The sequence below is a fragment of the Natrix helvetica genome (assembly GCF_964273705.1).
Source record: "Natrix helvetica genome assembly, chromosome: 2".
Taxonomy (NCBI): domain Eukaryota; kingdom Metazoa; phylum Chordata; class Lepidosauria; order Squamata; family Natricidae; genus Natrix; species Natrix helvetica.
This window is the reverse complement of record NC_138552.1, coordinates 277,843,056-278,062,998: the sequence shown is the minus strand read 5'-3', so window position 1 is coordinate 278,062,998 and position 219,943 is coordinate 277,843,056. Positions and strand designations below refer to the sequence as shown.

General features: G+C 43.5%; 1 protein-coding gene across 2 annotated transcripts; it reads right to left on the bottom strand.

The window, feature by feature from the left end:
- Nucleotides 1-29,001: 29,001 nt before the first annotated feature.
- ATP2A3 (ATPase sarcoplasmic/endoplasmic reticulum Ca2+ transporting 3) lies at nt 29,002-208,145 on the bottom strand. Of its 2 annotated transcripts, XR_014174573.1 has the most exons (22): nt 207,001-208,145; nt 116,880-116,897; nt 114,370-114,452; nt 107,702-107,806; nt 104,951-105,089; nt 101,651-101,731; nt 100,253-100,338; nt 97,122-97,586; nt 63,322-63,410; nt 54,713-54,815; nt 52,014-52,145; nt 50,501-50,626; nt 48,404-48,622; nt 44,356-44,691; nt 43,504-43,724; nt 41,419-41,621; nt 40,247-40,332; nt 38,109-38,242; nt 36,545-36,662; nt 35,599-35,716; nt 31,816-34,976; nt 29,002-31,702 (listed from the first exon to the last, which is right to left on the bottom strand). XR_014174573.1 is itself a non-coding variant. In XM_081943721.1 (21 exons), the coding sequence occupies exons 1-21, from the start codon at nt 207,116-207,118 to the stop codon at nt 34,957-34,959; spliced, it is 3,000 nt and encodes a 999-aa protein (XP_081799847.1). In that variant the 5' UTR covers nt 207,119-208,145; the 3' UTR covers nt 29,002-34,956. The 2 variants fall into 2 exon arrangements, 1 of the variants encoding a protein (XP_081799847.1); XM_081943721.1 differs by having other exon boundaries at nt 29,002-34,976.
- Between the last annotated feature and the right edge of the window lie 11,798 nt (nt 208,146-219,943).

Genomic DNA, 219,943 nt, shown 5'->3' with positions numbered 1-219,943 from the left:
AGGAAAGGCCAAGTAAAAATGAAAAAAAGTAAAGATAAATATTATAAAATGTTTATTTTATTATGGGAAATCTACGTGGAACAAGATCTGGACTCTGTCTTCACAGGACAAAATGTAGTTTAACAGTAAAATACTGTCTACGTGTTTTATATTTCTTTGCCATATATCAGCGATGGCGAACCTTTTTTGGCTCGTGTGCCACAAGTGGGGGGAGTGCAGGGGGGGGCGTGTGCGGGCATGCCGCACCCATAATGCAATGCACGACCCCCCCAGTGCGCATGCGCGCACAACGTGCGACCCCCCCATTTTACATGCTTTTTTCGCCCTCCCCGGGCTCCATAGGCTTTATAGGAGCCTGGGGAGGGCGAAAAGAGCCTCCCCCCCCAGAGGCCCTCTGGAGGCTTCAGGGACCGTCCGGAGGCTTCCCTGAAGCCTTCGGAACGCTTAAAACCACCCTCCGAGCAAACCGGAAGTGACTTCTGGATGGTCCCTGAAGCCTCCGGGGGGGGGGCTCTTTTTGCCCTCCCCAGGCTCCTATAAAGCCTCTGGAGCCTGGGGAAGGTGAAAAATAGCTTTTAAAAAGGTGAACTCAGATGGCCAGCGCACGCATGCGCGCTGGCCAGCTGACAGGGCAGCGCCTCGCGTGCCCTGACAAATGGCTCCATGTGCCGCTTGTGGCACGCGTGCCATAGGTTCGCCATCACTGCCATATATGATATGCCATGCGCTAAACTGTCTATGTGGAATTTAATTCCATATAGAATTTAATTCTCTCCATCAGATTTAATTCCCAGCAAGTACAGATAGAATTTAATGACAGTCAAGGCAGATAAAATGGACCATAACACTTCTTATTTAAAGCAACCATTTATTCAAAAACATAAGGACTAGATTCTTGCTTTCAAAATAAACTGAGCACACATTTGTCTGTAAGTGTCTAGCTTTAGACAATGATGCTGCCAGATTGAAGAAGAAGAAGAAGAAGAAGAAGAAGAAGAAGAAGAAGAAGAAGAAGAAGAAGAAGAAGAAGAAGAAGAAGAAGAAGAAGAAGAAGAAGAAGAAGAAGAAGAAGAAGATTAGTTGACAGCAGTGGTGAAATTTCAATTTTTTTTACTACCAGTTTTATGGGTGTGGCTTGGTGGACATGGTGTGGCTTGGTGGGAGTGGCTTGGTGGGCGTGGCAGTGGAAGGATACTGTAAAATCTCCATTCCTACCCCACTCTGGGGCCAGCCAGAGGTGGCATTTGCTGCTTCTCCAAACTACTCAAAATTTCTGCTACTGGTTCTCCAGAACCTGTCAAAACCTGCTGGATTTCACCCCTTGTTGACAGGTGATTGGCAGAGTCTCTATTGATACAGGGCAGGTCTTTTGAATTCTTTTGTTATCTTGCAGTGTATGTTTGTGAGAAAAGATTTAACTGAAAGGCCACATTGTAGAATATTCTTCACACACACACACACACACACACACACACACACAGAGGGGGGGGGAGGGAGGGAGGGAGGGAGGGAGGGAGAGAAGGAAGATAAGTTTTACATTTTGGCAAATTTAAGACACATGTACTTCAACTCCCAGAATTCTCCAACCAGCATGGCTAACTAAAATTTTCCAAGGTTGATAAACAATGCCCTAGAGTAACAGCAAGTTTGGCATTGGTGGAGAATTGAATTTTCATTCATAGTACTACCAAAAATCCACACAGACACACAAAACAGAAATAAATTGAAAAGAAAGCAATCTGTGTCACTGTTAACTGTGGGCAACAAAGCAACTGTTTTCATTTGTGTTACATACTGACAATCAGTATGGTAGTTTCCACCAAAGTCTTCTGTTCCACCGGGAACAATATTCAAATCTGATTGGTCGAATGGTCTGACAGGTCCCTATAAAAGGGCTGCTGCCAGATAGAGTCTTTGCTGGATTGTACATAGTTGTCACTTAATAAAGAGCTGTGGTTGCTGAAGCCTGAGTCTGTCTCATTCGTTCACCCTATCTAATACTGGAGATGAGGGTGGGATTGGAAGGCAACTAGGCACCAAAAGAGCAAGTACAATCCAGAGAGTCAATCCAGCCCGGAGCGAAGTGCGGCATGATCAGCCATCTTAAAGTCGCAAATTCAAGTCCGCTTGCCAAGATGACTACGCACACCCCACCTGCTCCATACAATCCAGCCACCAAGCACTGGGACTCGTATATGATGAGGTTCGAATGCTTCCTCGAAGCCAACGACCTTTTAGGCCTGTCCGAAGGCTGGAGGAAAGCAATGTTCCTGAGCTACTGCGGACCATACGTGTTCGAACTGCTAAAGACTTGTCTGAGCCAACACCGATCCATTCGGTTGCTTGGTTAGTCCTACAACAGACGCTGCGGTCACACTACACTCCCAGACCATCTAAATACATGCGGAGGCATGAATTCAACCTCCGCAACCAGAAGGAAGGTGAAACAATCAACCAATATGTTGCCACACTTTGAAAGGCTGCGGCCTACTGCGAGTTCAGGGACTTAGATGAATTCTTGCTGGATAGAATCATTTGCGGTGTTCAGGACATTAGTTTACAGAGGAGGTTGCTCGCCAAGACAAACCTCACTCTACAAATTGCCCTGGATGAAGCCAGGGCTACTGAGTCTTCGACCAAGTCGACGGAAACGCTGCAGAGGCAGAGCAGTCCAAAGAGTGTGCGCAAAACGGTGGAGGTGCATCGTGAGACTACAGAGCCAGAAGCCTCAGACAGCGAGGACAAAATCTACCGCATGCGCACCGCAAGGAATCAGCGCGGAAATATGAAACGTGTTTACCACCTTGCGCTGGCTGTGGAAGTAACCATCAGCGATCTGCCTGCCATTTCTGGGACGCCCTCTGCCAGGGCTGCGAATGAAAGGGACACATCACCAGGGTCTGCAGAAGCGAATTCCCTGCAGCACCAAAGCAACCAAAGGGCCAACCTGCATGCTCGAGACTGCCAGACGAGGCTCATGGCAACCACAACCAAAGCAGCAGGGCAGAAACCGACGCAACCTTCCAGACCACTATTGGTCAAGCAAGCACCCCATGGAACAAAAAGCTGAGAGTCACAATCCTCCTCGTGGGTTCTCTATGTTCAATGGAGATTGACACAGGGTCATCACTGACCATTATGTCCTGGGCTATGCTAAAGAGAGCTGTTTCCAGTGTACGAAGACACAAGCTAAAGGTTCCAGACCTGCGCCTGAGTGACTACCTGGGGAACCGCATCCTGGTTCTGGGCCGAGGCACTTTCTGAGTGCAATTCAAGTCTTTTGATGGTGTGCTTCCTGTGACGATGGTCGGAGGATCCCTGCAGAGTCTCCTAGGTTTGGACTGGTTCAAATCTCTGGGCTTGGGGGGGGGGGGGTGACCGGAATCAACGCCGTGCATGACAACAGCACCGAGGAGCTCCTTAAGGAGTTTGAGGATGTCTTCAGCACCAGTCTAGGTAAGTATATGGGGACTCCAATCTCTTTTAATTTGGACCCCAACACAGCCCCTATTAGGCTAAAACCCAGGAGAGTCTCTTTTGCTCTCCGCCCTAAAATTGATCTTGAATTGGACAAATTAATTGGCCAGGGAATTCTAGAATCGGTCAATCATGCATGCTGGGAGACCCCTATAGTGACCCCCATGAAGCCTGATGGGTCTGGCTGCATCTGTGCAGATTACAAGTGCACAATAAACAAAGCTTTACAACAAAGCGCTTATCCTGTGCCCATTGTACAGCACCTATTACATTCCCTTGGCCCAGGAAAGGTGTTCGCTAAATTAGATATGGTGCAGGCATACCAGCAGTTGTCTGTAGATGACACCACGGCAGAGGTCCAAACCATTGTGATGCATAGGGGTGCTTTTAAATGCACCCGGCTACAATTTGGCATTAGTACTCCAAAGCGTCATGGAACAGCTTTTGCAGGGGATACCAGGAATCGTCCCCTATTTTGATGACATTTTGGTATCGGCTGCAAACAAGGTGCAACTTTTCAAAAGACTTAGGACTGTTTTGACCAGAATTCAAGAAAAAGGCCTCAAAAAAGAAAAATGCCGAAATTAATGTTCCAAGGATTGAATTTCTAGGGTACCTGATTGACGGCTCAGGAATTCACCCCACAAACAAAAAAATTAAGGCACTCCAGGATGCCCCTACACCTTGCAATCAGACCGAGTTACAGGCGTTCCTCGGACTTCTTAACTTCTACAGCATCTTTTTCAAAGAAAAAGCTATGGTTGCATACCATTGCACCAGCTCCTCAGCAAAAAGGTGAAATGGACCTGGGGCAGAGCTGAAGCTGCCGCATTTGCTACGGTGAAAAAACTGCCTTCAGCGGACACGTTCCTGGTCCAGTACAACCAGACTCTGCCACTTGTGCTGACTTGTGATGCTTCTCCGTTCGGCATTGGGGCTGTGCCACCACATGCCCAATGGAACCGAGGCACCCATCACCTACTACTCAAGGACCTTGTCAGCTGCCAAGCGGAACTACAGCCAACTGGACCATGAGGCTCTGGCTGCAGTAGCTGGCATTAAGTGGTTCCACGAGTACCTGTCTCCTCCAGCGAGGTCGCCCACCACTCAGCAAAAGGCCAGACTCTTGCACAGATTTTGAACTGGCTGTAGAGGGGGTGGCCCAAGGGGCTGGTTGGGCCAGAATTTAAAATGTTTTTTGCTAAACAAGATGAACTTTCTGTTGTCAATAGTTGTCTACTGTGGGGGGACCGGGTCATTGTTCCAACCAAACTGTGGGTTGCAGTATTAGAGGCTTTGCATGTAGGGCATCTGGGAATTGTCCGGATGAAATCTTTGGCCAGGAGTTATGTGTGGTGGCCTAACATGGATAGGGAGATTGAGGAATGGGTGGCTACCTGCACACCGTGCCAGGAGTCCAGACCAGCTCCCCCGGAGGTGCCCGCTAAGGAGTGGGAGCGTCCTCAAGCACCGTGGTCTAGGGTGCACATTGACTTTGCCGCCCCGGTTCACGGCCAAGTATTCATGGTAGTTGTGGACGCCTATTCGAAATGGTTAGAGATAATCCTCATGGCCACTACCACGGCACTACCATGGCAGATAATCCTCATGGCCACTACCACGGCAGAAGCGGTCATCAAGGCACTATGGAGACTTTTCTCCACTCACCTGCCCGATGCTCTAGTCTCTGAAACAGGCCCCAATTTATGGCTATGCAATTCGAAACTTACTTAGCGTTGCAGGGAATCAGGCATGCCCTGGTTGCTCCATCCCATCTGGCCAGTAATGGCCAGTAGGTGGAGAGAATGGTGTGATCCGCTAAAGAAGCCCTATCTAGGATGGGGCTGAGAGATTGGCAAACACGGGTTGATCAATTCCTCCTCATTCAGCACATCACGCCAAGTGCTACCATCAGGAGAAGCCCCTCCGAGCTTCTAATGGGTCGCCGGCTAAGATCGCCCTTAGACTGGCTACACCCAAACTACTCTGCTGTGACACCCCCAGATTGGATCGGCAAACTTAGACACTTTAGTGTAGGGGATTGAGTTTACGCCCACAACTACGCTGGGGGGGGGGATCTGGATTCCTGCCACAGTTACAGGAATTACCGGACCTTGCCCGGCTCCAGAAAATCCAGCCGTGCCCTGTGGAAAGTTCCAGGTGCTTCCATCAGGCGAAACCAGAGAGACAACAGATCCATCTGACCTGACCGAGGATCCAGCGCCGACTGAACTGCGCAGGTCTGGGAGAGCCACCAGAAAACCCGCCTACCTGCATGAGTACATTACAAGCTGGACGAACCCAACTAAGAGGGGAGGGGTGTTACATACTGACAATCAGTATGATAGTTTTCACCAAGCCAGCAAGGCAACCAAACTTGGACTCAAAGCACAGCCTACAGAGTTGGCCCTGCATGGCCCCATGGGAGTCTCACAATCAATCAGAATACATGCTCAAGATCAAAGGCCAGAGAGGACATAAAACCAGGGACTTTCAGCATCTCTGCCCTTTTTTCTTCTTCACCCAACATCTGGAAGCATGTGATCACTTTTTCCCCAGGACCTCAAACCCTGTGATCCTGTCCACCATTAAAACCATCTTTCCAAGCAGCCTCCATGTTTCCAGTGTCTTTTTCCCCACTTGGAACTGAACCCAGAAGGACATTTCTTCCAACACAACTATGCTGAGGATACAGAGTTCATCATTGACGAGACTATGACACGTTTCCCAATAAGAAGAAGCTGGATAAGGTCATGGATTGTGTTACATAAGAGCCTGCATTTTTACCATAAGCCTTGCAGTTAAATTTAGATGCCCTCTTTTCCCGATTGTCACCACTTTGGCATGGTGGTCTATTCAACCTTCCTTAGAAGGCTGCATTTGTACAATTCATGTTTTCACTTGGCTAGAGTTTTCTTTAGAAAGCCTGCCTCGATCCCTAGATTATAAATGATGGTTATCAGGTTCTGCAGAGTCTATATTTGGTAGGCGATCTGACGGTTATCAGACATTCTTTCAAGCTTAGGGGCCTGGCCAGGGTCTTGATCGATCTCTTGATCTTTCCTTCTGCATCACTTTTCCTTCAGGCCCAATCAATAAAATCCAATCATTTGGAAATGCATTTTCAATATCTATTCTTTCTCACACTATCCTGCATCTTCTGAATGTATTCCATGGGGTAGGAGGCCCGGAGGGAATGGGGAGCGGTGGTGGAATCTAAAATCTAAATGGATTTGTTCAGCTCCTTTACGGATTTAGATGGATATGCTTAAATGCAGAACTGTTGCTACGCAAAGAGCCAAATAAGCAACAAAGCTCTGGGGCTTCAATAGTCCCTTAATCAATGTGCTCTTCTTGGGCTTAAAGGTATTAATAAAGACATTGTCTTTACTAATCCTATCTTTTGTTTACAGCTTTCCTAGGCAGATGCTTTCAATTAAGTAAGGGAATTTGAGGTAAAAGGATCCTTGGGGTTTCAATGTTGTTTTGTTCATCCTGACTGCTCATTGTAGTATATTCTTTGACATATAGGGTTTATAAAGAAGACAAGTCAATTAGGAGTTTTACTGGTTATAATAGCAGTATCAGAAAGCTGTGTAATCAAATATTTGGGGTTTAAGATAATTTTTTTAACAAAGTCCTAACAAACTCAGAGAACGAACTCTCAGCCTCGTACTATACCCGAGCTACAGCTATTCGCAACTATTATAAAGTTCCATTTCAAAAGTAGTTTTATCTTGTTCAAAAATCATACAGTTTCTTATCAGCAACATGAGTTGCAAATACGCAAACCAGTCCATTTATAAATCTGCATATCTTAAACATTGTTGTCTCCACTCATTTCCTTTCTATAGTATGGCTGGTGGCAGAAGGCGTAAAGACGTTTTTGGGTATAATCTCATTTTATATTTGTTCCAAATTCTTAGAATAACCTGTCTAATAAAATGGTTTCTAAAGTCAATAGAATAGAATAGAATAGAATAGAATAGAATAGAATAGAATAGAATAGAATAGAATTCTTTGGCCAAGTGTGATTGGACACACAAGGAATTTGTCTTTGGTGCTCTCAGCGTACATAAAAGGACAAGATACATTCATCACGAACGATAAGGTACAACACTTAATGATAGTCATAGGTACAAATAAGCAATCAAATCATACTAGCAAACAATCAATATAAATTGTAAGGATACCAGCAACCAAGTTACAGTTATGCAGTCATAAGTGGGAGGAGATGGGTGATAGGAATGATGAGAAGACTAATAGCAATAGTAATGCAGACTTAATAAATAGTTTGACAGTGTTGAGGGAATTATTTGTTTAGCAAAGTGATGGTGTTCGGGGGGAAAACTGTTTTTGTGTCTAGTTGTTCTGGTGTGCAGTGCCCTATAGCGTAGTTTTGAGGGTAGGAGTTGAAACAATTTATGTCCAGGATGTGAGGGGTCTGTAGGTATTTTCACAGCCCTCTTTTTTGACTTGTGCAGTATAGAGGTCATGCGGTATACAGGTATATTTGAAGAACATACTCCCTCTTCTTTGTGGCAGCCCCTGAGATATTGGAACACTGCAATCATGTCAGCTCTGGTCCTTTTTTAAAATTAAACTAGACATACTGAATTCCAGCAACCGTTCTTTATATGTTTTAGCCTCCAGTCCCTTAATCATCTTTGTTGCTCTTCTCTAGTCTCAAAATCTTTTTTACATCGTGGCAACCAAAACTGGATGCAGTATTCCAAGTGTGGCTTTACCAAGGCAACCGATTCCACTGCTTATTTGTTCTCTCTGTCAGGGAATGCCTCCTTAGTTCTAGATTGCTTCTCTCCTTGATTAGTTTCCACCCATTGCTTCTTGTCCTGCCTTCTGGTGCTATTGGAAAATAGATTGAGGCAGCCTCTCAAATATTGGAACACTGCTGTCATGTCTCCAATGGTCATTCTTGTCACTAGGCTATACATACCCAATTCCTGCAACTGTTTTTCATATATTTTAGCTTCCAGCCCCCTAATCATCTTGGTTGCTCTTCTCTGCACTCTTTCCAGAGTCTCAACATTTTTTTAAAAAAATTGGCGATCAAAACTGAATGCACTATTCAACCAATATTCCAAGTGTGGTTTTACCAAGGCATTATAAAGCAGTGCTAACACTTCATGTGATCTTGATTCTATCCATCTGTTAATGCAGCTAATCAGAAGTTGTGGGTGCTCCACCAGTGAAGGTTGTAAAGAAGGGATTGGAGAGAGATTTGTCCAGAATGGTATATAGAGTCCCTTGCTTGGGCAGGAGGTTGGATTAGAACCCCTCCAGGGTCCCTTCCAACTCTGTTATTCTGATTCCCAACCAATGAAGGAGCAGATAGTAAATTGGATGGTGAATAGATGTTTATCTACATTGTGTCACTGCTCATGATATGATGATATTACCAATGACAACAGATGCCGGTGAGAACATGATCAATATGTCTTCAGTAATTAAGAGGCTGATGTTTTCCAAAACAAGGAAGCCACAGAGAAGTCTCTGGCATTACTAGAGAGCTATCTAGACACATGGAATTGATTGGAAGTGAGATCAAGTCAGAACGGTATGAACCAACAGGGCGATAGTTTCACAAATAATGCCAAAATATTGTCAAGAAAAGAGAGATTGTTCAATGCAGCCAAATTCAATTTTGGAAAAGGGGAATAAAAATACTTAAGAATGTGACTGTATCCTAATAAAAATAGCAGAACCATGCAGTCTACAGAACTGGGTTTTAAATGTTACCTATTCTGAAAGCAAATATGATGTCTTTGAAATGAATGCACCAAATATGGACAATTTTGGTTTGCTTTGGGCAAAGAAATTAGCCTCATATTTATCTTACATATCATATATACATACATACATGCATACATACATACACACACACACATATATATTACATATATGTACGTCTTTTCAGCCTCACATTTATCTTACATATCTTACATATATGTACATCTTTTCAGCCTCATATTTATCTTACATATATTATAACCATAACTTTTTGTTTCAAACTTATTATTTTTAATATTTCAGAGAAAATAATCTGCAAGAGTGGTGTAACAGAAAGCCTTGTTTGTCTTAGGTGGGAAGAAATATGTTTTCCCTACACCTGTCAAAGTCTGGAATGTTAGTTATACATAATTTATATCATTGCAGTTAAGGCTTTTATTATTCTGATGATAAAATCCCGCAAAGTTAGGACACATAAAGAAAAATATAATGAGATGCTGAAAATATAATGAGATGCTGAACTTTCAAGAGCTGGTAATCAAAATGAACTTTTGAAAAAATTAACCACCAACGAGAAAATGTTACTATTTTTTAAATAGGTACTTCGATCAACTTGTGAAATACTTGAATGATCAAGGCGATGATTTCTGCTTGTCTCATAGTGCCATCCTAGAGAACCTGAATATTTCATACTCTTCACCATAATTCTACATATTGTCACATTTCCCTCCATTCAAAGCATTACTTACAACATAGAATAACAGAGTTGGAAGGGACCTTGTAGGTCATCCAGTCCAAACCCTTGTTGGACCGGGAGAGTCTATACCATTTCAGACAAATGCCCAGTCTCTTTTTAAAAGCCTCTAGTGAGGGAGCACCCACAACTTCTGAAGGCAAGCTGTTTTACTGGTTAATTGTTCTTACTATTAGGATGTTTCTCCTTAATTCCGCATTCCTTCTCTCCTTGATTAGTTTCCATCCATTGTTTCTTGTCTTGCTTTCTAGTACTTTGTCAAATAGTTTGCCTCCTTCATATTTGTGGCAGCCCCTCAAATAATGGAACATTGTTATCGTGTTACCCCTTCTTTTCATTAAACTAGACGTACCCAATTCCTGCAACCCTTCTGCATATGTTTTAGCCTCCACACCCCTAATCATCTGAGTTGCTCTTCTCTGCACTTTTTCCAGAGTCTCAGCATCTATTTTACATCATGGTCACCAAAACTGGATGCCATATTCTAAGGGGCTGCATTAAGTCTTTGTAAAGCGATACTTCATGTGATCTTGATTCTATCCCTCTATTACTTTACTTTACTTTACTTTATTTAGATTTATAAACCGCTCCCTCTCCCCGAAGGGACTCGGGGCGGTGTACAGTCAGAATAAAAACACCATATATACATAAACATAGAGGAGGCGATATGCAAACTGTACAGTAATAATAAAATTAGAAACAACATTAAAATCTACCCCTAAAATCTACCCCAAAATTAAAACTAACTGCCAGGAGGATAAGGAATAGGACTATAAATGGGCCAGGCCGGTTAATTGGAACAGGTGGGTCTTGAGTTTCTTGCGGAAGGAGCGGAGATCGGTAGTTGTCCTAATGTCGGGGGGGAGGTCATTCCAGAGGGTTGGGCCCATCACAGAGAAGGCCCTATTCCTGGGCGCCGCCCATTGGCATTGCTTGGTGGACGGCACCCGGAGGAGTCCCTCCCTGTGAGAGCGAATTGGTCGCAGGGATGTATGGGGTAGGATGCGATCCCGCAGGTAACTAGGTATTAATGCAGCCTAAGATTGCAATGGCTTTTTTGACGGCAGCTGCAGCACTTTCCTTCAGAGTCCTCATAAGTCTTGTATCCTGTATGTGGTCTTAGTTGCACTATATTCCTTTTATGCTAGGATTCAGCAAATTTCAACTTCTTTCTGACATTTATTGTTCTGAGTGAAGGATCCTTGATGCTCTCTGAGCTATTTCATCATCCAAACTAGGTAGCATCGTCACTGCAAATATTCTCCTTTATTGCTCTGAGTAGTTTTCATTCTAGCCTTTTCTGAACAAGAATGGAAACTGGGAGAATTAAGGAAATTAGCTCCAGAATGAGAGTATTCTTCCTTTACTGCAGTTTTGAGTTCATTTGCTTCTCCACACCTTCCACTTCCATTTATAACCAACATACATATGTATGTTACTAAGGAACAACAGTGTAAATGCAACACCAAACCTCTGATCAAAATTTACAAAATTAAGATGTATGTGTTTTGGGATGGGCAGGTGAAGACCTGGGGTTGGAAGATCATTTGGGAAAGTAGAATAACCATCTAGATGAGGGCTAATCATACCTTAAAAGATGGCTCAATGGCTAAGACACTGAGCTGGTCAATTAGAAAGGTCAGCAGTTCAGCAATTTGAATTCCTAGCGCCATGTAATGGAGTGAGCTCCCATTACTTGTCCCAGCTTCTGCCACCTAGCAGTTCGAAAGCACATAAAAATGCAAGTAGAAAAATAGGAACCATCTTTGGTGGGAAGGTAACAGCGTTCCTTCGGGGTTTAGTCATGACGGCCACATGACCACAGAGACGTCTTCGGACAGCGCTGGCTCTTTGGCTTTGAAAAGGAGATGATCACCACTCCCTAGAATCAGGAACGACTAGCACATATGTGGGAGGGGAACCTTTACCTTTAATCATACCTTTAAAAGTATATGATCTGAAGATTTCGGTGGACGAAGATGAACATAGGAAATGTATGCTTGCAATCTTGATACAGGCAGGTTATGATCAATGGGAGTTCAAATAATGTGATATTTTATTTTGTGCACATTTTAAATTAATATCAGGTTGCATTTCATGTGTCCCATAGCTCAGTTAATGCGAGGCTACCCATGTGATGTGAAGGCTGGCACACACGCAGTTGCGGTTTTAGACACTGCTCATCTTCATGTGTGCAAAAGGGAGAAAAGGAAGATTCCATCAGAGGGGAAAAAAGGTAAAGGAGTCCCTGTGGATTTTATTCTGCTAGTTGTTGAGGTAGTCCTTTCATTTAGCATTTCATTTAGTGACCAGTCAAAGTTTCAACAGCATTGAAAAATGTGACTTATGACTATTTTTCACAGTTACGCCCTTTGCAGCACATGATCATGTGATCAACATTCAGATGCTTATGAACTGACTCATACTTACGACCATTGCTGTGTCCCAGGGCAACATGATCCCCTTTTGCAACCTTATCCCAAGCAAAGTCAATGGGGAAGCCAGATTAACAACTGGGTTACTAATATAGCACTATAACAATAGCATTTACTTATATACTGCTTCACAGTGCTTGACAGCCCTCTCTAAGCGGTTTACAGAGTCAGCCTATGGCCCCCAACAATCTGGGTCCTCATTTTACCCACCTTGGAAGGATGGAAGGCTGAGTCAACCTACAGCCTGGTGAGATTCGATCTGCCAAACTGCCTGGAAGTTGGTGATATAGTCTGCAGTACTGCACTCTAACTACTGTGTCACCGGGGTTCAGTGATGCTAACTTATCAAACACAGTGATTCACTTAACAACCGTGGTAAGAAAGGTCATAAAATGGGGCAAAACTCACCTTACAAATGCCTCCTATTAGAAATTTTGGGCTCAGTTGTGGTCGTAAGTCGAGAACTACCTGTATAAGGGCCGGTGCTCATCTCCATTTCAAGGCCATGGAGTCAGCACTGTCCAAAGACATTTACATGGGGATGTGGCCATCATGACATCACAAAACCCTGTTACCTTCCTGTTGAAGTGGTACTTATTTTTCTACTTTGATTTGCATGCTTTCAAGCTGCTAGGTTGGCAGGAGCTGAGGGTAGGATGGGTGCTCACCCTGTCACGTGGAGCTCAGGTCTCAAACCTTTCCAGCTGACAAGCCCAGCATCTTAACCACTGAGCCACCATGCCACCTCAATCATCAGAGTAAGCAGCCCAAGTTTTAAAAAAGAGACTTATTATTACATTACAGCAACAAGTCGATTTAACTGAGTGACATGAATGATGTAATAGCAACACTAAAATAGAACAAAATATTTGAATGCCTGAACTGGCAGTAGTATTTTTTCTTTGGCTTTCCTTTTGCTTTCCACACTAATCTGTGACTATGTCAACCATAAATTTAAATGTATATTTTTAATCTTAATATTTTATGAATATGCATATATACTGGCCTATTTCCATTGAGCTGGATCCAATTACCCTCTTTTCCATAGAAATATCACTTTGAATAGTGGAAATTCGAATATTGTGACCATTTTGTGGTATTCATGAATGGTGCTAATTGAGATCTGTTTGTATTGTATATGTATCTATATTCTGTCCTCTGTACAAACCCTACAGTGCTCTCTGTCCTTCTGTTTTTAGCTGAAAGGAAGGAAGAACAAGATAAGTGTTAGATATTAACATATATCGTGGCAAGTCTCCTCTCTGGTCCGCTGCTACAGCGGGAAACAGGTATCGTTCTGATTGGTCGAGGGGCGTACCCGATCCCTATAAAAGGGGAACCCTCCGACCACAGAGCAAGCTGGATCACTACTACTATTAATAAAGAGCTGTTAAGTCACTTCGTGTCCGCAGTCTGTTCTCTCGTTGCCCAGATCTAACATTGGCGACGAAGGTGGGATCAAGAGGCAGATAGGACGAAGAACGCTACTCCAGAATCTCCGGATTTGATCCAGCCCAGGAATTTGGCAGAAATTCCGGCAGCCATCTCGGTCACCGCAGCGCGGCAAATTCAAACGATAGAAGATGGCGATGCACACTCCCCCCGCTCCATTCGACCCAGCGAACGACGAGTGGGAAGCCTTCATGATTCGATTCGAGTGTTTTCTCGAAGCGAACGAATACACGGGGATCACCGACGCCCGGAAGAAAAACATCTTCCTCGGCTACTGCGGGAAAGAAGTCTTCAACACGGCCAGAGACCTCACCGCGCCTACTCCGATACAGGCAGTATCATGGACGGCGTTGCAACAGGCTCTACAGACTCATTACGCGCCAAAACCTTCCCGCCATGTTTGCCGCAAGGAATTCAACACGCGGAACCAGAAAGCGGGAGAATCAATCAATCAATATGTTGCGGCCCTGCGTAAAGCAGCAACTCACTGCGAGTTCAGGGATCTGGACGAGCATATCTTAGCGCAGCTTATCTGTGGGTTAAGAGACATTTCACTACAAAAGAAGCTGTTGGCAAACCCAAATTTAACCCTACAGATAGCTCTAAACGAAGCAAGAGCGTCAGAGTCAGCGGAGAAATCATCGGTAACCATACAACGCGGTTTCAGCGTAAACCAGCCAGTACCAAGGCAAACCAGAGTTCACTACGAGGACACAAGCCCCGACTACGAGGATCCCGAGTTCGAGGACAGTCACCTGATGCGGAGCAGTCACTTGAGGCCTGGGGGGAGACCCGGATTCCGTTTGCCGCCCTGCGCAAGCTGCGGAGGGAATCACCCCAGGTCTACCTGTAGGTTCAGGAACGTTGTTTGTTCGCACTGCAACAAACTTGGGCACATCGCACGAGTGTGCCGGAGCGAAGTCCCTGCCTCACGGCAGCCACCCATGTACCACCAACAGAAGCCCAACCCAGGGGCTTGGCAAAATCAAAAAGGGCGCCCAGAGAGAAATCCACAAGTGTTTACCCAGAGAGAAAATTCCCAAAGAGCTGAGCGAGCGTATCCCCAGAGAGATTACACACAAAGAGCTGAGAGAGCGTTCTATCAAGACGCTCAACGAGAGTATTTTCAGGATACAGATGCTGAGATAGAGTTGACCCAGAGAGAGGAATTGCGAACGTATCTCACAACAATAAGCCAGGTCCGCACCAAGCGGCCTAAAAAGCTGAAAGTCACAGTCCTCTTGGAGGGCTCACCTTGCGAGCTGGAAGTTGACACAGGATCGTCCCTGACGATCATTTCATGGGCATCCATGAAACAGGCTATCCCTAGCCTCAAAAAGAGCCAACTACGCGCTCCAGACATCCTGCTACGAGACTACCAGGGGAACTGAGTCCCCATCGTGGGCCAAGGCACGTTCCAGATCCATTTCAAGGACATCGTAGCCCAGCTGCCCGTGACCATCGCCAGCGCGCCATTACAGAACCTTCTGGGGCTTGATTGGTTTGAATCCTTGGGGCTAGAAGTCACCGGAATCAACGCCGTGGAAAACAGCAGCGCTGAGCAGATTTTTAAGGAGTTCGAGGATGTGTTCAGCCCCGGTCTTGGTAAGTATGTGGGTAAACCGATCTCATTCAATTTAGACCCCAAAGTGGCGCCAATCCGACTTAAACCGAGATGAGTGCCTTTTGCACTCCGCCCAAAAATAGATAAGGAAATAGATAAGTTAGTAGAGCAAGGAATCCTTGAGCCGGTGGATCACGCGCGTTGGGAAACGCCCATTGTGACCCCAGTCAAACCAGATGGATCAGTCCGCATCTGCGCGGACTATAAATGCACAATTAATGTCGCGCTACAACAAAGCGCATATCCTGTGCCTGTAGTACAGCACTTATTGCACTCATTGGGGCCAGGAAAGGTATTTGCTAAATTAGACATGGCACAAGCTTACCAGCAGCTGCCCATAGATAGCGCCACAGCGGAGGCCCAAACTATAGTGACGCATAGAGGAGCATTCAAATGCAACCGGCTACAATTCGGTGTGAGTATTGCTCCAGGATTGTTCCAGAGCGTCATGGAACGGCTTTTGCAAGGGATACCGGGAGTCGTCCCCTATTTTGACGACATCTTGGTGTCCGCTGCAAACGAGGAGCAATTAAATAAAAGAGTCAGAACTGTTTTGGCCAGAATCAGAGAAAAGGGTCTCCGCCTCAAAAAGGAAAAATGCCAAATTAACGTGCCTAGCGTAGAATTCCTGGGTTATAGAATCGATGGTCAGAGAATACAACCCACTTCAAAGAAAATTAAGGCGATCCAGGACGCCCCCACACCACGGAATCAGACCGAGTTGCAGGCCTTCCTCGGACTACTTAACTTCTACAGCGTTTTTCTGAGACAGAAGGCGACCGTTGCTGAGCCACTACACCGTCTACTCCAGAGGAACACACCATGGAAATGGGGACGATCTGAAGCAGCAGCTTTTGCCGGAGTAAAGCGTCTGCTCACCACTGACTCGCTGTTAGTCCAATACAGCCAGACACTACCGCTGGTATTGACCTGCGACGCATCACCTTTTGGAGTCGGCGCAGTCCTCAGCCACCGGATGCCAGACGGAAAAGAAGCACCCATCGCCTTCTACTCCAGGACTCTTTCATCGGCCGAGAGGAATTACAGCCAGATGGACAGGGAAGCGCTAGCTGCTGTAGCTGGAGTAAAACGTTTCCACGAATACCTCTACGGCCGCGATTTTGAACTGATTACAGATCACAAACCGCTGTTGGGACTTTTGGCGGGAAACCGCCCCACTCCAGTCTCCCTTTCTCCACGCATGACCAGGTGAACTGTTTTCCTGGCTGCATACTCATACAAGTTAATTCATCGACCGGGTTCCACTCTAGGACACGCAGACGCACTCAGCCGTTGCCCACTACCGGACCTTTTGCCAGACCCCACTCCCGAAGTACCGGTGCTGCTCATTGATTGTTTGGACTCAGGACCGGTTTCTTCTTACGATGTTGCAAGGTTTTCATCTAAAGACAATTTAATAAAGCAAGTTCAAACTTGGGTTTGGAGGGGGTGGCCGAAGGGAAACGTGGGCCCGGAATTCAAAGTGTTTTGGTCAAAACGGGACGAACTCTCAGTGTTACAAGGTTGTTTATTGTGGGGGGATCGAGTTGTTATTCCGTATGCTTTACGTAGGAATGTATTAGATGCTTTACATGTTGGTCACCCGGGGATTGTTAGGATGAAGGCGTTAGCAAGAAGTTACGTTTGGTGGCCAAACATGGACAAAGAAATAGAGGAATGGGTGGCCACATGCGACCCATGCCAGGAATCGAGACCAGCACCCCCGGAAGCGCCCGCCACAGAATGGGAAAAGCCTAAAGCACCCTGGTCGAGAATACACATCGACTTCGCAGGGCCAGTTCAAGGTCAGACCTTCCTCATAGCTGTGGACGCATACTCCAAATGGCTAGAAGTAGTCCTAATGACTTCAACCACGGCAGAGGCAGTCATTAAGGTTCTACGGCGACTTTTCGCCACTCATGGCCTGCCCGACCTCCTGGTTTCCGATAACGGGCCCCAGTTCACGGCCATGCAATTTGAGACATATCTAGCAGGTCAGGGAATTCGGCACGCCCTCGTCGCGCCATTCCATCCGGCATCAAATGGACAGGCGGAGAGAATGGTGCGATTCGCAAAGGAGGCCCTCGCTAGGATGGGTCCAGGTGATTGGCAAACACGCATTGACCATTACCTATTGATCCAACACATTACCCCCAGCGCAACGACGGGTAGGAGCCCTGCTGAACTACTCATGGGCCGCCGTCTACGGTCTCACCTGGATCGTCTTCACCCAAATTACTCTGCCACAGCTCCCCCAGACTCTACAAGCAAAATTCGGAGTTTTAGCATAGGGGATTCAGTATACGCCCACAACTATGCAGGGGGGACATTGTGGATGCCGGCAAAGGTCATTGGCATCATGGGTCCACGATCGTATCTGTTGGAACTAGAAGATGGGCGGAACTGGAAAAGGCACATCGATCAACTACGGGGTCGCCTGGCGCACTCAGATCTACGAACAGAGAACGAGAGCTACCTGCCATTGCAAAGCCAGCCACTCGAAAGCCCCAACACAGAGAACTACGACACCTGCGAGCCAAGGACAGAACAAGAGGTCGAGCGCGAAACGGAACAACCCCCAAGCAACGAAAGCGAGCAGATCCCCGAACGCCAAAGCAACGAGAGCCTGCAAACGCCCAGAAACGAAACACAGAAAGGAACCGATCCTACAACTACTTCTGACCAACCCGAACTGCGACGCTCCACCCGAGTAAGGCAAACACCAACGTATCTTAAGGACTATATTACTAACCGCAACGTCCCGTCTAAGAGGGGAGGGGTGTTAGATATTAACATATATCGTGGCAAGTCTCCTCTCTGGTCCGCTGCTACAGCGGGAAACAGGTATCGTTCTGATTGGTCGAGGGGCGTACCCGATCCCTATAAAAGGGGAACCCTCCGACCACAGAGCAAGCTGGATCACTACTACTATTAATAAAGAGCTGTTAAGTCACTTCGTGTCTGCAGTCTGTTCTCTCGTTGCCCAGATCTAACATTACCATGCCACCTCAATCATCAGAGTAAGCAGCCCAAGTTTTAAAAAAGAGACTTATTATTACATTACAGCAACAAGTCGATTTAACTGAGTGACATGAATGATGTAATAGCAACACTAAAATAGAACAAAATATTTGAATGCCTGAACTGGCAGTAGTATTTTTTCTTTGGCTTTCCTTTTGCTTTCCACACTAATCTGTGACTATGTCAACCATAAATTTAAATGTATATTTTTAATCTTAATATTTTATGAATATGCATATATACTGGCCTATTTCCATTGAACTGGATCCAATTACCCTCTTTTCCACAGAAATATCACTTTGAATAGTGGAAATTCGAATATTGTGACCATTTTGTGGTATTCATGAATGGTGCTAATTGAGATCTACCTGTATGTTTGTATTTGTATATGTATCTATATTCTGTTCTCTGTACAAACCCTACAGTGCTCTCTGTCCTTCTGTTTTTAGCTGAAAGGAAGGAAGAACAAGATAAGGAAGCTGAAGAACGCAGATTAAACCATCAACTGGCAAAATCTAAAGCTGATAAGGAGAAACAAAGTAAAGAAAATATTTATCTGTCAGGATTGCATACTGGTGCTGATAAATATGATATTTCTCGGAGAAAGGAACCAAAATATCAAACAAGAAGAAAACATGTGAAACCTGAACAAAGTATGGACATGTATGGTGAGAACCAGCACAGATATATCATGACCCATAGAGGTTCAGAGATGGAAACTGGAAAGCTGAGATTTATCTACTAAGAGTTCTTTAAAAAAAATCTCCCAAATGTGGAGTTCTTGGTACTTTTTGAACTTGGTTGTTTTCTTGCAAGCATTTCATTATCTAAATAGTGCTAGAAGGGAGTGGGTTTTGCTTTCTGTTTATACACAGAATGTGTTGGTAAGAGACAGAGGTGGGATCCTACCAGTTTAACAACCGGTTTGCTGAGCGCCTAGTTTAGAGAATACTTACTTTTCGGATTGCTGCTTGGGAAGGAAAACAGCTGAAGTGTGGCAATCCACTCTGCCACAACTCAGCTGCGAAGATAAAGATAGGCAGAGCGCAGGGGCTGGTAGGCCCACTTGCTAGCTGATATTCGGAGTTACAGGTTTTCTCAAACCAGTCTGAACAGGTGGAATCCCATCCCTGGTAAGAGAGCTTCTTTCTTCCTGGTAGTTCCTTGATTACGCTGTTTATTGTTTGTCTGTTGGCTTGATATTAATCCTGGTGTTGTTCCCTTCTTATCTGGGTGTTGATTGCAGCCAGTTGATTGGGACAGAGAGCAAACCCCAGTCCCTTCAAGCCCTGAAGATGTTACCTGACTGGGTAAGGAAATGTCTGCAACAGTGGTGGGATACGACCGGTACGCCCTGGTCCGAGTTTACCAGTGTCTGCTGGGAGCACCAGGTACCATTCCGGTATGGTGCTCCGGAGGGCCCATCCGCCCTCCCACTCTCCTTACCTCTATTTTATTTATTTTTATTTATTATTCACACTTATAGACCGCCCCCTCTCCCGGAAAGGACTCGGGGCGGTGTACAGTCACTAAAATACATTCTAAAATACATACATAAACAATTAAATTAATACTGGTGAAGGAGGTTATGAGACTGTAATCGAATAATAAATATAATACGTTAAAAGCCTATAAACCCTTAAAACCCAATTAAAATAACTGGGGCATTTGCGCACATGCACGGGGAGTACGGTGCCTGCGCGACACTCCGCCGAGCAGCTGGAGCATCGCGGGTGGTGGGTACGCATGCGCACACCACGTGTGTGCACATGGTGGATGCCCAGCCCCATTGCAGCGTACCGGTTGCAACAGGAGCCAGAACCAACCACTGGTCTGCAAGTAAACAACCAAGCACTTCTGTTATCTGTAGAGTATGTTCTAATAAAATAGTTGAAACTAACATATCCTATGTGTGCCTTCAATACATGCTTGCTCTAATAGAGCAAATAAGATGGTATGTATCTCCTAACTGATCATGGGGTGAGAAAATGAGTCTTCCATTGCCACTGTTCTTTTTGACAAGCTGCAAGTCGGAAGAAGTAATTGGAAAAATTATCGGGGGTAAGCAAAGAACTGAGAAAAGGAAGATGGGAGTGACTAGACTAGCAATTCTAAATTTGGATCCATCTAGCCAAAAATGAATGGCAGCTTCAGAATTTTAGGCAAGAGTTTTTTCCAGCCATATCTGGAGAAATCGCAGATTGGATCGGCTGCATGAAAAGTATGCAGTCTTAAAAACAGAAAGTCTATTTGAGGAACAATGAAAACAAATGGTATTTCTTATAAAGGCTGGAATGAATGCCCTCAGGTTTGAAGGATTAATCTAACTAACCCCATTTGCACCCGTCATTCAGTTCCCTGCCAGTTTTCAACTGAACAAATTTCCTCCTGCACAGAAAACAGTATCGTCCCCTCTCTTGCTTCAATTTATCTTAACATAATGCACTTCCTTTTCCCTTCAAAATAGTGACAGACAGGAACTATTACACTATTTATGTCTTTATGGTTATTTTTATGTTTTTGCTTCTCGGAGACGCTGAGAAACAGTATACTGTAGAGATCTGTGGCCACTGGCTGCCCCCATCCTCAATTATGAACTGTATTCTTCTTTGTAAACATTTATGCCTATCCTGTCAGGCTTGTTCATTCAGATTTTTTTCACCTTTTCTTGACTACCTGTCTGTCTTCTCTGAATGACTTCTGTGCTTGAGCCAGCGGTGGGAACATTGGAATGAGAGGCAGTGATAGATGAACTAAAGGTTTTTGGTCTGCAAATAGAGGAATGATATTGTCAGGGTTCCAAGTAATACCCCTAACGAAAGAAAACTCTGAGGCTTGAAGTTCCTTAAAATTCTATTTTATTAGAGATGTCTTATTGCCACATCTGGGAAAACCCGAATCTAAAAGCTTCCAGGTTTTCCCCAGCCAAATTAAAGTCCAAGTCCCTTCCCCTGCACCCAGATGTCCATCACATGGCCCAACCAGGCACCATCCCAACTGGAGATGCTGCCCAGTCATTACCCCTCCAGCAGTGGTGGGATTCAAAAATTTTTAGAACCTCTTCTGTAGGTGTAGCCTGCTTTGTGGGAGTGGCTTGCCAGCCATGTGACTGGGAGTGGCTTGGCAGTCAAGTGACTGGGTGGGCGTGGCCAACTTGTAAAATGTGGTGAAACTCACTTAACAATGCTCTTGCTTAGCAACCAAAATGTTGGCTCAGAAACTCTGGCATTTGAAACACGCAAGTCTTAAAGCTGTCAAGTTACAAGACCCTTGCACCCCTAACCCTTTAGAAAAAAAAACCCCAGGGGTGTTCAAACTTGACAGCTTTAAGACTTGTGGACTTCAACTCCCAGAATTCCTCCTCTTGCTCTTCATCTTGTTGATGTGCGGACAGGCGGGGGGAGGGAGCTGGAACCGGTTCTAAACGGCACGGTAGATTTGTGGAACTTCTTCTATAGAAGAGGCTAGAACTGGCAGGAACCCACCCCTGCCCTCCAGGTGTTGGGCAACATGTCCTTGACTCTCTGAGAAAGGAATGTTATTTTGACTATATATCTCCCATACTCCATATAACCCCCCTCCCATTTTCCCACAGCATTGAATGTGGCAGGCCTGAAGGCCCAAAGCAAAAGATGGCTTCCAGGCCTAACAGATAAATTTAATAGCAAAAAATAGCAAATTTTTGGTAAGCAGAAGTCACAGAACAATAGTGCTCACTAGAACTTCAATCCTGTTCACTTTTTGTAAAGCTCTGAAGACCGGACTGTTCTCCCAGACATTTGGGTCAGGCAGTTAGATAAGTTCTATTAATATGATTTTTGTTTTGGAGGTTATTGTTTAACAGAGCATTGCACATTTATGTTGTGATGGTGGTTTTAATCTTGGTTTGCTTCCCAGAATCACTGTTGTGAGATGAGTCACTTTACAAATGATTTTTAAAAAATAAATATAATTCTAATGAAGAGACTAGCTACTTTTCTTGGAGAAAAGCGCAGCCCAAGAGGCTAAGAAAATGGAAAGAAATTGAGAAAAAAGGAGGAGCAATGAAGAGCAGAGAGGGGAAGCTGATAAAAGGACAGATAAAAGGAGGTGAAAGAAAGAAGAGCTAACCAGTGTATCTAAAAAAAATAAATTAACACTTGTAGCTCTTGTGAGTTATTACTCTGAAATAGAATATTCAGGAGCAGTTTTACTAATGAAGTGTTTAGAATTAGAGCTTGTATAGAATTACTTCATTATATTTATGTTTGCATTGCATTAATTGTATTACAAAGTTTTATTTATTGAACTCTGAATTTAATTGAGGAGTCCTTGGTGCTCTTTGAGCTTGATTATTTTCTTGCAGATGTTTCATTACCCAAACTAGGTAACAAATTGATGATCAGAGGTAATATTCAGCTGGTTTGGTCAGCGAACCAGTAGCGGAAATTCCCCCAGCTCTATGCTGTCCTATTTAGGCACTTTTTTGATGCTGGGCGCATGCACGGAAGGCGCGTGCATGAGGAAAGCGCATTTGCTGAAGGCTGGGCGCATGCACTGGAGGGGTGCAAAGTGGGTGCACACGTGCATTGCGAACCAGTGGTAACAAAATGTGAAACCCAGTGCTGCTGCTGCTGCTACCTAATCTGGGTAATGAATTTTTTGCAGAACAATCAAGGTCAAAGAGCATCAAGGATGCCACATTTCAGCCCTGAACTATAAATATTCTCTTTTACTTAATTGCTCATCGTCAACTAGTCTTCTATGTAAATAAGAGTCAAAATGTAATCCTGGGAGGAGGAGCCAACGTCGCGATGATACGGACGTGCGGTGTCGATGCTCCAAGACTAAACTGTCCCGCAGAGACAGTGAACAGGAAGAATACGTCTTGCTGATCTCAAGGACATCGCAAAGTCCCTGACCGATCCAAGAGAAGTTCTTCAAGCCGGCGACAAAAAATCCAGCCATTAGGCTGATGAAGTTGGGGCGGCTCCAAAACGGAAGGATACGGAAAGAGAAAGTGTTTCCAGCTGGTGAGGAATTTTTACCGTTTTAAAAGAGACTGCCTATAAAAAACTTAAAGTTAATTTAAATTTGAGAACAGAAGAAATAAGCGGCAGAATTCAACTTTGAATGGTTTTGGACAGTGGGTTATCTTACTTTTTAAATGCTATGTTCATTCAGCCGCGCGGGTTATCATGGGGAGTACACGTTACTCCCACGTAACACCGCTCCTGCGCGAGCTGCACTGGCTACCTGTGGCCTTTCGGGTGCGTTTCAAGGTATTGATCACTATCTTTAAAGCGCTCCATGGCATAGGACCTAGATATCTGCAGGATCGCATCCTACCACACACGTCCCTGCGACCTATTCGCTCACACAGGGAGGGACTCCTCCTGGTGCCGTCCGCTAGGCAGTGTCAGCGGGCGACACCTAGGAGTAGGTCCTTCTCTGTGATGGGCCCAACCCTCTGGAATGACCTCCCCCCCGACATTCGAACCACCACCGACCTCCGTTCCTTCCGTCAAAAGTTAAAGACTCACCTATTTCAATCAGCTGGCCTGGCACTTTCTTAGTTTTACCTCCCGGGGATTTATTTTAATTGGGTTTGGGTTTTTAATTGGGGATGTTTTTAGGGTTTTAGAATATATTTATTTCTTGTACAGCCTATCTCCTCCATCCAAATGCATTTAATTGTTTTATGATTGTATTTTTATCTGCATTGACTGTACACCGCCCCGAGTCCCTTTTTGGGAGAGGGGGCGGTCTGGAAATCCAAGAAATAATAAATAATAATAATAATAATGGAATTTATGCAAGTCTTTTAAAATGAATGGATTAAGTTTTCTTCTATTTTTTCTTTCATTATTATTCTTTGTAACCTATGGACTAAAATTCTCCTTCTTCATTACTGCGGGTGTTTTTCCCCTTCTCTTCTCTAACTCATTCAAGAATTTGACTTTTTTTTAACTTGGAATATAAAAAGATACAAAAGGAAACAAAGAAAATTGTAACAACAGAGGGAAAGAACACTGCTACTCGGAGGCTGGAGATTTGTGTATTGGAAACAAAACACTTACTTTCCTCACTGATTATTCTGGCTTGGCACTTCAAGGTCTCACTGTTTGTTTATAGAGAGTGATAAGAAGAAAAGCATACAGATGTTCCTTTGAAGTATATCTTTAACCAGAGAAAAGTGAAAATAAGACCTTATTGTGAATTTATGCTTAATCTTGTAAAAACCTTCCAAGCCAGAGCAGCAGTGTTTGTCAGCTGGAGATAATGGCACAATTTCAACAGCAGAAAGAAACTTGAAGCTTGCAAAAGATATTGTTAGAAATTCAGAAATTATCAAACACATTTGAGAGGATGGAGAAGTTGGAAAACCTAGAGCATCTAACAGTAAAATATGATGAAGAAGTTGGAGATGTTTATCAAGTGGGAAAAGTGGAGGTTAGAGTCCTAAAAACCGAAGAGGAAAATGACCATAAAGAAATTAAATCCGCTGATATTTATGGTGATTGGTTTGTGTCTGGAAATGGAAAGAGTGGAACACGGAAAGAGGAATTAAATGGAGGGGAACTCTACTCCAGATGGCAAGATACAGAAGAAGAAAGAACAAAAGAATTTTTGGATTTAAAGAGAGAAATTTTATTAGCAACATCATTGATGACACTACTGACAATTAAAGATAAGCTGATTAAGGAAACAGAAGAAGGGCATTGAAATTACATGAGAGACTTAATAAGCAATGAGTTGCTAAGAAGAGTCCATACAAATTTGATTAAGGAGATGATTAGAAGACTGATATCACAAATAGCAGAAGACAATAGACTGTTTTGCTACTGGAAAGATACAGGTTGATAGATGGAAGTGTATAATTTAAACCTAGTTAAACTTAGTGAAATTTAGTGACAATAGATATAGTTAAATAAATAATTGATAATGATAATAATGTATACATATGTATTGTTATGATAAGTAATAATTGGATATGAATATTGAAAGGTACCCATGAAAGGAAGATTAGAAATATTTTTGGTTATATATAAAGGCTAATAAAAAAGAACTAAGTTAAATTTAGTTAAGTTTGGATTATTAGGGGGGAAAATGTTATGATACAGTATACAGTCAAGTAAAGGAGGGATAATGATAACAACGTGTGTGTGTGTGTGTGTGTGTGTGTGTGTGTGTATGTGTATATATATATATATATATATATATATATATATATATATATATATATATATATATATATATATATATATATATATATATATATATATATATATATATATATATATATATATATATATATATATATATATATATATATATATATATATATATATATAATGTATTTATGTTACAACCCCTGGTATGACTAAATATGGGAGGAAGGTCACTACTCCCTCTTTCTGTCCTTCGGCTTATCACAAAGACCATGCAGGCAGAAAACCATATTTTTATTTTTACTGTTGCCTTTTTATATTTGTGTTGTAATTTATTTATTTATCAGTACAATTACAACATATATATATATATATATATATATATATATATATATATATATATATATATATATATATATATATATATATATATATATATATATATATATATATATATATATATATATATATATATATATATATATATATATATATATATATATATATATATATATATATAAAGATTCAGTGTTATTGGAGGATTTTAGAAATAGCAAATGAAATGCCAGTATGTGGTTGTTTTAAATCTTGGTATATTTTATGATGAAGGACGTTTAAATAATTATAGTGTTATGAAAATGGAGGTATGATGATGGCAATATGTATAAATATTTGAGTTAAAATACTTTAGTTAATATGAATTATGGTTGATGACTGTGGAAGAGAAGCACGAAAGTCTTTTGTCACCAACTGATATACTTTCTACAGTATGTAAAGAAGGATTCTTTGTGTTGTGTTTGTTTTGAAAATAAAAAATAAAAAAAATATTTAAAAAAAGAGTCAAAATGTAATCCTTTCCAGTTATACTGTTTGGAAAAGATCAGAGATGAGATAAAATATTATTTTTTCTACTGAATGTTATAGGGAGGTTTTAAATTGTATTTTACTGTCCCCCCAAAACTGACTACTGTACTGTAACTAATTTCCAATTAATTAATTAAATTCCAAGCATCTTTTCACAAATGCTGTTGGCAAGTCAGATATTCCCCATTCCATATTATCTGCTCTTTGGATATATTTTTCCTAAATGAAAAGCTTGATGTTTGTCTCCAGTGAATTTCCTCATTATTTTTAGTCCTCTGAATGGTGTGTCTTTTACAGTAACAGCTAGTTTATCAAGTTTGTTTTATACAGAAATCAATAAGTGTTTTCTCTATTTTCAAGTCTTTAATGAATCTGTTGGTATGCTATTTGGTAACTCATTCCAGCTTGATGAAAAATCATGTCCAAAACACTTGCTACTAATATTATTATAATTGATAATAGCTGTTACTATATAATTTTTGAGTATGTTGGAGGTCTCCTAAATACATTCAGTATGTACATTTTGCTCAGGTTTTAACACTTAACCACTTTTACTATATTAATATTCATACAAGAGTTTGGAGAGCTTCCTTGGGAGCTGTTCACAGTCTTTGTGTGTTAATTTTCTTAAATAATTTGTGTCACCAGGTAACATTTTCACACCCCGATTTCTCTTCCTAAAGAATTGCTCTGTAATGTATAACTCTAGCAAGCTTACTCAAGCCCTACTGGTAAGCATTAATGTTTATGCAATCTATATTTTCATATGTGTTCAACATTAATTGCATTTTCCTGTGTTCAATCTCCATCTTGTTAGCATCCTCAAAATGCTGATTAACACATTAACAAATCCTTGTTGTGGGATTTACTTGAATGCCTAACAGTTTGTTATTATGGTTTGAAAAAATTACCAATGGATCCAGAACCTTAGCCCCATTCCAAGCTGTGTTAATTGACTTTAACAGAAGTACCATTGACTTCAGCTGTTTAGCTGGGAACATAACCTAGAAAAGGCTATTTGATCATCATATCCAGCCTCTTTCTCAGTGTCAAAATCCAAGTTAAAGCATCCCATTTAGTGGGTTGAACAAACTCAGTTAAGGCAAGCTAGTACCTCTCTGGCAATTAGATTTACTGTGAAGCTGCTGTTATGAAGTTGGCTTTTTCCTCTTAAAATTCAATTGAAATCTGCCTTTGTTTAGCATGGTTCATCTTGCTTTCTGAAGACACAGGACAGAGCTGAACTTTCTATGTGGTCCCCTTTTGGCTCTTTGAAGACTGTTATTATATCCTCCATATAAACACCCATCTTCTCTTTCCAGGGTTAAACATATAGAATAATAGAATAACAGAGTGGGAAGGGACCTTGAAGGTCTTCTAGTCCATCCTCCTGCTTAGGCAGGAAACCCTACACCAGACAAATGGATATCCAATATCTTCTTAAAAATTTCCAGTGTTGGAACATTCACCACTTCTGGAGGCAAGTTGTTCCACTGATTAATTGTTCTGTCATGAAATTTCTCCTAAGTTGCTTCTCTCCTTGATTAGTTTCCACCCATTGCTTCTTGTCCTGCCCTCAGGTGCTTTGGAGAATAGCTTGACTCCTTTTTTTTGTGGCAGCCCCTGAGATATTGGAACACTGCTATCATGTCTCCCCTAGTCCTTCTTTTCATTAAACTAGACATACCCAGTTCCTGCAACCGTTCTTCATGTTTTCCCTTCCAGTCCTCTAATCATCTTTGTTGCTCTTCTCTGCACTCTTTCTAGAGTCTCCACATCTTTTCTACATCGTGGCAACCAAAACTGGATGCAGTATTCCAAGTATGGTCTTACCAAGGCCTTATAAAGTGATATTAACACTTCACGTGATCTTGATTCTATCCCTCTGTTGATGCAGCCTAGAACTGTGTTGGCTTTTTTGGCAGCTGCTGCACATATTTAAATGGTTGTCCACTAGGACTCCAAGATCCCTCTCACAGTTACTACTATTGAGTGAGGTACCACCTATACTGTACCTGTGCATTTTGTTTTTCTTGCCTAAATGTAGAACCTTGCTTATCCAGCTCTACCTTTAATATCCACCTTTAGTTACTGAACCCATCTGATAACTCTTGCTGACCTTCTTTGAATTTATTTTCCGAATTCTTCTGGACACAGCACTTAAGGTGGGAATATTGCACCACAAAATGGACTGGAATTGTGAATTTCTGAATCGTTTATTCATTGGATAAAACTTTTACTATAAAGAGGGGAAAAAATCCTTCTAGCAGTTTTTCACACTGTTGACAGTTTGGTGAACCTTTTATTAGAGAGGAGCTGAATTTCTGAAAGTGAACGTCATGGGTGTGTGTGAATGGGGGGAGGGATTGAAAAGTAGGTATAAAAAATGTTTTATTAAACTAGATAAATTACCCTGAAAAAATTACTGAAAAGCCAAGGATTTCGCCAATAGAACAAAAGAAACATGACACATTTAGAAAGTGAAGAATATGTTTTCTTTCTGTTTCTTAAAACTTTCTTGTAACCACAGGTATCTTATAAAGGTGATCTTTCCCCCAAGGCTTCATATTAAAACTTCTTGATTACAAGTATATATTAAATACATTAACAACATTTCATGCAAGATTTTTTTTCTGTACAGCTCAACCAGCTCAGTAGTATATTCAAATCTATACATTCCCAAAGACTTAGCAAAGTTCCCTACCTTGGAAATATTTTATTTTATACAATGCTGGTGATAAAGGAAGAAAGGTGGTATGTGGTTTCTAAAGGATTATCATCTTAAATAATATTGGTGAATTACTTGAAAACGTGTGGTCTTTTTCTTTTCAATGGATAGCAATTTCAGGATTTTGTCAAACTTTCAGCTAAAATGTTTTTTTGGGGAAAAAAACTTGAATTGTGAAAACGGGAGTCATTTAATCTTGCAAAGATCACATGGACAGTGGCATTCAAACAAGAATGGAAGAAAAATCTGATCAATTTACAACATAATACGTATATACTTTTCCCACCCAGACACAAAAACCATAATGTCAAAAGATGTCAATATTTGCACATTCCCCAAAGTTTCGATGCAGTCCAGCAATTTAAGAAAATATGTGCAAAAACATGCATATTGGGAGAAAGTGTACAAAAATGTTCTTATGAAATTTTAATTAAAAAATATTCTTCAGGATGAAATAAACAAGATTTTACAGCAAAGAAAGAAAGAAAGAAACCAAATCAAATCAGAAGCGACAAGTTTATCCATCCCTATTCAGCCTATGTACAAAGAGACATTATTTCTTGGAATATAGGCGTAGGGTAACATAAACAAATATTTCACGTTTTGCCCATATTGGATACAGGTTTAAGTATCATATTTTGGGATTTCATCAGGGACTGTAGGTTTTCTTGTTTTTAGAGAAGATGCTGAGAACTTCAGATACAAGGAGAACTGCAGAAAAGATTCTCCAGTTTTGATTCTGAACAGAAATGGGCCCTTTGGGAACAGAAGTCATCCCCTCTCCAGACAAGATGGTTTAAAACAGCTGGAATATAAACAAGGTTACCAAAGGAAAGATATCAGGAACAGAAATGTAAGCTTATTCAACAGGTGGCATCACCTTTTAAAGAAGCAGTGCTTCTATGTCTTGAAAAGAACATGCCCGTGATTTTAATTTCCTGCTGCATGACAGATGTAGATCTTATCATATACAATGTTATTAACAAATAGGTAGAGGGATTAGGAAACTTCAAAATATTTTTTTATTAAATGCCCTCATACTTATGCATAATTCACAGTTCTTCTGCCTTTTGCTCCAGGGGCCTCTGAAAGAGGGGATGAGTCAAAAAAGAAAAAGAAAAAAGGAAGAGGGCGGTTACACATTTATGTTCATCCCCCTTTTTATATCTGTAGACACATATAAAACAGAGGTAGGCAATCATAACCCACCAACTTAATTGTTCTTTTTAATCACTCTGCACCCCAATAGATACACCTGTCTTGGTTAAAATAACTTCCTGGACGTTTACTGCTGTCAGCAAGAAGATTAATTGGATAAGCAATTTAAGACTTTTCTAGGAAAATTTTGAAATGTGTCTCAGTGGTCCAAGAGACCATTAAGGAAAAAAAAAGCAGTGCCAAGAGATAGAATCTTCATACACCATGTATACACCATCTTCTTTTCCCCTTCAAAAGGAACGATGTAAAATTAATTATGAAAGACCTTTATGGTAGAACTCCAAATACTTCAAGCCAAACCTTTGCCCACATATGAAACATGGAAGTGCCAGAGAAAGATCCCTGAGTTGGCGTGGCAAATGTCTAGATTCATATGATGCCTTGCTGGCTTCACGGTTAACTCCCCCCCCCCCCAATTCAGTAACACAGACAGCACATTTAAAGTGGAACAAAACTCATGTAAACTCAATGTCACTCCTTCAGAGAAATAAACAAGCAAGCAAGCAAGCAAGCCAATCGCACAAAGACAAATAATGCAGGGAACAGAAGCTCTGTCACATGAAGATAATTTCTTCCTCTGCTGCTCTGTCATATTTCATTTTCCAGGTGTTTTTTGATCAAAAGTGAGAATAGATTGAAGTCGGCTTAAATGCACAGTGCAAACATACCTTTGAAGCTCAATATATTAAGTAGCCTTAGGAAGCATCTATTTCAATACGCCGAAACATACGACAGCCAATAGCCGTAAGAACTTGGAAGCAGAAAAACAAATAAGGAAAGAAGTTTGGGACTTTTCTCCTCTTACACAAATACGTTCTGCCCCTTTGATGTTGCCAGAATTTTATTCCCAGCCCCCATGACATATTCTTAAGTCATCCTTAGATACAGTGGTGCTAAGGTTGCATTTTCCTCCCTACTTAGGGATTTAATGTCCGTCAAGCTTTATCAACTCTCATTTGCCAGGAAAGCAGATGATTGCCAGGGGTGGAGAAAAGTGGCAAGACAGACAGCCAGTATTCTGTCTGTTTTCTACTGACTAGGACTGCGATGGCGAACCTATGGCACATGTTCCAGAGGTGACATACAGAGCCCTCTCTGTGGGCACGCACGTTGTTGCCAGCTGCTCTTCTGATTTCTGGCATGCACATGTGCACCGGCCAGCTGGTCTTCGCCGGTGCCAGAATGCCGGAAAATGGCCTGAAAAATGGCCAAAAACAGGCATATGTGCTGGCCAGCTGGTCTTTGTGTTTACGGTACTCCGGCACGCGAGAAGACCAGCTGGCTAGCCTGCATGCACGTGCCAGAAACCTGAACACCAGCTGGCTGGCATGCGCATGTACACTGGCCAGCTGCTCTTTGGGTTTACGGCACTCCCGGAATGCACGTTCCGGTTTGGGCACTAACCCTTGCCATCACTGGACTAGGATATGGGTAGGAAGCATTTCAACAACAGAGAGAAAAGGCCTTTAGAATCCTCTAAAGTTACCTGCCTTTAGAAATATGCTCATTTCAAAAAAACAATTCTTATGTGCAAAAAAAGAGATGAACTCAACATAAACTGCAAGGTTAAATATCTATGGAGATTCTCAGTCACCCAGGTCATGGATGTCCCAAAGGTGCTTTTTCAAGAGGCAACTGGACTTCCTTTATTTTTCCTGGAGGATGTTTGTTTTTTCATCTAAGCAGCTGAACTGAACTGAAGAAGCTTCTTGGATGAGAAGCGAAACATCTTCCAAGAAAAACAAGGAAAGGCCAGTTGCCTTTTGAAAAAGCCCCTTTGGGACACTGGGCGATTAGTGTATGAAGTTGGAGTAGTCCCCTTCAATCATGGAAGCTTGACTTTGGAGCAATCATCATCTCTCAGCCCAGCCCAGCCCCTCAAAGGACTGTTGTTGACAGAGTAAAATTGAGAAGCTCACGTGAGCTGTCTTGCAATGCTGGAGAAAAGGTGAGAGAGAAATCTAATGATTCTCCTTCTCCACCTCCACAATCATCATCTGCTATTAAGTATTGTTCTTTTTTAAAAAAGCTGTCAGGTAGGACACCCACACTTCACGTTAATATTATTGTGTAACTACCTTTTTTTCCCCGGGGGAAAATCCCTTGACCATGTTGCAAAAACATCTGTCAGATTTATGGATTACACAGATCACAGTTCTAGGTACCCGGCCTGAGAAACAGCCAGGTTTGATAAGTAGTGAGAATGCATACTCTTGCCCCAAATGAAGACATTTGCATCCCTTAAATCTTCAAGGACCACAAACTAAATTGCATAAATGTCCTGTGTCTCTTGGGATATGGAGAGAAAAGAATTGCTCTGTCTTTTACTATATCATTCATGAATTATTATCTAGACCTTTTTCAGTGCAAGTTTCTTCTTGAGAGATCTATTAAGAATAAACTATACAGAGGGAAGATTGATACTTAAATCATAGTGTCCCTTAGTTAGGAAGTAATTATTCTGATAATATGGCACCCCCAATTATACCTTTGAAGGCCACTCTGGACAGTTCATAGAGAAACTAATACTAGCCAAGACGAATCAATAGTTTACCCAAAGGTACCATATTTTTGGGAGTATAAGACGCATCTTTCCTTCCCCTAAAAGAGCGTGGAAATATTGGGGTGTCTTATACACCGAATACAGCCATTTTTGGCCTCCCAAAGCCTCGCCCCCGCATCCCATTTTGGCAAAAAAGGGCCATTTTTTGGAAACACAGAGGCTTTTATGCCTTCCTCCAGCCCCCAGAAGCACTCTGCGGGCTTCAGCAGGGCTGGGGGAAAGCAAAAATGCTGTTTTTGTGAAAAACTGGTGAAAAAGTGGCACTTTTCCCCAGAAACAGAGGCGTTTTTGCCTTCCCCCGACCCCCAGAAGCACTCTGCAGCTTCAGCAGGGCTGGGGGGAAGGCAAAAACACATGTTTCTGCAAAAAATGGCCCATTTTCTGCCCATTTTTTTGCAAAAACAGCAAGGTTTTTGCCTTCCCCCAGCCCTGCTGAAGCCTTCAAAGTGCTCCTGGGGGCCAGGGAGGACAAAAACTTTTTTTCCTTACTTACCTATTCAAAATCATGGTGCGTCTTATACACCAAGTCTGAAAAATACGGTAGCTTCTCAGTTCAGTGGTAAAATATTTCATTTTTTTTTGTAGGAGTAAACAGATTCAGCCTCCAATATATCCAGTTACAAAGATTTCAGGCAGCAAGTGAGAAAAACGATAGCCGAAAGAATTGTGCTACCAGTCAGATGGGCTAAATGTTGGCTTGTTGAGCTGCGACTGAATGAAGAGGAATGGTCTTGGGTTGCATACAAAACATGTAATATAGTTACTGTATATAAAATATTGCTAAAACTCACATATTATTGTTAAAGGTTTACGATCTTATCAGGCTGTATTACTACCTGTCCAGGGTTGAATGTAGCCTATGGGCCGCGGATTGGAGAAACCTGCACTAAATGAATCAATGAGTTGACTTCTAATGAGACATTTCTCTATATATTTATGGTCTACAGTCACACAAACATATGTCTCCAGACAATATTTTATATACAAGGGGTATATAAGAATTGAATAAAGAATTGATATAAGAGAGAAATGGCAAAACTAAAATCTTTCTTTCAAAATACTAATCCTTTCCACACTAATTCCACACTGAATTCAGCTTTCTGGTATAGAAGAAGCTGGAGGTCCTCCTCCATGCAACAGAACTATGAAAGAATGGTGGGAGAAAAGGTTTTCCACACAAGAAGAAAACATAAGGGTATATTGAACTTTTCTACCCTCTTTTTTTGTATAAGCCTGCAAGCACAAGAGTTGCAGCCATCTTCTAATTCTAGAATTTAGGCATCTATGCAAAGCCAAGCATGGTTTCAGCAGCCAGTCTCCAGTAAGATAGGATGAATATACAGTAGCCAATCAGGTGATCAAACTTATTTCTCAAAAAAATCTGATTGGCTACCTCAAGTCACGTGGTATTTTCTGCCTTATAAAACCTGACAGGACTGTGTCGAAGAGGGTCTTGATGGTGGGATGATAGATTCATCCCACCAGGGGCTATTAGAATATCTCGCAAACAATTGCTTGTTTCAAGAGAAAAATGCAGCTCTGAGCATATTTCTTCCGGAAAAAAAAGAGATTTTTTAAAAAAGGAATTAAATCTTCAGAAGCAGATCTCTAAAGGTTTGCCTCCATTAAAGAGGAAACTTTGCCCTCCCTCCCTCCCCAGCCATAATTTAACTGTCCAGTATTTGCACAACTATATACAGGGAGGAAAAAAACCCAGCTACATAACAAAAGTAAAAATAAAAACAGAAACATCAGTTTTTCATTTCTTTTGACAATTCACCCGCATTAAGTCTGAGACTTCAAAAAACATGCATAATTCCTTGATGTCTTTTGGAAATGTTCAAGCATGCAATTTCTTCAGTCCCAGGTAAGAGTTTACGATTCGTTTTGCGGAGAAACAGAGTTTCTTTTGTGCTGATCATTCCTTGGCCTCTTTACCTGGGGACACAAAGGAACACAGGAAACAACATTCTTTTAAAAATAAATTACATTTGTGCTGACCTTTCCTTAACTGGGCACAAATCAATAAAAAAAGAAAACATTTTCTTTGCAGGAAACATTTTTATCATCTTAAATAGATTCAATCATTGTTTTTTTTTGCCATAACGTGGTTTGTTACATTTTGTTCTTACTGAGGCTTCCCAAGAGCATGAAGCAAACTCCCGGTCTCAACGAAAACCGCTTTTATTAGTTTACTGTGAATTCTGCTCATTCACATCCAGCAAAGTCTTTCCAGGGAGGATTTACTTTAATTTAATTAATGTTTTAAGCCACTCACAGTCGTTGGATATGAGGTGGGCAGCAAATAAATTTCATAAATAAATAAATACATTTCATAAATAAACAAATAACTTTCATTGCTTGTTCACGACAGCTCCGGAAAACGATGCTGCCATAATTTAAAATATTATCTTAATTAAATCAGGAAGCTTTGGCTTTTGGTATTTATTTTATACTGTGTCTTCTACTTTTGCAATCCAAGCTGTGCCTTACATCACAATTGTTAACACAATTAACAAGCCACGAAGCTGAGGGGTAATCCCGCTGCAAGGGCACTCACCATCTAAATGGTTACGGGAGAGATACTTCAAGCCTTCATCCAGCAGGATAACTGGCAAAGAGATTTGCAGCACTGTCTCCCATTGAGACCAGCTAAGTGGGATCACCTGAAAGATCAGCTGCAAGATAAGAAAATAATGTGGATTACGTCAAGACCCGTGGTGACGCAATGCTTAGAATGCAGTATGGCAGGCTAATTCTGCCCACTGCCAGCAGTTCAAGGCTCACCAGTTCAAAGTTGACTCAGCCTTCCATCCTTCCGAGGTGGATAAAATGAGGAGCCAGATTGCTGGGGGCAATAGGCTGACTCTGTAAACCGTTTAGAGAGGGCTGTAAAGTACTGTGAAGTGGTATATAAGTCTAAGAGTTATTGCTACCTTCAAAACACAGCCTGGGAATGTTGTTGCTTCTACAGTGTTCCAAAGAGAAAAATCTGAAGGGTACTCAGACTTGCTGAAGTACCAAGAAATTTCAGGATGGATATTATTTTGGAATCAGGAACCATATGTAACTTTTTGGGGAAGAGGTGTGGGCCCTCCCAAAACCAGGTGCAACTACTCTTCATTTGCATTTTTACATTCTTTTGTTGTTTCAGACCAGTGTTTCTCAAAGTTACCAACTTTAAGACTGGGAGACTTCACTCCCAGAATTCCCCAAGGCAGCTGTTGAAGTCGACAGTCTTAAATTTGCAAAGGTTGAGAAATACTGCTTTAGAGTCTCCTTTCTGTGTGCTTGCTGCTTCAGAAAGGGAGGAAACCCTGCTGCTGATTTTTGGAAATGTTAGTATCTGATTTCCCCCAACTCTGAACTGAAATCCTGGGATTCTGGGATCCTGAAACCAACATTGCCCATCATTGCCACCAGGAATCCAAAGAGAGCAGTGGAGATAGGGCGTGGCTCAGTGAGACTCTTCTAAATCCAATTTTGGTGCAAGAGACGCTACTTACAGGAAATGGCTCCACGTACAGAATCAGGAAATGCAGAGCCATAGACATGACAATGGCTCCTAGGAGCCAGATGTTCAGCCAGGGAGGCATCCTGAGCAGCGACTGGTTTTCAGACACACTGTAGAGGAGACAGAAGCTAATCATGCATGCCCAATTCCTTAGCTTTCTGACGGCATCTACATTCTACATTCCCCTGGTTTTCTCTCTATGTCATGGGTGCAAGGGGTGCTATGGGTTTGCCCGGGTTTGAGAGAACCCATAACTAATGTTATGGCCAGTTCAGAGAACCTCCAAAATCCCACCCCTGGCTGGCCTCTCCCCGCCCACCCTCCCTGCCCCTTCCACCCCCCCTTGCCCCCTCCCCCAGGAGCCTCCACGCAGACCATTTTGGATGTGCGTTAAGTGCAGGGCCCGTGCAGAGGCTTGGGGAGGGGGAAAAACAGGCCTTCCAGAAGTTCTGGAAGTCTGGAAATGAAAACTAACACACTGAGACTACTTTCATTTTTTTTAAAAAGGGATCGATAATATCTGTATGCTATCTAAAGTTGATAGCTCAACACCTACAACCGTACAAAGCACACAGATGGTACATAGGTCAGCAGTCATCCAACCTATGTTGCAGCCTAAAAAGCGGAAACAAAATTCCATTGATCCTACAAGACATGTTCAATATCCTGGCAAGTTAACTGGGCGGAAATCCCCACCACAGCATCTCACTCCATCCCTGGCAGTAAAATACCCAAGAGATAAACCAAGAGACAAGTGCAAATGAAATAAATGTTTGTGGGTCCTTCAAACTCCATTGCAGCTACGTTCAGTCAGGGGTGGCACAGCCTCATCACTGTCATCATGAAAAGAAAAAAAAATGTAAAAGGTAAAAGGCGAGAGCTGAGGTCAGGCTGAGCTAGTTGCTGCCTCACCATGGATGACTCTGCTTAACTGTTTAAAAAAGCCTCTAAAAAAGCGCCCTCTACTATGAGGCAGAAGAACTGCATGCCTCATCTAGTCTGACTTTAGGCGTTTTATGATCACTCGAGCAGAGTTAAGCAAGGGTTAAAAGCCTAAAAATTCCTGACGTAGGTGAGGCACGCAGTTCTCCTGCCTCATAGTAGAGGGCGCAAAGGAGAGAAACAAATGCTGTCGCTTTAAATCAGAACCGAGCATGCCTGGCTGTGGAATTCTGGGAGTTGAAGTCCACAAGTCTAAAAAAATTTGAAACCCACTACTGTGTCATTGGCTCACCAGCCATAAACCTCACCGCACATCACTGCTCCATTGCACTCCCTAACATGCTGCTGACATGACTTTCTCCAGAGATTTGGACAGGCAGTGATTTCAAGTATTTATGCCGTGGAAGAAAATTATCTAGGCAAGCTTGTTTTCCTTCGCAATAGACATCCGCATACGGCAGGTGCATCCACAAAGCACGCGTCGGCTTCAAGATTTCTTGGAAGAACGGCACCCTAAATCCTGCACTTTTTAAATATTATCAATCCCCCTTTTTTAAAAAATGAAAGTATCCTCAGTGTGTTGCATTTCTTCTTCAAGACACACCCAACAGTACCTGTTGAGGGCGTTGCACATCTCAATTGTCACCAGCACGGAGAGTGCCATGGTGGTTGGATAACGAGATTCGAAGATTTCACAATCAATGCCTTCAAAGATGGGGTTGTCTTCTGTGCATCTCATGAAGTTCCTCTGTAGGCAGAAAAACACAAGCTAAGGCTCAGTGGCTGCGTGGAGGTGGCCCAGAGATTAAGATCTTCCAAAGCTTGCAGTGATCTAAAGATTTCTAAGGTCACTGGGGATCGTCCTTACAGAAGGAATTTTACTATAATTTTTATGAAAGCTTGGGCTATTTTATATTGTGATCTTGATGGGGGTTTTCATTACAAACCAGTTGAAGTCTGTAAAGCATAGTAAATAAAAACATAAATCTCAGCACGCAGCAAATATTACAAGCAATAGGAAAATACTACAATCTTTTCCAAAGATAAGGACTTCTGCCATTTATACTGCACTCAGCACCTACAGGAAAGTCAGGTTGTAAATAATAATAAATAATAATAATAATAATAATAATAATAATAATAATAATAATAATAATAATAATAATAATAATAATAATAATAATAATAATAATAATAATAATAATAATAATAATAATAATAATGTTGTAAAGCTAAAGATTTAACAAAGCTCAAATAACTCTGAAAACCTGTGGAGCAGAAAAACAAACTTTAACAGCCTCTCTATATCTGAATAAAGAAAAATTATGTAATTCTCTTGGGAGATTTCCACAATTCATCACCAAGAACCCCTGTTCTGTATTAACACAAAAGCTCAGGGAAAAAAAGTCGGTGTTTCATTTTTTAGATGCTACGTGTCTTCCTGCAGGGATGCTTTCTTGCTGTGTGAACTAGAGAAATGGCAAAACGTATGGGAAAGGAACTATAAATTAACAATGGCAATTTCTTACAAAGAAAATGTATATAAAATGTGTTATAGGTGGCATTTACCACCTGCTAGGTTAGCTAAAACGTTTAAAAATATGTCTAGCAAATGTTGAAAATGTACAGGCAGGCACATTTTATCATATGTGGTAGACTTGTGACAAAGCAAAAAAAAATTTGGGCAAAGAAGCATAGATGGCTAGAAAAGATGATGGGGAAATATGTAGATTTTAAATCTGAACTGTTTTTATTAGGTATAATATCGGAAAAAATTGACAATAGCAGCGAGGATTATATTCGGACAATACTGGAAAAATGAAGATACACTGCGAGATTAAGATAGTCAAGAAGATATTAGATTGTGCAGAAATGGACAGACTGACATTGAAAATTAAACAGAAAGAAAATGCAGATTATTATCAAACATGAAATCTATTTTACCAGTGGCTGGAAAAAAGAGGTGAAGATTAAGAATATAAATTTATAATGATTAAGCAATAATTACCCAGACAACATGTTTATTAAGCACTAAAAATGTATTTAATAGAAAACCAATTAAAAAACATTTTCAAAAAAGATTCTCTACATTATAAAAGCTCCTGCTGTTTCCACAATGCAGTGGCAATCAATAGATATAGAAAAGAATGAATCCCTTGAAATGAAAAGGAATTCCTATGGAAGAGTTTAATAAAATAAACTAAAAAAAAAAAAACCAAAGTATGATGATGTAATTATCAGCTGGCTAAATAAATTAAGAATAATATCTCTGTTACTGTGAAAGACAGAAATTGGTGAATGTCGACTTTCACCGGTGAATGTCAACACATACCAAATACGTAGGGTTAGGGTTAGGGTTAGGTATTTAGTGTAAGTCATAAATAAGGGTATTTAGCAAATATTTCGGACATACACCAAGCGACTATGTGAATGTTGAAACCCTAACCCTAACCCTAACCCTACGTATTTGGTATGTGTTGACATTCACCGGTGAATGTCGACATTCACCAGATTTCTGTCTTTCACTGTAACATCTCCACTTTCTTGAAGCAATAAGATAAAATACCATATGTACAAGTTGTAAGGATGTGTGGCTCATCCTTAAAGAGCTATCTCTGTCCTTAGCCTCACTCTGAGGCCGTCTATATTTACTCTGACGCCACGTTTTTGGCTCTGGATGTAACATGCATCGCGTCTCTGCATGATATAAAGATGCAAACTGTGTTTTTCCCAATTTAAATCTCTAACTTACCAGTTGGTGAAAGGTAACTTGAGGTCCTTCAGCATCATACAAGAACCACCAAGTAGCTGCACCTACAGTTGCAAACCCAACATAAACTGCAAAGAAAAAGGAAAATCAAATAAAGGAATGGGACAAAGTTAAATAGCTTTTTGGTCTTCATTATTTTACATCAGGAGCCACCCCAACCTGTTTTGTCCAACGCCATTCCAACCACCATCACTACCTGGTACATTTCAAATATAAGCCCAAAATCATTGGACATTGTTAATTCAGTCTATACCCTACTTCAGCAAAGAATCCAGGTAGTTTAAACATTACCTGTTCCATTCCTTAATCTATATACTACTAAAACTCTTGTTATTATGGCTTTTAACGGGGTGAAAGGATGCATTGTACTGCGGCAATTTTTGAACCAAGAAACCTCAATTAGGCTAATTTAAAGAATGTGTCCACAACTCCTGAATGAATGAAATTTGAGAAACGTGTCTGCTTCAATGGTATTGGTAGCTGCCAGGCTGTTGCTGCCATTTTGGAATGTTTATTTTCAACGTTCTGTGACAGTTTCTCAGTCAATCATGCAATCCCTCATTCCCTCTGTGCTGCCCCAGCAGTATATAGATAGTGTAGGAACTAAGATCTGTCTCCTTGACGAAACTACCTCCTGGGAAATGTAGGCAGAGGCCGCCTTATGGGAAATGTAGTTCCATGACATGCGATCGTTTCTGTGTTTTTGATTGGCCACTGGGGCGTTCGTCCTGCGCGTAGGACAAGCCAGTCTTTTTAAATGCCATTGTGAACCAGAGAAGCAACGCACGTGCCTCCGCTCAACATGGAAGCCAATTCATCACCTTTTTACACCATGTGATGGGACAGAATTATGGAAAGTCAGAAGTATCTTAACACTGAACTGTAAGTTTTGCTATTAAGAATGCCTGATAATAAACTTGATCTGAATGAGATTCCTAAGCGTGGAGTTAACTGCATGCCCCGAGCAAGCCTACAGTGCTCAAGGCAGAAACCCTCCCCCATCCAGCAACAGTCACTCACTTGCTTTCTGGGAAGGGAAGGGAAGGGAAGGAAAAGGAAGGAAGACAATTTCTGATGCTCCCACTGGAGGATTCTAGGATTTCAAATCCACTCACCTGGAAGGCACCCCAAATAGGCATTAAAAATGTTCTCACCTCCAATTGCAAGGTAGCGGAAGAACAACCACCCACTAATGAGAGGTTCTCTAGGGTTCCGGGGCAATTTATCCATGATGTCAAGGTCAGGAGGATTAAATCCAAGAGCCGTAGCTGGCAGCCCATCAGTCACTAGGTTCACCCAAAGCAACTGGACAGGGATCAAAGCTTCAGGAAGGCCCAGGATGGCAGTCAAGAAGATGCTGAAAATGGAATACACATATATTTGTGGCCTTCCTTCAGCACAAAAATGATATGGAGTCAGGAGGCTAAAACCGTACAACGAAAGGTTGCGGGAACTAGGTATGTGTAGTTTAACAAAGTTAAGGATTGGGGTGATATGACAGCAGCGTTCCAATATCTCAGGGGCTGCCACAAAGAAGAGGGAGTCAAACTATTCTCCAAGGCACCTGAAGGCAGAACAAGAGGAAATGGATGGAAACTAATCAAGGAAAGAACCAACCTAGAACTAAGGAGAAATTTCCTGATAGTTAGAACAATTAATCAGTGGAACAGCTTGCCTCCAGAAGTTTTAAATGCTCCAACACTGGAAGTTTTTAAGAAGATGTTGGATAACCATTTGTCTGTCATGATAAAGGATCTCCTGTGTCAGCTTTGGAAGCCATATTAACACCGGATGCTTCCATGCTGCCATCCTGCTTAAGCAGGGCGTTGGTCTAGAACAGGGGTGTCCAAACTTGGCAACTTTAAGACTTGTGGACTTCAACTCCCAGAATTCCCCAGCCAGCTCTGCTGGCTGGGGAATTCTGGGAGTTGAAGTCCACAAGTCTTAAAGTTGCCAAGTTTGGACACCCCTGGTCTAGAAGGTCTAGAAGGTCCCTTCCAACCCTGTTATTCCATGTTATTCTGTTATTTTATTAGAGCAGGGCTAACTATTTCAGACTAAACCAGAATGTTTAAATCCTTGGCAAATTTTTATAATGTAACACAGAGCTAGACAGCACCCAACAGAAACCCTTAAAGAGTTGACAATGGTATACCCTGAAAAGCTCCTTTCCGCAACTGCCATCTTCTATTGTACCTTGGCACAATGTTTGCATGATATACAGCTGGAACACACTGTACTTTCAAGCCAGCAGTTTCAAATTATACAATGCAACCCAACAATAGAAGCATCCGATCAAAGACACTCAGCCAATATTAACTAGTCCAGATGTAATTTGGGGGTGTGGGGTGTGTGTGTCACTCAGTCACTTTCTTTGAACAGCATTTTCAGTTGGAGATGCAAAGGCCCATTTTTATGTTCTAAGTTCCAGATGCCATCTGTACTTGTAACTTAGTTTTTGGACAAGTTGTGGAGTTCTCCACCTCACCAGTTTGAGTCCTCTGAAATAGGGACTTTGGGATCAATCATTCTGGCCACAACAGTACATTTGTACATGGACATGTAGACTTTGAAAGCAATTTGGTGAGAGTGTCTAGAGAAATTCTTCACGATTATAAAGTGCACATCTGGCCTCCCACATCTGGTGACTGTTTTCCTCACTGAACTTTGCACCAGCTCAAATGGAACATTTTTGGGGTTAAAAATTGAATGAAAGCAGAGGTTCCCAGATCTGAACTGAATGCTCCCCAAGAACAATATTTGACATAGTTTGCATTATTTCCCGCGATATACTGGAGAATTGCCTCTTAAGTTGCGGTTGACTATATGTGGGGACGGGGATGACGTATAGCTCTCCCAGTGTTCCAGGACCCCACTCCTGCCATCTCCAACCAAAATGCCCATCACCAATAGAATATATGTACCCAGAGTTGAATGGTGGAGTCCGTGATGACTTCACCAAACTCAGAAAGCACCAAGAACTCCCCTGGAATAGGGTGGAAATGGAGATTTTGCAGTATCTTTCCCCCTGGAGTGATGAGGGAATGGGAATTTTGCAGTATCCTTCCCCCAGGAGTAGGGAGGGAATAGGGATTTTACAGTATCCTTCCCCTGGAATAGGATGGAAATGGAGATTTTGTGACAGAATGTTCGTGATAGATGAAATCTAGAATGCCACAACTATTTTATCCGCGCTTCATTATTTTCTGTTCTGACCAGGGCTGCCTTAATGCTCTTACCAGACGACTTCTCCAACATTAGAAGAAATGAGGTAGCGGATGAACTGCTTCATATTGTTGTAAATAGCTCTGCCCTCCTCCACAGCAGCCACAATGGTAGAAAAGTTATCATCTGACAAAACCATCTCTGCAGCTGATTTGGCCACCGCTGTTCCAGAGCCCATTGCGATACCAATTTCAGCTTTTTTCAAAGCAGGGGCATCGTTCACTCCGTCACCAGTCTAGAGAAAACAAAGTTAATGTTGCCCAAAGATGTGTGTAATCCAGTGTCTTGCTTGGGAACTGTGTCCAACACTGGCCAACCTGATGCCTCCAGAAAAATCAGAAGACAAATGAACTCGAAAGCTCATTTAGACTGTCAAACTAGCAATGATGGATAATTCTCTACTAGTCTATCTATATCTTTTTGATGTGTTGTTAAACTAGGTATAGTTATACTAGTTTTTCCTTACCTAGTCCAGATGTGATGGATTAGTAATTTCCCAAATTTCCACCCAACATGCCCAACAATTCTTGGAATTGAAATCCAACATAATATCTGGATAGCACCAGATGCAAAGACTAGACCAGTGTTTCTCAATCTTGGCCGTTTGATGTTGGGTGGACTTCAACTCCCAGAATTCCCTAGCCAGCATGGTGAAGTTAAAGTCTTCGAGTTGCCATAGTTGAGAAACACTGAACTAGACTATAGTTTTGATCCTCATCCAAGGAAGGAGAAAGAAACCTGAAGAATACACGCAACCCTATTTACTTAGTTATTTGAGTTATATCTTGCTTTTCATCTGCATTGCCATGCTAGCTTCCAATACCCGTAAGTAAATCTGGAGGATCCAAAAGACCATCTGAACTCACCATCGCTGTGATTTCATTGAATGACTGTAAGTATTCAACTATCTTGGACTTATGCGCGGGCTCTACCCGGGCAAAGCATCGAGCTGAACGGCAGGCATTGCTTTGGGCCTCTGGTGAGAGATCGTCAAATTCTCGGCCCGTGTAGGCTTTGTCGGCCACCTCCTCGCTCTCGGAGAAGATCCCAATCCTCCGGCAGATGGCCACGGCTGTTCCTTTGTTGTCTCCGGTGATCATGATGACACGGATGCCCGCTTTCTTGCACATTTCGATAGATGACACCACTTCCTTCCGGGGAGGGTCCAGCATTCCCACGCAGCCAACAAAGGTCAACTTAGTCTGCAGGCAAAAGGGAGTGTGGGAATACATCTTTCCAAAGTTTGCTTTTCTACTTTCTAAACTTCGGATCTAGGGAAAATGGTTGTGCGGAGGCGACTGCTGTCGAACCAGCAGAAACCAAACCTAGATGGTACCACTTCTCCTCAGAGCAAACTAGTTAAAGTAGCGACTCTGTTGAGAGGTTGATGAGAATCTGACATACTATACCTAGAAGAGGGCAACCTTGAAACCACATGCCTCCCCACAATAACCTCACAATAACCCTCTGCACAATTCCTCTTAAAATGTATTGCTGTGATCTATTTTTAAATAAGAAACTTGTTAGGGATGTAACCCTAGTCTTGGCTTGGCAATGTATATAAGTCGTGATTGTAGCAAATGTATCTGTTACTTTAAATGCTAGAGAGATGTAATTGGATGCTAATTGCTTTAAGCACCTATATAAGGAGGAAGGAACTATTACGGTCCTCCCCGGATAGCTACTGATGTTCCTGACTGTTACTGTATGAGCTTTGTATTGGAGAGAAGACCGTGTATTGGATGGTGGCTAGTCTGTAACTAAGTTACCTATTTACATGGTGAATTATGAGGTGAGCAACTGTAACTTCAACTAGGTGTAAATAGACTGTATATACTTCAAGACTGCTTATAGCCTGTCTGGAGACTATTTATCCTATTTTTGTTACACAAGTAAAGCTAATCTGTGTTTTACCTTCGGTGGCTGTGAGTGACTATTAAACGGCTTTTTCGTTACGACGTTCCGCTGCTGAACTCTAGTCTCCTAACGGGGATAGACTTAATAAAACTTATTTTACCGTATCAAAGTTTTTTAAAGACTTAACTTTTCAGTGTAATTTGTGGCTGGTTTAGATTTATAGAGGTGGATAGATTCTGTAAGGTAGGGGTGTCAAACTGGCAGCCCGCAGGCTAGACGCATCAGGCGCAGATCACCCCACCCCAGCTCCGCAAAGCGTAAAGCGTCGTGAAATGTCATGACGGCAACGTGATGCGGTGAGTTTGACCCCCTTGTTTTTAATACAGTAGTCCTTGGCTTCGACCACAATTGAGCCCAAAATTCCTGTTGCTAAGCAAGACAGTTATTAAATGAGTTATACCCTATTTTACAACTTTCTTGCCACAGTTGCTAAGTGAATCACGGCAACTGTGAAGTTATTAACATGGTTTTTAAGTAAATCTGGCTTCCACATTGACTTCGCTTGTCAGGTTACAAAAGATGATTACATGACTTCAATAGAGATGGGAAGTCCTGGAAAAAAATGGAAAAATTAGGGGGGGGGGGGAGTTTTTTTTCTGTTTTTTTCCAAAGCCGTTTTTTTCTAGGAATTGTTTTTTTTTAAAAAAGGATTGTGGAATATGTTCTTTTCCTATGGTAAATAATATATCTATGGCATGGTATTTAACTATAAAAACATGAAGACCTTAATGAAAGATGTCTGAGCCTTTTGGTTAAGTCTTAAATAATTGCAAACTCTCAGCTGAAGACAAACTAATCCTGGAATACAATTCAAGTAACACCGTACTTCTCAATGCAGTTCTCAAATAAGAGAAATATGCATTTGTGCCACTAGGGGGCACTGCAGAGGAAAGCCTCTAGTTTAGTTTGCTTGTGCACCTCTGGATCGCCTACAGTTGAGTCGTTGTTATACAGTAGATGATAAGTTTCTGTCCTCCTTTCAGGCCTTAACTTAAGGCCCACTCTAGGACATTGCAATTATCCTAAACACGTGCCAGAGCAGAGGTGGCATTCAGTAGGTTATAACCAGTTCTGGAAAACCGGTAGCGGAAAGTTTGAGTAGTTTGGAGAACTTGTAAATACCACCTCTGGCTGGCCCCGCCCCCATCTATTCTCTTCCTCCTGACTCCCAGCTGATCGGGAGGAAATAGGGGATTTTGTAGTAACCTTCTCCTAGAGTGGGGAAGGAATGGAGATTTTACAGTATCCTTCCCCTGCCATGCCCACCAAGCCACGCCATGCCCACCAAGCCATGCCACATCTACCAATCCATGCCCACTGAACTGGTAGTAAAAAAATTTGAATCCCACCACTGTGCCAGTTGTATGCCAAGCATCAGAATTTTGATCATGTGACCACGGGGATGCTGCAAGGCTCCTGAATGTGAAAAAAATGGTCATCAGTAACTTCTTCTTTCAGTGTTGTAACTTTGAACGGTCACTAAATGAAGGGTTGTGAGTTGAGGACTACCTGTATAGGGCCTATAAAGACCCTCGTACCTTCTAGCCAAGGGGTGTCAAACTCAAGGCCCCAAGGCCAGATCCAGCCCGTGGGATGCTTAGATGTGGCCAGTGGGGTCACTCTGGAAACAACGAAGGACCAGCCCACGGTACCTCTGCCAGCGAATACAGGCTCCCAAGCTCTGTTTTTGGCTGTGATGGCCTGCTGCGACCCTCTGCCTGCCAGCGAAAATGGAGCTTGGGAGGGCCTGTTTCGCTGGCAGAGGATTGCAAGAGACCAACGCAGTCAAAAGCAGAGCCCGGGAGTCTGTTTTTGATGGCAGAGCATTCAGGCCACCACAGGTGCCCCCCGACACAAGGGGCGGCCACGACTACCTCAGCCACACCCACCCCGGCCCTTAAAGGCAGTGATGGCGAACCTTTTTTTCCTTGGGTGCCGACACCTATAATGCAATGCCTCCCTGCAGGCCCCACCCGCGTGCGCAACCCCCGTGTTGATGCTAGCAGGCCTCTCTGAAGCCTCCTGGACCAAAAACGGGGAGGTGAGGTGTGCTGTGCTGCGCCACCCCCCCTGTTTTTGGTCCCTGGAGGCTTCAGGGAGGCTTGCTAGCACCAAAATGGGGGGTGTGGGTGCGCCACATTCCCCCCACTCCCCCTCACGCATGCGCGATCTCCCAGCAGAGACCCAAAAATCAGCTGGCTGGTGGGAGGCCCGTGTGTATGCGCAGTGGAGCCGACTTGGGCAACGGCTTGCATGCCTGCACAGAGAGGACTCTGCGTGCCACCTGTGGTATGTGTGCCATAGGTTCGTGTTCTGACCCCCCCACCAACACACACACACACTCCGAGCCACAGATAAGGTACCGGATTTATTGACAGACAGACAGGTCCTTGGCAGCAATCCAACACAAATAAGCTTTCATCACAACTCGGCACTGATAGCACTGGCATCAATCCAGCCTGCCACGCTCACAAGACTGTTCTCCCACGTTAGTTCATGCATTGACTTCTGCAAAGAGTGTGTGCACAATCAGTCCTTTTATAGTCTGGAGAGGAGTCTAATTATCAGCAGCTGAGAGCAATTACCTCCTGTAACTGCGCACTTGCTCCTTACACCTGTTAGCGCGTCGGTAACGAGCATCTAATAACTCACTGCTGATGTCTGACTCACTGTCCCATGACTCCTCCCAACTGCTCCAAGGCATGACATCAGGAGCCCCCTTCCTTTGGCTTTCACCACTGCTCCATGCCTCAGGCGCCTCCTGGTGGCCGACCAGACTCTCCGATCCCTGCTCGGAGTCAGAACCCTGCCCAGGGTCCTCCACATCCTCCAGAGCCGACTCATAGGGACCCTCACTGTCGGAGTCTGGTGGCTGCTCCACCGGCTCCTGCTGGGCCACAACAGGTTCGCCATCAAGGCCCTAACGTAAAACACAACCCTGATGCGGCCCTCCATGAAATCGAGTTTGACACCCCTGCTCTAGCCAGCCTCACTTACTTCATAGTTAATGAACTGGTTGGAGTCATCCAGATGCATGTCCTCTTTCCGAGGTGGATGGTCTCTTGTGGCCAAGGCGAGACAACGTAGAGTGTCGATGCCGGTACCCCATTCCCGTATCTTGGAGAGGATCTTCTCTTTGATGGAAGAAGTCAAAGGGACTTGGTTTACGCCAACACGAACGTAACTGCAGCGCTCAATGACACTTTCCGGAGCGCCCTTGAGAAAGAAAAGATATTTCTAAACTGACCCAGACGATCAAGCAGATAAGCTCTTAGAGACCTATGGAAAGTGTGTGTGTGTGATTTTAAACCCTGTAAATCTTGGTTTGGCCCTGTCTCCAAAAGTTTTAGCCTAATGTCGTTTATTCCTCTAATCAAAGAGGAAATTAGTAAACACTTGAAGAGTAAATAAATGAAGGGCATTCAACGTACTTGGAAGTTTATTTTATTTTAAATGTATGTCTGTGATGTAATTAGCTTTACATTTGAGAATGTGATCAAAGGCCGGAGGCCATTTGCTTCGCTGTATGAAAAATAAATGTTTCTTCCAGCAAAGGATAGTTGATTCATTAGGTCAGAATGCCTATTTTCTCTCTCCAAATAAGTTCTGCATTGAAAACTAATCAAAGAGCACCCCCTAGTGGAAACACAGGACTTTAAGGGAATCTCCAGGAGATAAAGTCAATATTTATTTTGAAACGCAAACACTAATTCTTTTTCAAGATGGGCCAAAGTTATCAGGGAAAGGGAAGAAAGAGTGGGGAAAAAATCCGACAGGCACAAATAATTTCCTTACTTAAAGCAAATCCATTGTAGGAAGTTAGCACCCAGCCCTCTCCTAGAAAATGAAATATTTTAGGAGATATTAAAAGGGCAGAATATTTTCCATAAAAAGGGAAGTGGAAACTCAGAGAGGCAAAAACTCATTCCACCTTTGTTAATGGGCCATTAAGGCCTGGGCCAGTCTATTCTACATAACAAAGGTCTACCCCATTTCATTGTCCTTCATTGCACCACCCATCAAGTTTCAACCAAACTTGGGTTGAACAACCTACAAAGTTAGCTATGACCTCTGACAGCAACCAATCAGGATACTCTTCCTGTACCCCAAGAAGTTCAAAGCCCAGAGTAGGCATAAAACCCAGGGACTTTCAGCATCTCTTCCCCCTTTTCACCCAGGAGCTCCAAGGCATGTGATCCTGTCCACCATGAAACCATCTTTCTAAACAGCCTCCATGTTTCCAGTGTCTTTTCCCCCACTTGGAACTGAACCTAGGTGGACATTTCTTCCAACATCATTTTGCTGCTAAAGAGACAGAGTTGAATCCTCTAGAGCAGGGGTATCAAACTCACGTCATCATGGCGACGTCACATGCTGTATAGGAACTTCACCCCCTTCGCTAAACCAGGCATGGGCGTGGCCAGCATGTGAGACATCCAGCCTGCGAGCTGGGAGTTTGACAACCCTGCTCTAGAGCAAAATGGGCAACGCTCCTTTATAACCTATGAACTTCAACTCTCAGAATTCCTGAGCTAGCACGACTGGTTGGCTGAGGAATTCTGGGAGTTGAAGTCCACAGGTCATAAAGGGGCCATAATTGCCCACCCTAGTCCCTAAAGGAGTTCCTCCTCTGGACACCACAGCAAACTCATTGACGCATTAGGGGGAAGTGCTGAGGAATTAAAGACATTAAGTATTTTAGGAATAAAGAAAACTATCCTAAGGATGGGTGTGGGGAAATGAAGAGACAAATGAGAACATGTAATGAAGACTGAGCAATGATTATGGAGGAAGAGGACAAATGGAAAACACAGAGAATGGAATGGAGCCATGGAGCATCCTGGGGGGAAAAAGCATGGCCTTTGGGCTGAGATCCTGGACAGGGCTATTGCTCTGTGCTAAGATCCACGCCTCCAAAAAGTCAATAGCAGCAACAATCCTTGCCAAGCCAGTGTGTGTGTCCCATTGAAAAATGAAACACTTCCATAACCAACCCCACAATTTGACATGTCAAGTCCAGTGCATAGAGAAAGCCATAGCAGCGGCATCTCTAACTGTGCCTTCACCACAGCAGGACCTGATGCCGGCTGTTACCTTGACAAAGAGCTTGCCACTCGAGGAATTGTGACTGGAGGCCACAGGTGTGCAATACACAGACATGGACTTGCGGTCGCGGGAAAATTCAAGGGTGCATTCCTTCTTCATCAGCTTTTTGATTACCTGTAAAGGGGTAGAGTGGGGAAGAGAAATGGCAATAGGAAACCATCAAAGTCTCCGCCATAGGAATTGTCCTTGAATATAGATTAACATTTTTGTTAAGCAATTTTTAAAGGTACAGATACAAATAAGCATTCTAGATACATAGCTCACAAAAGCGTCTGGAATGCAAAATATGCTGTTTATGCCATGCATGTTCTTTTCAGAGTATTATATTTCTTCTCAGCCCTAAAAGATCAGAAGGAAAAACAAATGTTTTCTCTGTCTGGGCAAAAGGATATCCTACAGAAAATCTGGTCATTGCCAAAAACATTGTTAGATTTGTCTGCTCCTTTTGAGTGCGCACAGGAAGGATTTTTTTTTTTAAAGCTACATTAAGCCTTTCAAAAATTTGATACCCCTCTTCTGCTTTTTTATTGCATGAAAATATCATGATCTGAAGGTTGATACTTTGTCACCAAAGTTTAGTAGCAGGTTCTGGAAAGCCTCCGGAGCAGACAAACTGCATTTGGTCCATTGGTTGCCAATTCCAATTCCAGACCTTTCTTGCCAGGCCAAAGTATTATGGCATTGAAACAGAGACTCGGTTACATAGCCTAGGAATATTTTGCACCCAGCAGAGGTCTGTTTATTTATTATCTAACAGATAATAAAGAATTTGCAAGTTAGAAACAATTCTGGATAGAGTTACAAGGCTATTGTATACGAATGGGCCACTGACGGATGTCAAGAAATCACCAAATTTAACATTTTGTTATTTGTGGAGTTATTGGATCTACTTCCTGCTTTTCCATTATGCAAATCCTCAAGGCAGCTTCCAACAGTTAACACAGTGATTGGCAATGCCTTAGTGCTCTGGAATTTTCCCCATGTCTCCCTTGCAGAGAAACGCAGCAATGGTTTATGGCGAGGAATAGGCTTTTATTGGGCAAACCATGGTTAAACATGGTCTGCGAGTCCCCGTTTAAAGATCGCAAATGCTGTGCTAACATTTCTTCTGTTTCTAAAGTAAAGGAAAAAGGTTCCCCTCGCACATATGTGCTAGTCGTTGCCAACTCTAGAGGGCGGTGCTCATCTCCGTTTCAAAGCCGAAGAGCCAAAACATGTCCGTGGTCATGTGGCCGGCATGACTAAACGCCAAAGGCGCACGGGACGCTGTTACCTTCCCACCAAAGGTGGTTCTTATTTTTCTTGCATTTTTTACGTGCTTTCGAACTGCTGCGTTGGCAGAAGCTGGGACAAGTAATGGGAGCTCACTCTATTACATGGCGCTAGGGATTCGAACCGCCAAAGTGCTGACCTTTCTGATCTACAAGTTCAGCATCTTAGCCACTAAGCCACCGGGTCCCTCCTTCTCTTTCTACCTTGGAGAAATTAACCCTTTACTCACCGTGTTGCAGGCACTGGCTCTTTCTACTTTGGAAAAACCTCCGGTGTCTGTATTGAAAACATTCATCTTCTCTACAAGGCAGGTCAAGGCTGTTTCTGTCGCTTCGCCCACCTTTTCATAAACTTTCTTGGACTAGAAACCGAAAGGGAAGGTGCAGTTAAAAACAAAAGCAAAATGCCTCTCCTGTAATGGTAGGCACTGCAACCTAGTTTGTTAGTACTGATGATGTTAAGTTTGGTGAGGTTGGGTGTTCAAATCTCAACGTTAAAAACAAAACAAAAAACCCAGTAAAATAAAGAGTGTGGTGTAATATGTCTGTTTAACACGTAGGTAGGAAAAAATAACTTCTGACTAATACATCTAAAAGGATATATTATTTCTACATAGGAAACGGTAAAACAAACACGTCTTTTTTCCCCCTTCCAGAATCAATTTCATTCCTAGAAATCCTAGAATCAGATACAAAAACAGTTTCGTCATCTGACGTGCCCTATTCCCCCTTCTCTTTGCCATGGACACTTTCACTGGAGTAACTGCTTCCAAAAGGCTTCTGATGTTGTGCCCAGAATCATCATTAGCAATAGCACTTAGACTTATATACCGCTTCATAGTGCTTTTGCAGTCCTCTCTAAGCAGATTACAGAGTCAGCCTATTGCCCCCAGCAATCTGGGTCCTCATTTTTACCCACCTGGGAAGGACTCCTCGGCGGAGTCAACCTTGAGCCTGGTGAGATTCGATCTGCCAAACTGCTGGCAGCCGGTGATCAGCTGAAGTAGCCAGCAGAACTGCACTCTAAACACTGCGCCACTGTGGCTCTTACTCTACTCTATTAATATTGTCAGATATTTATTTGAAAACCAAAACCATTTGAATTGCTTGACTGGAAATCAAGGGTTGAAACTCCACTAACGTGTGACTTATTTCCATAGGAAATTCATTATTTCCAGATGAATTCATGTGGAATTCATCTACATGCTGTGAAATATATGGAATATATGAGAGCTTCCTTTAGACTAGAGTTGTAAGAAGTGCCCCTATCCTAGTTCTGAAACTTACATTGAAAGAGATTGTAAACTTTACTGGGAAATTCTTTTTTTTTTTAAAAAAACTTTTTAAAATAAAAGGTTTTAAATTAAACTTTTTAAAAAAAAAACAAGTTTTAAACTTTAAATTACCTTTTCAAATTAATTAATTAATTAATTAAAGGGTTTTTACAATAGAACAGGGTATGTTTTCTCTTTTCTTTGAGCTATTTTTCCCTTCCCCCTTTTTTTTCTTTTTGCACTTCTTCTTTTATCTCAATTTGCAGGATTTTTATCTTTCTATTTTTAAGCTTCAAGAAAATTATTCAAATAGGATATATACTTTTTTGCAAGCTATTTTTCCCACCGGAAAATTAAGATGGACACCTATAACATACTCATTTTTGCGCATGAAATGAAATGACAAATTCGTTTTAAAAGTGAAGCCTTCTTCAATCTGAATCGCAATTTCCTTCCGCTCCAGGCAGACTTCGCAGTTCAAACCGGAGAAAGCTCTTCTAGGAATGGCAGGCTGAGTGACTGTATGATTTTCTTCCTGATTTGATATGTAATATATGAGCCCTGGTGGCACAATGGTTAGAATGCATTATTGCAGGATAACTCTGCCCACAGTCTGGAGTTTGATCCTGATGGGGCTCAAAGTTGACGCAGCCTTCCATCCTTCCGAGGTCGATAAAATGAGGACCCAGATTGTTGGGAACAATGTGCTGGCATTGTAAACCACTCATAGAATACTGTAAAGCACTATGGAGTGGTATATAAGTCTAAGATTGCTAAAGCTATTGCTAATACCGTGTTTCCCTAAAAATAAGACCCAGTTTTATTTATTTTTTTGCTACCAGAAAAAGCACCAGGTCTTTTTTGGGGGGGAGGGGGGGGTATGTCTAATTACTGACTCACCTCACCATGGTGGCATCAACAGCCCACCCAGCAGGAGCCCACTGCTGACCCACTTCTTCTGCAGCCGCTTGCAGCCGCTGGCATGCGTTGCCTCTGACCTCCGTTTCGCCCTCAGAGGCCTTTCAGGAAGGCCTCTGCAGTTGAGGAACGGGCTCTAGATTGATGCATGTGCAACCCCTGGCTTCCATTTTGCTGTCAGAGGCCCTTCTGGAAAGCCCTCTGCATCCGTTAGCAGAGCTCCGAATCGATCTAGAGCTCTGTTATCGGCTGCAGAGGCCTTTCCAGAAGGGCCTCAGATGGCGAAACAGAGGCCAGGGGCGATGTGCATGAGCAAGGGACCGCAGAAGAAGTGGGCCTGCAAGGAAGGCGGGTGTTGGGGTGTGCAAGGCCTGTTAGTGGGGCAGCTCCACCCCTCACCACCCTGGTTTAATTTTTACCCGTGCGACTCGTCCCCCCCTTGCACCCTGGAGTCGGCGGGGTCTTAACTAAGGCTTATTTTGGAGGTAGGGCTTATATCAGGGGTGTCCAAACTTGGGAACTTTAAGACTTGTGGACTTCAACTCCCAGAATTCCCCAGCCAGCCATGCTGGCTGGGGAATTCTGGGAGTTGAAGTCCACAAGACTTAAAGTTCCCAAGTTTGGACACCCCTGGCTTATATTCGCCGCACATGTAAAATCAAGCTAGGACTTACTTTCGGGGTAGGTTGTATTTTCGGGGAAACATGGTACTAATAACAAAAAAAAAAAAACCTCACCTCATTATAATCCAGCGAAGAATCATTGCAAAGGGCACAAATGGTTGCAAGTTCCACTAAGCCATCAAATTCTCCACACTTGACAGGGTGATCATTCTTTAAGCTGCCATTTTAAAGGGAGAATAGGGGAAATAAAGTGAAATTTTATCTCACTGGCAATGAAGAAACTTGTATATTTTGCAACCAAGATGCAGTAATCAATATAACATTGATTTACATAGATGTTTTTAAAAGTACATTGATTTTTTTTAAAAATTATTTATTAATAGTACTATATCTTACCATCGCTTTCCTAGGAGAAAACTGTCAAAGAGACTTAGGACAAGTTCCATAACTGGCAAGTAATCTGTTCCAGCATTCATTCAGTAACATATTTCTACAAAATATAGTTTGACACTTTTGTCTGTCTCAGCCAGTTGCAGGTCCTTAGCCCTGACTGTGAAGCTGAATTCAAGAGTAAAAAGCTTTAACACAATGGTGGGGCTTATGAAGATGCTGGAAGCAGCAGAAGCAATGGAGATCCAGAACAATTATTTCAACAGAGCTATGAAATCTTCTTCCCAATGCCATTGGCTGGGTGCTGCTTCCCCAGGCTCAGTATAGATCCTGGACTCTGTCTGAGCAGGACTTTTGTTATGCTTATAGGTGGCCTAGTGGTTAGGACGCTGGGCTTCTCAACCAGAAGGTGGGCAGTTCGAAACCCAAGCACTGTGTGATGGGATGAATTCAGGGGTGGGCTTCAAAAATTTTTAGCAAGGGATTCTCTGCCTGGTTGCTGGCTAGGTGTGGTCATGGTGGGAGGGCAGGGGAGGGCGGGGCCAGCCAGGGGTGGGATTTGGGGGTTCTTCGAACTGCACAGAATCTTAGCTAGAGGTTCTTCCAAACCACTGCAAATCCCCAGCAGCCCACCCCTGGATGAATTCCTGTTCCTGCCCCAGCAACTGCCAATCTAGCAGTTTGAAACCATGCAAATGCAAGTAGATAAATAGGTACCACTTCGATGGGAAACTAACATATAGTCATGCTGGCCACATGACCACGGAAGAGTCTTTGGACAATGCTGGCTCTCTTGCCTAAGAAACGGAGATGTGCACCGTGCCCCCCTTGAATCAGACATGACTGAAAAGGGGAAACCTCTACCTTTTCTACCTATAGGATGCATGCTACCTTCTGTTTCAAAAGAAGCATCTCAAAATAACTGGACCACCTAGAATTAGAAAAAAATATTCTGAAATTACTTTATTTCTTAATATATCTACTTTTCTGTGATATTTAATTATTTGGGGTTTTTTTTTGTTAACAGGGGAAAGAAGGAATTCTTCCAATTTGCAGGTCTCTCTTCTGAATTCTAAAATGCCACCAACTGGCTAACATTACAACATTTGATTCTCTAGGACACTGTGAAACCATAAGTGAGGGGGAGGTAAGACATAGGGATCCGAAAGGAATGTGAGGTAGCAAGAGTGAGAAGAATATTTTTTGATGATTTGGAGAGCTGTTGCCAAAATCAGAGCAGAAAGAACTGACCTAGATGGATCCCAATTCAAGATAAAAGGATTTTATAGAAAAGCAACAATTGCATAATGGTGGAGCACAAGCAATGGAAGGAGAAGATGCCACCAGCACCTTCAGATGGGAGAAAGATCTGATCTGAAAAACCACTGACAACAAGTACCATCTTCCTGTCCTCCAAATGTGTAAGAACTAATGTTGTGGCCCGCCAGCGGCCGGCAAAGCTGGTGGCAGACTCAGACAGTGAGGAGGTTGGGGAGGAACATGGGCCAGTCCTGGAGTCTGGGGAAGGCTCTGATGAGTGCTCTGCACCGGAGGCAGAGATGGGGCCAGGGCCGTCCGACAGTTATCAGCTGCCTTCAGAGTTGGAGATCAGTGGAGCAGAAGAACAACTGGAGCCTGTTCCTGATGTGTGCATGCACAGAGCTTCCAGGGGAAGTGAACAGTTAAGGAACAAGGGCTGACTCAGGAATAAAGGCACAGGTGAACAGTGAATGGCCCCTCCCATAGGGAATAAAGAGGAGCGAAAGGGAAGTGGAGTTTGCAGGAGACAATTACTTTGCTTAATTAGTGAATTAGAAGACTTGTTCTCAGAGACTCCTTGGCAAGGATTTTCTTGTACAGCATTGTGTTTGGAAGATATCAGTCTGGCAGCTTTCCAAGCCTGATAAGGTTTGATAAGGCTGTAAATTCACCTTTGAAAGTGTTTGCTGGGTGTGAATGAGAGGAATTCACATTAGCTTAATAAAAAGAGGCTTTGTCGGGACGAGGAGTCTGCTTTGTGATTTTGTGAAGCCTAGGTCAGAACAACTAAAACTCCCAGGATTCTCAGCCAATACAATCATAGCTGATGATAATGTTGGACATTCTGCGACTTGAGGTGTAAGTAGAGAACCGCAGGTTGGAGAAGGTTGGTTTAAAGACATCCCTTCACCTGAAACGTCACTTATTAAGTGACAATCAAACCAGATGGATCCACAATTTAGTATCTCCTTCATAAGCATCACTAGTCTCTAATTATTCTGAAACTTTTCCCCCACCAATGCCCTTTACTCATGTTTACAGGTCTTCTCACAGGCACATTTGCTGATGGTCCATAACTCTCTAAGGTTTTGGGTGGCCTCCTCATCTTTTCCATTTGGAGGTTGCTGGGACTTTTCTTCTGCAAAGGACATGCTCCACCTTGGCGATCTGATTACTTTCATAAAAGGAGAAGAGCTTTGCCCATATTGTAGGCTAAGGCCTACCCTTTGACAACGTCTTATGGGAAGGCCAGCTTCCAATTAGCACGTGTGCGTGCACAAACACAGACACAGATTTGTCCAGACAAATTCCTGTGAAAGAGCCTTTTTAAAGGAATGTCGGAAGAAGACCGTCTGTCAGTGAGTGACTCCTATGAGACTGAAAAATTGTACCCTTTCCCTCGATGTCTTGGGCAAAGTACAGCTGTGATGGAAAAGCAACTTGCTAATTAAAGGCACACAAGAATCTTCACAGGAAAGAAGAGTTTACATTTCCAAAAGAAGAGGCAAATTAACACCTTTCGGTGCTGAAATGATCCTAGAGAAGCAGAAGTAAGGGTGGTAAGTGGGGAGGGGGGAAAACACAGTCCTGTTTTTTCTTATTTTTAAGCCCTTTTGATTATTTAAAAGAAAGCCTTAGTATCTCACAAAAATCTAAGATTTGGAGTCAGTTAATATGGAATGGGACAACTCGCTACAGCCAACTCTCCAAGGTCAACTCTCCATAGCCAATTCAACACGACCAACTCTCCATGGTCAACCTTCCATAGCCAACTCAACACAGCCAACTCTCCAAGGCCAACTCTCCATGGTCAACCTTGCATAGCCAACTCAACACAGCCAACTCTCCAAGGCCAACTCTCCATGGTCAACCTTGCATAGCCAATTCACCACAGCCAATTCTCCAAGGCCTACTCTCCATGGCCAACTCTCCAAGGCCAACTCTCCAAGCCAACTCTCCATGGTCAACTCTCCAAGGCCAACTCACCATGGCCAAGATCAACTCACCAAGGCCAACTTGCCGCAAGACAACACACTGCAGGGCAATTCAACAATTTAACTATTTAAAACCATTCAACATTATTTTAGTTTTTGTCATTCACATTTCATTTTATTCCTTCTTTGGCATCTTTTATTTAATGATTCTATTCCACTATTTCTTCAATATTAGTGTAACTCTTGTCCCGTGGTGAGTTGCTATGGTGAGTTGTCCCACAGCGAGTTGGCCATAGAAAGTTGGCCATGGAGAGTTGTCATAGACCCATCACATACCCAGATTGGAGACCAGGACAAAATCACTGGACTGGAGTTGAATAAAAAGAAAAAAAAAAGATGTGCAAAGAAGATAATGGGGTATTATTGTCACACTGTGCCCAGGAAAATGACATGGACCTCTCTAGGAACTCACAAGAATAAGCTGGATGTAAGGGAGTTTTTGCTTTGCCTTATTTGCTAGCATCTCAAAAGAAAGTTGGAGAAAGCATATTGCAACTAAATGTTATGCAAGGATCCAGGGGGTTTATTTAAATCTTTTGTGGATAGCCACAGCAGCATCAAAATGTCAACATGAGCATCATACAACATGAGCATCATGCCATGACTATCTGCACCCTGATATCTGACACAAGGATGTCAACTGAAGCATTTGAGTCACTTCATCACACCAATGTTGCCATTTGCCCACTGCAGAGATCAAAAGCAGAGTTGTAGAAGTAATTTTGAACCCTGGAGAGTTTGGGGTGGGATGGGAGAATGCCGGGGTTGAAATGACACTTCATACCCAATTAGTTTGCTCTGGCAGGAACTCAAGAGGACTAGTTTTACTGGAGATTTATCAAATTCTGTTCTCATTAAATACTCCCCTGTTCTGACCCCCCTTCTTCCTTTGCCCACACAGAACACGCTCCGGAACAATACTATTTTAACAGGGTTTATTACAGAGACAGACAGACAGATCCTTGGCAGTAAACCACCACGACAAGGCTCACAAACACAAGACATGAAAGCAGCTATCCAGCCTGCTACGTTTCCAAGACCAAACTTCTTGCAGGATTTCTTTGTTGACTGCTGCAAAGGGCGTATGCTCAGTCAACCCTTTTATAGCCTGAAGGGGAGTCTACTTATCAGCAGCTGAGAGCCCTTACCGCCGATAACTGCGCCCTCGCTCCCTGCGTCTGTGGGCACGGCGATAACGAGCGTCCAAGAACTCCCTGCTGATCTCTGATTCACTGTCCCGTGACTCCTCCCCACTGCTCCAAGGCATGGCATCAGGAGCCCCCTTCCTTTGGCTCTCACCGCTGCTCCATGCCTCAGGCGCCTCCTGGTGGCCGACCAGACTCTCCGATCCCTGCTCAGAGTCAGAACCCTGCCCAAGATCCTCCTCATTCTCCAGAGCCGACTCATAGGGACCCACACTCTTGGAGTCTGGTGGCAGCTGCAACGGCTCCTGCTGGGCCGCAACACTCCCCTATCAGACATTACCTTGGATAGGTAATGGATATCATCCTGGGATGTACCAGAATAGAGGATCTTAGGATCCACCGGGATCCAATTGATCCCAATGAACTTCTGGTAATAGAATATTGACATAGAATATTGTATGAGTATCTTGGGGGTGGCCCACATGAATGTGTTTTCCTGGACATCACTAAAGGTGTGTGCAGTGGTGGGATTCAACCGGTGTAACAACCAGTTCACTGAGAGCATGCTTTGCACATGCGCAGTGCATTTGAAAACAGCTCTAAAACTGACCTTCTACTGCAGCCCTGGAGAGTAAAACAGCTGAGGCGCAGCAATCCGCTTTGCCGCACTTCTTAGCTGAGCTTCAAACAAAAGGAAATATAGGACGGCCTAGCACAGGGGTGGGTGGGCGGGGCCAACTGATCGCCAGAACTACCGGTCCTCCCGAACTGGTCTGAAATGGCTGAATCTCATTCCTGTGTGTGTCAAGGTCATTTCATCCCAACTCTTCCAACTAGCACATCAGCGGTTATTTTGCGCATTGCACAACAAACATTAGCATGGGAACATTGCAAACAACCAACCAACCAACAAACAAACAAACATGGGAAAATTAGGAATGCTGTACATATTTGCACTCTGCTCCAAACTGCAGCAGTTAATAGTCCATTACCTTCTCCTTTTATGGTCAGGATTAACTTGGGGAAAACTGGGAATATGCATCATAAAACTTGTGTTAACCCCTGAGGAAACCCAAGAGATATCAATTTCTAAGATACTCTAAAATATGTCTTCTGCTTTGCCATTTTATACCCATATAGCAGTCGTGGGTTGCAGGGGGTACACCCCAGTATGGGCGTACCAGAGCCTGCTCGGAGCACCGGATACCGTTCCGGTACGGTGCTCTGGAGGGCCCACTCGCTGGTCCGAGCTCCTTACCTGTCTTTTAAGGCTTCTGCGCATACAAGCGCCTGTGTGACGCTCTGCGGAGCAGCTGGAGCATCGCGGAGGCTTGCGGAGGCGCTAGGATGCATGTGCATGCTGTGCGCGCATGCACGCACGCTGAGCGCATCCATGTGCATGTCGCCGGGCCCGTTCCCACCATACCAGTTGGAACGGGATCTGGAACCCACCACTGCCATGTAGGTTGATAAAATGCGTACTGTATATTTGAACAAGCAGCATCTGAATGCTCCTGGCATGAGGTGCTTTCAGTGCACAGAAGCCCCTGATGCACTAGTACAAAGAAATAACTTTGATATATGATTGTTATTGAGGTATCAGAAATATATTTAACAAGAAGTACAAGGAAAATGTATACAGTTTTGTGCAATTAAAAGCCCTGAAACAGGAGTTGCAAAAATGGGACAAATTGAACCTAAAACAGAAATAAATAACGAAAGAAAGAAAGAGAAAGAAAGAAAAACAGAAGGGGGAAAGGAAGGAAGGACTGAGAAAAATGTACAGATCTGCCCATCCTCAGAGTCGAGAGAAAGGAAAGGCAGGATAGGAGTCTAAACAATTTTCTGTGATGAGGCGCAATGTAAGTAGGTCATCTATTGCATACGGAAGTTTCCTAGAGCTATTTGTTTCTTGTTTCTTAGATTCAAATTTCTCTAGACCTTGCTCCAAAGAATGATTTCTCAACTATAATGAGCTATGACCGACCTAGTAAATCCAACTTCCTATTACAATTATTTGTATTATTTACATTCCTTTGGGGCAGGAGTTGTGGATTCCCATAGGTACAGGGAACAGAGATAAAAAGAAACATAGTCAGTTCAACTCTTCAATAATACGTGAGGGGTGTGTGTAAATTGTCACACTTTCTCTGGTGAAAATTTATTCTGCTTATAGTTTCCCATGGACTTTAAGTAACAGCAAAATAATAATTCAGAACTGTGCAAAATGTTTTTGACCCAGCCAACTGCTGCCGAGATTTCATCATGGAATTCAAAACATTTGTCTCTCCAAATTATGTCATTGGGGTATTTTGTGTCAAAAATAAAATAGAGATGAAAAGTGAATCTCTTAAATGAACATGTTACATCCAAAACTATTTTATACATAAGCAAGTGTGATGGGTGGAAATTTATGATGGGTACAATGGAATGCATGCTTTAATTCTGCGCCCCCATGCCACTATTTAGTTGAATTCATTCCTTGGGGATGACCCTACTTTGTTTTATTTTATTTTGAATGTGATTGACATACTTTGTGGGGTATAGGTAAAGGCAAAGGTTCCCCTCGCAATATATGCTAGTTGTTCCCGACTCTAGGGGGCAGTGCTCATCTCCGTTTCAAAGCCAAAGAGCTAGCGCTGTCTGAAGATGGCTCCGTGGTCATGTGGCGGTTAAATATGGTCTGCAAGTCCCCGTTTAAAGATTGCAAATGCTGTGCTAACATTTCTTCTGTTTCTAAAGTAAAGGGAAAAGGTTACCCTTGCGCATACTGCATGTGCTAGCCGTTCCCAACTCTAGGGGGCGGTGTTCATCTCCTTTTCAAAGCCAAAGAGCGAAGACATGTCCATGGTCATGTGCCCGGCATGACTAAACGCCGAAGGCGCACTGAACGCTGTTATCATCCCAACAAAGGTGGTTCCTATTTTTCTACTTGCATTTTTACATGCTTTCGAACTGCTAGCTTGGCAGAAGCTGGGACAAGTAATGGGAGCTCACTCAGTTACGCAGCGCTAGGGATTCGAACGGCTGAACTGCCAATCTTTCTGATCGACAAGCTCAGTGTCTTAGCCACTGAGCCACCGCATTCCTTTTTGTGGGGTATACTGCATCGCAATTATAGAATTTCCACTTCTGGTTGGTGCTGAGACTAATGTGCTTTTGGGGTTCAATAAAGGCCTGCCTGTGTTTGCTTAAAGCCTTGGGCTGAGCTGATGATCCTGGGATTGTTAACTGTTCCCATTTTATGGTTTTCATATTATAATTATATATAGTTTTCCTGGCTTCTTTTATTGCACCCTATTTTGGTGATGTCTTTAATAAAAAGTAGGCTAAACATGGCCATAAATAAATAGTGCAGCTGGCTATATCACATTAATTTGCTGTATTAGTAGATTTACTTGTGTGTGCATGCAAGGTTTTTGGGGGAAAAAACCTGACAAAATTCTATAAAGATGTTGTCCTGTGATTGACCTGCATTTTTCAATTAACACCTGGAAGAGAGGTTGCTTAGACAAGCTAGATCTTCCTATTTAGTCTTATGAGCTGAGAAATAACAAACTTCCAACTCTAATCCCAATCAGATAATTATCGCCAGTGGTGGGATTCCATTTTACTTACTACCGGTTCTGTGGATGTGGCTTGGTGGGTGTGTCGTGGCTTGGTAGGCATGGCTTGGTGGGCGTGGCAGGGGAAGGATACTGCAAAATCCCCATTCCCTCCTCACTCCTGGGGGAACGATATTGCAAAATCTCCATTCCCTCCCCACCCCACTAACCTGCTTTCCAGTTCAGTTTCCAGGAGTTAATACTGACTCAGAAGCATAATCAATCAATCAATCAATCAGTTTTCAAACATTGGAAAGATTTTACGTCAATGCTTCACAAGTTCCAACAACAAGGCATAGAACCTCCTAGTGGTCAGTAGAGCCACTCACATTTGTCCCTCAGGGGTGTAGGTGGACCCAGTGATGGTGAACTCGTGCAAGCTGCAATGTCTGTCCTCAATCTTCTCCACAACGAACATCTGCAATAAAGGGAGAAAGAAAGAGAGGAGCAATTAAAAGACTGCACTGCTGAAGGGTGTTCTTACCTAGGCTTCCCAAGAGCCTGAAGCAAACTCCTTGTCCCGACAAAAAACCCTTTTATTAATTTACTGTGAATTCTTCTCACTCACATCCAACAAAGTCTTTCAAGGGAGGATTTAAAGTCACAGACCTTATCTGGCTTGGAGAGCTGCCAGGCTGATATCTGCAAAACGTGGAAAGGAGTCTCGGAGAGTCACTAATACACTCAAGCGAACTAATTGTCTCCTGCAAACTCCACTCCCCTTTTGCTCTTCTTTTATTTCCTCTGGGAGGGCCATTTATCGTCCACCTGTGGCCTTACTCCCAAGTCACCCCTTGTTCTTTAGCTGTTCCCTTCATCTGGCAACTCTGCGCATGCGCACACTGGGAACGGGCTCCAGCTGTTCTTCTGTCCCACTGATCTCCGACTCTGAAGGCAGCTGATAACTGGCATACGGATCTGGCCCCCTCCCTGCCACGGACACAGAGCCCTCATCAGAGCCTTCCCCAGACTCCAGGACTGGCTCATGTTCCTCCCCAACCTCCTCACTGTCTGAATCTGCTGCAAGCTCTGCTGGCCACTGGCGGGCCACAACAAAGGGCTAGTTACAAGTCACAAGTAGTTTTAAAGCATTGGTACATTGCTTTGTTATTGAAAAAGGAGACAATTTTGACAAAGACGTCTCATTTGAGATACAATCACTACATGGATGATGCTCAGATTTGCAGCCCTCATTCCACCTTCTCTGGCATAGTACAAGCAGTCCTCGATTAACAACTGCTCATTTAACAATGGTTCAAAGTTACGACAGTCTTGGAAGAAGTGACTGTGCCCACACTTATGACTGTTGTATTACGCCTGTCGTCATGTGATCACAACTGGGGCAGTTGGCAACTCACTTGCAGTTACAACCTGTTACAGTGTCTTGCGGTTACTTAATCATGATCTGAGATTTTTTGCCAATTTTCAGCAAAGAATGACCATAGGGGAACCTGGAGTCGCATAATGATTGTGTAAAAATTGTTGTAAAATCAGATTTGACTGAATTTATGACTACAATGACTTTTATGATTTAAAAAATCCAGTCTCAACTCCAGTTGTAAATTGAGGACTACCTGTAACAAAGACTGTGTTAATATTTCAATTCAATTCAATTTCAATTTATTTGTGCTTCTAAACCGCCCCCTCTCCCAGAAGGGACTCGGGGCAGTGTACAGTCCATAGAGAATATCACAAAAATACAATAAAAAATTAAATAATTAAATATGTACAGTTTGGAGGAGGTTAAAATGCAATTAAAAGAACTGTACAAAGCTGAATAAATATAATTTTTTAAAATCCCTAAAACAGACACAACAGATTAAAAAACCCTAAAATAACCAGATAATAATACATTTGCCAGGAGGGACAGTTGTAATTATGCCAGGCCTGCTAATCGGAACAGGTGAGTCTTCAATTTTTGCCGGAAGGAGCGGAGGTCAGAAGTGGTTCTAATGTTGGGGGGGAGGTCATTCCAGAGGGTTGGGCCCATCACAGAGAAGGCCCTACTCCTTGGTGTCGCCCGTTGGCATTGCCTAGTGGACGGCACCAGGAGAAGTCCCTCCCTGTGTGAGCGAATTGGCCGCAGGGATGTATGTGGGAGGATGCGATCCCGCAAGTAACTAGGTCCCGTGCCATGGAGCGCTTTAAAGATGGTAATCAGCACCTTGAAACGCACCCGAAAAACCACAGGTAGCCAGTGCAGCTCGCTCAGGAGAGGTGTTACGTGGGAGTACCTCGTACTCCCCATCACAGCCCGCGCGGCTGCGTTCTGAACCAACTGCAGTCTCCGGGCGCGTCCCAAGGGCAGCCCCATGTAGAGAGCGTTGCAGTAATCCAGGCGGGACGTCACCAGCGCATGAGTGACCGTGCGTAGGGCATCCCGGTCCATAGGGGGCGCAATTGGCGCACCAGGCGAACCTGGTGGAACGCCCCCCTCGCCACGGCTGCCACATGGTCATCCATTGACAGCCGGGCATCAAGGAGGACGCCCAAATTGCGCGCCCGTTCCACAGGGGGCAATTGTTCGCCCCCTATGGCCAGCGATGGAATCAGCTGGCTGAACCGAGGTGCCGGTAGCCACAGCCACTCGGTCTTGGAGGGGTTGAGTTTAAGTCTGTTGTCCCCCATCCAGACCCTGACGGCTTCCAAGCACCGGGACATCACTTCAACAGCCTCGTTGGGGTGGTTTGGGGTTGAAATATACAGCTGAGTATCATCAGCGTAGAGGTGATACTCAACCCCAAAACCACGGATGATCTCACCCAGCGGCTTCACATATGTGTTGAACAGGAGAGGCGAGAGGACCGACCCCTGTGGCACTCCACAAGTGAGTGGCCTCGGGGTCGACCTCTGTCCCCGTCAACACACATTGCCTCCGGTCGGAGAGGTAGGAGCCGAACCACCGCAAAACGGTACCTCCGACTCCTATCCCCTCCAACCGGCGCAATAGGATACCATGGTCGATGGTATCAAAAGCCGCCGAGAGGTCTAATAGGACCAGGATAGAGGAACAACCTCTATCTCTGGCTCTCCAGAGATCATCGACCAATGCGACCAAGGCTGTCTCTGTGCTGTGCCCGGGTCGGAAGCCGGACTGGCGTGAGTCTAGATACTCGGATTCGTCAAGGTGTTGTGGAAACTGCTGCGCCACCACATTCTCGACAACCTTCGCTAAAAACGGAAGGTTGGAGACTGGACGATAGTTAGCTAGCTCCATTGGGTCGAGTGCAGGCCTCTTAAGTAAGGGTCTCACCACCGCCTCCTTCAAGGCGGCTGGTAAGGATCCCTCACCCAATGAGGCATTCACCAGGCCCAGAAGCCAGCCTCGGGTCACCTCCCAAGATGCCAGTACCAACCAGGAGGGACACGGGTCCATTAAACATGTGGTGGGTCGCAGCCGTCCACGCAACCTATCCAAATCCTCGGGGGCAACAGAATCAAACTCCTCCCAGGATGGTCTCACAAGACTCGCTGTTGGCGGCCCGTCCGGTCCACTGAGGGGGGCCCATCCGCTCCGGATCTGAGCGACTTTATCCTGCAGATATTCCCCAAACTCCTCTGCTCTGCCCTGCAAGGGTGCCCCTTGCGTCCTCTGTGACAAGAGGGAGCGGGTCACCCTAAACAGGGCGGCAGGGCGGTTATCCACGGACGCAATAAGAGCAGCGCAATATCTACGTTTGGCCGCCCTTAATGCCACAAGGTAGGTCCGTAAATAGGCTCTTACCTGTGTTCGATCAGATTCGGAGCGTGAGGACCTCCACCTGCTCTCTAGACGTCTCCTATGGCGCTTCATCACCCTCAGCTCCTCGGTATACCAAGGAGCCCGGGTGGGTCGCTGCCGCAGGAGAGGTCGCAAAGGCGCAACCCGGTCCAAGGCCCCAGCCGCCGCCCTATTCCAGGCGGCCGCTAGGTCCTCCGACCAAGCGCGGGTCAGGGCTACAGGTAATGGCCCAAGCTCCATCTGGAACCTATCCGGCTCCATCAGGTGCTTGGGGCGGTACCAGCTTGGACCATCTGGTCCCGCCTCCTCGCGGTGGGGGGTAGTGCCAGGGAAGTCCAGCCGGAGACATGATCTAACAATAATGTAGAATTAGTAATCTGATTGTATTTCCTGTCTGATCCACTTGGTAAGGCTGACATCAATCTTCCAAGTTCAAAAGTGTAAATCTCCCTCTAACATACTTTTTTTTTCTTTTTATAACATTGTAATCCCTTAATTTGGGGTACAGTTGGGGTGATTGGATAGAGCTGAGCATTTATTGGCCAGATGCCCTTCCTGATGCCTAGGTGGAGTTTGCAGCAGACATTTTCTCTTTGCACCCTGAGGGAGAAACATCTGTCGCTACCTAGGATTGAACTCTCAACCTTCCGAGTGGGAGGTGAGCGCCTTCACCACTAGACCACCATGCCTCTCTAATTTCCTTTATACATCAAGAAATTAGGGTGGGCCACTTCTGGGCCCCTTGTCCTGCCCACTATCCAGCTGTAAACTATGCTGTTTCTTAACCTACTGTTCCCAAGGCAATATCTCTGGGCCCAGTCTTCCCCCACACGATTACAGACTTATATGGCATATTTCGTAAGTCTTTTACATTTTGGTACCCCTTAAAATTGGTACCTAGGTGACTGTCTAGATTGCCTAGGCTTAGAACTGGCCCCTCTGTGCCCTTTAAAACTCAGCTTGCTGTACTGAGAGATGAGACCCAAGGGTAGGTTATCAGGGGATAATCAGCAGGTGGGTGCAAATAAAGCCTCAGCCTGCTCCCACATTGCACCAAGGGAGCAAAAAGAGATGATGTCATTGCAACAAAATGCAATCTGATTCCTGTTCATGTCAAACTTTTTTCTGCTTTTATCAAGAGTCTTAAGCAATTCCCAGCACATGGGAATGTTCACTGTTGAGTTCCCACATTTGTCAACTTCTTGAGTAACTAGGAAAAAGCTGCTCTTTTATTTTTCTCTCCCGGACTGCTCTGATTTAGGGCTTTTGCTACTGTACCCGCAATAACAAATTCTGCTGTTCAACAATGTAAAATCATCATCTAAAATATTTGCAACCTCCCAATACAAAGATGTTGTATCTTAAATTAATGAGCTGACGTAATGTCCACTGGGCAGTGTCCAGTGTTGAGATGCAGTGTTGGGGGAAATGCAAAATCTGTTGATTATAGATCCATGATGGCAAACCTATGGCATGTGTGCCACAGGTGGCACACAGGGCCATTTCCGAGGACACATGAGGCGTTGCCCTGTCAGCTCCAGCATGCGCGCGCTGGCCAGCTGATTTTCGGCCTTGATTTTCAGCTGTTTTTCACCCTCCGGAGGCTTCTCTGAAGCGAAGCCTCCTGAAGCCTCCGGAGGGAGAAAAACGGCCCAATGGGTAACCCGAAAGTCTGTTCCTGAACTTCCGGTTTGGGTGTTGGGCCATTTTATGCCCTCCCCAAGCTCCTAGAAAGTCTCTGGAGCCTGAGGAGAGTGAAAAATGGACCTACCCAGCCCACCAGAAGTTGGAAAACGGACCATTTTTGGCCAATGGAGGGGATTGTTCTCACGGCTTTCTTTCCAAGAAAGCCGTGCATGCATGCATGGGGCAGCAGGAGGGGAGTCGCATGCACATGTGCAGGGGGCATGGCGTGGGGGGCATTAAATTATGGGGGTGGGCATGCACACGTGCATTTGGCACCTGAGACAAAAAAGGTTCACCATCACTGTTATAGATAGTCCTCAATTTACAACCACAATTGGGATCAGAATTTCCATTGCTAATCAAAGCAGTTGTTGAGTTGTGTTTGATTTTACAACTTTTACTGCCACAGTTGAGCAAATCGCTGCAGTTATTAAACGAATCACGAGGTCATTAAGTGACTTTGCTTGTCAGAAGCTGACTGGGAAGGTCACGAAAAGAGATCACATGGCTCCAGGACATTGCAACTGTTGTAAATACATGCTGGTTGCCACGTGCCCAAAGTCCAGTGGTGGTATTCAACTGGTTTGGGCTGGTTCAGGCGAACAGCTTGTTAAATTGCTGGCTGGCCATGCCCCTTCCTGCCCCGCCCTTCCAGGAGTCCCCACGCACCGTTTTGGCTCCCACGTTAGTGCATGGAAGCCTACTAGGCCCAAAATGGGATGCAGGGGCGATATAGTGCTCCCCCCGGCCCGCTTTTGCTCCCAGGAGGCTGCAGGGAAGACTACTAGGCCAAAAACAGAGCACGAGGAAGTGCAGCATGCCCCCTCCCCATGGCCCTTTTTGCTCCCAGGGGGAGTGCAAAAAGGGGAAGTGCAAAAACAGAGCACGATGAAGTGCAGCATTCCCACGGGAAGTGCAAAAACAGAGCACGAGGAAGTGCAGCATGCCCCCTCCCCATGGCCCTTTTTGCTCCCAAGGGGCTGCAGGAGGCTAAGTGCTTCCTGTCACACACCCTGGCCACGTCCACCATAGCCATGCCCACCCAGCCAGTCATTAGGGCAGAGAACCGGTTGTTAAATTATTTGAATCCCACCACTGCCAAAGTCTGATCAGATGATTATGAGAATGCTGCAATGGTCATAAGTGTGAGGATGAGCAGTAAATCACTTTCTGCCTCAGAAAACAGAAACAGAACTGAGATGTTGAAAAGGAAAGGAAACAGCTTTTGGTTAAATTCGGGGGTTTTTTGGATATGTATTTAATTTCTTTTTAACTTTCGGGATGTGTGTTTTTTAATGTTGTACGCCGCCCTGAGTCCTTTGGGAGAAGGGTGGCATATAAATCCAATAAAAAACAAAAACGAACAAAACAAATAAATGTTCGGCTACCAGGTCTTTCCAGGACCTGAAGATCCTTCAAATGCAAGTTTGGACTTCTGTTGATCTGGCCCAGAAGAGAATAAAATGACCTGGCCAGTTGAAAGCACATTTTTAACAACTTTATATTTTTGTATAGCACATCCTGCCTGTCCTATCCCACAAATTTTTGGGATCCCCATGGAGGTTTTGTTTACTGAAAATGGGCTGTTGCTGAAATCTGGCTAACTTTCCAAACAATGAGAAAGCAGTGAAGGGAATATGATGAAAGGGGAAAAGCACTGTGGTGCTTAGTTGCTAAAAACAAACCAGCAATGCGATTTTTAAAAACACATAAGAGAAAAAAAGAAGGCAATCCATAGAAGGCCCCAACTCCTGCTCTAAAATCTCCTACGTCCTACCTGATATTGCTTAATTAATGGTCCCAGCCTATTTCACCTGTGACCTATGACTGGGGGTTGCTGGAAATTGTGACTTAGCTACCTGCAGAGAGATCCACTCCTGATCTCCCTTATTGGTTCTCCTCAACATCCTGAATTAAAAGAAAATCATATTAAACACGTAGTCCTTGACTTACAACTGTAATTGACCCTGCAATTATGGTTGTTAAGTCATGATGGTTGCTCAGTGGCTCACCGCTGCACTACACCTAATTTTACAACCTTTTGTTGCAGTGGTCATTAAGTGAATGCACATTTGCAAATTGAATACTGTGGAAGTTAGGCAAATCCATTGTTTTCTATGGGGTGAATTTGTTTTTTTTGTTTTTGCCGTAAACTGGAAGTAAAACCAGTTTCTGGCAGTTACATTTGCAAACAGCCATAAATGTGGGCCAAATGCCGAGTGCCCCAAAATGTGACTGCAACGGGGAGTCAGCGAGTCAAACTTTTGAATCCAGGTTGTAAGTACTTTTTCTCGGGCTTGTCATAACTTCGAATGATCCCTAAGCAAGTCATAAGTCAAGAACTACCTGTATATATTTATCCCTCTTGGAAGTAATGGGAATCGAATCTACAAGGGGCGTGAGAGACAAAGCCACACCTAGAGTACTGCATCCAGCTTTGGTCACCAACCTATAAAAAAGATGATTCTGGAAAATGTGCAGAGAAGAGCAACCAGGATGATTAGGGGACTGGAGACTAAAACATATGAAGAATGGTTACAGAAACTGGGCATGGCTAGTCCAGTGAAGAGAAGAACCAGGGGAGACATGAGTGTGCCAATATTTGAGGGGCTGCCACAGAGAGGAAGTGGGTCAAGCTATTTTCCAAAGCACCTGAACGCCAGACAAGGAATAAGGGATGGAAACTGACCAAGGAGAGATTCAACCTAGAAACGAGGAGGAACTTTCTGACAGTGAGAGCAATCAACCAATGGAACAGAAGTTGCCTTCGGAAGTTGTGGGAACACTGGAGGCTTTTAAGAAGAGATTGGACTGCCATTTGTCAGAAATGGTGTAGGGTCTCTTGCTTGGGGGGGGGGGTTGGACTAGATGACCTACAAGGTCCCTTCCAACTCTGTTAATCTGTTATCTGCTCTGGTTCCTGAATGAATTGATGCTATGACCATGTTCTGGTTTCTTTAGCCTTGCAGAAATGGGCTCCCTTCTGCTTAAATGCTCATCTGCTGTCCAGGCTAAAGACAGCTGGTTCTCTTAGGTATTTTAAAAGGTTCTTGTTTTTGAATGTTGCACATTCATCCCTGTTGATTTGTTCCTGAACTCATTGTGTCAGTGTGTGTGGCTTTTTAACAGGGTTGCCACAAATGTTCAAATACCCTGTTTTTTTGGGGTAAATGGCAAGGCTGAGAACTTACATGATCTCAGGCAGGTGAGGTTGGCTGGCTACAGCTGAGCATATCAGTTATAAATAAACAGGAATGTCACAAAAGCATTTCCATAATTTAAAACAAACACCAGGCACTGGGTGAATTTAGAAATTTACATATTTTTTGGGTATATTTACTCTGCTCACACAGCAGCATTATTTATAGGCACGTGCTTCTTTTTTTCTTAATGTATCTTATTCCAACCTACGCCACACAATTTTGGAATAATTATTTTTTTTTCACTTTCTCACTTCTGTAAACCCATCTCCTTTCCTGACCTCCCGTAGCCTTCTCTGTGTTTTCTTGGCTGTGGTTACTACTGCACCAGTCTGGGTGTGTTAAAGTCAACCCCAGTTCAGGGTTCGGCCTACCCCGTATGGAAAGGAGTTTGGTATCCTATAGCAACCAGGCTTGGCACGCTATTTCTTCTCTCAACAAAGCACAAACACAAGCGAGGATGACGCTGAGAGTTCACCATGGAGAGATCTGATCATGTTCTCCTGTCTGCGCCCTTTTGCGTGTAGTTTCGTTCCCACTTTTCATCAGCAGGTAAACAGAGTGGCGGAAATAGCAGACGGCTAATCCCCGAACCGGATAGGAAAGTATTTGATTCCAAGAGGCCTTTTAAAAGAGATTTGGAGCCTAGCCATCCACATGCAGCTTTTGTATACACATAAGGGCCCATTTACCTGAAAAGGTATATGGGTACAGGTTGCACCTGCTCCCAAGCTCTACTGGCCAAAGACCAAACTGGCTACTTCTCCAGAGATGATCGTTCGCGCAACTTTAAGACAGCCAGAAATTGCAGTTTTATCTAATGTTGCTTTCATTATATCACCAAAGGTTCTCTGAAGAAGGGTGACCCAAACAGACTTGCTTAACACAGGCAGAAACTCTGTTTTATTTAACAATCTTCATAGAAAAGACTGCCCCCCATGCACCCCACCCATGCCTTAAAAAGAGGTATGTTGCAGACCCCCGACAGTCAAGGAATCTCTCCTGGCAAGGTCCAGGAGAAGACACTTTTCTGCCATGGGACCCACTCTCTGGAACATCATGCCCTCCCCTTCGTACAGGTGACATATGCATCAGGGAGTGGGTTGCTGCCTGTTTTACTACCAGTTTGCAACCCACGGACAATGTGCGCATGCCAGATGCACGCTGTGCGCGCATAAACTATTCAATGTAAATTGTTCTTCATGCATGCGCAGAACAATTTATCGTGAACTGCACATGTGCAGTCACTAAGAAACAAAATGGTGGCGCCTCAGCGGCGGAGTGGGAACCGGTTTTGGGGGCATGGGTCGCTGTCGGTTCTGAGACCCAGGCCTGAATTCCACTACCGGTTCGGCCAAACCGGGCCGAACCAGGAGCAACCCACCTCTGATCTGCATCCACAATTTTGGCCTTCTTAAAGGGCTCGAAGGGCTCTGTCAACTGATCTGGGGCCCCAATGGGGAGTAGCATCTTGGAGATGATTAATGAAAGTTAAAGAGCCTTAATGGTGCAATGGTTAAAGTGCAGTATTGCCCCTGCATCTCTTCCTCTCCATCTTGGTCAATTGAATTTTAGCTGAATTTTAGATTTACGGTCTTTATTTATCATTTTAATGTTGTATATGGTATTTTTATTGAATGATCGTAAGCAGCCTAGAGTCTCCTTGGCAAGATGGGAAGCACAGAAGTTTAATAAATAAATAAAGGGTTCTCTCTATCAGGAAATTCCTCCTTATTTCCAAGTTGAATCTCCCTCTGAGGATCTTCCTCCCATTGCTTCTTGTCCTGCCTTCAAGTGCTATGGAGAACAACCTTCTCTTCCCTGTGACAGCCCTTCAAGTATTGGAAGGCAGCTATCATGTCTCCCCACAGTTCACACCATCCCTTCCCCTTCTTTGCCATGTATTTTTCCGTGGGCATGAAAGAGTATAATTAGTACGAACAGATAAGGATGCATTAATTTTGTCAGTGGGTAGCTTATTTTACAAGCAATTGATTTTAATTGAGAGTCATTAATTCAATTAGTATACATTCTTTCTACTTTAGGGTTTATTTTTAGTGTAACTTCTTGGAGAAATATGTGTGTGTGTGTGTGTCTGTGTGAGAGTATGTATCCACACACTTGTGTAAGTGTGCCAAATGTACTCATTTATTATGGGGAGAGGAATTTTACTGGCATTGGCAGCAGGTTAAATGAAGTAGGGAAGTATAAAGCAAATAAGTAGGAAAGATTCTTGTCCATGTCTCTACTTCTTTTTCTGATTTTTATTTCTTTTGGGGTTGAACTGACTTCAATTCAGCATCATCACCTTTTCAGAGAAATACGGCAAACATCTTGCTAATTAGCTGAGGATTCAAATAGAAAGATAAAAATAATTTGCTTAACAGAAAAGGCCGCCAGGAGGCACCTAGGCACAAAAGCTCCCTTATCCCCCTTTTCACCCAGAAGAGATTAAAAGATAAGGAGGAGGAGGATTAAGTCAGCCACACAGTCAGAAACACAAATAATGGCTAGAAATATTGGCTAAGAATGTGGCACCCAACCCAGGGTGAGGGACATAGCTATAAAAATATAGCTTTTCCAATTCTCCTGAGCAAAAATGGAAAGCATGCTGACTGGGGAATTCTAGGTCCATCAAGTTCAAATCTATTTTCTAGTTGCTAAGGTTGAAAAACACTGCCCAAAACCAATACCAGTTCTAATTCCAACAAGAATTTAGACCAGTCTTCCTCCAAACACTGCCATATAACAATAGCACTTAGTCTTATATTCTGACTTATAATGCTTTACAGCACTCTCTAAGCAGTTTACAGAGTCAGCAAATCTGGATCCCTTCCTCTTTTTACTGACCCCAGAGCAGAGGTGGTATTCAGCAGGTTCTGACCAGTTCTGGAAAACCGTTAGTGGAAATTTTGAGTAGTTTGGAGAACCGGTAAATACCACCACTGACTGGCCCCGCCCCATCTATTCTCCGCCTCCCGAGTCCCACCTGATCGGGAGGAAATGGGGATTTTGCAGTATCCTTCCCCTGCCATGCCCACCAAGCCACACCCACCAAGCCATGCCCATCAAGCCACACCCACAGAACAGATAGTAAAAATAAATAAATCCCACCACTGTCCCAGAGGGATAAAGGCTGAGTAGATATAGAGTATATTGGATTTCAGCCCCTACAATTCTTAGCCGGCACAGTCATGCTGCCAGGGATTGTGGGAGCTGATATCTCACCCAACAGAGGGGAGAAAGCTGATGGTTTAGATTCCCTTTTGATCTCATGAGAGTGCTGCATTTGGAAATTGAGAATGATTTATTTGCACTCACATAACATGAGTTATGCTAGGACCGTGATGGGGAACCTATGGCACGCATGCCACAGGTGGCACGTGGAGCCATATTTTTTGGCACAGCAGTCCTAGCTGGCCAGCTTATTTTTGGTTGTCTGGAGGGCTGGGGGAAGCTGTATTCGCCCTCCCCAGGCTTCAGGAAAGCCTCCGAAGCCTAGAGAGGGCAAAAACCAGGCCCAACGTTCCAACTGGAAGTTTGGGAACGAACTTCCGATTGGCCCGTTGGGCCTATTTTTCACCCTCCCCAGGCTCCGGAGGTTTTCCTGAAGTCTGGGAGGGTGAAAATGGCCTTCCCAGCCCCCGCCGAAGGCATCCAGAGGGCCTGGGGAGGCCGTTTCCCCCACTCCAGGCTTAAGGAAAACCTCTGGAGCCTGGGGAGGGCAAAACTCCCCCCCGGCGGGGGTCACTCTTGCATGCGCGGTGGGGGGCGGTTTTGCTCATGCATGCGCAGGTGGGCGGGCACATGCACACACACAGTTTTGACACCTCTTTAGAAAAAGGTTAGCCATCAATGTGCTAGGAGGTGTAATCTTGTCAGTTCATCAAATGGTTATCATGACAGGGTCACCATGTCTGGGCTGCAAGTATCCAAATGACCATTCGATGTCAGGAAAGAGAGTTTGTAAGCTGCCTTCCATTGGTTATTCATATTTTGGCAGTTCAGAGTTGGTATTTGTGTACAGGTAATCCTTGTTTAGCGACCGGTCAAAGTTATGATGAACCTCCCTAGAACTAGTTACAACCCATTTTCGAAGTTACAATATCTGCAACCCTCTCCCCTTTTAGTCACATGATTACATTTCAATTCTTTGCCAACTGGCTTGCATTTATGATTGTTTGTAGGATGTGAGGTCATGTGACTGTGATTTTTGTGTTTAGTTCTAGTTTCCAGCAAAAAAATTTCTCCCTTGGGGGAAAATGGCTTAATAGCTGCTGTAAAAACAGAAGTAAAATTGGGTATAGTCATGTGCAGGGGTGAAATCCAGCAGGTTCTGACAGTTTTGGAGAACCGGTAGCGGAAATTTTGAGTAGTTCAGAGAGCCAGCAAATGCCACCTCTGGCTGGCCCCAGAGTGGGGTGGGAATGGAGATTTTGCAGTATCCTTCCACTGGAGTGGGGAGGGAATGGAAATTTTGCAGGATCCTTCCACTGGAGTGGGGAGGGAATGGAGATTTTGCAGTATCCTTCCACTGGAGTGGGGTGGGAATGGAGATTTTGCAGTATCCTTCCACCGGAGTGGGAAGGGAAGGGAAGGGAGATTTTGCAGTATCCTTCCACCGGAGTGGGGAGGGAATGGAGATTTTGCAGTATCCTTCCACTGGAGTGGGGTGGGAATGGAGATTTTGCAGTATCCTTCCACTGGAGTGGGGAGGGAATGGAAATTTTGCAGTATCCTTCCACTGGAGTGGGGAGGGAATGGAGATTTTGCAGTATCCTTCCACTGGAGTGGGGTGGGAATGGAGATTTTGCAGTATCCTTCCACCGGAGTGGGAAGGGAAGGGAAGGGAGATTTTGCAGTATCCTTCCACCGGAGTGGGGAGGGAATGGAGATTTTGCAGTATCCTTCCACTGGAGTGGGGTGGGAATGGAGATTTTGCAGTATCCTTCCACTGGAGTGGGGAGGGAATGGAAATTTTGCAGTATCCTTCCACTGGAGTGGGGAGGGAATGGAGATTTTGCAGTATCCTTCCACTGGAGTGGGATGGGAATGGAGATTTTGCAGTATCCTTCCACCGGAGTGGGAAGGGAAGGGAAGGGAGATTTTGCAGTATCCTTCCACCGGAGTGGGGAGGGAATGGAGATTTTGCAGTATCCTTCCACTGGAGTGGGGTGGGAATGGAGATTTTGCAGTATCCTTCCACCGGAGTGAGGTGGGAATGGAGATTTTGCAGTATCCTTCCCCTGGAGTGGGGAGGGAATGGAGATTTTGCAGTATCCTTCCCCTGAAGTGGGGAGGGAATGGAGATTTTGCAGTATCCTTCCCCTGGAGTGGGGAGGGAATGGAGATTTTGCAGTATCCTTCCCTCAGAGAGGGGTGGGAATGGAGATTTTGCAGTATCCTTCCGCTGGAGTGGGGAGGGGATGAAGATTTTGCAGTATTCTTCCCCTGCCACGGCCATCAAGCCACACCCACCAAGTCACGCTCACAGAACCGGTAGTAAAACAGTTTGAATTTCACCACTGATCATATGGCCATCCGCTTAACAACTGCCACGACTTACAACTGTAATTCTAGGCTCAAGTCAAGAACTTCCTGTATAATGAAGAATCTATCTAGTTATAAAGCCTCACTTTATCATACGTCTAGCACTTTTCCCCAAGGATGTGCCCTACTGACCCATTTTTCCCCCAGACATGTGTGAACTCCCCCCCCCCCAAAAAGCCCCGGAATACAGCTGTCCATTATTTTGATATCCGAAAATAGTTTGGGGGACTATTTAGACTCAGAAGCTTTCTTGGAAATGCAGATGATGTTGGAAGCTGATGTTTTTCTTTGCCGCATGATAGCTTTTATTGCTCCACAATTTTAGTGCTACATTTCTAATGACTGTGTGTAAGTAAAGAGTCTTCGTTTTATTTGATTATTTTAGCTTATTATGAGCTGCCTTGGAAAAACCTGCTTTACAGGGCAGAATGCCAATTTTATAAATATAATATTTAAACATTTAAGGTAAGTTTCCATTTTTTTAAAAAATGAAAACATCTTTCTTAAACAAATAAAGGTTTAGGTGGAGCAGGAAGCAGGAACTTGGCATTCAAAAGAAACTCAGAAGTACGAGCTGGTCAACAGAAGAACAGGTTGTTAGGCAGGAATATGATGGGTGAGGATTTTTAAAGCAAGCATTTACTTTTAGATTGAGACTGATGGCTATTGATGCCCTTTTCAAAATCATAAAATCAAATATCAGGCCCTGTTTTAATTCCAATATATACTAGGAAAAATGGTTTAAATTATCATAGATTCTAACTGTAACTCTGCTCTAATTTTAAGATCAATTTTACAGGCCTGATTCTCACGCAAGCTCACCATTTAGTATGCACTGTACTATTCAGTGAAACAGGATTTTTTTTTTTTTTTGACATCTTAGAAATTCTTTCTACAAGGCAATGTTCACCGATTTCAAAAGGATGTGGGCGACTTCTTATACATGTCTGACTCCCATAGGTAGATACAGATTTCTTGAAGTCTTTTTTTTTTAGTTTTTATTTCTGCTCATTAATTAGGAAGCTGTGCCTGGTAAATTATTCATCTGACTTTTACCGGCATCTCTGTGAAATTCCTAAGGAGGGCTGTGCTGCGAAAAGCGGGTTTGGGAAAGTTTAATTTATTTTAAGGGAAAGGAACGAAGTATGCTATAATAGAACAGGGGTGAAGACCTTTTCAGTTGTTTTCGTTCACATTCCTTTAGGTCAGATGGGTCAAGGAATTAGGCTGACAGGGAAAGGCAGCACACAGCAGATGAGCTGGTATTCTCAACCAATTGGGGTACCAAAGGGCTTTTCACTTCGGGGTTCAGGATACTCATCCCTGTTGGAGACACTTGGAAGATAGAGCAGAAAGAATAGAATAACAGAGTTGGAAGGGACCTTGGAAGTCTTCTAGTCCAACCCCCTGCCTAGGCAGAAAACCCTATACCACTTCAGACAAATGGTTATACAACATCTTCTTAAAGACTTCCAGTGTTGGGGCATTCACAACTTCTGGAGGCAAGCTGTTCCACTGATTAATTGTTCTAACTGTCAGGAAGTTTCTCCTCAGTTCTAAGTTGCTTCTCTCCTTGATTAGTTTCCACCCATTGCTTCTTGTTCTGCCCTCAGGTGCCTTGGAGAATAGTTTGACTCCCTCTTCTTTGTGGCAACCCCTGAGATATTGGAACACTGCTATTATGTCTCCCCTAGTCCTTCTTTCTATTATACTAGACATACCCAGTTCCTGCAACCGTTCCTCATATGTTTTAGTCTCCAGTCCCCTAATCATCTTTGTTGTTCTTCTCTGCACTCTTTCTAGAGTCTCCACATCTTTTCTACATCGTGGCGACCAAAACTGAATGCAGTATTCCAAGTGTCAATCAATCCAAGAAGATTGATAGATGACCATCTCCAACATCTTGCAAAGACAGAATGTAAAGAAAGCATTTTGCATTTGCCAAAGACAGGAGACCAGGGAGTTCCCAATAGGTAGAAACTGAAAAAAAGGAAGTTCTTCCCTTGATTCTTAAAGTTGGTATGTCTAGGGATACCATGTGGTTTCTCTCAACATACCTTTAGATTGTCTCCTTGACAAAACAACACTAAATAAAAATAGCCCTGCCTATAAAATCAGAAAAGAAGCAGGAGGGAGGAAGATGAATCACATTGATGACCACAACCTACACATTCCTGCAGCAGCTAAGCTGGGAAAAAGAAGAATTAAATTGATTGATCAAACTGAGATAAAAGGCAGAGCACACCCTGGAAGGCAACCTACACGTTTGGCCATTAAATAGTTGTTCAATTATTTAAATCCAAGGGTGTAGAGTCTTACATTAAAAAGGAAGGTGTAGTTTCACATGAAGAAAAATCTCTGAGGTCAACCTATATAGCAGTGATGGCAAACTTTTTAGACACCGAGTGCCCAGGCTACGTGTGCGCGCATGCCCAAACTGAAAGGTGCAGGTGCAAATGTGTGTGAACACGTGTGCTCATACACGGACATGCATGCACACATATGCAGCAGGGACCTGAAGACCAGCTGGCGGGCGGGAGGCGGGGCATTCCAACACTGGCAGCGCAGCAAGAGGTAAGTTCTTTTTTCTTTCGTGAGCTTCTGTTTCATCGTTTGCAGGGAAACAAAAGCTCATGAAAGAAACGCCACGGAGATCTGACCTGGAGCAACGGTGTGCATGCCAGCAGAGAGGGCTCTGTGTGCCACCTCTGGCACGCATGCCATAGGTTCGCCATCCCAGCTATATAGAATATCCAGGACTTTGCAGTCAAAAACATTGAAGACATCTTCCCATGGATGTCTGGAGAATCTGGTAAAAAGGAAGATGAAGAAGGTGGAGATGAAGCTGCATCCATTTTCATATGCACCATCATGGCTGTCTCCTTGACATTTTTGATCAGACCTTATGGACACTCCCGCATCTCCCAAAATCTTCAATATTCATTTAAGATTCTAGCCTTGGGGAGATGTGAAGAAAAACACTACGCATAACTCTATCTTAATCAAGCATTACTCTTGTCATCTAATGCCCAGGATCAATAAAAACAAAAGACATTCAAATAAGTGGCTTATTAAGTCCTTGTCTTCATGGGTTGTGCAATCTAATCACTATTAGCTTGCTAATAACTATTATTGTTGGGGGCAATCTGCTGACTCCGTACACCAGTTAGAGCAGGGGTGTCAAACTCGATTTCATTGAGGGCCGTATCAGCGTTGTGTTTGACCTCAGGAGGTCGGGTGGGGGTGGCCAGCTATATGTCACTCGTGTCAGGGGTGCCTGTGGTGGCACGAGAGCTCTGCCAGCCAAAATGGGCTGTTTCCAGGGTGCCCCTGCAGGTCAGATCTAAGCACCCCATGGGCTGGATCCGGGTCCCAGGCCTTGAGTTTGACACCCGTGATTTAGAGAGTTTTGTAAAGCAGTGTTCTCCAACCTTTCTGGCTTGGTAGAGGTGGTGGCAGTGGTGGTAGGGAAATGGATGGTTTTGTCTCTATGCGCCTCTTTCACAAGTGCAGCTACATGTGCACATGTGCTCACCCACCACTTTCATGGCCTGGTTCTGAACAGGCTGTGGCCCAGCATTGGGCCATGGATTGGGAGTTGTAAAGCACTATGAAATAGTATATAAATCTAAGTGCTCTTATTATTTCTTGTCATGATTCAACTGCTTTGCTTCTTTCAAACCTTTTCAACTTGCCAATGAACTGGGGGAAGGGAAGGGGGAAAAAGAATGCTGAGAATTCCAGCCCTCTGGAATGACCTCCCCCCTGATATCAGGACAACGACCAATCTCCGCTCCTTCCGCATGAAACTCAAGACCCACCTGTTCCAACTAGCCGGCCTGGCTTAACTAGAACTTTCTAACCTCCCTGGCAATTTTAATATTTTAATATTTTAGTCGTAAATTTTGGGGTTTTTAACTGTTTTAACTGTTTTAATTTATTGTTATTTATTTGAACCTAGTGGCTTCCATTTGTATTCGACTGTTAAATATTGATGTCACCTCCTCCATGCCACACTTGTATTTTGATTTAATTGTACGTCGCCCCGAGTCCCTTTGCGGAGAGGGGGCAACTGATAAATCGAAACAAACAAACAAACAAATAAATAAATGTGTGCGTGGACTGTGGAAGCCTGGCAACCATCAAGGTCACTACTGCAGGTGCTTGAGAAAGACATGAACAGTTCCCATAACAAAAGGGCATCTCATAATTGGACAATGCTATCACCCAGAGGTGGGGAGAAAGGGAACTAATGTTTAACTAGGCAAGCCTTTGTGTGGGAAAACCAGAGCTGGTTTTGATTCTTTAGTACCAAAATGGTATATCCAATAAAGTTTTACTTTTGGGAATTCAAAGCTCCCGAGTGTTTCCCTATTTTGGATTCATTAGATTCATACAATCAAATACACTTTTATGCAGAGATGGGCAGCCTGTACTGCAAAGGTTTTTTTTTTCCATTCTGGTCCACAGACCCACCATTCCCCATATTTGGGAAATCATGCCATCAGTTTTCAACAATTACACCCCAAATTAAGGGGGAAACAAAGAGAATTACTTGCTTGAATTATGGAGCCATATCAACACAAAACACATCACTTTGGCCCTCCCCTCTCTTACTGAAAGCATTAAGAAGTTGCCCATTTTGGTCTATGCAACTTGTAGCTCTCCCAATGTTTTGGACTTCAATTCCCATCAACCAGTGGGAAAAGGGGATGGTGGAAGCTGTAATTTGAAATTGCTGGAGGAATCATATTTAAACTATAAGGGAGATGGATTTCTATTTTATTTCCTTGGTAATGATTCTCTGCCCCTTTGAGTCAATATTTCTGACAAAGTGAAATCATAAATACAGAGACAAATTCAGGTCAAAATAGACCAATCTATTGATCAACCTCAATACTATTAATCACCTGAGACAATATTAAGATTGCAAAGTTCAGCTTGATAAATCAGAAACTATATACTTAAAGGCAAACCTCAAGAAGACAAAAGCACATAGGATTTCCTGAAAAATAAAAGGGAGCTTTGCTAAAAATATTCTCAGTGTCTTTGCTTTTACTCAGTGATTTCAATTGAAATGAAATTATTCAATACTGTATCTACAAGTTTCACCACCGAGGCAAAAAAAAAAAAAAACACAGTCACGTACGGCAGTTATTGGATGTTGTATAATTTAAACCTTACAATCCTCAAAACCACAAACCGCAATAGCAACATGCTATTATTTTGATTTTTATTATGCTTCTGGGTTTCTGCTAGAAAAGATGTAAGTTGCAGATACAAATATGAAGCAATGAAACTCAAGATGCCGTTCCTCCATTTTGGATAAGTTACTAAAACTCAGAGGGACTTGCTTCTCATAAAATAGATACAGGCCTTTAAATATATAGTTTCAAAACAATAAAGTGAAAACGATGTCAAGATAAATAAATACATTCTCGTTTTACATCCCTTATTTTAGTGACAGATTCATTTCTAGCATCCATATAAAGTGCTTCCTTACAGAAAAACTGGCTGGTGTGTTAACTTTTGAGACATAGGCTGCTTGCATGGCGTATCTACAGTATTTTTAGCTGCCCAGAGTCAGGCAGCATACAAATTTAAATAATAATAATAATAATAATAATAATAATAATAATAATAATAATAATAATAAATAGTGCCATTAAGGCCAAAATCAAAAAATTTTCTGATGATGCCAAATGCAGACTCTGCAAAGAAGTTGATGAAACTGTTGACCACATACTCAGCTGCTGTAAAAAAATTGCGCAGACTGACTATAAATTGCGGCACAATTCAGTAGCACAAATGATCGACTGGAATTTGTGCAAAAATTATAATATTAAAACAACAACAAACTGGTGGGAACATAAGCCTGAAAAAGTCACCGAAAATCAGATGGTCAAGGTCCTGTGGGATTTTCGTATACAAACAGACAAAATATTGGCGCATAGCACACCAGACATCACACTGGTTGAGAAAAATAAGGTTACAATCATAGACATCGCAATACCAGGTGATAGCAGGGTCGAGGAGAAGGAACATGAAAAAGTCGCGAAATACCAGGACTTAAAAATTGAAATTCAACGATTATGGCACAAACCAGCAGTGGTAATTCCAGTGGTAATTGGCACACTGGCTGCTATTCCAAAAGCACTGGAATTACATTTAAAACAGTTAAAACTCGACAAAATCACCATCAGTCAAATGCAAAAAGCTGCATTGCTTGGATCCGCACCAGTGACGTGCGGTGATGTTTATGACTGGTGAGGCTGGTGACGTCATCAAATCGCGTGGTTGCTCCGATCGCATGGGCGCAGCCCAAACGGAGAACTTTCTTTTCTCAGAAATGTCAGAAAGAGGCAGGCAGGCTGCCGCAGCTCCACTGAAAAGACATTTCTGAGAAGAGAAACTTCTCCTTTCTCCTCCTTCCCCCCCCCCCTTTCTAGCACTGACTGTGTTACCTAGGCATTTTTTGCATCGGGCGAGCCCAGGATCCTTGCAAGGAGAATGGGAAAACGTGTGCAGGCGGCTCCTCAGCAGCGCACAGCCTCAGATTAGCGCAGCCGTGATTCCCTTCCCCTGCACACGTGGTCCCATTCCCCTCCTTCCTAAGTCAACATGAAGGGGACCACGGCTGCGCTGATTGAGGCTGGAGCTGAGGAGCCGCCTGCACGCGTGGTCCCATTCCCCTTGCAAGGATCGTGGGCTCGCCAGATGCAAAAAATGCCTAGGTAACATCATCAGTGCTAGAAGGGAATGGGCAGGGAGAAGGAGGAGAAAGGAGAAGTTTCTCTTCTCAGAAATGACAGAAAGGGGCAGGCAGGCTGCCGCAGCTCCACTAAAAAGACATTTCTGAGAAGAGAAACTTCTCCTTTCTCCTCCCTCCCCCCCCCCCCCTTCTAGCACTGATGATGTTACCTAGGCATTTTTTGCATCGGGCGAGCCCGGGATCCTTGCAAGGAGAATGGGAAAACGTGTGCAGGCGGCTCCTCAGCACACAGCCTCAATAAGCGCAGCTGCGGTCCCCTTCATATTGGTTTAGGAAGGAGGGGAATGGGACCACGTGTGCAGGGGAAGGGGATCGCGGCTGTGCTAATCTGAGGCTGTGCGCTGAGGAGCCGCCTACACACATTGTCCCATTCCCCTTGCAAGGATCCTGGGCTCGCCCGATGCAAAAAATGCCTAGGTAACATCATCGCACAGCCTCAGATTAGCACAGCCGCGATCCCCTTCCCCTGCACACGTGGTCCCATTCCCCTCCTTCCTGAGCCAACGTGAAGGGGACCGCGGCTGTGCTGATTGAGGCTGGAGCTGAGGGGCCTCCTGCACATGTGGTCCCATTCCCCTTGCAAGGATCCCGGGCTCGTCCGATGCAAAAAATGGCGAGATCGGCATACTTGGGGCTGCTGCTGAGATGTCCAGGGAGGCTAAACCAAGCCGCGCGCCTCTCCCAGCCACTTTCGCGGCTTCCCGGAGTATTTTTTTTAAATTTTCATGATGAGAGTGGTGCGGCTCTGCCTCCCCTGCCTCCCCTGACTGCACGTCACTGATCCGCACGTATATTACGAAAATACGTTACGACGTCCTAGGCCCCTGGGTGGGGCCCAACTAGTAATCAATGCCAAATCCGGCGAAGCAACTGGCCGCTGTGATACAATTGTATAATAATAATAATAATAATAATAATAATAATAATAATAATAATAATAATAATAATAATAATAATAATAATAATAATAATACCTGGTATCATATGCAGGGCAGGGACCACATGTTCCATACTTTCTCTAACTGCACATGCTAGAACAAATTATATTATTGCACTGCTTGCAAATTTGCCTTGCTTGGCAAGGCTGAATTTTGAATCCCTGACAATACATTGTTAGACAGTTTTGTGTTTGTTCGTTTATTTTTAATATCAAGAACCATAGATATTTTAGGACTGTACAGATAGAACAGATATATCAGGGCAGAGTTATTACTGCATAGCAGGATGGAGAAATCTGAAAACAGAAAAACTGAAGTGTAAGAAAACTTAATGGCTGGATCAGCTTCACTGGGATCCGTGACAGTTCTATCCTAATTTACATCCATTGCCACTCTGGCCATCCACTACCTCTGTTTGCCATTGCTTCTGAGATCTACTACTAACTCTTCTGAAATACCGTTGTTTTTAAAACCTATTGTGGACAATAATAGTTCTAGCAATATTTGCTGCCATCATGAGTGCTTGTTAGGGTCAGTTAACATGCAACACACACTCTGAGAAAGAGGGTAGCATTTCAGGACAAAAGCTTGTGTCAAAATTTTAGACAGTTGCTCCTTATGGTTTCCCGAACCATTTCGGCCTCCAGTCTTTTGGAATATCACTGGGAATATGACTATGGAAACATTCAGTGGTGGGTTCCTACCGGTTCGGCTGAATCCGCAGTGATTTGATGGCGTGGATCACTGGAACCGGCAGTGACCCAGGCCTGTCACGCCCCCAAACCGGTTCTCCGGGAGGCACTATAGCAGTGATGGCGAACCTATGGTACGCGTGCCACAAGTGGCACGCGGAGCCATTTGTCAGGGCACGCGAGGCGCTGCCCTGTCAGCTGGCCAGCGCGCATGCGTGCGCTGGCCAGCTGAGTTCATCTTTTTAAAAGCTATTTTTCGCCTTCCCCAGGCTCCAGAGGCTAGCCTGGGGAGGGCGAAAAGAGCCCCCCCCGCCCCTCCCCGGAGGCTTCAGGGACCGTCCGGAGGCTTCCCTGAAGCCTTCGGAATGCTTAAAACAACCCTTCGAGCTCGGAGGGTCATTTTAAGCGTTCCGAAGGCTTCAGGGACCGTCCGGAGGCTTCCCTGATGCCTTCGGAGTGCTTAAAACAACCCTCCGAGCAACCCGGAAGTCACTTGAAGCCTCCGGAGGGCCTCCGGGGGGGGGGCAGGGAGGCTCTTTTCACCCTCCCCAGGCTCCTATAAAGCCTCTGGAGCCTGGGGAGGGGGAAAAAGCATGTAAAAATGGGGGGGCATTGTGCGCGCATGCGCACTGGGGGATCACGCGTTGCATTATGGGTGCGGCACGCCCGCACACGACCCCCCCGCGCTCCCCCCACTTGTGGCACGCGAGCCAAAAAAGGTTCGCTATCACTGCACTATAGGCTCCATCATCTTGTTTTTTGCTTCTGCACAAGCACCGAACAATTTTATCGTACTGCGCATGTGTGCCCAGTGCGCATCAAGCCACGTGGTGCTCTCACGAGTGAACTGGCAGTAATGACTGCCGGAACCCACCCCTGGAAACAGTGCTATGACTTGTCTTGCTGTGGCCAAGGAGACCCACGGACTCTGGGGAACAGAAGTGAGTCTAAGATTTCCAGGCAGTTCTTGTCAACATTGTTTTACAACAGCAATGGGAAATTGGTGGCCTTCATATATTACTAAACCGAATGCCTTAGCATGGGCTAGATCAGTGTTTCTTAACCTTCTTACTTTTGAGACCTTTTAAAAATTATTGAAGACACCAAACAAGCATTTGTCTGTATGGCTTAAATTTGTCTAAATCTACCATATTAAAGAAGGTGTGATGGCTCAGTGGTTAAGACAATGAGCTTGTAAGCTGGAAAGCTGACAGCCTGGGTTCAAAATCCAAGTGCTACATGATACAATGATCTCCCATTACTTCAGAGGTGGGTTCCTACTGGTTTGGCCTGGTTTGGCCGAACCCATAGTGGTTTTCCAGCCTGGGTCGCTGGCCTGTGACGCCCCCGAACTGGTCTCTTCTCCCGTCGCCGGCATGTTTCTGCACATGCGCAGAACAGTTTTCAGTAAACTGTGCACACGGAGAAATGTGCGAAGCAAGCAGCGCGCCCGCAAAATATTTGTGCACGCGCAACACACCCTCTCTCAGTAAACCGATAGTAAACCGGTTAGAACCCCACCACTGCGTTACTTGCCCCAGCTCCTGCCACCCTAGCTGTTCGAAAACATACAAATGCAAGTATATAAAATAGGTACCACTTCGGTGGGAAGGCAACAGTGTTCTGTGTGCCTCAGCATATAGTTGTGTTAGCCACATGATCAAGAAAGTGTCTTTGGACAACACTGGTTCCCTCAGCGAAGAAATGGAGATGAATATCACCCTCTAGAGTCAGATACGGCTGGACAGGGAAAATCTTTACCATATTAAAAATTAAAAGAGATGCATTCACTATCACTACTCTCAATTGTTTGGTGGTGTATTATTTTTCAACAGAGTCTGATCAATAATTTGTGGGCCTCTGAAAAGGTCTTGGAGGCCCCCATGTTTTTCAGACTACATTTTCAGAAACACTGGGGTAGACATTGAAAAAAAATGAAATAAATGGGGACTCTGGTTGTCTATCCCTGCCTTACCTTGTCTAGAACAAGACTAAAACTAAACATTTTTTTTCAAGATCACCTCAAGTTATACAGTGCTGAGGGCAGGGAAGAAGCTAATATGTTTAGCAATAAATATAATCACATATGGAGAAGAAGGGACTGTTTCATGGCACCCAAGCAAATATTTAACCTTCTTATGCCTGCAAATTTATGAACAACAGCTATATTCCTTCCCATTAAATATTTGCCTCTGTTTAACAAGGGAACTCCTAAGGTTAAACATTAATTTTTTTCTTCGTCCTAGGATTGTTTTAGTGCTTGGAGTAATAAATATTTAGCTAACAGAGCCATTATTTGACTCACTAAAATCCAACCATCAACTATTCTTTTATTTTAGCAGGTCAGTTATTCTTAGTTTTGGCTTAGACTCTGAATATTGTATTGGTTCTTTTCCAAGGTGTCAGGGTCTTTAGTAAATTAGCACCCAATTAAAGAAGTACTGGTTTGCCTATTAATCAAAATGCATGTGATTAATTAACTGACTTTACAACGTTTGCTTTAAATAAAGAAGTCACACTTTATGAATACAGTCTAATAAAATGGTACATTTTCCAAAGATACAGTGGGAAACTTAAGAATGTAGAACTGCAGCCTTATACTGTATAAACTTTCATTTATATGAAATAATTCAGTCACATTTTTGAGAGCCATGTTTTAAATTTTATGCTAAGATAACTCCTTAATGCTTTACTTAGACTGGAGACTGGACTACTCACCACTGAAATTGGCAAACACATCTTACTGGCTCAAAATCAATTTTCTCTAGGGCTACTGTTCTTTTTACTGCAAAATATCTTGCAGTCCAAATGGTCCAGAACCGTAGCCAGCAAACGTCTCCATTTGGGAATGTCTCTGATTGGATAAAATGGTTATCAAGCAAAGCCTGGAAGATAGGAAGCTCCAGAATAAACTTGTAGCTGTCCCAAGGCTATGTTGACTTTATAATGAAAGAAGGAAACGACAACCCACACAATACTTACACAAATTACTATGACCCAAATATGGCCAGGTTTTCTCCTAAGATGCTTCAATGCTCTTCCCTCTGAAATCATAGATGGTAAATAGAAACACCTCTCTGCCTTCGTTGAAATGAAACCATAAAATATGTCTTCTTGATGTATAGATTATATAAGGAATTACTGTATGCTCCCAGCTAATTCAACCCTTATTAAATAGACTGGCTGTTCAGATCAATGGTATTTAGAATGTTTCTTAATATTTAAAGAAATAAAAAGTAATATTTTTGTTTGAATGTATGATGTGCAAGGATAACAATGAACATAAGCATACTTGTTAGATGATTAACGGGATTATGCATAATTGAAAGTAGTGATGTATAAACATAAATAGTTGGTAAATTCTTTTATACTGTAAAAATAATCAGAATGAGGTAAGTGATTACATAAAGGTATATTGTTATTAAGCAGACAATCAAGAATGCAAGAGAATTAGGGTTGTTGAAAGGAAATAAATATTAACTGTAATTGAATATATGATGTACAATGAAAGTGAGGTACCTAGTCATATTAGATGGAAAATTTGTGATCGTATACGTAATTGAAAATATGGATGCACAAAAGCTTGTAACCAAACGACATGCTGTATGTAATGGATGAGAATTTTTTATGTTGTCTTTTATGTTTAAAAATAAAATTAAAAAAATATTTAAAGAAATAAATAACACTCAGTACAATGTATACCAGTGATGGTTAACCTTTTGGTCGTCGCAATGTGCGCATGATTCCCCCGCCCCCCTGCACAAGTGTGCGTGACCCCTCCTCACGCACTGCCCCCGCACATGTGCTCACAACCCCTGCGCTCTGTTTTGGGCCTAGTAGGCCTTCCTGCAACCTCCTGGGAACACCCCCCCATGCTCCCCCTGTGCTCGGCCTCCTGTGCATGCACACATGACCCACCTGGCCCTCCCTATATGAACTGTCACCCCAGCTCAACTCCACTGCGAATACACTTGTCTCCCACATGTGCTCCATCCTCCAAGCATGCATGGCAGAGACCTGAAAATCAGCGGGAGGTGCATGCGCGTGCACGATGAAGCTGAGCTGGGGTGCCTTAGATTCACCTTCACGGATTTATACAGTACCAAAACATATTGCCGGTGAAACCTAATCCCAGATGAGGTCAGTATTACTTTTAGGAGGAGGCTTTTCCAGAGAACAGGCACCGTGACAGAAAGGCAAAGCTTTCTGGCTTTACACTCCCTAATTTTCCAAAATTGAGCCATTATTCACAGCTTCTTCAGAAGGATCAATTTAAGGTGACTAAGGTTGGAGCAGGCTCTCTTGCAAATACCCAGAAACAAAGCAATTTAAGGACTTTGTAATCAAAACTAGGAAGAATAGTTTGCTAATGCAATTCGACTTGCGGTTTACGTGGGGCACAGAAAGTAGATTAATGAGACCACGGTGGCAGCAATATCCAGACTTCTGAATCAGTTGGACTTTGTGGATGATCTTCAAAGGCACGCCCATGGTATTGGTATGACAATTTCAAACCAGCCCAGAAACTAGATCAAGGAATCCAGTGAGGGGTCCAGATGTACAACAGGTCAGTCAGTACATTGGAAGATCAGCCAACTTGCCTTTGCCTCTACTGTCCTTAATATGCATGCACTTAACATCCTGAGCCACGGTGGCGCAGTGGTTAGAATGCAGTACTGCAGGCTACTTCTGCTGACTGCCGGCTGCCTGCAATTTGGCAGTTCAAATCTCGCCAGGCTCAAGGAAGACTCAGCCTTCCATCCATCCGAGGTGGGTAAAATGAGGACCCAGATTATTGAGGGCAATATACTGACTCTATAAAACCGCTTAGAGAGGGCTGTAAAGCACTGTAAAGTGGTATATAAGTCTAAGTACTATTGCTATTGCTATCCTGCCAAATGAAGAGCAGAGTGCCTGATCAAATGAAGACCAGAGCTCCTAAGTTGTCCCTTAAGAGCAATGCCATTCTATTGCTTCAAGCTCATGGTTACTGCAGGATTTGAAGGGCAGAAGGGCAGATCTCCAAGATCCTGTCTTTACCTCCAGGAATTCTCAGGAATACACCCCCATGTATGCCTATTCATCGGCAATCAAGTCATGAATCAAAATGGATCTGGTGTATATCAACAGGATCATGATATGAAGTTCACCAGAAATTCAACCATAAGGACCTAGGATTGAGTCAACAGGCTAGAAACAGAAATAATATTAAACTGCTGATCTCCCTTCCCTCATAACACCTCCCCAGGACCCCCATGTCTCCCTCAGTCTGTCACAACCAGAGTTATACTACCTTGACCTCTTCTGGTAACACAGTTACCTACACAAGAATCAACCAACCCACACACAGAGACTCCCACCACAGTGCACCATATGCAATTACTCAACTAGAATAAAAATTTCACACTCACAGACTTGTTCTTCTCCAGGAAAAGCAACTATCTACATCAATAAATCAAGTAGATACTGTAGCTCTTTCTTCATGAAAACTCAGGATGGTTAGTAGGAGGGTTTTATTTATTTTATCTCCCCCCTCCAAAGTACCCCTATATAATGATCTGGAGTGAAAGATTTTGACTGGCCCAGCATCTCTCAGTGAGTTCCATGGACCGGTGGGTCTTTCAATCCATTAATCTTAAACGAAGTCTAAAATACTTAAAGTGTAATGCTTTCAGAATCTGAACTCATCTATGTATATACTACTGAAACTCTTATTGTCTGTTACCTTCAATTGGATGAAACGATGCATCATAGGACAACAATTTTTGAACCAAAGTACTTCAAATAGGCTACCTTACCAGATGTGTCCAAAATCTGGGACCCATAACTTCTATGGGGTTGAAAATTGGCAATGATTGCTTCAATGCTGCTACGCTGCCATGCCACCATTCAGAAGTTCAGTAGAACTTGCCCTAGCCCTCAGGACACTAGGTGGACTATCCGCTCTTTCTGTTACTGGAGATCAAGTGGATTGGTCCTGCTCTAGCCCTCCAGAGATTTGGTAGACCAGTCCCACCATCAGTTGCAGAGCAGTCAGCTGTGGTCAGACCAGTAGGAAGTTGGAAATCGCTCATGCTCCCACTGGGGTTTTTTGACCTTGATTACTCTGTTTCTCTGTTTAGGTAGGAAATATTTGTGAAATGATGACCCAATGAGTCGTGGATTGCTAGGTTGATTGTAAACATATTTTTGGGCTGCCAATTTTACAGAGAAGGGGTCTGTGGTTAGGAAGGGGGAAGAATTATGTTTGGTAACCATCAGAGTCCTGAAAATGGAATTGTTACAGCTACTGTATTACTACTTCTTGTGCCATATCCGTCTTCGGACATTGGCGATTATGTTGGCAATCCTTTTTTTGTCAATAGCCGCATGAAAAAGAGCTGCTGAGTTTTGTCCAAACCAGTCCCTTAGATTTTGAAGCCATGATGTTCTTCTTCTGCCTGGACCTCATTTGCCTTCAATTTTTCCCTGGAGGATTAAGTGAAGGATGCCGTATTTTTCTGGGTGTCGCATCACATGTCCAAAATATTCTAACTTTCTCTTTTTAATGGCTTTGATGATTTCCCTTTGCTTTTCCAGGCAGCTTTATCACCTCCTCATTACTACTATTTCTACTGTAATATACTTAATAGTGATTAATGTACTGGTACTGCATTGTAGCTTCCTTGGAAGGAATAAACACTTGTGGGATTTCCTACTTCAGTGCCTAAGTATCATGGCTGCTTTGAATATAATAAGTAAACATTAATATATCATAATTAATAATATGATATAATATAAAATACAATAAATAAAAATACAATAAATAAAAATATAATAAATAAAAATATAATAAATAAAAATATAATAAATAAAAATATAATAAATAAAAATATAATAAATAAAAATATAATAAATAAAAATATAATAAATAAAAATATAATAAATAAAAATGGTGGTAGATTTAGGAGAAACCCTCCTATACTACCATCTCTTACAATACTAGTATCAACAGTAGAGACCTTCAAGTTTCTAGGTTCTATCATTATCTCAAGACACCTAACATCAAAAACGTCATTAAAAAGCACAATAAAGAATGTTCTTTTTGCGCCAACTCAGAAAGCTCAAACTGCCGAAAGAGCTGCTGATTCAGTTCTACATAGGAATTATGGAGTCTCTAATCTGCACCTCTATAACTGTCTGGTTTGGCTCTGCAACCAAACAAGACAGACACAGATTTCAACGGATACTTAGAACTGCAGAAAAAACATTTGCTACCAACCTGCCTTCCACTGAGGACCTGTATACTGCATGAGTCAAAAAGAGGGCTGTGAAAATATCTACAGAGTCCTCACATCCTGGACATAAATTGTTTCAACTTCTACCCTCAAAACTAGACTATAGACCACTGCACACCAGAACAACAAGGCACAAGGACAATTCCCCCCCGAATGCATTCACTCTACTAAACAAATAATTCCCACAACACTGTCAAATTATTTACTAAAACTGTATGACTATTATTCTTCTCATCCTTCCTTGTACCTATCTCTTCCCACTGATGACTATAACCATGTTGCCTGTATCTTTACAATTTATATTGTTTTATTTGTTTCCTACTATGATTTGATTGCTTATTAGTAACCTATGACTATCACTAAGTGTTGTATCTTATAATTCTTGATGAATGTATTTTATTTTTCTTTATGTACACGGAGAGCACAAATTCCTTGTGCGTCTAATTACACTTGGCCAATAAAGAATTCATTCTATTCTATTCTATTCTATTCTATTCTATTCTATTCTATTCTATTCTATTCTATTCTATTCTATTATTCTACTTAATAGTGATTAATGTACTGGTACTGCATTGTGGCTTCCTTGGAAGGAATAAACACTTGTAGGATTTCCTATTTCAGTGCCAAAGTAACAAGGCTGCTTTGAGTATAATAAACAAACATTTCTAAAAACTCATACGTGCCCTCATTTTCTTCTCTATCAGCCACATTTGTCAGCTTGACCATATAATCTAAAGTAATCCAATTACGCTTTTATTCTTTTATACATTTGCTTCTGAATGCTCTGTTTTATTTATCATCCATGGGACTTGCATCCTATAAATGTAGTAAATAAGCAAATAAACAGGGTGTAAAAATGTGTTTGATTTTGGTTCTTTCAAACATGCATCATCCGACACTCATCCCTATGATTTTTGAGGGAGACAAAGTGCTGATTTGCTACGTGCCAGTCATACTAGACCCAGGAAAATGCCACCCCGGCAGGCACACATGGGCTAAAAACAGGTTCCTCGAGAGATGAGCTGTTCCTCCCACCACCTCATTAGTAAGTGATGCTTCCACTGCTGGGTTTGACCCCCCATCAGCTTATCATCCAACGGCTTTCTGCCTCCCCCACAATGGATGCATAAAATTACTGCAGACCATCCAGGAGGCTGCATTGCTAAGGAAACTGAAGAACCACAAGAGCCCTTCCCCCAAGTCCAAGCCTTAATTTGCCTCCTGATCCCAGAGAAAAAAGCATTATGCAAATACTGCATTTGTCAGCTGGAACAAAAGCAAAACTAGAAAGAACGATAAGCCAGGTGTGCTTTAAAAGGGAACTCTCCAACCTGCTGTTTTGTTTGTGGGCAAACTTTTTGCAACCGCATCGGGCAGCTTATGACTTTCTGGAAGATTAAGGGCAAAATGGAAGCTAGCCTTCCCAGAGCATGCACAGCGATTGTCTGGCTGGCTGGTTCACCTTTCTTCCTGGAGTCACAACATCAGGAGCCTTTGATAGTTTTACAATTCATTCTTGAGAACTGCCACACAGCGATGGATAAATGGGCTGGGCTGGGCTGCACGTTGTTCTACACCATATTATAGTTTGTTCTGCTTGGAGGTTTAGAGATTTGCGAACCAGATGAGAACCCATGATTCATAAAACCATGGTTACACAGACCCTAATTTAGAGAGCAATGCAAAATATATACATTTAGTATCCGGCAATGTGAGAGGTGGTTTTCTAGGATAATGGATGGATAACAGGTACAGACCAAGAGTGCCTCTGATAGTGCATACAATTTGCCTTTCAGTGAACTTAGCCAGACCCTGAGACCTTTAAGTGAGAAGAATTTTGAGGGCTGTTTGTGAGAATATGTAACATAGATGGAAGGGACAGAGATGTAGGTCATCTGGTCCAACCCCCTGCCCAAGCAGGGGAACCTACACCATCCCCAACAAATGGCAATCCAATCTCCCCTTGAAAACCTCCACTGATGAAGCTCCCACAACTTCCGAAGGCAACTTCTGTTCCATTGGTTGATTGTGCTCACTGTCAGGAAATTTCTCCTTATTTCTAGGTTGAATCTCTCCTTGGTCAGTTTCCATCCATTGTTCCTTGTCTGGCCTTCGGGTGCTTTGGAAAATAGCTTGACCCCTTCCTCTCCGTGGCAGCCCCTCAAATATTGGAACACTGCTATCATGTCTCCCCTGGTCCTTCTCTTCACTAGACTAGCCATGCCCAGTTCCTGTAACTGTTCTTCATATGTTTTAGTCTCCAGTCCCCTAATCAGAGGTGGTATTCAGCCAGTTCTGACAGGTTCTAAATAACTGGTAGCAGAAATTTTGAGAGAGGGGAGGGAATGAGGATTTTGCAATATCCTTCCCCTGCCATGCCCACAAAGCCACATCCACAGAACCAGTAGTAAAAAAAATTGAATCCCACCCCTAATCATCCTCGCTGCTCTTCTCTGCACTTTTTCTAGAGTCTCAACATCTTTTTTATACGTAATACATAGGCACTTCCATTTGCCACACATTAGCTACCAGGGACACACAGGTGATGTAAGTAGCTCTAAGATCTGCACTTTCATTCTCCTCTTGCCAAACACATGTGAAGGTTCTTTTTTATTGGCTAGCATTCAGAGTTACACTATGTGTACCCAAACTAGAAACTTTTAAGTTGGGAATATGGAACTTAACAGCAAACACCCAATTAACTTGTTTTCCTTTACACTCTATAAAAACAATGCACTTGATCACAGTTGGACACAGTTCAAGACACAACGTTGAATCCTTTTAGACTTAGGTGTAAAATTCAGCATTTCAATTTAAAATTCCTGGCCAGCTTGGAAGGAAAGAGAGAAAAATATAAACACATATGTTTAATGAATGCAAGTAGATTATCTATTACATGGCAAAAATGATCATCTCAATCAGCAAAAAGCTGCTTCCAAACCTAACTTATGAATCCAAAACTATCTCCCAAATCTTAAAGCTCTTTTTGACTTTTCTCCTTCTTTTCATCTTAGTTGGTTCTTTATAAAAATTCCAAAGTTCTAAAATCTGGTGGCTGAGAAGCCTTCTCTTTTTGTTTTCTTCCCCATTCTTTTTCCTTGTGTATATAAGACACAAGAACAAGGACAGTATTGTTTGATATTGAAATATAAGCTGTTCCTGGAGCATTTGGGGATCAATAGTGGAACTAAAGTTTCCAAATAAATCCATTTAATAAGTCTTTCTTTCTCCTGGATGGGAAGGATTTAAACTCCTTAGTGGGAGTTTGGACCAAAGACCCAACTGCCCCTTTCCAATTCTGTAATACTGTTGTGATATCAGCGAGCTAGTTTTGTGTAGTGGTTAAAGAAATCAGGAGATTGCAAGTTTTAGTCCTGTTTTAGGCATGAAAAACCAGCTGAGTGACTTTGGCCAGTCACTCTCTCTTCAGCCCAACTCACCTGACAGGGTTATTGTGGGGAAAATAGGAGAGGAAGGAGTATTATATATGTTCACCGCCTTGGGTTATAAAGTTGGAATAAAAATCTGATAAATAAATAAATGCTATGGACATAGGGCTTATCTTCCTCTATCCCAATAATTCAAGCATTGTTGTGGTGGTACAGCTCTTCTATTGGGGCTATGCTACCTCCCTTTTTACATCTGTTTTATAAATGTGGATGTTCAGAAAGGTTGCTGTAGAAAACCTAGTTGGTTACTCCAACTCCTTGGTTTTGATGGCAAAGCACACGAACAAATAAAGAGCAAGTAAAAGCGACAACTTCAAATAATTAAGCGTTTTAACCAAACTAAAAGCCTTGCAACTGTCAGGCTGCAGCCATCTTTCCTCTTGGATCTTTGGCCTGCCACACTTTCTATTATTCTACTATGCATTTTCTATTGTGGGAAAACAGGAGGGGGGATTGTAAGGAGTTAGATGCTACGTAGCCATAACAAAATTCTTTCTAGAAAGCCAAGGTCATCCTTTGTCTCTGCACCTGACCAGAATTGGATGGGTGGAACTGCCAGCATGGCAGTGGGAGATTGGACCGTGTGATGGACTTGTGGGTGTGGGGACAAGACCTTGAACTTTTAACTGGGTGGGGAAAACCGGGAAGCTTTCAGATTCGGGTTTTCCCAGATGTGCCAACATGGCTCTCTTTAATAAAATTGGAACTTTGAGCAATACTTTGCCTTGGACTCTGATTTACTTTTGGATGCTATTTGGAACGCTGACAGCAGCAAACTGAGAATGCAGAAATTAATTTGGCACTGATGTCTACTATCCCACACAACTCGATGCTCAGCACTCACCCTGCAGACGGACATCTGGTTGGTCGTCAGGGTGCCTGTCTTGTCAGAGCAAATGACTGAAGTGCATCCCAGGGTCTCCACAGAGGGGAGGCTCCTGACAATGGCATTCTTTTTGGCCATCCGGCGGGTGCCCAATGCCAGGCAAGTGGTGATAACTGCAGGAAGTCCTTCAGGGATGGCAGCCACTGCCAAAGCCACGGCAATCTTGAAATAGTAAATGGCACCACGAAACCAGGAGCCGCCATGCACGGGGTCGCTGAAGTGGCTGATGTTGATGATCCAGACTGCAATGCAGACAAGGGTGATGACCTTGGACAGCTGCTGGCTGAACTCATCCAGCTTCTGCTGCAGAGGGGTCTTCTCGGGCTCTGTGGCCACCATCTGATTCCTGATTTTCCCAATCTCTGTGTACACTCCAGTGGCAATGACAACACCAACAGCTTTGCCTGCAGCGATGTTGGTTCCCTTATGAAGAGAAAAGATATATTTTTTATTATTTTATTATTATTAGAAAATTTATATCGCCTCCTATTTGCACATGGTGATTCAAAGCGGCTTAAAGGTAAAGGCTCCCCTCGCACATATGTGCTAGTCGTTCCCGACTCTAGGGGGCAGTGCTTATCCCCTGCCCCTCATCCCAGTGACAACACATCACACTAGCCATGGGCTCCATCTTGCTCTGGGTTCCCTAGGCCCGCTGGCAGAACCAGGTCTTCAGCGCCTTCCAGAAGAGTGTTACAATGGGGACCATTCTAATCTCTGGGAGAATAATGTTCCAGAGAGAGGGAGCCACCACGGAGAAGGCCCTTCTTCTGAGTCCCACTAGGTGTATCTCCATAGGGGACGGGACCCCCAACATTCCTTGTCTCCCTGATTTAGTGGGTCGGGTAGATGTGGCGGTCAAGAGACGGTCCCTCAGATAACCTTTTAGATTAAGTTTTCTCATTGAGGCCTAAATTCAGCTTCTGAACAACACCTTTGACAGACCAGGGCTGCCTATGGCCCAACAGTGGCTTTTGAGGGTTTCACACAAAAATAGATGGGGGGGGGGAGAAAACAGGTAAACCGTTTCATTTTCATGAATATTTCATCACAATGAACATTGTTAGTGCAATAACTCTCAAGGAGACTTCTTAGAATATGGTAACAACTTTTAGGGATCTCTGGATATTGGACTGTCATGAAGACATGGATGAACATTAGTAAAAACTACATCTTGTATGTACAGTATTGCAAGAAATAGAATTCTTAAAAGACAGTTGGCCATTTTTAAATGAACAACAATGGAATTCCGGATTTATATCCATTCAGCTCTCAAACTCTTCATATTTTCTTGCAGGTCTAATCTCTCAGAAGAATTGCTTTCCCTCTTCTCTCAAGGCTTCATTTTATCCACTGATGAGAGACACTTGTTTATATTTTCTACCATTTTCCCATTGAAGAGATTACCCCAATTTCAGTTGAGCCCTAATACTGGCCCCCACATTTCAACTTTTCAGAAGTTACAGGTGACTCTCTGGTCCAGTTTGGGTCCCCTGATATAATGTCCAAAAGTACATGTAAGCACAAAGATTGGACTACCAGAATGTTGACCATAGGGCTATATGTAATCCTTAGATTAACTTCATAATCTATCTACAAAACGGTTCAGACCTTCTATGCAGCTGGCTGCACAAGAGGAAAACGGTAACAGGAGGAGAAAATAAAGGACAGCACCAGAGAGAAAATGGGTTACTTACCTCCCCGTTTGTTTGTGTATGGCAGGGGTGTCCAAACTTGGGAACTTTAAGACTTGTGGACTTTAACTCCCAGAATTCTGGGAGTTGAAGTCCACAAGTCTTAAAGTTCCCAAGTTTGGACACCCCTGGTGTATGGGTTACATATCTAAATTTCATCTCAGTTCTTTTTTGGTCTGTGACATCACCCATTGCTGCCTTCAATTTTGCCCACTCTCCTGTTGCCAGGGCAAGGCAATTCTCAGCATTAAAAAGATTGGCTGGCCTTCATGTACAGGTAGTCCTCAACTTACAACTATAATGGGAGTCAGCCCATTATGGTTTTAAGTGATGACAGTCATAAAGTGGGTTACCCACATGACCGATCTGATTTTGTGACCTTGTTGATGGCACTTGTTAAAGCAAATCAATTTGGTTGCGAAGTAACTCCATCACCATTAAGCAAATGCTGCAGTCATTAACCAAACCCATTGTGGTGTTCGGTTTTTCAACAAAAATGTCATAAATTGCAGTCATGTGACCACAGGATGCTGCAAGGAGTCATAAATATAGACAGTTACCAGTAAACGAAATGCAGTCATGTGCCTGCATGCGGGGGTGAGGGTGGGGGTGGAGGAAGTTAGAAATTTGGAACTGGTTCATAAATACTTCTTCGGAGGTCCATTGTAACTTGTAGGGACACGGCGGCTCAGTGGCTAAGATGCTGAACTTGTCGATCAGAAGGGTCAGCAGTTCGAATCCTTAGTGCCGCATAACAGAGTGAGCTCCCGTTACTTGTCCCAGCTTCTGCCAACCTAGCAGTTCGAAAGCATGTAAAAATGCAAGTAGAAAAATAGGAACCACTTTTGGTGGGAAGGTAACAGCCTTCCATGTGCTCTTAGTCATTAGCGTTTAGTCATACAGGCCACATGACCACGGAGATGTCTTTGGACAGCGCTGGTTCTTCGGCTTTGAAACGGAGATAAGCACCGCCCCTAGAGTCAGGAACGACTAGCACATATGTGCGAGGGGAACCTTTACCTTTACATTTACTGTAACTTCAAGTTGAGAACTACCTGTACTAATTGAACGAGAAGGAACAGTCCAAAGAATTTGCTACACACTAGAAGGCATTTGCAGGGAAGAGGGAGGGAGGTGTTATTTCTCCAAAAATAAACGTCCAACAAAAATATGTAGAACATCAGATAGAAATTATTCTTGGCTGTGCTGCTTTTTTACTGGGTTGCATTCAAAAAACAGTGACTCCTATTTACCTATTTATAGCCTCACATAATAAAATCTACTTAGGTTTCTACCATTTGTCAATCACACATGGTGATTCCCCACGGACATGTGGAAAGAGAAGCTTCATGCCAAAAGCAAGGCAGGCTTATAAGGTGAGCTGAGGACACTTACAGAAAAAAGCATGTTCTTTTTATCTTGGTTCACAGCCCTTGGGTCTGGGATTGGATCAGTATGTTTAATGATGGAGACAGATTCGCCTGCAGAAAAAAAGAGAATATTGAAATTCAGTTTTCCTTCAAAAGTTAAGAATGACTTGTCTAATAAGACGTTTCAAGCTTTGGAATGAACTTGAGTCACAAATCACACATATAACCAAGAATGCAATCCAATGCTGAGATAAGAGGCAGGACAAGACTAGGAAATCAAGGACAAAGTTTTCCTCATTTTTACTGCTTATTAGGATAAAGTATCTAGTGTTCACCAGATGCTTTGACCATAAATTCCACCTGCACCAACAAGCATGCCACCCGTCGCAACTGGTACACTGCGATGGGGCCCGGCATCCACCTCAGGCATGCGCGCTGCGCACACATGTCCACACCACTGCCCTGAGACGCTTCAGCTGCTCGGCGGAGGTCGCACAGGCGCTATACACTGTGTGTGTGTGTGTGTGTGTGCAAATGGTCAGATTGGCTTAAAAACATGTAAGGAACGCTGGCAGGCAGGTGGGCGCACCGAAACACCATTGCGTTACGGTGGCTGCTGCTCCCAGCTGCCACCTGTACACCCGTACTGGGGCGTACCGCCCGGAACCCATCACTGACCTGGAGGCCCCAAATAGGCCTATCTAACTTTAGAACTCAAACTCAGTCATTGAGACCAGAGCCTTCAGACTCATGCCAGAACCCATCTGCAAGGAACCTTTCTCTTACCAGAATGTGAGAGACACATTCTGGTGAGAGAGACATTCCCTGAGGATGTGCTCCAGCACAAGTCCAAAATCACTGACCCAGACTGGATCCTACAACATTATCCAGGGACATGTATATTTGCCTTCATTCTTACTTTAACCTGTGGAAAAGCATCCCATGCAAATGATGATGACATTGTTAGGATTTTACTGCTTTCATTTTAACCTTTATTTAGGGCAGGGGTGTCAAACTCAAGCAGGTGCTTAGATCTGGCCCCGGGGCTGCTCTGGAAACAGTGAAGGACCAGGCCATGGTGCCTCTGCCAGTGAAAACAAAGCTCCAGAGGGCCACGTGTGGCCCTCCCGAGATCCGTTTTTTGCTGGCAGAGGATTGCAGGAGGCTGTTGTGGCCTAAAACGGAGCTTGGGAGCCCATTTTCGCTGGCAGAGTGCTTGGGCTGAGACAGGCGCCCCCAACACAAGTAACATTGAGCTGGCCATGTCCCACCTGGCCACAGCCACCCGTCCTCCTGAGGTCAAACACAACCCTGATGCATACCTCAGTGAAATCGAGCATGACACCCTTGATTTAGGACTTTCCATATTTCACTTCTACTTATGTTCAGAAATACTTTCCCCCATGTGGAATAGAATGCCTACCTGTAAGAATGGATTGATCTACCCTCAGTGTTGTGGACTTGATCTCAATGATTCGGATGTCAGCAGGCACTTTGTCACCAACTAAAAGATGGAAAATAATGAGAGAGTTTGCTATTAAAAAGGATGCGTGTGTGAAATCCAGCTTCGGTCATCTACAAAATAACGAGAGATTTACAAAGCAAAGTGTAATAGGTATTTGCAATGCTTTGAATTTGATTCCAAAAAGATGTTTCAGAGAATGTGGAGATGTGACATCTTTTTACAACTCTTCTGTAAGTTATCATTTGCTCCTTTTCCCAGGAAATAGCAACCACTGCAATCCCAATAAATGATGCAGCTGCTTTCAAGAGCTGCAGACAGGTGCTATATCACACTCCCAAGCAGTCCAATGTTTGCTGCAAAACGGAGCATTTATCTTCCAACAGGTTTGTTTTCCTTAAAGATAAATATGTGGACAATGGAAATTCGGATTAGGAACAGATCTCATTGCATACCATGTAGAATGGCATTTCTTTTCTAGATCAAAATTTCTGCAGTCATTTTAAATATTTTTTGTCAAAAATAGCACTACAAACTATTTCCATATTCATTCAAAATTGTCCATTTTTTCTAAGAGAGAGGCAATATTTTTCATTACTTTGTGATAGGATAGTATTGGCCATATATTAGTTCTTTTTTCTAAAGTCTTTGACTTTTTTTTTTACCATTGCCACAAATGTTGGCAACAGCCTTGCAAGATTCTAGATTCTTCCTTCTTGGCACTGGAAGTAGAAAATGGTGATTTCACAAACTCTGACAGAACTATTCTCAGAAAATTCTAATGTGAAGTGAGAAAGAAAAGATCACAGACATTTATTTATTTTTTGCAGGGAAAATGGTATTCTGGAAAAGTTTAGCTCACTTCTCATTCAAATAATGTTTTGCTTTTTTTTATTTTAACTGAGGTATCCACACACCTCACATCCTGTGACAGAATATTATCCAGATTTCAAAGAGGGGGGGGATGAATTCCAGAGGGGCAAGAGACAACACTGTTTCTGTGACTGAAAGATGATTCCTCCCTAATAATTTCCAGAATATATGTTTTATGGGGCAGTGGTTTTTGATTGGTAAGATTCTGTCTATAGGAGAGGAATAATAATTTTTTAAAAACCGTTTAGAAGAATTACAATGTGTTCTTGGATTTTGCAGCCTGATATCTCCCCCAAAATAAAAAATAAAGACCACTGAAATCTTAAACAGATCTCTAATGAGAATACTGAAATCTACTGAGATCAGACAAGATAATGTCAAAATCTCATTTATTCTCACTGAAACCAGCTCTTTATTTGGGTACCCAGGATATTATATAAAATGAGTCTTTTTCTCTCCCCCTATCCCCCTCCTCATTTTTTATTTTCCAGACTTGGGCCTGAGAAAGTTCAGGGGTTGCCACAAAGAAGAGGGAGTCAAACTATTCTTTGTAAGTAAGGTTCTACATTTAGGCAAGAAAAACAGGTACAGTATAGGTGGTACCTTGCTCAATAGAAGTAATTATGAGAGGGATCTTGGAGTCCTAGTGGACAACCATTTAAATATGAGTCAGCTGTGTGTAGCAGCTGCCAAAAAAGCCAACACAGTTCTAGGCTGCATCAACAGAGGGATAGAGTCAAGATCACGTGAATTATTAATACCACTTTATAATGCCTTGGTAAGGCCACACTTGGAATACTACATCCAGTTTTGGTCACCACAATGTAAAAAAGGTATGGAGACTCTAGAATAGAGTGCAGAGAAGAGCAACAAAGATGATTAGGGGACTGGAGACTAAAACATATGAGGAACGGTTGCAGGAACTGGGTATGTCTAGTTTAATGAAAAGAAGGACTAGGGGAGACATGATAGCAGTGTTCCAATATCTCAGGGGTTGCCACAAAAAAGAAGGAGTCAAACTATTCTCCAAAGCACCTGAGGGTAGAACAAGAAGCAATGGGTGGGAACTAATCAAGGAGAGAAGCAGCTTAGAACTGAGGAGACATTTCCTGACAGAACAATTAATCAGTGGAACAGCTTGCCTCCAGAAGTTGTGAATGCCCCAACACTGGAAGTCTTTAAGAAGATGTTGGATAGCTATTTGTCTGAAATAGTATAGTTTCCTGCCTAGGGAGGGGTTGGACTAGAAGACCTCCAAGGTCCCTTCCAACTCTGCTATTGTGCTGTATTGTATTGTAAGTTACTAGCTTCGGTTTAAGTGTTATTTATTACTATACATATTCAACCTTTGTCTGAATAATACTGTATCTTAGGTATGATACATACCTAAACAATGTAGGCATTGCAAGAATAATGACATATTTTTGCCTCCACCCCTCTTTTTTTCTTTTTCTTTTATATTCCAAATTCTTTAAAACAAATAAATGTCATATCCTTTATAGAACACACAAACAATACAATATTAATAAATAATCTTCGTCATTAACTTCTCCAACACTTCCTGGTTTATATTTTTATAAGTTTCAGTTTTGGGAATGGTTCTTTTGATTATTCTTTTAGTTTGCCAACTACTTTGAGAGATCCTTTCTCAATAAGATGATGAAGCCCATACAGGAAACAAAAACTAGAACAAAAAAAAATCATGGCAACTTTTTAAACAACTACAAATTTATTTGTTATAACATGGATGCAGGGCTGGGCTTCAAAATTATTAGCAAGGGCATCTCTGCCCAGTTGTTGGGTGGGTGTGCCCTAGGCAGCCTCGTGAACCATGGGGGGGTGGGCGTTTTTGCGCTCCCCGGGCTCCGGAGGCTTTCTTCCACGCTCTGGGAGGGCGAAAACAGCCTCCCCAGGCTCTCTTCCCAAACTTCAGGTAGGCCTGTTTTTTGCCCTTCCTGAGCCTTTGCACATTCCCTGCACCTACCTGGATCCAAGACGGGCCGCGTGGGAACTGCTGGGAGGAGCGAGTTGGGCATGACCAGCCATGAGTGGGATTTGAGGGTCCTCCGAACTGCACAGAATCTTAGACAGAGGTTTTCCTGAACCCCTGCGAACCCCCAGCAGCCCCTCCCTGTGTGGATGCAAGGTGCCATCTATGCCATCCAAGATGCTGTAAGAAGATTTGTTATGTTTGCTGCCGCAGACTAGCATGGGTAAACTTCTTAAAAGTTCCCAATAACTAATAAAACTTTATTACAGCACAAGTAAAGTACAGCGGCTGACATTTGAAGGCAAATACGCAGAAGGCCTATTTCGTGTGGATCTTATGATCTTAAGAACATAGGTCAACATTAGACACACAAGGGAAGCCAACGGCTGAGATTGTACCTGCTACCTCCACAATATCGCCTGGGACAATGTCTCGGGCTCGGATCCGCTGCACTCCATTCCTGTCTGCTCTGATCACCTTCCCCATTTCTGGTTCATATTCTTTTAGGGCCTCAATTGCACTCTCAGCATTCCTCTCCTGCAAAAAAAAAAAAAAAAAGACAGCTTTTTGAAACTGGAACTTTTCCAACTTAGAAGTCCTCTGAACAATCTGCCTGTCTCAGGGGAAAACGTTTTTCCGCTTGAAATTAAAATAAAAGAACTACCCCATCCAGATACAGACGGTATCTACCACACGCAGGGCCTTTCCGGTGACTGCCCAGGAGCGCTGCTGCATATTTTGTTTTGAACCCCCATGTACTAGTATCGGGATGCTATTCTGCAAATAGAAAATATCCACTTGGCTTGTTGGATTGTTGAACCAGGTTCTTTCTGTTCTGGTTGCATTGTTTCCTATTGGATTATTTTGATAATTCTTTTATTTCTTTCAAATGACTATTTTGGAAACATTAGCATATGTGCACTTGGAACGAATTTGTCCTCAATTGCCTTCTTTAAAAAGTTGCCCCAGCTATTTTTGTAACCTCATTTACTTTCGAAAATATATTTCCAGCCAATGTCAATTTGGCATGTGTTCAATAAAAATTGCATTCTCTTCTATGCTTGCATCAATTTATGAGGAGAGGCAATGGTATGCAAGGCTAGAGCTGAAAACTATCTTTATTTTAAAATTAACTCCCCTAAGTTAAACTACTTGGATTAATATCTAGACCAACGTTTATTTTTCAGACTGCAACATCCAAAACAGTACAGGGCATCTCTTAGCTTAAATATTATACACAAACTATGCAAAGGAAACGGCCATAAAGATAAATACAAATCTGTATGCATGTCTTTTAAAAATGCAGAATTATGCAGGAACTGAATGGAAAAGATGAATGATTTATTTGAAGGTCATAGAGAGGACGGGGTCAAACTATTCTCCCAAGCACCTGAGGGCAGGACAAGAAGCAACAAATAGAAATTTATTAAGGAGAAATCCAACTTAGAACTGAGGAAAAATGTCTTGTCAGCAAGAACAATTAATCAGTGGAATGGCTTGTCTTCAGAAATTGTGGGTGCTCCATTACTGGAGGTTTTTAAGAAGAGATTGGATAGCCATTTGTCCGGAATGATAGGGTCTCCTGCCTGAGCAAGGGGTTAGAAGATCTCCAAGGTCCCTCCCAACTCTGTTATTCTATATTCCATTATGTAATCTGTTATAGATAAAGGTAAAGGTTCCCCTTGTACATATGTGTTAGTCATTCCTGACTCTAGGGGATAGTGCTCATCTCTGTTTCAAAGCCAAAAAGCCAGTGCTGTCCAAAGATGTTTCCGTGGTCATGTGGCCAGCATAACTAAATGCCGAAGGTGCACAGAACGCTGCTACCTTCCCACCAAAGGTGGTCCCTATTTTTCTACTTGCATTTTTACATGCTTTCGAACTGCTAGGTTGGCAGAAGCTGGGACAAGTAGCAGGAGCTCACCCCCTTACACAGAGCTAGGGATTTGAACTGCTGAACTGCCGACCTTTCTAATCGACAAGCTCAATGTCTTAGCCACTGAGCCACCACGTCCCTCTGTTATAGGTATGAAGCTACAAAGGACAGGAGGCAAACAGATTGACCCCCATCAACTGATAAATGGAAGGCTCCACTAAATATTGTATTTTATAAAAGGAAGTTAACCTTACATTTAATACAACCCTCCCCAATAGAAGGAATAATTAGGAAAAAATCATTTGGACTAAAAGTTCTATAAAACAGTCCACCTTTTTCCTTTTGTCAACATATGGTTCCCACCTCCAGATGACACCTGGAGATTTCTCCCCTCAAATAAACATGTCCAGGCAATACACCTTAATCAGTGGAAACTACAGGAACCAGGGGGAGAATGCATTGCACCATTGTGATGCAAATCCCACCCTTTTTCCTAATGAAAGTAACATCCCATAGCGTGAAAATTGTATGAAGCATGATGCTACTCCCATTGTTCTAATAAAAGCAAAAGCTTCTAGGGATACCCAGAAGTCACATAACTGAATTATTAATTCCGGATTAAAATTAATTGCCCATAAAATAAAGAATTTCCTTGATGAAATTAAGTGATTCTCATCTATATGTATGGATCATATACTTGCATAAATGGAAACAACTCACATGTGTACACACTTCAGCAGAAATAGAAAGTAGGAGGAGGAGGAACTATGGACATGGTGTAAGTAAAAGGAGTAGAGGGAAGGGAAAGGAAAGGAAGGGAAGGGAAGAGAGGAGAGGAGAGGAGAGGAGAGAAGAGAAGAGAAGATAATCATCTGGATGGCGGTTAAGAGAGGGGAAAATAAAAGAAAATCAAACAATCTTGTTTAATCATTATAAAAAATCTCTAAGAGGGAAACTGGCCAATTTTCAAAGGAATCCATAGTTTCCGTCAGATATCTTTAGCCGTTCCCACCAATTGACTGTTAATTTCTTTTGAAAAACAACTTCTGTGATAAATACCTCCAATTCACAGAAAATGGGAGGTGAGGGAGATTTTTCTCCTCCTTTTGGCAGATACTATTGGAAAAAAATATGTGAAACTGACAGAGACTGGATTCAGACTTGCAATTATATCAAATAAGTCCTAAAACTGATGTGAATTGGCTACAACTTGTTTCCTCCCTCCCATCTGAAGACACATCAAAGCAGGTAGGTGACCAGCCCGTTAACATACCTGCCAGACTCCTACCACGGCATTAGCTATGAGGATCATAATAATCACAACAGGCTCCACAAAGGCTGTGGTGGTTTCTTCTCCTTCCTCAAACCAGGCCAGGATCTGCAAAGGGAAGGAGAAGGAAGGAAGAGACGAGGAGGGGACATTTAGACAACCATCTCAAAAAACAAACAAGACGAAAGGCAGCCATGGTTGAGGCCTTCGTCCCATCCAAAGGGAGAACTGACCAAAACAAATTTCAGATTTTTTTTTAAAGAGAAATTGTTGTTAATCATTAGCAAGTTTGTTTGAGAAGATAGAACATCTCCTCCTACGATGAGGAGAGGAGGATGCTTGAATATAGACATCCATACATATGGAGCAGTGCAGTATGAAAACAAACTTATGTTGCCTGTGGAAGAGGTGCAACTTTTAGAGATCTTACCTGCTGTTCTGCTTTAAAAAAGGTGTGATTTTGCTTGTGGTTTTTTTTTTAAGTGATGGATACCAAAAATAAACTAACTTCTTCCAGCAAATAATTTTCTCAAATGGAGGGAAGTGACTGGAATCTCCTGTAGCTACACATCTGACATCAAAAGAAATACTTCAAAGCAGTAGTTACTAAATAGAAACTTCCTTAATACTCTAACATTAACTTGTTGTTTTGGTGTGTTTTTTTTACCCTTTTGCTTTTGGCCAAACATTCTTGGACAATATTTCTGTTACCTAGCTGCAAAGTTTAATTTTCTTTCTTCTGATGGAAAGCCAGGTCAAAAGACAAAGGAGCTGGTCCCTATTGAGTTAATGCTACATTTGAAAACACAACAGACTGAGTTAAACAGGCTGTCGAATCCCCACTGATCTGGATCCACACTGTGGCTTTTCACTTTCTATTGGATTAAGCCTTTGATGTTCATAAGAAAATAAAGTTGAGGTGAGAGAACAGAAACCCAACAGGATACACTTATTCAACTTATTATAATCCTGCAGAACAGGAGAGAGGAAAATAGAAAGGAAAATATTATTTCAGACTTTGCATCCCATTATTTGAGACGAGGTGGCTCAGCGGCTAAGACGCTGAGCTTGTCGATCAGAAAGGTCGGCAGTTCAGTGGTTCGAATCCCTAGCGCTGCGTAACGGAGTAAGCTCCCGTTACTTGTCCCAGCTTCTGCCAACCTAGCAGTTTGAAAGCATGTAAAATGCAAGTAGAAAAATAGGGACTATTTTTTCTAAACTAGTATGGAATAAAAATTAACCAAAGTTACTAACTACTATGAAACTTAAAGTATTGACTACAATATAAATATAATGGTGATATGAACAATTAATATTATTACAAGTGTTAGTACTACTGTATTATATTATTAGAGAAGGTAAAATCGATAGCAAGACAATGGAGAATGGAGAACTACGAAGACTAAACATGAATGCCAATACAGAAGGCTGTATAATTACTTTATATTATTATGTATGTCATTTTTTTTTCTTTTTGTGTTTTTCTTTCTGTTTTTAAAGGTAAAAATGTTTAATAAAAACTATTTTTTTAAAAAAGGGACCACCTTTGGTGGGAAGGTAAGAGTGTTCCGTGCACCTTCGCCATATAGTCATGCCGGTCACATGACCACGGAGACATCTTTGGATAGCGCTGGCTCTTTGGCTTTAAAACGGAGATGAGCACCACCCCCTAGAATCGGGAATGGCTAGCACATATGTGTGAGGGGAACCTTTACCTTATCCCGTTATTTGAAAAGGGAGTCCATTTCTGGAAACTTGATTAAGGCATGGCTGCTGAATTAGAACTGGTACGACCAGCAAAAGGATACTACTAAATTATCTTTGTAAGGTAGGATGGCTACAATGATACACAATGCTACAGGCTGACATAATGATATTATATTGGCAGTTTAATCTTTAATCCTTCCTCCTTTAGCTGTTCATAATTGGTACCTTTATTGATCCACTGCTTCTCTTCAGAGATCTTTAGATCACTCACTCTAATACAAAACTAAGCATGAGGATTGATGAGACCCAAGGTGGCCTTTATGAAATACAGACAGTCCTCAACCTAAGACCACAACTGGAGGCAGAACTTCCATTGCTAAGTAAGATGGCTGTTAAGTGAGTTGCGCCAGATTTTATGCCCTTTTTCTGCCACGGTTGCTAAACTGCAGTTGTTAAGTGAATCCTGCAGTTGCTAAGCGAATCCAGCTTTCTCCATTGATTTTGCTTGTTAAAAGCCAATTGGGAGGGTCACAAATGACAGCCACATGACCCCAGGATGCTACACAACCATAAATCATAAATATATGTCAGTTGCCAAACACCTGAATTCTGATCACATAACAGGGGCAAATGCTGCAAGGTTCAAAGTGTAAAGACCTTTTGTAAGTTATTTTTTTCAGTGCCACTGTAACTTCAAGCGGTCACTAAACGAATGGCTGTAAGTCAAGGATTACCTGTAGATGGAAGTAGCAGCATTCTTGAAAGAATCCCCCAAACAAAACAAAAACCGCAAAAGAATCTTTCTTTAATCTTTAAAGGAGATGCAAAATGCTTCCTGAAACAGGAAGGGAATGGAGCATCCTTCCTTATGCAATATTGCTTTAAGGCAGGATTATACTTTTTTTTTTGTGTGCACGATTGGAGCTCACCAAGCTTGTGTGGCTTTGTTTTAATTTGATAGCATATTGTCTAGGGTTTTTTTTTGAGGGAGAGGGAGTAATTAAGGATAATAGGTTTGTTGGCCATTCTACAGCCTTAAAAAAAATCTACACAAGTAACACTCAGCCTAAAGAAACTAGGAGGGGAAAGTCCTGAAAGTTGTTTATGTTGTTAACAAGGCACCTTTTATCACTGCTCAAAAATAAAATAAAACTCTTTCTTTAGAATAGAACAGAATAGAATAGAATAGAATAGAATAGAATAGAAGAGTAGAGTAGAATAGCAGAGTTGGAAGAGACCTTGGAGGTCTTCTAGTCCAACCCCCTGCCTGGACAGGAAACCCTACACCACTTCAGACAAATGGTTATCCAACATCTTAAAAACTATCAGTGTTGGAGCATTCACAACTTCTGGAGGCAAGTTGTTTCACTGATTAATTGTTCTAACTGTCAGGAAATTTCTCCTCAGTTCTAAGTTGCTTCTCTCCTTGATTAATTTCCATCCATTACTTCTTGTTTTACCCTCAAGTACTCTAGAGAATTGTTTGACTCCCTCCTCTTTGTGGCAACCCCTGAGATATTTTGTTTCTTCCATTCCTGCTTTCAGCATGTGGATTACGTTTAAGGGATTTCTTTTCATAAAATTCCTTGCAAATTGCATTACAGATATGCAAATTATTCAGGCTAACGGCAATTGTGAAATTAAAAATAGACACGAAATATCCTTTGGCTCATTCTTCTTAGGGCTCCTTCATAAGCAGATTGTGATAAGAAAAAAAAAACCACCTGAGATTTCCAATTCATAACAAAGCTCCCTAGCCTGTGGTGGGGTTCAAAAATTTTTACTACTGGTTCTGCGGCGTGGCTTGGTGGGTGTGGTGTGGCTTGGTGGACGTGGCAGAGGAAGGTTACTGCAAAATCCCCATTTCCTCCCAATCAGCTGGGAGGCAGAGAATAGATGGGGGTGGGGCCAGTCAGAGGTGGCATTTACCAGTTCTCCAAACTACTCAAATTTTCTGCTACCGGTTCTCCAGAACTGGTCAGAACCTGCTGAATACCACCTCTGTCCCTAGCCTTCTCTGAGTTGAGCTTGACTTGAGCTTGACTTCTAGCCTCTGCATAGATGTGTAGTTTTCTTGACAACAATATGGCAATAGTTTACTATTGCCTTCTTCCAGGACATTTTTTTCAATGAAATCTACTGCGCTGGATTTCTTAAGTGATCTCCTATTTAGGTACCAGTCACGTCTGATTTTGTTTTGCTTGCTGAAATCAGCCAAATACAACTAATTGTTACGGTCCAGCTGGTGCATCTTGTATTCCTAACATGACATCCTTTTTCCACACTCTTTAGTTCCATGCCCGTATTTAAACAACTTGAAGTATATTGTGGAGGATAAATAATTTTCTCCAAGCTGCCAGATGACCATGGAAGAGAAGGTGACAGACCACAAAAAAACAGGTTGTCTTCTGTAGTGTGATGGGACTCGATATATGGGTACAATAACAGACGATGTGAGTTGTGGTGGCACATTGGTTAGAATGCAGAATTGCAGGCTAACTCTGCCCACTGCCAGCAGTTCAATTCTCACCAGCTCAAGGTTGACTCAACCTTCCATCCTTCCGAGGTGGGTAAAATGAAGACCCAGATTGTTGGGGGCAATATGCTGACTCTGTAAAACCACTTAGAGACGGCTGTAAAGCACTATGAAGCGGTGTATAAGTGTATTGTTATTGCTATATATCAGAAAGTGGTAGTTCAGACCAAAGAGCAGCCTTGAAGGTTTTTTTAGAATCATAGCGTTGTAATGACCTGAGAGATCACCAATGCTCTGCACACTGTAGGATTCGTTACTCCATCACCAACAGATGACTATCTTGAGAGGAGCAGAATGCAGAGGCACTGAGTCAGCTCCCAATAAGGTCACCTCATATTGTTTTCAGATCTTGCATCAGATCATGTTATAATTTACATTATATTTCTAAGTCTTCTGAATCAGCTAACAGGGTACATAACCTGCAACTTTGAAGGTTTGGGGGCTCTTCTGCAGCCTTCTGGCAAGGAGCCCCTACAACTATATGTACCTGTAAAAGCTACTTTGACGCATCTTTATCCAAACACTTTCATTTCTTATTTAAGCAGGCATTCTGCCCACAACAATACATAATTGAAATTATACAGTGCATCCTATTTTCTCTTTTCCTGGCCTCCGATTCTGCTCTTCCCCCCTTGTCTGCTTGTCACTAAGTGAGAACTGCTTGATAAGGTCTATGTATGTACTTGTGTGGGAAACAGAATTTCCTGCTGCTATTGTGAGACATATGAAATGTTAAAACAAAAATCTGGAGGCACGTACTTTCTATAACTTTCAGCCTATGTATATTTTCAGGATATGTTACTTATCCACTCTGTGTGTGTGGTGTGTGGTGTGTGTGTGCGTGCATGTATGTGTTTTAACAAAAATATACTTTTGTTTTGAGAGCAGGCAACAGAATTTCATTTTTAATGTGGACCAGTGTGCTCACAATAAAAAAAAATGACAAGGTTATCTTAATCTAAACGAGATTCTGGTTACTGACATGTGAGGCTGCTCAGCAAATCCAATTAAAACAAGGATTCTCAAACTTTTTGTATCGTGGACCACTTTGAGAATTTAGTGAAACCTATGGTCTCTCCTAAGAAAAAAATGCTTTTCAATTTAAACACATAAAATAAAATACACAGATATGGATTGTTCCATATCTATGAGGAAAGTAATATATTCAAATACAGATATTATTATTAAAAGATGACACATACATTGTTAGTTGGGCTTCTTTGTAAATCTTTTATTAATCAATAAAAAGCTAGTACCCTTTAAAGATATAATGTGGGAGATTTAAGAGCATTTTTGAAGTCTAGCAGCCACATATTAAATTGTTGCCTAGATACATTTTTGAACAAGAAGCTAAATTTCAGCTACAAGTGAAAAGAAAACCGTGATTTTTTTTCATCCAAGTTCAACTCCCCCCGGCCCCCGAATAATATATCTATGTTAAGAACTTCTGAAAGGGATGAAGGTATAAAGCTGAGAACCAGTTTGGTCTCGTGGTTTAGGCACCAGGCTAGAAAGTGGGAGATTGTCAGTTCAAGTCCCACCTTAACCATGAAAGTCAACTGGATCACTCTCTCTCAGCCCAACCCTTCTCACAAGGATATTGCTGTTTTGGAAATAGGAGAAGGAAGGTGTGTTGGATATGTTTGCCGTCTTGAGTTATTTGTAAAAATAATAAAGGCGGGATACAAATAAATAAAATAAATGTTTCCACTTAGCCCAACCCTAGAAATTTGTACAAACGGGGCTGAGCTAGAAGACCATGATCTGACTGTATATCTGGCAATTTTCTGTGCTGCTATGATATTTCACTCCTAAGCCAACTAGAAAAAACAAGCTTTTTCTGTGAGATTAACAATTTGTCTCCTAGTTAGGGTTAGGGTCAGCATCTGTATTTGTACTCATGTTCTATGACAGGAGTGTCAAACTCAAGGCCCACAGGCCAAATCTGGCCTCTGGGATGCTTAGATCTAGCCCACGGGGCCACCCTGGAAATGGAGAAGGATCGGCCCGCAGTGTCTCTGCCAGCGAAAGCAAAGTTCGGGAGGGTCGCTTCCATTTTTGCTGGCAGAGAGTTGACGGAGGCAGTCGCAGCCAAAAACAGCTCAGGAGCCTGTTTTCGCTGGCAGAGTGCTCGGGGCACTACAGGCGCCCCAGACATGAATGACGTTGAGCAGGCCATGCCCCCTAACCACCATCCTTGAGGTCTGATGCAGCCCTCAGTGAAATTGAGTTTGACACCTTTGTTCTATGAGTTGAACATTTAGTTACTAGGAAATCATTTGAAGAGCTTCATTTGTTAGTTTTTAAAACTTTGTTTTTGGCTATAGCTTTTATACTATTTTACCATTTGGTCTGTAAACCGCCTAGAGGCACGCAAGTGAGATGGCGATCTAGAAATTTGATAAATAAATAAAAGAAACATACTTACAAAGGAAACAAAAGCAGCCAAGAGAAGGATGCGTACTAAGAGATCTTCAAACTGCTCCAATATTAGCTCCAGAAGTGATTTTCCTACAAAGTTAATTTAAATCTCCTGTTAGAATAATTTAAAAAAAACAGCATAAAATAAGTAAAAATCAAGAACATGGGGTCATAACCTCAAACTGAGAGGTGGGAAGTTCAAAAATGTTCTTAGAAAGTATGACTTCACAAAGAAAACAGTAGAAACTTGGAACCAACTTCAGCTGCTGGTTCAATCATCAGTATCTGAGTTTAAACATGCTTGGGACAAACACATGTTCATCATCCGACAAAAATAAAACAAATAAAACAAAGATTAATAAATTTATAAAATAATAATTAAAACATTAATTAAAAAGACATTATAAAAGACAAATACATTCAAAGGGCAGACTTAATGGAACATTAGGTTTTATTCTGTCATCAGTTTTTTAAGTTTCTATCCCAGAAATACCCCTTACATATGTATTTTAAAAAGTAGGATGCATAAAAAAACTATAGATGAAACTAATTCTGTCAGAATGGGGAAAAATGCAAACTTAAGTATGCTTCTACCTCCCTTTGATAATAGGAGGCTTATGTTTGATCAAAAGCAAGGAATTGTTCTTGGATAGATTTTTAAATGTATATAAACCAACATGAATACCAATAAAAATCCTGGCACAGCAAAAATGTCACATGTCAGAGAGAAAACTAGAATGTAATCACTAACACTGGTTGTCTCATTCTTTTATGCAGAGGAGTAACACCAATGGAGAAATACAAAGAATGGGACATTTAGGCAAAGGGTATCCAGACTACAGTAGGCCCTTTTGTCACAATTTGGGACATTAGTGCAAGAACCACTCATTTTATGGCAAACATGCCACCATATAAAGATATAATTAATGATAAACAGGATACTGGATTTTTCGGAGTATAAGACGCACCAAGATTTTGAAGAGGTAAATTAAAAAAAAAGTTTTTGCACTCTACAGGCCTCCCAAACCCTCTGCACGTCTCATTTTTTGTGAAAAACAGGGCATGCAGAGAATTTGAGAGGCCTGCAAAGTGCTACTGGGTGCTGGAAGGAGGGGCAAAATGAACAGGAAAGGGCCCATTTTTTGCAAAAACAGGACATGCATAGTCTTTAGGTGGCTTGTAGGGTGCTCCTGGGGGGTGGGGGGTGAGGATACGAGAAAAAAAACATTTTTTGCAAAAAAACAGGGCATGCATAGGCTTTGGGAGGCTTGTAGAGTGTTCCTGGGGGCTGGGGGGACAAAAACGAGCAAAAATGGCTTGTTTTTGCCCTCCCCAGGCCCCAGGAGCACTTTGCAGGCCTTCCAAACTCTCTGTATGCCCATTTTTGTGGAGGCCAAAAATACGGTAGTCAGTATATAAGACACATCCAGATTTTCACCCTCTTTTTTGGGGGAAAAAGTTGTGTCTTATACTCTGAAAAATATGGTAGATAAAGGAGAATTTTTGTAAGCTGAGGGATGAAATGATGAGTCCTTGGTGCTCTCTGAGCTTGGTTGTTTTCTTGGAGATGTTTCATTACCCAAACTAGGTAACGTCTTCAGTACAATGGTGATGTTCCTTGTTTTGGTTATGGAACGTCTGCAAGAAAACAACCAAGCTCAGAGAGCACCAAGGACTCCTCATGGGAAACATGATCATCCTCTCAAACTGATTACACAAAGCATTTCCCATCCAGATCACACTGGTGGGTATCTTAAATATTATCACTTTATTCATCCCATGAGTGGCAAAAAAGTGATACCCCTATACTTGTAAAATATTGTAGACTATTTAAAAGACAACAGTGATTCCAAGATCAGTCCAAAGAAGCTCATGGATGACCTCTGATTTGAACTCAACTGTTAGATACTTGTTCTAACTACAGTGGTTTCCACCAAGGTCCTCTGTTCCGGCGGGACAGAGGTTTAATCCTATTGGCCAAGGGGTCTGACAGCTCCCTATAAAAGAGCTGCTGTCAGACTCAACCTTCGCTGGATTGTTCTCACTTGTTGTACTTAACAAAGAGTTGTTGTTACCGTTAAGCCTGTGTGTGCCTATCCATTACTCAATCTAACATCAACTTTCTCTTCTTTGCCTCCCACATGGTCCATGAGTTTTCCACTCCTTATTAAAATATTATATGATTGTAAACTGCCTTGAGTAGCCTCAGTAAGATACACTCATCATAAAATCTCCAGAACCGGAAAGCCTACAAACTTGAAATTTGGCACGTATCTTCCTCTTGGCTTCTAGGTGCCTGCTAAGAAAGGTTTTTTTGAAATGACCATCAGATCAATAGTATTTCTTATACAGTAATTAACACGCTCTGATGCTAAGGAGTTAGACATTCTACTCCCCCTCCCCACCCGAAAAGAACTCTGTTCCAACTGTGTAGTTTCATCGCAAAGCACAGATGTCCAGCTACTAGTAAATAAATAAATAGATAATTAAACGATTGCAAATAGGAATCAAGCTTACCTTCTTCAGCTGGAAGTTCTACAGGTTTCCAGTGGGGGATCCACAAAGCGCAGCCAATGGGAAGGAAGGAAAAAGAATAAAAGATTGTTGATTTACAGAGATATGGACTGTACCCAGTCTTTCAGAAGCTCCATTTTTTTATTCTCCCAATAATCAATGATTTTGCAAGTGCTAAAATTGAGGGGGGGGGAAACCCATCCCCCCGCATTCCCCCAGAGTTGCCTTGCAGTGAGATGAGTGGCAAACAAATGCGATAAATAAATAAATAAATTCACCAAACTCTCTCTAGTGTCATCAGATACTAACAAATGGATCTGACAATTTCTATTGTTAAGTTTAAGTGAGACATTTGTTGTAAATTTTGCCCCATTTTATGACCTTTCTTGCCGCAGTTGTTAAGTGAATCACTGCAGTTGATAAATTAGTAACCTGGCTGTTAAATGAATCTGGCTTGCCCATTGATTTTGCTTGTCAGAAGGTCGCAAAAAGTGGCCACGTGACCTTGGGACACAGCAACGGTCATAAATATGAACCAGTTGCCAAGCATCTGAATTTTAATCGTATGATCATGGGGCTGGTACAAAGGTCAAAACTGTGAAAAAAACAGTCATGTTACATTTTTCAGGGCTATTGCAACTTTGAGCAGTCACTAAACAATCTGTTATAAGTCGAGGACTACCTGTAATGATATGCCATCCAATGCCCATAACCCCATACTGTACCATCACTATTCCACATGAATAAAAGACAAATTATAGCATGAAATTGGCCTCCACATAGGCTTTTCAGCATAATCATTCGGCATAGCATAGAAAAACCTCAAAGAAGTAGTGCAGGATCAGAAGAGGTAGAGAGGCCTGGCCCATAGAATTGCCAAGAGTCAGACAAAACTGAATGGATAGCAATCATCATGATCACAGGTTTTTCAAAGTGCCATCTTTGATTTCCAAGAGCCCTGGATATATGATGGAAAGCTGGCTAGAAATTTTTCTATTTCCCATCAAGTGAATACAAGCCGGTTTGGATCAATTAATCATCCCATATGATTTGTTAATATAATCCCTAAGCCTTTCATCTTCTTTTTCTTCTTTTTGGCATCTACTAAAAATGTTACATAAGATTATCCAAACTTTATAATTCTAATCTAACCCATCTAATCCACAACAACTGCAGTCAGAGTTGAAATAACTATGACATGGAAAAACTTTTCACCTGGATTTTCCCAAGCATATTTTCCCCTCCTTGAAAACCATAGGAGAATTCGTAAATAAGCTAATGAAAGTCTTGTTCTGTAGTTTTGTGTTTATTGGCAAAGGCAAAGATTGCATCTAGCTGACTTGTAATATAATAGGATTGTATTGAAAGCATTGTGTTTCCTCATTTCAAATTTCAATGTGTTTCTAGTTATAGGGATTTTCCCTATCATTTTGGAAAGGTAAGGGTGAATGTTAACTTCAGGGATCTACTTACCCCAAGCTGGCTTTTTTTAAATATTTTTTTTTAAATTTTCAAAAAAAAACACAACACATCCTTATTTACATACTGTAGAAAGTGTATCAGTTGGTTACAAAAAGGCTTTCGTGCATCTCTTTCACAGTCATCAACCATAATTCATATTAACTCAAGTATTTTAACTCAGATATTTATACATGTTACCATCATCATACCTCCATTTTCATTTGACTATAATTGTTTAAATGTCCTTCATCATAAAATATATCAAGATTTAAAACATAACCACATACTGGCATTTCCTTTGCTATTTCTAAAATCCACCAATAACACTGAATCCTTACCGCCTATTCTAGCTAAACATTCATAATATTTAATAACAAAAATTTCTAATCCGACTTTCCAAATCACTGTTTACAATTTACATCCAATTTCCTTATGTTGTACCCATACATATATATACGTTGTTAACATTATCCCTCCTTTATTTGACTGTATCCTTTATCATAACATTCCCCCCCCCTAATAATCCAAACTTAACTAAGTTTAATTTAGTTCTTTTTTATTAACCTTTATATATAACCAAAATATTTCTAATCTTCCTTTCATGGGTACCTTTCAATATTCATATCCAATTATTACTTATCATAACACTACACATTGTATACATTATTATAATTATCAATTATTTATTTAACTATATCTATTGTCACTAAATTTCACTAAGTTTAACTAGTTTTAAATTATACTCTTCCATCTATCAACCTGTATCTTTCCAGTAGCAAAACAGTCTCATATCTTCTGCCATTTGTGGTGTCAGTCCTTTAATCATCTCCTTAATCAAATTTGTATGGACTCCTCTTAGCAACTCATTGCTTATTAAGTCTCTCATGTAATTTCAATGCCCTTCTTCTGTTTCCTTAATCAGCTTATCTTTGATTGTCGGTAGTGTTATCAATGATATTGCTAATAAAATTTCTCTCTTTAAATCCATAAATTCTTTTGTTTTTTCTTCTTCTATATCTTGCCATCTGGGGTAGATTTCCCCTCCATTTAATTCCTCTTTCAGTATTCCACTCTTTCCATTTTCAGAGGCAAACCAATCACCATAAATAACAGCAAATTTAATTTCTTTATATTCATTTTCCTCTTCGATTTTTAGAATTTTAACCACCACTTTTTCCACTTGATAATCATCTCCAACTTCTTCATCATATTTTGCTGATAGATGCTCTAAGTCTTCCAATTTCTTCTCTATCCTCTCATATGTGTTTGATAATTTCTGTATTTCTGAGAATATCTTTTGCAGACTTAAAGTTTCTTTCTGTTGTTGAAATTGTGCCATTATCTCCAGCTAACAAACACTGCTGCTCTAGCTTGGAAGGTTAACAAGATTAAGTATAGATTCACAATAATGTTTTATTTTCACTTTTCTCTGGTTAAAGATATACTTGAAAGGGACATCTGTATGCTTTTCTTCTTATCACTCTCTATAAACAAGCAGTGAGACCTTGGAGTGCCAAGCCAGGATAATCAGTGAGAAAAGTAAGAGTGTTTCGTTTCCAATACACAAGCCTCCAGCCTCCGAGTAGCAGTGTTATTGTTGCAATTTTCTTAGTTTCTTTTTGTATCTTTTTTCTATTTCAAGTTTAAAAAAAAAGTCTGATTCTTGAAGAAGAACACCCACAGTAATGAAAGAGGAGAATTTTAGTCCATAGGTTACAAAGAATAATAAAAGAAAAAAAATAGAAAAAAACTTAATCCATTCATTTTAAAAGTCTTGCATAAATTCCATCCATGAAGATAGTATTTAAAAAGTAAAATAACCCACTGTCCAAAACCATTCCAAACTTAATTCCGTCGCTTATTTCTTCTGTTCTCCAATTTAAATTAATTTTAAGTTTTTTATAGGCAGTCTCTTTTAAAACAGTAAAAATTCCTCACCAGCTGGAAACACTTTCTCTTTCGTAACCTTCCGTTTTGGAGCCGCCCCGACTTCATCAGCCTAATGGCTGGATTTTTTGTTGCCGGCTTGAAGAACTTCTCTTGGATTGATCAGGGACTTTGCGATGTCCCTGAGATCAGCAGGACATATTCTTCTTGTTCACCGTCTCTACGGGACGGTTTAGGTCTGTTTGGACCACCCAGCGGCAAAAGTTTCGACGGCGATCTCAGAGCATTGAGATCGCACGTCATCTCATTGCGACATTGGCTCCCCCTTCCCCCAAGCTGGCTTTTTGTAACAGTCAGTCCTTTGCTATTGCTTTTAAAAGCTTTTAATTGCTTTTATTGTTTTGGAATTGTAAGCCACCCAGAGCCATTGATTGAGTTCGATGGTTATAGAAATGGAATGAATGAATGAATGAATGAATGAACAAACAAACAAACAGAACAATAAGGGCCTACAAAGTATGTCTTCTCCCATTTTTTCATCCTTATGAATTAGTGACCTAACCTAGTTCTTTTTTATTTAAAAAAAATATTTGTTAAGTCATACTTTGGGGGGTTTCATAGAACCTTAAGCCATTGACATTGGATTACATGTTTATTATTTTTTTAGCATATGATGAGAATGTGAAAGAAGAGAAGTAAACATATGTATATAGTTCACATGTTAGCACAGTGGATGAATCCACACACATCTAAATTTAGCTTGATGGTTGAAGTACAGTTTGAACCTAGAAGTCTCTTCTCTGTCCTGGTCTCCTACTGTTAACTACAAAACCATGCCAACAACACAAGTCTTAAGTGAGATTTAAATGCATCATTATTATGCATGAGTTTTATTTGAGATAAAACTCTTAAATATGACATTTGGGAGGGGGAGAGGAACTGACATTTTAAATACAGTGTTTTGAGCTTTTTTCAAGAAAACCTTTAGATTGCTACAGAAACACAAGCGAATAGATAAGAATGCTCGAAAAGCATTATGGGATGATACTCATCAGATTCACCCACTCTCATGTTCCTCTTAAGTGACAGTAAATATTTCATGCAGAGCGTTAGAAAAATATAATTCAACAGGAGGGGAGGAATTAAAAACTCTGGGTTTCACAAAGCTGCTCATTTGTACTTTTAAAATATTCACATCCACGTGGACACCCCCCCCCCACACACACATTTTGATTAACATTCAGTAAACGAATTCACTTTTCATAGCAGGCCCCCAAGTGACTCACAACTGCAGAGAAGCTACAGAATAAAGCATTTCACTGCGGTTAGGGAGCAATTTGATTTTCTGCAGAGGAAGTGAGAGCACCAAGGCTGATAACTCATGGGACACTTGGCAGATACTAACTCTGTAGCTCTAAGTGTGATTACTCAGTAAGAACCCTTGTAGGAAAGCTGAGAACTAGAGTCTTTTGCCTAGTCTCTACTTTTCATCTGCACTGAAATAGACTCCCATCCTCTCTAGCCACATAGTTGTGAGGAGCCTATGGAAAGTCATCCAAGTCATGGTTGTCCCAAAGGTGCTTTTCCCAAAGGCAGCTGGACTTTCTTGAAAGCGAAGAGCTAATGACCAAATGATTTTGCAGAATATAAACCCCCACGTTCGGTTAGAACTGAAGAAGCTTCTTGGATGAGAAGCGAAACGTTTTCAAGGGAAAAAAACCAAGAAAGCCCAGTTGCCTTTTGGAAAAGCAACTTTGGGATAGGTGTGAGAAGATGATGGAGAAGGTGTCCATCTTGCCCCCAAAGTGTTGGGACAGGTGAGTTTCAATCTCAATGGAGAAGCCTGGTTTGTGCAAGGGAGAAACAAACAGTTTCTCATTTCTATAGAAATTTTAATTTTCTCTTGCTGGCAAAAAAAAAAAAAAAAAAAACCAGCAGAGGTTAGAAGGAATCAAAACTTTCAACCACAGGGGAAATATCTACCTCACTCACAAAGAGCCAGTAATCTCAGCTCTGGCTCAGCTCTGCCTACTTGGACTGGTATTCCCTCTGTATAGATTCTGACAGCTGGCGTTCAAAACTGAATTCAGACAACCATATGGGATAGAAAGTCGAGGTATCTTCCACAAGGAGAAGCAAAAGAGAAAAGAAATCTTTTAGGCTTGGATTAGGAAAGCATCAGAGAAGAAGACTTGCAGAACAGGGAAGCATTTTAAGGGGAAAGGACTGTTTAGTATAGGGTGAATCTTCTCAACCTTAGCAACATTTAAAATGTTTGGACTTCAACTCCCAGTAATTGCCAGCCAACGAAGTGGATGGACTCAGTTACCGTGACGCTAAGTGCACCATCGTAAGAGCTGAAAGACCAGGTGAAAGCTAGATTGTCATGGAGAAACTCTTATCTGTGTGGTTGCTAGGAGTCAAAATTGACTTGATGCCACATAATCAACTGAACTGTGATGTTATTGTTGGCAGCCGTCCTAAGTGCTGTTAGGGTGAGGTTGAAATGCGAGCAAAATAAATAGAACGTACAAGACTGTGCATAAGTGGTAGGGTTCAGGGTGGGAAATCCCTAACAGAAAAAACAACAACACTGTTTATATCTGTGGGATCACATGTCTTAACTGTATATGTCATATCAGCAAAGGCCTTTTCCGCTCATTCTCAAGCAGGAGGAAGAAGGTCTCAGTCACAATTTAAATACTCTTATTAAGAAAAGCAATTTCAAACAGTTTTGTTTACAATGCTGTGGTCCCTTGGAAACTGATGGGCTGGGGAAAAAATTAAATCAATCAGAATACAGCTGGAAGGGACACTTTGGAGGTCTTCTAGTCCCTCCCTACTCAAGCAGGAGATCCTATACCAGGGGTGTCAAACTCGTGTCGTCACATTGTCACCAAATGACATATCACAACTCCCCCCCCACCTTAGCTAAAACAGGGGTGGGTGTGCCCAGTATGTGACGCATCCAGCCTGCAAGTTTGACATTGCTACCCTATACCATTTCAGACAGATGGCTATCCAGTCTCTTCCCAGTGATGAAGCACCCACAACGTCTGAATGCAAGCTGTTCCACTTGGTTAATGATCCTCACTGTTGGGAAGTTTCTCCTTAATTCCAGGTTGCTTCTCTTCTTGATTAGTTTCCATCCATTGTTTTTCGCCCTGCCCTCTGGTGCTTTGGAAAATAAATTTTTACACACACCCCGAGTCCCTTCGGGGAGAGGGGGCGGTCTATAAATTTAATAATAAATAATAATAACCCCTTTTGTGGCAGCCTCTCAAATATTGGAATACGGCCCTGGTGTCCACTCTAGTCCTTTTTTTCTCTAAACTAGCCAAACCCAAATCCTGCAACCATTCTTTATTTTTTATTATGTTTTTTTTTCAAAACAAACACAACCCAAAGAATCCTCCTTCTTTACATACTGCACATGCGCAGAAGCATTGCACGCACAAGCAAACCGCTAGTTAAAAAAATGGAAACCCACCATTGAGTTATGAGGCATCATGTTCATTACACACCTCCCTCCCTTATAAATATACTCGCCTGTGTATAAATCTTTATTGTGAGATATATTGAAAACTTTGGCCAACCAGCACCTTTATCACCTGTTGTCCAATTCATCTAATCAAAATATGTAAAATTGACACATTTCATCCCAGAGGTTGATAATTTCCTAAAATTTGTAACCAGTGTAATGGATGCTTGCCAAAGACAAGACGGCAAGCACTTATCTTGACAGTTACCTAGAGTTGAGCTGGACTTGATGGCACATAATTAACTCTTATCTCATAGATCCCCGGATCATTTTTCTCTCCAAGAACACCTTTAAGCCCTACCTGCTCTTAGAATGTTAAAACAGTGAGTGAATAAAGCTCAGGATTTTATTAAGAAAGATGCTAACTGACCATGATTCATAAACGTTAGGGGTGCTAGATGAAATAGATGACATCATGTTATTCTTGCCCGCAGCTGTTGAGAATACAAATGTACGAGCTGAAATAGCACTTGCCCTTCAGCCTCTCAGAAGTGAAAACTCCCAGTTGCGCAGGTCAATAAACAAGAGAAAAACATGGTAGTTAAGTTCTAGGCTGCATAAACAGAAGGATAGAATCAATATCACATGCTAACTTAACACATGTTAATACCACTTTATAATGCCTTGGTAAGGCCACACTTGGAATACTGGATTCAATTTTGGTCACCACCATGTAAAAAAGATATGGAGACTCTAGCAAGAGTGCAGAGGAGAGTAACAACGATGATTAGGGGACTGGAGGCTAAAACATATGAAGAACGGTTGCAGGAACTGGGTATGTTTAGCTTAAGAGAAAGAAGGATTAGGGGAGACGTGATAGCATTGTTCCAATATCTCAGAGGTTGCCACAAAGAAGAGGGAGTCAAACTATTCTCCAAAGCACCTGAGGGCAGAACAAGAAGCAATGGGTGGAAACTAATCAAGGAGAGAAGCAACTTAGAACTGAGGAGAAATTTCCTGACAGTTAGAACAATTAATCAGTGGAACAGCTTGCCTCCAGAAGTTGTGAATGCCCCAACACTGGAAGTCTTTAAGAAGATGTTGAATAACCATTTGTCTGAAGTGGTATAGGTTTTCCTGCCTAGGCAGGAGGTTGGGCTAGAAGACCTCCAAGATCCCTTCCAGCTCTGTTATTCCATTCTATTCTAAAAAGGCAAAGATAAATAGGGGTGGTAGAAACATCCTAGCTTGTATGGGAGGACCTGGAAAATAGTTCCACTGGGCAGACCGCTCAGGGTAGTCATTTTGTGAGGACACCCACGACAGTGTCATCCCCAGGAGCAGAGTGCCTAATAGCCACAAAAGGAAGTTCTTCCAAACTTCCAACATATCGTATATCAAGTCACTCTTGATAGCGAGATGAGTGGCATGTAAGTGAAACAAACAAAGAAACCTGCTAAGGCGGCTAGTGTTAAAAGTGCAAAACCAGAATTCTTCTCTAAAACAAATTCTATGAGTTGAGTCTTACACACTGCATGAAAACAGTGATCTTTACACAGAAAGGAATATTGTGAACTTAAAGGAAATAGGCAGGTGACATGAGCATTGGGAAAACAGTCTAAGAGTTGAGCAATTGGTACAATTCACATAGTGGCAAATTTGTTGTTTTGGGATTGCTTCTCTCCCCCCCCCCCCCCCCAAACTGGGGCATTGAACTCCTAGTTCCCTCATCCCCAGCCAGTAACAGTAACTACCATTGCTACAATGCCATCTCCTTCTTCAGTTTTTCCCACCAGCCATCTGCAGCCTGCTTTATCTGATTTTAAAAGAACAAGGATCTTGCCACATTCTTTCGGTAAATCGACAGATATTGGTGCTAACATCCAACTGTTTTCCTGGGCTGTAGCTTCCTTTTGTGGCTACTTAGATATGTTGCGAAACCTTTCCATAATGAATTAAGTTACAAGATTCAGTTGGTTTTGAATCTGTCTTCAGTTTTTGTCTCCAAAAAGTGCTCTTGGTCTTTGCTTTTTTAACTTGCTGCTGGAATTGAAAAAAGCAACATTATTAGTTTTCTTATTCTTATTTACTCTTCCATTCCCTGAATTTTTCTGGGAATATAAACTTTATTGTCTTATTTTTCTGTTGTAACCAAGTTTCTTACATGTGTACACTGAGGGAATCTTGCTTGGTGTACGCTCAAGGATCTGAGATATTTGTAAATTTCAACTGTAGCTCTGTACTCAAGACCATTTTCTAATTAAAGAAAATGTCTGTAGCTCCGGCTAGATCTGTGGATTCTGGGTACTCTCTGAGCTTTTTTTTTTTTTTTTTTGGTTTGCAGATGTTTTATTACCCAACTAGATAACCTTATCAGCGCAAGAGAGTGTAGGGTTTCCTGCCTGTTTATATGCTTGCTCTGCCATATTGGGTGGGAATAAATTCCTCCTTGTTGGTTTCTGGATTATTGTTTTCTCTCTGATCGTTTGTCTTGTATTGATCCCTGCTTCTCTGCATGTTAGATGTTAAAGGAACTGTGTTCTAGTCTTCCTGTTTCCTTCCTAAGTTTTAGTTTGTTTGTCTCTTTTAAATGGAATGCACCTGGTTGAGTAATGAAATATCTGCAAGCAAACAACTGACCTCAAAGGGTAACAAGAATGCTGTGGTAATTATTTCTGTTCTTTCTGTTTTTTAATCATACAGCATTGGAAGAGGAAGCCAATCCAAAGTTCTGTTTGATTGATAATATAGGTTTGAAGACATCATTACATATTCAAGCTACACTGACTTGCCTATGAAGCTCTTTTTTCCCTGATTCAAGGAAATATTCATGAGTTCTTGGCAGCTGTTTTGCCCCTCCTGCTAATTTTCAGCACCAGAGATCTTTGCCCTTCAATGCAAAATCTATAGAGCAAAACCAATTATGAGCCTGCATATTAAAAAAAGGAAAGGATTAGGCATTCAATTTCTACTCAGACTACGGAATTAACACTTTTTTCTCTTGTTTCATAGAGTACTATTATAAACTCAAACAATGGGTTGAATTTATCAAACAGAATAAGCCAGAATAAACTAACCAATATTTAGATATTTCAGAAGTGTAGCTGCTAGATTTATGACCTTCCTGGTTAGCTTGTATGACGTGAATAGAAGTGTTATTGTTTTCCCTGAAAAGTTTGTCTTTGAAATACAGCATCAGATCACAGCCTAAGAAAGTTGTGAGATGAGCACGATAGTTTCCATTCTAAAAAGCAATTTTCACTGGTAGTTAAAGATTCTAGTCCAGTGATGGCGAACCTATGGCACGCGTGCCACAAGTGACTTCCGGGTTGCTCGGAGGGTCGTTTTAAGCGCTCCGAAGGCATCAGGGAAGCCTCTGGACGGTCCCTGAAGCCTCCGGAGGGCCTCCGGGGGGGTGGGGGAGGCTCTTTTCACCCTCCCCAGGCTCCTATAAAGCCTCTGGAGCCTGGGGAGGGCGAAAAAAGCATGTAAAAATGGGGGGCGCGGTGTGCGCGCATGTGCACTGGGGGATCGTGCGTTGCATTATGGGTACGGCACACCCGCACATGACACCCCCCCCCCTGCGCTCCCACCCTTGTGGCACGCGAGCCAAAAAAGGTTCGCCATCGCTGTTCTAGTCCCTATGATTGCAAAGATGAGTCTGGAGATATCTGTGTACTGGTGCTGTTGATTCAACATAATGTCCTGTGGTCAGGCTGAAGTTCCTGTTCTTTTTTTGTTGTTGACAAAACAGGAACCTATACTTATAGATTAGTTCTATAAACAAATGTTTTTTTTTTATATTCACGATTTGTACTGTAGGTAATTGTGCTGTTTGATTTACTAAGAGCGAGTTTTGAAGGATAAACATCCCCACCCATATTTATCAATTTCTCTGTCACCTGCCTGCAGTATGTTGTTTGTAAGGGATGCCAGTGCGAGGTTTCCCTTCGCAAAAGGATGTTTGAATTGGCAATAGCCGAAATGTCAGTGCTAGTCAAATAGCAGATGTACTTGGACGTCAAGTTTCCCGGGTGATCTTTTTTTTCCAGATTAATCTCAGACAGACTTGACCTATGCACAGCTCTGGCAGATTCTACCATATTAGTTCAAAGTTAAAATAACATTTATGGAATGCTGATCTAAAATGATGATTAAATAAGCAAAGCAGTTTTTAATGGAAAAAAAAAAGCATATTTCCGAAACGATTAAGCAATGTTGGTTTAATTTGGAAAGCATTGACCTTTTCCTGGGTTCATTTATCAGGCTAAGCAAACAAAGTGAGTTCATTGTGGTTTGTAAGCTACGTTTATGGTAGTTGCGCACAAATTAGAGCTTGGCAAAACTGCATGCAGCCGCAGACCAGTGTGTGTGTAAGTGAGCTAAATTGTAACTAACAACATAACAAAAGAGGAAATGTAATAAATACATAACTGGAGAATGATTGCCCCGTTCACTAATTTTGGGAGCTTCTCGTCGGTATAGCATTTGTAAACCAAGTGGGTTAGTCCAGAAAAAAATTGAACATCTCTACTTTATAGTTAAGTACATAATCTGACAAAATGCTCTAACACACAAGCCCCTTGCAAATTTCCATGCAACATCACAATGCAAGTACAGAAGAGGCAGAATTTATATTGCAACACAACACAGCATGCTTTGCCTTTCCTTATATGCCCCCACCCACAAAGGCCCAGGAACCAAGTCACTTAACAGGTAATCCTTGAGGTACAACTGCAATTGGGTCCAGAATTTTCATTGCTAAACTAGGCAGTTGTTAAGGGAGTCACACCTGACTTTATGACCTTTTTTTGCCATAGTTCACAATAAGTGAATCATATTGTCATTAAGTGAATTGGTTGCTAAATGAACAGTTATAAGTTGAGGGCAAGTTGCTTCTCTCCTTGATTAGTTTCCATCCGTTGCTTCTTGTCTTCGCTTCTGATGCTTTGGAAAATAGGTTGAAGCCTCTTGGTCCCTGAAGCTTCCGGGGCACTCAAAATGACCATCAAAGCAAACCAGAAATCACTTCCGGTTTGCTTGTAGGGTCTTTTTTGCCCTCCGGAGGCTTCAGGGAAGCCTCCTGAAGGTCCCTGAAGCCTCCGGAGGGCCTCCGGGGGGAGGGGGGATAAGGCTTTTTTCGCCCTCCCCAGGCTCCTATAAAGCCTCTGGAGCCTGGGGAGGGCGAAAAAAGGATGCAAAAAATGGGGGGGGGTCACGCCTGTAGTGCATGCATGCGCGCTGGTGGGGGTCGCACATTGCATTATGGGTGCGGCATGACACCACTGAGCTCTCCCCACTTATGGCACGCGAGCCAAAAAAGGTTCGCCGTTGCTGGTATAGGTAATCCTTGATTTATGACCACAATTGAGCTCAAAATTTAGGTTGCTAAGTGAGAAATTTGTTAAGTGACTTTTCTCCCACTTTAGGGCTTTTCTTGCCACTTTTGTTAAGTGAATCACTGCAGTTGTTAAATTAGTAACACAGTTGTTAAGTGAATCTGGCTTCTTTATTGGCTTTGCTTGTCAGATAGTTGCAAAAGATGGTCACATGACCCTGGGACACTGCAACTGTCGTAAGTACATGCCAGTTGCCAAGCATCTGAATTTTGATCGTGTGATCATGGGAATGCTGCAACAGTCATCAGTGTGAAAAAATGGTCATATGTCAATTTTTGTCAGTTTTCAACTTTGAACGATCACTTAATGAACTGCTATAAATTGAGGACTACCTGTACATTCTTCCAAGGTGAGTAGAAGGTAAATTACCATGCCAAATGAAGTGAGAAGGAAGGGAAACAGAAGTGAGACAAAGGGGGATGTTAAAAAGAAAAGAAAAGAAAATGTAGCAGGAGGGACCTTCATTTATATCTTTCTACTAGGTGGATACCCCTCTCCTCTCTCTCTCTCTCCCTTCCTCCCTCCCTCTCAAATGAAATGTATAATGGAACAGGAAGAACCACAGTTGTCAGATATAAGCAAGACAAAGAACAGTAACTCCCTGACAATATCATTTTGGGGACACTGCTTCTCGCCAAGACATTTTAAAAAAATAAACTGTTATTTTAACCAGCTACATTTCAGCCTACACTGATGAGAGAAACTGCATCTTATACATGCTAAATAAAGTGTGTGTGTGTGTGTGTTGCATGTATCTCTCTGTGTATAAGAGAGAAGGGGGGAGGGGAGAGGGGATACCTGTCATTTCTCAACCACAGTTGACAGCTTAATGCAACATTCCATACTGCCAACTTTTCCTTCGGTTCCTCATTCCCAATTTCAATCAGGATGAACTTGATGGCACTCTTCCTTTCTCCCCGTTTCTTTCCCCCCCCCCCACAGCCGTGTCTTTTTTAAAGGGGAAAAGATGAGCTACTCCAGCAATGTAGAAGAAAGGTAAACAATCCTTGAGGTTTTTTACCTAAAGACAACACATGGAATTCAATGCTGAAAAGTCTTGGAGAACAGATGGAAGTGCTGGATGATTAGACTCAAGCAACTCGTCCCATCCTCAAAAAGGGGTACAGAAGAAACTTGGGAAAGTAATAACAGTTAGTTTAATAACTAACTGATGTTAGTTGTTACACAGATATATTGGTAAGGGGCTAAACCATTTCATACACAATCTGTCTGCCGGTACTTAGGGAAAAAATGCTATCATGAGGAGCTGTGGTGGTGTAGTATTTAGAATGCAGGCTGACTTTTCTCACCACCGGTTAAATAATGCAATCAATGCAATGAAAATGAATTTGGGCAAACTCTGGGAGATATGGAGGACAGAGGTTCCTGGCGGGCTGTGGTCCATGGGGTCACAAGAGTTGGACATGACTTAGTAACTGAACCCCAACAATAAATAATACATAGCATTGCAACACACTGATCAATTGCACTGAAAAAAAGTGCTCTTATTCTATGTTATCCAGAACAGAAATTCTGAGTGAGATTTCATAGGCTTCGTCCTTGGCCCACTGCTGTTGGGACATCTTTTATGAACAAAGATGGGCTGGGAGTTTTCTTTCAACAAAGAAGTCTATGTTGCTTATACTATTTGCCTTCATTCCCATCAAAGCTCTTATTTAGGGCTGGCTGGAAGATAATTCAGAAAAGAAACCCCAATCTGTAAAAATCTGAGTTGGAGTTCAGGGAACCAGACTGCGAGCTCAAGACTGGTAGAACTAGATGTATAAAGTTTTTAATTTACTGTAGTTTAGGAAGCATAATTTGAGCTAGGACTTAGTTCTAAGTATGGGGTGTTGCAGACAATCTCGGTTGAGAGAACAGGTAGTTGAGATCAGTATCTCAAGAAGCAACAGCACTTCCCTCCTTCTGTGATTTTCATCTTCCTTCTAGTTCTCGTAGCTTGATCAACACAATGAAGACTTAATGAATAAAGGACATTCATTCCAGGGAATGAATGTCCCTTATCACACATCCACCAAATTGGATTTTTACAGAAGTTTCTAGGAACAGGGTTGTGGGTGGAGAATTTAGAAAACACCTTCATGAGATTCAGCAAGGCCCACTGTACCACATCCTATATGTGCAAGTGCTCTCGTTTTCAAAGGTTTAAAGAATCCAAACCTGAACTTTTAGGGATTTAAACTATAAAAAGGTAAAAGTTCCCCTCGCACATATGTGCTAGTCATTCCCAACTCTAGGGGGCGATGCTCATCTCCTTTTCAAAGCCGAAGAACCAGCGCTGTCCGAAGACGTCTCCGTGGTCATGTGGCTGGCATGACTAAACACCGAAGACGCTGTTACTTTCCCACCGAAGGTGGTGCCTATTTTTCTACTTGCATTTTTACATGCTTTCGAACTGCTAGGTTGGGAGAAGCTGGGACAAGTAACGGGAGCTCACTCCGTTAAGCGGCACAAGGGATTCGAACCGCTGAACTACCAACCTTTTTGATTGACAAGCTCAGCGTCTTAGCCACTGAGCTACCACATCCCTTTGAACTATATTTTTAATTTTAATTTAATTTAATTAATTCAACTATACAAACTGTTTAAACCATTCTGGAGGGCATATTTTACAAGTTCCTGCCTCCTGGCATTCTGGGCGCTCCGTTGCTGGAAGTCATCAAGAAAAGATTGGACAGCCATTTTGTCTGGGATGCAATAATATCTCCTGTCTTGGGCAGAGAGGTTGGACTGGAGGACCTCCAAGGTTCCTTCTAGCCCTGTGACTGTATGAATCTATGTCCAGCATCAACAGCTAGGTCTGCGTTAATTGTGGTCGGGCCTACTGGAGTTGAGGCTGCACTTTCCCTTCTTCAGCACAGAAGGGGAATTGAAGCCCCCTTTTTACCAATGTGTTTTTTAGTTGAAAGTTTCAAGAGGAGATAGACCACATATACAGATAAATGGGGTCAGAACCCACACCTTTCCTCAAAGATGAAGCTACTTAAATAGCCCCATCTTTCCAAGCAGACTGTTCTAAAGTTAACCAGGAAGTATTTTTTTCCTACTGTTATCTGAAAACTGCTTTCCCTGAAATTTCCACCCACTGATTCTACTGTGAGGGTGAGCTATTATTTTAAATCTTAACAAATGCATCTTAAAACCATCATGTTTATTACCCAACAAGGATGTGAACAAGGGAGCTGAAGTATGAACTAATTATTATCAGAAACACCTATGAAGTCTTGCTCTGAGGACTTATTTTTCAAGGAAGGGAATGATTTTAGTTTTATTGTCCCCAGTTTGCAAAACAGCAAATAATGTGTTCTCTCATTGACATTCTTCCAACACCAAGTTGAAAAATATTTTTTAATCTAGATTTTGACAGTAGGTTTGCAATTTGCCTCCAAGCCATTGTTTAGGTTTTGCTCTTCTTTCTTTTTTTCCCATTCTGCTTTATTCTTTATAGGTTTTGCATTCTTAAGTAAATCATGTTTTTCCATCCATGCATCAGTCACTCTCACCTGAACATGAATGTAGAGCAACATCGGAAAAGTAGCAATGTTACAGTACAACAATCTCTCTCAATCTCGTACTATTTTGAGAATCCTAACTCTTAGAATTCACACCCAGTATGGTAAGAAGAGGAAGGTGATGAATATTAGTCTGTAGAGATTCTCAGTCATCCAGGCAACTGGACTTAGTTGTTATTTCTTTTGAAGACATTTCGCTTCTCACCCAAGACGCTTCTTCAGCTTCCTCAGTCATCTAATGATGACTATTAGTTTTGGTCTCCCCAAAACCACAATGTTCCAACCAGGTTTTGAGGATTCTTTGAAGAGGTGAGAATAGTTCCCACCCTTTTGGCCTTCAAGAAGGATAACTTGATTATGCCAGTTGTCTTAGGGACCTGAGGGCTGCTCACTGCTGGTTGACAGAATGGGACAATTTGCTGCAGCCAACTCACCATGGTCAACCTACCATTGGACAATTTAACATGGGATAGCTCAAGGGAGGGACAAGTAGAATTTCAGCTCACCCCAACTTCGAGAACTTCTAACTTGAGAAGCAAGTTAGACCTAAAGCAAAGACAAGGCCCGTTGCAATTGACTTCTCCCTCTCTCGAGTTTTCCATATTGTCCCACGGCGAGTTGGCTGGGACAAGTTGTCCTAGACCTGTGATGGCGAACCTATGGCACGCGTGCACAAAGTGGTATGCAAAACCATGTCACCCCCTCAAACATATGTGCTAGTTGTTCCTGACTCAAGGGGGCAGTGCTTGTCTCCATTTCAAAGCCGAAGAGCCAGCGCTGTCCGAAGATGTCTCCGTGGTCATGTGGCCGGCATGACTAAACACCAAAGGCACACAGAACACTGTTACCTTCCCACCAAAGGTGGTCCCTATTTTTCTACTTGCATTTTTACATGCTATCAAACTGCTAGGTTGGCAAAAGCTGGGACAAGTAACAGGAGCTCACTCCATCCAGAGTGTACCTGGACCTGTATATATGAAAGATCTAGGATTGGATTTTAACAGCTGTGATTAAAACTCTGTGCTCCTGCTATCATTGAAATATCAGAAAATTTAGACTTGGGTGTATTGATTTTTTTTAATGTTTGAAACCATCAAATATTTCTCCTTTTTCTTCAGTCACGACAAGCCAACAAATTGTACTGTTGCCATGGTTATGGTACAGGCCACCATCAACAACTAATTAACTCATCATGGCCAAGATTGCTGTATGCATTTAACATCAAGAAGACTAAAATGCATCTTTCCATGGGAAATCGCTAAAGCCCTCTCATTAAAAAAAAAACCTATACTTTGAATTTTTAATTTTAAAGGTGGGCACTTGGAGTTGAAGAATTTGGTTGAAGAAAAAGAATTTTTAAAAATCTGTATCCGTTTCTAAAGTGTCGATCGTTGAAATCACTTTGTTCCCTTTCTGTATTGATGTAGATATTGCTTTATATATACTGCATGAAGATCTACACTCATTGATACATAGTTGAAGAAGAAATGTACATTCCATTCTAATATCGTCATTTTCTAAGCATTTTGGAATGCTTTTCAAGTTAAAAAGAGGAGCTGCAAGCTTTGAGTTAGCACCTGTACAAAAGAAATGTACTCCAATTTAGACATTACTTCTCCCATATCAAATGGATATTTGATCCTGGAGCTCATAGTCTAGCAATCTAATACAGTAACACTACACTGATTCCTCAGAAAAGTTTCCAAACTTCAGTAATTCCAATCAACAAGTCTTTATTTTAGATATTTTATACATGGATATTATGATGTCTACCACAAATCAGTCTTCTCAAGCTTTCGAAATCTTAAAGATTCTGATTTTTAGACATCAGCAGACCTCTAAGTAACAATTCAAGAAAAAGCTTCAAGTAAGTAATACAGAAATAAAGGTCCTTTGCTTCTTTTCTGCCTTTTCAGCTGTTCAAACAACCATTTGTTTTTTATTCCAAATTTCTCTTTAAATTTGACAAAATAAATGGTCTAATTGTAATGGACATAGGGGTAGCCCTAACAGTTCGTTTAGTGACCGTTTGAAGTTACAACACCACTGAAAAAAGGATTGTTTTTCACACTTAAAACTGTTGCAGCCATCCCATGGTCACCCCACCCAAATTCAGAAGCTTGGCAACTGACTCATATTCATGACTGTTGCAGTGACTCAAGATCATATAATCACGTTTTATGAAATTTTGACAAGCAAAGTCAATGGAGACACCAGATTCGTGTTACTAACTTAACAAACTGCAGTGATTCACATAACAACTGTGAGATGAAAGGTCTTAAAATCAGGCAAAATTCACTTAATAAGTAGCTAGCTTAGCAACAGAAATATTATGCTCCCATTGTGGTTGTACATCGAAGACTGCATATATTAGTACAGAATGTATATTTATTTGTAATCCAACACTTCAACTATATTATGATCTCTGCTTTTTCTCGACCTTAATGCTGCATGCTAGCCTGACCAGATAGGGACGGATAGGTGGCTCAGTGGCTAAGACGCTGAGCTTGTCGATAAGAAAGGTCAACAGTTCGGTGGTTCGAATCCCTAGTGCCGCTTAACAGAGTGAGCTCCCGTTAGTTGTCCCAGCTTCTGTCAACCCAGCAGTTCGAAAGCATGTAAAAATGCAAGTAGAAAAATAGGGAAGGTAACAGCATTCCGTGCATCTTTGGCATTTAGTCATGCTGGCCACATGACCACAGAGATGTCTTCAGACAGCGCTGGCTCTTCGGCTTTGAAACAGAGATGAGCACCACCTCCAAAGTCGGGAACGACTAGCACATATGTGCGAGGGGAACCTTTACCTACCTTTTAGCTTGACCAACCTAAACCTCTTTAATGAATTAATCCATTTTCTGGATTTGTACACTATAGTGCATCATAAACTAACCAAATGCACTAGATTTGTACAAATGCTAACCTTCAAAAATGTATCCAATGTTAGTGTTAATATTAGCTAAATTTGGCTGTCTTTTGCAAATACTGCTGGGAGATTTTGAGCTAATCTGATTAAATGTCCTCTGTGCTGCGTAACGGTTTATATGTGAACAATGTGGGAAAGGCCTTGGGAGACTGGGCAAAGAGATGCTGCCAAGAGATAAGAGACAACACAGCCCACAGCTGGTCTTTGGGAGGGGCAAGTAGATCAGGAGAGACCCACCCTAGTCTGTCAGGGGGCAGAGTAAAAGCAACAAGAGGGAAAATGGTACTTTCAGACTTGCAAGGTTGATGATGAGCTGGCGGGGTAAACCAGATAGAAATCACAGCCAGGTGAGTTAATTCTACTTTATTACAGGTAGTCCTCGACTTACAACACTTCTTTTAAGTGACCATGAATAGAAGAGGAGAGGAGAGATAGGATAAGATAGGATAGGATACAATAGGATAGGATAGGATAGGACAGGACAATAATTTTATTTTCACTTTGAATGTACACTAATTGGCATACATTAAAATGAAATGTTACATTAAAACAGGGGTGTCCAAACTTGGGAACTTTAAGACTTGTGGACTTCAACTCTCAGAATTCCCCAGCCAGCCATAAGTTTGGAGACCCCTGCATTAAAATGAAGTTACATCAATGAAAAAAGTAGCATAACCATTTTTCACACTTATGACCATTGCAGCATCTCCATGGTCACATGACCAAGATTTGGATGCTTGGCAACTGGTTCATATTTATGAAGGTTGCAGTGTCCCCATCTCATGTGACTCCCTTTTGCAACCTTCTGACCCGCAAAGTCAATGGGGAAGTCAGATTCACTTAACAACCGGGTGATTAATTTAACAACTGCAATGATTCACTTAACAACTGTGGGAAGAAAAGTCATAAAATGGGGCAAAACTCACTTAACAACCAAAAAGGTGGGCTCAATTACAGTCCTACGTCAAGGAGTACCTGCATAATAATGCTACATTGACAGAATCTTGCAAGTCGGAAAGTGCAATTTGCTTTCTCTCTCCAAGGCCTTTCCCACATTCCATTACAGCATGTAAAGTGGAGAACAAAAGCTTACGGCACCAGGATTTACAGCCTTTCTAAATGATGATGGAAGAGGCAACAGTTGAAGAAAAGATCAGAAAAGTTGCCCGGATCTTTGTGAAAGATAGTCAAGTAGGTGGACATGTGTGAAATTCAGTAGAGACAAAAATAATTTCCTTTGCTCCAGATGGGTAAGTAAGCAACTCAGCCCCATAGCAATTTTGTTGTGCTTTCCTCCCAACCTGAAACCAGGAAGAAACCTTGCTAGTATAAATTGCAGTGAACTCTCAGCACGCCCTTAATACAATACAATACAATACAATACAATACAATACAATACAATACAATACAATAGTAGAGTTGGAAGGGACCTTGGAGGTATTCTAGTCCAACCCCCTGCTCAGGCAGGAAACCCTATACCATTTCAGACACATGGCTATCCAACATCTTCTTAAAGACTTCCAGTGTTGGGGCATTCACAACTTCTGGAGGCAAGCTGTTCCACTGATTAATTGTTCTAACTGTCAGGAAGTTTCTACACAGTTTTAAGTTGCTTCTCTCCTTGATTAGTTTCCACCCATTGCTTCTTGTTCTACCCTCAGGTGCCTTGGAGAATAGTTTGACTCCCTCTTCTTTGTGGCAACCCCTGAGATATTGGAACAATGCTATCATGTCTCCCCTAGTCCTTATTTTCATTAAACTAGACATACCCAGTTCCTGCAATCGTTCTTCATATGTTTTAGTCTCCAGTCCCCTAATCATCTTTATTGCTCTTCTCTGCACTCTTTCTAGAGTCTCCACATCTTTTCTACATCGTGGCGACCAAAACTGAATGCAATGGCATTCACAAAGTGTGAAAAACGCTCATAAGTCACTTTTTTCAGTGATGTTGTACCTTTGAACTGTCACTAAATGAACTGTTGTAAATTGAGGACTATCTGTATTTGGATCCTTATGGGTAAGGGCTGTGTAGGTAGTTCTTGATTTACAACAGTTATTTACTGACCATTCAAAGTTACAACAGCACTGAAAAAGTGACTTAGGACCATTTCTCACCCTTATGACCTTGGTAGCATTCCCATGATCATATGATCAAAATTCAGATGTTTGGCAACGGGTTCATACTTACGACTGTTACTGTGTCCCAAGGTCATGTGATCATCTTTTGCGACATTTTGACAAGCCAAGTCAATGGGGAAGCCAGATTCGGTTAACAACTGGGTTACAAACTTATCAACTGCAGTGATTCATTTAACAACTGTGGCAAGAAAGGTCGTAAAATGGGGCAGCATTCACTTAATAACTGTCTCAACATCAGAAATTTTGGGCTCAACTATGGTTGTAATTCAAGGACTACCTGTACTGAGATGTTCTTTTGACTGAGACAAACTCTGCTTTGCATTGTTTTATTCCATTTCACTGTTTCTCAACCTGGGAAATTTTAAGATGCCTGGACATAAACTTCCAGAATTCCCTAGCCAGCCAAGCTGACTGGGGGATTCTCTGAGTTGACATCCACACATTTTAAAGTTCACAAGATTGAAAGACTGTGTTCTACTCTAAGGAGAACTCTAATTCCTTTTGACTGAGATGCTAGCTGGTAAAATACAACTTCTCACATCATTTTCACATCTTTCCTAAGGAAAAAAAACTATTTCTCCTTTTAGAGTTTCACAGTCACAGCAGTGAAATTTACCGTCATCCATATTACCTCAGTTTTTGAGTGCACTTCAACCCTACTTTAACCTAAAGCTATTAATAACTGAAGGTGTGCATGGAAATAAGTAATTCTCTTTGGAAAAGTGGGGGGTTTCTTTGTATCTTGGTGGAAGCTAAGCTCTTTGACTATGGGATTGCTGGGTCTTAAGATACAAATTGCTCCTGGAGAGGAAAGCTATGGCAAATCTAAGCAGCATACTAAAAAGCAGAGACATCACCTTGCCAACAAAAGTGCGTATAGTCAAGACTATGGTTTTCCCAGTTGCAAGGTATGGCTGTGAAAGTTGGACCACAAAAAAGGCTGAGCACCAAAGAATTGAGGCCTTTGAACTATGGTGCTGGAGAAGACTGAGTCCCTTGGACTGCAAGGCGATCAAACCGGTCAGTTCTGGAGGAGATCAACCCTGATTGCTCTTTAGAAGGCCAGATCCTGCAGATGAAACGCAAATACTTTGGCCACCTAATGAGAAGGAAGGACTCACTAGAGAAGAACCTAATGCTGGGAACGATTGAGGGCAAAAGAAGAAGGGAACGACAGAGAATGAGGTGGCTGAATGGAGTCACCGAAGCAGTAGGCGTGAGCTTAAATGGACTCCAAAGGATGGTAGAGGACAGGAAGGCCTGGAGGAACGTTGTCCATGGGGTCGCGGTGGGTCAGACACGACTTCACAACTAACAACAACAAGATACAAATGTTGAGAACTTCTGGCCTAAGGAAATGGTTGTTGACCAGATGTTAGTAGTTGGGAAGAGCCAAAAAGTAAGTTTTCCTCCAGCAAAAGCAATGGTTGTTTCCTCGTGCTTTGTAGAATGACAGAAGTAACCAGTGAATCTTCTTATATATTTCTAAAATGGGAATGTAAATTTGCTCTGTTCATTTATGCCTTGTCTGCATCCTTTTCTCAACATTGAATGGGCTCAGAAGCTAAACACATTCATGCCAAGCCAGGTTGGTACTTAGATGGGAAAACCCCAGGAAATCCCACAATTTTAGTCTAGAATGAGAGGTTGAAAAACAACAGTTAAGGCGGCAATGGTCATCCATATCCATAGTGCTGCCAAGAAAAATAAAAGGACCTACTTATGTAATTACCAAGAGTCAAGATCAACGTGAAAAGAAAATATTTTATTTTTAAGAACTTGGCCATGCAGACTTCAACGTAAACTCTTTTCCCCTCTTCATAGTCCCTGCGTTGTATTTCTGTCAATTTGCTGCCTGATAAAGAGATTTCAAAAGTTGGCCCACAATTTGTGCCTTTTGAATTGATCCCAATATAAAGAATTTGTGTTTCTTTTATAGCAGGCTTTATGAGTAACTATTAGAAATTATGCCACAATAAAAGAAAGCAGGAGTGATGTGGGAAGTGCAAGATAAGGTATATGGCTCATAGCGCATGTGCGCATCTATAAGAAAGTGGAGGTGGTTTGCGTGTGTGCGCGCGTATGCACAGGCATATTTGTGTGGTTTGACGCTTGTCATAAACAGGTGGGGACACTTGCAACTTTAAAACTTTTCCTGGAAATCACACACACACACTTACACACACACACAATTGTAGTTTTTAAAACCTTTTAAGCAGAACAAAGTGGGAAAGAGCTCCTTCATAGGTTCTTCTCTTTTTAAAAAAATTGGTGATGCCAAGGAGAGGACTTCCTCATGGCAAAGAACATATTCTGTCATTTTGCTGTAACCAATACATGACTGTCTTTCAAGGTATTACAATCATTCCTCTGGATTTTTAGTTCTTATCCAGCACCAAGCAAGTAATGCGTTTAAGGCAGTGTTGGGATTCAAATTTTTTACTACCGGTTCTGTGAGCGTGGCTTGGTGGATGTGGCATGGCCTGGTGGGCGTGGTTTGGTGGGCATGCCAGGGGAAGGATACTGTAATATCTCCATTCCCTCACAATCAGCCGGGACTCAGAAGGCAGAGAATAGATGGGGGCAGGGGCAGTCAGAGGTGGTATTTACTGGTGGTATCTCTGAACTACTCAAAATTTCTGCTACCGGTTCTCCAGAACTGGTCAGAACCTGCTGAATACCACCTCTGGTTTAAGAATATATCAGCGCTTCAGTTTTATCTGTCCCCAGATTTGGAACAAGATCTACAAGATAACCAAGCAAGGCAAAGCTCTCCTCTCCTTCTTTCAGACAGGCCACTTGGAGCAAGAACAAATTTATCCCTTTAATTTTAGCCTTCAGAAACTCATCAACTTCAGATCCACCTAACATCCTAATCAAACAACCCCATTACACTGTTGCTTGACATGTCAGCCCTATCTGCAGCATTTATTTGGCCAACAAAGAAGAACCTCAACTCTAAGCCCCAAGAACACCCTCCAGGCTGTAGTCCACGTCTGCCTGAGCATTTGGTCCACTCATAGTGCTGTCCCTCCTTTGGGTCAAGTTATGTGAAGACAAACAGATCACAGAAGCTCTGAGACAATCACATTTGGAAGCCCCGAACTTCCAAATGTATTTACTGGCCTATTCATAGAAAGGTTATTCTTCATTAATAGAATTTCAAATTAATCTACTGACATTAAGATGAAGCAATCAAACTATTCAGGATAACGGCTAACAGCAGAGATTAATTAAAAAAAAAACTGCAGATAGTTGCAAAAATAATATATCTTATTCAAAGCAATAAGCCACAGCAATGAATGAGACTTAGTTGTACTAGATCGCCTCTGCTTTTTTTATTTTCTAACTACCTCCCTGTCCTGTTTTTTCCTGTTGCATTTGAAAGTTGGCATGCCAACCAGGGTGTGAACCTTCTCTGCTTCCCCACAGAAAAGCGATACGCCTAAAAAGGTTGGGATTTCCCTGCGTGTAGGTTATAGCCAAGGAACTCCTTAAATAGCCACACAGGTCTCAAGCCAGGCAAAGTTGCAGCAGGAGTGGAAGTGGATGAGGCCTATGGAGGAGACCGTATTTCCTCAGCTCCTCACTTGACATGGGAGATAAGAAAACCAAAACCGACAGCGCAGATCTCGAGGCAGCGGGACCAGAATGGAAAAGAGATTGCACAGTCTGCCTTCCCTTGAACTTTATCTTGTCCGTGCAAATGCAGGATTTGACTGTGCTTTTTCAGCTTCAGTCCATTCCCTCCTCCCAGAATTGTAAAGATGCAAATTCTGAAATCATGATGATAGCAGCTCAGCCGCAGACTTATTGAGAAATATTTTAAAAGAGGGAAAAACATTATAGAATACCAGAGTTGGAAGGGACCTTGGAAGGACAAAGATGATTAGGGGACTGGAAACTAAAACATATGAAGAACGGTTGCAGGAACTGGGTATGTCTAGTTTAATTAAAAGAAGGACTAGGGGAGACATGATAGCAGTCTTCCAATATCTCAGGGGTTGCCACAAAGAAGAGGGAGTCAAACTATTTTCCAAGGCACCTGAGGGCAGAACAAGAAGCAATGGGTGGAAACTAATCAAGGAGAGAAGCAACTTAGAACTGAGGAGAAACTTCCTGACAGTTAGAACAATTAATCAGTGGAACAGCTTGCCTCCAGAAGTTGTGAATGCCCCAACACTGGAAGTCTTTAAGAAGATTTGGATAGCCATTTGTCTGTTTCCTGCCTAGGCAGGGGGTTGGACTAGAAGACCTGGACTAGGTCCCTTCCAACTCTGCTATTGTATTGTATTATTGTTATCTAATCCAATCCCCTACTCGAGCAGGAAAGCCTATACCTGTGATGGTGAATCAATGGCACGCATGCCAGAGGTGGCACGCAGAACCTTCTCTGTGGGCACGCATGCCCTCGCCAGCTGCTCTTGCGGTTTCCGGCATGCGCACCGGCCAGATGGTCTTCATGCATGCTGAAGCGCCAGAAACTCAAAGACCAGCTGGCTGGCATGCACATGCGCACGCTGGATCCCCGAAGACCAGCTGGCCAGCATGCGCACTGGCCAGCTGGTCATCACACCAGCCAGATGCACACCGGCCAGCTGGTCTTTGGGTTTCCGGTGCTGCAATGCACATGTATGTTCCGGTTTGGGCACTTGGTGCCGAAAAGGTTCATCATCACTGGCCTATACTATTTATAATACAATACATAGCAGAGATGGAAGGGACCTTGGAGGTCTTCTAGTCCAACCCCCTGCCTAGGCAGGAAACCCTATACCATTTCAGACAAACGGCTCTCTGGTCTCTTCTTGAAAGCCTTCAGTGATGGGGCATCCAGAGCATCTGAATGCAAACTGTTCCACTGGTTGATAGTTAGGAAATGTCTTCTTAGTTCTAGGTTGCTTCTCTCCCTTGATTAGTTTCCATCCATTGTTTCTTGTCTTGCCTGCTGGTGGATTGGAGAATAATATTGCCCCTTTCTCTTTGTGGCTGCCCCTCAAATGTTGGAACACTGCTGTCATGTCTCCCCTGGTCCTTCTTTTCACTAGACTAGACGTACCTAATTCCTGCAACCGTTTTTTCATATATTTTAGCCTCCAGTCCCCCAATCATCCTTGTGGCTCTTCTCTGCCCTCTTTCCAGAGTCTCAACAACTTTTTTTTTATATTGTGGTGATCAAAATTGAATGCTGGGATCCAAGTTTTGTCTAGCTCCATGTCACAGCAGCGAAAACAAAAGGAACTTCCAACTCCCTGGGATTAAATAAAATGATTTTGCAATTAAGGCGAAAGGGGGAGACAAAGAATATGAGAATATTACAGCAGGTTTTGGGGAAAAACAAAAATAAATTGAAACTGAAGTTGAACATATTATTATGCTCCCCACCCCTATCTACCACCAAAGAGTGAGATTTTTCTGGGGTTGTCCTTTTTGCTCATTCATTCCACCTAAAAGGTCACAGGTTGTTGATGGTTTTTTTTTTGACATTTTATATTTAATTTATTTACCCCTAAGTAGGTTAAGGGAGGTGGAGGTACTGCTTTCAAACTGACAGTTTCAAACCCAACCTCTTCTAAAGAAAATCTGGGTCCCTCTAGGGTTGGGTGAAGTGGAGTATATGACTCAGTTGAACATTCTGCCTCCAACCTCTGGCCCAAGATAGATAAGTAGATTAAACAAATAGATAACTGCTAACAATGTTTCTGAAAATCTACTATGTCTCAAATGAAGGAAAATGTTAAACTTTAATTTTAAGGACAGAAAGCAGAAAAACAGCCAGAATTTATATATTTGCTTTCAAGTTATGATCCTTCAACTTTGGCAACCAAACCACAGTCCCTTATTTTTTTCCCCTCCTCCTTCTTCCAGTTTAAATTAATTAAAGGGGGTTAGGTCAATTCATGGCGGACATGCTAATCAGTGGCCACCAGCTGGTATGGACAAAGCATTATAAATCTGAATTGCTTCCAATAGGATGTTTGGATCATTTTGGAAGTGTTTCAAGTTGGAAAGGGGGTACTTCAAACTCAAAACGGCTATTTCAAACAAAAGGTGTTTTCAAGATGGTAAAGAGAACTCATTTTGAACTTGAGATTGTGGTTTGTTTCAACCACAATACAATAATAGTTACTAGACTTAATTATGGCCTGCCCAGGCACACCTCTGAAACTCCTATTCTGCTTCTGAAGTTTTCCTATATAACACAGAAGGTGCTAATTCATGATTTTGTTACTCTTATGATTTGGGCAAAATGATTCTGATCCATAAAACTATTTTTATACAGGTAATTCTCATTTACCAACTGACTTATTTAGTAACCGTTTGCAGTTACAGCCGTAATAAGTAATAACTTTGCAAGCAGTTCTTGTATGTATGATCTTTTCAAGCCTGTAAAGCAAAGGAAAACTGAAGTCAGATTGCAAGTCCAGTTGCAGTTTCACTTAACAACCAACTCATTGGGTGGTCATTCACAGTTACAGTGGTGATATAAAAAAAAGTAACTCTGCAAACAATCCTTGCAGACCTTCACGGGTCTAAAAAGCAAAGGGAAACTGAAGCCAGGTTTCACTTAGCAACCACTTTGCTTAACAACCGAGTTGGTGGTCCTAACTGTGGTTACCAAACAAGGATTACCTGTAATCTACGGTATATGGTAGGCTTTGCACATTACACTAAAGCCATGATGGTTTGGCTGGTGTAGAGAGGGCACTGCTTAAGAACCAATAATGTGATTCTAAATAAGGTAGGTTGAGCAAGAAGCATTTGGTTCATTGAGATCAAAGGCTCCATTTCCTGTCCATCAGGTGCTCTAAAGTCCCAGTTGCTGATTCTCATGCCAACAAGAAAACTACCTGTTTGCTGTGCTCATTTAATAAGATCAAGATAAATGTTAGCAAAGCTGCAGCTGCAGCTGAAAACCAAGAAGCAAACCTACAACTGGAACATAGCACCAAATGTTTCAACTTACTTACAGGAAACCACAGCACTTCCCCTGCTGTTGGGCTGGGGAACTTAAAGGGAGGTCTCCCTTAAGAGGTATTTTCCATCCCTGCCCTTGTTTACACATACACCCTGGCCTTTTGTTTTGAATTGCTTTCACCTTTGTTTGCAACCAGAGTAGAAGCTGAGAAATGATGAGCTGCTTCCTTCTCTGGCTTCTTCCTCGGCCACTCGTCTTGAATATCAGCCTGGTACAATCTTGGTTGGTCCTCTCTGCTGCCAGCCAGCCAGCCCTTCATTTGGCAAAAGGATTCCCAGAAAATGGAGCTGAACCCAAAAAGGGAACTTCATCATCTAACTCAACTTCAAGGCTGCCTAGAACTCTTGGATAGCAATCCAAAGATTAAAAGTGGAAATAAAACAAAACAAAACCTCAAAGCTTGAAAAGCTCAGAAATAGAACAAAACTGTTGACATGAGGTTCCTCTTCATATAAACCTCCATCATGGAAAAAAGAGAATAATGAAACACATTTCTCTCTCTCTCTGTCTCTCCGAATACTGGAATTCTCCTAACTCACTCAACTCCAAGTTCTTTGTTGCATCACAACGACATAGAAAAATAACTTAACTCCAAATCAAAATGCCAAATTACACAGAGGAATAATGGTAATCAGCTTACCAAAGAGGAAAACATAAACCAGCTTCTTGCCCCATCATGCTGTGGAAAACATAAAGACAATAGAAGTGGAACAGATGCTAAACTAGAAACACTTCCCCCACAGAAATAAAACCAATCAGAGATACAGATTAAGGGCTTTAGCCTTTTTGTCCAGTGAGCTTGATTTGAATTTTGAGATCACAATGTGATTCTTTTCACAAAATGGCTACCTGAGTGTTGTGGTCTGTCGCGATTTACCCACCTACCCTTTCCCAACCAAAGAGTTTGTTTTCAAGTCAAGCAAGTAACTATGTTACCCATCAATCTTATTTTTTTTTATAAATGATAATTGTTTATTAGGTAATGATGATGATAACAATGAATACCAGGACCTGAAAATAGAAGTGGAATGACTGTGGCAATAGTACCAATAGTAATAGGCACCCAAATGATCTGGAGGACCACTTGAAGAGTATTGGCATTGACAAAATCCCCATCAGTCAATTGCAAAAGGCCGCCACATTTGAAATAGCTTACAACCCATGATGATACCTTTAACACCATTGAATAACCACCTATGCCAGACTCATAGGAAGGACTCAAGAGCTAGATAAAAATTTCAAATCAAACTAAACATCTGGCTTGCTGAGCAGCAACCAACTATACAATAATCATAATTTAAATGTATATATCACTTGAATCCCAATGACTCTGGGCATCTTACTATCATTAAAATATTTAAAAACCAAGAACAATAGGGGGGGGGAAAACAAATCAACACAAGACAAAGTAAACTCAGCAGGGGCAGGGAAGGAAGGAAGGAAGGAAGGAAGGAAGGAAGGAAGGAAGGAAGGAAGGAAGGAAGGAAGGAAGGAAGGAAGGAGGGGGAGGGGGGAGTGGAGAGAGGGACATGCAGCATATACTAACTAACTAAAGCATGTTAGAAGATGAGATGGGATCCAAAGGGAAGAACAATGATTATTTATTAAAATATCATTTATGTGGTTAATCAGCTGTAGGTAGTAAATTATATCCATTTACAAAGATAAATTGGGTTCAGTTCTCATTGGACATGGGAAAAAATGGAGAGAGCACCAGTGAGGTGTCAAGTACATGAATTAAATATTTGATATTTTATAGAACAAGAGTCAGCTTTGCATAATGGCTAAGGCAAGAAACTGGGAGACTGTGAATTCTAGTCCTGCCTTAAGCATGTAGCCAGTTGGGTGACTTTAGGTCAGTCACTTCTACTCAGGCCTAGGAAGGAGGCAATGGAAAACCATTTCCAAAAACATTGCCAGGAAAACTGCAGGAACTTGTCATGTAGTTACCAGGAGTCAAGACTGACTCAAAAGGAAAACAATTAAAAATAAGGACCAGGTCACAACATTCGGTACTCCAAGCATAGCTGGCTTTGCTCCTACTATCCCATACTACCAGTCATGAAAGGTTGTGAAACCTAGGAAGATGAGAACAGTTCTTACAATTTGATGGCTCGTGATGTAAGAACTAGAGGAAAGTGGAGACATATACTGAAACAGAGTTGTATTGTTGTATGTATACAAATATGTATAAGATTTGGATATCCAGCAATGCTCATAATGTACACAATGCAATGATATTTAGGATTAGCTGATGATTTGCTTAAATTGAATTTGCAATGGAAAATAATCAATGGCTTCACATTTTTGAGGGGTAGAGTTCATTTTATTACACTTCCCATCTGTAATCAAAGAGAACATGAATCACATTACCTTGCAAAGGGAAACTTTTCTGAACCAGCCACTTTCAAACTAGGATGTTTAGGGAAGAAATTCTTGGCTCTGGCAGCTGCCAAGAATGGGAAGTAACAGACAAATGATGTGGCTTCAGAATCAATGTACTTTAGCACTTTAGCCTAATTTATGTTTGGTTCTGTGTGGTTGTGCAGTTTATTTATCCATTGCTATTGTATTATTAACCTTAGGAGTTTCCCATTCATGCCCCCTTTTTCATCCTTGTCTGTCACTAGTTCTGTTCTGTGTCTGGATTATTCTGAGCTTTTGGTGGTGATGGAGGTGATGGTTGCAGCAATAGGAAAATTCTCTCAAAACATATGTTCTCCTTACAGAATATCTGGAGAAGGAAAAAATGCATTTTAGTTCTACCCAATTGAGGGATGTACAATTTGTATCCACCAAATCCAAGACCCAGATTGCAATAAAAAATATCTATTTCAATAACGTACAAATGCATACCTTGGAGATCAATTTGGGAATGAAATGGAATAATGGGGGAAAATATACAGAACTAACACCAAAATCTTTCACAAGAGTGTTAGCTCACAGGACAGTGGTGAGGATTAAAGTGTTAGGTTAAAAAGGATGACTGGATTGACTGTTATAAATAAATAATTCTTGCTTCAAAATCTTAAAAGCAATTATCCATTTTCAGTTAAAATGCATTTAAGGAAAATCGTCCTGGCAGGGAGAGGAGCGAAGAAAACTGCAGTTAAGTACTCTTGGAAAAAATGGAAGCAAAAAAATCAGAAGGAATCTTGTAGCATCTTTTCCAACTAACAAGTAGAAGTTGGCCCTTTGGGGCCGTTTTTTGCCCTCCCCAGGCGTCAGGGAAACATCCGGAAGGCATAAAACGCCCCCAATGGGCCAACCAGAAGTTCGGAAACGATCCGTTTCCAGCTTCCGGAGGGCCTCCGGGGAAGGCCGTTTTCACCCTACCCAGGCTGCAGGAAAGACTCTGGAGCCTGGGGGGGGTGAAAAATGGCCCCAACAGCCCAACTTGAATTTCTGGAGCTGACGGCTGGCGTGCCACCAAATATGGCTCTGCGTGCCACCTGTGGCACTCGTGCCATAGGTTGGCCATCACGGCACTAAGGGGTGGCATGATAACGATGTTCCAATATCTCAGGGGCTGCCACAAAGAAGAGGGGGTCAATCTATTCTCCAAAGCACCTGAGCGCAGGACAAGAAGGACAAGAAAGTAATCGAGGAGAGAACCAACTTAGAAGTAAGGACAAATTTCCTGACAGTGAGAACAATTAATCAGCAGAACAACTTGTCTCCGGAAGTTGTAGGTGCTTCAACACTGGAAGTTTTTAAGAGATTGGACAACCATTTGTCTCAAATGGTATAGGGCAGTGATGGCTAACCTTCTTGTTGTTGCGTGCCGAAAGCATGTGCGTGCTGACACCCATAATGCAATACATGTGTGACAACCCCCCATGCATGCACACACAACCCCCCCGTGCCCCGTTTTGGGCCTAGCAGGCCTCCCTGAAGCCTCCTGGGACCAAAAATGGGGAGCACAGGGGGCGCACCGCACCTCCACTGCACTCTCCTCCATGCCCATGCACGTGTGCACATCTCCCACATTCCCCCCACGCATCCCAAAAATCAGGTGGCCGGCGGAAGGCATATGCGCATGCGCGGTGGAACTGAGCTGGGGCGACAGCTGGCATGCCCGTAGAGGGGGCTCCGTGTGTCATGCCATAGGTTCGCCGTCATGGGTATGGGGTTTCCTGCTTGAGCAGAGGGTTGGACCGTAAGAGCTCCAAGGTCTCTTCCAACTCAGTTATTCTGTTATCATCTACCATACACATTTTATAATTTTAGCATCAGGAATGTACACTATCATCTGTTTAAGTTCACTGTCAAATGTTCTCACTTTTAGAGGTTTTCCTGACTGCTTGCCTAAATTTGTTTCCTTGCAGTTTTCCATTAATTAATTCCAGCTTTGTCCTTGGGGCCAATAAGGAACATATCTGCTTCATCTTTTACACGACACTCCTTTTGACAGTAACTAAATCGAGTAAAATTGATTTAGCAGTAAAAGTCTCCAAGATAAACATATTAAGCCCTGGTTTTGTACTTGGTCTTCTCCCGTTACAGATCTTTCTCCGCTAGTTTTCAAGTGTCAACAGTTCTGCTGAATTCATGGGCACACATTAAAAATTGGGCCTGTTATAGATAAACATAGGAAGACAAATTGTTTCTGGATTCTACCACTTTCTACTCTGCCAGTAGATAGTAGATACTACTATAGGCAGATTGCGGACTGAATTTTCCCAAGCAAGGATTCTATAGACATACAAAAAAACAGATATCAAATATCAGATATCTAAAGAGATTGTCGGTCATCCCATTTATGGTTGTCTCAAAGGTACTTTTTCAAAAGGAAATGACCATTGTCTTACCTGAAGGGTCCTTTACAGGGCGCTGCAACGGAGAGTCCAAAGAATGGGTTAAACACAGCCAATCTGCCCAGAACTGAATTGAAAACTTTAAGCCACGCCTCTGGTGCTGACTATCCTCAGATTTATTCAATGAAGACGTGGAACAGTTGCGCGCTGAAACTTCAACTGGAAGTCTAATATGGAACAAGTCAAAAATAGTCCAAACAACAATAACAGAAACAACAAACAACACTGTGACTTCACAAACACCAGCGGAGAATAGACCCCAGGGCGGGGTGGACTCTCCGTTGCAGCGCCCTGAAAAGGACCCTTCAGGTAAGACAATGGTCATTTTCCAGGGCGCTGCTCTGGAGAGTCCAAAGAAGGGACATGCCCAAGCTAACTGTCACTAGGGCGGGAAGGCTCAGCCATCAGGGTCGCTCCGCTGGTATGGATGCCCTGAAGAACACGCCTCCCAAAGGCCCCTTCCGCCGATGCAAAACTGTCCAGTTTGTAATTTCGGACAAATGGAGACAGAGAAGTCCAGGTGGCCACCTTGCAGATCTCTTCAATCGGTGCCTGTGTAGACCAGGCAGCTGTGGTGGCGGCGCTTCTAGTCGAATGTGCTGTGATATTGCGAGGCACAGGAACGGACTGTAAAACGTGGGCAAGCGCAATGCAGGCTCGCAGCCATCCACCGATGATAGATGAAGAGACCTTCTTGCCTTGAGAAGCTGGTTGAAATGAGACGAATAGAGATTCGGATTTCCGAAAACTGGCCGTGCGCTTGATGTATCTGCGAATAGTCCTGCGCACATCCAGCATGTGCCAGCGTTTTTCCCTCGGGTGCCGAGGATGCGGACAAAAATCCGGAAGGACCACCTCCTGCGCCCGATGAAACCAGGAATTGACCTTCGGAATGAAGGAAGGATCCAGCCTCAGGATTACTCTGTCGTTACGAATGAGACACAAGTCCTCTCTGACTGACAAGGCAGCCAGTTCCGATATGCGACGAGCAGACGTGATAGCGACCAGAAAAACCGTCTTGAATGTGAGGTGTCTGAGACTGGCCGTCTTAAGGGGCTCAAACGGGGGCCCGATGAGGGACCGCAACACTACATTGAGATCCCAAGATGGGTATCTGTGGACCACTGGGGGTCTCAGGTTGGTCGCTCCCCTGAGAAAACTGCGGATGGTCGGATTCCGGCCAAGAGATGCGTAGCCCTCAACTGAGAGGATGGTTGACAGGGCTGCCGCCTGGCGCCTCAGGGTGTTAGGTGCCAGGCCCTTGTCCAAACCTTCCTGCAGGAAGTCCAGGATGACAGGAACCGAAGCAAGGGGCGCAGACGTACCATGAGCCGTGCACCAGCTGGTGAAGGATTTCCAAGTGGTGTCGTAGATGCGCGTCGTGGACTGCCGTCGTGACGCTTGGATGGTGCCAATCACCTCGTCTGACAACTTGCCTCTGCTTAGGAGATCCCTCTCAAGTGCCAGACGGCCAGCTGCAGCCACTGGGGTTCTGGATGTTGATGGGCCCCCTGGCTGAGAGAGATGTCCTGTGGAGGAATCCGCCACGGTGGTGTGATCGAAAGACTCACCAAGTCTGCAAACCAGGTTCTCCTGGGCCAGTACGGTGCTACCAGCAGCACCTCCGCCTCCTCTGCTAGGATCTTCCTGATGACTCTGGGAAGAAGAGGTAGCGGGGGGAAAGCGTAAAGCAGACCTTTCGGCCACGGGCCGTGCAGCGCGTTGACTCCTTCCGCCCTCGGGTCGTGGAACCTTGTGAAGAACCGCGGAAGATGCGCGTTGGCCGCGTTGGCGAACAGGTCCACCAGCGGGAGGCCGAACCTCTGGGACAGTTGCTGGAACAGCAGCGGATGTAGACGCCACTCCGAGTGGTCGACTGTGGATCTGCTCAGCCAGTCCGCCTGGGTGTTGCTCGTGCCCGAGATGTGCTCCGCCTGAAGAGAAAGGAGATACCTCTCCGCCCATCGACCCAAGAGCTCCGCCTCCTTCATCAGGGATCTGGAGCGCGTTCCCCCCTGTCGATTGATGTGCGCCTTGGTGGCGACATTGTCTGTCATGATGCGCACGTGGTGGCCCTGAACGGTGCTCTGGAAGCGCTTCAGCGCAAGCCTGACTGCCCTCAGCTCCAGCCAGTTGATGCTGTGAGCGGCTTCGGAAGGGGACCACCTGCCCTGTGCGAGCTGGTTGTGGCAGTGGCCCCCCCAACCGAACAGGCTGGCATCCGTTGTGATGGTGAGCCTGACTGGCTCCTTGAATGGCGACCCCTTTATCAGGGCCGGAGACAACCACCACTTTAGAGAGCGACGTACCTCTGCTGGAACTGGAATCAGTCTTGTTGAGCTGCTTTCGTTTGTTCTTTGATATGGAAGCAGGAGCCACTGAAGGGGACGGGAGTGAAGTCTCGCCCAAGGCACGATTGACAGGCACGAGATCATCTTGCCGAGGAGCTGTGAGAGCTGAACCACCTTGACTAGACGTGACTGCTGCACCTGAACAATCATCTCCCGAAGGCTGGCCACCCTTTCCGGGGACAGGCATACCGTGCACGAGGTGGTGTCGATGACGGCCCCTAGATGCTTCAGTCTGGTCGTGGGAACGAGATGACTTTTTTCCAGGTTGATGGTGAACCCGTGGTCCCGGAGCGCCTGCATGGTGTGTTCTAGGTCGCTGACCGCTTGTTGATGCGATGATGACAGAATGAGCACATCGTCCAGGTAGCAGTGGAGTCTGACCGGACGTGACCGTAGAAAAGCCGCCACGGCTGCGAGAACCTTTGTGAATGTCCTGGGCGCCGATGACAGGCCGAATGGCATTGCCCGGTACTGGTAATGGAGGCCCGCGTAAGAGAACCTCAGGAACTTGCGGTGGGCTTTGCGGATAGGGATGTGGAGGTAGGCCTCTTTGAGGTCTATGGACGTTAGTATATCGCCTGGCCTGATGCACCCCAAGATGGACTGGAGGGACTGCATCTTGAACCTGCGATATGTCACGTGGTGATTGAACCTCTTTAGATCTAATATCCCCCTCCACCCTCCTGAGTTTTTGGGGACCAGAAACAGGATGGAGTAAAACCCTCTTCCTTCCTGGCCTGCTGGGACAGGTTCTATGGCCCTGATCTCCTTGAGGTGCCTTATCTCCTGTTCCATGAGGGATCTTTTGACTAACCCTGAGGGAACTGGACACCGGGTGAAGTGGCGGGGAGGGGGGGACCAGAATTCTAAAGTGAGACCCATGCGGACCGTTTGAAGAACCCACTGGTCCGACGTGGTCTGCTCCCATTTGGCGTGGAACAACTGCAACCGCCCTCCTATGGGAGCTGACCTGTAATGGTCATTTATACCTCCTAAAGGGTCGGGAGCCGGAGCCCCCCCGAAATGGCCGCTTGGAGAAGGGCTGCTGGCGACCTCTGTCTCAAAAGGACTGACGGTCCTGAGACCGCTCACCTTGCTGGGGATACGCCCTATGATAGGGGGCGGAGCTGGTGGAGGGCTCATTGCTCCGAAAGGCCTGCCTCCTGTAAGAGCCAGGACCTTTACGATCAGGCTTCTTGGTGACTGATGGCATCACTTTCTTTTTGTCCTTGTTTTCCACAAGGACTGGATCAAGGACCTCACCAAACAGCTTGTCCCCTTTAAAGGGGGCAGTAACAAGCTTCCATTTGGAGCACATATCCACATTCCAGTGCCTAAGCCACAGGAGGCGTCTGGAAGTAACATTAGACGCTAGGGCACGCGAGGCAAACTTAGCAGCATTCAGAGTGGCATCAGCAGTGTACTCTGTGGCTGCCATGATTTTATTGATATCCTGCCTGACTTTAACGTCCTTGGCAGGTATCTTCCTCAACAACTGCCTCAGCCACAGGAGAGCCGCCCTGGAGAAAAAGGAGGCTGAAGCGGAGGACTTAATGGCCCATGCAGCTGCCTGATGGGTCTTGTGACAAGCAGTTTCGGTTCTCTTGTCCTCAGCCTTGAGCCCCTCCAACAGGTCAGGAGGGAGCACAGAAGAGGAGGTAAGAGCCGCTACAGGGGGATCGATAGGAGGGAGCTTGAGCAGCTCCTCCAGGCTGGCATCCACCGTATATAGCTTCTTGTCATGGCTGCTGGGGGTAGCCATGGTAGCTGGCTGCGCCCACTGTCTTTGAACTAAATTGAGGAACATCTTGGGTACAGGAACTATTTCCTGGACCGAAATGGGTTCCTCAAAGAGATCCCCAGATAGATCATCAGGGTCTACAACCACCTGAGCTGGGGGGGTGGACCCCATGTGAGTTGAGATCTTAGCCTTATCTAAAATGGTTTTGAAATTATCCAAATTAAATAAGCCTGAAAAGGCCGGCTTTTTGGCGGGGCTTGCCTCATCCCCAGAGAATTCAGCTTCCTGCCTAGGAAGAAAATCCTCTTCTTCCTCCCAGTCTGACTCATCGGAGGCCACTGAAGAATGCAGGGACAGGGGTGGAAGGCTAGGAGTCATCTCTCTGGGATCCTCCTGGGGTTGCAAATGGTGGGTCTTGCGAGTGCGCTTGCCACCTTTTCGCATGCCTGCCTCAATGCCCTGGGAAATGGCCCTGCTAATTATTTCCTGCATTTCAGTGGATAGGTTAGGCCCTTGGTCCTCAATGGGGCGAACCCCTTGAGTGGGCCCGGAGCTCGGCTGTTGAGGGGCTAAGGGCCCCATTGGAGCTGGTCCCTCCTCCATATCAGAGGGACAGGCAAAGAGATCAGCCTGATCAGCCATGGAATAGCCTGGAGAAGTTGCCATGGCCAAGGAATCCCCTTCCTCTTCACTATCAGAAATGGGGCCTCCCTGGGCTGGAGTAATTTCCCTGGAGGGCTCCCAAGGAGACACCGAAAGGGAAGATTGGGCCTGCTGTTGGGCTTTGGAAAATTGTTTTTCTAAGGCCTTCTGGTGCCTTAATGCATCTTTGTCTAGGCCTGAGCCCTGCTTGGGCCCATGCCTGGAGTAAGGCTTACTCCCTCTAATGGCCTCCCTGGCAGCTTTCCCGGCCTGTCTTACAGGGGCTCTGGAAGAGACACCCTCAGAAGTCTCAGGGGCCTGATCTGCCATGGTAACAATCACTGGTTGGGACAGTAGGGGGATGGGAAAACCACCACTCACCACCTCCAGAAAGCCCACCGCAGCACGATGCTCCTGAGGAGACAGAGAAACTGCAAGGCCTGAAGTAGCTTGGAATTTCTTAGGCGTGAGCAGAATTCGCTCCCAGCGCCTGCAGGAGAGTAAGGGAGGCGACCCAGCAGGCCACGATCCCACACCGCTATCGCTTGCTTGGATTGGGGCCCAGGTCGCCGGTCACACCGGGCAAGTCTGACTCCACGCGGCTCCTGCAAAGAGCCAGGCACCAGGCAGCTGTGGAAAAAAAGTTTTAAAAGTAAAGCCAGAAGATTGCGCAATCCAAAATGGCGGCCGGAACTCACCGCTGCTTTGCGCGCCAAATTTGAAGAGGGAAGAAGCCAAAATGGCTGCCCTGGAAGCCCGCGCCGCAATTTGACTTGCTAGAAGCACAAATTGCAACGGAGGGCTTCCAGCGGGAATCGGCCCCCAGTAGGGGTGCCCCAACAGCGCTGGCGTCGGCACTCCGACCCACGCGCTTCCCCCAACAGCTGCCTGTGGCTTCTAGGAGCCAGAGCAAAGCCCCGGACTCCAGGAGAGCCGAAAGGGTGAGAAAAACCCAATTAAAAAGGGAAAAAAACAAACTTAAATTTAAACTCACCAGCCTGCTCTAAAAATCCTTAAATATACTGTTTTAAAAAATTATTCTTCCTCTGGAGAGTCCAAGGAATCAATCTTAGAACTGGAGAAAATCTTAAAGCGCGTCCACTGGGCTAGCTGAATTGAAAAAAATCTGAGGATAGTCAGCACCAGAGGCGTGGCTTAAAGTTTTCAATTCAGTTCTGGGCAGATTGGCTGTGTTTAACCCATTCTTTGGACTCTCCAGAGCAGCGCCCTGGAAAACTGGATATTCTTCTTTATTTTTATTTGAAGACATTTCACGTCTCATTCAAAAAGCTTCATCAGTTTTGGCAAGATAGTGGGAGGAAATAGAAGGCTTAGAAAGAAAGGAATGTCGTCCTCCCATTTCCCCACCCATCCTGTCAGAACTAAGCCTTCCTTCTCCCCAGAGGTGGATTCACTTATCTTCCATACCAGTTCACAAATGTGAGCGGACGTGCCTCATCTGTGCATGCGCACGGCCTTCTGTGCATGCACGGTGCATTACGTCAGGGCGGGTGGGCAGAACCTCCTGCAACCGCCTCTGCCGTTTCGCCCAAACTGGAGAGAACCGGCTGAATACCACCTCTGCATTTCCCCCACTATTCTGTCAGAACTGATGAAGCTTTTTGGATGGCAAGTGAAAAGTCTTCAAATAAAAAGAAAGAAAGAAAGCCCAGCTGCCCTGTGAAAAAGCACCTTTGAGATATCAAAAAGAAGGAAAATATTGCCAAAGCTTCTGTCCCAATGCATGCTGGTTTTCTATCTCTTTTGACACGAGGTGGAGGGAGGGACTGGGGAATAGAACAATCCATCGTATTATTCCCCCCACACAACCAGAGAGGGACTCCTCCAGGTGCCGTCCACCAGACAGTGTCGAGGGGCGGCGCCTAGGAGTAGAGCCTTCTCTGTGGCGGGCCCAGCCCTGTGGAATGACCTCCCTCCGGATATTAGGAATACCTCTGACCTCCGTTCCTTCAGAGTTAAGCTCAAGACCCACCTATTCCAAGTAGCTGGCCTGGCTCAACCATGATCTAACTATATCGCTCCTGACGGGTTTTTTATTAATGTAATTCAATTGAATTTATTTATTGGGGTTTTTAAATATTGTGACTTTTTAATTGTTTTAATTGTTAATTGTTTAATTGTCTTTTAGCTATCAGCCTACCTCCTCCTTGTATACGTCTTATATACGTCCTTGTTATATGTATGTCCTGTCCAGATTTGTATTGTATTGTATTGTACTTTGTATTTTATTTGTTTTATTGTACGCCGCCCCGAGTCCTTCGGGAGAGGGTGCGGCTTAGAAATAAATATTCTATTCTATTCTACTCTAGTCAGTATTTTCCTTTTCTCAAATGATAATGTTAAGTAGACCTTGACAGAGATTGAATCAGAAAATGGGAGGTGTTGTGTGGGGGGAGGGGGAGAATTAGTCAGCTGTGATTCAAACGTATTTCCAAACCCCAAAAAAAATCTATTTCAAGGTTTCCACTTTTTATGAAGATGCCGCAAGACTGAGGCAGCACTGCTTTAAAAAAGAGAATTATTAATGATGCAAAATGAAAATCCTGCTCTGTTCATCCCAAGTAACAAAATCTCCCTCAAGTCTGCTTTACAGAGAGAGAGAGTGACCTTATGCAACAGAGGATCAGTTTCGAAAGCTGTTAAAAGTTTCCAGATAAGGCATTTTCCCATTTTTATACTTGGAATTATGTAAGATATTGATCTAGATAAGGTACTGCCTTTCTGGACAAGTAGTCCTCAGTTTAAACTGGTCACTTAACAAAAGTTCAAAGTTAGGGGAGACTCCACAAAAGCCACTTATGACCGGCATTCAAAATTCCAACTGCTGTGCCCCCTCCCAGTCACATGACAGCATTTTGGTTGCTGGGCAACGGTACAGTATTTACAGGGGTATTTTTGCAGCATCTCACTGTCACGTAACCATGTTTTATGCTCTTTGTCACAATTTGGCATTCACTTCTGATTTCTGGTAAAAAAAACACTTGTTGCGGACAAAGGGTTTGCTTAACAACCATGGATTTTGTTTAATAACCATGGATTTGCTTAACAATCAGCAAGAAAAAAAAATGTTGTAAAATTGGTTTGGTCACATGCTAATCCACTTAATAACCGGCATGACTTACAACCGTAATTCTCGGCTCAATTTCAGTCACAACTGGAGGACCCTGTATTGCAGTAGCAGGGCAAGGGCATGGCATCAAAGCCCACCTTCCTTCGCACTGATAATATTACTTGGCTGGGTAATGAAATATTTGCAAGTAAGCAAACAATGAAACTCAAAGAGCACGAAGGACTTCACAATGGGGATTACAACCAAATTTATTCAGAAACCACAAGATGGAGAAAGTCAGAACAAGCTACAGCAGTGATGGCAAACCTTTTTTGCCTTGGGTGCCAAAAGCGTGCGCGTGAGTGCTATCGCACGTGCCCACCTTCATAATTTAATGCCCCTCCTGCACTATGCCCCCTGTGCATGTGTACGTGACACTACCAACCCCGCTGCCCTGCACATGACTTTCTTAGAGCCTGGGGAGGGCTAAAACGGCCTCCCCGCCCCCGCCGAAGGCCCTCTGGAGGCTGGAAACAGCTGTTTTCCGACTTCCGGTGGGGCTGGTAGGTCCGTTTTTCGTCCTCCCCAGGCTCCAGAGGCTTTCTAGGAGACTAGGGATGGCGAAAAACAGCCCAACACGCAAACTGGAAGTTCGGGGATGGGCTTCAGGTTGCCCGTTGGGCCATTTTTCTCCCTCCAGAGGCTTCTCTGAACCGCCAAAAATCAAGGCCGAAAATCAGCTGGCCAGCACACGCATGCACACTGGAGCTGACAGGGTAATGCCTCGCGTGCCCTCAGAAATGGCTCCGCGTGCCACCTTTGGCATGCATGCCATAGGTTTGCCATCATGGAGCTATAGTATCACTCTTGGTTAGAATACACAGTTTCTTAAAGAGCAGAGTTTTTTTCCCTTCTCCAATGTGCAGTACAAATAGTCCTCAACTTACAACAACAACAGAGCCCAAAATGTATGCTGCTAAGTGAGAAATTTGTTAAGTGGGTTTTGCCCCATTTTACCATTTTTCTTCCCACGTTTGTTAAGTGAATCACTGCAGCTGTTAAATTAGTAACATGGATGTTAAGTGAATCTAGCAATTTTTTCTTTCTAGGAAGATAATGGAGGAATTTATTTAAAAAAAAAAAGGAACCCAGGGAGCAAGGCAATTTTTAGCGCTCAACTGTTGGCCAGACAGGAAAGATACAGATTGGCTGATGATGTCAGACAGACTTCATACAGACTCCCCAAGTGCTGAACTATGCAAATAGGATTTGCTTGCAGCAGAAGTTCCAAGACATGATCTGGCTAAAATCATAATGCTTTATTGCAGACAAGGAAGAAGTTATACACACGGAGAAGAATCACCATATGCAATACACAGAAATTAAAATGTGTGTGTGTGTGTGTGTGCGCGCGCGCCTGTGTTTTCCAAGGTTTAAATTCTAGGCTTTTTCTTCCTGCCCTTTCAAATCAATGGACATTTAGCTACTCTCCTTGCAGACTTGAGATTAGAAGACACTGGATCAAAGTTTATGGAATGTGTCTACCTTGTGAACTTCATTCCTTACTGTCCATTAGATGTGCAGAGACCTTCTTATATTAATGCAACTGTAGGTTTCAAAGGAAGATTTTGTTGGTTTTTCGTAAAAAATAATGCCATCCTGTCACAAGATCCCACCAACAGATCATTAACCTATAAATATTATTCTAATATATCCACATCTGCCCCTTCTATTATGCTTTTGTTTAAATCCCACCTTTATTACAAGTATTTTTGTAAATAACTAGTTGCTAACCCGGCATTGCCCAGATGTTTATTTATAGGGGGAACATATATGGACCAAATGTAATTTCTAATGTTGGATTTTTCCCGCTTACCAGAGGGAGACCCCTTGCGGAGTACTGTGAAGCCGTTACCAAGGCAATGCCACTGCACTGTACAGTAGAAGCCATTTTACAGCAGTACAGTAGAAGCCATTTAAAGGCACAGCAGGCTGCATCTTAACAGAACACACACACTGAGGGGCGTTAGGGGTGTCTTACACCCACAGTATTTTTTTCCAGAGAGTAAGTCATCTGTCTACCAAGTTTGGCTGAAATTGCTCAAGGCATTCCAGAGTTATGCTGGAACATGAACACACACACACACACACACAATGGTACCTCCTCCTATTTAATTTAATTTTTTTTATTTTTGCAGTCTTCCACAGGTGTTTTGCCACATGGCTGGATTAGAGGTTCTGCCACAACCAAAGAGGTGGTGAAGAAAATCCTGGTGCAGCAATGGCAACAAAAGAAAGCCACAACAAGGTCTTCTAAAGCAGGGGTAGGGAACCATGGCTCTTTTATAACTTGTGGGCTTCGAATCCCAGAATTCCTGAGCTAGCCAGGTTGGAGACCCATGTGTTAGCTCACTTGATTTCTTTGCATAGGCATGAGCAATGAATCAGTTTAATTGGAACTTTACTTGTAGCCCTGGTACTGGTTGAGCCTATGTTGAATTAGAATAGAATAGTAGAATAGAATAGAATAGAATAGAATAGAATAGAATAGGATAGAATAGTTGGAAGGGACCTTGGAGGTCTTCTAGTCCAACCCCCTGCTCAGGCAGGAAACCCTACACCACCTCAGATAAATGGTTATCCAACATCTTCTTAAAAACTTCCAGTGTTGGAAAATTCACAAGATGTATCTAAGCAGAGATTGGATAGCCATCGGTCATGAAAGCTGTAGTTCAGGGATTGGCGATCAATGGCTTCTCAAAATATTGTTGAGAATTCCTGCTTTGCTCAAGAATTCTGTGAGTTGAAGTCCACAAGTCGGCCATGGTTTCCGTTCCAAAGCAAAGGCACTGTGGCTTGCAGCTTGTCTCAATGCTGGCATAATACCAAGCTAACACCTGCAAAAATTATCTCTCCTACACAACTTTTCACAGATGGCAGAAGCCCAGTCCTTCTCTGCTTCATTCCTATCCCTCAGGCAATGTGGCATTTTGCTCCTTTACAAAAAGCAGTTCTTTTTTAAAAAAAACCCAACAGATTGTTCAGTGGAGGCAATTAGCTGATATAGGCAAGTGTCAAGCAGATTCACATTTTGGCCAGACACCTACATCCTATATTGACATATTTCCAGTCATAGCCTAGCAGACAAATTTCTGCATCAGCCTTTTCTAAGGAATGAGTACACTGCATTTATCCTTTAAAATTATAGTTGTAAATCAGGAGATCCAGGTAATTGCCCCTCGTTATAAAGCTGAAAACAAAGGAGGATGGTTTAAGTAGACCATTTGCCACGTTGTTCTGAGGTAAAGAACACGTGGCCTTCCAGATGTTGGTGAATTGCAAAGCCCAGCATCCCTCAGCATGGGCCATGTTAACAAGAGCTCCTGGGAACTTTTATCTGGAGGACCAACGGTCTCCTGTCTCTGCTGCCTTATTGAATCATAATTGCAATGGGACATTCAATCTGTGGCATTTCAGATGATATTGAATAACAACATCCAGCATCCATAGAAAATATAGTAAATGGCAAGGCAGTCTAGTTTAACAGTATTTTAAAAAGTCATAAATTGCCAATCCTGAACTACAGCTTTCATGACAGTTGGCTATCCAATCTCTGCTTAGATACCTAAGATACCTTAGATATTTAGCTCAATATAGGCTCAACTGCACAGGTGCAAAAGGCCAGGTCCCCAAGTAAAGTTCCAATTTAACTGACTTATTGCTCACGCCTATGCATGAGAAATCTAGTCAACTAACACAGGGGTCTCCAACCTTGGCAACTTTAAGACTTGGGGACTTCAACTCCCAGAATTCCCCAACCAGCATGAATGGCTGGAGAATTCTGGATGTTGAAGTAGACAAGTCTTAAGGTTGCCAAGGTTGGAGTCTCCTGAATTAACAGCACTATTTTAACACTAGATAAGAGTTAATGGAATTCAAGAGAGGTTGGACTTTTGTGGCAACTAAAGACTCTGGGCTGATTCCTCTTTTGACTCCATCCCCAGGCTCTACCCCTCCTACAACTGTCTTGCATTTCAGCTGGAAACAGCAAACATGGATATGTGAAACCCTTCAATATGAACTGTACTATACCCAATTTACCTAACAAACCATAATTAACTGAGTTCACATATTAGTTCTCAACTGATAGGTATTCGTTTATTGACTTTGAAGTTACAACAGTGCTGAAAATAATGACTTATAACTAGTCCTTTCACTACTGCAGCATCTCCATGAACAGGTGATCAAATTTTAGGCACTTGGCAACCGTCAGATATTTACAATGGTTGCAGCGTCCTGCGGCCATATGATCTCCATTTACAACCTTCAAAAGCAAAGTCAACAGAGAAAGTTTAATGACTATGTGATTCACCTAACAATCGTGATGATTTGCTTAACAACCACAGCCAAAAAGGTCATAAAATCACGCAAAATTACTTGTGTTAATATACCACCTTGCTTAGCGATGGAAGTTCTGGTTCCAACTATCATCATACATTGAAGATTACTTATATGCTAAGCAATAAATGGCCATGTTGTGTTAGTCCATATAGAAGCCATTTGTGAAATGGCCAGCCATATATATTTTCTAAATAAATAAACCATGTCTTACAATGGTCCATGAGCCACAAGCAAAGGAACTACACAATGTGTGGACTTGATCTTTCCTGCCAGATGTATCTTTTGGAGATTGTGTGATGATGGTGTTTTAATGAGACACAAAAGGGGCTAGATCTGCTCTTTTCTCCCCCTTTCTCTGGTTTTCTATTGAATTCTATTGCATCAAGTGGTGGGGTTCAAATAATTTAACAACCGGTTCTCTGCCCTAATGACCAGTTGGGTAGACGTGGCTCAGTGGTCATGTGACTGTGTGGGCATGGCCAACTCAATGTCACTTAGGTCAATGGGCGCTTCACCTTAGCTGTTACAATGTAATAAGGGTTAATCAGAGGCAGTTTCTGTAAGCAGGGCAATAAAGATTAGGCTAGAAACAACACCAGAATGTTTCCTTCGCTGCCTTCCTTACAGGATTAGCCCTGTAAAGTAGAAAAAAACAAAATAATATTTCTTCCAACAACTGGTTCTCCAAACTGCTTAGAAAGTTAACAACTGGTTCTCCTGAATAGGTGCAAACTGGCTGAATCCCACCACTGATTGTATCCCTTTTCTCGATGCCAAATCTACTGCCACATGCGGCTCGTTTGAGATCTGAACAGATAACTCTCAAAAAAGTGAAAACTTAATCTAAGGACCACATCAACTTAGGCTGATGACCATTGCTTTCCCACTGGCACCCAAGATGCCTGATAGCTTTCCTTAGTGTGGCAGTGAGTTCTGAAAATTACATCTTCCCTATTGCTTTTCCCGTAGAATTATCACAAAGACAATGCTAGCTTGTAGGCTGCAAATTATTGGCATTAAATCTTAGTGCAGTGTGGAACCCCAGCCACCAACTGCCAAGAGGACTTTATCCTTTTACATATTACTACACACCGAAAAGCCACACATCAAAAGTTCCTTCCTCCCACTCCAATAATGTCCTACTCCTTTATACTTATTTTCATCCTACCTTCCCCTCTTTAGATGGGGTTAAAAATATACACATAAAAATACACATATAAAAAACTCTGAATGACCAGGAAACAGCTCAGAACTATAAGCCAGCTAGAATCAGTGACAGGAACCAGGGGAGTTAAACTGAAAAATAAGAAGGCTCAAGAGGGCAAGAAAAACAGATTTCCTTTCTGAAAGTCACTGACAGAACAATCAAAACATCAGAACTCACACCCAGGAAGTCTGAACCAGGACAATACAAGGAACCATTTTACAGAAGCAGGATTTTTACCATTCATTAAGGTGAAAAAAGATTATCTACTAATAATTTTCCACGCTCTTCCTTCAAAAGCCATCCAGCATGGGCTGATATGTTGGGTTACCTCAAAAACATTTGCAAATTGCCACTCTTGTCCTTTAGAAAAAAATAAAATTGGTTTTTTTAAAAAAAAATCAATATCCAGGATGATTTAACAGCTTGTTCGGACAACCTGCTAAAGCTGCATGGAGTTTCTTTCTGGTTTTGGCATACCATGCAACTATGGTTTAGTCAATAAAACATAGCTAAATAAACTGCGGCTTAGCAGCCTGTACAAATACAGCCATAAGGTAAGGAGAAATCATCTCCACCAGTGTGGCTCAGTCTGGCTAGTGAATTCTAGGAAATGAAGCCCTCACATCTTTAAAGATGCCAAGGTTAAAAAACACTGGTCTCCACCAGATGTGATATTCAGCAGGTTCTGACCAGTTCTGGAGAACCGGTAAATACCGTATTTTTCGTAGTATAAGACACACCTTTTTCCCTCAAAAAAGAGACTGAAAATCTGGGAGCGTCTTATACACTGAATACAGCATATTTGGGCTCCTGAAACCCACCCTCTTCACCAAAATGGCCCTGCATAGCTTTTAGGAGGCTTTCAGAGAGCTCCTGGGGGCTGGGGAGGGCAGAAATGAGTGAAAAATGGACCGTTTTTCTCAATTTCCCCCCCCAGCCCCCAGGAGCACTCTATAAACTTCCTAAAGGCTATCCATGCCCTTTTTTTTGCTCATTTTTGCCCCACCCCCACCCCCCGGGAGCACTCTATAAGCCTCCTAAAGGCTATTCATGCCCTTTTTTAAAAAAGAAAAACGGGCCCTTTTTGGGAGGTTTGCAGAATGCAAAACCTTTTTAAAAAAAATTTGCATCTTCAAAATCTTGGTGCGTCTTATACTCCAAAAAATACAGTACCACCTCTGACTGCCCCTGCCCCCATCTATTCTCTGCTTCCTGAGTGCCAGCTGATCGGAATAGGGATTTTGCAGTAACCTTCCCCTGGAGTGGGAAGGGAATGGAGATTTTACAGTATCCTTCCCCTGCCACACCACCAAGCCATGCCCACAGAACCAGTAGTAAAAAAAATTTGAATCCCACCACTGGTCTCCACCTCAGAGAGATTAAAAATCTAGAAACTCCTGGAGTGGAGAAACAATATGCTTCACTTCCATTTCTTTTTCAGTAGAGCATCTGGGGCATCTTCTTATTCTGCTTGGTACATAACAGAGATACGATAATATTCATATTCCCAAAGGATGTGAAAGGGGTCCATTTGGGACCAAAGACCCTGTCCCAGACAGCGGTAATCCATAAAGTGAAGACGTCAGCAGACATGGAAGTTTTGCTTTTTATATGCCTCACAACTGTCATCTTCACTATATAATTATACTTTGTGGACACCCTTGGCCCCAGTGGTACCTAAAACAAGACATTAAAAAGAGTCACCACATTACAAAGGAATTTAGTGTTAATGTCATGTCTGATGCAAGTAGGTAAGTTTGCATGATGATGGCATGACGGAGAAGAGCCATGGTGGCGCAGTGGTTAAAGTGCAGTATTGCAGGCTAACTCTGCATTCCCACAGCCTGTAGTTCGATCCTGACCGGCTCAAGGTTGACTCAGCCTTCCATCCTTCCGAAGTCGGTAAAATGAGGACCCAGATTGATGGGGGCAATATGGTGACTCTGTAAACTGCCTAGAGAGGACTGTAAAGCACTGTGAAGCGGTATAGAAGTCTAAGTGCTATTGCAATCACTACATGTTGCCAGTTGCTGACTTTGCTCCCTACCATGAATGTGTGTGGCTGGCCATGGTCCTATTGCTGTTGCCAACTGCAGTCGTATTTCCTGAGATCTGCACATTTCGTGCACACAGCTGGCACAAAAAGGGTTATATGAGAATGAAGATGGGTCAGACTATATGGATGGATCTGACATTTCCCGTTTTGGGAAGTGAATCAGGATCAAATTCCCTTCCCTCTTTTATTGCTCCAAAATGGGATTCCAGAAAGGTATAAATTTGAGTTTTTCAAATCTGGCAACTTTAAAACATGTGGATTTCAACTGCCATATATCCCCCAATCCCGGGAGATGAAATCCATCAATCTCAAAGTTGCCAAGTTTTAAAAACAGTGGTATAAAAACCATCTGGTTTTTTTCACCCAGCTAACAAAATTGCGTGGTGAAATTTGTGAGCTAGTTCGCCATGATAATTGCTACAAGGCAAAGGTAAAGGCTAGTCATTCCCGACTCTAGGGGGCGGTGCTCATCTCCATTTCAAAGCCAAAGAGCCATTGTTGTCCGAAGATGTCTCTGTGGTCATGTGGCCGGCATGACTAAACGGCAAAGGCGCACGGAACGCTGTTACCTTCCCACCAAAGGTGGTCCCTATATTCCTACTTGCATTTTTAACGTGCTTTCAAACTGCTAGGTTGGCAGAAGCTGGGACAAGTAATGGGGGTTCACTCCGTTACGCGACGCCAGGGATTCAAACTGCCGAACTGCCAACCTCTCTGATCGACCAGCTCAGCATCTTAGCCACTGAGCCACCGTGTCCCTCCTCAATTACTATAAGAACTTATGCCAATATTTAAATGTTATGTCCCCCCATTTCTTTTGTCTTCCTTTCAGACTATGTCTTTACAAGGACTGAGATCAAGGGCTCCTTCACCTCTGATGATCTGGGCTCAAGGTCACCTTAAAGTGCTTTTTTCCTGCCTTTGAGGTGACAGAAAGGACGCTGGCATGCTTCCTCTTGCCCTCATTTCTGACCCATATTCTGTCCCCAACAAGGAGGCCAGGAAATGATGCATTCTTGGCAAATTTAATACGGGACAAATAAAGGAAAGGGATTGCTGGATTCCCCGAGTTATATCTGCCCTCCTATCAAGTGTCACCAGCCAGCAGGAAAAACATCCAGCAACTGTTCTCCTAAACACAGGCTGGGGGGGGGGGGGGGAGTTCTGACATATGGCAAGATGGGAGGGTTTAGCTAGTGTCAAATTTTGCTTTGTTTTGCACAAATGTTTGGTGCCCGCGTGAAAAACACTTATGGCACCTGGATTCAAGTCCATTCTAGAACAGTGCTATTCTGGAACCTCCCTAAGGCTGGATTTAAGTTTAGTCTGAGAACCAACCAACATGAGATGACATAAAATGAAAGGTAAAGGTTAAAATATTGCAGGTATTACAACCACAATGGAGCCTAAAATTGATGTTGCTAAGCATGATTTGTTAAGTGAATTTTGCCCCGTTTTATGACTTTTCTTTCCACAGATGTTCAGTGAAACGCTGCAGTTGTTAAGTTTGCTACACGGCTGTTAAATGAATCTGGTTTCCTCATCGATTTTGTTTGTCAGAAAGATCGCATGATCCTGGGCCACTGCAGCCGTCATAAGTATGAGTAATTTTCCAACTGTCTGAATTTTAATCATGTGACCATGGGGAGGCTACTATTATCGTTAAGTGTGAAAAATGGTCATAAGTCACTTTTTTCAGTGACTCTTATTTTGAACAATGACTAAATGAACTGTCAGTAAGTAAGTTAGTAAGTCAAGGACTATCTGTATTTAGAGGGAATGAACGTTTTGCCAAGTGAATTTCAATGGTGAACCCATACAGGCAGCTTTGAAAAAGAGGAGAGGGGAAAATGAGAGAGCAAAGAGCAAAGCATTAAGAAATTATATCAAGTTTAATTTTGTGTGTGTGAGAGAGAGAGGGAGGGAGGGAGGGAGGGAGGAAGAGAGAGAGAGAGAGGGAGAGAGAGAGAGAGATATCTTTCTCTAAAGGCACTGGCAAGGTTCCTTTATACCAGTGATGGCAAACCTTTTTAACCTCAGGTGCCAAAAGCACGCACATGTGCGCTATTGCTCATGCGTGCCCACCCCCGTAATTGAATGCCCCCCCTGTGCCGTACCCCCTGCACATGTGCATGTGACCCACCACCCCCGCTCCCCCGCACATGCACGTACGGCTTTCTTGGACCCAGGGGAGGGTAAAAAAACACTCTAACATGAAAACCGGAAGTTTGGGAATGGACTTACGGGTTGCCCGTTGGGCCGTTTTTCTCCCTCTGGAGGCTTGAAGGAGGGCGAAAAACAGCCCAAAATCAGCTAGCCAGCGCACACATGCTGGAGCTGACAGGGCAACGCCTCGCGTGCCCTCAGAAATGGCTCTGCATGCCACCTATGGCATGCGTGCCATAGGTTCACCATCATGGCTATATACATTGCAAATGGGTTTGATTTGAGCATAGTGTGCACTCCAAACTTAGCCAGTATGGCTTAAACATCACCATTTATGATTCAGCATCATTCAGCTCAAAAGCCACGGTTAGACAATCCTGGCTTAATATAGAAATCTGATGGTGTCAGGAAAGTAACCAAGATCTGAGCTTTCCCTGCAGATTTCCACGCACACTTCTCGCTTTAGGCCAGTGTTAAGTGTTATTCACTTGTTTTCTCTATTCATGGATTGTGCCAATTAAAAGAGGGTTTGGGTAGGATAAAGAAAGAATTATTGCCTTTTGAAATGGGAACTCAGCAGACTTATGTTTTTACTTGCTCTATAAATATAACAATGGAAATCCTTCATCAAAAATCCTGTGCTGAAAGATTATTTCTGTAATTCAATGGCGGGGGGGTAGGGGAGGGGGGAGAGGAGGAAGGGGGAGATGGTGGAAATCACAAAAGCCATTGCTCTTTTCCAGTGACTTTCAACGTGAGTGCAAAACAATAGGAAAATGTTAAAAAGTTTTCATTAGCTGCTGTTGTTTCAATCATTAAGTTACACTAATCTCAGTCTTCCTTTGTTTTCCAAGCTACCTTGATTATTCCAAAACAAAGGGAAATGAATGCGGCTTGACAATCTCTTTTCCCTACCATCGCAATCCCCAGCCATAAGCAACAACTGGCAAATTTCCAGTCTGGATCTAGCCTTTTTGTTTCTTTCTTCAGTTTTAATCCTACAGAAGAATGAATCTTAACACACGTCAAGTACGTCATGGAAATACTTAAGAAAACTCCAGAAACCACAGGACTTTCAGCTGCTCTGAGCAATTCGACAATTCACAACCACTTCAATTCAGACACTTCAAGACATTTGCTGGAGCCATGGGGAACTTACACACTTACTGTACTTTAAATACAATGCTTTTATTTGCGATAGTTTAAAAAATGACACTCAGAAGCAGAGGTAGAGGTAGGCACTCAGGACCTCTGTATAAGAGACAAATTGTTAGAGTCTTTAAGTCAGTGTTTTTCGACCTTGGCAACTTTTAAGAATTCCCTCAGCCAGGTCTCGCTAGAGCAGGGGTGTCCAAACTTGGGAACTTTAAGACTTGTGGACTTCAACTCCCAGAATTCCCCAGCCTGGGGAATTCTGGGAGTTGAAGTCCACCAGTCTTAAAGTTCCCAAGTTTGGACACCCCTGCGCTAGAGAGTTCTAGGAGTTGAAGTTCACGCACCTTAAAAGTTGCCAAGGTTGATAAAGGCTGGGTTAAACTGTTGGACTAGAGGTGGGGACACCTGTGTTCTAGACTACCTTTAGCCATGGAAGCTCACTAGATGTAACGGTATGCGGAAATGACCTTGGGAGACTGGATGAATGCCTAGGGAACAGTCAGAGAAGAGGTAACATAGCCCACAGCTGCCTAATAGGCAGAGCAAGAAGCTCAGGAGGGAACTTCACTAAGTTATCAGGCTGGTAAAGCAGAGGTGGTATTCAGCAGGTTCTGACCAGTTCTGGAGAACCGGTAGTGGAAATTTTGAGTAGTTCGCAGAACCGATAAATGCCACATCTGACTGTCCCCGCCCCCATCTGTTCTCTGCCTCCTGAGTCCCAGTTGATCGGGAGGAAATGGGGATTTTGCAGTAACCTTCCCCTGGAGTGGAGAGGGAATGGGGATTTTGCAGTATCTTTCCCCTGCCACGCTCACCAAGCCACGCCCATAGAACCGGTAGTAAAAAAATTTGAATCCCACTACTGCTGTAAAGGTGATTTGAGGAGAATTGTCCTTTCATCTTGATAGATTCTGTTAATATACAATACAATACAATACAATACAATAGTAGAGTTGGAAGGGACCTTGGAGGTCTTCTAGTCCAACCCCCTGCCTAGGCAGGAAACCCTATACCGTTTCAGACAAATAGCTATCCAACATCTTCTTAAAGACTTCCAGTGTTGGGGCATTCACAACTTCTGGAGGCAACTTCTGTTCCACTGATTAATTGTTCTCACTGTCAGGAAATTTCTCCTCAGTTCTAAGTTGCTTCTCTCCTTGATTAGTTTCCACCCATTGCTTCTTGTTCTACCCTCGGGTGCTTTGGAGAATAGTTTGACTCCCTCTTCTTTGTGGCAACCTCTGAGATATTGGAACAATGCTATCATGTCTCCCCTAGTCCTTCTTTCTCTTAAGCTAAACATACCCAGTTCCTGCAACCGTTCTTCATATATTTTAGCCTCCAGTCCTCTAATCATCTTTGTTGCTCTTCTCTGCACTCTTTCTGGAGTCTCCACATCTTTTCTACATCGTGGTGACCAAAACTGAATGCAGTATTCCAAGTGTGGCCTTACCAAGGCATTATAAAGTGGCATTAACACTTCACGTGATCTTGATTCTATCCCTCTGTTGATGCAGCCTAGAACTGTGTTGGCTTTTTTGGCAGCTGCTGCACACTGCTGGCTCATATTTAAATGGTTGTCCACTAGGACTCCAAGATCCCTTTCACAGTTACTACTACTGAGCAAGGAATCACCTATACTGTACTGTAGCTTTACAATGAAGTAGAATCAACTCATATGGCCCTGTTTCTTGTCTTTTCTTCATGGAAAGACTGGCACTGGGTGATTTCTCAGCCCAGCCTACCTCACAGTGTTCTTGTTACAGAGAAAAAAAATAGAAATACCGTATATATTGCTTTAAACTTCTGTAAGGCAGAATAGAAATCTAATCAATAAAATCTGAATTAGCTGTTTTTTTTCCAGAGTTTAGCCATCTCTAATAGAGGGTTCTGGTCAAGCTGTTCTGCTTTTAGAAGATTTTTTCATGCAAGGGTCTCTGCATTTCTAATTCTGAGAATGTCATAGGCACACTCACAAAATGGCTGCATTGATAACACTACCAGATGCAAAGTACTCGTTTACAAAAAAGGCAAGTCTGTAAGCTATATCTTTTAATTTGTTTTTTCCTACTTCCTTTGGGGGACGCTTTTATTTTTCAGCTATTTTCTCAGAATGCCTTTTGGGATTCTGGGGAATTATTCTTTGAATCAAGATGTGGAAGAGATTGGCAAATAGGTTTGCAGAATGTCAGTTTTCCATTCCCAGGAAGGTATTGTGGGCACAGCATTAGGAATTTCTCTCACCAATATATAGGAAGAATAAAAAAGAACATGTTGAAACAGGGCTATACGTATAGCAAGAGTGGTTTTTAATGGGAAACTGAAATACGTTTACCAGCATTAGTTTGACATTTTAAAACAAAAAAGAATGAAAGGGGGGAGGGGAAAGCTTGTGCAAGTTCCCATTAATTTTCATTTGCAAATTTTTGCAGTTGGGTTTGCAAAACCCACTAAGGCAGGAGTGTCCAAACTTGGGAACTTTAAGACTTGTGGACTTCAACTCCCAGAATTCCCCAGCCAGCCATGCTGGCTGGGGAATTCTGGGAGTTGAAGTCCACAAGTCTTAAAGTTCCCAGGTTTGGACACCCCTGCACTAAGGGGAAAGCAAGCAAACTATTTTATCACTTATACATACACACACACACACACACACACACACACACACATACACACACACACATATATATGCAGGTCTTGGCATATTTGGGTCTTTTCCCATGTAAGATTGAGAATATCTTGGTGACGTTTTGACGAGGTCCCAATCGCCATCTTCAGGCCGGTGCCTTCGGCTTCGTGCTTGTGCGAACAAAGCGTGATCGGAGCTGCCGTCTTTCTATAAATATTGGTGGGGTGTGTGTGGAGTGCTGGCTTTGTTGCTGTAAGCGGATTGGTTGGCTGTGTTGTTACCTCTTGATTAGTTGATGGAGTTGATGTATGCAGATTAGTCGGCTGTTTTGTAACATTCTGTGTGGCTGAGGTACTAGCTGTATGCCCACTAGCCATCTTTAGGCTGGTGTCTTCATCTTCGTGCTTGTGCGAGCAAAGTGTGATCGGAGCTGCCGTCTTTCTATAAATATTGGTGGGGGGTGTGTGGAGTGCTGGCTTTGTTGTTGTAAGCGGATTGGTTGGCTGTGTTGTAACATCCTGAGCCTTTGTGTTGTAACCTCCTGAATTCTGTGATGTAATGTCTTAAGCAGATGGCTGAGATGTAACATCCCGGGCTTTGGTTTGGCTCTGAGTTTGCGGTCTGGCCATGTGTTTATGGTGTGTGTCAGTTTGCTTTGTGTGGGGGTCGGAGGGGGGTGCAGCAGTTGGTGATGCCGCCATCGTTTGGCTTCTGGATGGTGGTTGCATTTGGTCTATGGGATGGGTTTGGGTTTGAGTCTGGTGAGGGTGATTGGTGGTTGCATCCTGTGTTGTTCTGGGTCCGGTGTCGGTTTTCGTGGCTGGGACTTGTTTCTTGACTAGGGCTAGTTTCCAATGTCTGGTAGGCAGGAGGTATCATCATGTTTATTCATGTTGTGGGGGTGTTTCTCTATTTCGATGGCTTCCATAATTATTCTCTTGTTGAAGTGTTCAGTTTTGGAGATTAATTTGGTTCTTTCAAAATCAATTTCATGTCCTGTTGCTTTAAGGTGCTGGAACAGGGAGGAAGTTTTTTCTTCTTTTCTGACTATATTTTTTGTGTTCTGCGATGCATGTATTTATTCTCCTATTAGTTTGTCCAATGTATGTGGCTAGGCAGATTTTGCACGGTATTTCATAGACTCCTTGGTTTTCTAGCTGGATCTTGTCTTTGGGGTTTCTTAAGATGTTGGCTATTTTTTGGTCAGTGCCGAAGGCTGTTTTGATATTGTGTTTGTGGAGAATTTTGCTGATTTTATCTGTGGTGCCTTTGATGTAAGGGAGGGGGCGATGCCGTTGTCCTGTTCTGTGTCTCGGTTCTTGGGGGGAGTCTCCTTTTGGATTAGGTTGGTAATCGTGTTTCGTTGGAATCCGTTGGAAATTAATATGTTTGTGAGAGTGTGTAATTCAGTTTTCAGGTGGTCATAGGCGTTTGGTTCTGGAGATGAGGGTCTTGACTACGGAGTTGATCTGTGCAGGGTGGTGATGGGATTGTGTGTTTAGGTAGTGGTTGGTGTGTGTTTTTGTCCGGTAGATGCTGTGTCCTAGGGAGCCATTGGGTTTTTTGTAGATTAGGATGTCCAGAAAGGGAAGTTGGTTGTTAGCTTATTATTATTATTTATTATTATTTATTAGCGTTTATATACCGCCCCCTCTCCCGAAAGGGACTCGGGGCGGTGTACAGTTCGTATCAAAATACAACAGATTAAAACAATTGAGAGAACAATTAATCAGTAGAACAGCTTGCCTCCAGAAGTTGTGAATGCCCCAACACTGGAAGTCTTTAAGAAGATGTTGGATAGCTATTTGTCTGAAACGGTATAGGGTTTCCTGCCTAGGCAGGGGGTTGGACTAGAAGACCTCCAAGGTCCCTTCCAACTCTACTATTGTATTGTAAAACATAGAAATAACTACATAAATACATGTATGAGAGGAGGATAAAATATGCCAAACTGTACAGCTAAATAAATAAATCAATACAAAAGTTTAAAAAATCAGGTTAAATTTAAAACACTATCCCTCTAAAAACCAGTAAGAATGTGTATGCCAGGAGGTAGACGTTATAAATTATGCCAAACCAGCCAGTCGGAACAGATGTGTCTTCAGTTTCTGTCGGAAGGAGCGGAGGTCAGTAGTGGTTCTAATGTCGGGGGGGAGGTCATTCCAGAGGGTTGGGCCCATCACAGAGAAGGCCCTACTCCTTGGTGTCGCCCGTTGGCATTGCCTCGTGGACGGCACCAGGAGAAGGCCCTCCCTGTGAGAGCGGATTGGCCGCAGGGATGTATGTGGGAGGATGCGATCCCGCAGGTAACTAGGCCCTATTCCATAGTAAATTGTATTTTGGGGTGTAGGCTGTTGAGATACTCTCAATCTTACATGGGAAAAAACCTGAATACACCAAAACCTGCATACACCAAAACCTGGATGGATGGATGGATGGATGGATGGATGGATGGATGGATGGATGGATGGATGGATGGATGGATGGATGGATGGATGGGTGAATGAGGGACGCAATGGCTCAGGCGCTAAGACACTGAGCTTATTGATCAGAAAGGTCGGCAGTTCGGTGGTTTGAATCCCTAGCGCCACGTAACAGAGTGAGCTCCCATTACTTATCCCAGTTTCTGCCAACCTAGCAGTTCGAAAGCATGTAGAAATACAAGTAAAAAAATAGGAACCACCTTTAGTAACAGCGTTACGTACACCTTCGGAGTTTAGTCATGCTGGCCACATGACCACAGGGACGTCTTCGGACAGCGCTGGCTACACACACAAACACACACACACACAGTGTCAGCATCAATTAGCTACTGTGATAGTATAGTTCAGTCCTACCAGGGGTGGGTTCTGGCAGTCACTACTGCCAGTTCGCTTGTGGCTGCACCATATGCACGCTTGCTGCTTGCTGCACATACATGCACAGTACAATAACAATTGCTCTGTGCATGCGCTGAAACAAAAAACAAGATGGCGGCGCCTATGGTGCCACCCGGAGAACCGGTTTGGGGGTGTGGCCGGCCTGGGTCGCTGTAGGTTCCAGCGACCCAGGCCGTCAAACTACTACCAGTTGAGTCAAACTGGTCTGAACTGGTAGGAACCCACCACTGGTACAGGCTGTCATTTAGTATCTGGATCAGCGCAATGGTCGAGTGAATCCTACAGAGCCACCATCTGAACTTCAAGGGATGAGACTTGAATAGGTCCAAGATCAAGAAGAGCCCAGCAAATAAATGCAACAGCAATATTGTTCCAACACTAGTTTTTAAGTGAAGACTTCTATAGCTGTGCATTCAGGGAACCTTCACCCAGAACCAACTGCTCATGTGTTCATCAACAACTCAACTCAACAAAGGGGATGGTATAAACTAGAGGTGTCCAAACTTGGCAACTTTAAGACTTGTGGACTTCAACTCCCAGAATTCCCCAGCCAGCTGGCTGGGGAATTCTGGGAGTTGAAGTCCACAAGTCTTAAAGTTGCCAAGTTTGGACACCCCTGGTTATAAACCATTAGTCCCAAGTAGCCTTTCCTTGAAAGCCAACCTATCTGGCCTTTCAACCTTCTGGCTTTATATCCTCCATCATTTCAGAAGAAGGCAATTTTAGACTAATTTCATATTGCTTTCCAAGAAAGTTGCATGGGTGGGAGATTCTTATGCTTTCTCTTGGAAGAGTTATCCAGTTCAGGTTTCATTAAAAGATTCAGAATCAGAAGGGGAAAAAAGGGAGGAGAGATATTATCCACCAACAGTTGTTATTTGGAGAGTTCATCTCTTCAAATAACTGTTCATCTGATTAGGCTTTCCCACTAAGATGAGATGTATTTGTATTCAATTTACATATGTATATGTAAATTTGTTTTTATATATATGAAATCAGCAAATGCAGTTAGATATAAATCTGTCTCTTTTGTTTGGGATGGTGCGTACTATCTTTAACCATGCTTTTTTTTTTTGCTTAGAATAAGACAAATCTGTATTAATAAAGGGAAACAATTGCAGACCAAGATCAAATTTTCGTTGTTTCAGGAATACAGAAAGTCTCTGGCTCTCTCCCACACACTGGATCCCTTAATAACGTATTCTATTATTTACTGAGTAGGAAGTCTGAAATTTTATCTGCTCTGCTTTATTGACCTGTCTTGGTGTTATTGAATTATTACCATTTTATACCATTTCTTTAGTGAGAAGTCCTCTAAAGGGGCCTTTGCTGATAATGAAAATGTAGGTTCTTGCCCCAAGGGACTTACATGCTAGAGCTCAACACAAGGAAGATAATCATTCCAGTTATTTTTATTTTATTTATTTATAGACCACTTTTTAAATATAAATAATTCAAGGTGATAAAAACCTTTAATACTCCTTTTTTCCTCCTATTTTCCCTACAACAATAATCCTGCGATGTGAGTTGGGCTGAGAGAGAATGACAGTCCTAAAATCAACTAGATGACTTTCAGGCTTATGGTGGGACTAAACCCAGAGTTTTCTAGTTTCTAGCATGGTGTCTTAAACCACTAGACCAGAGGTGTCAAACTCACATTGTCATGGTGGCGTCACAAGACATATCAGGACTTCCCCCCCCTTCGCTAAACTGGGGGTGGGCGTGGCCAGCACATGACGCATCCAATCCGTGGCCTGGGAGTTTGACAGCTCTGCACTAGACCAACCTCTAGTGCAGTGTTTCTCAAACTTGGTGACTTTAAGTCCTGTGGACTTCAACTCCCAGAATCCCCCAGCCAGCACAGCTGGCTGGGGGATTCTGGGAGTTGAAGTCCACAGGACTTAAAGTCACCAAGTTTGAGAAACACTGCTCTAGTGTCACACTGAATCTAGACCACTCTAAGAGAGACTTGAGGTTAAAGGAAAGTTGGGTTCTGATGATGATTTGAAAGCAGAAGATCAGATAACTTCAAGAGGTGGTTCCAGGCCCAATGGGTTGCAAGACAGAAATGACAGGGCAACTTAAAGGACAAGTACACTGGTGAAGATTTGGGAAGGAATTCCAAGCAAAAGAGAAAAGGGAAGGCTCTTTGGGGAAGTATGTTTGTCAAAGGGATGTAAACTATTCCAAGAATCTTACTTTCAGAAGGACTAATTGCATTTGAACATAACTCCTTTAGATTTTTGCCAAAGGTCGTTTATGACCCATGTACAAGATCAATCAGATGACCAGACATTAGGGACAGACTCTGGAATTCACACATGAGATGCATCTGTTGATTATGTGCTATTTAGGTTGTTTTCAACTCCTAGTGATGCTTATTTGTATATTTAATTTTTTGTGCCGTCCACCTCCCCTCTAAGGTGACTCTGGACAACTTATAGGCTATAAAACACATAGAAAAATAATAAAAAATATATTAAAAACTATGTAGATAGATTTTCCCTATGATGATTGACCCCTAACCTGGGGTCTTACAAGTCTCCCAAGAGTGCACTTATAGCCACTATAACTGAGTCCATCCATTTTGCTCCTGCTTGTCCTCTTCAGTTTCCTTCCACCTTTTCCAGCATTTAGAGCCTTTCCCAGGGAGCTGGGTATTCACATAATATGTCCAAAGTAGGATAATTGGAGCTTGGGTTATTTGTGCCACTAGTAAGAGTTCTGGATGGATTGCTTTGATGATCCACTTGTTTGCTTTCCTGGCTGTTCTTGATATTTTCAGGAGTCTTTCCTGACAGCAAAGTTCAAAGACAATAAATACTGTTTCTATCCAACTTCTTCAAAGCCTATAACCACAAGGGCCCAGAGGCATCCATCTCTCTCTCTCCGAGGGGGGATTCAGCCAGTTCTGACCGGTTCTACTGAACTGGTAGTGGAAATTTTGAGTAGTTCGGAGAACCGGCAAATACTACCTCTGGCTGGTCCCACCCCCCCATCCCATCCCAGCTTATCAGTGTGGTCGGTCTATTGCTGCCTCCCAACCTCCCAGCTGATCGGCTGGGTCTTCTTTTATTGCCCTGCAGAAGGAGAACAGATCTGGAAAGCAGGTTAGTGGGGTGGGGAGGGAATGGGGATTTTGCAGTATTCTCCACCTGCCACACCCACGCCATGCCCACCAAACCACGCCCACAAAAGCAGTAAAAAAACTTTTTTTAATCACATCACTGCTCTCTCCCCACCCATCACTGTCCTTTTGGCCATTCTGCACTCTGCTGCTCTGCAGCTCCCAGCTGCCTGCTATCTACCTTCCTGCTACTGCAGATGAGGAGGAAGAAGATGGTGGTTAGCCTGCTATTGATCTGGCCTCACCATTTGCAAGGCAACTGCTGGCCAGTCTAGATCTTCTTCCCAACTTATTCAAATCACATGTAGCCTTCTCCCAAAGCTTGAAGCCAGGATGGCAGGAACAGCTGAGGAGGCAGGCTCTTACCTTAGCAAGGAGTCCTTGCTAAGGCCTAGGTGACATTTAGTTAACAACGGGAACTGGGAAGTGCCAAGATTGCCATGCTGGCCCAGTGGTAAGAATGCAGTAAGGGTAAAGGTTCCCCTCGCACATATGTGCTAGTCGTTCCTGACTCTAGGACCGGTGCTCATCTCCGTTTCAAAGCCGAAGAGCCAGCACTGTCTGAAGACGTCTCTGTGGCCATGTGGCCAGCATGACTAAATGCAAAAAGGACACGGAACGCTGTTACCTTCCCACCAAGGGGGGTTCCTATTTTTCTACTTGCATTTTTACATGCTTTTGAACTGCTAGGTACTGCAGGCTAATTCTGGTGACTGCCAGCTGCCTGCAATTTGGCAGTTCGCATCTCACCAGGCTCAAGTTTGACTCAGCCTTCCATCCTTCCGAGGTCGGTAAAATGAGGACAATAGGCTGACTCTGTAAACTGCTTAGAGAGGGCTGTAAACCACTGTGAAGCGATGCTATTGCCTCTGCTAAGCAATGTGGTCTTATGATTTCATGCTTTACGACTGCATTATTTGGCAACTGATAGTCCAGTCCCAATTACCATCGTTAAACTAAAGACTACCTGTTTATATGAGATGTTTGGGCATCGCTTTGCTGTAAGACGAGCACAGAAATGTTTAAAATAATACAAACTGTTGGTAGAGTGTAGCAAGATGTTTTCTAAATTATTTTTAAAGTGAAATTCAACAGCCATCTCCCAGACATGAGCAACGATTACCTTCGTATGTTCCTAAATGATGTTTTGCAGCACCATCGGGGGGGGGGGGGGGGGGGGAGGAGACATATTCCACCTGATCCAACTTCCTGTTTTTAGCTTCAACACAGCCTATTTTTTTTTTAAAGGTTTAAAAATACACTATATTGCCGAAAGTATTCACTCACAACTGCCTCTGATTATGTGGATGGGTGAGCAAATACCTTTGGCAATATAGGGTATCTATTTTTTTCTTACCCAATTCATATAAAGGCCTAAGAAGCAAAAAGGAGGAAAAATGGGTAATTTTCAGAATGGAGCTACTCAGAGTCCCTTTGAGAAACCATACAAGGACCGATGCTTTTAACTCGTTTCTAAATGACCTAGAATTAGGCAGAAAAAAGTGCCCAATTCACTGGCAATTCCAGATTACGAGAAAGGATTACAAAGACCTCTAAAAAAATCTATCCGAGCTTAGTGAAACAGCTTTGAAATAACAAATTAGGTTTACTGTAAGACTGCACAAATGAGTGCGTCTTAGCACAAAAATCCGCAAACCATCTATCTTTTAAGGGCGTCTTAGTTGGCAAGGAATATAACAGACCAGGATGAGTTTACGCAACAACAACAACAACGATAACCAATTTCGTTGTATTTAAGTACAATGACAATAAAGATTATACTTAAACAACAACAAAAGTTGTATAGAAGGAAAATGTCCAATAGGTGTTGAATGACTTCCTGCATCAGTTGCCTCCAGATCGGGTTATTTGAAATAGGACATGTCCAGAAGAAACTCGGGGGGCTGGAGAGGAACTCGAGAGAGAGACCAGAACAGATGGTGAACCTACACATCGGAGGTAAACAGGTCCCAGCGGTCGGCGAAATATGCCAAGCGCCCCCCGATGGGAGGAGAGCTGGGACTAGGGTTAGTTCTTGCAGAAAGAGTGCCCGCTGCCACCTCAAATCAAAATCAAATCAAATTTTATTTGATTAGCCGCAACCCTCTCCCGAAGGACTCGGGGCGGCGTACAGTCAAAAAGATAAAATACACATAGGACACACATACATACGAAAAAACAAGGACAATTACATTTGTGCATGGAGGAGAGTAGACCTGCAAGTGAAAGACAATAAACACAGCTAAAAACACAGTTAAAACACAGTTTAAAATCCCCTAAATAAAATTGCTGAATTAAAAACCCCTCAGGAGCGTAACGAAGTTATGGTTGGGCCAGGCCAGATATTTGAAAAAGGTGGGTCTTGAGCTTAACACGGAAGGAGCGGAGGTCTGTAGTGGTCCTAATATCCGGGGGGAGGTCATTCCACAGGGCTGGGCCCGCCACAGAGAAGGCTCTGCTCCTAGGCGCCGCCCCATGACATTGTCTAGTGGACGGCACCTGGAGAAGTCCCTCTCTGTGCGAGCGAATAGGTCGTAGGGATGTATGGGGCAGAATACGGTCCCGGAGGTAACTAGGTCCTGAGCCATGGAGCGCTTTAAAGATCGTAATCAAAACCTTGAAACGCACTCGATAGACCACAGGAAGCCAGTGCAGCTCGCGCAGGTGTGGTGTCACGTGGGAGTACCTGGTGCTCCCCATAATCACCCGCGCGGCCGCATTCTGGACCAACTGTAGTCTCCGAGTGCATTTCAAGGGAAGCCCCATGTAGAGAGCGTTACAGTAGTCCAGGCGAGACGTCACCAGCGCATGGGTGACTGTGCGTAGAGCGTCCCGGTCCAATAGGGGGCGCAATTGGCGCACCAGGCGAACCTGATGGAACGCCCCCCTGGCCACAGCTGTCACATGTTCATCCATGGACAGCTTGGCATCCAGGAGGACGCCCAAATTGCGCGCCCGCTCCACGGGGGCAAGTTGAATGCCCCCAATGGCCAGAGATGGAATTATCTGGTTGAACCGGGGAGCCGGGACCCACAGCCACTCCGTCTTGGAAGGGTTGAGCCTGAGTCGGTTGTCATCCATCCAGACCCGTACGGCTTCCACACACCGGGACATCACTTCGACGGCCTCGTTGGGGTGGTTCGGGGTGGAAATGTACAGCTGAGTATCATCAGCGTACAGGTGGTATCCCACCCCAAAACCACGGATGATCTCACCCAGCGGCTTCATGTATGTGTTGAACAGGAGTGGCGAGAGGACCGACCCCTGTGGCACCCCACAGATGAGGGGGCTTAGGGTCGACCTCTGCTCTCCTGCCAACACACGTTGCGTCCTGCCGGAGACCTCCTCCACCCCCTCGAAAGGGCCGCTTCTGCTGCCTGCCCCTCTGTTGCCTCTCTGGGAGGTATCTCTCCCTGGGGGTGTAGCCTCCCTGGTACTGGCGAAACCCTGAATACCCAAAATCCGACCCCCTGAATGAGTCCTGACCCCGGAAGGAAGATCCATAGTCCTGACCACGGCCAGTGGTTCATCTGGGGTAGGGAGTCGCTCTGGAGCTGTTCTTTCTCTGCATGGTGGGAAGCACCTTCCACTTGTCATTGTTCTCTATCAGGAAGGGGGCCAGAGCTGTGCCAAAGAGTCCCCCCCGGTGAAGGATACTGACGCCAGGCACCACTTGTGACATACGTCTGCTTGCCACTGCCAAAGCCAAAACAACCTGCGGGATGCTACAGAGGAGGTGATTGCCCTGGATGCAAATCTGGATGCTGCTAGGGTGGCATCCAAAGAGAATTGGATGGCTGCCACCAGTTTGTTGATGTCTTGGTGAGCCCTGACATCCGCTATCGGGATCCGCTGCTGGAGATCCTGTAGCCACAGTAGTGAAGACCGATTGAAGAAGGAGGCGGTGGTGGCTGCCCTTACTGCCCAGGCCGCAGCCTGATGGCTCCTCTGCAAGGTGAGGTCTGCCTTCTTGTCCTCTGGTTTCAGAGCATCCTCTGGTTCTCCAGGCAGGTTCGTAGGCGTATGCAGCGCTGTGACCGATGCCTCGATGGTGGGCTGCAACAGCACCTGAGCCATGTCTGTGTCTACGTTAAAAAAGGCTTTGTCTGTGGAGGTTGGCATCGGCCCCGAGGTGGAAGATGCCTATTGCCTTCTTATCAGGTCTCAGCCGAGAAGCCTTGAGGTTGCACTGGCGGTTCTGAAGGTCTGTTGCCAAGCTTAGCTGCCATCTTTGCCTTGAATAGCAAGGACTTGTATAGGGAGGGCTGGAACAGTCCGAAACAGGAGGGCTTCGAGGGAGGCAGGCCCTCATCCTCAGAGAGTCTAACCTCTCTGAGCTACCCTTCCTCAGATTCCACATCGCTGTCCTCCTGGGAGGACACTGGGGAGTCAGTGGGGTCTGCCCCCTGGGCCTCCAGCTCCTCAGGAACCATGGGTAAGGGGGCCACGTGAGGCTGCATTTGGAGCTGCTGGAAAGTGGCGGCCATGCATTGCTGAAACACCCTCCTCATCATGTCCTGGAAATTATGTACCCCTGGGATGGGTACTCCGGCTCCCATACCCGCAGGTGTGGGAGGGAGGGGTTGTGGCGAAGGCCCTGTGGTGCGTGGAGGGGATTGCCATCCCTGCGGAGCGCCCCAGATCCCCGAGGTGTCAAAGGGAATCCTCACTTGAAGGGAAGGATCCTCTTCCATAGCTCTGCTGGGGGAGGAATGCCCCAGTAGCCTCTCATCCGATGCCAGCCTCTGCGGGGCCTTTCTGCAGTTGGCCTTGTGGCATATTAGCTCTAAAGCTTTATGCCTCTGCTTCTCATATTTGGAGCCTAGTTTGGTAAGTTTGGGACCAGCGCTTGGCTCCTTAGGTGCCTTGGGGGCAAGGTGCCTGGTCTTTATTTTAGCCTTGCCGCCCCCTCCCTTAGCAGTACCTTCACTAGCTGGAGCTGGTGAGAGCTCCTCCACTCCTCCGGTGGGGCTGGCTGTAGGCACGAGGATGTCCTCTGTGTTCATGGCAGCCGCCATCTTGGATCATGTGTTCAAAATGGCACTTCACGTCAAAATTCAATGCTCCGTTCCTCTGGCGTGCTTGAACAGTGGCTTGTGCCCTCGGGCTGCCGCGCATCTTCTCTGCAGGTGGAGATATCTCTCTTTCTCCCCACTGCCTTCGGCGCTCGTTCTCCAGCTCCACTGGCCTCCTCCGGTGTCTTAGGATAAGCGCAGGCACTCCATGATGTTCCAATGCCGTGGGTCATTGCTCGACCCTTGAGGGGAGCGGCGGAGCGCTCCAGCGCTGTTTCGGGTTTTTTTCCCTTGCCTCTGTTTAAAGGAGCGGCGAGCCGGCACCTCGTGAGGCTTCTTTCTCCTTCTCACGGGCTTTAAAAGGCTGAGAGTGGCCGCAGGATTATTCCTAGTGGCCAAATCTGTTCACCGCCTTTGCAGGCTAGTGGCGATAGGTGCTACCCCCGCTGGTGGTTTTGCTGGCCACCAAAGTACTCACACCTCAGAGGAATAGCAAGTTATCGCTTTAAATCAGTTTTTCTTTCTTTCTTTACAATTTTTCAAGGAAATCAGGATGACACAGCCATCCAGCTGGGGACTGAATCGATAACTGGGTATTACCTGGTGACTAGGGCGTGATCTAAAGAGCTTATCGGACTCAGTCCAATCAACAAGGATCAAGTTAACCCATCCTGGATACTCCATCCCTCACTATGGAGAAAGTCCTATTTCTTGATCCCACTAGATTGCATTGCACTTGTATAAGAAGCACTGAGGCGTTTCCCAGTTGAAAGAATTAGCTGTGACATCACTGTTGCCTGGAGGATGCCTAGTTGGGGGCTCCTTTCATGTCCCCAGCAGGAGCTGGAGCAAAGGACAGGAGCTCACCGGCTCCACAGCAGCACTCATGTCTCAAACATGGACTTGCTAACCTCTCACTCAGCGTCCCTAACCATGTGAGCCTCCATGCTCCTATGATCCCACTAGATGGACTTCCTTAACAGAGATGCCCGGTCACATGTCCTGCCTTCTTGAAAAGAGGCAGTCCTTCAAATAACCCATAGCCATGTAGGACTTTAAAGATGAGACTTAGCAACTTGAACTGCACTCAAAAACAAATTGGCAACCAATGTAGCTTTCACAAAAGAGGTGACACATGCAGAGATCTAGGCTTGTGAAAAACTGTGCAGCTTCCAGATACTCTTCAAGGGTAGTCCATGTAGAGTGCATCACAGTAGTCAAAACAAGATATGACCAAGGTCAGTGATAGGTTTCTTCCGGCATTACTGCCAGTTTGGTGCACGCATGATTTTGCGCAGTTGCCTATAAATAGGTCTGGGCATGCCCAGGAATTTAAAAAGGTGATAAAAAGATGTCACGACAACCAAGGAATCGGTTGGGGAGCGTGGCAAGCAAGACATCCCTACCGGTTCAGAAACCCAGTCACCATTTCCACTACCTGTTCCACCGAACCATTGTGAAACTGGTAGGAACCCATCACTGACCAAGGTGGGGGTAACTGTAAGAAAGTCACATTAGTCCACAAATGGTGCACATCAGGCAGGTATGCAAAAGGCCTCCTAGCCATGGCTGACACTTGCTCCTCCGCTTTGCATGATGTACCAGTGCCTTAAATGATCTAAGCCAGGGGTCCTGAACAAACAGCCACAAACAAATTCAGCATGGCTCTTTTTTTCTGATTCAGAAACCTTCCAAGCACTGAAACAAACAGACTTTTTCCAAAGAAAGAGACTGAGAGGGAGGGGGAAAGGTAGGGAGCAGAGAAGGGAATGTTTATGAATCAGACAGTTTAACTGTGTACATTGGGAGGCTGGCAGGTGGGCGATGTGCAAAAGAACAGAGAGCTGAGTTAGATGAGTCAGGAAGTCCTTTCCTCTCCTCTCCTCTCCTCTCCTCTCCATTCCCCTCTTCTCCCCACCACCTGAGAAACTCAAATACTTCTAGAAAATAAGGATTTCACAACATCATAGTCCCCAGTCTTTTGTCCTCTTCTTGGAAGAAATGTCCATCTGGGTTCAATTCCAAGTGGGGAGAAAGACACTGGAAACATGATGGCTGTTTGGAAAGGTGGTTTTAATGGTGGACAGTGTTATGTATCATAGTTTTCCCTCTGGTCCGTTTCGCTAGGGGGCGCTGTGCTCGACGCCGATTGGTTGACTGTTTGACAGCCAGCATATATAAAGGGCTGTCAAACAGGGCTCAGCTGTTGCCAGTTAGCTGAGACGCGTGAAATGTGAAGTGCCGCGTTTGGCAACCTGTTAGCAATAAACTGTTAGCATTTGTTAAGTCCTGGCTCGCCTCCGTTTCTCCACCCGTGTTCTCCCAGATAGAACAGACAAGATCACGAGGCTTGAAGATGTTGGGTGAAGAAGAAAAAAAGGGGAAGAGATGCTGAGAGTGCCTGAGTTTTATACCATCTCTGGGCTTTTGAATTTGAGATTGTATTCTGATTGGTTGTCAGACTCCCATGGGGCCATGCAGAGGCAACTCTATAGGCTGTGTTTGTGTCGTAGGCTTGGTTGAGCCTTGATGGATGATGTAATCTTTCCAGGTACCCTGTGGTGAGATGGGTAGAAGGCTAATCCTATCATGTCCTGAGGGCCATGTCTTAATCCCATCACCCTGCAGCTGAAGGGGGTAGATCTTTGTTATGTAGAATAGACTGGCTCAGGCCTTAATGTTCCATTGATGAAGGAGGAGGGGGCTGAGTTTCTGCCTCGCTTTTAGGAGAAATATTCTGTCCTTTTAATACTTCTTAAAATATTTCATTTTCCTAGGAGAGGGGTGGGTGCTAACGTCCTACATTCTAAACATGTTGGCCTTTTGTTCCCATGCTCCACATCCCTGCAAGGGCTGATCAGCTTATGGGATACATTCATAAGCTAGAGTTCACTGCCTGAAACACTTTAAAGCTCTTTTAGCTATGGTATTAACCCCATATCAAGCAAAATAATTCCCACAAAAAATGCATAATGTGCCCAGGATACAGTGCCATGGATCATAAATCATACATAGCAGGATAGTATTTCCTTAGATGGGGAAATGAGCCAGTCAACATTGTTGGGGATCATACAATATTCTAATAAACCACAATAGAGGGCTCCAGCACCAATGATTAGTCTCTTGTGCTGCTACAAGTCATGTTTTAAGGGAAGTCTGGCCCAGAAAATATTTCAGAGAAATATTAACTGGGAACTTCATACAAAAACGTGGTAAATCCAGGTTTGTATACCACAGTGCATCTTCTGCCAGCTTAGCTCAGCTGCCCATTAGAAAACATAAGAAAAGGAAGGGCTGGGGAAAGGAAAATCAACATACAGTTATGCGAGAAGCACATGCCTTCCTCTTAGCAACTGTTTTATCACTTAATAAATCTATATCTTGAAAGTTCAACTGCCGAGTCACCAAACTCCTTCAGAGCAATGAGATCAGCTTCTAAACTCCTTTTCTCGCTGGCCGTGTGGAGGCAATTATTTTTGGGTGATTAGGAGAAACATTATTTAATTTCAATTTAACTGAAGTTAACCAAAGTTAAGCCACAGGAGAGAAAACCTGACATCTTGGAAAAACTTAAAGAGGAGATGAAGAAGCCACAGATAACTGGAAGGAAGCACTGTCTCCTCTCCCAAACGAATACAACTTCTGTGGCCAAAAGAAGTTTAGTTTGCCATCCTATTGCCACTTACCTGAGGAATGCAATTTAGTATTAAAAATGAATAATACACCCACTCTGGAAATTCAAGACAACTTACATGGGAATCTCCCTTCATTTTATTTCCAAATTTCCATCGGGGTCCATGAGGACCCAGATTGTTGGGGATAATATGCTGACTCTGTAAACCGCTTAGAGAGGGCTGTAAAAGCCCTATGAAGCAATAGATGCCTAAGTGCTATTGCTATAACAACAACCCCTGAGGAAGTTTGGACCAGAATGGGGCAGCAATTATGTAAAGTGAGCTTCCAAGGCCGTGGGTGGATTTGAACCAGAGTTTTCTCTCTCCTAGTCAAATTCTTGAACCACTCTGCCACATCTCAGCAAAACTTATTGCAGGTAGTACTCAATTTACAATGGTTCATTTAGTGACCATTCAAAGTTAGAACTGCACTGAAAAAAGGCGACTCGAGACCATTTTTGACCCGACCATTTCAACATCCCTTTAGACACGTGATCAAAATTCAGACTCTTGGCAACTGACTCGTGTTTATGACGATTGCATTATCCCAGGGTCAGGTGATCACCTTTTGTGAGCTTTTGACGAGCAAAGGTGATGGAGATTCCAGATTCACTTAACAACCGTATTACTCACTTAACAACTGCAGTGATTCACTTAACCAACTGCGGCAAGAAAGGTCATAAAATGGGTCCCAACAAATGTCTCATTTAGCAACCTAAATTTTGGGCTCAATTGTGGTCGTAAAACGAGGACTACCTGCACAAGGTGCCTTTTTTTCTGAGCAGACACTTGCAGGGCAATGAAAAAGGGAACAAAACTCAGGAATAAATCAAAACGCCTCTATCATCACGTCTGCATTATTTTTCTTTTGAGGAATTCTCACCCTGCCTTCAGCTCACAAATAAAGAGCCTTTTATTTCCTTCATTTTACACCTGTCTGCAAATTAAAGGACAGGCCCAAAGACCGTTTCAGCTCCATTTTACATAGAGAGCCTTTGATTCGTTCCAGTTTTGGCAGACTGACATTTTTAGGGGAGAGGAGTGGAAAAACTGAAGCCCTCCCTCTTGGATGGATAGAGAAGCACTAAAGTGGGAAGCAGGCAGAACTTGCAGCTGAAAACGTCCATCAGCTTTGCCTTCCGGTCTTTGCCTTCTACATCGGTGGTGGGTCGTTCTTACCGTCGCTACCAGTACGCTGCTCACGGGGCCACACGTCCTGTTCATGCACATGTGGTGCTCATGCATGCGCAATCCACCAACCCTGCAACACCCAGCTGCTTGTTGGGGCTCCTGTGCACATGTGCACAATTAGCTGGTTGCTTTAAAGACAGGTATAGAACGTGGGCGGGTGGGTGGGCCAAACGAGCCATCGTACCGGTACGCTGTCAGCTGCTCCTGGCTACTACCGGTACGGCCGGACCGGACCGGACTGGGAGGAACCCACCACTGTTCTACATGCATTGTCTGTCAGGGTTCCAAGTGATACACCCATAGTAATACACTGAAGCTTCAGAATGGTCAGCTTCAGGGTTGACACTGGCAGGATGGGCAGCCAAGTCAAGATGGCAGGCACGACAGAAAAATGATTACACTGGCACTGAAACAAGCAACTTAGAACCAGTTTTTGCAGTGATAAAACGCTTGCTAAGAAGAAAACACGGGCTTCTCGCATAACTGTGTGTTTATTTTCCTTTCCGCAGCCCTCCTTTATCTTATGTCTTCAAACTGGCACATACAAGTGTCACAGTATCCCCCATGATCAAATGATCAAAATTTGGGCACTTGGTAGTTATGACATGTAGTTGTGACAATTGCAACATCCCCGGGTCATCTGATCACCGTTTGCAACTTTCCCAGCTGGTTTCCGACAAGCCAAGTCAATGGGAGAAACCAGATTCAGTCAACAACAACATGAGTCATTTAACCACTGCAGTGATTCACTTAACATGCAATAATAATAATAATAATAATAATAATAATAATAATAATAATAATAATAATAATAATAATAATAATAATAATAATAATAGGCTGCACCTCACTTAAGAATCGCTTTTCTTGGCAACGGAAATCCTTGTCCCAAGTGTGGTTGCAAATCGAGGACTATCTATAAAATTAGCTTTAACTTGATTAATCAAACCTACTGAAAAAGTCTGTTTTCTCTTCCAAATGTAAAATAAGGTGAAAACCATTCATTACAATCTTGACTTTTGGATCTATTTGGTGTTATTTCCTCTGCACAAAATTAACAAATTTCCTCCAGTGTTCTTTTGTCCTTTGTGTAGTGGGGGTGGCAGCAGCTTTGTTTCTCACACAGACAACAGTTGGGTCCAGGAGCTTGCAGACAATGGAAGAGAATGGCCAGGGCTTCCACAGCTACTGTTCCCATTATTTACAACCGGACCCCGACAGGAACTGGAGTTATTCCCCCCACCCCCCACCCCTATGAAATGTGAAAAATCACCACCAACTGGGTTTTCTGCAAAGCCTCCAGCCTCTATGAGAGCATTAACCGAACAATGATTTATTTTAGGTTGTCTCCCTTTGCTCTTTGAAAGTTTTCCAAAGATGTAGCAGAATGCAGCCTTCAATTACTCACTATAAATTCATGCCATGCTAAAGAAACCTTTCTTCAATTTTATTTTTACAAGCGTGCCAGTAGTTTATAAAAACGGCTCCGCTTTAACAACATTCATTCATCACAAACAAGCCATCTTTCATTTGGGCTGCTGGGATTACGTAGTGACTGGATCACACAGCCATATAGGCTCTGGTTTACTTAACCTGTTAAGCGGTAGTGACTTGGCAACCTCGGCTCAGAAAGAAAGCTAAGCAGGGTTAGTATTTGAATAGGAAGCATCTCCTTCAAGTCCAGGACTGCAGACTGGGTTGACAAATAGAGAAATAACCCAAAGAAAGCAGAGCCAAAGAGTGCTGAACAGATAGTTCTTACAACAATTCACTTAATATGTCAGGCCTGTAGTTATGTTCTTTTTAGGATCTTTGGCCTGCCACACTTTCTAGTAATTTCTTATGCTGTTTCATTAGTGTAGTAGTTGGGAGGGGGGAATAGAAAGGAGTAGGATTGTGGAATGTATTGTTGACATTCTTTTATAGAAGCCAAGGTCATCTTTTGTCTCCGCACCTCGACACCTGACCGGAAGCAGAGGGGTGTAGATGCCAGCGTGGAAGATGATGATTGGAACATGTGATGGATTTGTGGGTGTGGGGATAGATCATGAACTTTCAACTGGGTGGAATTCCAGGATGTACATCAGAGTTGGAATTCCATAGACGTGCTAACTTGCCTGCATGAATAAATTGGACCTTTAAGGATAACTTTGCCTTGGACAATGATTTAATTCTGCATGGTATTTAGAACGCCTGACATAATGATTATTTGAAGTTGCACTGAAAAAAGCAGCATGACCATTTTTGCAGCATTTCCACGGTCACATCAGAGGTGGTATTCGGCAGGTTCTGATTAGTTCTGGAGAACCGGTAGAGGAATTTTTGAGTATTTGGAGAACTGGCAAATACCACCTGTGGCTGGCCCCGCCCCCATCTATTTGCTGCCTCCCGACTCCCAGCTGATCGGGAGGGAATGGGGATTTTTGCAGGGGAAGGTTACCCCTGCCACACCCACCAAGCCAAGCCATGCCCACCAAGCCACGCCCACAGAACCGGTAGTAAAAAAAACATTGAATCCCACCACTGAGTCACATGATTTACATTCCAATGCTTGGTAAATGACTCATATTTATCATGGTTACGGCATCCCTGGGTCATGTGATCACGTTTTGCAACCTTCTGAACAAAGTCAATGGGGAAGCCAGATTCACTTAACAACTGTCTTACCAGTTTAACAATTAAAGTGATTCACTTAACAAATGTGGCAGGAAAAGTCCTAAAATGGGGCAAAATTCCCTTTAAAAATTTCTCACTTAATAATATAATTTTTTGGCTAATTGTGGTCATAATTTAAGGACTAGCTGTATTATACCAAGAGAACTGTGGTTGGGGAATTCTGGGAGTTGAAATCCACACAGCTTAAAACTGCAAAGGTTGAGAAACACTGCCCTAAAGTATGCTATATAAATCCTAATTTCTAAACCATATTGGATGGGTTTATTCAATCCATAATATGACAACCACATAACCATTTATGGTTTTACCATTTAAACCAATTATGGCTTGGTGCAATCACAGCTGAGCAAAATAAGCCATTATGAGTATCTTGAAAATGTATGATATTTATTATCCCACCGGAGGAACTTTGAAGCACAATATGTTAAAATGTGGCAATTCCTTTCTTTCTTCCCAGTCAAATCCAGGACCTTCACAACGTAACCCAATGCCAACTCAAATGACCGGTAATCAAATGAAATCCCACTTCAATCAGTGGAATGACTATACAGAAATGCCATTTCTGTTTCATGATTGTAAGAGACCTTCTTGGCGTGGTTGATTATCTGTGATAGATCATTTTTTTGCCATAGTCATGCTGTGCTAGATTCACCCAACCTCAGCCGAAGTAAAGCCACTTTCAGGAATGCAGGAATCATACCATTGTTTCTTAATATCTCCCAAGACTCCACAAACTCTGGGTTCCCAAAAGTTATGCAAAAAGCAGAAAGCATCCTGTAAGTTCCAGGAAGACCAACAAAGCAGATGCCCCGCCCTTCTATCTACAGACAATATATATTCTGTTTCCTTTAAAAGGAACACACAAAGCACACACATTAGGAATGTTAAAAGAAAAAGGATCTACAGATGAACACACATACCCCAAAAAGGCTTTCAAGGTGCTTTTTAGGCTACAGAGTACATCCTACTACTTCCCTTCTTTCATCTTCTAACGTACCCATCTTACATCGGCTTCATCAAAGCATATTTGCATATGCTAAATATGACGGGTGGAAAAGGCCCTTCCCAAAAATATTTGAAATGAGACAAATATTGACTCAGGTGGAAATTTGCACTTCCAGAGGACTCTAGAAAAAAGTGAACTGAATTGGTCCTGAAAGTAAACTGGGATCAACCAGTCTTACCTCTCTGTATATTTATCTGAACCACTTAAAGTTTAAATTACAATTCTACTTATTGCCTCTTCTTTAAAATTTTTTTAAAGAAAGCTGGGTAAGACTTTGTTTCATTTCAAAACAATACAAATATCTATAGAACTGTAAAAATAGCAGTGGCCACAAAAATAAATGTGTTTATCAAAAATCAGCAAGCCATTAAACACTGAACACCTGCTTAAATAATTACAGTTTTAGAATTAGTTTTCAGCATGAAAATATCCCTTCTTTTATCCCTGGCTCCTATGTGCTTCACAAATGGATTTATTAGAAGGAGTCTTGTCATATCCTTTTGCCAAAATGATATTAAGAGCCACAGTGGCACAGTGGTTGGAGTGCAGTACTGCAAACTGCTGCTGCTTCCTGCCGGCTGCCTGCAATTTGACAGTTCAAATCTCACCAGGCTCAAGGTTGACTCAGCCTTCCATCCTTCTGGGTAAAATGAGGACCCAGATTGTTGGAGGCAATAGGCTGACTCTGTAAACCACTTGGAGAGGGCTGTAAAGTATTGTAAAGTGATATGTAAGTCTAAGTGCTATTGCTACAGGTGAAACTCAAAAAGTAGAATATCGTGCAAAAGTTCATTTATTTCAGTAATGCAACTTAAAAGGTGAAACTAATATATGAGATAGACTCATTACATGCAAAGCAAGATAGTTCAAGCCGTGATTTGTCATAATTGTGATGATTATGGCTTACAGCTCATGAAAACCCCAAATCCACAATCTCAGAAAATTAGAATATTACATGCAATCAATAAAACAAGGATTGTACATAGAACAATATCGGACCTCTGAAAAGTATAAGCATGCATATGTACTCAGTACCTGGTTTGGGCCCCTTTTGCAGCAATTACTGCCTCAATGCAGCGTGGCATGGAAGCTATCAGCCTGTAGCATTGCTGAGGTGTTATGGAAGACCAGGATGCTTCAATAGCAGCCTTCAGCTCTTCTGTATTGTTCGGTCTCATGTCTCTCATCTTTCTCTTGGCAATGCCCCATAGATTTTCTCCAAGATCTCCTGGTAGATGGCTGCATTGACCCTGGACTTAATGAAGCACAGTGGACCAACACCAGCAGAAGACATGGCTCCCCAAATCAACACAGACTGTGGAAACTTCACACTGGACTTCAAGCATCTTGCAGTGTGTCTCTCTCCATTCTTCCTCCATACTCTGGGTCCTTGGTTTCCAAATGATGCAAAAGTTGCTCTCATCAGAAAAGAGGACTTTGGACCACTGAGCAACAGACCAGGTCTGTTTTTCTTTAGCCCAGGTAAGACACTTCTGATGTTGTTTGCTGTTCAGGAGTGGCTTGACAAGAGGAATACGACATTTGAAGCTCATGTCCAGGATCCGTCTGTGTGGTGGCTCTTGATGCACTGACTCCAACCTCAGTCCACTCCTTGTGAAAGTCCCCAACACTTTTGAATGGCCTTTTCCTGACAATCTTCTCCAGGCTGCGGTCATCCCTGCTGCTTGTGCACCTTTTTCTTCCACACTTTTCCATTCCACATAACTTTCTATTAATGTGCTTTGATACAGCACTTTGGGAACATCCAACTTCTTTTGCAATTACCTTTTGAGGCTTTCCCTCCTTATGGAGGGTGTCAATGATGGTTTTCTGCACAGCTGTCAGGTCAGCAGTCTTTCCCATGATTGTGATTCCTACTGAACCAGACTGAGAGACCATTTAAAGGCTCAGGAACCCTTTGCAGGTGTTAAGGCTTAATTAGCTGATTAGAGTGGGACACTTTGAGCCTAGAATATTGCACCTTTTCACAATATTCTAATTTTCTGAGATTGTGGATTTGGGGTTTTCATGAGCTATAAGCCATAATCATCACAATTATGACAAATCACGGCTTGAACTACCTTGCTTTGCTTGCAATGAATCTATCTTATATATTAGTTTCACCTTTTAAGTTGCATTACTGAAATAAATGAACTTTTGCACGATATTCTAATTTTTTGAGTTTCACCTGTATATTCAGGGTGGCTTGCAAAGATGAGCAGGGAGATATTTCCTGCCCAACAAGACAAAGAAAAATGATGGGGAGGAAAGAAAAAGAAGAGAAAGAAGGAAACCACAGCCATCCATTCTCAATGGAGTTACCTGTGAATTAAAACATCTGATAGAACACAGTTAATCCTCGACTTACGACCACAGTTGGGATCAGAATTTCTGTTGCTAAATGAGGCCGTTGTTGAGTCACAGCCAATTTTACGAACGTTTTTGCCACAGTTGTTAAGCAAACCCCTGCAGTTTTTAAGTGAATCGGGCAAATTCACTCATCAGAGGCAAAATCACAAATTGCGATCAATGACTTTGTTGTGCTCTATAAATACATGCCAGTTGCCAATTGCCCAGATTTTGATCACATGGCTGTGCTGATCAGCAATGGTCATAAGACTGAGGACCAGTTGTAAGTCACTTTCTTCAGTGCCACTGTACCTTTGAATGGTTGCTAAAAGAGTGACTATTACCTCAAAGACAACAGGTAGCAGTTCACTAAGTAAGAATCAGGAATGGATACAAAGTTGAGCTCTATTCATTCCAACTACTGGGTGCCCTAACCTAAAATTGCTTATTAATTAATCAAAAAAAGCATCATTCCCAAAACCTGCAGAATTGAACAATCAAAATTTAAAATACAGGTAATCCTCAACCTATGGCCACAATTGAGCACAAAATTTCTCTTGCTAAATGGGACAATTATTAAGTGAGCTTTGCTCATTTTACCACGTTTCTTGTCACAGTTGTTAAGGTTGTTAACTTAGTAACACGGTTGTTAAGTGAACCTGGCTTCCCCCTTGACTTTGCTTGTCAGAAGGTTGCAGAAAGTGATCACATGACTTTCGGGACTTTCGGGTCATAAATATAAGGAAGTGGCCAAGCCCCTGAATTTTGATCACGTCACCCTATGACAGTGCTTCTCAAATAGTGGGGCGGGCCCCCCAGGGGGGGCGCGAGGCTCCGTAAAGGGGGGCTCAGCTCAAATTATTTTATATATTTTTGTTTTGCAGGTTAAAAGTTTTTTTTAATATTGTGTTCCTTTAAATCCTGTGCTCCTTTAAATCTTTTCTGCTACAGTTAATAAAGCTATTCTTTGTTGTAAATTGATCCACATTTCTTTCTTTTTTTATTCTCTTATACGTTAATAAGGATACAGTGCAGAGGTGTACTTATAACAATGTTATAGACAAATGATACTATTTACAGTCGCGCGGGGGGCGCGAAATGTTTTCTTCTTCCTAGGGGGGGCATGACAGAAAATAATTGAGAAGCACTGCCCTATGGGGATGTTGCAATGACCGTAAGTGTGAAAGGCAGTCGTAAGTCACTTTTTAAAGGGATGTTGTAAATTTGAATGGTCACTAAACAAACTGTTGTAAGTTGAGGACTACCTGTACCCCGATAACTCAGCATGTTTTAGTCTAATATTAGGAAAATAGCAGCTTTTCTTAGTTTCAGATGAGCCTTGAAGATGTCCAGGGCAGGATGCGTGGGTGGGTGAGTAGGGATGGATTTCTCTGCAGGTAAAACAAAGGCTCATGTAAAATAAAATATATCCCTCTGCCCGACTTGCATTTGGATCAATATACTCAGAATCTAGGACAGTGTTTCTCAACCTTAGCAACTTTAAGATCTGTGGACTTCAACTCCCACAATTCCTGGCTGGGGAACTCTGGGAATTGAAGTTCATACATCTTAAAGTCACCAAGCATGAAAACCACTGATCTGGGAGGAAGAAAAGAATGCCACAACTTGGGTTTTGTTTTTTTTCTGTGGGTGGGAAATTGGCACACAAAGGAGGAAGCCTGGAAGATCAAACAGGGGGCAAATGAGAATACTCCAATAATATCTGTATCACCACAACATACTACCTTCAAACAGGAAAACTTAATAGTATGCACACCTATTTATTAAAAGTGTCCTTTAAGACAGGGGTGTCCAAACTTGGGAACTTTAAGACCTATGGATTTCAACTCCCAGAATTCCCCAGCCAGCCTGGCTGGGGAATTCTGGTAGTCGAAGTCCACAAGTCTTAAAAGTTCTCAAATTTGGACACCCCTGCTTTAAAATGAGCTGAACTCCCAGTGACTTAAAGGACACATCCTTGTTTTATTTTGGCAGGAAACAGAAGTGATTGGCCAGTGACTTCTGAGGCATTTTGTTGATTTCTCAGCCTGGCATAAATACATTTTCCCGTGATCTCCCATTCAAGTACTAAGTGAGCCCCACTCCACTTTATTTCCCCCCCCCCAAAAAAAAACTCAAGGGGGGGGAACATACACAATACGCTTTCTTCCTCCTATTTTTCCCATAACAATCGTGTGAGGTAGACTGGGCTGAGCGAACTTGATTGGCCCAAAGTTATTAAGCCAGCTTCCATGTCTAAGGTGGGACTAGAATTCAGTCTCCTGATTTTTAGGCTAACATGCAAACCACTATACCAAACTGACCCTCCAACCATGTTAAGATTGGCCCTAACATTCACCTAACATGCCAAGCACACACATACAAAAACCTAATGAGGGGGAAAAAAACCCAATCTCATTTATTATGAGATGCATATGCAATGGTTTACTTAAAACGATATAAATCTACCTATTATGTAAAATCCTCCTATTTGCGATTCATTTATCGCAACATGGTGAATCAAATCATAGCTTCACATACTGATCAGGGCTGGCCACATTAACAAAATCGAATGCATACATTTAAAACTGAAATGGAAGTTGGTTTGTCGTTGTTGTTGTTTGCTTTTGTTCAGTTGTGCTCGATTCTCAGAGACTGCCTTGACAAATCTCTGCAATTTTCTTGGAACGCTCTTTTCAGGAATGACTTGCCATTGCCTCCTCCTTAGGGCTGAGAGACAGTGACAGGCCCAAGGTCACCCAGCTGGCTTTGTGCCTAAGGGAGTGGAACTCAAGTCTCCCAGTTTCTAGCCTAGTGTCTTAACTACTACACCAAACAGTATAGATGCGGTTTAGCACTGAGAAAATAAAACTCAGAAGTTTCTAGTCCTCAAGGATATACCATAATACAACACTTGCTCTTCGTGCAAAAAGAGGCAGAACTAATCCTTTGCATCCCTAGTCTGCTAGGAAAGACTGCTTGGAAAGACTTCAGAAAACATCTGCCTGGCAGTGAAGACCAGCCGTCCCTAATTTTGTATGCAAATGTGCTGACACATTCACTGTTTCCACCGATATCTGGGAATGACAAGAAAGTCAGCTGCAGAATTCTGAGAGACTGAAGTCCATGCAGGTTAAACATATGTACCTTGAGTTGCCAGGTTGGGAAACTAATACTGTATAGAGATCATGTTATGCTAGATAGCAGACTAAGCCTCTGTCCCACTTTTTTTAAGGTTATCCAGATAGGTTTTGAATTATGGAGGTACCACTGCTGTAAATCCGTGGGTTTGACACTTTTTCAGGTTATGGAACCTGTTGGTTAAAAAGGGGGGAAAATTGGAAACCCCTGACCATAAGGCAAAACTCTGGTGGTAGAAATATGGCTGCATTTGAGTGGTTTTTCTCTCTCTCCTTAATCTCTAATGGAACCCCATGATGCGGTCACACCCCATAATTCGAAAAACCCTGCTGGAGACTGCTCAAGAGGAATATCTAGGAAATGAGGATAGGGTTTCTCTACACATCTATAACTTTTTAAAATACATCAGAAAAAAAATAGTTGCTTATTTATTTATTAAATTTATAAAAATACCCAGACATTTAAGGACACAGGGAAAAAAGAGCCTTCGGAAGATTCCTGATTTATATTCAAGAATGCACTCAAAAAGCAGCAATTAAAACTACGATGATGCCACTTGACCAATACTGCGCCTCCATAAAACCTTCGTTAATTGAGCCAAAACGAAGATTAACAACATGAAATGAGAACTTCATTAAACAGATGCAGTATGATTTTTATGCCATATACAAATCCAACAGGGAAAGTTTTTATCAATGAAAAGGCTTCATTGTGGTGTAACTTTTACCCAAAAAACATCAGTTAGAAAATGGCGGGGGGGGGGGGTTGGGGGGGATTTCTTTTCAATTAAATTCCAATGTTACTAGAAGTTTTTTTCTTTTCCCCTGAAGATCAAGGCAGGGGAAAAATAAATTGCTTCTTTACAGTTATTGGATCCCCAGCATTCTGAATTTATGCCATTTACATAATGAAAAATTATACTTTAAATTCAAAAAGGTATTACCAGTTTGGTCTTAAGATTCAGACTTGTACAGGAATTTTATACATTCCAAGGTTCACCCATACATAATTTAAAAATTAGCTAATTTTTAAGGCATCATAATAGCCATCCCCCCCCCCCACACACACACACCTGAGGAAGTCCACTACAGTTGATTTCTAGAAAACAGGTATGAAAGTTTCTGAATTCTCCAAAACTTTGCAGAAAGAGTTTTGAGAAGTGCAGATATTACCCACCTATGTTCCTTTTTGCTCCTATGGACCATCATGGGTTTAATGAAGCTTAATTTAGGCACATTATAAATATTCTGATTATATTATGATGGTTGCTGAGGAACCAACTTTTTTTAAGCCGAATGCTTGCTGATAACTCAGGAGGGCAACTGAGGTTTTCTTGACCAGCTAAAATGTAGCTGAAATAAAATATTGCTCTAAAAGGGTTGGCTTGGGAGGAGCCTTGCCAAGAGAGAAATAAGATGGCTTAAATGTGGCAATGAAATATGCCAATGAAATCCAGCAGGGGCCAAAGACGCATTGAAGCATTCTTAAATTAAAAGAAGCATGGAACCAACAAGGAAGTTGAGGTTTCTTAGGTAGGAAAAGGGAACTTTTGTTGAAAACTTTATGCAAGAAAGTTTTGTAAAAAACAGAAAAATGTCAGTGCCACGTCTATTAAAGAATTTCCTTGAAAGATTCTTGAAACTGCTTCCCAAGACTCTTTGTGGCTCACAGAAAAGAGGATAACCATACAGAATTTCTAGCTTTGTATATACAGGTGTGTGTGTGTGCACATCAGTGGTGGGTTCCTCCCGGATCGCACCGGATCGCGCGCGCTCCCTTTCAGCGCTCCACCTGGCTCTCGCGCTCCCTTCCGGCGCTGAAACCGGAAGTACAGTTTTGCCCGCCCCTGGCGAAACAACGACGCCTGTCTGCGCTCCACCAGCTCGGCTGGGAACGGAGAGGAAACATCTCCGTTCCCAGCCGAGCTGGTGGAGCGCAGACAGGCGTCGTTGCTTCGCCAGGGGCGGGGTAAGACTGTACTTCCGGTTTCAGCGCCGGAAGGGAGCGCGAGAGCCAGGTGGAGCGCTGAAAGGGAGCGCGCAAGCCAGGTGGAGCGCTGAAAGGGAGCGCGCGCGATCCGGTGCGATCCAGCAGGAACCCACCACTGGTGCACATACATACAAAGATATAACATTTAGATAGTGCCCAAATTAGCAAGACCTGAAAAAAGGACAATTTTTCATTTATATTTGTCTTCTGCCTTTATTATTTTTACAAATAACTCAAAGTGGAGAACATATCCGACACACCTTTCTCCTCCTATTTTTCCCACAGCAAACAACTTTATGAAGTAAATTGGGCTCAGGGAGAGTTACTGGCCCAAGATCACCCAGCTGCCTTTTGTAACTAAGACAGGACTTGAACTCAAAGTCTCCAAAATCTAATCCTAACAATCTCTTTTTAGAGGATTATACGTTACAAGAAGTGCGTGTGTTGGGGGGGGGAGTGTCATTTCAGCTTCCAGAGAATAACCAAGAGGGATGTGAACGTTGAAGCCAAGGAAGTGCAGGGAGAGAAATCACTTCCATTCCCCCACCAGGAAAAAAAAGAGATTGAAATTATAACATCCGCATTCGGACATGTTTACTCAAAAAATTTAATCAAATGTCAGCCATACAGTTTTAGCCCACTTTGAAGATTTTGATTGATGACAGGTTTAAATGTGGGAAAGATGGTGATCGACTCTCATAATCTTCTGCACTGACTCTTTATTTTGGCAGAGTGAGGGCACAGCAGCAGAGGAATCGATAGGGAGAAAAATGGCAATCCACTGTCGTAGTTTGGAGGTGCAAATTCAGAGGGGAATGTTGCAAAATAGGCCTTGACATGGAAAGAGTTGGAAAGCCTACTAGCTGGACTGTTGTTACATCAAAGTATATAATATTGGAGACCAGAATGGGCTGACAATCTGATTTACCCCATTGCAAAGAGCCTCACCAAGCTTCCCGCAAATTCATTACAGTACAGAGAAGGGTGAAAAGCAACAAAGATGATTAGGGGACTGGAGGCTAAAACATATAAAGAACAGTTGTTGGAATTGGGTATGTCTAGTTTAATGAAAAGAAGGACTAGGGTGACATGATAGCAGTGTTCCCATATTTGAGGGGCTGCCACAAAGAACATGTGGTCAATCTATTCTCCAAAGCACCTGAAGGCAGGACAAAATGCAATGGATAGAGACTAATAAAGGAGAGAAGCAACCTAGAACTAAGGAGAAATTTCATGACAGTTAGAATTAAATCAGTGGAACAATTTTCTTCCAGAAGTTGTTGGTGCTCCAATGCTGGAAGTTTTTAAGAAGAGATTGTACAACAATCTGTCTGAAATGATGTAGGGTTTTCTGCCTGAGCAGAGGGTTGGACTAGAAGACCTCCAAGATCCCTTCCAATTCTCTGTTGTTCATTAACTCATTTTGCATACTCATATAAAAGTTAGCTTCTTCATACCCACTGAACTTTCATATCCTCCAGATACATCATTCAGCTTTTCAATGAACCTCCTCCATGACTTTTTAACCAAAAAGGAAAATATGTCACTCCACCAATCTTGTTCACTTCATCCAAAAACAAAGTCATCTTCACTGATCTCAGGAGAGATAAACAGAGTTTTTGCAACATCGAAGCTAGCAGACCAGCTTTTCAGATGTGTTGGAACTACAATACCCATAATTCTCAGATAACCCATGTAGGACTCTGGGCAGTGTAGTCCCACAGCATCTTGAAGTGGGTAGATTGGCAGAGTTGGCAGAATTCATAGTCCATGCTGCAGTATCTTGCAAGCAGCTGCTGGATGGGTTTGCACTTAAGTCATGCAAAAAAGGAGAGAAAACTTACTTCTCTTAGCAACCTACAATTCCAAAAACAGACCAGAGATGGGCACTTGTAGCAGTGGCAGGATAACTGAAGGCTCAATGAGCAATCCTGTCTACAGAAGACTAGAGGGCTCAATTCTATTCATCCGCAGTTTAAAAGGGTTTCGTAGCTGGGAAACATCTTTCAGTTTATGAAATGCTGCCTCAAACGTCAGAGCTAGAATTACCCCTTTTCTGCATAATTCTTAAACATTAGTATTTGGTATGTACTTCTACCTAAACACCAAACAAGATCTGTTTCCCCATAACAACCCTGTGGGGAAGGATGGGCCAAGCAGAAGGTGCCTGGCCCAAGTTATGCAGGGAGTTTCCATGGATGGATCCACTTCTAGACCAACTCCTTAACCACAATGGCATTTCAAAGTTTCTTCTAGGTTTTGAGTCGGCAACCTTCTATTTGTATTTACAAGGCAAGCGTTATAACCATCTTGCTATCCAAATTTGTGTTAGATCGGGGCAACGAGAGAACAGACTACGGACACGGAGTGACTTATCAGCTCTTTATTAATAGTAGTAGTGATCCAGCTTGCTCTGTGGTCGGAGGTTTCCCCTTTTATAGGGATCGGGTACGCCCCTCGACCAATCAGAACGATACCTGTTTCCCGCTGTAGCAGCGGACCAGAGAGGAGACTTGCCTCGATATATGCTAATATCTAACACCCCTCCCCTCCTAGATGGAACGTTGCGGTACGTAACATAGTCTTTTAGGTATGTTGGGGGTTGCCTTACTCGGGAGGAGCGTCGTAGTTCTGGTTGGTCAGAAGTGGTTGCAGGATCGGATGCTTTTCCTGTTCCACGTTCTGAAGGTTTCGTGCCCTCGTAGCTGGGGCGTTCCGGAGTCTGCTCGGTTGCGTTGTCTGGGGGTTGCTCTGCTTCGTGCTTGCTTTCTTGTTCCGAGCTTGGTTCGCAGGTGTCGTAGTTTTCTATGATGGGGCTCTCGCGTGGCTGACTTTCTGTAGGCAGGAAAATCTCGTCTTCGTTTCGAAGGTCTGACTGTGCTAGGCGACCCCGAAGTTGATCGATGTGCCTTTTCCAGTTCCGCCCATCTTCCAGCTCCAGCAGATACGATTGTGGACCCGTGATGCCAATGATCTTTGCCGGCATCCACAATGTTCCCCCTGCATAGTTGTGGGCGTATACGGAATCCCCTATGCTAAAAGACTGAATTTTGCTTGTGGAGTCTGGGGGAGCTGTGGCAGAGTAATTTGGGTGAAGACGGTCCAGGTGAGACCGTAAACGGCGGCCCATGAGTAGTTCAGCGGGGCTCCTACCCGTCGTTGCGCTAGGGGTAATATGCTGAATTAAGAGGTAATGGTCAATGCGTGTTTGCCAATCACCTGGACCCATCCTAGCGAGGGCCTCTTTTGCGAATCGCACCATTCTCTCCGCCTGTCCATTTGATGCCGGATGGAATGGCGCGACGAGGGCGTGCTGAATTCCCTGACCTGCTAGATATGTCTCAAATTGCATGGCCGTGAACTGGGGCCCGTTATCGGAGACCAGGAGGTCGGGCAGGCCATGGGTGGCGAAAAGTCGCCGTAGAACCTTAATGACTGCCTCTGCCGTGGTTGAAGTCATTAGGACTACTTCTAGCCATTTTGAGTATGCATCCACAACTATAAGGAAAGTCTGACCTTGGAATGGCCCTGCGAAGTCGATGTGTATTCGCGACCAGGGTGCTTTAGGTTTCTCCCATTCTGTGGCGGGCGCTTCCGGGGGTGCTGGTCTCGATTCCTGGCATGGGTCGCAAGTGGCCACCCACTCCTCTATTTCTTTGTCCATGTTTGGCCACCAAACGTAACTTCTTGCTAACGCCTTCATTCTAACAATCCCCGGATGACCCACATGTAAAGCATCTAATACATTCCTACGTAAAGCATACGGAATAACAACTCGATCCCCCCACAATAAGCAACCTTGTAACACTGAGAGTTCGTCCCGTTTTGACCAAAACACTTTGAATTCCGGGCCCACGTTTCCCTTCGGCCACCCCCTCCAAACCCAAGTTTGAACTTGCTTTATTAAATTGTCTTTAGAGGAGAACCTTGCAACGTCGTATGAAGAAACCGGTCCAGAGTCCAAACAGTCAATGAGCAATACCGGTACTTCTGGAGTGGGGTCTGGCAGAATGTCAGGTAATGGGCAACGGCTGAGTGCGTCTGCGTGTCCGAGAGTGGAGCCCGGGCGATGAATCAATTTGTATGAGTACGCAGCCAGGAAAACAGTCCACCTGGTCATGCGTGGAGAAAGGGAGACCGGAGTGGGGCGGTTTCCCGCCAAAAGTCCCAACAGCGGTTTGTGATCCGTAATCAGTTCAAAATCGCGGCCGTAGAGGTATTCGTGGAAACGTTTTACTCCAGCTACAGCAGCTAGCGCTTCCCTGTCCATTTGGCTGTAATTCCTTTCGGCCGATGAAAGAGTCCTGGAGTAGAAGGCGATGGGTGCTTCTTTTCCGTCGGGCATCCTGTGGCTGAGGACTGCTCCAACTCCGAAGGGTGATGCGTCGCAGGTCAATACCAGCGGTAGGGTCTGGCTGTATTGGACAAGCAGTGAGTCAGTGGTGAGCAGGCGCTTTACTCCGGCGAAAGCTGCAGCTTCAGATCGTCCCCATTTCCATGGTGCGTTCCTCTGGAGTAGACGGTGTAGTGGCTCAGCAACGGTCGCCTTCTGCCTCAGAAAAACGCTGTAGAAGTTAAGTAGTCCGAGGAAGGCCTGCAACTCGGTCTGATTTCGTGGTGTGGGGGCGTCCTGGATCGCCTTAATTTTCTTTGAAGTGGGGTGTATTCCCTGACCATCGATTCTATAACCCAGGAATTCTACGCTAGGCACGTTAATTTGGCATTTTTCCTTTTTGAAGCGGAGACCCTTTTCTCTGATTCTGGCCAAAACAGTTCTGACTCTTATTTAATACAATACAATACAATAGTAGAGTTGGAAGGGACCTTGGAGGTCTTCTAGTCCAACCCCCTGCCTAGGCAGGAAACCCTATACCGTTTCAGACAAATAGCTATCCAACATCTTCTTAAAGACTTCCAGTGTTGGGGCATTCACAACTTCTGGAGGCAAGCTGTTCCACTGATTAATTGTTCTCACTGTCAGGAAATTCCTCCTCAGTTCTAAATTGCTTCTCTCCTTGATTAGTTTCCACCCATTGCTTCTTGTTCTACCCTCAGGTGCTTTGGAGAATAGTTTGACTCCCTCTTCTTTGTGGCAACCTCTGAGATATTGGAATAATGCTATCATGTCTCCCCTAGTCCTTCTTTCTCTTAAGCTAAACATACCCAGTTCCTGCAACCGTTCTTCATATGTTTTAGACTCCAGGCCCCTAATCATCTTTGTTGCTCTTCTCTGCACTCTTTCTATTTAATTGCTCCTCGTTTGCAGCGGACACCAAGATGTCGTCAAAATAGGGGACGACTCCCGGTATCCCTTGCAAAAGTCGTTCCATGACACTCTGGAACAATCCTGGGGCAATACTCACACCGAATTGTAGCCGGTTGCATTTGAATGCTCCTCTATGCGTCACTATAGTTTGGGCCTCCGCTGTGGCGCTATCAACTGGCAGTTGCTGGTAAGCTTGTGCCATGTCTAATTTAGCAAATACCTTTCCTGGCCCCAACGAGTGCAATAAGTGTTGTACTACAGGCACAGGATAAGCGCTCTGTTGTAGCGCGACATTAATTGTGCATTTATAGTCCGCGCAGATGCGGACTGACCCGTCTGCTTTGACTGGGGTCACAATGGGTGTTTCCCAGCACGCGTGATCCACCGGCTCAAGGATTCCTTGCTCCACTAACTTATCTATTTCCTTATCTATTTTTGGGCGGAGTGCAAAAGGCACTCGTCTCGGTTTAAGTCGGATTGGCGCCACTTTGGGGTCTAAATTGAATGATATCGGTTTACCCACATACTTACCAAGACCGGGGCTGAACACATCCTCGAACTCCTTAAAAATCTGTTCAGCGCTGCTGTTTTCCACGGCGTTGATTCCGGTGACTTCTAACCCCAGGGCTTCAAACCAATCAAGCCCCAGAAGGTTCTGTAATGGCGCGCTGGCGATGGTCACGGGCAGCTGGGCTACGATGTCCTTGAAACGGATCTGGAATGTGCCTTGGCCCACGATGGGGACTTGGTTCCCCTGGTAGTCTCGTAGCAGGACGTCTGGAGCACGTAGTTGGCTCTTTCTGAGGCTAGGGATAGCCTGTTTCATGGATGCCCATGAAATGATCGTCAGGGTTGATCCTGTGTCAACTTCTAGCTCGCAAGGTGAGCCCTCCAAGAGGACTGTGACTCTCAGCCTTTTGGGCCGCTTGGGGCGGACCTGATTTATCGTGGTGAGATACGTTCGCAACTCCTCTCTCTGGGTCAACTCTATCTCATCATCTATATCCTGAAAATACTCTCGTTGAGCGTCTTGATAGAACGCTCTCTCAGCTCTTTGCGTGTAGTCTCTCTGGGGATACGCTCGCTCAGCTCCTTGTGAGTAATATCTCTGGGGATACGCTCGCTCAGCTCTTTGGGAACTTTCTCTCTGGGTAAACACTTGTGGATTTCTCTCTGGGCGCCCTTTTTGATTCCGCCAAGCCCCTGGGTTGGGCTTCTGTTGGCGGTACATGGGTGGCTGCCGTGAGGCAGGGACTCCGCTCCGGCACACTCGTGCGATGTGCCCAAGTTTGTTGCAGTGTGAACAAACAACGTTCCTGAACCTACAAGTAGACCTGGGGTGATTCCCTCCGCAGCTTGCACAGGGCGGCAAACGGGATCCGGGTCTCCCCCCAGGCCTCAAGTGACTGCTCTGCATCAGGTGACTGCCCTCGAACTCTGGATCCTCGTAGTCGGGGCTTGTGTCCTCGTAGTGCACTCTGGTCTGCCTTGGTGCTGTCTGGTTTATGCTGAAACCTCGTTGTATGGTTACCGATGATTTCTCTGCTAACTCTGACGCTCTTGCTTCGTTTAGCGCTATCTGTAGGGTTAAATTCGGGTTTGCCAACAGCTTCTTTTGTAGTGAAATGTCTCTTAACCCACAGATGAGCTGCGCTAAGATGTGCTCGTCCAGATCCCTGAACTCGCAGTGAGTTGCTGCTTTACGCAGGGCTGCAACATATTGATTGATGGATTCTCCCGCCTTCTGGTTCCGTGTGTTGAATTCCTTGCGGCAAACATGGCGGGAAGGTTTTGGCGCGTAATGAGTTTGCAGAGCCTGTTGCAATGCTGTCCACGATACTGCCTGTATTGGAGTAGGCGCGGTGAGGTCTCTGGCCGTGTTGAAGACTTCTTTTCCGCAGTAGCCGAGGAAGATGTTTTTCTTCCGGGCGTCGGTGATCCCCGTGTATTCGTTCGCTTCGAGAAAACACTCGAAATGAATCATGAAGGCTTCCCATTCATCGTTCGCTGGGTCGAATGGAGCGGGGGGAGTGTGCATCGCCATCTTCTCTCGTTTGAATTTGCCGCGCTGCGGTGACCTGAGATGGCTGCCGAAATTTCTGCCGAATTCCTAGGCTGGATCAAATCCGGAGATTCTGGAGGTAGCGTTCTTCGTCCTATCTGTCTCTCGATCCCATCCTCGTCGCCAATGTTAGATCGGGGCAACGAGAGAACAGACTATGGACACGGAGTGACTTATCAGCTCTTTATTAATAGTAGTAGTGATCCAGCTTGCTCTGTGGTCGGAGGTTTCCCCTTTTATAGGGATCGGGTACGCCCCTCGACCAATCAGAACGATACCTGTTTCCCGCTGTAGCAGCGGACCAGAGAGGAGACTTGCCTCGATATATGCTAATATCTAACAATTTGCTACCTACATATTCTTGTCATTCAGATCTCCTGACTCACTCTTCGCTACAGGAGGTCTGTCCACCTCTTTCGTCTTCTCTTAATTCTGTAAATCTTCTTTATAAATATAGATTTATATCAAATAAATAAATGGCTCCCTACCCAAATCTCTCATGAGCCCTGACCTCTCAGTCTTCTCAATTCACACACTGCACTAAGCCATACTTGGCTTTGTTATGTTTTCCAGAGTAAACCACAATGAGTTGGGTTTGAGTCCCAAAGGGTGGCCCAAAGGTATTTTTTTTCAAGAGGCAACTGGACTTTCTGATTTTTTTTTCTCTGAAGATGTTTCATTTCTCTTCAAGCTTCTTGGATGAGAAGCAAAAGGTCTTCAAAGAAAAAAAAACCCAGAAAGTCCAGATGCCTCTTGAAAAAAGCACCTTTGGGACAACCATGACCCAGAGGACTGAGAATCTCCATAGACGTCCCAAAGGGTGGTTTCTAAAGAACAGGGATTGGATTCACACAATACATGAAAGCCCATGAAAGTGAACGATACTTAAAAAGGGAGCTTCTGTGGACAGAGCCAGTGTATAGTGAGGCACAGGAGTGAGCGGAAACCACTACCAGTATCCACTTACCCGTTTGTCTGAAGTGGTGTAGGATTTCCTGCCTAAGCAGGGGGTTGGACTAGAAGACCTTTAGGGTCCCTTCCAACTCTGTTATTCTATTCTATTCTATTCTATTCTATTCTTCTATGCCTTCTGACTGCTTCCAGATCACATTCCGCCGGCTACCATGACCATGATCTGCTAAGTCCTGTTCAAACGGGCCTTGAACTGCCTCGAGGCGACTTAGAAACGGACCCCATTGCCAAATTCACGAGGCCAGACTTACGAGGTAACGGGCTCGGAGATGCGAAGCGAGGCGGCTGCGGTCAGAAACCGGAGTTAAGGTCGAATTCTCTCCGAATGCCAAAGAGCAGCAGCTTCCTGTCTGCCGCCGTCCCCCCCCCCCTCCTCGCGTGGCCGTGGGATTTCTGTTGCCGGCCGGCCGGCCACCGTGGGAAAAGTGATGCTGCCTGACCCTGGACTGTCCGACACGGGTCGGCAAGCCTCATGTTCTTTTTATTTGGGGGCGCTTCATTTCCTTTTTCCGCCTTTAAGCCCGTTGAGCTCCATGCACCACGCGTGCCGACCCAACCAGCAAGCCGGAGAGGGCGACCGCGATCACAACCTGCACCCGGTTAGCCCCCACCCCCACCCCCGGCACTGTCCGAAGCGACCCTCCTTCCCTCCCTCCCTGGCCCCGCCAGCCACCCCTGGCCACCCCTGGCCGTTCCGCGCAAGGCGGCGAGCTTGGGCGCCTAAGGCAGGGTCCGAGCCTCCTTACCGTTGGCGCCGTACTTCTCCCGCTGCCGTCGGACCTGCTCGGCGCTGAGCCCGCAACTCTCCCGCACCCCGAAACGCCGCAGGACTTCCTCGGCGGTCAGGCTGTGCGCGTTCTCCATGCCTTCTCCCGGAGCGGCTGGAGCGCTCCTCGGCGCTCCCTTCCCTGCCTTGCTGTCGTCGGACCGAACCTTGCCGAGAGGGGAAGCCTCTGCGCTCGCTAGACGGAACGACTCGAAGGTCCGAGCCCGGGCGAAGGTTGCAAGAAAAAGCCGGCGGGGGCGAAGCTCCTCAACGGCGCAGCGCCTTCCCGCGCTCGAAGCTCTCTTCGCCGCTCGAGCGGAGCGCCTTCGCTCTCTCCCCGGATCCGCCGACGCTGGCTGTGCGGGGAAAAGGCTGCGCTTTTGCCAGGGAGGCAGCCGTGCCTGTTCTGCGCCTTTCCTTTGGGCGCCGCCTGCGATCTCCCGGGGAGACTCAACGCCGGCGCTCCTGGCCGCAGAGACGGGTCATCCCCGGGTTTCTTACTGCGGCCATGCCTCCCTCGCCTTTGCAAAGTTACTTTCTCCTCGGCTGCTGCAGCAGAACTGCCTGACAACGCGCCCCTCCCACCACTTCCCTTCGCTCTGCCTTCTCGCCTTCCACCGCCAGGCTCGCCAAAGATCTTCTCCGGTCCCGCCTCGATCGACCACCTCGAACGCCTTCGACGGAACGCGTTGCGTATTTATTAATTATCCCCGCCGAAAGGGATCGCCGCGCGGCTACTCCCTCTTCGCCCTTCCCCATTCACAAGCTACCTGCCTTCTTCTGATTGGTTCCGTCACGCCCTTGATACCTTCCTGCCCTGCTGCCATTGGCCAACGCGGGAGTTCTTATTTGTTTATGGTCTCTCTTTTTTTTTCCTTTTCGGACCGAACCGGGAAGATGTTTTGCTTTTGAACCAACACTTTTTAAAATTGTTGTTTATAATGCCCGCCCACCTGGACCTTTACTTCGGGGGGGGGGGGGAGAGAGACAGAGGAATCTCCATTCGTTGCAGCAATGGAGAGTAGCGTTGGTGCGATCTGGAGAATTTCGGGTAACACAACACATTTTGTTCCCTTGGACCTGGACTAAACGGCTCCCCCCCCCCCCCCCGGACAAAGCCAACTCTTTTGCGGACATGTGTGTGTATCAGTATATTTGTATCCAAATGTCTCTACATTGCATGTGCTTTCCAGTTTGGGTGCAGCTGATTGTGTGTTGCCTTGTAAAATAGTAACATTTCAAGAAATTGGTAACTTGCTTACAACAGAAGCACAGTAAAAAGATTCATATAAAAAGGAAGATAACTTGAAGGTAAAATGGAATAAAACTATAGGGGTAAAAATTCGTCATATAGCATTATGGCCAAATTGTGCCAAAACTGAGTGGACCTGTGCTTACTCTTAGCATGGAATGTGGTGTTTGTCGCAAGTACAGATTAATCTGGGATATTAGTCTACACTTCTCTGTTTTACTAAAATGCATTATGTAAAAGCCTTAATTAATTTAAAAATAATGTAAAAAAAACCTGTGAAAGTTGGATCATAAGAAAGGCTGAGCTCCAAAGAATTGAGACCTTTGAGCTGTGGTGCTGGAGAAGACTCCTGCAAGTCAGTCCTAGAGGATATCAACCCTGACTGCTCTTTAGAAGGCCAGATCCTGAAGAGGAAACTCAAATACTTTGGCCACCTAAGGAGCAGGAAGGACTCCCTGGAGAAGAGCCTGATGCTGGGAAGGATTGAGGGCAAAAGAAGAAGGGGATGACAGAGAATGAGGTGGCTGGATGGAGTCACCGAAGCAGTAGGCTATGCTGTCTGGAGAATTCTGGGAGTTGAAGTCTACAAATCTTAAAGTTGCCAAGTTTGAAGACCTCTGTTCTATAATGTTAATGTTTTTCATATCAATGTATTGGGAATGCTTGTTTGTTAGTATTGACAGTTTTTTTTTCATGAGGGTGATGCCATGCTGTAAATTGAGAACCCAAATGATTTGCCATGAATGTTAGATAGATTATGTGATACAACAAAGATTATAGATCTGACAATTACAGCATTAAAGACCATAATGATTACATGTGGGAGTGGAGATGGAGTGAGCAATTGCCACCACATTTGTTGTTAACACTGGTAAAACATTAGATCAAGCAGATGGATTTGTGTGCCTTTCTAGCATGTTTGCTAAAGGGAAAGGGAAATGGGCATAGTAATTTAAAGATATGCAAATGCTGGCAGAAAGGTAGATGTGTGTGATCTGTTGCCAAGCTTAAATGCTGTTGAAAGAAGCTAAAATGGCTGGGTATATACTGAGCTGGTAAAAGTCTCAGATAAAATCTTTTTTTAAAACAAAATTAGTCCAGTGTTTGTCAACCTTGATAACATTAAGCTGTGTGGATTTCAAGTCTTAGAATTCTCCATCTGGCTGGGGAATTCTGGGAGTAGAAGTCCACACAGCTTAAAGTTGGCAAGTTGAGAAAGACAGGGCTACACAGATGAGCATTAGATTTGATACTTCAGGGACCAGAGGTGGGATTCAACAATTTTTACTACCGGTTCCGTGGGCGTGGCTTTTTGGGCATGTGTGGCTTTGTGGGCATGGCAGGGGAAGGATATTGCAAAATCCCCATACCCATCCCACTCCAGGGGAAGGATACTGTAAAATCTCCATTTGATCCCCACTCCAGGGGAAGAATACTGTAAATCTCCATTCCCTCCCCTCTCCAAAGGAAGGTTACTGCAAAATCCCCATTTCCTCCTGTACAGCTGGGACTCGAGAGGCAGAGGATAGATGGGGCGGGGCCAGGTGGTATTTACCAGTCAGTGGTGGGTTTCAAAATTTTTTGGAACCTACTCTGTGGATGTGGTCTGCTTTGTGGGAGTGGCTTGCCGGCCATGTGACCGGGTGGGATTGGCTTGCCGGCCATGTGACCGGGTGGGAGTGGCTTGCTGGCCATGTGACCGGGTGGGAGTGGGATGTTAGAAGATCCCAAATGAAGTTAGAAAGACTGGGTCCCAAACCGAGCTGGCTTAACTGGGATAGGGGGAATAGGGGGTAGAGGTTCACCAAGGACCCTCTTCTCCTTTCCACTCTTGAGATCGCTGCCTTTCCCCCCAAAAGCAGAGGGCGTCAGTATTTAGAGGGAGCATCTCCCAACTTCCCCCCCTTTGTGTGTCACTCTTTCTCTCTCTCTCTTCCTCCCCACGTTTCTCTCCCCCCCTTTCCTTCCTCCTCCTTTTCCTCTGCACGGTTCCCCCCAGTTTTTCATGCTGAGCCATTGGGGGAGGGCAGAGAAAGAGAGAGAGATGGATTGAAGGGTGAAAGAGATGGGGGCATCCATTTTGAGAAGCCTCCCTTCGCAAAAGATCGCTGAGAGGAGGAAAGGGAGGATTCCCCACCCCACTCAGCGCGGGGGGAGTGAGTGAGCAATGGAACAGCTTCTGGACGGGCAGGGGCGAGCGAGTGAGTGACAGGGCTGGGGCAGAAACTTACTTCCGGGTTTATTGACCAACAGGTTCGCCTGAACCGGTGCGAACTGATAGGAACCCACCACTGTTACCGGTTCTCCAAACTACTCAAAATTTCCACTACCGGTTCTTCAGAACTGGTCAGAACCTGCTGAATATCACCTCTGTCAGGAACTGATCTTAGGAATCATAATTGGTAAGAATGGAACTTCCATACCCATAGGCAGTATGTATATATGTACGTATGTATGTACGTATGTATTTATGTATGTATGTACGTACGTACGTATGTATTTTTACCTTTAGTACTTTACAAATGACTCAAAGAGGCCAGCATAACCAACCAACCTTCCTCCCTCTAATATCCCCACCATCACAACAGCAACCCTGTGAGGTGAGCTGAGCTGAGCTGAGCTGAGAGTAACTTGCTTAAGGTCACCCAGATGGCTTTCATCGCCTAAGGTTGGATTTGAACTCACCTTCTCCTGCTTTCTAACCTGGCGCATTAACCACTAGACCAAACTGGCTCTGAATACCTCTGAATTCCACATGCTGAACAGAGACAGTGAGCGAAGTCATACCAATATCTGGTACTGTTGGTAGAATCTCTCTCTGACTTATGAGTATCCACTGTGAGATAGGATGAGTTGATTCTGGCATTGTGCCAAAGTTCCACAAAATAAAATGCACAGGTACAGTATAGGTGGTACTTTGCTCAATGGTAGTAACTGTGAAAGGGATTTTGGAGTCCTAGTGGACAACCATTTAAATATGAGCCAGCAGTGTACAGCAAAAAAGCCAACACAGTTCTAGGCTGCATCAACAGAGGGATAGAATCAAGATCACCTGAAGTGTTAATACCACTTTATAATGCCTTGGTAAGGCCACACTTGGAATATTGCATTCAGTTCTGGTCACCACGATGTGGAAAAGATGTGGAGACTCTAGAAAGAGTGCAGAGAAGAGCAACAAAGATGATTAGGGGACTGGAGACTAAAACATATGAAGAACGGTTGCAGGAACTGGGTATGTCTAATTTAATGAAAAGAAGGTCTAGGGGAGACATGATAGTAGTGTTCCAATATCTCAGGGGTTGCCACAAAGAAGACTGAGTCAAACTATTCTCCAAAGCACCTGAGGGTAGAACAAGAAGCAATGGGTGGAAACTAATCAAGGAGAGAAGCAACTTAGAACTGAGAGAAATTTCCTGACAGTGAGAACAATTAATCAGTGGTTTGAGGGAAGTCCTTCCTTAGCTTTTGGCCACCACAGGCGTCCCCGACACAAATGATGTGTCAGGCCTGTAGTTATGTTCCTTTTAGGATCTTTGGCCTGCCACACTTTCTATTATTTTCCTATGCTGTTTCATTAGTGTAGTAGTTAGGAGAGGGGAATAGAAAGGAGTAGAATTGTGGAATGGATTGTTGTCATTCTTTTCTAGAAGCTCAAGGTCATCTTTTGTCTCCGCACCTCGACACCTGACCGGAAGCAGAGGGGTGTAAATGCCAGCGTGGAAGAAGATGATTGGAACATGTGATGGGATTATGGGTGTGGGGATAAGATCATGAACTTTCAACTGCATGGAATTCCAGGAAGAAAATCAGAGTTGGAATTCCACAGACATGCTAATATGCCTGTATGATTAAATTGGAACTTTAAGGATGATTCTGCCTTGGTCTCTGATTGATTTCATGCATGGTATTTAGAACGCTGACATGATGTTGAGTTGGCCATGCCCATCATGCCCACATCCACCATGGCCACACTTACCCTGGCCCCCTGAGGTAAAACACAACGCCAATGTGGCCCTCAATGAAATCGAATTTGACACCCCTGCCCTAGAAGGCAGGTGAATCTCCCACCCACATCCTAGTTCACTGTCTCCACTAACAGCAATCTTGGCTGCCCTAAGATTCTGTTAAGATGTCTGAAGCTAGGATGCTGCAGAAATCTAAACATGGCACATTTTGTTCCACAGGTTCACAAATGGGGAAGCTGGCCATACCACCGAGGTCAAACACAACCCTGATGCGGCGAGTTTGACACCCCTGGTGTACAGAGGTGAGTTGCTCCCAGCTAGGTCTGGATTGGGCGAACCGGTAGTAGCGGTAACCCAACCGCCTGGACGCTTCTGCGCATGCGCAGAAATGTTGCGTGCGTGAGCACGAGCGAACCGGTAGTAAAAAATGAAAACCCATCACTGCTGGTGTATGTGAATAAATTTGCAAACTTTTATGATTTCTATTGTTAGGTGAGTGCAGCCGTCCTATTGCCCCAGTTAAAGGCTTGAAGCAGAACTAAACAAGAGAAGAAGAAAAGGAAAAATTGCGTAAGGCAATTTACAATTCCTTTGTCTATGCTCAATACTGTAGTTGGATGTCCCAGGTCCGGGATGGCAAACATATGGCACACAGGCCACAGGTGGCACACGAGGCGTTGCCCTGTCAGCTGGCCAGCTGAGTTCAGCCTTTTTTAAAGCTATTTTTCGCCCTCCCCAGGCTCCAGAGGCTTTATAGGAGCCTGGGGAGGGCAAAAAGAGCCTCGCCCTGGGAGGCCCTGCAGAGGCTTCATGAGCTTTCCTGAAGCCTCTGGAGCGCAAAAAAACATTCCTATGGGCAAACCAGAGGTTCGGGAATGGACTTCCGGTTTGCTCGTGGGGTCGGTTTAAGCCTTCCAGGGGCTTCAGGTACCTTCAGGAGGCTTCCCTGAAGCCCCCGGAGGGCTTAAACTAGCCTTACGAGCAAACTGAAAATCACTTCCGGTTTGCTTGAAGGGTCGTTTTTAGTGCTCTGGAGGCTTCAGGGAAGCCTCCTGAAGGTCCCTGAAGCCTCCAAAGGGCCTCCGGGGAGGTAGGGGAGGCTGTTTTCACCGTCCCCAGGCTCCTATAAAGCCTCTGGAGCCTGGGGAGGGCGAAAAAGCATGCAAAAAATGGGGGGTAGCGCTTCTCATGCACACATGCACACTGGTTGGATCGCGTGTTGCATTATGGGAGTGGCGTGCCCACGCACGACCCCCCTGCACTCCCCCCTCTTATGGCACACGAGCCAAAAAAGGTTCACCATCGCTGTCCTAGGTCACGTTAATGGGGCTGGATTAGATGACCTTTATAATCACCCAATATTCTCTGAAACCACAGCCACGTTTCTATAAATTACCCCAGCTGACTTTTTTTTGTAGTCTTTTTGTGGTCAAGTGCTCCAACATACTAGATATTTAGCATTTCAGGGCCACAGAGATATCACCAAAGGAGGTGGAGTGAAAATGTTACCTCTTTTCTTATAAGACAAAACAAATGAGGGACATTTAATTTAGTGGAAGCTTAGCACCCCTTTATTTTAACCTGCTATTTTCCAAAACAGATACAAAGAGTTGTACTGCTCAGCATCCAATAGATACACTGGAAAGGGGTAAACAATGGGAAAGCAGAGGAAATAAAGAACATTTGGGAGCTAATTCTTAAGATTGAGTTGCTGTCTTCCAACGTAATTGCTCTCATTTGAACACACTAAAGAGGCTTTCTGGAAAAGAATGTAATGCCCCCAATTTAATTCGGCTACCAAATATAATAAATAAATAAATTTCATTATTATGGAAATTCTGAATATAGCAAACTTTTTTGAAGATTGCCTTGGATCCAAATTTCTGTTTTGGAAAATATTCTCCAGTAGTGGAGATCATCTGTCAGACGGATTTCTGGATGCAATTTTGGCAATAGCTATAGCTCAACTATCAATCCTTTTAGCTTGCCAAGAATATTGATTGGTTGATAATGGTTTGGGAGACAAGACAGCTGAAAAGCATAAATTAGTGTGTGACATCTAGCTGAGAAATATATATTTCCAGTCATATCTGAGCCCATGATGAAGAAATGAAGGCTATAGGTTAGGGATGGCAAACCTTTTCGCCACCGAGTGCCTGGAACTCCAAGTGCCCAGAGTGCCGGAAGCCCAAAGACCAACTAGCCAGTTTCCAGCACTGGATTCCAGTACTCTGGCGCATTTGAAGATCAAATGCCCAGCGCGTATGGAAACCAGAAGACTAGTTGGCGATGGCGCATGTGCCCACAGAGAAAGCTTTGCATGCCACCTCTGGCACGCGTGCCATAGGTTCACCATCACAGCTATAGGTAATACACTAGAAGGCATAATAAAGACTTTTGTTGTAATAAAACGAATAAAACTCAGGGATAATGTCAGGGAAGTTTGTATACATTTTTCTTTTTAATGGGAAAATAATTGATAAACTTGAGTGATATTTTTTTCTGATTTGTTTCATCAGTTTAGGCGACACGAAGGAATTAGTGTCCTGTGAATCACGTCTACATGTAATTTAATATACAGTTTTAATCAAAGCAATATTAACTCATTTGAGAAAGGTTAGTAGAGTCACTGTGTCGTGGCCACGTCGGAGCCTGAGGCCGCAGAGGAGGACGAGCAGGAGCTGAAGCCGACGGAGTTCAAGGAGACAGACCCAGGTTCCTCGTGCTTGGGACAGCTTGCCAGCTTGGGGGCAGGATGACCGAGAGAGTGGAGAAGAGCCAGTGGAGATGAGGAACAACGGAGCTCAGATGATGAGCAAGAACTGCTTCCTCCTGATCCCCGAGCACGGAGAGAGGAGAGGAGGCGGGAAAAGCGCAGGCTGACCCAATGACTCGTGAGGAGAGCGCCCCCTCCCTCTTCTCAAGGCACACCTGGGGACTGAGACTTAAGGAGATGCTGTGGGGAGGGGCCTTTGTCGGGAACTAACGCTGAATTTTTGGTGTTTTGTGTGCCATTGCCGATGTGTGGAGTTTGCAGGACTTCTTGCTTTATTCCTTGTTCATGGACTCATTGTTTTGGTTGCTTGCTTTGTGGACTCATTACTTTTGTTCCTTTACCTGTGTGTTTTTGTTTCTGTGTGAGAGAGAGGGGGGGAGGGAGGGAGAGGGGGGGGGAGAGAGAGAGAACACGCTTTGCTCCAGGACTTGCCATAAACCTGGGAACATTTGGAGGAAAGTTGGAGCAATAAAGGGGAGTTTGAACTATCAGCTGGCAGTCTTGCCTTTGTGCCTTCTCCCGGGTCATCACACACGCCCTATGTAGACTGATTCATTTAATGACCCATGTGAAGGGAGGGAGTCTCTCTTATACCCCTATGTCTGTTAAATCCAAATGTATATTGTTAGATACTAGATACAATTATAATGGTTTCCACCAAGGTCCTCTGTTCCGGCGGAAACAGAAGTTTAATCTCATTGGTCGAAGGGTCTGACAGCTCCCTATAAAAGGGCTGCTGTCAGACTCAACCTTCGCTGGATTGTACATAGTTGTTCTGTTACAATAAAGAACTGTTGTTACTGTTAGTCTGTGTGTGCCTTTCCATTACTCGATCTAACCAGTGACGTGCGGTCAGGGGAGGCAAGGGAGGCAGAGCCTCACCGCTCTCATCATAAAAAGAAAAAAAATGGGGGAAAAGGTCCCCTTCATGTTGACTTGGGCTCCGGTCCAGCTACCACCAACCAACGCCTGGGAAACACAGCTCCTCGGAGCTCCTCTATGCAGCCACCGCCCGCCCTCACTGCCCCTTTCGTTGCTTTCCCATTCAGGTGGCTGCGCTTTCACCCCGCTCAAGCCTTGCCGCCTGCAGCCACCGCCCGCCCTCACTGCCCCTTTCGTTGCTTTCCCACTCAGGTGGCTGCGCTTTCACCCCGCTCAAGCCTTGCCGCCTGCAGCCACTGCCCGCCCTCGCTGCCCCTTTCATTGCTTTCCCACTCAGGTGGCTGCGCTTTCACCCCGCTCAAGCCTTGCCGCCTGCAGCCACCGCCCGACCTTGCTGCCCCTTTCGTTGCTTTCGGGAAAGCAACGAAAGGGGCAGCGAGGGCGGGCGGTGGCTGCAGGCGGCAAGGCTTGAGCGGGGTGAGGCTTTCCCATTCAGGTGGCTGCGCTTTCACCCGGCTCAAGCCTTGCCGCTGGGCCCCGCGAAGCTGCTTTTCCTGGACAGCGATTGGTGAAGCCGCTTGACAACCACACAGCCGGCCCGCTGCCTCTCAGGTCTTTAGGAAGCAAATGGAAAGGAACCCACCGCCACGGGCCCGCTTTTGTGGGCGCCGGTGGCTGCACGCCTTGGACGGGCTCTTCTTCTTCCTCCTCCTCTCCCACACCCCTGGGAAGCTCCTGCCCCCATTTTGTGCGTCTCCCTCCCTCACCCCAATTTTTTTCTCGGAGTCGGCGGCTTGGAAAAGGCCCGCCCTGTAAGTGAGTCACTCGTTTGATGTGGGGCCATTCCCGGGAGCCGGCGGGTCTTTTGCTGGCTGCCAAGGCAGGGCTTCGCTGAGGTGACGATGCTGAAGAAGCCGTGCAGGAGGAGTTAGGGGGATGCAGAAGGCCCGAGGGAGGCCTCTGGGGATCGGGCTTTGGGTTGGTGGGAGACCTTGAAGGAGTGGGGGGGGAAGAGACTGGCGCCGGTGGAGGAAGCAACGCTACGCGGATCAGTGCACTCCGCAGTCCCCTTAATGTTCACTCAGGAAGGCGGGGAATGGGACCAGGTGTGCTGGAGGCTGAGGCTGCCTCAGCCTCCTGCACACGTGGTCCCATTCTCCGCCTTCCTGATGACGTCACCAGCCTCACCAGCCATAAACCTCACCGCACGTCACTGGATCTAACATATATCATTTGCGTCAGTCTATCATGTTTTGAACTAATTATGTACATTGATACAAATAATATAAATGCCATCATTTATATGTGTGTATTTACACAAATGTTGCAAATTAAGGCAAATGCTTATAATTCAACTGAATTGCCCAGTCAACTTTGGATGCAACAGATTTGTCCATTAGTCCTCGACCTCCGACCACAATTGAGGCCAGGATTTCTGTTGCTAAATGAGACATTTCTTAAGTGAATTTTGCCTCACTTTTCGGCCTTTCTTGCCACAGTCATTAAGTGAATCACTGCCGTTGATAAGTTAGTAACCGGGTTGTTAAGTGAATTGGGTTTTCCCATTGACTTTGCTGGTCAGAAGGTCGTAAAAGGGGATCACATGACCTTGGGACACAGCAACGGTCATAAATGTGAACCAGTTGCCAAGCAGCTGAATTTTGATCACATGATCATGGGGATGTTGCAAAGGACATAATTGTAAAAAACAATCATAAGTCACATTTTTCAGTGCTGTTGTAACTATGAAAGGTCACTAAACAAACCATTTGTAAGTCAAGGACTATCTGTATTTTGAAGTGATGTCCAGATGCAAATTTTGTCTTTCGCATATGAAGTTCACTAAAATGGAGTCCATTAAAGCGAAGGTTTTCTTCTTCTTTATCTTTACAATAATACAATACAATAATACAATACAATAGTAGAGTTGGAAGGGACCTTGAGGTCTTCTAGTCCAATCCCCTACCTAGGCAGGAAACCCTATACCGTTTCAGACAAACAGCTATCCAACATCTTCTTAAAGACTTCCAGTGTTGGGGCATTCACAACTTCTGAAGGCAAGCTGTTCCACTGATTAATTGTTCTAACTGTCAGGAAATTTTTCCTTAGTTCTAAGTTGCTTCTCTCCTTGATTAGTTTCCACCCATTGCTTCTTGTTCTACCCTCAGGTGCCTTGGAAAATAGTTTGACTCCCTCTTCTTTGTGGCAACCCCTGAGATATTGGAACAATGCTATCATGTCTCCCCTAGTCCTTCTTTCTCTTAAGCTAAATATACCCAGTTCCTGCAACCATTCTTCATATGTTTTAGTCTCCAGTCCCCTTTCTCTATCTTTACCTTGTTGTTGTTCTGTAACTGAACCATCAGAAATATCAGTTTTGTGGCAGGTATTGGGGTGGGTGGGTGAGGGAAGACCCACAACATATTTATGGAGTGTAAGGAAGATAGATTAGATCAGTTACCAAAGTAACAAGGAAGAAAACATTGCTTAAGTCCAAAATATGCACCAAGTACTGTAGTGTAAGTGGCTCAGGAAGACACACTTCCTTAATTCATGGAGGCATAATGAGGGAAGGAGACACAGGACACATAGACTTGTAAGATTCTGTTATTGGAGCCGTTCTCAATAAAGGTAATCTTACTATTTTAGGAAATATTAAAAGGGCAGAATATTTCCCCTAAAAGGGAGGCTGAAACTCAGCCCTCCCCTTTTGTCAATGGGCCATTGAGGCCTGAGCCAGTCTAGTCTACATAACAAAGATCTGCCCCAATGGTGGGATTCAATTTTTTTTTACTACCGGGTCTGTGGGTGTGGCTTGGTGGGCATGGCAGGGGAAGGATACTATAAAATCTCCATTCCCTCCCCACTCCAGGGGAAGGTTACTGCAAAATCCCCACTTCGTCCAGATCAGCTGGGACTCGGGAGGCAGAGAATAGAGGGGGGCAGGAACAGTCAGAGGTGGTATTTACTGGTACTCAAAATTTCTACTAATGGTTCTCCAGAACTGATCAGAACCTGCTGAATACCATCTCTGATTTACCCCCTTCAATTCCAGGGTGATGGGATTAAGACATGACCCTGAGGACATGATAGGATTAGTCCTCTACCCATCTCACCACATGGCACGTGGGAAGATTACATCACCCAGCAAGGCTCAACCAAGCACCCACCCCTCTCCTAGGAAAATGAAATATTTTAGGAAATATTAAAAGGGCAGAATATTTCCCCTAAAAGGGAGGCAGAAACTCAGCCCTCCCTCCCTTTGTCAATGGGCCATTAAGGCCTGAGCCAGTCTATTCTACATAACAAAGATCTACCTCTTTCAGGCAGAGCCATAATAGGAATCCCAAAGCCCTTTCATTACATCATCACCCAGCAACAGCTCAACCAAGCTTGAGACAAGACAGATAGCTTAAAACGTTAGCTAAATCCCCACCCCCTGGGAGTCTGACGACCAATCACAATACATTTCTTACGCAGGAACAGGAAGCTATAAGGTGGGGCCAGAGAGGTCATAAAACCAGGGTACGCTCAGCATGTCTTCCCTTTTTTTCCCAGCATATCAAGCCGTATGATCCTGTCCACCATTAAAACCCTGTTTCCAAACAACCACCATGTTTCCAGTGTCTTTCTCCCTACTTGGAACTGAACCAGATGGAGATTTCTTCCAACACTATAGAGATCAGGATCTCTGAAAAATAGCTTTTTTTTTCTGTGTGGGAACCTTTTTTCTGAGGTCACCTTTTACAGAAGCAAAACAGAGGAAGGGCCTTCCTTGTTTCGCAGGAGCAGAGTGCTTTCCAAATAAGTTACAAAGAGGACCAGAAAAAAGGCTCTTCCAAGCCAAGGCATCCGCAGGAGGAGGGTTCTAAAAAGTCGAGATGGCGATCACATGATCGAAGCCCCACCCTGTTTTTACGCGCATCTCATATTAAAAAGGGGCATGACTTCAGCTGCTACTATCCTCTTGCTTTGTGGATGGCTGCTCCAGACCTTTTAATGTTGATCTTGCTTTAATCTGGAGTTTGTTCTTTATTTTTTAGTGTTG

Excerpts from the sequence above, each read along its gene's own strand:
- ATP2A3 (XM_081943721.1), bottom strand. The coding sequence starts at position 207,118 with ATGGAGAACGCGCACAGCCTGACCGCCGAGGAAGTCCTGCGGCGTTTC. Across the intron at positions 100,339-101,650 it reads AGATCAATCCATTCTTACAG|GCGAATCTGTCTCCATCATT; the intron begins GTAGGCATTCTA and ends TTTTTTCTGCAG. Across the intron at positions 48,623-50,500 it reads GTGGCAAGCTCTTTGTCAAG|GGCGCTCCGGAAAGTGTCAT; the intron begins GTAACAGCCGGC and ends TTCTTTCTCAAG.